The following is a 288,358-nucleotide window of genomic DNA, read 5'->3' on the forward strand; positions in this document are numbered from 1 at the left end:
TTCTTTTCCACAGAGTTCTCCTGGGTGAGGGAAGCAAAAGATCTCATCAGTTCACCCGGATCCGGGTCAGAGGGACCTGAGGCCGCCATGAGCGGGTCTTATCAAAGAACCAAAGGGAGGGAGCGCCCTAGCAGCAGCGCTGCTAGGCGCGAGGGCGCACGGGGCAGAACCGGGGCAGAGAGGAAGGATAGGGGCCCGGAGAGAAGGAAGGAATAGAGAGCAGGGGGACACGAAGGCAGGAGGCCCAGCAGCAGGAGGGCAGAGCCTAGCAGCGAGGCTGCCAGGCGCGGGGCAGCGGATCGGTCAGGAGGCAGCCATGGCCGTGCGCGCAGCTCCAGCCATCTTCTTCTCATCAAATATATGTCCAGTACGAGGGTATTATTAAAAATCATATGCGTTATGAAATTTTAATAACGTTAACATGGTTTGTAATATTCTATTCCCAAGGTTTATAACCCATCACATTTGCGCCATTCCATATTTAATATATGTTATGTGCTTTAAATAATTTTATGTTATGGTACAAATTTAATATTATAACATATATTTTAATATATGGTTTTTACACCACAATATATGTGTGTGTGTGTGTGTGTTCATAAACCATATGTTTGTGATGAGACTTATACCTTCACCATGTAATGACGACCTGCACCCAAACTGGAGTTGACCTTGACATGTTGACTGTAAATGCCATGTGTCGAGCAGTAAAATGCGACATGCACTGATTCGTCACAAATTTCAACAAGCAATTTCTCATTCATCTGAAGGCCAAATGCACCCATTCAAGTTGTGTTGGAGTCGTTTCTCCGAGATCTACACAATGACGCTGCTTCCACTTGAATTCGGTAACTTTGAATTTTAGGATTTTTCTAAATCCTTGATCATCCATTGATCAATTTTGGATCATTTCCTCCTTGCTTAGACCTTTTGGACCACCAAAAGGCTTAATTTCCATAAGACAAATGTGGGTTCCATTTTCCCACTTGGCCGATATCTTTCCACCCTGTTATGAACCTGTACACTTTACTCATCCATGCAATCGTCAACAATACACAGAAGCTGCAGAATATATCAAGTCCTTTTCCACCCACATCTACATTCATATTTGCTGCTAATATCTAGGCACCACTAAATAGTAATAAACCTATTAACAACATTGAAAGTATTGACATAGTTGAAACCATACCATGCTTTCCTTTCATAGCTGAAACAAAACTCAACTTATCATGCTGCAACTCTTGTTGATGTTCAATTTTGGATTCCTTAAGCAGAGCTATCTGTTTGTAATTAACTTTAATTATCTCTTGCTTAGGTTCTTTAGATTGTACAACATCTTTATTGACATAAGCTGCTTGTTTTAACTGTTCAACTATAAAAATAAATTTATCTGCTTTTGTGTGATGAGAATGTACAACATATTCAATTCCTTTTTTGAACAAGTGATATTGATTCTGTTCCCTGTAAAAGATCTAGTTTCTATCATATAATTACGGGCTACCCAAGACCATCCCACATGTATCCAGTTTTACCACATCACACATCACCTTATCCTTAAATTGAGAAGTTATTGCAAATGGTAACACGCATTGCTCACTTACTCATAATTTATTATTTGTTCTCATCCAAATTAAAGTATGTGGTTTACGATGCATTATGGTTTTCAATCCCAATTTCTTAACCACTTTTTCTGAAATTAGGTTAGCTTGAGATCCACTGTTATGAAACCAACTCACAAAAAGATAGAAATGAGAGATCAACGCCTTCAAAATAAGCCTCTTCCACGGGGCAACCTCCTTTACATTACACAAATGAATAATTCTTGGATGATACAAATGGCAAGACATCTTTTCTATATATAGGAGTCTAAGGGGTCATAATATAATCAAAGCCGACATAACAATAATAATATAAGGGCACAATAATAACAATAGTGGTCTTCTATGGGGCATAATAATAACAATATGGGGACTACATGGGCACAACAATATAATAAGGGGGTTGCACTAATAACAATAAGGGGCTAAACTAGTAGTATAGGGACCTAACATGCCCCTCTCCTTCAAAAAGTGTTGTCATCAACGCTTGAGTAGTTTTGGATGCTTCTGTATAAACTTCTTGTCCTCCCATGTCGAATCTTCAATAGGTAAGTTCTTCCACTTGATGAGATAGTCTGAAATTGTTAATTTCGTCGCTGTCGGGTTCTTGTTTCTATGACTGCTCCAGGTTCCAATGTGATTTTTCCTTCCTCGTCAAGTTCTGGAAATATTGTTTGAACTGGGATCTTCTCATTATGTAAGGTCGTCATTTCTTAAGTGCATGTAGTCTTGCCAACATTTCCTTCTCATAAATAGCTTTGTGTAAATACTTTCCTTTGATTTGCTGACTTTCGAAAGCAGTGGGTCTTTCTTCTTGCATTAAAACATCACTAATTCCATTTCCTGATGCATCATATTCCACAATAAAGGTTTTTGTGAAGTCTGGAGTAGCTAAGACTGGTGCTTGGCACATTGCCTCTTTAAGATGTTCAAAGGCCTTCGTTGCTTCTTGAGTCCATGAAAATGCATATTTCTTCAATAATGTTGTTTTTGAAATGTCTTCAGTCTTTATTCTTATTTGATGATATCCTGAACAAAGATCCAGCTTGGTGAAGTAAATTAATCCATGCAATTCATCCAATAATACATCAATGGCAGGAATGGGAAATTTATCTTTAATAGTGAGTTTGTTGAGCTCTCTATAATCCGGACACATGTGCCATGACCCATCATTCTTGTGCATCAATACTACTGGAGCAGAGAAAGAACTTTGACTAGGTTGAATTATACCCGCCTCTAGCATTGCTGGAACCATATGGTCAATTTCACTCTTTTGGGCATAGGGATATCTGTAAGGCCTAATGTTTGAAGGAACACTTCCTAGAATCAAATGAATAGAATGATCATGATCACGAATGGGTGGGAGGCCTTTGGGAGTCTCAAATACCTTGGAATGATTGTCCAAGACTTTTAGGAGATCTAGAGAAATAGATGATTTCAATGTGGGAACCTCTAGCGAACATAATTGTGCAATTACGCCTCATTTTTCTTTTTTTAGAAGCTTTGTCAGTCCGTTAGAGCTAATTATCTTTCTCGATTTCATTGTGATACCCCTTAATTCAACTTCCTTTCCTTCCAGAGAAAATTTCATGAAAAGTTCTTGAAAATTAAAAGCTATTGTACCCAAGGATTGTAGCCATTGGACTCCTAGTACAACATCAACACCACCCGTTGGAATGGAAAGCATTGGGCTACTCAATATATATTCTCCCATGGATAACTTGATATTATGGCACTTTCCAGAGTGATTTATGGTTCCTCCACTTGCAACCTTCACTTGACACTTTGGTTCTGGATGTAGGAAGCAATTCAATTCCTTGGTTATCTTATAATGAATAAAATTATATGGTACTACCCGAATCAATCAACACTATTACCTTTTTCTTCTTGATATGTCCTTCTATCTTTATAGTTTGAGGAGTGGTAATTCCGGCCAATGCATTACAAGATATGGTCAGATTCATTTCTTCTTTCTCAATGTGATCTTTCACTTCTTGAACCTTTTTCTTCTTGAAATGTCCATCTATCTTGAGAGTTTGAGGTGTGGTAATTCTTGCCAATGCTTTACAAGATATGGTCGAATTCATTTCTTCTTTCTCTGGGGTTGGTTCTTGGTGTATATCCTCTTCTTTTGACGTTTCTTGGTCCTTTCCTTCCTCCTCTTCACAATCTATGGAAAATAATTTCTTCTTACCATACTTATGACCTTTAGTGTATTTGCTATCACAACTGTAACAAAGCCCTTTTTCTCTTTTTTCTTTCAATTTTTGTCGTGTAAACCTTGTAGGTTGTGGAAGGTTAGGAGCAAAAACACTTCCATATTTATAGTTGTGAGTGGTAGGATTCCTTGTTTCCGTAATTCCACTTTCAATTTTTCTTGCCAACCCGAATGCCTTCTCCAATGAATTAGGTTCCCAAAGACGAACCTCATGCTGAAACTTATCCTTTAAAGTCCCTATGAAGACATCAATCCTTTGCTTCTATGGAATATCATTTACCCTTATATTCAATTTTTATGTGCTCTGTCATTGAACCATTTTTTTTGAGATTTATCAATTGGCTAAAGAATGTGTTACTCTTTGTATCCTCATAATGTGCTATCATTTCCTCCGTGAAAATTGACCAGGTGACAAGTGGTTTACGAGAACAAAGCCCTTTATACCATAAAAACTAATTCGGTTCTAAATATAAAGATGCAATATGTACCTTTTGTAACTGTTGTACACCATGTAGATCAAAATATTGCTCCATCTGTAGTATCCAATTTAACGGATCCTTGCCATCAAACTTCCCCATATTGCTTTTTCTTGATCTTAGGAGCTCGATCTTGAATCTGTTGTATCTCTAAAATTTCAAATTGCCAAGGTCTGAAATTGCATCCTGCAGTAGCCCTCTGAGTCCTCTTTCTAACCCTGCAAGTCTGATCAAGATTGGATTCTGCAAGGAAGAGTTATGTCAAATCTCCCAAGATGACCTAATTATAGACTAGTTTAGTAGAGCGAACTTGTACGAAGTACCACGTGTCACTATTTCAATCTTAGGACCTGAAACTGATACACATAAGACCACAGTCCGTCCTCTTTCTGAAACTTCTTACGAAATTTCAATCTGATGCTCAGAGAGAAAGTTATGACGATTTTCCCAAGGTCACCTGTTTTGGATGTAATTCAGGAGCCTGTAGAAACCCTAAATGTTTTGGACCGTATCTCCGAACATATAGTGAAACAAGGTCTGAAATTCAGGCCCAAGCTTCACCAATTTTTCTGCTTAAATGGGTTTTAATTTCAGAGTCTGCAACTTTGTAGAAAAATAATTATAGAGAAAATGCCACAATGACCTGTTTGAGAAGGAATTCTGGAGCTTGCAAAAACCCTAACTTCCTCTGATCATATCTCTGAAAATATAGTGATATAAGATCTGAATTAGGACCTAAGTTTTAGTGAGATTTCTTCTTAAATGGGTTTTTTTTTAGCTTCTGAAACGTCGCAGGAAAAAGGGTATAACAAAAATTCCATGGTGACCTGTTTGGAGCAGCGAAACCCTAGAATCCAAAGCTTTGATACCAAATGTTATGAAACCAGCTCACAAAAAGATAGAAAAGAGAGATCAACGCCTTCAAAATAAGTCTCTTCGAGGGGGAAACCTCCTTTACATTACACAAATGAATAATTCTTGGATGATACAAATGACAAGACCTCCTTTCTATATATATGAGTCTATGGGGTCATAATATAATCAGAGTCGACATAACAATAATAATGTAAGGGCACAATAATAACAATAGTGGGCTTCTATGGGGCACAATAATATCAATATGGGGACTACATGGGCACAATAATAACAATATGGGGACTACATGGGCACAATAATATAATAAGGGGGTTGCACTAATAGCAATAAGGGGTTACACTGGTAGTATAAGGACCTAACATCCACTATCTAACAACGTGTTGATCTTTGTATGTTTCATAACAACCCTTATATAAAATAACTTGCCTCTGGAACTATTAGAATCGTTACCTTCATTGGATTTACCAGTCATAATCATTGATGCGATCTGCGTCTCATCGTCTGAATCTGACCCTAGGTCCATCGATTTCATTGTTGTTGCAACCTTTTGCTTTCCTTTTCTGATCCACTTCGGTTTCATTTCGAGATGCAATTGCCAACAATGATCCTCATCATGGCCCTCTTTCTTGCAATGCTTACAAGAGAGATTTGCAACCTCCTTCTTGCCGAAGTTTACTTTCTTCACTTTCCCTTTTCCCTTCCTCTCCATTCTGGTTGTGGATTCTGATGATACCTCAACTCCCAACTTACCTCCTGTAAGTTGCTTATACTACCACTTCATCCAAGTTAGTAGGACTGAACATAAATACAATATTGTGAACATACTCAGGTAATCCTCCTATGTATTTCATTAAAGTTTCTTGAGTATATAAAGGAATATCTACCATCAACACCTTCTTACGAAACTCATTTGTATATTCTTGCACCGAATGGACTTTCCTAACTTTTAGTCCTTACCATTCTATTAAAGATTTTTCCTTATATCCCAATGGATAGAATTTCTTTCTAAGTGCATCAATAAAATCAAACCATGATGGAAAAATCTTATCGAAATGCTGAGTGCCTTTATGTAACTTACTCTGCCACCAGATCAATGTTGTGCCTTCTAAAGTAAGCGATACTAGCCTGATTTTGACTTCATATTCAATCATCTGTGGCACGCTACAATTTACCTCCATTTGCCTAACCTAGTTGTCAAGTTTCTCGGCATCAACTTCTCCATTATATATGGGTAATTCAAACTTAACATCGAGTTTCAAAAACGATTTTGAAGTTTCAAGTGGAGTCAAGAGAGAAGTGACAGGGACTTTTTGATCACTTTCATCTTCTTTTCCAGATTATGATGGTTATCCTACTTCATCTTTAGATTTTTTTGTCTTAAACTCTTGATACATTTCTTCGACCATGGCTCGCAAGGTCACGAAAGCATCTACGAAAGCTGCATCAGATCCAAACAGATGATCATCGCTTCCTCCTTCAGCCATCTCTTCTCCTCGAGTTGTCCTTCTTCTCAAGCCAACTTCTGGATCTCCTGCAACAAGTTCTCCTTCACCAAGCTTTGATTTGCTCCTGGTGATCATGCACACTTGAAATCATAATTATCAACACTCTCTCTGATACCAAATGATCCCTAAAAAGATATTTAATTAAAATGTGATTTATTTATTGTTAGAAAGTGTTAATGCATGATTTAAGAACACCATTAAATACATAAGCATGAAGAATTGTTAAGAAATTTTGCAACATATTAGAACGGAATACCATGAGAAGAAAAGTGACGCAAGAGATTGATATCGGAGTTCGGCTATCTTAAATCCTACGTCTTCGGGCCCAGTCTTCAATGGGGAGGCCTTTATATTAGAAATTCAAATCCAAAAAAATACATCAAATTTACATCAACAAGATCCCTGGCTGGTCCAACTGTATATGCTCGACCTCAGAATTCCGACGCAATTGACGGCTCAGAAAAAGACCACTTACAACTCCCGAAATAACCCTGCAAAGTTCTCCATCCAAATCTCCAAAGCTGCACTAAAACTCTTCTCTGCAACACAAAATTTCACAACTCCTCTATCTTCATGGCATTACATTACATGTATATGTAGTGTTGGTGAATAACCCACATATAACAATGTATTAAATTACATACCGTATTGTTATAACCATATAACAATATGGTTTTATTGTTATAACCCCATTCTATATTCGTCACATTGGAAATGTTTGTTTATAACCCAAAACCCATATAAAATATTACACATCATTTGCGGTGCAATGAAAACTATACACAACGAATATAAATCTCATATGTAATAGGTGGTCAATAGAGCCATAAACCTGTGGCATGTGAACACGGTGGAGCGGTAGATCCCATGGCTTGGAACCACGGTGTTGTCGAGATTGAAACTGTAGCATATTTTGTAACCATAATCCTACGGTTTCATATTGTTGACTCTGGATCATTATACCATAAATTAATATGCGTTCAACACACCATATTATATGTGTTCAACCCACCATATATTATATGCGTTATGAAACTTTAATAACGTTAACATGGTTTGTAATATTCAGTTCCCAAGGTTTATAACCCATCACATTTGCGCCATTATGTGCCTTAAATAATTTTATGCTAAGGTATGAATTTAATATTATAACATATATTTTAATATATGGTTTTTACACCACCATATATATATATATATATATATATATATATATATATATATATATATATATATATATATATATATATATATATATATATATATATATATATATATATATCTGTTCATAAACCATATGTTTGTGATGAGACTTACACCTTCACCATATAATGAAGACCTGCACCCAAACTGGAGTTGACCTTGACCTGTTGACTGTAAATGCCATGTGTCGAGCAACAAAAATGCGACGTGCATTGATTCGTCACAAACTTCAACAAGCAATTTCTCATTCATCCGGAGGCTAAATGCACCCATTCAAGTTGCGTTGGAGTCGTTTCTATGAGCTCTATGCAATACGCTACTTCCACTTGCATCCAATAATTTTGAATTTTAGGGTTTTTCTATATCCTTGATTATCCATTGATCAATTTTGGATCACACACACACACACACATATTGTAAAGAGGAACGCTATCCTTCCTAATCTTTGCAATTTCTAAAACAAGTCTTTATGCCCATTTTTTTTAGTAAAACAACACATATTGCAAATATCTACCCATATCTTGATACTTAGGCATCTTAGTAAGGTTTCTTTAAACTTGCAACAACATAGAGTTCATATATATACTATTCTCAACACTTTGAGCTAAATTTAGGATTAGGAATTGAACACAAGAATTAAACCATTCCACGAAATTTGCATAGAATTCATCATTCCACATCTATACAGGAAATCATGTTCCTTAATATTAATATCAACATTTTAACAGTACAACGAACTTGCACATAATCACATTCACTTGCACAGGAACTTGTGTGAATACTTATATGATAAGGAAGTCTGGAAACTGAGATTGGGGAGCTAACTCTCCACCCAACCTTGAGAAGATTGCACTACACTTTTTCTTGTAGTCGACCACCCCGAGTTGGATTAAGGTTCTGAGGAGGTAGTTTACTCAACAACTCCAAGCCGTGACACTTCAATGACTTTTGATGCAATAATTAAGCATCTAAGGGGATTTTAAAACACATGGAGTCTCAATTCAGACTTGCAGAGAGAGAGATAAATAATAAGGAGGTTTATCAACAACGTTATTCCTGTAGGAATAAGAGTGCACTCACCAACAACTTCTCGATGGTGCTTTAACCTGTGTTTTCAGCCCACCCCTTAAGGCTACCATAATGTGTTATCAACCCACTAGTCCTGGGTGCCTCAACCTCTTAGAAATTCACACCCAACATGGTCTCCATTGGTTTTATCAGCCCTGGGAACACAACCGTTGTGATTCTCAGCCAACAAGCCTTGTGGGTTTCTCAATTAGCTATCATTGGAGCCTCTCCTCTCCGTCGAATTCTCTCCTCGTTTCCTCCATCCCATCTCTATCTAAATGCTCTTCCCCTTGTGTATTGTTTCAAAAGATCTCTCTTTGTCCCTTGTTTGTTGACTTTGACAATGCCACTCCTCAGGTGTCTGTCGATTTTTCCTCTCCTTCAGGAGAGCCCAATTCCTTAATTAAATCATTCAACAAGGGAACCCATTTCTTCACTAATTTATTCAGTAGGGTTGTCCCCTCCAATAGGAAATTAGGTTCCATATTTAAAAGTAGATTGTGGCTTACAAGCAATATCCTCCTCCTGCATACCCAAATATGTATCCTCAATATCTCAGCTAGTTTTTTACTTTACAAAATAATTTTAAATATTTACAATAGGGGGAATTAGCTAGGGGTAATCACATGATTCTTCCTACTTTTTCCAAAGTCAAACACTAATGAGAAACATGGGCCCAATTTAAATAATCCTCTAAACCAAAACCTAGGCTATAAGTGGCAAATCTTATAGGGGAAAGCTTGTTGGAGTTAATGGGCAAGGGAAATCATAGAACCAACATGAGATAGAAATCATGAGATAATCTATAGATATCAACGCTAAGGTATGATGGAAGGGCAAAGAGAGATGGAATCATGACTCCATTTGTTTAGAGCATAAAGGGAAGGGTAACCTAGAAGCAATTGGAAGCATCCCACATGAAAATGCCAATTATTGAGAAAAGGGTTGTTCAATGGAAAATTAGTTAAAAAAGGGGGCAACTCGATGCTAAAACATGAAAAATATGGATGCGAAAAACTCATGGGAACAAGGGTGAATTTTAGCAGAAATTGAGAGGAACTAAACAAATTCCATAGTATATAAGGATGATTCATTGTAGATTCTAAAAATGAGGGAAACAATGGGATGCTCCCAATTAAGTAACATTTGTGAAAGAAGCACAAGACCCTCCTAGTATTTCCAAAGGGGTGCGAAAGATCACTATGAGGGGACGAAGGGATGAGGGTCTTGTCAAAGAATCCAAGTAATGTGCTAAGAGACACTATATCTAAATGGAATACTAAGGGGAAAACCAAGTGGGGAAATGAGGGAGTATGAAGAGATAAATTCCATGGGGAACAACGAAATGAATGTAATGTTGGAGATGAAAATTGCAAATGAAAGTAACCAAGGATAGGGGCATGAGTGGAAATCTCCTTAAGGCTGGACGTATGAAGGTATGAAAACGAAGAGTTGGCTTAATATGGATGAAGTAGAGGGTTTATGATATGTGATAATTCAATAGATGGGATACCAATTGATAATGTCCAATTCTAGAGGGTAAGATTGTTAACATGACGAGGAAAGATATATGCGGCTTAACTCTAGGTTATAGACTATATAGATTTTTAATCCTAAGGAGGATGTGATGTCATGGGTGTGAGAATGCAGTAAGCGTTACTACACTAGGACACCCATGTAAGGAAAGATCTATCACCTAGTAAATGACAAATGCAAGTAATGGATGGTCTAATCCATCTACATAATCATGGGTGGTCCTACAAGTGATTCCAAGGGAATGAGTGGCTAATGCAACGTACTTAAGGGAGTGATGCTAAGCTATATACTAGAAGAAAGAGGGTCACCTGAATAGGTCCACACACCATAGATAGATAAGGCTTCCATGGTGAGTTCTTGCACACAAGTCCATTAATACCAAAGTATAAAGGTGCTTCTATAAAGAAAACAAGTGCATATATAAATTATAGAAGTACAATATTTAATGCTTCAAGAGAAAAGAGGTGTTTGGATTAAGTATCAAAGTAGACAAATCTAAAAATGCCTTTTTGGAGGGCTTAGAATTTTGAATCCAATGTTGCAAATAATACATCTATTGGAGTCCATGTGAATTTGAATGAGAGAAAAGAAAAGAAAGGGATTTTATACAATAGGGAAAAAACCCAAATTCAAAATTATTTGCACATGTTGAAGTTGGAGAGTTGCGGGAGGCCCTAAATCTTTGTGTGCTAATTGCAAACAAACAGACTAGTGAAATTTGATTTTGCAAGTTCTAGGCGAGTGGTCTAGACCTCCTTGTGATTTTCAGTAGTTTACTTTTTTAGATTAAATCTATATCTACTTTAAGGTATACCTTGAACAAGCTTTAGACCATTGCTATTTTTGGGAGGTTCTTACTCCCAAGAGCATAAGAACACCCCCCTAGCAACCCCTTAAAACAAGAAGAATTGCACTAGTCCAACACAAGAAACCAGAGGAAAAGTTGCCCTAGACCAATGCATCATTACCCATATTTTTTTTGGGAGTGTCGTAAATGGGGAAAAAGATGCATAGGGGCTAGCCAAAGTGAAAATGGGTGAAAGATGGCTGACAAAATTTGGTTTTATGTAGATATGGTAGGCTTTATAGTGCTCTATCCACGTGTGTGTGTGTGTGGGGGGGGGAAGAGGCTCCTCTCATGCATTGTATAATAGTAGGATCCAAAGATAAGGTTGTTCATGGTGCAAGGAGAGCATGTAGAGGTCACTCTCCAAGCCATCCACTTTTTTACTAGACTACCAATGATACAAAGGTACTTAGCTTGTACTTTCTCATGAAAGATGGTTAGAGGAGTTTATGAAAGCCCATGGTAATTAAAAAAGATCTCACATCATAAGAATAAAACTATACATTAACAAATTTTCATGATATTGTAATATAACATTTATTATTGTAAAAATCACATATAACAACAAAAAATAAAAAATTACTCATAACTCATGAGACAAAACCCACTCAAATTAAATTAAATAAACATCTCATGACATCAAATGAGAAGCTTGTATTAAAAACCAACATTTAAATTCAAAAAACTCCAATAAAAAATGATAGTTAAATTTTCATTATTATATATAAAAATTTACACTACACACAAAATAAAACATAAAATACTAGCACATTTATTAATGTGGTTGATGATGTCAATTTAATACACTCTATATTATAAACTTAATATTAAATTTAAAAAACTATGAAAATTATAATATATTGTTGAATTTAGGCTTCTGTGATCCATATCAAGTATTGAGAAGATTTTTCAGCGTAAATCACATCGTATTTCATTTATCGACGCGTTTCGAACCAACAAGTGTGGTTCATCGTCAGGACAAGTTGAAGAACGAGACCATGGCAGTGGTTTAAATAGAGAGAGCAGACCATCAACGACTATATTTGACTAGGAAACGACTATATTTGACCAAGGAACGACTATATTTAACCAAGAAGTTGTATTGGACCGAGGGATAGGGATAGGAATAGGGAAATTAATTTAAAAGTTTGTTTCGATAAATTTATTACCATAACTGATTAAATTTAACTGTTTATATTTAATGAGAAATAAATTTATTATTATTATTAAAAAATATACAAACTAATATTATAAATTAAAATAGATTATTAAAGGCTAACCTACTAAGTTAGTTGGATTAAAATTATTTTAAAGTTAATAGTTAAATGAATTCTTTATTCATAATCCTAAAGTTAAAATGGGATCCTCATTTTTAATTTTCTTCATTAAGGTGAGACTAATTATATTAATTATTAACCCTATACTATTAAATAACTAAGTCTTAATTTAACTATATATAATTAAAGAGTATGAAATAATAGATTTATAATTAATGTTAAAGCTATATAAATATAAATTAATGTTATTAATCTTAAATGAAATACTAAGAAAGATTAAAATTGTTTAATAAGGGTTAACCTACTTAGTTAGTTAGAAAGATGACTAAAAAGAAGGACTTAACAAAAATTGAAAAGGGGAAAATTCTTATTAAAAATCATCTAAAGGTTCAAGGAGCTATGGAAAAAGAAGATGGCAGTTTCTAAATTCATTAATGAATATTTATATTAAAGTTAAAGATGGGATAATAGGCATAGTTAAAATTATTATTATTATTATTAAAATTTAATTTAAAATTCTATATTTTACATATTTTTAAATTAAAATAAAGTATTTTATCTATTTTGAAAAAAACAATAGTGGGTGGTTAAATCAAAATGAAGATTTAGCACTTTAAATACCAACAAAGTGTGGTTAAACCAAATTGAAGATTTAGCACTTTAAATACCAACAAAATACCAACAAAGCTTGGTTAAACCAAAATGAAGATTTAACACTTTAAGTGAAGATTTAGCACTTTAAATACCAACAAAGTCTCAAAATGAAGATTTAGCGCTTTATATACCAACAAAGTGTGGCTAAACCAGAATGAAGATTTAACACTTTAAATGAAGATTTAGCACTTTAAATACCAACAAAGCGTGGTTAAACCAAAATGAAGATTTAACACTTTAAATGAAGATTTAGCACTTTAAATACCAACAAAGTGTGGTTAAACCAAAATGAAGATTTAACACTTTAAATACCAACAACGCTGCAAATTTTGAATGCAATCACTTTTTGTTGCAATGATTGGTTTCTTGGATGTTCAAGGGGGCACTTGCACAAAATGGTGAAAGCACAACAACTTTCTACGGGATAATTCAAGCAATTGAAGATAACGGACAAGTATAAAGGTGTTTGCACCCATTGACCGAGTTGTTGGGGTGCTGAAATCTTTGATCGCAGAACAAAAAAAACGTTGGCTTGGAAAATACGACACCCCAAACGAAGCTTCAAAAGTTTATGAGGCCGCTGCAAAAGAGATGTACCATCAATGAAAACCCGCCTCTCTTCATTAGCCATTGCCTATCCATTGCCCGTCTTCCTCTACCTTTCTTCCTGTACATTTTCCTTTATCATAATGTACCATCGAAACCCTAGCCACTTTTCATAAATATGTTATTCTTTAATTTTTAAATTAAATATATTATTCTTTGATATGAAACTAAAAACTGATTTAAATACTTTTCATGTTATCTTTTACCTAATGTATTAGACTAAAAATATTATCTTAAAATAAAATCCTATACACTTACTTATTTAAAAATCAAAATTCCTCCCAGCCCAATTTCAATATAAATCAAGTATAAATATAAATAAAATAAGTCTCATTCCTAAAATATCTTGATTATAATTTTGAAATTATTGTCAACATCCTAATTGAAATTATCATTAACCCCACATGATAATAAGATCATAAGTAAATGATGATCATGGCACATAATTACCAAGAATATATATTTTTTCCATCATATTAGCTAGAAAGTCAAGGGAAAAGTTCACGCTTGGAATTGAATTGAGCTTTACAAATAAAATTTTATTCCCATCTTCCGAAAACAATGTCTACACCTTGACGCATACACCGTGATCTAGTGGCGGAGGCAAGACGACACTTAAATTTTCGCGTTCAGGGAGGCCCTGGTTCCTGAGTGAGATGTGAGGATGTGATGGAAGATGATTAAGCTCCCCATAATTGGTTTCCCTCCATCTTTACACTTGTTCTTTCTATATACAAACGAAACCTTGCTGCCCATCCAGAAAACTTTCTTCCCTCCAGCAGAGAATCACAATCCAAGCACTCTAATCTAGAATTTTCAATTTTTATCTCCATTTTGGGAGCTGATCTTTCCCACGCCTTCGTTACCATGTATTCGCATCAGAACACGGGGTTACCCCCTGGCAGGATATATCATAATTCCTTATTACCACAACAGGGCAATCACAACATATTCGAGGTATTCTTTTTTAAATTCCCTAAAATATTTCAGAAAATTCGTACAATTACGGCTTCGGCTCTATTACTAACCCTCTGCAAACTTCACAGAATCCTCAGAGGATGAATATCTCTTCAGGCTGTTCATATTACAATGAATTTGCGGGGGCCGCTGCCTCCTCGGTTACTGTACACGAATCATACAAGCGACAGAAGACGTGGTCATGTTCTATGGAAGAAGAGAGCCTGAAGATCCAGACCAAAGAACCCTCTTCGATGAAGCGGAAGGCGAGAAACAGTAAAGGAGGTTATCGGAAATGGTCTCATTCGAAGTTGCATTCTCCCCTCTCTTTTCCAGGTTTGAATGCTCATACTCCTTTATTCTGTACTAGTTTTGCCCTGCATTCTTCCTTTAAAGTCTAAATCCCATTGCATATGCGTGCAAAATTAAAAGAGCCTTATCAGGGAATTCTGCTCCAATAAGTAAAGTAATCGATGAAATTACCATTATAGTAGCTTATTTAAAATGGGTTTTAGTGAAGTGGTAATTCAAGCGAGTTTATTTTCAGAGAGGCTATGTTCAATTCTACTCTTCACGTCAGTCTGGTGAATTGTGTTATTCTATCTTGTGATACTTGCAGTTAACTAAGTTTATTATTATGCTATTTCGTAATATCTCCAGTTGACTGAATCTAAGCAGTTTGCCCTAAGAAGTGTATCTGAATGGAAAAGATAAAGTGAGGTGCAAAGTCTCGAGTAAGTGATCATGATGGAATGGAATATATACTATTTGGTTGTGGCTTCTAAGCCAAAGGGAGAGCCACTTTGTTAACAAGGAACCATTTACCAGCAATGTTTAAAAAGTAACTTCTGAAGATATTTCGGGAGTTGTATATTATTCATGGAGGTGCAATGCCCAAAGGACCTGCACTGCATGAAGCGGACTCCCCTTGGCATAGGCATCGTCTCTTTCCAAGATTGCTCGGGACTTGCACCTGGTCTCATCCTTGTGGAAAACATGCCATTTGAATGGGCCAGGCCATAGTGAGATAGGACCCTGATGGATGGATTGGTACTTAGTTATTCTTGAGAAATAGACATAAATAACTCAATTTGGATGAATTTTGCCGGCAATAGTAATGCACACCTTCAAATTAAATTCTTAAGGCATTCAGCATGAAAGGGGCAAGCAGCTCAGTGGCAAATCTGCTTGCAGGTCGGGGGCAGGCCCTGGGTTTGATTTCCGGTATGTCTAATTTTCAATATGGTATCAGAGCCAAGTGTCGAGATTGGTTTACGGAGTGGCTAGGACATCTGAGCCAAAGTTTGGCTTGACGGGGGAGGGGGAGGGTATCAGAAGTACCAATCTATACCTTGACATTAAACTAGTAAGGGTTTCTACTTCTTGTCGAAAATCCACGAAATTCTGAACTGCTAATATGAATGAGCCAAGAAGTTTTCTAGGGAACCCAACTGGGAAAACCATGTGCTTGATTCAGAATTTTACTGAAGAAGAATAAGCTACAGATCTCTTACAACCAGCTTGTCTCAATCAGAAAATACAATATTCTGTCTTCTTAAACTAGGCTTGAAACACCTGCTAGAGTGCTGATCTGTTCCTTGAAAACTGTGCAAACCCGAGCTCCTAAATCTATGTTCATTCCTTAGGAAATAGGCCCCTGTTTCCTAGCACATTCCCAGCTCCTAAAAAAATAGGAATTTCTCCTATTTTTCAGGGCACTTCTCAAGGCTGCCTTCTCCAATTCGCACAAGAGAAAACTTCTTGGCTCGTTCCTCCACAAGCTCCACACAAGCTCACAAACTGATGCTCAATTATTAATACAAGGCGTGCCTTTGATCTCCTTATAAGCACTTCGATTTGGCTATTGTTAGCAAGTTCTAAGTTTGGGAAGTCGAACTGGTCCTTTTCTAGTTAAGAAAAGTCAATACAAGTTGTTAACTAGCCCCTCCTAAAATTTAGGAGACTAACTCCACTAATTCTTTCAGTTCCTAAACCAACTCACACTAGAAAACAATTAACTCGGGCTTCCACAAACTCGCACTAGTCAAAGTGCTTCTTGAACTTGTCCACATCAGTAGAACTCGTACATGACTAAGAAGATCACAAAATTTGATTCCTTGAAATAAGGCACAAATCAAGGAATCCATGGCTTCGCTTCTTTTCAACCCTCCCTCTTAGCGAGGAAGGGATTCTGTACAACTCCCAACTTAGCTCTGTGATAACAAAACTACTTCTTGCCAATACCTTGGTCAAGATGTCTACTGTTTGCTCCCTTGTTGGAATGTATGGTAGCTTCACTATCCCTTTCTGCACGCAATCTCTAAGATGGTGATATCATATCTCGATATGCTTCGAGCGATCATGAAACACATGTTTCTCAGAGAACTTAATGCAACTCTGATTATCACGATGTATCATGGTAGGCTCTATCCTTTATCTGAAAAGTCCCACAGGTAACTTCCTCATCCAAATAGCTTTGCAAACTGCTTAACTAGTGGTAATGTACTCGACCTCTATTGAACTGAGTGCAACTGATCTATGCTTCTCGTTGTACTAGGAAACAACTGCTGATCCAATGTTGAAGATGCCACCTGAAGTACTATTCTTGTCTGTGGAGCTCCCTGTCTAATCTGCATCCATGAAGCCCTCAAGCCTCACTCCATCAACCTATCTGTACCACAATCCATACTCCACTATGCCTCTGAGATATCTCAACATATGTTTTGCAGCAACTCAATGCACTCTGGTCGGTTCCACCATGAACTGACTCAGCTGGTCAATTGCAAAACAAATATCAGGCCGTGTGTTGACCAAGTACATCAATGACCCAATGAGCTACCTATATACTATAGGATCCACTTGCTTTGCTGTACTAGCATCCACCTTCCTCTAGTTTGTGACTAGAGGCGTGGCCATGGGCCTGCAATCCTGCATATGAAATCTCTGAAGAATCTCTGCAGTGTACTTGCCCTATCCCACGAAGATCTCACGATCACCCTGTCAAACCTCCAAGCCAAGGAAATAGTGCATATGCCCCATATCCTTCATCTCAAACTCCCTTGCAAGGTCCTCCTTGCAATCTTGGATCAAGTTCTCATCTCCAGTTAGTATAAGGTCGTTGACATAGAGAACTAGAATGAGCGGAATCCCTCCAACCATAATGTAGTATAGGTTGGCATCTGGCTCACTCTTAGTGAAGCCCATTCCTTGAAGGTAGCTGTCAATCTGAGTGTACCATGCTCTCGGAGCCTGCTTGAACCCATAAAGAGCTTTCTTTAGCCTGCACACGTGTGTCTCTATTGAACTGCTCAAACCTCGATGGCTGCTCCATATAGATCTCCTCCTCAACAACTGCATTGAGAAAGGTTGTCTTCACATCCATCTAGTGGATCTTCCACCCCATCTATGTTGCAAGTTCCAGAATAGTTTTGATGGATGAATATCGTGCTATTAGGGCAAAAGTCTCCTCATAGCCTATGCCCTCAACCTGTGAGAAGCCCTTGGCCATAAACCTAGCCTTGTACTTCTCTACACTCCTATTTGTGCCATGCTTCACCTTGTACATCCATCTGTATCCAACTATTGATTTCCCCTTAGGTCGTGGAACAATATCCCAGACATCATTCTTCATGATAGAGGAATATTCCTCCACCATGACATCCTGTCAAACTTGCTGAGAAGCTGCCTCCTTACAAGAAGAAGGCTCAGTGTCCGCCAACTCTGTCATCAGTGCCATATAACCTGCGTACCTATGTGGCCGTTTACTCTGCCTAAACATGGTGCTAGGAGTCTTGACCTGCTCTTGAGCCTCCAAAATCAACCTCTTGGCCCACTTGGCCTTCTTCCTCCTTGTGGTGGATGGCTTTGGCTGATCTGTCTGCTCTCAACCTAGTTTCTCCTCATCCTGCTGCAAATCCTCCTGCGCTACCCTCTTGCCACTCGACTGTGGCTGACTTTCAGGTGCTGATTGTGACTCCTGTTTGGGAGTGAGAAGCTCCTCCTTAGGTATTGCAAGCTACTCATGCTCTAAGGAAACTCTTAGAACTTGATCTTCCTGGAATCTCACATCTCGCCTGAGAACTATCTTCCTAAGTCCTGGAAGGTACACCCTGTATGCCTGAGATGTCTCACTATATCCCACGAAAAGTCCCTTTTCTACTGTGGGATCCAACTTCTTCCTACTATCCTTGGATACATGACAATAGACCTTTGTGCCAAAGATCTAGAAATGTCCCACTATATCCCACGAAAAGTCCCTTTTCTGCTGTGGGATCCAACTTATTCCTGCTATCTTTGGACACATGACAATAGACCTTTGTGCCAAAGATCTAGAATTGTGAAACATCAAGCTTCTTGCCTTTGAAAGTCTCCTTTGGTGTGATTCGTCCAACCACCCTGTGTGGACTCCTTTTATGCAGAAACACTGTAGTGTTCCATGCTTCCGCCCACAAGAATCTAGGCATATCCTGATCATGCAACATAGCTCTAGCTGCTCCGACAATACTTTGGTTCCTCATCTCAGCCATCCCATTTTGTTGTGGCTGGCTCTGAGGTGCTGACTGTGACTCTTGTTTGGGAGCGAGAAGCTCCTCCTCAGGTATTGCAAGCTACTCATGCTCTAAGGAAACTCTTAAAACTTGATCCTCCTGGAATCTCACATCTCGCTTGAGAACTATCTTCCTAAGTCCCGGAAGGTACACCTTGCATGCCTGAGATGTCTCACTATATCCCACGAAAAGTCCCTTTTTTGCCGTGGGATCCAACTTCTTCCTACTATCCTTGGACACATGACAATAGACCTTTGTGCCAAAGATCTAGAAATGTCTCACTATATCCCATGAAAAGTCCCTTTTCTGCTATGGGATGCAACTTCTTCCTACTATCCTTGGACACATGACAATAGACCTTTGTGCCAAAGATCTAGAACTGTGAAACATCAGGCTTCTTGCCTGTGAAAGCCTCCTCTAGTGTGACTTGTCCAAGCACCCTATGTGGACTCCTTTTATGCAGAAATACTGTAGTGTTGCATGCTTCTGCCCACAACAACCTAGGCATATCTTGATCATGCAACATAGCTCTAGTTGCTCCAACAATACTCTGGTTCTTCCTCTCAGCCACCCCATTTTGCTAAGGGTTATGAGGTGCTATCAACTCCCTCCTAATAGCTTCCTTCGCACAAAACTCATTGAAGGCGATGGAGATATATTCTCCACCATTGTCACTTCTCACTGCCTTGATTTTATTCCCAGTCTGTGTCTCCGACTCTCCACCAAGGCCTTAAATTCCATGCACGTGTCTAAGACCTCATCTATCTTTTCCATAAAATAAATCCAAATTCTCTGAGAAAAATCATCAATTAAAGTAACATAATACCTGTCTCATCAGTGATGGAGAAGAAAAGGGCCCGCACACATTTGAATGCACCAGCTCCAAAATCCCCTTGTCCCTGCTATCTTAACCATGGAAAGAAGACTTGGCATACTTGCCAAGCGTGCATCCCTTGCACAGTCCACTCTTGTCAAGACCTCCCGTTGGCAATCCTGTGGCAATCTGCTGAAGAATCTTCAACGCCTCATGATGAAAGTGCCCCATGTGCCTATGCCAATGTTCACCAACATCTGCACATCCTGCGTTGTTGCTCAAGGTTGTATCTGTCTCTTTTGCAACTTGTAGAGATTCTTCACCCTCACACCTATCTTCTTCACTGCTCCTGAAGCTAGATGCTTGAGGTAAGACTTACCTCTGCTAAAGGTGACATCATAACCTTTATTCTCAAGAATAGCTACTGAAACCAGGCTCTTCTTCAGCCTTGGAACATAAAGAACATCTTTGAGATGAAGAGTATTACTTGACTCCCTCTCAAAGCTGATAGTAGCAATTTAGCATACTTGCTGTTATCTCCAAGCTCGATATTCACTTGCATATCCTTCTCATCCAGTTGGCTAAAATACTCCATGTTCCTAGTCATATGAAAAGAGGCTTCTAAATCAATATACCACGTACTGCTCCCTACTGAGCTTGCCATGCAAGCTATCGATGAGAAGTGCTTCTCAAACCAAGAGGCAAACTCATCTACCTTTGTTGATGCAACTACATGCTCCTTATTCGACCCCTTCTTCTTATTCCGACACTTACAATCATAGTGCCCTAAAACATGGCAATGGAAGTTCTTACTTAGATCCTTCTTGTCATTCTTCTGACTATTCATGCTCTTCCCTTTGCCTTTCTTGCCTTTGACTTTCCCTGCAAGAGCAAGATTCTCTTCCTTCTCAACCGTGGAACCCTTGTGTTAGTTTAGGTATGTTCTATGCTAGAGCAATTTATTTCAATTTTCACAGTTAGCTCAATATCTTTTCCAGATTAGCAATCACATCAGCATTAAAGTAAACTGCAGATAGAACATAAATATAAATCGCAGAAGACAAGCCAAGACAAGAGGACACAAGATGTGGCGCTAGCCAGGGACAAACCCCAATGTGGGGAAACCCTTGATCAATTCTTCTTATATGTTCTTCAATAGTTTAGCAGAGAGAGAGAGAGATAGTACGTTTACAACTGAAGTCAACACTTTGACTTATCTAGATAAGAGCATAGATCATCTCTAAGAAGATGATACATGAGATTAGTTGAAGACATGATGCTTCAACTGATTCTCCAAGGTGACTCCTTCACCTATCGTTGTGCTGCATTTCGTCATCATGCTGCACCTCACTGTGCTGCACCATGCTGCATCTCATCATGCTTCATTAATCATGACTATACCCATCACTGTACTGCATTATGTGCCATTGCTGCACCATGTTGCCAAATTGACCTATGTGCTGGCTGCACCTTGCTTGCTTGTTGTCCCTTGCTTGCTTGTTGTCCTTAGCATGCTTATTGTCACTAGCATTCTTGTTGTCCTTAGCATGCTTGTTGTCACTAGCATGCTTGTTGTCCTTAGCATGCTTGTTGTTGCATGCTAGCTGTACCAATACATGCTTGTCCCTTGCATGTTGCTGTCCTTCGGAGACAGATGCTTTGGCTGAAACCCCAGATAAACACTCCGACAGTTCCCGGCAGTTCCAGCTATTCCCGACAGTTCCGGCTTCTGTCCTCTACGTTAGCTTTCTCGGCAGTTCCAGCTATTCCCGACAGTTCCGGCTTCTGCCCTCTGCGTTAGCTTTCCCGGCAGTTCTGGCTTCTACCCTCTGCGTTAGCTTTCCCGACAGTTCTCGACAGTTCCGGCTTCTGCCCTCTGCATTAGCTTTCTTGGCAGTTCCTGATAGTTCTGGCTTCTGCCCTTTGCGTAAGCTTCCCGGCTGTTTCGGCAGTTCCCGACAATTCCAGCTGTTATGGCTTCTGTCCTCTGCGTCAACTTCCCGGCAGTTCCGGCAGTTCCCGACAGTTCCGGCTATTCCCGGCAGTTCTGACAGTTCCCGACAGTTCTGGCTTCTGCCCTCTGCGTCAGCGTTCTTGTCTGTTCTGGCAATCCCCGATAGTTCCAGCTTCTGCCCTCTGCTTCAACTTTCATGACAGTTTCAGCAGTTCCTGGCAGTTCCGGCTTCTGCCCTCTAGATTAAGGCAACATTATCCCTTAGGATCTCTCCTCCTACTAAAACCCAAAGACAAGTAGAGAGGAAGAGATTCCAAGTGTGTTCAAATGACTTGAAGGCCACCTCTATTTATACTAAAACGTTGAGCACAAGTGGGGGGGGTTTATTTGGTCGTTGGCCGACCTTGACGAATTGTCCCATAACACAAATAAATTCATATCTCCATGAATACTTATCGGAATTAGATGATCTTTAGATCAATCCTACACCTCTTGATGATCAATCCTACACCTCTTGATGAGAGGGATCCAAGAAAAATATCAGCTTCCATTAATAAGATGACCACATGGAGTTTGGCCCTAGTTGCCAATTTTAACACCTTGCCACTGCTGCTAGAAGTCTCAACCAATCTGAGCCTTAGCTCCTCCTGAGTGAAGTCACTCCATAGGCGTTCCCAATCTAGAAATTGCTCTTGTCTGGTAATACTCTGAACGAAGGTATGCCAATATTTGGTAAACCAATTCAGAGCCACTCACACTAACTTTGAGTCCACGAGCTTTTCTCCAACAACTTCTAGCTCATCATGAACTTCCTGAATCTTGGTGAGATAGGCAGTTACACTCTCACCCTTCTGCATCTTAATTGTCCTCAACTTCTCTTTGAGGATCATCTTCTGATTCTCGGAGGAATTCTGGTGGAGTTGGACTAAGGCATCCCACATCTCCTTAGCTGTATCTTTGGCTGCAACATGTGGGACTGCATGATCTCGATCATGTAGTCCATCCAGGATCATCCTCTTGGTCTTGGCCATCTGCCTTTGGAAAAGCCTCAACTCGTCTTGATTTGAAGGTGCTGCAACACCTTTCTCAGCGAATTCCTTCAGCCGAAACTCGTCCAGCAAGAAAGGAAAGTGAAAGACTTGGCAAGACAACTAAAGGAATCCGGTCAAAGGTACGCATTTGAAGTTTATAAAAAAAAAGGAACTAGATGCATCTTCAGCAGAAATTAGCAGGCTTAGAAAGGACAATCAAAAACAAAAGGAACAAATACAAGTTCTTAACAAAGAAGCATAAAAGGTCACTCTTATAAAGCTATAGGTAGAAGAAGCAGAAAAAAGAAGGAAAATCTTGAAAAGCTAGTTTCAAGAAGATATTGATCAAAAGCAAGGAGAACTTGACGCAACCCTTACTGAAATTAACAAGCTCAAGGAATGGCAAGAGGAACACTTGCAGGCTATTGGAAAGAAAGATCAAGAATTGGCTCAGTTGAAGATGAAGGCAAAAGAAGCAGGTAAAGCCCCATGCGACGAAGGTACAAGCTCCAAGAACAATATTGATGAGAAGATTGACAGCAAGATCCCCCAAGGATCAAATCAAAATGAAAAACCAAAGAAGATTAAAAATGTTGCAGCTCCAAGAAATAATGCTGAAGGATTTAAAGGCAAGGATCAACAAGAGGCTATATCTCCTCCAAGAAAGAATGAATACAAAAGATCATCCAGACAAGATAACTCATCCATGTATGCTAATTTGTTTAATGGTTATTGTTTTTCATGTACTAACTTTGGACATATGCTATTATCAAAATCCTAGAAGTAAGGTTGTAGGAACTCAAGACAGATACTTAAATGATTTTGTCATTAGAAAGTATATGTCATTTGTCCAATCATTCAGGTCCAACATTGAATGTTACAAATGCCATAACTATGGGCACATAGCTCGCGATTGCAGGTACAATATGAAACCTCTCATGAATCGTAACCCTAACATTGGGTACAGGAAGATCTGGAGAAGAAAACAGATGCAAGAAGACCAATCAAATGAGAAAGTCTCAACAGTGATGGTTTCAGGCTTTGTAAAGGCAAAAGGGCATGATGAATCTCTAATGGAAAACGTTGAAGTTCAGGATGATCTGACCGAAGAGTTGGTTCACACACTATTATGAAGATTCAACATGTTAATTCCTTGTCTCGTGAACAATGAGATGGGGGAGACTATGCAACAACAGTTGCACATTTGAAGATCAATCGTTGATAAATTGACAGTTGGCAGATATGAAGAAGTGTCATGGGCAGCTTCAGTGAAATAGCAGTTTTGGCAGGCAAAGCTGATCCATATTGACATGTAGAATCAGTAGTGGTAATCAATATGAAGCTAGCATGACAGAGGGAGATAGCTTGTTTATTGCAGCAGGCATTGATCAAGGCATCTTGAAGGAAGACAAAAGAAGGCTTCTCGTCTGGGGGAGCATAGGCAAGTTACAGGTCTATAAGAAGCAGCAAATTATCAGGGGGAGTCACCCTTTGCCATTGACATCAAAGAGGGATAGAAATCAAGAGAAGAAGACTGAGGCATGAAATCAGGGGGGGTAGTGATCGTAGGGGGAGTATGTGTGTTGACATCAATGACAAAGGGGGAGATTGTTGAATGGTGTTGTCATTGATGTCAACATTTGTTTTTGAACGCTCTTAATATTTGTTTGGATTGCATTAATTGGAAGCTCCAATTGAAGGATGGTTGGAAACCCTAGCACTAGGGTTTGGATTCCCTGGACGATGGACATACCCCACACTTGTTCAAAGTTTTTGAAGAAGCAGATCAATGTATTTGCCTTGGAGATCACCCTTCATGGATTGTCATTGTCTAGCTGTTCCTGTTGGTATGTGGCATGCCACGAGAGGCCTCACGGTTTGTGAGTTACGCCAGTTTGAAGTTGACTACCCCCACTCGTGGGCAAAAACCCCAAAGGGTAATCATGTGGCAACTCCTCTTTGGTTAAGTCAAATAGTCAAGGCATGTGGCTCTCCACCATTGACTAATTAAATAACATAAAAACAACATAATGGCTTTTTATATTTAATTTATAATTAAATTTAAAGTATGTGGGGTTTTAACCATACCTTCACATTCAAGTTGCCCTAATTATCCAAATCAATTTCTCCAAGGGTATTTTGGTTCCAATTTTAAAATGTTCTTTTCTCCCTCCAATCTTGGAATTCGAATACCTAATAGAGCCTCTCCTAAACTATAAATAGGCATTTCTTAGCATCTCCATGGCATCCATTCTAATGATAATTATAAAGCACAAAGCTTTGAAATATTTTGGCTTAGGGTTTATTGAAGACTAGATGAGTGGCACAGTTTAGTTCAAAATTTATCTGTGGTTTGACTTGTAGTGGGATTCATTTGGGTAATTCCCTTGTAGCAAGACCAAAGCTTTTGGAGGTCTTCTCCAAAGCTTTCAGCCTTCATCAAGCACAAGGGTTTGGTTGTAAGGCTATTTTGATTGCAGGTTTGTCTATATTTTCGACCCTCTCTAGGGCACAACTTTTGTGCAAAACAACACTCAAAACAAGTTGCCTTGGTGGCCTTACTCATTACCTCTCTCAAGGGCTTGAATCAAGATCACCAAGGGTTTGTAGGGCTAATGTCTATAAGTGGGCTAATGTATACAACTTGAGTGAGCCTATTGGTTATGAGCATGTGTTTCCTCCTAACAGGTCATAGGTTCAAAACCAAAGGGGGGTAGAGTATGTATGCCTTCGTAGACTTAGCAGTCAAACTGCTGCGCGGAGTTAGGTCCCGTGTCCCACAAACAAGGGGGTATCATACACCAATTTGGTGTCTGGCTCATAGTTGCAGGAACTGTCCCCTCAAGGATTTGGAGGCAGAACCATGTCCCTTATGGATCCGCCACCGATCCTTTGGTGGAATCGCGGATCCGAAAATAGGATTCGCAATTCCACCTTTTTTTGGCGATTCCTAGAAAATTGGATCTGTGGGGGCCTGATCCGCGATTCCTGTCGCCCTATCTGCGGATTCGGAAAGGATCGGTTGCGGATCTGTGGAGGTTCAGGTGTGTATCCACCGCGGATCGCGCGCGGATCTGAGAGAAGGTGGACGGTTCACACAGTTCTGACCTTTAGGTCTAGCTGACCTGAGTGGATTCTAGACCTTTTTATGACATAAAAATATTTCCTTTCTCCAAGGGATTTTACATTATGAATTTGACTTGACTCATTGTACAAACTGTAGAGCACACAATGGGTGCTTGACCTAGAACCAAAACCATGGGCAAGAAACCCATTTACAATAAATAATTTCCTTTTCTTTTCAATGATTACACCAAGTCATGACATCTTATACAATTATGAAGACTGACACTAGTTATCTTTCAACACTCCCTCTTAAGTAGGGAGGTATTCATAATTGATTATAGGTACAAGGACAATACTTCCATTGAATTATTTATAAGAAAAGTTGGATTATTAAGCCATCTTGTAAGCTATCTTTTCAACTTACATCACTGCCTCTCATCATATCAACCACATTGTCATATAGCAAGGTCTTGACTAACAACTCTATCTCTCCACTAGATAAGAGCATAATGTTGGGTAGACAAATGATTATAGACACCTTCATCATTGTCTCTCAAGGCACATACCCCATCTGGATGTTCACAGGGTATGTCCTTCTAGGACCATTCTTGTCTTGGATTACCACATCCTCAAGGAATTTCCTCTTTGACTACTCTTACCTATTGAATGCTCTACCTCATCCTGAAAGAGTATTGGTATCAGTCTCAGATGCTTACCCAATCCTCCATTCTTTCTTCATCATGAAGACAAGAATGATATGTCTATCTCTCCCTCTCAACTAGGGAGGATCTACTCATTCCTATAGAAGGAATATACCCAAGCTCCCTCTTAACTAGGGACTTGTTTACAACAACAACTATCAACTTCATTGGTGGAGATCAAGGTACTACTAGCGGCTTGTAGGGCTCCTCCTTTCTGCATCATCATGTCATGGATGAATTTCAACTTTTTCATCATGGAGCCATCTTCTTTCAGAACTTCTTTGTAGGGCATTGACTATCTTCTCCATCACTTCCCTTCAATGAAACATAGTGTTGAACCAATAGTCATGTCATCCTTCTCTTCATCGGGAAGTGACCTTCTTAGTCATCATCTGGTTAACCTTCATATAGCTACCTTGTCTAAGTCATGTTTCTTTTAGGATCTTCCATCCAATCTCATGTGTACTAGTTGTAGATGAAATTCTCCAACCCTCTTCTGGCAACCCTGTTCAGAAGTGAATACTGAATATCGATTCAAAAGTATGATTACCTCTTCATGATGGCCTTTTTATCATAATATCTGCTTTTGCAACATCAACATCTTTTCACATACTTTATGAATCCATCTCCAAGACATTTACTATCAATATTCTCTTTCTCCAACATACATATCAGGATCTTCATACCTTCTCTATGGGGATGTCATAGCTTGTTATCAGATGTTGATCACTATCAACATGTCTTCAACCATAGCACAACATATTCTTGCAACCTGCTCTTCCTGTTTACAGATTGCATGAGTTTTACTTCAGTCAGTCATCTAGTCTTCTTTACACTGCTATTCATCTTGAAGATGAGACTTCATCATGCTGCAATTGTGCCAACAAGCTTCTAGGAAGCTAGCTCCAAATATGAGAGAGTAGAAGATATCTGCAACACCATCATGATCCTCCTTTTCCGAAATGAACGAATCTTCCCATGAAGTCATTCAATGGAGGATCCTTAAGTGATCCTTACCAACCAGCTGGTGCATGAAATTCTTTATTATCTGCTAGATGATTGCTACAATGAATTCTTTAGTATGTTGTTGTCAACGATGACCTTTTCAACCAGGCATCCATATTCACACGACCATTCTTCTCATGAATCTTACTTTATATCAGAGTGCCCAAGGATCCAATTTGATTACCAATTTACCATTTTTAGGGTCCTTTCAGTTCCCTCCATCATGCTCACCAAACCACAGGATTAGTCATCCTTCCTCATGCTTCTTTGTACCTGCAATACTTATTGACATGTGCAACCAAGCAAAAAATATGCAATAATAAAAGCATGATATCAATATGATAATTTAGGGTTTCCATGGAATTTTAGAGAATGGACTCCTAGGGTTTTCAAGTACAAACCCCAACTCTCGGGACATGATTTCATACTTAAATTACCATCCTTATCAATCCATACTAGGGTTTATTATATGCCCTAGACTACCCACAAACCCTAGATATCTAGAGTTAGGGTTTCCATATGACTAGGGCTTTCCAGATTTTTAGGGTTTGTAATCCTAAATATCAACAACTAAAGAGAACTTCAAGCCCTAGAACCAAACAACCAACTAACCGTAAAGCACTTTATAATAGACCCAAATAAATATGCTATACATAGTACATACCTTATGCACATGTACCTCTATCCTTCATAATCACAGAGGTCTGCTGTTGCTTCTTTAAGAGTGAAGACTTCAAAAATCTGTTCATAAAGGCACTGCAATCTTTATTGGTCCTTTGCCATCTTCAAGACTTCCTTCCAATGAGTCTCCAAATAGGGATATCATAGATCTATCCAACTTCTGATAGGACCTACTGATGTAGTTTGCTTCTCCAGGTGTTCTTTAAACAAGATATAGCATGACTGCTGCTTTTCTTGCTTCAGAACTATAGGACATAGACAATATTCTATTGCTCCTTTTATTACTGACAACTTCAGGACACTCAAAGAGAGTTTTCAATCAAGGAAAATATTCCTTCTCAAGGCTCTTTTTCAAAGAACTTGATGTCCTTTTTATCTTAGTATATAAGGAGACTGTTCCTTCTCAAAATTCAGAGATCTTCTTCAGGAGTTTGATGTGTTTTCTATCATTGATACAAGATTGTAGTTTCTTCCTTTCTAGAGACACAGATCCAGGATCTTTGCCAAGATTACCTTTCAATAGTATCCCTGCTCTGCTACAGGTCTTCAAGATAGGACTGTTGTATTCTGTTGGGAACGGGTCCCCCGGGGTTATTTTTGGGGTTAAAAGCCCAAGTTTTGGGGCTAAAAGCCCAATTTTTGGATAAAGAATGTAAAGTCTCCGCATTTTGTGGTCGCGGAGCGCGAAGATGTAAATAATCAAAAAGGGTTTCCGCCCTTAGTTTAGATAGTTTGTGTCGGCTTGATGATATCCGCCCTTGGTCCGCGGGCCATGGGAATGTATAAAAAGGGAGTCTTAGAAGAGTCTAAAGGAAGTAGTAGGTAGTAGAGTTTTAAGTAAGATTTGGGGCAATTGAGAGCTAAGAGCAAAGAGTCTTAACCTAGGAAAAGGCTTTGCAGCTAAGTGCGCAGAGGCCTAGGGTAGAAGTCTGCAGCTAAGTGCGCGAACCCATGCAGCTGTGTGTACAGGGAAGTTAGAGTCTGTATTGGAGATCTGAACCATCAATAAAGAGAATTATTCTGGAGATATCTGTGTATGAGTTATTTTACTTTTGTTATGAATGTTGCGATTATGTTATGTTGAATACTGGGTTTATGAATTAATGCTATATTGATGCGTGAATCTATGTATTTTACTTTGTCATATGAACGCAAGTAAGAATATTTGTTTATGCACGATAATCATAATGCATGTTGAAGTTAACCAATACTTAAGCTAATCGGGGTAGACACAGAAGTAAGGATAATTACAGAGGTGCATAAGCGTCTGAATTGGCTATTTAGGGTCCGTGAAGGACGATCAGAGACTTTTGTGGAGGCTTCAAGGACGAATAAGGGAAGTACATTGATAAGCCCTAAAGGGCTTATCGAACTGTGCGAAGGCAAAGTGAGGGTCTAAAAGCGACGTCGCTACCATCTCAGGGTGCAGAAACTTGGTTCCTCTATCCCCCCATACTGCTTCGGGTGAGACTTCAGTCTGCGCTCCGCGGATTGATGCCGAAAGGGCCAGTAGTGTAGGGATTTTCTTGGCTGACTTAATGCTGAACCTAGGTCAGGGCCCATCAAGCCAACAAATGGTTCTGTTGTCGAGACTGGAATTTGCATAACGAGATGTGTGATGTTGCATCCTTGGAATCCAACTAAGAAAGAGATTGAAGACTGGTTGGATAGAAAGATACATGAATTCGCGACGCAGGAAAACAGGAATCCGTGATTGACGAAAGAACAATGGTTGGACAGATACCTGTACACAGAAATACACAAGATCTTCTGTTCCTTCCCGGACGAGTTGTATGAGTGGATCGCGAAGTTGGCAGACGGCCAAGGGAGGTGGAGGTTTGACGGTTCGATTGTCTGGACCCTGGAGTTATTGCAGAGATTGGAAGCCTCTAAAGATAAGATTGCGCGCGCTGTCGATCATTGGCTCGATCGTATCATAGGAGGATTTGTGACAGAGTTCGCGGTTGATACTTCAGTCAATTACAGCGAAGCAGAGTGGCGCTTCTTCAAAGGACCGCGAGGTAAGTATTTAAGGTCTTTAAATACTTGGATTAAGATGCTCTTGTGTGAAAAGCGGGTTATGCAGCTACCTTGATGTTTGGGGCTACGCAAAGTGGAAGGACATTCAGGAGCAAGGGAAGAACATGCCCTGAATATAGCCCGCTAATTGAACCCCCACTGAGTGATGACAAGGAAGCAACATAGGCATCTTCGCAGAGCGCTGTTCAGTTGATAAAGCAAGGGTTTCCGCAAATACCTCATTCACCCACACCGCCTCCATCTTCACCTTTGTCGGATATGCCTTTGCCTCCACCACCGCCACCTCTGCCACCGTTCAATATGGCGAACTCTGTAAAGCTACTTGTGTTCAAGGGCGTGGGAAAGGAAGACCTGGACTAGTTTTGGTTCGTCGTGAAGGCTGTATGAGAAGCTCAGGATATTACTGATGATCAAATGAAGAAAGCAACGTTGGTTAGTGCTTTGCAGGACTGCGCAATAACATGGTACATTAAGTACTGCATTGATAACCCGATGTTTGCATTGGCAGATATCCAGATTGTGCTAAATAAGGAATTCAGTAGACCTAAGTCTGAAGCGCAATCAATTGTGGGATTCAAAGAGATCATGATGAAGCCTGGTGAGACACCCTGGGATTTGGATCAGAGATTGAAGTGTACGATTCACGAGGCTAACATGAATTTGACTGATGGGCAACACCGCGAATGGTTTATGGCCTCGCTCCTGCCTCATCTAAGGGTTGCACTATCACAACAGAAGATTGGGACCCAGGTGGAAGCTCTGGAAATTGCGATGAGATTGCATGAGACGCTAATGCAAGATGCTAATCTGGGGGTTCAGCAGATTCATGTGCAGTTGCAGAACCTTTGCCTCGAAATGCAGAGTCTGAAGAAAGATAGAACAACTCGGCCCGAGGCGCGTGAAGAAGTTTGGTGCCTAAAGTGCAAAAGCCAGGGGCATGACAAAGATCACTGTCCAGTTTTCGCAAATTATGTTGCAGCAAGGGGACCAATGCCTCTGAGGCCGGAAGCTACAGTAGGGCCAAGTACAAGGCCTACGCTATGGTGTGCTATCTGTCAGGTAGCTGGGAAACATGTGGCAAACAATTGCCATTTGCTGCAGAAATTCTTACAGCCACCGCAACAACTCTTTTGCAACTTCTGTCAATTAGTGGGTCATGATGAGCGCAATTGCGAAGTTACGAATTAATGATGGACATGACACTTGCATACAGGGTGCAGGCAGAAATGCGGCCTCTGGACCAAGGCACTGAAGGAGCGCGAGGCGAGTATTAGGGGTGCGAAGGAGGACGAGGTGGAGGAGGACCTGATAGAGGTCGAGGGCAAGTTATTTGTTACAATTGTGGAGGACTAGGACACTACGCACTAGATTGGCCGAATCCGACGCGACTCTCATGCCGCTATTGTACTCAGTTTGACCATGCGACGGAGGATTGCCCTATATTGTTAGCTAAGATACGCGAGAAGGGGGCACAACCTCAGCAACCGACTCAGAACTTGCAGATGATGAGGGCTGAGCCTCGCGAGGAAGATCCTAAGGTAAATATTGTGCTGCAGAGTGCGGCAACGACTGGTGAAGATAAGGGGAAGCAGTCTAAAGAAGGTGAGTGGGTTCGCAAAGCACCAGAAAAGAAGACCAGGTTTGATCTAGAACGCGTAAAAGAAATGTTTATGGAAGCAAAGAAAAGTTTCGCTGAGGCCTCTACCTCAGGGAGTCAGGAGAAGCTGGTTGAAGAAATGGACCTGTCCATGATTACCACGTTTTTGGAGACCTGCATGAAACTACTACGCTATAGCAAGGCTGTGAAGGGACTGCAGGCGCTGATCAATAGGTGCGCTGGGAAGGAAAACGCTACTGACAGACTGTGCGTAGTTAGAAAGATTGGAAAACATAAGACAAGAATGAGGCGTGAGATGTGGCTTACTGCACATATAAGAGAATACGAGATGGATCAAGTTATTTTAGATTTGGGGTTGGACGCGAACGTTTTGCCGAAACAGACATGGGAGAGAATGGGGAGACCTGCGCTACAGTGGTCTCCGATTCAGTTAAGGATGGCGAATCAACAGAAAATCATCCCAATGGGGAGGTTGTAGGGGGTAACAGTTGATATTGAAGGCGCGAGCGCACTAGCTGATTTTGAAGTGATAGAAATTGTGGATGACAACAATCCCTACCCCGCGCTCCTTGGGATTGATTGGGCCACTGACATGAATGGGGTAATTAATCTGAAGAAGCGGAAGATGATATTTGAGAAGAAATTGCTCCGCGTAGTGGTGCCACTGGACCCTGCAGAAGGACCGCACTATACTGAACCGGTCCACGATTATGAAAGTGATGACGATTTGGACCAAATTTACAAGATAACGACGCGAGATCAAGATTGGGTGAATCCGACAGCAGATGGGCGTATTGCATGGGACCGCAAAAGTTCCTGCACATCAGATTCAGACGAAGAACTGGAGCACTGGCAGAATCGACTGCATGAAGTATCTACATTGCGCTGTAATATGATGACCAAGTCGTTGCGCTGTGTATCATCAGAGGTAAGAAATCTGCCTTACTATGATGGTTTAACTGATGTTGATCACTTTTTGGATGCATTTGAGAGAGAAGTGCTAGAGAAGCATCGCTTCTAGGCCTTGGACTGGGCGCTGTGCGCTACGCCTGCGAGATGGTGGGGCACACACAAGGACAATTTTGATGATTGGCGTGTATACAGAAAAATGATGAGAGTGTGGTTTGGTCACCCACAAGTGCGACTAACAGAAAAGTATGATGGGAGAAATGATTCACACGACCATTTGGCCAAATGGACTGAAGCGTATGGAGCGAAGCCTTAGTCGGAGTGGGTACATCTGTTTTGTCATACTTTGGATGTTATACCGATGAATTGGTACTTGGAGATGAAACTCCGCCATGGCACTGAAGAGTGGGATGTTTTGCGCCAAGGATTTTTGATGACGTTTAGCTTTGAGGATGGGTTTGAATGTATCGACGAAGTGTTGCAGGAGGTTAAGGCAACGATCTTCAGGATACCACAGGATCCTCTAGATTTGATTCAACCTGATTGGACTACCCAGCTAAGCCATGCGCTAGAGTGCTGCAATGTAACAACGGAAGAAGAAGATGAAGACCTTAGGAAGATTAATATCCCAGAGACTGAAGGTTAGTGTGAAGTTGAAGGACCACAACTAGTGAACCCAGGCATAACAGAGCGCTCAAAACTAGACAGGTGAAAATTGGCACGGAGGCAGAGTCGGAGTTTGCAAAGATTGGAGACTACTAGGATGACCCGATAGTAGATAAAGTCGCCGAACTACTCCGTGAATATCAGGATCTATTCCCCACGAAGTTTTCAGATTTGAAAGGGATAATAGGGGACTTGGGTGTCATGAAGATCACCCTAAAATCGGATGCGAAGCCTGTGAAGCAAAGGCCTTACCGCCTCAATCCGAAGTATAAAGAAAAGGTCTGCATAGAGTTGGATAAGATGCTCGTGATAGGTATTATTGAATCGGTGGAAGAATCTGATTCGGTGAGCCCAATAGTAGTTCAGGAAAAGAAGCAGAAGGATGAAATAAGGATATGTGTAGATCTCAGGAAGTTGAATGACACCTGCGTGCATGATCCCTTCCCAATTCCGTTCATCGATGAGGTGCTGGATAATGTTGGCGGGTAAGAAGCATATTTGTTCACTGATTGGTTCTTTGGGTACCATCAGATCAAAATCGCGCTCGAGGATAGAAGTAAGACAACGTTCGCGACCGAGTGGGGATGCTTTCAGTACACTATAATGCCTTTTGGGCTGAAGAATGCGCTGGCGATCTTTTCGCGCGTAGTCATCGCGACATTCAAGGAATTCATTCGTAAATTTCTGGAGGTATACTTTGATGATTGGACAGTGTTTGGATTGGTAGAGTGCCATGTGGCAAGTCTGCGCTTGATGCTAGATACATGCCGGAGGTACCAGATCACACTCAATCTGAAGAAATGTTTGTTTTGTCTCTTTTGGGATCTTGCTGGGTCATGTGGTATGCAGACAAGGCTTGATGGTATACCCTGCGAAGATCGCTGTCATAGTCAATTTGGAGGTGCCAATGAGTGTGAAACAGCTACGCGCAATGCTGGGGCATGCGAGATACTATAGGAAATTCATCAAGAACTATGCCTAGATCACTGCGCCGATGTAAAAACTGTTAAAGGATGTTACGTTCTGTTGGAATGAAGAATGTTAGAAGAGCTTGGATGTGCTAAAGGAGAAAATGGTCATCGCGCCGATCCTAGCCTTCTCGGATTGGAAGAAGGAATTTCATGTTCATGTGGACGCATCATGTATTGCGCTGGGAGTAGTACTGACACAAGCTGGTGAAAGGGACTTGGATCATCCTATAGCATTCGCAAGTAGGAAGTTGTCCAAAGCTGAGAAAAATTATTCCACTACAGAGCGCGAAGGATTAGCTATGGTGTACGCGCTCTAGAAGTTCAGGCATTATCTGTTGGGCGGACATTTTAAGATGTATACAGACCATTCTACATTGAAATAGCTGGTCAACAAGCCTGTGTTGGGGGGGAAAATATGCAGATGGTTGTTACTGTTTCAAGAATATGATTTTGAAGTAATTTTAAAACCAGGACGATTGAATGCTGGACTGGATCATCTGTCGCGCATTGAAATGGGAGAGGAGCCTACTAATTTAGAGGAAGGACTACCTGATGCGCAGCTCTTTGCGGTGCGCATCACAGACAACCATTTTGAAGATATTATACACTTCTTGACGACAGGAATGACTCCGGAGGGATATACGAGTTAACAAAAGAAGGAACTGGTGGTGCGCGCGGTAGACTTTTCTGTCATTGCAGGGCACTTGTACAAAATGGGATCAGATGAAATAGTGCGACGTTATGTGTCAAAATTTGAACGAAATAGCATCCTTGCTGAGGGTCATGGAGGAGCCACGAGACGACTTTATGCGAGCAAGGCAACAACACAAAAGATTCTATGCGCTGGGTTGTGGTGGCCGACCTTGCATAAGGATTCAAAAGCATATTGTAGGGCATGCAATGCATGCCAAAGGAGTGGTAGACCCTCGCGGAGGGATGAGCTGCTGCTGAATCCGCAGATATCGTTACAGCCCTTCGAGAAATGGGCGATTGACTTTGTGGGACCAATTCAGCCTCCAGGAAAGAAGATGGGTGCGCAATACATCATCATCGCAACTGAGTATTTAACCAGATGGGCGGAGGCGCAACCTGTGAAGGACTGTACAAGTGTGACAGCCGCAAAATTCATCTTTGAGTACATGCTGACAAGGTTTGGTTGTCCAAAAATTTTAATGAGCGATCGTGGTACGCATTTTCTTAATGAGATGATCAACGCGATGATGGAAGAATTTCAGTTTACCATCAGAAGAGCATGCTATATCACCCGCAGGCTAATGGAACGGTAGAAGCGTTTAATAAAATATTGGAGAGCGCGCTAACAAAGGTTTGCATTGCTCAAAGAAATGACTAGGATGTGCGCATACTCGCGGTGCTATGGGCTTATAGAATGACTTGCAAGACGCTGACTGGACAAACACCGTTCAGGTTGGTTTATGGTGTAGAAGCTATGATGCCGATGGAGTACATTGTACCTAGTCTGTGTATAGCGGCATTCACAGGAATGGCGGATTGTGGAGCCCTGGAGGAGAGGCTCGTGTAGCTAACAAAGCTTGAAGATGATAGATTTCTAGCTGGATTCCATCAACAAGTTCAAAAGGAGCGCGAAAAGGCATGGCACGATCGACAAATCAAACTGCACACCTTCAAGGTACTGCTTTAGTTTTATTATATGACAACAAGTTTGATAAATTTCCAGGAAAATTTAGGATGCATTGGCTAGGGCCATATGTTATTAAGGAGATTACCGATGGTGGAACAGTAAAGGTTGTAAAATTAAATGGAGAACCCTTCCCAGGAAAGGTGAATGGTAGTCGATTGAAGCCATACATCGGCGATCTGGCTAGATGACTACATGATGGAATCACAGTGTTAGCGCTCCAAGCAGTTGAAAGGAGGTGCGGGACTATAAACTACATTGCCCAGGTTGTGGAGCTGCGCGATTGGGCAATTGCGCGGAATGAAGGAATGTCACAGTGTTAGCAGAAACGCGTGGGGAGCTGCGCTATCGAAGAAGGGACCGCGCATGACAGTTGGAAAGTGACTGTTGTGGTCACTATTCATGATTTGACGATGAAAAAACAACTAAATGGAGCGGGGGGGCGACTTTTAAGTTGGAATTTAAGGACAAGATCTTTGAAAATCTGCCGCCAATCTAGCATTTATGAACGAATTTTGGGGGGAACAGTGGGATTTGAATTCGAAAATGCCTATAAATTATCGATGGCTGCCCAGCGAAAAACAATTGGCATTTTGAGAATTGAGGTGTTGAGCTCTAAGGTGCGTATGAACCGTGAAAACTTTGAAGCTTTGATAGCGAATTTAGCGTTTGAGAGGTTGCCAAGGGAAACACAAGAGTTTTTGACTAGCATCATGTCGGCGCCTGCCGAAACCGTGAGTGCTGGAGAAGCAATGGCAGCTGAGGGAGTTGCCTCAGAGTAGCAACGGTAGCTGAGGAAGCTCCCTCGAAGATAGCAAGTGTTGAAGTACCTGCAGAGGTAGCCAAATCGCCAAGGTCGCCTAGGCCGAGGTCTACGCCGACCAAAGAGGGTCCGAAAACGAAGAAAGATAAGCAAAAAGCGACATTGCCGGTGCGCACATCACCCAGAAAACACCCGCAGAAGGAAAAGCCCACCGCGCAGGAGAAGGGCAAGGTAGTTGACCTGGAACCTGAAGAAGACAGTGAAGAAATCAATATGGGTGGGGAAGACATTGACATGGGGGCAAAGGATGTTGATGTTGAAGGGTCCGACCCTATCTCTAAATTGCTCGAATACATTCCTCCGCGCCGAGGTAAGGCAAAGGTCCCAAAGGACATTGATGAGAGCAAAGTCACACTGCATACACCGTTGCTGCCGGACAAGATTGCATTTGAAGGACCGTGCCTGGCGTTGTCCCCCATTTAAAGCTGGAGGATTGGGATTTGGCCGATACAAAGCGCTTTCCCCACTTAGCGACTGATCAATTCATGCACCGTGTCTTCTATAAGGACTCTGGTGTGACTGCGTTGGAGCCAAGGAAGTGGATAAAAGGGGTGGACAAGGCAGGACTACTAAACATGCTATGGGTGCCGCATTACAACCGCGCGCCCATAACCATGATAGTGATCAAACAACTGCTATGCTTGGTGCACGATGGGTGCTTGTGGTTAGCAGAACCAATACCGATCACTAACATGCTGATCCATAGGATCACTTGGCTGCCGCATTCAGGATTAAATCCGGCCATGGCATTTGGCGGAAAGACAGGTGAGCGTGACCTCACTGAGCAAATGAAGGACAAATTTAAGCTCGTCAAGAAGTTGCGTGGCTACTCCATTTCTAGTATAACTAACCCTGCGGTCAAAGTAGCCACCTAGATCTTGGCTGGGAAAATTATGAGGAAGTGTCGCGTAGATGAAGTGTTGGCACCGGTCGTATCATTAGCAGCCCAGTGTGCGGAGGGCGTACAATTCAACTGGGCACGCTACCTCTGCAGTGAGTTCCTTGCAAACTACAGAGAGGCGCAGGATCAGAGCAAAACTTTTCACTATGCATGGTTGCTGCTATCCATAGTATTGGTCGCATGGGAGTTACTGAAGGATAGTCAGTTTCCTCCGGTTGTGTAGGATTTACCGGAAGTAGCGAAGTTCGCTTCGCTTTGGGCCACCAAGGACCCCCAAAGGGTCAAGGATAGCAAGATATTTTGGATCTTGATGGAGATGAGTATCAACATGGCCATCAACTGCAAACTGCGGTTATCACCGACTGTCTTCGAACAGTTGGCAAGGTATGTGGAGTTCAAGGCGGACTTCCACTGTGTCTCCATGCGAGCGCGAAAGGACCTTGATCAAAAGTGGTATGACCTTCCATACCTGGCCACAGATGACGCAATCGCGGCGGTCCTCGACCGCTGGCCAGCAGAGTGGCGCACGACCTCAGACTTGACAGTTGGGTCTAGCAAGTTTGCAGCGAAGCGTAAGAAGGAAGAGGCCAGACTAAAGATGGAACAATTGGCCGAAAAGAGGAAGAAAGAGGCTGAGGACAAAGCCAAAGCGGAGCGTGCTGCCAAAAAGCAGACAGAAGGGCAGGAAGAAGAGGAGGAGTGTGACTCCGACAGGAGTCAGAAATCTCCTTCCCCGAAGACAGAAGAGGAAGAGCAGCGATCCAAACAGGGAGGAGCAGACCTGGAGACTACTCTGTTCCGGGTTAAGTGCAACAGGGAGCAGGAGAAAGTAGGACCGCGAAAGAAGTCCAAGGCCAGAAAACGTCCCTCGACCCAATCACCTTGACATAAGGTGATTTGAATGACATTGGTGATACGGTGAGGGATGCGATCGTGGAACTGCTGCAATAGTTCAAGTAGCAGTAGAAATAGGCCTTAGATGCCATTCAGCGCTGACCTGCAGATCTAGGCGTCACAGGTACAAACTAGTGTGGGGCGAAGCAACGCGGCGTCAACTAGTTTGGTGCCTGGAACTTTAGAGGGAGCAGAAATGGTGCGCATGTTGGATCCTTGGGCCATAGTGCTGCCGGATGGAGCGCTGACTACAGAAGCAAACGCCGACAGGGCCATTGTCAATTCCCTCAAGAGTTTGGGCTAAATTTGGCCGCGCTTCCAAGTGAAGCCTTCACACCTTGCAAGATGGTGTGATCATGGAACTTTGGGCTCAGGGATAGCGCGCCTTGAACGCTATTAGTGAGCAAAAGGTGAACAACGATCAGATGGCTGTACAGAAGAATTCTGCCTTTGATCTTCTTAAGGCCATCACGGAAAAGAATGAGCACACGACCAAGGTGGTGGCTGAGGCATGCAGGACTGTTCCAAAATTGGATATTCCCGCAAATGCGCCAGTGGATGTGAGAATTCGGAAGCTTGCTGTCGGAGTGCGCGAAGCGAGAACAGAGCTGGCTAAGGTTCAGTTTGAACTGAACCTTAAAATTACAGAGCTCGAGTTGAGGGCCCAACCTTCGACTCCACCAGAGGTTAAAGAGCAGCGTGTGGCCGCTGTCAAAGATGTAGTAGTAGTTGTAGATGTCGCAGTGAAGGATTGCACTGCGCTCTTCGAGCAGTCGCTCAAAGTAGTCACCAGCCTATAGGAGGATCCCAATGTGCAGAGGCTGGAAACAGAGGCGCGGGAGCTGCAACAGAGATATGATGAGGTTAAAGCGACGACGCGCACTATTGCCATTACACAAAGGTTAGCGAAGCTGTAGGAAGCAAAGGCGCTTAAAGAACAGGTGGATGCAGCTCAGCGCAAGGAGGCAGTACTGAAGGCTAGATTGGGGCCTTGGATGGAGGAAGCCTATGTACTCACTGCCTCCATTGAAGGGAAATTGGCTAGTCTGCAGGCGACACAGCAGAAAATACAGGCAGACAGCGCAGAGCCAGCGATGGAGCAGCTGGTCGAGTAGGTTAAGCAGGCGGCGACGCAGTGTACCACCGAGGTTGCAGTTGTACAGGTGGAGCTAGGAGGTCTTCGCAACAAGATCTTCGCACCGGCCGTGTGACTTGGGGCGAGTCACCATATTTGTGTTGGGGCCTGTTGGGAATGGGTCCCTTGGGGTCAATTTTGGGGTTAAAATCCCAAGTTTTGGGGCTAAAGGCCCAAGTTTTGTATAAAGAATGTAAAGTCTCCGCATTTTGTGGTCGCGGAGTGCGAAGATGTAAACAGTCAAAAAGGGTTTCCGCCCTTAGTTTAGATAGTTTGTGTCGGCTTGATGAGATCTGCCCTTGGTCCGCAGGCCATGGGAATGTATAAAAAGGGAGTCTTAGAAGAGTCTAAGGGAAGTAGTAAGTAGTAGAGTTCTAAGTAAGTTTTGGGGCAATTTAGAGCTAAGAGCAAAGAGTCTTAGCGTAGGAAGAGGCTCTGCAACTGAGTGTGGCTTGATGAGATCTGCCTTTGGTCCGCGGGCCATGGGAATGTATAAAAAGGGAGTCTTAGAAGAGTCTAAGGGAAGTAGTAAGTAGTAGAGTTCTAAGTAAGTTTTGGGGCAATTTAGAGCTAAGAGCAAAGAGTCTTAGCGTAGGAAGAGGCTCTGCAACTGAGTGTGCAGAGGCCTAGGGTAGAAGTCTGTAGCTGAGTGTGCAGACCCCTGCAGTTGTGTGCGCAGGGAAGTTAGAGTCTGTATTGGAGGTTTGAACCATCAGGAAAGAGAATTATTCTGGAGATATCTGTGTATGAGTTATTTTGTTTCTGTTATGAATGTTGCGATGATGTTATGTTAAATACTGAGTTTATGAATTAATGCTATATTGATGCACAAATCTATATATTTTAATTTGTCATGTGAACACAAGTAAGAATATCTGTTTACGCACGATAATCATAATGCATGTTGAAGTTAACCAATACTTAAGCTAATCGGGGTAGACACAGAAGTAAGGATAATTACAGAGGTGCATAAATGTCTGAATTGGCTATTTAGGATCTGCGAAGGACGATCAGAGACTTCCGCGGAGGCTTCAAGAACGAATAAGGGAAGTACATTGATAAGCCCTAAAGGGCTTATCGATCTTTGCGAAGGTAGAGTGAAGGCCTAAAAGCGACATTGCTACCATCTTAGGGTGCAGAAACTTGGTTCCTGCATCCCCCCATACTGCTTTGGGTGAGACTTCAGTCCGCGTTCCGTGGATTGATGCCGAAAGGGCCAGTAGTGTAGGGATTTGCTTGGCTGACTTAACGTTGAACCTGGGTCAGGGCCCATCAAGCCAACATATTCCTTCCATTGCTTGTAGCTCTTCCTTTCGCTGCTTTTCAAGGTGTATAAGAGAAATAGGCTTTCTCTGGTAGTGTTATAAGTGTTGAAAAGTGTAACTAGGTTCAATCTTCATGATGACATGTAATTGTGATTTTTGTAAATGATGTAAAGAAGAAAAATAAAATTATTTTGTAATGCTTGCTTCATGGGTTTCATGAGCAAGAGATTTTATTTTTAGATGGCTCCCATTGAGAGCCTTAGGATTTGTCATTAAAGTCAAAAGATTCAATGTCATGTATGAAGGACCCTTCTCGGGGATATTACAAATGTATATGAGTCAATTAGATTGCCTAGTAGCCCTCCAAAGACAAGCACAAGTTCCCTCTTCAAGTCGGCCTCAAGAAATCATGTCGGCTCACCTAATTTGGAGACACAACACTTCACTGGATCATGTCAGCTAATATACATGGGTTGACTACTATATATAGGGACTTTGGCCTGTTCCATAGAGACAGAGAATTTCAGACATCCCTTTGAGATTTCGGATGAACAGTGGTAGCAAAGAAGTTCGGAAGACTCTGTGATTTTCGGGTGAACAAAGACAGTAATCAAGTTTGGATATCTTTGAATTTGGGTGGCCTAGTATAGAGATAAGTTCGGACATCTCTGTGGTTCGTATAGGAGGTTACAGTGATAAGTAAATAAGTAAAATTCAGATGTCAAGTTGCAGAACAATCTCAAGGGACAACGAGGATACTTTTGGGCTAAACAGAAGTTAGGATTCATGAGAATAGGTCTCGGTGCTACAACAATTCGAACAAGGATATATATAACACAATTCGGTGCTAGAGAAGACTATAGTTTGGTGATCCAAGAAGGCTACAATTCGGTGTATTTTGCAAAGGTCACAAGTGTGTAACAAGGTCTTGATACTATTACATGAAGAAGGTCTTGAAGCGAAGCAGGTCGAAGTGGAAGAGGAGTCAAGAAGAAGGTTCACTGTCAAGAGAACTTGTGTCTTGGTCTAGGAGTGGCTAATAGGTCAAGGGTCTTGGTCTTGGTATTTGTCAATTGGAATCTCTATAGGAAGAATTTGTGCGGGTTTTCCTCTCAAAGAGTGAGAGGTTTTGGCCCTGGTTGAATAGCCTACATTCTGTGTCTCTTGTCTATTTATGTTCAAGAATTGGTAGCTGTTTGATGAAGAAGAACACTAATAATCTAAGTAGAAGAAGACCCTAATCTAAAGAAGTAAAAAACACTCACAAACAATTACTAATTGAAGAGAAATCACCTAATTCATGGTGCCCTAGATTTCTCAACATGGTATCAAAGCTAAGGTGACTAAGTCAAAGGAAGGACATCTATTGAAAGAGACACTAAAGGTTCGAGTTTCAAGAATGGCATCAAAGCAAGTCGAAGGATATCAAAGCGAAAGTTCAAAGATCTACATTGAAGAATCAAACCCTAGATCAAAGAAGAAAGTTTACTTCAAAAGAAGTCTTGGGATCATCAATCAAATAATCAAGGCCAAAACCTTATTTCTATTCAAGGTGAATAGATCTGCAAATCAAGGCAACTAGAAGTCTACACTAGCAAAAGTGTTGGATCCTTTAGTCATCGTCAAAAGACCACAAAGACCCTCATCAAGTTGAAGAGATCTACAAAGCAAGGTAGCCCAAAGTATAGACATCCGAGAGAAGCACTTTAAGGATAAAGATCACATAATCTTGGAGAAAGTCAAAACCCTAGAAACATTTTTGGGATCCACATTCATTCTCCACCAAAGAAGTCAAAGTATGTTGAAGGCTAGTTATCCAAAGAAGGCTAAAAGCATTGTCATCATTTTCAAAAGGTTAGAAGGCAAGTTCTCTCTCATTGAAGCAAGGATCCCCTCCTTATCCTTAAAGAAGATCATCTGAGGAAGCATCAAGACATCCTCATCGATCACCATCAACAAAGGATCAAGTTGAAGATCTGCCTTTTTTTGGTGATTCTTGGAAAGTTGGATGGGCTCGATTCGTGGTTCTTGCTGCCCGATCCGCGGATCTGGAAAGGATTGGGTGTAGATCTGTGGAGGTTTGGGCTTGTATCCACTGCAGATCGTGAGCGGATTTGAGAGAAGGTGGATGGTTCACATGGTTTTGCGGGGCTTTTTTGTTTTTTGTTTTTTTGGAAATTTCGAACTGTTGTGTGAGGAACTACACTTTCCAAATACTCCCAAGGTGCCCCTTGATGCTCCCTAGACGTTTCCTAGATGCTCCCTAATGGTAATTTTAAATTATTAAAGTAATTTCCATCCCTTTACTTAAATTTTTAACATTACCATGAAATGACTCAGGATGTTTGAGAGTGGTTCCAACCTCATCAGACTTCATATGGAGAAATAGAATTTCATATCCCATTCAAAATTCAACAGACTTAACAATTTTTAGGATCAATGGGATTGTGGCGGTTCATTGGATTATATCATGTATGAGGGCATGTGATTGGCATTTAATCAAGAGCACCAGGCCCTATATGTACCTCAGTGTTGGTGTTGTTGATTGTAGAACTCTTTTGTCATGGCCTTAGCAATTATGTACCCTTCACTCAAGTCAAAATCATTGATCAGGTTTTCTCTACCATATTATAAGGCTTGGATTAGGCTGTTTGATCAAAATTAGGCAATGTTGACTAATATCCCTATTAAATTGAAGTAGAGGCAAAGGTGAGACAAGAGAAGAGGAATCTAGATTCTAGATGGTTGATGCTAGAATAATTATTCATTGACGTACAATGAATGCCATATCTATCTTGATTTATGTAAAAAATGCATGTTTTCATGTCCTCTACAACTAATTTGGTATTTTGGATGTTTTTTTAATATAAATGCAAATATATATATAGTAGATGCTTCCGAGATGCTTCACTTCCTAGATTTTTGGGAAATGACGCTTCTGCGTCCCCGCTTCGTGCAATGTTGATCCAACCATCTCTGCTATGGGAGATGATGTTTTCTAAAATTCAGTGCAATAAACAATTTTTTTCTTGATATGTTTTGGATATGGACTTGATACAATTGGTACAAATCTTGACCTGTATCCCCCAAAAAAAGAGAGTGAAATGTAATATAGACAGTTCCTTTCTGTCATAGCCTTTTGTTATGGCAGTTGATGCAAACCCCTGTAGCAACAGTTCCATGATGCCTTGCTGCTATGGGGGCATCAATCCCTGTATCAGTTAACTACTGCTACGTGGGTCCATGTGGACCTTAGACATTCGACATTTACTATTTTAACTAAATTACTGTCTAGTATTCAGTATACAACTATATCTAACATGTTCATTTAATTTTTTCACCCCATGTAACTATGCATGGGGGACCCCCAGAGACTTCACTGCCATTGACAGGTGGTGATTAGGGTAAACTATTGACGTAGACTATAGTATGCCCGACCCGACAAGGATGTCGAGTATTAAAATATACATATATCTGACCAGGGATCTAATTGCAATTCATAACACTCAACCACTAAAGAGTAGAGATAACCCACTGGGCTATATGACATATTCAATTATATTTAATAGTTAACTTAATGAGAGCATATTTAAAATATAATTAAATAAGAACACAATCATATTTGTATTTTTTAATAAATGCTATATATCATGTCATTGTGTTTCTTAAAATTGGCTGTATCCATACCTGCACCTTTATTGGTATTGAGCGTAGATTACTACCTTTTTTTTTGCAGAAAGTATTTATTTCATAACCACCTTTATTCTACTATTGACAACATATATTACAAATTCCTTGGCTCTCGAGTTTTCTTTCTGCTTTCACTGTCTCTAAAATTTAAATATGTGTGATTATTTGTATATTCAGAATATAAACATTGTCTGAACTTTTGATTGCTTTTTTTGGTTCCTAATTTGTGTGGAAATCCCATCCTATGTAAATCTCATATGAATCTACATGTCTGTGAATCAAAAAGATATACAAGATGACTGTTACTGCAAATCTGGAAAATCTATCAATGTTGGACCATAACTCAAGGTTTGACTGGCAGAAAGGTGCCAAGGCATTAGGTTTAGGATATGGCTTTGTGCATGGGAAAGCTGAATATCATAAACGACTCCATTTTGTTTTTAATCATTTAGGTGGTATGTTGCATAAAAGTTTAAAACCATTCATTTTCTTTCAGTTTGTTACTTTAGTTGTAGAGTGTTATTTGAACTTGTATGGTGTTTCATGTCACCAACACAAACTCACCTAAGTTATAAACATTTATTTTGCAGACAAGTTTGTTCTGGTATCATATAACATATTGGGAGATGCCAATGCTTCAAATCACAGTGACCTTTATTGTCATATTTCTCCTGACATCATGGATTGGAGCAGTCGCAAAAGGCTCATATGTCAAGAGCTTGATATGTGGAAACCAGATTTAATGTGTTTTCAGGCAAGGGTTATAGAATTTGAATTTAGTATTTTCTTTTAGGGAAGTCTTTGAAATTGGTCATATTAGTTGGCAATGAATTATGACATGCAGCTTTCAATTACTGTGGAAATTTTCAATATTATGGTCGAGTATACAATGATGATTGAGAAGAAACAATAATGAATTCTAGGGATACTTTGCAGGAGGTTGACCACTTTGATGATCTGGTCCAGGAATTCAAGAAAAATGGTTATTCTGGCATTTTCAAGGTAATTATGTAATGTTTAGGGGATTGTTGAGTGGACATATTTTTTTGGCTTATGTTGAGTTTGAGTCGGCTCATCGAAAAATTCTCAGGTGGAAAAAAAATAGTCAAGTGGTCAATGGGACCGGTGACTATAAAATGACTAGTGGTTACACAATGATTTCAGATGAGTTCATACTTCCGATTAAGGTGCTGTTGTGCATGAACTAGATTCATTGAACCCCTTTTCTTTCTAGTTTATAAAGGAGAAGCAGGGCACATCATTTTGTGGCTTGCGAGTTTGAATTTTGAGCTGTAACCTTTAACTGCCTTCTCTCAGATTTAATAGAAAAATCAATGGTGCTGTTTTGAGCATTTTGATTTGCATGTTTTCTGTTTTAGTTATTTGCAGTATGTGTTTGTAGGTTAAAATACTCTATAGCAGAAATTTTGATTGGCGTCTTCTGTTTTAGCAATCTGTAGTTTTAGATTAGTTTTATATTGCAGAATCTGCTCACAATGGTCTTATTTTTGACATGGTATCGGAGCGCATTCACCGAAGCCTTGCCGCGTGTATGTATATTAGGGCTGCTACCTGTGATAGGGAATTGTTGGAAGGTTTTGGGCATGAGATGCTGGAGTTCCCCGCTTAAGAGCACTGTGGAGTTGTGATAGGTCGTTTTTTTATGTTGCTGACCTGTTTGTTTAGCAGGGTGTTCGAGGAGCAGTTGCAAGACTACATTCAGTCTCAGATGTGAAGATAGATTGGAACGTCTCTCTAACTTTGTCTTGTGGAAGTGTTGGGTACTAATGCTGTTGGAGGAGCTCACTCTGTTGCATTTCATTTGAGAACAAGGTTGTAAAGTCTACCTATCCCATGTTATTGGCAGAACATAAAAAGAAGATGGCCAAGATGAAGCAAGTCATCCTTCACTTCCGAAGGATCACTTGATCCCTCATATCATATAATATACCACAGGTAAGGGGATGTTTGATGTTCTAGTCATTCTATATTAAAGTGAGAAGATGTTGCTGAAATAAGCTTCTACTTGATGAACAACACTGAATTCCATGATCATCTTGTAGTGATTGGAGAAGATGTCAAGAATGAAACAGTTATACCTTCAGCTCTAAATGGGGTTTTGTCTTCTTGGCAACCTTTTGTTTGAGGGGTCTTTGCTTGAGAAAAGCTTCCCACCTTTGAGAAGCGATGGGAGGATTTCATCCAGTATGAGGCAAGACTGGAGAGTGTTGTGGGTATAGAGGAGGGGTTGAGTCTTGCTTTCACCAACAAGATGAAGAAGGGTAGCAAGAAAGGAGGATTTTGGAAGGATCAAAAAGGGAAGAAAGAGGACTCGAGCCACATTAATTGTTTCAAGTGGTAGAAGTCTGGCCACTATGCTTCATAGTGTCAAGAGAAGAAGAGGAAGGGCAAGTAGCAATAGTAGAACTAGTTTGTATGGAGTGCAGAAGCATCAATTAGAGTGGATGAGATTTCTTCCAGCCTTGAGAGATACTTCTCCATGGTCTCATGCCTTTCATCTAAGAACATGTCTAATGTTGGATGGTATATTGATAGTGGAGCCTCCAATCATATGAACTCAAATATGAAGTCTTTCAACAAACATCAAAAGCAGGATGTATGCATGCGATGTAACATCCCCAATTTTTGGATTGCCTTGTGGTGAGATTAGGAGGGATTTCCAAAGCTTATGTCAGCCAGGTCACATGAGCAGGATCAATGTGGAAAAAGTCGAAGTCGGGATTAATTCGGCAAGGGTCCAAAAGTTGAAAAACTTGGCAAAGTCGGGAGTTTTTCGAAAAAGTCTTCAAAATTAAAAAAACACAAAATTATTCATTTTTTAATTTTTTTTTTAACATCTAGAGTATCCACAACATCAAATAAATGCATTTCCATATAAACATGTAAAGAAAGCTAATATATAATATGTATATGAAGTCTAGTGCTACATCACATATCAAAATAGTGAATCAACTCTTGAATTTTGAGTCCTGTCTGAGTCTCAACTCTCAAGAGTCAAAATATGAACAAAAAATATAATAAATGTACATCATGAGTCATCTAAAAGTCATCAAGTAATCACTAATCAGTCACTGAGATCCTCTTCCCCTTTTACGGGAATAGGGAATGGCTTTGCCTTTTCCTCTAGAGGAAGAAGACCCTGCCCCTGGGGATACAAAATGAAATGGACTCAATCGTCCTCTAGAAGCCGATGGAAGAGGTGGCCTCTGTGCTATGCTGCTGCTGCTACCCATCCTAGATGGTGTCACCTCCTCCTCAGCATCCTCATCCAACTCTGCTACTGCCTCCTGACCCTGATGTTGCTCCGCCTCCTCCTCCTCCTCCTCCTCTATCTCTGGCTCTCCCTCCTCTGCAACTGCTACATCCTCTAGATCCACACCTAACCAATCCGGGATCGAGTCCAAGATTGGCCTCTCAGTCTCGACTCTCCATGAAGCGGTGGTATCAATATTGTCCAATGAGATGGCTTCCACATCAGTGGGTTTCTGAAGCTGTCTCACCCACAATCGAAGATTGTAGTAGACGTAGATCATGTCATGGAGGCATTGGGACTCCAATCTGTATTAGGGTCATAGATTGTAAATTAGTACTTAGAAAATTTAAATATTAAAATTAATCAAACGAATTCAAAAAATTTAATTTGAAATCTTTTTAGTTTTTACCTGTTGCGCTTTTTGGAGTGTATTTTGTCAAATACACTCCAGTTGCGCTCACACCCATAGGAACTGCATGTTTGGCTGAGCACTCGAATGGCAAGCTTTTGGAGATGGGGTACTCTGGCACCATAGCTTGTCCACCAAGCATCTACAAGTTAAAAAAAAAAAAAAAAAAAAAAAAAAAAAAACTGAAGCTTACCTGGCATTTTGGTCATCCTATTCTTAATAGCCATGTTAAAACCAAATGTGCCACCTCCCATCCTATATACCTCCACTTCTTTAGAAATATCCTCACGTTCTTGCTTAGATGACACCATCCTCTCGACACAAGTGAAGAATCCATCCATCACCTCGGCATCAAATCTGAAACCACAAGCATAAGAAAATGCAGGGTTGAGGTAGACACCTGCAGCATGAATGGGGCGATGGAGGGTATTGTTCCATCGCTGATCAATCACTCTCCATATGACCTGTTGTTTCTCTAACCCCTCATCTCCCTTATCTGCATAATAAGCACGGATGGCTTCTTTGGCCCTATCCATGGCCTCATACAAGTAGCCCATTGCGGGCTTGTCTCCATCAACCAACCGAAGAACCTTTACCAAGGGTTCTGAAATGGCACACACCTCCTCTACTCCTGCTCAAAAGCTCTGATCATATGAAACTAGTCTGCATATGCCCTCTCCCTCCGGTTTGCGGCTAATAGATAAAGAACGCCAATCTGTTGAGAGAAACATGCTCTTCACCTCCCACATAGAATTCAACAGAGACTGAAGAGATATGAAAGTAGTGGCAAATCGTGTAATGGTAGTCCACACCAACTCTTTGTTGTTGGTGAATTTTCTCATCAAGCTAAGCACAGATGAATGATTATATATAAATTTTGTTATGCTCTTGGATGATTCAACTATATCCCTCACAATAGGAATCTTACCTATATCCTCCAACATCAAGTCAATGCAATGAGCAGCACAAGGTGTCCAAAACAAGTTAGGATATCTTTCCATAAGCATCTTGCCAGCTGCAACATAATTTGCAGCGTTGTCCGTTATGACTTGGACAACATTGCTTGGGCCTACTTCCTAAATGAAGAGGTCCAACAACTCACATAATGTACGTGCATCTTTAATGTGTGCAGATGCATCAATAGATTTCATAAACATTGCCCCCTTGGGACAACTAACCAAGAAGTTAAGAAGGGTCCTACCCTTTTGGTCAGTCCAACCATCTGACATGACTGTGCATCCAGTGTGCTCCCATGATGCCCTAAACTCTGCCAATCTAGTAGTGCACTCAGTCTTTTCATCTTGAAGAAGAGGCCCTCTCAATTTTGCAAAGGTGGGGGCTTTGTACCTCGGGCCAACGACAACAACAGCATCAAACATAGGCTGGTAGAATGGGTTTGTCTTGGCAATGTTGAAAGGAACATCACTCCATAGAAGACACCTACTGACCAACCTGTCAACTTCTGCCTTTTCCTTTTTTTTCATTGATGATTTGATCCCAGGTTGTGAACCAGCTGTTGTTCTAGGAACAAAAAAAAATGAGATAGAAGGATGAGTACCCATGGGTGAGGCAGGTGATGCTGCTGTAGAAGCACTGCCACTCTCAATTCCCCCCACTCTTGAGCCCCCTACAAGTTGTTTTGTTATTGATGCCTTGGTGTCTTTTCCCTCCTCTTTATCCATCAATGATTGAATGGCCCGTCGGATGATTTTTGGAGTTGTGTTTTTGCAAAGTTCAACATTTTGCCCCAGAATTTGCCCCAAATGGAATTTTAATTTGTTGATGCCTCCTGACATATGCTTGCCACACAACTTGCAAGTCAAATACATTCTATTGACCCCCCCAGTTTCGGGTGTAGCATCAGGCTCACCAAACTCCCACATAGAATCCAAAATCCTTGGCATTTTGTTTTAAACTTTGAGCTTGAATTTAAAGTTTAAACTTGGGCACAAAAAAAATTGAAACAAATTAAATTAGCAATGATCCATCAAAATAGTAGCAATGATCCATCAATTTAATGACAGAACAAAATGTCACTGTAAGAAAAAGAGATTTTTTTTGAAGAAAACAATGGATTTAACAGGGACAGGTATCATGATCATTGACTAGATTCATCATTTTCCACATTTACCTATTAAATTATGCTAGGTTGCTCCTTTTTTTTGTAGAAATCACAAGGTTGTTTTTTATCAGTCTCCTCTAATGGTGTTCTGGAAGAATACAATCAATATTCATGTTTATGTCTGATTGAAAAAGAATAAAAAAATTATTCTAAACAGAGATTTTGAATGAAACATGTTTGTTAATTTCTCTTTATGGTATTTAGAATCAGTGTTGCAAACATTGGCATCGACAAAAATTGCTGGGGCTCTTGATGTCAGGACATTGAAAACATCAGTGAAAAAAGTCAGCAAACTGTGGCAAGCATTTAAAAATACAGATTTTTTTTTTTGTCAATGTTTTAAAAATATAAATAAACAAGGACATCAAATAATTAAATTGTGACATAAACATGAAAAACAACTCCTATATATGATGCCAAATGATAGATCAAACATTGACTTTTGATACTAAATCCCAATAGCTATCCAATCAAGACTGAAAATTGAACACGAATAGATGTATCTCACGGCCTTTTTCTACCAACAAACTTGCTTGAGAGGTTTTTTTGGAATAATATGCCACTATAACGGAATATCCTACAGTCTACTACTTTATATTTTTGAAGGCCATTAAATAATCTTGTTGGGTACATGCTTCAAATTTATGAAAGGCTGTAATGTGGTAAAAGTAATTTTCTTATAATTTTCCACAGGGTTTAACCTTAAAAAATAGTTTAACTTTAACGGTTTAACCTCCCAATTCAAGCATTAGGCTTAAGGCTGTAATTCGACCCATCGATCCATTTACCTAAACTGTCAGGTGATAAGAGGCCATGAATCTCGGGCCTGGGCAGTGCAATTCTTGGGCCTGACTGAGTAAGCTACAACGAAATTTTCGGGGCCTTCAGTGAGTGGTATTTGGTAGAAAATCTTGCTACAGGGGTTCTATGATTACAAGTAGATAATGTTCAACGCTCAAGAATATTACGCCTATCAAGATTCAAGAATAATGCTTAATATGCAATGTGCATTAATCCAAAAATGGAGAAAGAAATGCAATGATATAGTACTGGCGGCAATGTTGAATACTTGGCAAATGCTATCAACGAGGTCACCAGTGTTGAGTGTTGACAATGGACTGTGGACACACCTTGCCGGCTCCTCTCCACGAACAATGAAAACGCACAGAAAAACTAAACTGAAACCACCCTTTGCGGGTCTTTATCCACGAAAAAAAATTTCATGCCGATTTTTTCAATCGACTCGTGATTAAATCGGGCTTATTTCGATAAAATCGCGATTATTTCTTTTTTGAAAAAATCGCCAAAAAATCGGCCGATTTAATCCTTTCGCCCAAAAAATCGCAATTTTAGGAATAAATCCCGATTTTTTCGGGACTTTTTCCACACTTTATTGAATCCTCAATCCAAAGTTGATAAAGGGCCATCCAAGTCTTCTAGAAGATCAACCAAAGATGGCTTTGAGCCCCTCAAGTTTTGCTTCTCACCATCCTATAAATATCAAATTACTTGGTTACCTTCTGGGTTTATCATTGAATATCAAAGCGTTGGGCTCAAGACTAGACCACTGTTCCAATAGTGGTCCTTCTTGGTCTAAGAGAAACAAGCTTGCTTGTTCCCTTTGATCAAGATTTACAATAATTTCTAACTTGCTTAAGTCTGCTTTCCTTCTTTGCTATATGCTCTAAAATCATTATAGATTCTTATTATTTCATGTGCAATTTCATTTAAGCTCACCGATAAACAAATTTTCACTGTTCTTTTGGTAGAATACTGGACACTGCCATTAATTTCACAACAGTCTGATTTTGTTTGAGCCAAGGGACAGAACTTTGAGGCTGCCCTTTGGGCAAACTTTAAGCCTCTTTTGAGGCAGTCACAATGAGTAGCAGAGGGCGTGTTAACAGTCCATAAAACTACCTTTGAAGCAGACCCCAACTGTTTCTTAAGGCTGACTTTCGCTCCATCCTTCTTGGGCAGACTTTACTCTCTCAAAGACTAAATTTTTTTTTGCAGCCTGTGGCCAGACTTTAAGTCCCTTCAGACAGTTTTTGAGGCAGATTTCACTGTTTTAAAAGGAAGAATTGTATTCGCGCAATTTTTGAGAAGAGGTAGTTTGTATACTTGATTAGTATACACCTTTGACAAGCAGCCTAAATGGGCACTCATCTCATCATCAATTGTAACCTGATTTGTCTGTTTCAAGGTTTATTTACTCATTGGAAACTCATTCAACGAGGTCTCTTTGTTTGTAAAAGAGAAACCCCTTTTGTAATAGGCTCTTATTGGTTATAAGGGAGCCTTCGACTTTTATTTTGAATCATCCACTCAAACTCATTGTAATTTCTTTGGGTTGCGTGTTCATCTTTCTTGTAGCTTGATTGGAAAGGGTATCTTTCCCCTTTGAGGGAAATTCTTGTAAACCTTTTTTCCAAAAGATCCTCTCTATCCCTCATCCAACAAGATAATAAGAGACATTCTTTTGGGAGCTTGGAGATTTTCCCCTTGGCAACCCTTTTCCCAATTGGAGAAGGTGTCCTTTGAATGGTTGCTTGAGTGGCTAGTTTGTTTCTTTGAATTTCATGCATCTTAAGTTTCTCTAACTTTTCATCTCATTTTACATGTTACGCAAATTTAATGTGTTGAATGATCTTGCTTAACCTCACTTGATAAATCCATTTGTCTCATTCATCTCTCTATTGCAATTGTTTTCTTCTTTCAGTTTGTAGATTAACTTGTTTTTATATCATTCTTGCAAATCTCATTTAGTTTAATTGCCACAATTTCATTAATGGGTTTTATTGTAAATTGTCATTTATTTTTAATCAAGTTTCTCTTTCATAGCAACCTGGCACTAACAAATCTACCTCCAACATAAGTTGGTTGAAGTAGACGATAGGGACCCTCTATCCCCTATTGACTCCTCGCTTTGAGATCAGGGCCCAAGTGAGGGTGAGGTATGGGGAAACAGAGTTCTTTGAAACTTGCTTTTGAGTTTAAGTAATATAAAATAAACCGAGATAAACCTCATCATATTACAAAGCAGGTACACCACAAAGCAGCATCATCATTTTAATGCTAGATCTTAGACTTTTGTGATCCATATTGATAATGAGATTGTCTTTCGGAATAACCACCTTTGTCTTGAGTATGAACCACATTAGATGGTTTGAAACGTCAACCAAATCTCAATGATGTGATTATTCCGAAAGACAATCTCATTATCATCATTTTATTTTGTGTTTTATGTGCTTACGGTTGAAATTGGTCTCTTACCTTGGATAGATCTTATTTACTTTCAAGTATTACATTTATCACTTAAGAATTTTTCCAAGTTGATAAGCATATATTTAATATTCATGTATGTAATATATATATATATATATATATATATATATATATATATATATATATATATATATATATATATATATATATATATATATATATATCATTTATTGCACTTGCAAGTTATAACTTGTCATCATTATTTTTTTGGAAGCATCTATCTTGTGGCACTTTGTCTTTTCTTTCCAAGTTTTTGCAAAGTTATATCTTTCCTTAGCGAGGATCTATATTTGGGCACTGGTTTTATTTTGCTATATTTGTGGCTGCATATGCTCACAGAGTTTGTAATTCTAATTGATGTTATATATTTGAAGTGTTAACTCCTAGAAAACTAACTTGGTGGCCGAACCTTAGACATTTTTAGGGTCCACCCCCCTCGGCTTCACTCAGAGTAAGCCTAGACGGAAGAGTTGAGAATTGAGTGATAGCCTCAACTCGAAACTTGCCCTAGAGGCCACACAAAGTGGAGTTAAGGACTTTCTCCACAATAATCCCAGGTGTGGGTTAATGCGACAACAACTTCTATAGGAACAATTGAAGAATGAAGATATGAGTTGAGTACCTAAAAAGAAGATCAATGGAAGGAAATGGAGCTCAAAGAATAAAGACATAGGACAAGTAAACTCCAAAAGACTTGCTATAGCTCAAAAGAAGCAAAATGGGAGCTGGAAGATCTAACGTGAGAGACATATCTATATCTTGTGTACTTTGTCTCTGTGTGATCTTCACTATTTTGGTAATTGTTTGATGAACAAGAAATAAAATTTAATAAAAGGCCAACTAACATCACAAATAATTATCAAGTAAGGAAAGTCGATAATAATATACAAGAACCTTGATTTTCCAACAGAAAGAAGGCTCAAGAACTCTCTTAATATTATAATATTTTTCGTCTTAGATCTAGCTTAGGGTATCATAAAGAAATATTATCCACCAGCTATGAGGACAAGATTAGAACAATACAATGTTGCACTTATCGTGATGTTATCAGAATTATTGCGATAATATCACCAAAACCAACCTCGGCAATAATATCAACAGTGATTATCGTAATAATTTGCCCTTTCGAAATTATCGCGATAATTTCAATCTATCACGATAATTTCGGTAATTATCGTTATAATTTTGAAATTATCGCCCTCCTATGTCAATTTTAACTCATTAACATTTTTTTTTTTCTTTTGACACTTTTTTAAAAGTGAGTTAGGGGATTGAGTTGTGAGAGTAATTTGATTATTTCCATCATGCAAACAAGGGAAAAAACCTATTAGTTAATTAAAATAAAAATTGACATTTTCTTTTATCTTTCATTTTCATCCTTTTACTTAAATTTTTAACATTACCATTAATTGACTCAGGATGTTTGGGAGTGGTTCCAACCTCATTGGATTTCATATGGAAAAAGTAGAATTTTAGATCCCACTCAAAATCCAACAGAGTTTACAGTTTTTAGGACTTCAGGATCGGCGGGATTACAATGTTTCTACTACATTTCGTGATGTACGAGGGTATGGAACTCTCATTTAATCAAGATCACCAAGCTCTCTATGTACCTCGATGTTCGTGGCATTGACTATTGAGCTCCTCCTTCATGATCGTAGTAATATACTTCACTCAATTATTCATAATCCTAGCAAAATTGTACACTTAACTCTAGAAAAATCATTGATTAGAATGTTAAGCTTTGTCTATCTTATTTTAATGCTCAGAGGGTGACCTTGATGAGGAGGATCCCAATATAGGCAATGATTTTTGATGTTATGTAGCTATTTGTTGTAGCATGATTTTCTTTGGATTTTAGAGACCATTTGGAGCCTCTCTATTGATCTTTTTTAATTCAAAGATGGCTTGCGCTCGATGTCATTTTGGTCATATGCACCCTTGCTGTATACATGAGAAATTTTGCATATTTGTGTAAAATAATTTGGATTCACATGGATGCACATGACTTATATGTTGTTTTCAAAATTTGAATATTTCATGTATTTTTTGGTAGGCCAATATTTTGTTCTAGTTGAGGATGTTGTGGACATTTTCCATCAAGCAAACAAGGGGAAATTTGTTGTTTCCATTGTCATGATTCATCTTTATTTTTGTTTTGATATGATTTCATATCATTCTATTAGATCTTATGACTCATGACAAATATCATATTTCAATATCAATGTCTAATGTATCACTTGACATCTTATACATCTTATAACTTTCTATAGCACTACTACTTCTTTCTTTCTTTCTTTATGTTATTTTCAGCATTTTTTGGAGCTGCGCTTGCAGTCCCACATTGGTTCCATACTGCTGTACTCTTCTTCAATCCCATTGACCTACTTTTGTGGTCATTTGTTGGACACTAATAAATTATCTTATCTTATATTATTACGACTCCAAGCTTGTCTTAAGATGATTATATTGAAGTTGTGATTCTTTGGAATGTACAAGTGTCATCTATGTTTAGAGGAATGCAAGTAATCTGTTTGATGAGAGTCTCTTGTCATTAGAATGATGATAGGGCTTCTTGGAAAATTTCTCCTCGATTTCCACTTTAAGATGCTTCCTATTAACCCTAAGATGTTTGTGAATTTCTTCTTTGGATACTTTAGTGGATTTATTAGTTGATAAAGTAATGACAAATGATATTTAAATTCATGAATTATAACAACTATTTTTTGATCCTTATCATCTTGGAAATAGTAACCTTCAATAACTGTATTGACCTTTGCAACACCTATTTTTTATTTGATTTGACTTTTTTATGCATTTCGAAGTCAAGATTCCACCTGATCAAGATTTCTAATGCCCTAGCCCACTTGGCCAAGCATTCCACGCTACTTAGTTACTCTTTGCCACACAACGCCACTTCATATGCTGAATCCCTTAAAAGGTCAAAGGTGTTCACTGTTGCTACATAGGCTTGGTCAAACCTTTGAAAACTTGTTCAAATCTCGGATCTCTAATGCCCTTGAGGATACATTTTTTTTGAGACATGGGTTTTGTTCCTCTTGGCGAATAGATGACTTCGGATATACTGCATGTCCAAAATGATGTAACACTTTCGCTGTTTTTCCCCTAGAAAGTTGCACACCCCTGTTGATTGCTTTTGACGAACCATAACTTGAGAATGCCTCATCCAAATGGAAAAATTCCACATGGCATGTCATCCTCTCATTGAGCTCTGCAATATGGGACCTTGTTGACTTTTGGGACCACTTTCCCTTGGGAAGTGTGAACTGTCTTGGGAAGTGTAAAAATGTTGTTGACTATGGATTTGCTATATCTAAGAAACATTTGAGAGATATGACACCAAAGGTAAGGCCACCTATAGACTCATAATCATGTGAAAAGACATAGGTGCACCTGAAATGGACTAGACTAACCTCTACATTGGTGATCACCCCGACAAAAGGAAGACTCCTCTAAAATTATGTGTCCACATATAAGCTCACCTAAGGTCCTCCAATCCTATCCAAGACGAAAGGAACCCGAATTGAAGTCAAAGGGACTGGGCATGGTCCGACCATAACATGACTGATTCAACATGACACAGGGTCTAGGATGCGTACAGGACCTCACATGTTTGTTACATGGCTCTGACTTGTGACCTTGGGCTTACAATGGTATTTAAGAATATTGCAATGAATATATATGTACTCCTGCTGAAGCATGAAAGAGGGGTAACTGGCCAAAACATTACTTTTGACATTTGAAGCTTATTATTCAATTGAATTTGCAGAAGTCTCTTTGTACATAATTCAATTATTTGAAACACCTTTTTCCATTGTTTTAGTTATTTAGCTTCTATGAACAAGGTATGATTTTGGCTTTTTAGATGAGAAATTTAATATCCTTTTTTGATGGATATGTGTCTTTATCTTCCATATTCTTTTTTGGATACTCTTCTTCAATCTTGTTTTGTTGAATTTCATTATCTTTTGATAATTTGCTATTTCTCATCTGAAGCATTTAACTTAATTAATGAGGAATTTATTTTCATCTTGTAGATTGCATATTTCAAAATATTGCTTTAAAGATTTCATTTGAATTTCTTCCCTTTTTCCCCAATCATATGCATTCGACCCTAAATATTTGTGTCAATCTGTGCCATGGTTACTATAACATTTTTGTGCTTTTGAGTAATAGTGTCGCTGATTACTGGTACTCTTATTTTGACTTTGATTTTGAAGCATCATAATTTTTATTTTATTTTATAACTATAATATATAGTAGGATTATATATTATAATGACTATACACACACACAGATATATATATATATATATATATATATATCTATATATATATATATATTCTTATCCCTATCACAAAATTTGCTTTATGTCCTTTGAGGATTGCAATTGAATTGCTCCAACCCAGAAATAGTGAACTACCCGGCATCTTGTCAATTATTCAACACTAGGTGGTCAATGTTATTACTCAGGAGGAAAGCTTCCATCATTTTTTACCTAATGAAGAATTAGGCGGTAGACATTGACTTTGAAGAAGGGGCAGACAGGGCTCAACAATGGACTATCAGCAGTCAATCCAGGAGCTTTACATGCACTCCTGGATGAGAAGATGAGCTGATCATATCTTGTCCACAATGTGGGCTCAGATTCATAGATCAAATTCCCCTCTCAAAAAATGTTGGTAATCCCTACGAATTGCAACAGACTGGCTAAGATGCAGGATTGAATAGAAAGGGTATTTCTGAGCTATTTTAGTTGTGTGTACTCCTTTTCCAACATGGTGCACACTGCAGGGTTCTCCTTGCTGATTTGGTTAAAACATGTAATGTCTTAAATGTGTTATTGCCTGAGTACTTTGTCTGTTAAGAACTGATTCTTCTTATTGTTGCTTATTAAGAGAATGATCTTGTTTGCTTTGCTCTTCATATTATTATAGCTGTTCATAATCTTTAACGTTCATTACTGAATGATGTTCTTACTGCTCCATTAGGGTCGTACAGGAGGAGAAAAAGATGGATGTGCAATTTTTTGGAAAAATCATAGGTAGGAAGTTTTCCCAAATTAGAAAATAATTTTTCAGGTTTGATTAGTTTGCTTGATGATGCATGAAGATATGGCAAACAGTTAGTCTATTCTTTGAAGGTCATTCCTGCAAATTTCAACACACAGAGCTCTTCTTGTTGGGGAGCTATGCCTTACGAATCCTTGCTTGTTTTTATGTTTTTGGAACAGATTCAGGCTCCTACAAGAAGAGAGCATCGAATTCAAAGAGCTTGACCTCCGTAACAATGTAGCCCAGCTTTGTGTCTTTGAGGTAGGCCTGCTTCATATAAGTGGATTTTCTTTGTTGCAGCATCATTGAAGTGTTTAGAAAATGAGAAACACTTCAGTGGCAGTGTCCTATGCAGGGGAGTGGATTGAAATTGGGTTTATTTTCCCTTTGATTATGTGTACTCCTTTTACATTCTTTTTGGTGTATCTATCTGTACATGCATTAAGATCATAGTCACCATGTTTTTATTATTTAATGTTTGCCAACACGAAATATTGCAAAAGTTCATAAAAAATTATGATATTACGTATAATATAGTATATTTAATAATATGTGAATACAATATTATTCATATGATGTAATATTGATACTTGTATGACATTCTACAAATGTATGGTACTACATATCATATGAATGTAAGATATTCATATTATTTATGTATATAGTATGATAATTACCGAAGCAAATGCATTCAACCAATTTCTTAAAAAATTCCAAAATATTTTATATCAATCCTGAATCGAATTTCAAATTTTGGTGAACTTTCGACAATTTCAAATATTAAAATGGAAATTTAAAGAAAAAGCTAGTTGATCAGGAAAACTTAGAGCAACTATTTGAGAGTTTTGACATTGTTTAATGAAATTTGAAATTATAAGAAAAAATGAATTTGTTTTTTCTCTTGGAAAATCTAAAAATTTCACTCATTTATTCTTTTTGAACCTAATGACAAATTTTATGGGACTTTTTGCATTGATGATTATTCTCAAATTTTATCTTTCGCTGAAATTGAACTCAAAGTGGAATTAGGTAACTTTGATAATAACATAACGAATTAATATAATATGTTAACAGTATGATATAAATAATATAATATATTGATATTATAATGTTATTGGTCAAAAATATTAATATACAATTAATTAACTTATTTTATGCATATTTGGTCTTTAACATTTATTATCTCAGTATCCAGGCCACATTATCAATACTTTATATACAGTGCTTTATCCATGCCACACATTCTCGTATTTTATATAGTGCTTTATATCATTGAAAAGATTCAACATTTCATTCATTCCCTTTTGATTATCTCCTTTCTAGTTTTATGCTTTCTTCACTTATTTCCTTCCCATTTTCTTTTGTTCGCATTCTTATCCCCCCATCTTTTTTATTTCCCTTGCCATCTCTCTTTTCTCCCATTCCCTTACAATTCCTTTTCCCTCTCCCCAACCATATTTTACTTGTAACTTTTTCCACCTATATTTATGTACATTTTCCTTCCAATTTCTATTTTTTCCTATTCGCTAATCATTCTCTTTTATTTCCCAGTTTGTTCCAATTGTCAAGCATATTCTACAAGAGAAATTTTTGAAGTTCTATCATCTACTATATTACAGGGTGGCTCATCAGTTGGACTATGGGGGAGAGCTTCCAACTGTGTGTTTGTCACAGTTTCTTCCACTGTCTTTGCATGGAATTCTCCGAAATAGGTTTCAATGGCACAAACGTTGAAACTATAATTCCCAAGGATAGAGTTGGTAAGCATTATAGGTTCATTGGGGCCGTTTAGTTTCGTCACCACATACTTCATGTATCTTTCTCGATCAACTCTCAGCATATCACCTTTTCCTTTTTGAGGCAGCAAGAGATGGGACCAATCAGTTGAGAAATATCCATTCAGTTTTGCTGACCAGTCCCTACTAAGCAGCATTCCATAAGCCTCGGGTATGTCGACTACCACTATGTCAATGACTTGTGAGTACTGTGGTTTGGTAGCCATCCGAATCAACACATCTTTCAATTCCCTAATTACTTTCACATTCGTTCTGTCCAATTGCATAATTCGAGTTCCAGTTTTCTTGGGTATCGCATGAAGTCTTTTAGCAACAGCGTAAGGCATAACAGTGGACGAGGCACCAGAATCTACCAAGCAATTGTGTACGTTCATGTTGAAGATTTCAAATGTGATAAGGAAAGGTGGAGTCATGGATTTTGCCTTGTTATCATGGGTGCATTGACATCTTGGGGGGTTCAATTCATTTTTGACAGAGTGGCTTCCATAGCTGATGGTGTTTGCGCTGTACTGGGGGTACTAACAGGTCTGGACGTCGACTTCTTGGTTTGGCTGCTCGGAATGGTGGGAGATTTGCAATTCCGTTCATTCATAACTTTCAAGAGCAGATCTCTTTGCTGCGTTAATTTTAGCAAATCGAAGTATGTGATATTAGCTCGAGATTTCTTAAGATCATCCACAATGTTGTAATCAATGTTATAAACAAGGTAGGGCAGAATAAACATACTGGTTTTGCCATTCTTAGGTGGGAGTTTACCATTGTGAGTCGCCTTCATTGCAGTCGGAGATGTATTATCTTTCTCTGGATAGTTTGCAATTGGAGTACTCTTGGAATCACCACTAGGTCTACCCTTCTCAACAGGAACTTTGGGAGCGGATGCCTTCAAAGGGCGAACATCTTTCTTTGTTTGGTCTACAGGTTTCATAACGCCCGCAAGTGGTCCTTTACTTCGTGTGTGGATTTCATCAGTGTGGATTTTTGCCGTACTGTCTCCTTTGTCGTCATCGTTCTCATTTGTATAAAAATCCCACAGTACATTGATTTGAGATTCCTTGTCCAAGGGCTCTTCTACTTGGTATTCTTCCTCATATTCTTGTTCTGGCTCCAGCTCCACTATAGGTTCTTCTTTGGTAAGGAGCGATCCGATAAGAGCCAGCTCTTCCGTATTTAAAATCCCTTCATTGGGTGGAGCAGGCAGCGCAAGTTGGCCATGACCACCTTCTATCTTCTTACGATAGAAAGGTTCGAAGAATTTTCTGTTGTTATAATCTCCTCCATTCCCATTTGTACTTTCTCCAGAGTTCCTCTTCATATCGATGACCTATGTCACAAGGTTCGTGGAAATTTAACCTTGAGGTTCGAATTTTGGCGAACCTTAAAAATTTTTGAGGTTCGGCGAACTTAATCGAATCTCTAGCCATTGACCAAGTTCATAGATCAAAACTCATAACCTCATGTCACAACTCGAGCTTGTAATTTATCCTTGCAGTTTCCATGTCCGTGATAACTTTTTTGATGTTTACCGATGTTGATTTCTTACTATTTTATCCTATAATTCATTATATATATATATATATATATATATCTATGAACCTAATGGCTAACCTCATCAAAAAATTCGAAATCAAACCGAACCTAATCATTGTCTAACCCTAACTCGAACGCGATCCATGTGACATTGTCGATGACTTTGTTCATTAATTTCTTAATGATCCGATGCAAACCTTCCACATCTGTGGTATCCTTTTCTTTGATCTCAGCCACTTTGTTATCACTCCCATTATTCTTCTTGGATGATTGAGAGGCTTTCTTTTCTTCGGTTGTATAATGACATGCTGTGAGACTGATCATTTCATTCTCGACTTTTACTGCTTCATCGATAGCACCCTGTAAGGTTTGTGCGTTACTCCTTTTGACCCACATCGCAGTAGGGACAGGGAGAGCAGTGATGTAGAATTCCATGAGCACCTCATCAGTAGGTCTAGCGTTAGCTAGGATTCTATTGAACAAAGTGTTGAACCGGATGTTAAAATCCTTGACCTTCTCTTTGGTTTCCATTTTCAAACGGGATAGTTCTAAAACTAAGGCCGTAGGTGTTTTGTCATCGCCAAACTTATCTAAAAAGGCCTGTTGAAAGGCACCCCATGAGGTGATCGATCCTATTCTCAAGCTAAAGTACCATGTGGAGGTCGCACCAATCAGAGTAAAAGGGAATAAGCGACATACTACATCTTCATCGGCTACCCCCAACATGCGCACGACTAGGAAGAAAGAGTGAATATGGTTATCAGCAGTGTCTCCCTGCTCAGGGTCGAATTTAGGCAATACTCTTTCTACATTCTTGGCTAAGGTATGCTGCTACCCAGGTACTGCTACGGCATCTTGAGCGAGCGAGGGAGGGAGTGCTTCCAGAGGAGGTGGGGGTTGATTCCCACTCGAAGGAGGCAGTAGAGGCGGATTCCCACTTGGAGGGGGAAAGTTAGCCATATTATGGATAGGGAGGTTCTGGTTGAAGGTTTCTTCGAGGCGTTCTTTGTTAGGATTTTCCAAATCAATCCAGGGATTACCTTTAGAGGGGGAATCCTCAGGAATTTCTTCCCAAGGAGTGTCGATACTTTGCAAGGACTCTAGCACAATATCTTCAAGAGAAGGGGCTGCAGATGTCTCTTTGCTTATGGTAAAGATCCTTGGCCTTCTTTTAGTTGTCAGAGGTAAAGAGTGAAAGATGGGGAGCTGAGAGAGGGAACGAGCGTAAGCCCGAGTAAGTACTCTGACTGGTTGTTCCTGAGTGACAGGATACTCCCACAATCTCTCTTCTTTGGGTGACCCAAACACGGGACTTAGAGGGATCTCTGCTTCTTTGAAATGAGGCTCTTCCAAATGTGCGGAAGGATCTTTTCGACCTTTACGATCCATACATTAATCTTTTCGAATCCATGCGCGACATTTATAGATGAAATCCTGAAAAGCTGTGGACGACGGTTCAGGCCCTCCTTCTAGCGCCAATTTGTTGTCACGTCGAATGTTCGTTGTGCCAACAAAGGGAACCAACCCGATCGCAGACCCCGATTAGATTTGCTTTCGTTTGGAGTGGCTAGTTCCGACGGGTTTTAAAGGACCCCGTAAACTGTTATAGGTGTTGAAATATTGCTCCTCGGAGGAAGACTTCCATTAAATCAACAAAAGAAACAACTAACCTATATGTATCGGGTCCTATCTATACTGATTCTAACTACTTAAGCTAGTCATAACTATTCTAATCTATCTTGTAGGAGCATAACAAAAAGAGTAAACATCATATATAGATTCCAAGTCCAAATGAATCAATTACTGGTTCACAGATGAACGCTGTATTAAGTCTTAATTGCAATCTAATTACTCATACAGGAATACACATTCCTTTCCATACAAATAAAACTTGCAACTGATGTTTAACAAGGTTTCGAATCAGCGATCGCTCATGAATTAACCATGGTAACAAATTATATTTGAATAACCAAGACTAGTCACAAGCTATTTGTTATCATTGTGCACAAAAACAAAACATATATATCCTCATGCCAGTCACCACACCCTGATTCCAAACATGAAAGAAAAAGGAAAATGAATCTGAAAAAAGGCTTCTTCTTGACCGAAACAGTCTTCTTTATTAGCATAATAAAATTGACCCCTCTTCCGCTAAAGAAAAGTCCTCTACCCATCTCCAGAGGTAATACTTATGTAGAAAACACTATTGTTTTAAAAAACCGTTGTTTCGATACCGAAACAGCCGAGTTGATCCGAGCCGACACCCTCAGCCATGACTCGGCCTTTGAAACGATACGTTTGGCCGAGTCAGCCATGACTTGGCGGAGTCATTCAATTACTCGGCCGAGTCATGGCTGACTCGACCAACTCGGCCGTTTCCGTTATGACTCGGCCGAGTCACAAAAAGCCGGCCCAGAACACGTTAAACAGCGATTTAATATTTTTTTAATGGATTTTTAAGGTGATTTCTGATTGGTTTGGACTCCAAGGTGTTATATGAATTTGCTAAATGTCATTTGGGGTCCATTTTCCCTCCCAAACCCTATTTAACACACTCAAATGCTCTCTACTATTGATATGCTATTCAAATTTCATGGTAATGTTAAATTCTTAAAGTAAAAGTGACATTCTCCTTAATCTTCATTTTCATCCTTTTACTTAAATTTTTAACATTACCATGAAATGACTCAGGATGTTTGAGAGTGGTTTCGGCCTCATTGGATTTCATATGGAGAAAGTTGAATTTTAGGTTTCATTCAAAATCCAGTAGACTTATTAGTTTTTCAGGATTTTAGGATTGGAGGATTGCAATGTTTCCATTGAATTTTGTCATGTATTAGGGTATGGAACTCGTATTTAATCAAGAGCACCAATCCCTCTATGTACCTTGATGTTAGTGACATTGGTTGTCGAACTCCTCCGGGATTCGCTCCCAAACCAGGAGCTTCTGAAAATGTCGCTCCCGCTCCCATTTTCGCTCCTGTTCCCAAGTAACACAAAGAAGAGAAACCGTTTGGATCAAAAACGGTTAAATGATCTAGTTTATGTCCAATACAACCTCCGGCTCAGACGAAACCATTTGCTGAACAAAAGACCTGATTCAGATCCCATTGTGTTGGAAGACATTGATCCAACATCAGATTGGGTAGTGGAGAGTCGTCCAGCAGAGTTTGATCTTGATGAGGATCTTGATTTAGATTTAGATATCGAGACATCAATTGAACTTGAACATGCTGTTCAGTTGAATGCAGATCCCAATCCACCAGCCTCAGTCTCACAGCCAGCAAGGACTCCAGTTGTAGGTGCTTCCTCTGCTCAGCCACGACAGAAGCGCAGCCGCATATCTACTCTATCTCAGCTTGCATTTGCTGCAGTTGCACAGCTTGCTAGTGGTACCACTTCTATAGCTGCAGTTGGAGATGATGATGATGATGAGGAGCCATGGACCCCCTGTCTGACTCTGATGATGATCTAGAGATAGATCGACATGATCTTGGCTCCTCTGGCAGTAGCTACTAGCCAATAGCTGTAGTACTAGTACTGGACTCTGGTCACAGTTTACTTTTGTTGTAGAGGCCATTTCTAGCCTCCTTGGTTATGTGTTTTTTGTTTTGAGTCTTTGATCATGTATGACAGTTGACTATGTATTGCCATTGGGTACCATTTTGATATAATGGATTGGTTCATGAGCCTACTTTGATCATATGTTGTCTTCCATCTATATTATAATGCTGCGTGTTTGGAAACATGAATGAAAATCTCTAAAATTATGTTTAAAATCTTTAAAATTATGTTTTTTTATAAAAAAATAAATATTTAACGTATTTTTTACAATGACCGAGTCACTGAAATCGAGCCGGCCGAGTCATTACCGTTTCGGAGTCGGAGTCGGAGTCGATCCTCGGCCGAGTCGGAGTCGGAGTCGGAGTTTTAAAACTATGGAAAACACTGACCCTCCGTCTTCCTCCCTGACTTTCCACCTTCTTGCTCTTTTCCATATACACATTAAAATATACAGACGTAGAATCGATCGGTGAAACGACTGACACATAGAGGGCATATCTGCTGGAGTGCTTCATTTCCTGGGGAAATGAATAGATGTTGATTAAAAGAGAATGACTGTGTGTCATCTCTTCACACCTGTATTGAGCGGACGTTATTCCCTATTATTTCCTGAAGGAAACTGAAGACACTGCGCTCATCATCCCACATCTGGCATGATTGAAGGTGTGTTTGGAGGTAATAACATCTTGATGGATCAACACTGTCATGAGTGCTTCCTCTTGACATAGAGCGTGCCTCCATTATGCACTATGGCGGTTCGTATCCCTTTCTTGCAGAGTATGTCTTTGCAATATCGACATCGGTGGTGCAGAGGTGTCGTCTTGATATAAATCACATTTATCCGTTACCAGGTCCACTCGAACTTGCCTTTCTTCTCTTGGTCCTTGCCTGCAGAAATAGTTCATATTAGCTATGATTATGAGAAATATGACAAACATGCCCACAAACAAACCTTGCATTCAGTCACAGTTTCTATTTAATCTCGCAACGCAGAGCAACTATAATTATTAAACCACTGAACCTGTTGTAACATGTATTCTCGTTGCCCATAATATTCATTTTTATTCAAGAATCGCTTGACAATGCTTCAAAAGTGGACCATTCACTCTATCGGATTTTCTTTTAAAAACTTGAACCACAACACTTTATCGGAACACATGGGAATATACGGGAAAACCCGCAGCCGAACCATAAGGCCGGACTTCAAATACTATACACCCAGATCTATAATTATCGTCGGGTCCGCTCATCGCCCCTTCGCATATCGCATGTCGCTTCACTTTCTCCGACTGCCGATTGCGATTTGCGATTGGCTGGACCCGAAAATATATAAGTTGTGTTTAATAGTCCCGGCGGGTCCGCCATATCGCATCGCGCCTTATGTATAAGCCTTGGGCTCCACTGATTGCGATTTACGATAGGCTGGACCCGAAAAATATATGCGCTGCAGTTAATAATTCCGGCGGGTCTGCCATATCGCATCGCGCTTTATGTATAAACACTGAACTCTGCCGATTGCGATTTGCGATTGGGGAAGCGGACCCAAAAAATATGTGTTATGTTTAATAATCCCGGCGGGTCTGGTGTATCACGGTGTGCCTTATGTATCAGCGTTGAAAGTGCTGATTGTGATATCCGATGCAATCGGAGACCTGATAGCATTGCAGTAACTCATGGGAGATAGACCTTAGCCCTTTACCAATTCGAAAAGCGATATGCGATGGAGGAGTGGTCAAGCGATTGCGATAAGCGATGAAGGCATGCATCGAGAGATGTGTAAAGACCGAGGAATCGCGAAAAGGGTAAGTTATGCATATTTGTATAGTATTTCTATTATCAAAGCATTGATATAAAAATAAGGACGTGATAGAAGGTTTTGAGGGTTGAGTCCATATACACCCATAGTAAAGAGTGGGGGTTGGTTACATGTGTGGGCATAGAGCACCATGAAGGTTTATGAGGATTGAAAAGGTCCTTATGAAGGATATGAATGAAGGGCTAGACTGGGTTATAAATGAATCATGCTGCAGAGATTTATTTAGGGGGTCTTAACTATTAAGAATTGAAGATTTGATTCGGTAGAGAGTTAAAATCCCTAGGATAAAAACAGATCATTTAGAGGGTTATCATTCGGAGAAATGAAAGATCAAACTTCTAGGGGACCCATTCAAATTTGCTACCAGAGCAGGTTTTAATAGGGTGGTGGTTGTGGCCACAACACAACCATAGTCACAAACCACATGCCATAGCCACAATTGTAGGGTGGCGTTTGGCGGTAGGAACTGCAAGACCACACTAGAGTTTTTCAGGAGATGATCTGGAGCAGTCATTAAAATATGAAGATGCAACGAAAGGCTTGAGGTGGCAAGAAAAGTCCAGGGCACAGGTACACTAGATAGACCTTTGTGGAACTTAGACCTCACAATTGTCAAGCCCCTTCAATTGCCAGCGCGCTTAGGAACAAGAAGTAGATAGTGAGTTATTAAGCACAATAGAATTAGGTGTTGTTAGTGTGAACTACACTATTGGTTTTTGGCATTACAAATCAGTAAGTGTATTGATGGAATATTGTTCTTTGGGTAGTTATCAACTTATCCCTAATCTATGGATTCATATTACTGTTGAAGATATTACTTGCTATTGGAAATCTTTATGTACTCATTGATGCCTATTGTTAAATGAATGAATGCACACTATTAGTTTGTCTAAATGACTGGAAATCCTTGTTGATTTTTTCCTCGACACTTGAAAATCAGGTCTATGTCTAAAACATGATCACAAACACACCTAAATGCCGTAACACAAGGCCTTTGCACAACTGAAAATGTACAACAGTGAATCAATGTAGTACACGAGAATTTTTCAACCCAAAACTTGTTATATTACAACTTTAATACAACAAACATATGGCTCCTGTACTAGGGATCATGGCCCTTACAGTTAGCCCTGATACAAGAACAACTAGGGCTTGAGATCAACAACGTATGATCACCAATCTAGCCTTGAACAAGATACACTTGACTTGCTGATGTAATGCTTCCACAACCCTTTCAGTCGATGTACCTTGAACACCTAGCAGGTCCTTTGCCACCTCTTCTGCTGCTCCTAAGTATTTCTACAACTTCAGAATGCTTGCATCTTCCGCTAACCAAAGCACCTTCTATCAACCTTCTAGCTGCTCTTAGGATGGTTGAGCATAGGTTGCCCTACAACAACAACTCTGCTCCACCAAATTATGTTGCACATAGGGTCTTTAACCTCTGCCTTCTTATGAACGATATGCCCACTTGCACTCACTGAACTAGGGCATCACCAAACAACCCTCTTGACTGACTTCTTTTCTCCTCCAAGATTAGTCTTTAGGGTATATAATTTTGCCCCACACAGTGACAAGTATTCTCTTATATCACTGTTCTCGACGGTCTTCAAAACTAGACACTAACAATGCCTTTACTTCACAAAGAGCACTGTTCTAGGGCTTCCAAACAAGCATCCCTCACAACTATAAATGACCACATGCATTCATGTACTTAGGGCATCATAAACTACTGTCCAAAACCAGCCTTCAATACTTCATCATCCTAGTGATCATCCACAAGAAGAACTAGTCAACTTACCTTTTCAAGACGTCTACGCCAACCCTAAAATACTCGACCCTAAGCACAAAAAAGACTGAGATTTTCGGCCCTCTTTTAGGGCTCCTGCAATACCTCAGGGCTGCCCTAAGTTCGGCCTCCATAGACCTCTTTAAAACCTCCGCAAACCTCTTCTTTCATACCCTTAACCTCTGCGCTGTAGCTTAAGGAACCTTGGCCCTTTATCACTCTGCTACCACAGGTCATATGACCACTGTCCAACACACAAACAACGACTCAACCCTCCTTCAAGACACAGATAACAATTCGGCCTGAATACAGAGATTATGCCTCAACCATATGCCCAAAACCATGCAAAATAACTCGTGAAGCAGTCTCCCTAACTCGGCCTATCCAAAACATAAAAAAGAGACACCAGCTCGACCCTCTTCTTCTCTCTAGATCAACTCCTTTAGGTCTGCGACTCCCTCAGATTAGTCTTCTTCTTGATGAATGCACTTATGATGATGCTGCAAATGATCACAACTTATCTTTACTTATAGTGTCTTAGGTGGTGTCATAATTCCACCAAAGGTCACGTCTTGTAGGCCAAGCTAACTTGATCCTACCTACAAAAAGCCCACTATCATTAGAAATAAATTTTCTCCATTTGACTTTATCATTGAAATCCTAGGTGCCTCTTAGCCCTTCAAGAGTGCCCCTTTTGCTTTCAATGATTAAAAAACTAATTTTCACCTTAGATCTTTTCCCACAACTTTGGGTACAAATACCACTTCTTGGGTACACTACCCACAAACCACTTTTGTGGGTCAACTCCTCTCAAACCCAATACCCAAGTGTTATGGGAGTACCTCCCAAGCTACACATATCAACAACCCTAACTGAACCAAGAACCCTAGGGAAAAAATTACCCTAGGACATCACAGTGGTATCAAAGCTGGCTCATCTTGCAAGCTGTGAGCAATTGGGTTAATGACATTGACCAAGATCTTCAGGGAAGGTTTCAATGGAGGATTGGCAGAAGCAAGCTTGGGAAAAAACCAAGCAAACCATAGCTGCTCAAATGCAGTAGAACCAACAACTGATAAATGAGCTTTTGGCACTGCCTCAAATAGATGTTAGTCAAAGAAGGGAGTCTTCTCCTTTTGTTCAATCTGGAGTATGTAGTCTGGCTTTTAAAGAAAGATCTATGCAAGTAAGGGTAACATCTTTGTTGGATCCAAAGGAAGATGGTAACATTGAGGCATCTACTTATAAAGAAGAGGAGAGAACAAATGAGAAACAGGCAATAGATCTTGCGAAAGAAAGAGTTGAATAAAAGGCTTATTGCAGAATTGGAAGAGTTGGACAAAAGAGTTGCAACATCTAAGGAAAAGGAAGGGCTTGGAAGCCACAACCAACATGAGAAAAGTGGAGGCAGTGTTCCATCAGGAAATGAAAGCAATGGGGCCAAGCTTACTATAGGAGGCCAAAATATTGTTGATAAAGAAGTTAAGATCGATGGACGGGGATGATTTGCAATCAAATTACAATGTAATCAGAATCCACCAACACAAAAGTTGACAAAAGAGTTGCAACATCTAAGGAAAAGGAAGAGCTTGGAAAACACAACCAACATGAGAAAAGTGGAGGCAATGTTCCATTAGGAAATGAAAGCAATGGGGGCGAGCTTACTATAGGAGGCCAAAACACTATTGATAAAGAAGTCAAGATCGATGGACTTGATGATTTGCAATCAAATTACAAGGAAATCAGAATCCAACAACACAAAAGTCCCCAGAATTTTGTTAGGCGGTGTCTGATGTTGAAGAGGAGTTTTATATTCAGAAGGATCAAGCACTTTTAGGTAAGGGTAAAGATACTGAAAATTAAATGCAAGGGCTAAAAGAATTACGAAAATCCACCAAAGTTGGCACAAATAGAACAACTAATAATGGGTAACCATTTGCAATTTAAATTCCATCTATCATCCTTGTTAAGATTGTTGGGGCATTTCTTAATCTCCACCGCTTCTTGTAGATGCCTGTTGGTATAGTGAACTATTTTGGCCACTACTGTGTCTTCTATAAATATGTGATACTTTGTGGTGTTAGAATGTTTTGTCAGGGTGGAGTTTTTTATCCTATCATGTGGGAGATCCCCACTATGTTTGCTAAATCACATTGCTACGGATATGCCAATTTCTCCAATTTATGGGCACCCACCAACACAGTTGATATGGTATACCCCCCTATGTTGTTTAGGATTGATTCTATCCTTTAGAGATGTTACATTCCTCATCAGAGTTTTAGGTGGAAGAAAATTTATGTTTCTTTTCATCAAGATCTTCGCAGATTGATTAGTGACACCTTTGACATAGGTTAAATAAGATAAGGTCCTTGAGGGTTAGCTCAAGTGGTCATGTGTTAGATGTGAGATCTCTCCCCTGAAGTTGGGAAGGTCACGAATTTGACTCTCTTGACACTCTTGGGGTTAGGCTCCGTTGTCGCTTGGATTGTATAGGTACCACGACAGTTGGTCAGGGCGAGGGCTGTCACTCTGATTCTTGCCCACTTCGTTCTAGTTGTCTCCCAACAACAGGCTATGGGGGGTAGTCCCTATGGAATGAGGTGAAGCAAAACAAGTTGGAAACCGACTTGCTTGGGAGACACGGATGAGTGGCCTAGCCACTTGGTAAAATTTTAGCAAGATTAATGATTAAATTAGATTTTCAAGTATGAGACCAGTGCCTCATGGAGTCACAATTCTTGCTTAACGTAAATTGATGCCAAGTAACCAGATGGACACCCACTGCTTGAATGATTGACTAACCTATATGACGTGCAAATCCTAGAATCTATGTGTGATGCATTGATCCTGGTTATTTTTAATTATATGTCTAATCTAAGTAGAACCTCTTTCTTAACTGTTTTGAGAAACAATTTTTAGAGTAGGTTGTGAAATGGAAGCCAACGAGAAGTAGGTAGTGGCTTGATTAACGATACCTCCCCTTGTGTTCCACCCACCTAGTCCCTTTGGCGCTGTAGAGATTGTGGCTCTGACGACTGTAAGGTCACCATGTTAACCGCTAAGAAGAGTTGAATCTCTCAAACTAATTGGAAAAGGTTTGCGATAGATCTCTATCAACCTAGCTTATGCTAGGAGGTAAAATTTAATGCAATATAGAATTGGTATGCTTGTGCAAGAGGCTATGAGTGAGACTTTTAGGTGGGATTACTTAAATGTTCCTTCAAGTACTTAATTATACTTCACAATGTTTAGAAATGGTAATCTCAACCAAAATGAAAGTGTTAGATTTTAACAATGCCAAGAAGAAATAAATATATCCACAAGATACAGTTGCTCAAGAATACATAGATCCACAATTGATAAACAATGGAGCAACAATTAACCAATGACCTAGTATGATAAGCCAACGACCATTATCCACAAGAGACAATAAGTGTTCTTACCCAATACTCCTCAAAACAATATGTTTTACTGATTCCAATTTAATAACACTTAGATGCAATTTATATTACCACCAATTAGATACACAAATGAAACAAGTTATTTCAATATCAATTGGATTAGAGAGACTTATGAGCAATTTATGTACTTAAACCAAAGATTTGAAATATGCTAGAAAGTGAGCTTCTTAGATGTGGATTACAAAATTTATATCAAATAAACTTACAATGAAACACAATGTTAACCTTTTCCAAAATATCAATGCAAACAACTAGGAACAATAGAATGTGAAACTATGAGAGCAATTTATGTTTCAATGACCTTTTAATGAGCAATAAGTGACTGTTATGACAGCAGTAAAGAAATTTATGTCAACAGTAAGTAAACTTGCTTTAGATGCCAATTTCAAAATGCATATGCTAGCCCAATGTGATGAATAGAAACCCAATTACAAAATTAACTTTGCCAACTCAAGAATTTGGATGGATTAGCCTTTCAAAAATGCAATTTGCCACTGTTATATAAAATTTATTATGCAGAGATATCAGTCATCAAATCTTCTAGATTCATGCTAAACTATGATTGCCCAACTTATGCAATGTATTCCTTAATATGTCAAGCAACTTCTAAAATGAATTTTAGGGCAATTTATGATGTTTTTATCACTGTTATGAGTTAATATGCTTGTTGAAATGAAACAGTGAGGAGACAAGGGTTAGGGGATCAAACCCTTAGGCCCTAGGCCTTGAAATCTATTAGCCCAACTTGTGCAAATTTTTGTCCAATGACTTGATACCTGAAACGCAAACTTTAGGCCAATTTTATCTGCAAAATACACCCACAATCAGTCTAGAAAATCTTCAGAGCTAAGCATATGTCAATTTAGGGCCAAGAGAGGGCAAGAGAGATGCCAAAATGAAGGGAAAAGGCCCACTAGGGGCTGCGGCCGAGGGTTTTGAGGCCGTCAGGCCTGCGACACCCTAGAGAAAGCCTCAAAAGAGGCAGCTGCAAGCCCTCTAGGAGCTGCGGCTTAAGGGAGAGGGGGACAGAGGGCAAACATAGGAGGCCAAGGAAGGACGGACACTGAGGGAGGGTTGGAAGAGGAGGATAGAGGCTGCAGAAGAAGGAGGAGAGGCCACGGAGGGGGATGGAAGCCTAGCGGAGGAGAGGCCATGGAGGGGGACGGAAGCCTAGCGGAGGAGAGACAAAGGGAAGGAGGGACGAGGGGGGCTAGCGGAGGTGGAAAAGGGCCTCTAGGGCCTAAGGCAAGGGCTAGGATGGGAGGGCGTAGCTCCTAGGGCTCACAACTAGCCTCTAGGAGGTCTAAAACCCAAACGACTTAGGCTAAAAGGGTGACGTTGAGGGTTTGGATGGGAAAACCGGGTCTAGAAGCTTCTGAAAACCTTGAAACCCTTGCTCCAATTTTTTTTATGCTTCAGCTCTTCAATTTTTTGAAAATTCTTCTGTGGGTAGCCCTACAAATTTTCTAAGAGACTAGATCTTACCCTCAAGGGCCTAGATCTAGCTCTTCTTCCACTTGATCCTTTGATGCAACCTGCAAAATAAAAATACAACATCCAAAATCCCCAAATATATACAAAACTTTAAAATCCCCAAAACCCCAATTAGCAAAATAATTTTACAAATTACAAGGGTTTTCAAATAAATTTTGAGAAATAAATTTTTAAGATATTTTTCCTTTAATAAATGGCTAAAAATGCTTTAGAAACCCCATGCACACTATAGCTTTAGAGAAGACTTAATCTACCATACAAATACTTAGGATCCAAGCAAAATGATCCTTGCCCACAGTCTTTGAACTTGGAGACCAAGCACTGAAGTACTTGCAAACACTATGTATTATCTCAAAATAATCATATATAAGCAAAACATGGGAAGCCCGTAGTCAGTACATACCACAAATCAATGAACAAGTACACCTCGAGTTGCATCCCAAAGTTTTTATTATGGCAGAAAAAATAGTTCCCAACATGACAATAGTTTACACATATTCTTCGACAACAATTTACTAGCAAGAAATCAAATGGCTAGAGACTCAGTTGACTCTCTAATTTATAGCTATATCCTCCAAGTGGAAAAATAACGGTTAGTTTATTTGATCCTAGTCAAAATAATCTCGATTGTCAAATAATACTTGATCAACTTTTAATCTTAGCCGTTGAAATAATTATTTTTGAGGAAAATTCGAAATTTTCTTTTGATACTTGTTTTACTAGCTCAAAATTAATTATTTTGAGCTAATTTCTTAAAAAATTTGACTTTGACTTAACCACCAAGGTCCAAGGGTCCAAATGTTCTTGAAATATACAATATTCTCTTGGTGGAGGACCTCTAAAAATTGATTCCTTTTAGACCGACGAATTTTTCTACTTGGTGAATTATTTTGCTTAAGACATTTTAATTTTGACTCTAATTAATTAATTTTCTGGCTTGGGATTTAATTTTATTTTGCCAGAAAAATTAATTAATTTACACGAGTGGATTTAATTATTTTTCCTCCCTCTAATACATAAAATTTTACATTTACAACCCTCAAAGGGGGAATACACTTTTGGTTAGACCCTCAAGGCACATACCCCATCTGCGACACATTATGAGCTAGTAGACTAAGTGATTTGTAATAAAATAATTTAGCCGAATAGCTTAAATTATTCCCAAATCACTTTTACATCAGATTTGACTAAAACATTAGGACTCACTTAAGACTTTGACGAAGAATTTTGTTGAGAAATCTAGGGCATTAGCATCAGGTGATTTCTCTTCCACTGGTAACTGCTTGTTAATTCTTTTTGCTTCTTAAGATTATAGTCTTTTTCTTCTTAGATTATTAGTGTTCTTCTTCATCAAACAATAACCAATGCATGAACATAAAATAGACAAGAGACACCGAATGTAGGCTATCAACTAGGGCCAAAACCTCTCACTCTTTGAGAGGAAAACTCGTATAAATTATTCTTTTAGAGATTCCAATTGACGAATACCAAGACCAAGACCCTTGACCTATTATCCACTCCAAGTCCAAGACACACGTTCTCTAGTCAATCCTCTTCTTGACTCCTCTTCCATCGAGATCTTCATCATTGCCTTGATATTGAGATCTTCATCACTACCTTGACAACATTGTTTCCTTCACCGAGCCCTTATCACTGAGATGATACCTCATCACAATAGTATCACCAACAAACTGTGGTTACAATGAACTGTTATGTCACCAATACTGTCTTTTTGCACTTGATGTGACACCGAGACAGAGAGACTCTTGTTTGTAAGGTAGCACCTCACTGCCCCTTCATCTCCCTTCAAAAATTCATCCTGACTTCTAAATTGTGATTGTATCCGAATTTGTCTTGCTGCCACTGTGATCCGAGATTTAGAGGGATCCGATTTGCCTTCAATACTTTGTCATCCGAAATTGCCTTCTTATATGTTACTGCCCATCCGGAATACAGAGAGACATCTGAACTGTCTTCTCTGTGGAGATCTGAACTGTGTACTGTGACTTCCCATTTGAATTCAGAGTGAGATCCGAATTCCCTTGACTGCTCACTGTACCCATCCGAGTTATATCTGAACTTCTTTTTGACTTATCTATCGAAAATCTCAGAGATTTATCGAACTTCTAATTGTTCAAATGCAAAGTGCCTTCACACCTATTTATAGTGGTCGGTCCTCCATAAATAAGTTGACCTGAGTATATGAAGGGTTGTGTCTCCATAATTGTGAGCCAACATGAGTTCTGCTTCATCTTGAGGCTGACATAGGAAGAGGAGGACTAGTGCTTGTCGTTGGAGGGATTCTAGACGCCTTTATAGGCTTATATACATTCCATACATGACATTAACTCTATGACAATTTTTAAAGGCTCATAATGGGAGCCATCTAAAATAAAATCCCTTGCTCATGAAACCCATGAAGCAAGTCTTACAATAATAATTCTATTTTCCTCCTTTACATCATTTACAAAAGTCATAGTTACATGTCATTATGAAGACCAAACCTAGTTACACTCTTCAACAAATTCCATCCTAGCTTTGGGGTGAGGTTGGAGGGAAAAACTCTGTCGACTATCTATGTTTATAAACACATATGAGTCAGTGAGACGAAAAACTTCATAGGATTAAACTTCTCGCCAAAATAATAGGTTTACCTATGTTGTTACATACTTTCATGGTCTTACTAGCATCATTTACGTTACATAACTTGCAGAATGGGTTTACAAATGACATATAGACTGTTGGTAGATGATCTAATCCTTCGAAAAATTTGGTCCTTCAGCTTCCTTGGAACTTTGACAAATTGAGTGCAACATTTTGCTCCATATGGGGACACATTGCTTTCATGAAGTAACGTGATAACCTTAGAATCTTGCCTCTAAGAAAACCAAAGTCCATAAAATAGATATCCGTTCATCATCGAAATCATCATGCATATACAGAAAATACCGCGGGAATAGAAAAATCTACTCGAACAAACTGAAATAAAAAGACATAATATAAATGCGTGAAATAAAACTATCTAATGACATGAAATGAAAGGGAATAGGGTTAAAGATACTATGCAAAACGATGCCCTGTGGCATCATATGTCATCGATGAGGCACAATCTCAGGCATTTGTCCGTTGACTGGTAGATCAATGGGTTGCTTTTCGGATGTCCCGTGTTGGAATTTGACCCTCTTAGGTCGATGTGATTGCTCATCACTATACTGCATATCTCTGTCAATTTGAAATCTTCCCCTTTTTCTGCTTGGCAGACGGGATGGGTGGTGGAAAAAGTGGCACACTGGCTAGATGAACTCTGACTCAAAATGAGGTGGATGCTCCTGAGGCACAACCTGTTCACCGTTCTCTAACTTCTTTAGAACCTCCACATGATACCTTCTCTCTACTTCTCTGTATAATCTGATCATTCCACCTGCTGCTGTGGGAATAGTTGCATAAGATAAATCCATCTGAATATATCCACCTAAATCAGCTGCAAACTTCTTGGAGAGAAGCGTTGCCCATACAGCTGGCGCATCAATGACTGCTATATCTATGGTAATGATTCTGTATGGATAATCAGCTATGACAACCTGTAAATTTTTTAACCACACCAAGGACTTCAACGTTTCTAGAGTCCATTGAACAAATGTTTTGGTATGGTCTAGAAGTCCTTAAGTTCAGTTGGTCCATGACCTTCTTGGTCATAACATTCTTAGATGCACCATAATCTAGCATGCAATTGTGAAGTAATCTATCATTTATGTCCAAATTCAGAAAGAACAACTGGTGATTTTCATTAGTCATATAACAATTAATATCCTTTAACTAAATTTCTTCGTCGTTATGATTATTTCTGTCATCACTTTGTTTAAGCATACCCAAAGCCCTGAAGAAAGATGCCCTTTGAGAAGGAATTTTTAGCAATTGAAGTACTGGAACAAACATCTTGATGTTATTTATCCATGCTGGCCAATACACCTTTAAAGTAGATTTATACCTTTCAGAACATGCTTTTCTTGACTCTGACCTTTGCCTTTTCTATGATAAGTATAATCTTTACTTTTGGCTAGTTCTAGAATTTGTTCTTGCGATGGGTTTTCACCATATGCCTAAGTAATGGGGTCCTTTTCTTCATTGAAGGTATTGATGGCAAAGGCTGAAGAAATCATGTCTGCACATCGGCTTTCCTTAGAGTTATCTTGATTTGCTTTATTATCCTGCTGATTCCTACTTTCTTCCAAGATCCTTCTAGCAAATGCACATGTACTTTCTTCATGGAAACTCACACAAGGTATGGCAAACTCAAGTGGTGTAGGGGGCCTCTGGTCATTCGGGGGATTTCTTCTTGGCCATGGATTATTATTATTACCCCTGTTATTATTGTTGTTCCTAGGTGGCACACTTTGCATCTGGAACCTTTCCATTTGTACCAATTGATTCTGCATTTGACTTATCTGTCTGTCATGTTCAAATTTCATTTTTTTCATTAATCTGGGCAATTCTTTAACAATTTGACTCTTCTTTGATTTCTTTTTGTTTAGACCTAATTTGAACTCTTTCAAAACCAGGGATTTCTGACTTTCCTGAGGCCTTCTTATCTTTTTCCAATTCTGAAGCATTAAAACTGATAGCTTGGAGACTTGAATGTAAAAATACACAAGAGTTATTTAATAATAATAATTTATTATATATATAAAATGTATAAGTGATATGAATGTTACAATGAGGCCCTGCTTTTATACCTCAGTAGGTGACCTTTCATGGTTAGGCATGTCTTTTAGACATGCCTTTTCACTTAACTTAATGACTATTTATTATAACCAATATTTAATTATTTAATATTTATATTAATTTTATTTATCTCACTTGTTATGAATTATATTCATAACATAGCCCTTCCCTTCAGAAGCTTTGTCCTCAAAGCTTTAATGTTGTCGATTTTCTTCACTTAGTGTCTGTCGTCTCGATGTATACAATCTGGTCATTGTTTCGTCATGTAGCTCATCAGTGATATTCCCTAGAATTTTTATTTTTTATCTTTTATTTTTTTATTTTTTATTTTTTATTTTTTTATTTTTTTTTATTTTTTATTTTTTTATTTTTTTTATTTTTTTATAATAATGTTGTTGTTGTTTTTTTTTTAATATTTTTTTTAGTAATAATATTTTTTTATAGTATTTATTTATTTTAAATATTTTTGTTTTATATAGTCTTTATTTTATTTATATATTTTTCAGTGATGATAATATCGCCGATATTTCGGCGAAAATCGTAAATATCGCGAGATTTACATTCAAACGAAATTTCGGCTGGTATATATCGCGATATTTTCCGATTTTTAATTTATCGCGATATTAACGATATTTCGGCGATATTTTGTTAAATATCGCGCGACGACGGTAAATATCGTCGGCGGGCTTTATAAATTGGGTTTAGGGTTGTTTCACCGTTCACCAATGCGATTTCGTTTTCCGGTTTTCGTGAGAGCTGCCTGCTGGAGACGGTGCGAAGGAGGCCCGAGCGTTTGCTGCGAAGGAGGGTTCCGGTTTACAGGTATGCCGGCAGCAGATTTTCGTTCTCATTATTATATATATAATTGTTGTAAAATCAAAGTCCCTTAACGCAGAGGAGCACAAGACCAAGATGGAGTTGGTCAAATATGATCGTAGGCAAGCCGCAAGGTTGAGGACAGTGTAGAAGCTTAGACTCCAAATGCCCTCACTAGAGATAACCTTCCCTGTCTGAGTGCTATTATTTTCATTCGTTCCAACCAGATTTCTAATACCTATCAAGGTAAGGTAAGATCGCCTATGACATGTATACATGTGCAATAAATTGAACAAAAGCGTATGTCACTACTTATGCAACAAGGGTACTACAGCAGATCATATAAGCCTTAAAGCCATAATAGAGAATTACCCATCTACAAACAAGACATAGTTTGAGCCTTGAGGTCAACGTTGATTTAGTTTCCATTGAAGAGACTTGCTGATGATGAATACTTCAAACTTCTAACTATTCTTGCTGCTGTGATGAACTTGCTGTAGAAGTGATAATGATTTGCTTTTGTTCTTGATGCACTGATAGTTTGTCCTTTCACTGCTTCATTACTTGAGTTCTTCTTTAGTCTTCACTGTTTACTGATTGTGCCTTGCTTCCTTTGATAATGTGTCCACCCTGTCTTTAATGGTGTGGCTATATACTGAAATGAAGACAGTCCTGTAGGTCTCATTGCTTGATGGGTTGTAGTTGTTGGGGAAAATTCATTGCTTAGAGAGACAGTAGATATTGTAGGTGATGAGAATGTTCTTCTCTTGAAGAATGCTTATACCTGCATTGTGCAATAGAGAATATTCCCAAGCGAATCCCAATTCCCAAAATAAAAGAAAATCACCCTTGACTACATGCAATTAGGCTTATGACAAAATTCTTAAACAAATTGGGCCTATATGTGACTTTACTTATGCCTAATACAAATCCAAAATGCAGATGCGAGTTATAAATTATCTGACCTGTGGATGCATCTCCATGTGATCTCTTCTACCTGCAACAAAGGACACAAGACAAATCCAAAATAATATATATAATATATATATATATGCCAAATAAGGCTTACCTTGATGAAAAACAATCTTATGCCTGAAGAGATGAAATGTTGTTGATAACGCTGGAGTAATATTTATTATTGACAGATCCTCAAAACAAATGTGCCTTTATTGTTTGAGATTCGTTGAAGTAAACTGCTCCAGGATGTCACAGTCCAGGATATTGTCAACTGAAGGTAAATGATCAATTCTTAAATCTGGAACAACAAGATTCGAAATACTTCAAGGTAGAGCTCGGCCTTTTGGATAGACCAATTAGGTGTGTGTATCTTGATTAATCCAGTTGCTTTAGGGATCAATGATAGGACTGTGTGGAGACTTAGTGTGACGGATTGATCACTTGCGACTTTCTTCTCAAGCTACAGAACACTCAACTATATAACTGCTTATTAGCCCAAAGTTTATACATGGTACAATTGGGACAGCAAAAGCCCTTCTCTCTGTGTGTCACAGTTCACTTGGGTTTGAATTGTAGCAATATGTAAATAGAGTTAAAAAGAGAACAACATTCATTGAAGGGAAAGTACATTAGATCAAAAAATTTAATCAATTGGGATATATCTTTAGCTCTCAACCACATACAACAAACTTACATACCTGTTGTATAGAGTCCAAACAGTTCTCTGAATTTGATAATGTGCTACCAAATTACCAATAGTGTTCTCCCTATTTATGGATGCGAAAGAAAATAAAATCTGAGTCCAGCCACCTATTTCTACTCATTAATACAGAGATATACACTTATTGGCCCAAAATTTATGTTGATTTCTTTTCTTTGTCCATGGTCTTGTTTGTCAAATTGATTCAACTGTGTTGAAAATATTGGATGCAACTATTATTGTAAGACATATCCATTGTGCCAACTTCGCTAAAATACTTTTCCCAAAATTTGATAGGAGTTATGGTGCCCTGCTACTTTACAGTCCACTAAAAATGAGAAAGGACAAAGGGGAATTCCTATATAGGTTTACTTGCCAATGGGATGTTGATTTAGTAGTGAGAAAACAATAGTTGGTTATGTCATAAGCCATACACCAAGTCTCCTATCGAGGGAAAGTCCTCCCATCATCGACTATGTAATTAGGATTGGATGAAACTGCCAAGTGACTTTGATGGAACAACTCCCCCTAATTTCTTTTAGATCTTAGATAAATATAAGTTTTTAAGTTTTTGATTGCTGTCAGAGCTTTTCTTCATAATTTTATAAATTTATATATTAAAAAAACAAGGGTTATATATTACTTAATAAGTTATTAAGTTACTAATTCCAAATTTGTTTTGGTGCTGTAGGTTTCCTTTTGAGTTAGCGGCTAACAGCAATACAAAAATACAAATATGCCAAAAAACTTGGACCCATTTTGGGAGTATGGGATCCCTGATGGTGGGACAAATCGTGCATATCTTTCATGCAAATTGTGTGGGGACAAGATGACAGGTGGGGTTACACGACTGAAATACCATCTTGCTAGACTCCCTGGACATGATGTTGGCATTTGTAGAGTTTCTAGTCCGGAGCTTATACGAAAAGCTCTTGAGGCAATTGAAGAAAAGGACAGAAAGAAGGAAGAGGTGGAAAGAAACAAAGCTGAACGTGCAGGTAGATCCCTTGGGATATCTTCTCATGATTTTGATGTTCAGGGTAGTGGCCCTACTGGCGCTAGTGGGAGGGGCTCCACAACTGGCACACCATCACATGCTAGTGTGAATGCGAGGTCATCATTTTTTGTTCCACGAACAGGGGCTGGAGCACAACCTGGCATAAAATCGCTTGTCAAAAAAAAGGAGAAGGAAGAAGCAGATAGAGTCATGGGGAGGTGTATTTATTGGAGCGACTTACCTCTCAGCATCACAAAAACCAATCCATTTTGGCAACCAATGTGTGATGCTATTGCTGTTGTGGGCCCAGGGTACAAAAGTGCCACATATGAGGAGTTGCGGGGGCCAATTCTTCAAGCAGAAAAAGAGGACATCAACTCTAGATTGGCGGAGTTGAAACAGACATGGGAAGTCACTGGATGCACAGTGATGTCTGATGGTTGGACAGATAGGAAGGGTAGGACCCTTCTAAATTTCTTGGTACATTGTCCTAAAGGTACCATGTTTATTAAATCGTTGGATGCATCAGAACATATCAAAGATGCAGCAACGATATGTGAGTTGTTAGATGGGTTCATTCAGGAGATTGGTGTGCAGAATGTGGTGCAAGTCGTAACAGACAATGCAGCTAATTATGTGTCTGCCGGCAGAATGCTTATGGAGAGGCATCCCACATTGTTCTGGACTCCATGTGCAGCGCATTGTCTTGATTTGTTGCTTGAGGATATGGGGAAACTCTCCTTCATCAAGGAGGCAGTTCATATGGCTAGGAGCATCCCCAAGTTTATTTATAACCATGCTATTGTTCTTAGCCTTATGAGGAGGTTCACAGGAAACAAGGAGTTGCGGCGTCCTGCCATCACACGTTTTGCCACAACCTTTATTACTCTTCAGTCTTTGCTTCGATGTCAGTACGAGTTGAAGCAAATGTTTGTCTCTAATGATTGGCGTGGTTGTAGATACAGCAGGAGACCTGATGGGAAAGCCATTGAAAAAATGGTGTACTCTGAGACATTTTGGCGTGGAGTAGAAGAAGCATGTGCAGTTAGCGAACCTATAGTAAAGGTTCTTAGATTGGTGGATGGAGAGAAGCCTGCAATGCCTTATTTGTATGAGGCCATGGATAGGGCCAAGGAGGCCATTCGTTCCTATTATGCAGACAAGGGTTCTGCTGGCCTTAATAGGCAGATGATGTTATGGGATGTGATCGATAGTCGGTGGACAGGGATGCTTCATCGACCCATTCATGCAGCAGCACTCTTCCTCAACCCTGCATTTGCATACAAATGCAATTTTCGTTTTGATGGCGAGGTGATTGAAGGGCTCCATTCCTGTATTGAGAGGATGGTACCTGATTCTGAGGTTCGTCTCAAAATCAACCGCGAGATACATAATTATCAGGATTGTGTTGGCCTATTTGGCTTTCATAATGCCATTAAGGAAAGGGCCCTCTTCATGCCACGTAAGTGACAAGTCATCACTCATTAGAAATTATAAATTTGAATTTAATTATGTTTTAACTTTTAAGTTTTTGAATTTTTTATTTCATTATTTTGTTGTAGATCTTTGGTGGCGAAGCTATGGTGCAAGGGTACCAAATTTGCAAAATTTGGCTATGCGAATCTTGAGTCAAACATGTAGCTCTTCAGGGTGTGAGCGCAATTGGAGTGTATTTGAGAAAATACACGCCAAAAAGCGCAACAGGTATAACTTTGAACTCAAGCCTTCAGTTGAGCAATTACACTTATTGTAATTTTTAATTTTTAATTTATGACCTTCAAGTGTCAAGACTCAAGAGTCAAGAGTCAAGACTCATTACTTTTTTTGACACTCTTACAGGTTGGAGTTCGCACGCCTCAACGATTTGGTGTATGTGCATTACAACATCCGACTTCGAGTGAGGCAAATAGAATCACCAATGGATCCAGATGCCATTTCCTTAGACAATATTGATGTATTGTCTCCGTGGAGGGTGGAGTCTCAGGAGCCCATATTGGAGGAGTCACCTTCATGGTTGGAGGAGCCAGTGGCAGATGATCCATTAGAGCAGGGGCAGCAAGAGGAGGACTCGGAGTCAGAGGAGCAGCAGCACTTAGAGGAGGAGCAGGAGGAGCTGGAGGAGGACACTGCGGGAGCATCAGCATCAACACCATCTGCTATAGATATAGGAGAGCATAGCTCCATGCCTATCACTCATTATTTGACATTAGGTGCAGAGGCAGTGTCAGGGCCTTCTACTACTAGGGGCAGGCCTGACAAACAACCCATCATGTTTTCCCGTAAAAGGGGGAGAGGGCAGTAGATAGATAGCTGCTAGTTTTATTTGTTATGCTACATGTAACTCATGATGATGAGATACTTTTATTATTATATGTGATGTTATTTTGTATTGGTTCTCCACATTTGAGTCCTTGAATGGACAATTATCAGGGATTAGCACGATTTGGTATCGCCTTTGATATATCATTTCTATTTGACATCATATATATCAGTGTTTTCTTCATATTTATGTGCCAATGTGTTTATTAACTTTATTTCATGTTGTTATTGCTTTATATGTTTAAAAATCTGAAAAAAATGAATATAGTATGCATTTTTTATGCTTGCTTTTGTTGTTTAAATTCTGAACATGAAGATGTTGCTTTAAAAATTAAAATAGTTTCTTGAGTGTTTGTTGGGCACTGTATAGTTATACTCATTTAATGCCAATTTTTTGTTTTTTTTGTGCCCTAGGTTTGAATTAGTTCACTACAAGTACAAATGTCAAATATGCCAAAAGCTTTGGACCCATTTTGGGAGTATGGGGAGGCTGTTGGTGGGGTAAATCAGGCACTTATATCATGCAACTTGTGTGGGACCAAGATGTCAGGAGGGATTACACGATTGAAATACCATCTGGCTAAACTCTCTGCATATGATGCACCAGATGTGATGCCTTGTATGGTTTCTAGTGCAGAGGTTATACAAAAAGCTCGTGAAGCAATTGCTGAACAAGACAGAAAGAAAGCTGCTAGGGAGAGGCCAATGGTCTCAGATAGATAGCTGCTAGTTTTATTTGTTTTGCAACTTTTGCTACATATAAGTTTATAACTGATGATGATGAAATACTTTTAAACTTTTATATATGTGATGTTGTTTTGTTTGAGTCCTTGATTGGACAATTATCACTATCAGGGATCAGTAGGATATGTGATGTTATTTTAATTTTTGTTTGAGTCCTTGATTGGACAATTATCAATTTATCACTATCAGGGATCAGCAGGATTTGGTATCGCCTTTGAAGTTTGATGTATCATTTCTATTTGACATCATATATATCAGTGTTTTCTTCATATTTATGTGCCAATGTGTTTATTTCATGTTGTTATTGCTTTATATGTTTAGAAATCTGAAAAAAAATGAATATATTATGCATTTTTTATGCTTGCCGATATTTGCCGATATTTTGCCGATATTTTCGCCGATATTTCCGATAAGATATTTTCCGGACCCTCGCCGATATTTTCCCGATACCGATATTATCAACACTGATATTTTTAATTAAATTTATTATTTACTTTTAATAATAATATATTTATACAATATAATTATAATTATTATATAACTATATAATATATAGTGAATCGTTATATACTTATTATAGCATATAGTTCTTAAATTTATTTATTTTTAATTGGATAGGTGTATCATGAATCGGGCGTGACCACAACGTTCATAGCGTTTGACTGTGGCGTGCTGATAAGGCTTCCCCGGGCCTGATGTATATGGAGTATGCAACGGGTGGTGACAGTGTGGATAGCAGGGGCACGGACATGGAGAAAGGAGATCGAACAGGCAGCGACAGACAACGCATACACAGCAGAAGGGTGACGGTAGATTGAAGCGTGGTTTGGCAGCATGGCTAGGCAGTGGATGAGGATGTAGGGATACAAGCAGGCACGCAGGAAGCTAGCGAGGCAGAATCGTGCGGATATGCAGAGTTGTCAGCATGTTGGAGTATACAACCTAGTCGAAGCAAAAATGGCAGGCAACGGATGGCTCGATGGGAGCATGGCGACAGAGGCGTGTTCGAGCCAATGTAGAGTAGCGTCGGCTGAATGGCGGAAGATGGAGGGTTTATCTGGAGATTGAGGCCCAGATAATTAAGTCGCTCCCATGCACCAGATGATCTCACCGGTCTTATTTTGCACAGGTTTACTTCCTTGTTTGCATGTTGATAATCAACAATCTTCTCTGGTGCAATGCTATCAGTTGTATCCTGAAGCAATCTATCCAATGTGATAGATGCATTATATGTACAGAAGACTTTTGCTGTAAGGCCAGGCATAATTTCCTTAAGATGAGCATTTAGCTTGCTTGTGTCAAGCTTATCAAACAAGTCATCCCCGCCACTTTTACCCTTTTTGAAATCACCAATCGCCTGGTAGACTCGTTCATCTACCTCAACTGTGTTGAAGTATTGAATTGAATCCTTACCTAGGAAGTCAAACTGCAGAGATTTTGGTTCAAGTAATTACACATTCTCCACTTTTAATGTGCAACAACCAACTGTATCAGCCTCATCGTCATCCTTCTCATTCCCAACTCTCAGAGCAAGCCTATCAATAAAGTAAGTTGCCACAACAATTTGTCTCTTGGTTTCATCCTTTGCTTTAAAATGTCTTGTATATGTTTCTCGAATGTTATCTATGTATTCCTTCAACATTCTTCCTTTCTCGTACTTTTCCTTTTCACTCTGACCTTTTAAAGAACCACTCACAACTAAGAATACATATTTGAATTCTTTTGGATTGATTGGGTCATTGAGTTTCTTTTCTTCCACAATTGGAAGTATGCATCCACTAGCTGACTAGTAAGTTGGAGGTGAGGTCTGAGACATTCCAAAAATCTTCTACTAATATCAATGGTGGTGCATTTTACTAGCACCTTATTCTTGTACTCCTCATGGACAACCAATTTAGCTATGAATTCTTCCTCATCAGTTGGTGGATCATGTTTATCAAATTTATTTAAGGGAACATGTTGCACAACTTCAAATGTTTCAAGGTCATCTTCATCATCTTCATAGTCCTCTCTGTTTTTAAGATCATCTTCATTCTTATCATAATCTATTTTTGACATAACCTCTTCTTCAAAATTTTCCATATTCATATCATCAACTTCATTTGGATCATCATTCTGATCAAAATCTTCTTCTTCTGCTTCCCCTTGTTCCTTTTCTCCATGGTCACTATCATCTTCCCTATTATCGACTTCCTTTCGACATGCTTTAACTTCTGCGTATGATATCTCTAAATGCTGAAATGCTTCTTGAATTTTACTACACTGCTCCATGAATTCAGGACGTGAACGTAATGGCATATTGTGCGACGAACAACGTTCAAAGACTTGCATCATTATATTGTGCGCCATGGCTCTGATACCATAGAAGCATAAAAACTGATAGCTTGGAGACTTGAATGTAAAAATACACGAGGTATTTAATAATAATAATTTATTATATATATAAAATGTATAAGTGATACGAATGTTACAATGAGACCCTGCTTTTATACCTCAGCAGGTGACCTTTCATGATTAGGCATGTCTTTTAGACATGCCTTTTCACTTAACTTAATGACTATTTATTATAACCAATATTTAATTATTTAATATTTATATTAATTTTATTTGTCTCACTTGTTATGAATTATATTCATAACAAATTCCTTAGTAGTACTTTGGGCAATGGCTAAAGTGTTGGGATGAGCACGTCTTATCTCATATTGCGTCTCTGCAGGTTAGGCCTCAAGATATTGTTCCAGAATTGTCTTTTCAAGAGGTTTGTAATCTTGGGTCATATCCTTTAATAACTTATTAAATCTTTGTTTAAATTCTTCAACCGTTTCATTTTTCTTTTTCTTGATAGTGTTGAATTCCTTAACCAAATATTTCCCTTCCCTCCTATCTGCATATTTATATCTGAAAGCGTCAAGGAGACTTCTCAATGAATCAAAGGCATTATCGATTTTATCCTGAAACCAATCAAAAGAATCATTCTCTAAGGAAAGGATGAAAAGCTTCATTATGACATCTTCATGGTTGTAAGCTGCAATATGAGAAAATCTTTGGATGAAGCATTTGAATTTCTTAATATGTGCTTCAACGTTGATGGCATTATTCCCCTGGAAGAGCTGTAGCTTGCTGATGGTAGATTCATTCGGTAAGTCATGTGGATATCCTTAGATATCTGTGAAGTTGCAAGGCCTGTAAAGGTCAACCATGATGTCAAGATTTATAAGATGATTGATAAAAAACAAATGGAGGTTAAGGAGGACTTCTTGTCCAAGAAAATTTAAACGATCCCTAGAATGTAGCTTGTTTAACTAGGCTCTTAGAACTTTTTCAGGATCGGGAGCAGTGTTAACCAGGTTACGAGGATTCCTTCTAGAATACATTCTTGTAAATGGACGAGTAAGTGGAGTCACCACCCAAACAAGAAACCAACCTAAATGTCCAGGCGCTAATGGTGTGAATTCAACAAGATAAGGAAATTAGTGAGAGAACAAAAGATATGGTGATGAGAAGATGGAGAATGATGGAGGATTAGAAGATTAGGAAGATTTAAAGGGTGTCGTCAACACCAAGGTTCAATAAATTGGGCCCCGACAATGGCGCCAAAAAATGTTGTGGCATTGGCGGAACAAATGAATGAAGGATAAAAGATCACAAGATGATAGGATGTCGTAAACCTTGACAACAGGCAAACTCGTTACCCGAAAATAATGGAAAAAAAGTTGTCATCCGGATTGTACAGGTACCAGACAACTGCTCAGGGCGAGGGCTTCCACTTTGATCCCCGCCCACTCTGTTCTAGCTGTGTCCGAACAACAGGCTATGGGGGGTAGTCCCTATGAAATGAGGTGAAGGAAAACAAGTTGGAAACCAACTTCCTTGGGAGACATGGATTAGTGGCCTATCTACTTGGTAAAATTTTAGCAAGATTAATGATTAGATTAGATTTTCAAGTATGAGTCCAGTACCTCTTGGAGTCACAATTCTTGCTTAATGTAAATTGATGCCAAGTAACCGGATGGACACTCGCTGTTTGAATGATTGACTAACCTATATGATGTGCAAATCCTAGAATCTATGTGTGATGCAATGATCTTGGTTATTTTTAATTATATGCCTAATCTAAGTAGAACCTCTTCCTTAACTGTTTTGAGAAACAATCTTCAGAGTAGGTTGTGAAATGGAAGCCAACGGGAAGCATGCAGTGGCCCGATTAACGATACCTCGCCTTGTGTTCCACCCACCAATTGCCTTTGGTGTTGCAGAGATTGTGGCTTTGACGACTGCAAGGTCACTGTGTTAACCACTAAGAAGAGTTGAATCTCTCAAGCTAATTGGAAAAGGGTTTCCCTAGATCTCTATCAACCCAACTTATGCTAGGAGGTAAATTTTAATGCAATCTAGAACTAGTATACTTGTGCAAGAGGCTATGAGTGAGACTTTTAGGTGAGATTACTTAAATGTTCCTTCAAGTACTTAATTATACTTCATAATGTTTAGAAAAGGTAATCTCAACCAAAAGGAACGTGTTAGATTTTAACAGTGCCAGCAAAAAATAAATATATCCACAAGATACGATTGCTCAAGAATATATAGATCCACAATTGATAAACAATAGAGCAACAATTAACCAATGATTTAGTATGATAAGCCAACGACCATTATCCACAAGAGACAATAAGTGTTCTTAGTCAATACTCCTCAAAACAATATGTTTTACCAATTCCAAGTTAAGAACACTTATATGCAGTTTAGATCAACAACAATTAGATACACAAATGAAACAAGTTATTTCAATACTGATTGGATTAGAGAGACTTAGGAGCAATTTATGTACTTAAACCAAAGATTTGAAATATGCTAAGAAAGTGAGCTTATTAGATGTGAATTACAAACTTTATAGCACATAAACTCACAATGAAATACAATGTTAGCCTTTTCAAAATATCAATGGCAACAACTAGGAACAATAGAATGTGAAACTATGAGAGCGCTTATGCAATTTATGTTCCAATGACCTTTTAATGAGCAATAAGTGACTATTATGACAGTAGTAAAGAAATTTATGACAGCAGTTAGTAAACTTGCTTTAGATGACAAATTCAAAGTGCATATGCTAGCCCAATGTGATGAATAGAATCCCAAGTAACAAATCAACTTTGCCAACTCAAGAATTTGGATGGATTAGCCTTTCAAAAATGCAACTTACCACTATTATATCAGATTTATCATGCAAAGATATCAGCCATCGAATCTTCTAGATTCATGCCAAACTATGATTGCCCAACTTATGCAATTTATTCCTTAATATGTCAAGCAACTTCTAAAATGACTTTTAGGGCAATTTAGGATGTTTTTATCATTGTTAAGAGTTAATTTGCTTGCTGTAATGAAACAGTGAGGAGACAAGGGTTAGGAGATCAAACCCTTAGCACTAGGCCTTGAAATCTACTAGCCCAACTTGTGCAAATTTTTGTCCAATGACTTGATACTTGAAACACAAGCTTTAGGCCAATTTTTTCTACAAAATACACCCACAATCATTCTAGAAATTTTTTAAAGCTAAGCATATGTCAATTTAGGGCCAGGAGAGGGCAAGAGAGATGCCAAAATGAAGGGAAAAGGCCCAGTAGGGGTTGCGGCTTAAGGGAGTGGGGGACATAGGGCAAAGGGAGGAGGCCAAGGAACAACAAAGGTTGAGGGAGGGCCAGCGGAGGAAGGAGGAGAGGCCACAAAGGGGGAAGGAAGCCTAACGGAGGAGAGTCGAAGGGAAGGAGGGCCTTGTGGGGGCTAGCAGAGGAGAGGGGAGGGAAGGAGGGCTGGGGGGGGGGACTAGTGGAGGAGGACGAAGACCTGTAAGGTCTACGAAAAGGGCTAGGATGGGAGGCCGTAGCCCCTAGGGCTTATGGCTAGCCTCTAGGAGGGCTAAAACCCAAACACTAGAGGCTGAAAGGGTGATGCTGAGGATTTGGAAGGGAAAACCCGGGCTAGAAGCCTAGGAAGCCTTGAAACCTTTGCTCCAATTTTTTTTTATGCTTCAACACTTCAATTTTCTGAAAATTCTTTGGTGGGTAGCCTTGCAAATTTTCTAAGAGATTAGATCTTACCCTCAAGCGCCTAGATCTAGCTCTTCTTCCACTTGATCCTTTGATCCAACCTATAAAAATAAAATTAAACACCCAAAAACCCCAAATATATACAAAACTCTAAAATCCCCAAAACCCCAATTAGCAAAATAATTTATGAAATAAATTTACAAAATTATTTTACAAATTATACAAGGGTTTTAAAGTAAATTTTGAGAAATAATTTTTAAAGATATTTTTCCTTTGATAAATGGCTAAAAATGCTCTAGAAACCCCGTGCGCACTATAGCCTTAGCGAAGATTTAATCCACCATACAAATACTTAAGATCCAAGCAAAATGATCTTTGCCCAAAGTCTGCGAACTTGGATACCGAGGACTGAAGTATCTGCAAACATGATCTATTATCTTAAAATAATCATATATAAGCACAACATAGGAAGCTCGTAGTCAGTACATACCACAAATCAATGAACAAGTACACCATGAGTTGCACCCCAAAGTCTTTATTATTGCAGAAAAAATAGTTCCCAGCGGGACAATAGTTTACACAAATGCTTCAACAACAATTTACTAGCCAGAAATCAGATGGCTAGAGACTCAACTGACTCTCTAATTTATAACTAAATCCTCCAAGTGGAAAAATAACGGCTAGTTTCTTTGATCCTTGTCAAAATAATCTCGGCCATCAAATAATACTTGATCATCTTTTAATCTTAGCCGTTGAAATAATTATTTTTGAGGAAAATTCGAAATTTTCTTTTGATCCCTTTTTTATTAGCTCAAAATTAATTATTTTGAGTTAATTTCCTCAAAAAATTGACTTTGACTTAACCACCAAGGTCCAAGGGTCCAAATTTTCTTGAAATATACAATATTCCCTTGGTGGAGGACTTCTAAAAATTGATTCCTTTTAGACCCACGAATTTTTCCACTTGGAGAATTATTTTTCCTAAGACATTTTAATTTTGACTCTAATTAATTAATTTTCTGGCTTAGGATTTAATTTTATTTTGCCAGAAAAATTAATTAATTTACACATGAGGGGATTTAATTATTTTTCCACCCTCTAATACATAAGATTTTACATTTACAACCCTCAAAGGGGGAATACACATTTGGTTAGACCCTCAAGACACATACCCCATTCGCGACACAATATGAGCTAGTAGACCAAGTGATTTGTAATAAAATAATTTAGCCAAATAGCTTAAATTATTCCTAAATCACTTTTACATTAGACTCGACTAAAACACCAAGACTCAACTAAGACTTTGACGAAGAATTCCACCCTAGCGTTGGGGTGAGGTTGGAGGAAAAAACTCTGCCGACCTTCTGTGTTTAGAAACACATGAGTCAGTGAGACAAAAAACCTCCGAGGATGAAACTTTTCGCCAAAATAATTGGCCTACCTAGGTTGCTACATACTTTCACGGTCTTACTAGCATCATTTACATTACATAATTTGCAGAATGGGTTTACAAATGACATGTAGATTGCTGGTATATGATGTGATCCTTCGAAAAATTTGGTCCTTCAACTTCCTTGGAACTTTGACAAATTGAGTGCAATAGGCTCCACAATTAGGGGCAATGGTTTAAGTCATTTACCTTCCATGGACCATGGGGAAGTAGTTGGAAGCTTTTCTTTGAGGTTTTCTTTGAAAACAATAGAAAAGGTTACATATGATAAGATAATTTTATTAATGTCCATCAAATGACCACAGAAGAGGTGAAAGGACTACTAAGTATATATGTGTCAATTCAAAGTGGGAGTGCAATGCCCACTCTATAAAATTAAGATAAAGCTATTTTAATCTATTCAAAATCTCAAAATAAAGAGAAAAATGCAAAACTGTAGCCTAAAGACAAAAGTGCCAGCCCTGCCAAAAACCAAAACCCTAGGAAGAATTCGTTGCATTATGTTATTCAAGAGGAAAATTCAATGAACCTTGATGGTGATTCTCGAGCACAAGGAAGGGAAGGGACAATTTCTATACCATTGGCCAGAAATCCAAATATTTCTCTCTACAATCACTTGAGGCTGCATGGAAGATGTTGATGTTATTAGCTTGGACAGGTTCTGGGCTAGCTGTCATGCATGTAGAAGATGTCGGATTGCTTCTTTGGGTACTTGCTCATGAGGAGTAATTGTTGAAGAATCTAGGGCAAATGTAGTTAATGTGATTCTTCTTAGCATGATAACTATTTGTGAGGTATTTTAACTTTTTGCTTATTAACGCAATCTTATCTTGGTATCATTAGTGTGTGTATTTCTTACTTCATCAAACAGTCAAAACACAAGAGACAAGAACACATGATGTTGGCTTTTTGCCAGGGCCAAAACCTCTCCTTCTTGGAGAGGAAAAGCCGCACAAAATTCTTCTTATAGAGATTCTACTTGACGAATGCCAAGAACATGATCCTTGGCCTACTAGGCCACTCCAAGACCAAGACACCAATCCTGTTCTTTGTCACTGTTGAGATCATCTTTATTGCTGCACCATCGAGGCCATCACTATTGCATCGCTTCATTACTGCTGCAACATCTTTTCTATCCCTTCACTGAAGTCTTCATCAACTAGATCTTCTATGTTGAGATATGTATTGGAGAGTTACCTTTTTGATCCACTGAGATCATGACTGTCTTATTGTATCCATTAGTGAGATCATGACCATGTTAGGATCATGACTGTCTTATTGTATCCATTAGCGAGATCATGACCATGTTAGGATCATGACTGCACCTTGATCGAGAATGTAACTATGTTCATCATGATTGCACTGCAATCTTTACTGAGATCTTACTTATCATGCCGAGAACATATATCACTGTGGTATTACTGAGTTTCTTATCCGAAACTGTGAGAGTATATAAGTGTGTACAACAACCATCCTTATCCCAAAAACCATAGGGATCCTTCTCCTAACCGAAATATTGTCCTGCACCTTTATCTGAGATTTCTGTAACCCTTAACTTGACTGAAATTTCAGAGAGGAGTGCGAGGATGTCACTGTCCAAATGCGAGGGTGCAAGCTCCTTTCTATAGTAGTTTGTCCCTATATTTGAGCCGACATGTCCACTGAAAGTGTTGTGTCTCCTTTTTGAGCCGACTTGTCATTTATATTTATCTTGAGGCTGACATGACTTTTTGAGCCGACTTGTCATTTATATTTATCTTGAGGCTGACATGACTTTTTGAGCCGACTTGTCATTTATATTTATCTTGAGGCCTTTCTTCATCCTTTTGCCGGCAAACTTCTTCGTGCTTGTCCTTGGAGGATTGTGCTTGTCTTGGAAGGCCTTTTAGACTATTATATATATTTACATATATGCTCAAGAAGAGCTCTTTACATGTCTTTGGGTCTTTGACTTTCCTAGAGTTATGGAATGAGCACGAAACTCATTCTTATAATTTACAAAAATAATATTCTTTTTCTTGACGAGTACAAAGATCAAAGTTACATTTGTAAATATCGAGCCTGGTTACACTTTCTTCAACAATAAGTGCTTATTCTGATTTCTTTCCTAATTTTAACTTAGGAAAAATACATTAATTAATCTATTAATTAATGCTGACTATTGAGCCAAGTTTCTAAGGATAAATAATTTAATTATTTAAGTGAATTAGATCTAATCTATATTGTTAATCTCAAGTGAGGCCTAGGAACTACTCCTAACCATTCATGACTTAGGAGCTAGGGTTAGGGATATGGCTTAATGAAATTATAAAATAAGTCTAAGGTAGAGGTGTAATGTTGAAGAGTGAAGGGCAATGATGTATATTAGGATTCTTCTTGACTTCATAACAATTTGTGAAGCACTTTTACAATTACCTCAGTTTGATCTTCTTCTTATTATTAGTGTGTGTTTCATCGAACTGCTACCAAAAACATAAAGACAAGAACACAGATGTTGGCTCTCTGCCAGGGCCCAAACCTCTCTCTCTTAGAGAGGAAAACCCTTTGGTAAATTTCTCTTATTGAAGCTTCTTATTGATCAATGCCAAACCCTAGACCTTTGACTAGGATGTCCTCCAAGTGCAAGTCAAGTCCTTCATCTATTCTGCCCTTTGTTCTCGGCACATAGATTTCCTGGTTCCGGTACTTTGCTCCCCAACACTTCGTCCTCCTTCTCTGCTGCTTGTCTAGAGATTGAACTTCCTTGAGTGAGCCTTCTAGAAGATATGTTCTTCTTCTATCCTTTACTCAAGTAGACTTCTTCTTTTGTTGACCAAACAAGATCCTTCTTGAGGTATGACAGTAATACTGTTCTTCTGCCCTAGTTTTTCCCACTTGTGGAGGGTACCCATAGAGAATTAGGGTCCTTTCACCTTCGCTAGATAGAGAGACTTCTTCGGTTTACTTGGGAGGCCTAGTAGGCCTAATATCTCACCCAAACAATGATGATTCTTGGACTGTTCTCTAGCTGCTGTTATACCGCAGGTTTACCCTCCTTTTTGTTTGCACGTGTGACTGTTTCTAGCCCTAGAAACAGTCCTATATCTTCGCTTTACCTTCTCCCTTCTTCACTGCATTTTGGAGACCCTTTAGGCTTGTCTTCCCATCACTTCTTCTTGGCTTCTGTCCTCGTTGATTTTAGAGATGCTTGTTGGATGTTGAGAGGGAGTGGACAGCCTCGATACATAGAGGACTGTCCCTCCTTTAGGCTGACATTAGGCCGACATGAAGACCGAACCTAGTTACACTTTCTTCAACATGTAAGACACATTGTGATTGAGAGAGCGATTTTCTCATGAGAGCGAGAGACTCGAGACTGAAGGGAAGAGAAAGGTGTGCCGCTAAAGGTTTGAGTGAGCAAGAGTTTTGCAAATTGAGTGCATAGGTGAAGGGGTCAAGTTACCTTGGAGTCAAAGCTGAGAGTTTGCTGTGTACACGAGTAGGCCAATGTTGAAGCTGAATTCTAACAGGCAGACAGTGAATGTGGGGAGGTCGAGAAGGTTGAGGCTGCATTTGTAGAGGGGCCCAACAGTTTCAGGCGTGCCAAACTTGTGGAGACAGCCATCATAATTGTAGATCGAATTTATGGAGGGTCAAGTTGCTTATGCTAGGTTCCATTGCTGTAATTTGTGTATTCTCTGTGGGTCAAGTTCCTTGGTAAAGGAGGCCCTAATTTTCCAAATTAATAGAAAGTGAATGAAAATTTTGTAGATCGAATTTACGGAGGGCCAAGTTGCTAGGTTCCATTGCTGTAATTTGTGTATTCTCTGTGGGTCAAGTTCCTTGGTAAAGGAGGCCCTAATTTTCCAAATTAATAGAAAGTGAATGAAAATTTGTTGGGCATACTTTTCTACTGTGTTATGTGACTGGTTTTCTATTTATTTTCCGCTGCAAGTTTTCAGAAAAAGACATTTTACTTGGTGAAATAATTTCTTGGTATAAGATAAACAGCAAGGAAAATAAAATCAGATCTGGTATTAAAAGTTAATAGAAGAAACTGCTGATATATGATTTTTTGCTGGTAGATCTGGAAGGCTAGAAGAGTTGGTATTAGATGTGTCTTGTTTCATAGATGATGCAAATTTTTGTTAAGATCTGGAGGAAGTCGACTATTTATTGGTGCTATGTGAACTATCTGAGACATCTTGGTAAGGGTTTTGTTGGTGGAGTCTAAATGGTCTGCTGGGGTCTCGTTGAAATGGTGCTGTTGTCTTCTTGCCTGTTGGTGCCCCTTTCCATTGGGAACACTGGAATAAATGATCTATTGATCCTGGAATCATCTGGTCTTTAGGTGGGGTGGCGTTGGCGTGAGTGTGATTGGAGTCCAGAGGCTTCCCTCATGAACAAGGCCAAGCATTGCCGATTTGGATATTGAAAAAGATGGAAGAGGAGGTTTGGGACTTTTTGAATAAACTGTAATATTGACGTTGGATATGATAATAGATGGGGCAGAAAAAAGATGGTGTTTCTATGTCTCAGTGTTGTGAAGGTGGAAGTACTGGCAGATCTTGTCTGCCCACATGATATGATGAATGTCTTTGATCCGAAGCCGATGTGACCCAACCTGGAACTTTCCCTGATGTCTTGGGTTCCTCACGTTTTGGAATGCCTTTCTAATCGACTTGTTCTTGTAGCCATTCTTCTTCATGGCACTGGTTAGATATTTTTTTTCCTGATCAATGTGGTTTTTAATTATGATTTTAGCTGCCACAGTGACTAAAGTGATACCACGTCATATAATATTTAAATTCTCAAAGTTTTCTGGTTTATGTATTATGTTTTGGCTCTGCTTACAATTTTAGTCTAATCTCTTGATTGTAAAGCTGCAAGACAGATCTAACACTTGCTAATTAAAGCTTCTGTCAATCTAGGACTGAGGTGCATAAGCTTTATCTAGCATGGAGTTACTTTTTTTTGGAGATCTCATTCCTTTCAAATCAACATTGATATTCCTCTTACATGTTCCTTCGCAGCTAAATCAAAATTGGATGAATGTGCAGAGAGATAATAGTACTGAGCCAGTGGGAGTCAAGTAAGTGCCATGCAGTATATCTATACAGTGTTCTTTCTGTAATTTTCATAGTTTGCATAGCTAACATTCGAATCGGGAATAAATACTTAGGATGTTTTTACAGAATCTAGAGTTGGTAAATGTTGTTTTCTTAGGGCAAATTTTTTCCGGTAAGAATGCAGCTAATATTTTTCAGTCAATAAACAAAAGTTCCTGTTCCATCTAAAATAGAGTTGTTAAATGTGATGATGTTCATTATTTTCCTGTAAGAAAAGGAAAATAGGTAATTATGATAACATTTTCCAACTACTCACTGCTGGCATAGTTCTATGGACAATGTGGTATTATTTTGTTATTATATGACATGTTCACAATTAAAGCTTAGAGGACCATCCAGCAAGAGCCCACCCCCTGTTCTCTTCAGCTGTCTCTCTATATAATTCTTCTCAGCGTCCTTTTGTGCATTCGAGGCTGCAGGTCTGTCTCTTTGATGTGCTAGGGGAAAGGACACTGTCTTTTCCTCCACTGCCTCCAATCGCATCACATAAATTGACTGTCAGTAAGTGGCTGACCAGGTCTGCAAACGAGAGTTCATTAACTTTAACATTTAAGTTCAGGGCTGGTTTCGTGGCTTTCCAAGCAAGCAAAGTCCATCAGACATTGGGGTTCCGAAAGGTTGTCCTCTCCTGCAGTCGGCAATCGTAAGGATCAAATATAAGTGTTTAAAACACGTCGTATCAGCCAGTTGTGGCTCCGGTACCCACACTGTCATTATAGTCACATATTTGAATTACAAAAATTGGGTAAATGAGAGGGCTGTCACAATAACCAAAATAGCACTGAGTGCAATCCATCTCTGAACTAAAAATACATCAACAAACAGCCTCTAGATGGCCTCTAGCATCCAAAAACAATCATGGTACAACAAATACCTACGTATCATCAAAATTATTGCCTATATTGGGATCTTCATCATCAATATCACCCTCTAAGCATTAGAATAAGATAGAAAAAGCTTAACATGTCAAGTTAAGATTTTGTTTGAGTGAAAGATAATTCCATAGCAATAGTAGGGCCTTAGGCTTGAATATTAGGTTGCCCCACTCATAACTTATTATTAATATTGTTATTTTTTAAATTTGGGTTTGGAATGTCTTTGGTTGCATTTTATGAAAGTGGTCGGTTTGGTGAAAAAGGCTGGATGGGTACCAAACCCACCAGTATCGTACAGTAATTGGCTGGTTCGGTACTGAACTGACCTGTTCTGGTTTTGTGCCCTCGGTTGGACCAACTAGTTCCACTAGTTATGGTTTGGTTGCAATAACATTTCCCTCAACATCTCTCCTCTTTTTCTCCCTAGAAATAGGTAAGAAACTTCAAGAAAAGTTAAATTGTCATTCACAAAGCCTTGGAGACTAAATCATTACAAAAAATTAGATTTACATTGCTTGAACCCCTCATAAGAGGGGTGATAAATGTTGAAAACGTAACTAGTTTCGGTCTTCATAATTGTTGTACTCATTTCAATATGTATCCTACGTAATAAACAAAGGAAGAAAATAAAAAGTTATTAATATTAAAGCATGGGTTTCATGTTCATTATTGATGGTCTTCTAGGTAAAAGCATGTTCTTCATGGTTCTAGGGTTTGTTAGGTCTTAGGGTTTATTGTCACGAGTCAAAGGAATCAACATCATGTTTATAAGACCCTTTTGGGAAAAATGTAATTGGAAAAAGAATTTATTTGAGTCTAGAAAGTCTTGGAAACTCCAAAAGTACATGTTGATCTTGGCAACTTCAAGTCGGCCTAAAGGAGGGAATTCGACCCCGAACTTATTTGATATCTGACTCACAAGTTTGATCTCAAGAAGAAAGTTCGATTTGTAGTTGGGAAGCAGAAAGAGAGAGCAAAGGTCTAGAAGAAGAAAGGAAGGACAAAAATCTTGTTTTTTGGCTCAATCTCTCTCACACGTGCGAAGGGCTAGGGTTTCTGCAGCAACCAAGAAGGATTGAAATTGAAGGACCGTGTTGCAGTAAGACGAAGTGCAATATCTTGTTGCTGGGAGAAAGAATACCCTATCTTGACCTCGTTGACCTTGGAGGAGCTGTCTTGCTCTAGGAAGGTCTCAAGAGGAAGCAAAACTAGGGTTTCTGCAACATCAACAAGGGCCGAAGTTGCAGGACGAAAAGTACAGGATGAGTTGGAGTATTGAAGCTCACAGGTCAAAATTGCAGGTTGAAGCTGGTTGGTGCAAAATCAGAGAAGGACTTGGTGAAGGGATGAGTTGGTACTTGGAGGAGGACTTGGACTAGGGTTTGGGTCTTTGTGTCTCATTTGGAGTAGATTTTATAAGAACATAAGAGTTTTTCTGGGTTTTCCCCTTGGAGGGGTTTTGTCCTGGTTGAGAGCGTAATTTCTGTGTCCTCTATTGTTAGTGTTTCGTTCTTGATATTTGTTTGATGAAAAGATCTAACTAAAGAACATAAGAAGATTAACAAATTTCACAAGCAAGTATTCAGGTTAAAGGAAAATTGATATAATAAGCTGCCACTTTGAATTTTCCAACAATAAAATCCTCCAAAGAGGGAGACACCTTCAAAACAACTCCAATAAAACCTCAAATAATGCTTATTAATCTTCAAAATATGTCTCAAATGAAGGCATGCACCCATACCATGAGTCAAGGCACTTCCATGAAGTATGGGAATGACTTTCCAAGTCTAAAAATGGGTCACAAAATCCCCCAGAAGCAAAGTGGCATCAAACATAGGAGGGATGATTTGGCTTGAGTGTGCAATATTTCCCTTGAAATTGGCTTGAAATGACTTCAAAGAATTTTTTTAGATGCTTTCCAAGTGAAGAGGTCTAACGTTCCCATCATTAGGCAACATTCACTTGATTTGACTTTATGACCTCCAACGACTACATAAAGGTGGATAACTTCTTCATTTGGTCCAAACTTTGCTTGCTTTTGTGACTTAAGGCTCAATTTGCTTGCTTGCCCCTTTGATCTTGTTCCCTTAGGAGTGTGCTTCACTTGATGTGACCCTTGATTTGCTCATAAGATGTGCCACATTCCTACTTTTAACCCTCATAGATGCCCCAAGACAAGTCAACCCCCTTTAATGATGAAATAATGCTTGAGAAGGAACTTTAAAGAAGGTGTTTTGGGTGATTTGACTCGGCAATGATTTGGCTTACCTTGGAGAGCGCTGTTGACCACACGTGTCAACTTCCCCAAGATGCAAAGTACATTTTAGTAGTCAATTTTTTTTTCAAAGTCATCATCATCATATAGCTTCCAGATTTATTGTTACCCCAAATTCTTCAACCCTATGGGCCATTATTGTAAAAATGATTCTTGTATGTCTATAAAGCCATGTAAAACATCTAGAGTAAGCCTTTGATTCTTAGCAAAGAGTTTCACTCTAGGGAGTTTTTTTCCTCTGCTAATTATTCATGTTTTTCGACACTTATAATTAGTAGAGTTTTTCTCCCACACATCCAAAAGCTAGAGTGGGGCTTGATGGTAAGGTCTTGGGTGAGACCTAGTGTTATCGAGTCTATGTAATTTATGATACTAGATTAGTTGTTAGGTGTTTGAATGAGGGGATTTTGAGAAATCTTTTTTTTTGAAGAATTTCTAGTGGTCCTATTGACCTTGCCGCCTACACCTACCTACTGTTAGTGAGAAAAGCCTTTAACCCTACAAGGTGTGGTTGGTGGCAAGGAACTTAGAGAAGGGGCTATCACACTAATCCCGACTCTCTTCGTTTAAACAATCTCCTAGGCTAGCTAAGGGGGGTGGTCCCTAAAGGAAAATTAAGATAAAGATGTGAGTTTCTAGGAGAGTTGTTATGAAACCAGCTCAAAAAAAGATAGAAAAGAAAGATCAACGCCTTAGAATTCAGCCTCTTCGAGGGGGCAACCTCCTTTACATTACATAAATGAACAATTCTTGGATGATACAAATGACAAAACCTCCTTTCTATATATAGGAGTCTAAGGAGTCACAATATAATCCAGACGACCTAACAATAATAATATAAAGCCACAAAAATAATAATAGAGGGATTCTATGGGGCACAGAAATAACAATATGTGGGTAATAGGGGCACAACAATATAAATAAGGGGTATAACTACAATAGTAATGGGGTAATCACTAGTATTATAGGGACCCAACATGCCCCTCTCCTTCAAAAAAAGTGTTGTCCTCAACGCTTGAGCAGTTCTGGATACTTCTGCATAAAATTCTCATCCTCCCATGTGGAATCTTCAGCGGATAAGTTCTTCCACTTGATAAGATACTCTGAAATTGATCGATTTCGTAGCTGCCGAGTTCTTGTTTCTGTGACTGCTTCCGGTTCCAATATAATTTTTCCTTCCTCGTCAAGTTCTGGCAATATTGTTTGAACTGGGAGCTTGTCGCCTATAACCTTCTTTAAACATGAAACATGGAAAACTGGGTGCAATCGAGAAGCTGCAGGAAGCTCCAATTTGTATGCCATAGTACCAATCTTTTCCAACACCTTGTACGGACCATAATACTTTGGTGATAATTTATTATCCTTCTTAGCTTGCTTTAGAGACATTTGCTTATATGGTTGTAGCCGTAGGAATACCCAATCACCTACATCAAAACTTCTTTCACTGCGATGTTGATCTGCCTGTTGTTTCATTCTATTTTGTGCCAACACGAGGTTATCCTTTAAGAGTTGGAGGACTTGTTGTTGATGTTCGATGTGATGTTCCATTGCTTGAACCTTAGAATTTTCTCTTAAATATGATGTGATTGATGGTGGTTGGTACCCATAAAGTGCCATAAATGGGGTCATTTTTGTTGATGTATGGAAGGAAGTGTTATACCACCATTTAGCCAGATGCAACCATTTGACCCATTGTGTCTGTTTATCAAATTTGTATGCCATAGTACCAATCTTTTCCAACACCTTGTACGGACCATAATACTTTGGTGATAATTTATTATCCTTCTTAGCTTGCTTTAGAGACATTTGCTTATATGGTTGTAGCCGTAGGAATACCCAATCACCTACATCAAAACTTCTTTCACTGCGATGTTGATCTGCCTGTTGTTTCATTCTATTTTGTGCCAACACGAGGTTATCCTTTAAGAGTTGGAGGACTTGTTGTTGATGTTCGATGTGATGTTCCACTGCTTGAACCTTAGAATTTTCTCTTAAATATGATGTGATTGATGGTGGTTGGTACCCATAAAGTGCCATAAATGGGGTCATTTTTGTTGCTGTATGGAAGGAAGTGTTATACCACCATTCAGCCAGAGGCAACCATTTGACCCATTGTGTCTGTTTATCAGATACAAAGCAACGAAGATATCCTTCCAAACATTTGTTTACTATCTCAGTTTGCCCATCAGATTGAGGATGATAAGATGAGCTATGAGCTAACTGAGTACCAAGACAAGAAAATAATTGTCCAAAAATTTCCAGTGAAAATGGGATCTCTGTCACTTCCAATAATCTTTGGGTTTCCATGTAGCTTTTGAACTGTTTCCATAAATGCAGTAGAAACTGTACTGGCTTTAAATGGATGTGATAATGCACAAAAGTGTGCATACTTGGTAAGTCTGTCAACTACCACCATGATGACACTCTTTCCCTCAGACTTGGGTAAACCTGTGATAAAATCCATTGAAACATCCTCCCAACGTTGGCTTGGAATGGATAAACGTTGTAATAGACCCGGTGTCTTAATTGTTTCAACTTTATTTTGTTGGCAAACCAAACATTCCGCTACAAACTTTTGAATATCTTGTTGGAAATACTGAGGGGGGGGTGAATCAGTATTTCTTTTTCCCACTATTGTTTTACCAGTTAAAACATATATATTCAGAATACAAGATGAACAGCAAGAATAAATGCTTTTATTAATATAAACTGTGCAGTAAAATAGATACAATATATAGATGGTTGCAATCAGTTGCCAAGCTCCAACTTGGACTTTGGTGAGGCTCCAACCTCCAGAGCACCAACTCTATTTTGCCAAGACACCAATCTTGGACTTAGGAGCACAAACTCTCAAGGACTTCAATCCTTCCTACTTCTGAGGCTTCAACCCCAAGGACTCCAATCCTACTTACTTCTGAGGCACCAGCCCAAGGACTTCAATCCTTCTCACTTTTGAGGCACCAACCCCAAGGACTCCAATCCTTCTGCTCTCAGAACTCTTCTCTGCTGAGTTCTATCTATTTACAGCTTCACTGTAGTCTCCAAGCTACAGTATCAATGACAACCAGTCTTCTTATGAACGAGTCTTTACAACTTTGCACACTGCCCACACATAGTCTCCAATAGCCATTTTTCTCTCTGATAATGTCTTCACACAGCTTTAGTCAGTCTTCTGTTAGCTGCACTAAACTCTGTATAAAGAACAATTTTCTGTTCAAGCTTAAGTTCTCATTGTCACAATGAATGCTTCAGCATGACTATTTCTCTGCTGGCTGTTTCTCCCCTTCGACTGCCTACTGTTCTGTTGGTCCTTCATCCCTCTTTCTGTTTTGCTGCACCCTCTTTCTGTTCTGTTGGACCATCATACGACCTCTATTTCCTCCAGCGTATTTCAACAACTTTCAGCAGTTGTAACGACCTTCACAGCGTATTTCAGCAACTTTCAGCAGCTGCAGCAACAGCAGCAACAGCAATAGCAGCTACAGCAACAATAGCTACAGCAACAGCAGCAACAGCTGCAACAGCAATAGCAGCTACAGCAACAACAGCTACAGCAACAGCAGCAACAGCTCCAGCAACAACAGCTACAGCAACAGCAACAATAGCAGCTACATCAATTCCCTGTTTTTACTGTTTTATACATTCTCATGCCTTTGTCCGTTCATTTCCACTTACTCAATGGCTCTTTGGCTTCCTCCTCGCTCGCTTGAGTTTCGGCTTCCTCAACACTTGCTTGACCTTCCGGCTTCCCTCCTCCATTCGCTTTATCTTCCTCATGATTACCTTCGATTGATGGTGTCACAAAAATATAATGTTGTCGCGGAGGTGTTTTATCAACGCGGAAATATAATGTCGTCGCGGAGGTGTTTCAGCAACGCCGAAAGTAGTGTTTCAGCAACGCCGAAACTGGTGTTTCAGCAACGCCGAAACTGGTGTTACAGCAACGCTGAAATTGGTGTTTCAGCAACGCCGAAACTGGTGTTATAGCAACGCTGAGACTGGTGTTGCAGCAACGCTGAAACTGGTGTATCAGCAAATTTTTGACAAGTGTCGGTGTTTCAGCAATGGAGAAATTGGTGTTTCAGCAACTTTTCTCCAGGAGTTTCAACCGTGTTCAACAACGGTTTCAGCAATGGTGTATTCCGCCTGCTATATATATATAATTATCTTTTGATAGTAGATACCATATACACTATAATCCTCCCGATGGCTTTGTTTGCTCTTATTTGCTCTGATGGCTCTCTGCGTCCTCTGTTTGCTTTTAAACACATCCATTGCTCCTCCGATAGCTCCTGATGACTCTGATATGCTTCCTTGCTATATGGTTCCTCCTGCAGCTCCACCGATGGCTCTGTGTGCACCTTCTCTTTGGCATATACCGATGGCTCTATATATATTTCTCCTCTTGGCTCCTCTTGCTCCATCTGCTCCTCTCGGTCCATTTGCTCCTCTTGACTCCGATATGCTCTGTCTCCTCCTCTTGAATATTGCCATATTGACATCAATGACAATCTGTGTCCAACAATCTCCCCCTTTGTTATTGATGGCAATATTCTCCTGCCTTCTCCCCCTTTGACATCAATGGCAAAGGAATGCTACGAACTCCCCCTGTCAAGCTGCTCCCCCTGTCTTGCTGCATCTTTATGAATGAACTTGAGTGATGATAAAGAAATAACCCCCATCTTTTGTCGCAGATGTTCGAATGCTTCCCGAGGAAGAGGTTTTGTGAAAATATCAGCTATTTGCTCCTTAGTACTGATATATTCCAGTGCGATGTTTTGTTCAGCTACTTGCTCACGGAGGAAATGATACTTGATTGGTATGTGTTTGGTTCTTGAGTGCATCACTGGATTTTTGCTGAGACTGATAGCACTAGTGTTGTCACAATAAACGGTAATTGGTTGATCTGTACATATGTCGACATCTTTTAGTGCTTCCTTCATCCAAAGTATCTGAGAGCAACAGTCTGCTGCAGCGATATACTCGGCTTCGGTTGTGGATAATGATATGGATGACTGTTTTTTGCTGAGCCAGGATACCAAACAGTCTCCCAGGAAGAATGCATTTCCACTAGTACTTTTCCGATCATCTATATTTCCAGCCCAGTCAGCATCGGTGTATGCAGTTACAGTCAGTGTTGAGTTCCTTGGGTACCAAAGACCGAAATCAGAAGTTCCCTTCAGGTATCTGAGAATTCTTTTTACAGCTAATAAATGAGATTGTTTGGGAGCCGATTGAAATCTTCCCACCATTCCTACTACTTGCATTATGTCTGGTCGTGTAGCTGTTAAGTATAGAAGGGCTCCAATCATTGACCTGTAATGAGTTGCATCTACTAGAGGGGAGTCATCATCTTTGCTCAGTTTGCAGTTTGTGGTCATGGGAGTGCTCATGGGTGCACAGTCCTCCATTCCATATTTTTTGAGCATGTCTTTTAGATATTTGCCTTGAGATATACACAATCCTGCTCTGGTTTGAGATACTTGAAGTCCAAGGAAGTGGGACAGTGCTCCTATCATTGACATCTCAAATTCTTTTTCCATGCTTTGAGAAAATTCATGGCTCATTTCATCATTATTACTAGCAAAAATCAGATCATCGACATAAACAAGAGCAACTAGTAACTTACCTTGATCTGTCTTTATGTATAGATTGCTTCCAGCCACTCCCTTTTTGAAGCCTTGTTGTTGGAGATAGTTATCCAGTCTTGCATACCAAGCTCTAGGAGCTTGTTTCAACCCATACAAAGCCTTTTTCAGCTTACAGACTAGGTCCTTTCCTGCTGTCAGATCAAAACCTTCTGGCTGCTCCATGTAGACTTCCTCCTTGAGTTCCCCATTTAGAAATGCTGATTTCACGTCCATTTGATAGATTTTGAATCCTTTCGAGCAAGCAAATGCTAAAAACATCCTGATAGCTTCCATACGGGCCACTGGTGCAAACGTCTCTTCAAAGTCAACTCCTTCAATTTGCGAATAGCCTTTGCAAACAAGTCTTGCCTTGTTTCTGATAACCTGTCCTTCCTCATTCATTTTATTTTTGAACACCCATTTGGTTCCTATTATGTTTTTGTCCTTCGGACGAGGTACCAGCTCCCATGTCTTGTTCTTCTCAATTTGGAATATTTCTTCTTCCATTGCTTTTACCCAATGAGGATCCTTACTTGCTTCTGTGAATGTTTCTGGTTCTATCATAGATAGGAGGGCAATGGCTTTTCTCTTGGGTGAGGTTGTTATCCTTCTTCTGGTCTGCACACCTTCATCTTTATCGCCAATGATCTGTTCTTCTGGATGGTATCTTTCTACATACTTCATCTTTGAAGGAGTATAAGCCGGTTCTCTTTCCTCTTCTTCTTCTTCATCATCTATCTCTTCTTCTTTAGATTCTTCTTCTTCAATGAGAAAGTCATCTTCCTGTTCTTCAATTTCCTTTTCTGGAAGATCTTTGTCAACCTTAACATCGATGCTTTCCACTATTTTCTTCAGTCGAAAATTGTAGCATTTGTAAGCCTTGCTCCGTGGAGAGTATCCAAGAAATATCCCCTCATCAACCCGAGAATCAAATTTTCCAGGTGAACCATCATTTATTTTTATGAAGCACTTGCTTCCAAATATTTTGAAATACTTCACCGAAGCAGGTCTCCCTTTCCATAGCTCATAAGGAGTTTTATCACAATTTGGTCTTAATTGAGTCCGATTCAATGTATAGACAGCTGTCCTTACTGCTTCCCTCCAGAATTTGGGTTGTAGGTCTGCTGCTAACAGCATGGTTCTTGCCATTTCTTGGACAGTTCGGTTTCGTCTTTCAACTACCCCATTTTGCTGAGGTGTTCTGGCAGCCGAGAATTCCCTTTTAATTCCATGAATATTGCAGATATCACTGAACTCGTTTGATGTGAATTCTCCTCCTCTGTCTGTTCTGAGACACTTAATTTTTGAATCTTTTTCGTTTTCTATAAGGGATTTTAGATTCTTAAAACACTCAAAAGTTTCAGATTTATACTTTATGAAATATATCCACATCATTCTAGTATAATCATCAACAAATAACACAAAGTACCTTTCTCCTTGGAGTGCTTGATTTCTAGTTGGCCCACACACATCAGCATGGATGATCTCCAAGGGCTTTGATGTACAGTGTTCCTTTGTCTTGTGGCTGGTTCTGGTCTGTTTTCCATGTTGACATGGACCACACACTGCTTGCTTCGGTTTGGACAACCTTGGGATGTCTTGTACAGCTTTGATTTTGCTGATATTGACCAGATTTTCGAAGCTGGTATGTCCAAGTCTCTTGTGCCACAACCAACTCTCATCTGCCTGACTCAAGTAGCATTTGTTCTCCTGAATCTTGTTCAGAACATAAATATTGTCTGGTGTTCTTACTCCTTTTGCCACAAGTTTTCCAGAGACAGAGTTCCTTATTTCACAGTCTTTGGTGCTGAAGACAACCTTATGTCCTTGATCAAAAATTTGGCTGACACTCAGAAGGTTGTGTTTGAGTCCATCAACCAACAGAGCATCTTGAGCTTTTCCTTTTCCATTGATCAAAGTAACTGTTCCTCTTCCTGCAATTTTGCCAGTTCCGCTTCCAAAGGACACATTCCCTTCCTTTTTGCTCAGTGAGATAAATTTCCTTTTGTCTCCTGTCATGTGTCTGGAGCACCCACTATCCACAAACCACTGGTTTCCATTATTTTGCGCAAATAGAGCCAGGCCGCATTTGTCCATTGCAGAGATCTTGCTGCTCGTCTTTCTTCCTTTGAGTGGGCAGATTTGTTCATAGTGTCCATTATTGTAGCAAAAAGAGCAAGTCAGATCAAATTTAGTCAAGGGATCGAATGAGTTGAAGGTTTTGATTTGTCCCTGTCTTTTGGGAGCATATGAGTTGATTACTCGGTCATTTTGCGTTGTCTTTTCACTTCTGCGAGCCATACAGTGTCTAGCTTGGTGATCGAAGTTTTTACAGTGAAAACAGTGTCCAAGAAATATGGTTTTGAAGCAACCACGGTTTAATTCGCCTTCCTTTCTGAGAATTACTCCTCCCTCGTCCTTTGGATTTTTGATGGGCCCTTGGTGGAGTACAGGTTTGTATTTGCTGTAGTGTCCATGATTCGACTCCACATTCTTCTTTGGAATAAATCTTTCTTGATTCTTGGAATCTGGGACGCACTTTTGATAAGAAACTTTTTCATCTTTTGGGTTGCAGGAAAGTGCATCGGCATAGCTTTTCGCACTATTCTTAGTGCTTGAGGATTCTCCCTTGAAACCTATTCCAGACTTATCATGTTGAGGTTTTTGATTTTTCAGAATAGTATCAAGTATTTGAGAGCTTTTACATCCCTTTTTAATTTGCTCCAACTCCTTTCTCAGAGATACTACTTCGGCCTCTCGTTCTTCACAAGTCTCTTCTTTTTCCTTAAGCTTTGTTTTCAAGAGATCTTCTCTCCTTCTTATTTCCTCGTTTTCCACTTTGAGAGAGATAATTTTGTTCCGTAGTTTCTCATTCTCTTCAATGGCACTTATTAACAGTTCATCCACATTTCCTTCTTGCCCCGAGTCATCATCATCTGTGAGTGCCATGAATAGTGCTTCTTGGCTTTGATCATGATCACTTTCCTCATCTGATTTCTTTTTGATGACCATAAACTCATCCTCATCAGACTCATCTTGCTTAGAGAGAAGGTTTTTCTTATTTAACCCTTTCTTTTTATATGTCATTCTTTTAGAATTTCTTTCGTCATCACTGTCATGTTTATGAGGACATTTTGCTGCATAATGACCTATTTTACCACATTTAAAACAGATAAGAGGATACTTGCCTTTAAGCTTAGATCCTCTCTTTAGCTTTCGTACATATTGAGCCAATTCGGATTCCACATCTGACTCATCACTACAGTCATTCCTTTCTTTCCCTTTCTTTGACTTTAAGGCCTTGAATGCTGCATCTTTGGAGCTAGGTCCTCCTTTCCTCATTTCATAGGCAGTGAGAATTCCATGGAGTTCATCCATTTTGAGGGTGTCAAGATCCTTTGATTCTTCTATAGCACTTATTTTGGAGTCAAATCTGGCTGGAAGGGACCTTAATACCTTTTGTACAATAGTACTTTCTTCAACCTTTTCGTCCAATCCTTTCAGGGAATTTACCACTTCAGCTACTCGGAGGAGGTATGCTGCAATATCTTCTTCCTCTTCCATCTTCAAACTTTCAAATTGTCTTCTGTGAGTTTGAAGCTTTGCCTTTTTGACTTTTGAGTCTCCATCGTACAAACTAACTAGCTTCTCCCACATTTCTCTGGCAGAGTTACAGTGCATGATTTTTGTAAACTCAGAATCAGTGATTCCACTAGTGATAGAGTTCATGGCTTTTGCATTTGCAATGTAGGCTTTCCTCTCGTCTTGGTCTGTTGGAAGAGTGGAAGTCGCTCGGTATTCAGTTTGACAAAAATGCCAGACTTCAGGTCCAAGGGACATTAAATAGTAAGTCATTCTTTTCTTCCAAAACCCAAAGTTAGTGCCATCAAACAGAGGAGGTTTTCCTGATGCTTCATGATTTCTCATCATGGTTGCTGATCCTTCTTCAAGCTGTTAGGCTAGAATGAAGAAGCCTGCTCTGATACCAATTGTTGGAAATACTGAGAGGGGGGGTGAATCAGTATTTCTTTTTCCCACTATTGTTTTACCAGTTAAAACATATATATTCAGAACACAAGATGAACAGCAAGAATAAATGCTTTTATTAATATAAACCGTGCAGTAAAATAGATACAATATATAGATGGTTGCAATCAGTTGCCAAGCTCCAACTTGGACTTTGGTGAGGCTCCAACCTCCAGAGCACCAACTCTATTTTGCCAAGACACCAATCTTGGACTTAGGAGCACAAACTCTCAAGGACTTCAATCCTTCCTACTTCTGAGGCTTCAACCCCAAGGACTCCAATCCTACTTACTTCTGAGGCACCAGCCCAAGGACTTCAATCCTTCTCACTTTTGAGGCACCAACCCCAAGGACTCCAATCCTTCTGCTCTCAGAACTCTTCTCTGCTGAGTTCTATCTATTTACAGCTTCACTGTAGTCTCCAAGCTACAGTATCAATGACAACCAGTCTTCTTATGAATGAGTCTTTACAACTTTGCACACTGCCCACACATAGTCTCCAATAGCCATTTTTCTCTCTGATAATGTCTTCACACAGCTTTAGTCAGTCTTCTGTTAGCTGCACTAAACTCTGTATAAAGAACAATTTTCTGTGCAAGCTTAAGTTCTCATTGTCACAATGAATGCTTCAGCATGACTATTTCTCTGCTGGCTGTTTCTCCCCTTCGACTACCTACTGTTCTGTTGGTCCTTCATCCCTCTTTCTGTTTTGCTGCACCCTCTTTCTGTTCTGTTGGACCATCATACGGCCTCTATTTCCTCCAGCGTATTTCAGCAGTTGTAACGGCCTTCACAGCGTATTTCAGCAACTTTCAGCAGCTGCAGCAACAGCAGCAACAGCAATAGCAGCTACAGCAACAACAGCTACAGCAACAGCAGCAACAGCTGCAACAGCAATAGCAGCTACAGCAACAACAGCTACAGCAACAGCAGCAACAGCTCCAGCAACAACAGGTACAGCAACAGCAACAATAGCAGCTACAACAATTCCCTGTTTTTACTGTTTTATACATTCTCATGCCTTTGTCCGTTCATTTCCACTTACTCAATGGCTCTTTGGCTTCCTCCTTGCTCGCTTGAGTTTCGGCTTCCTCAACACTTGCTTGACCTTCCGGCTTCCCTCCTCCATTCGCTTTATCTTCCTCATGATTACCTTCGATTGATGGTGTCACAAAAATATAATGTCGTCGCGGAGGTGTTTTATCAACGCGGAAATATAATGTCGTCGCGGAGGTGTTTCAGCAACGCCGAAAGTAGTGTTTCAGCAACGCCGAAACTGGTGTTACAGCAACGCTGAAATTGGTGTTTCAGCAATGCCGAAACTGGTGTTACAGCAACGCTGAGACTGGTGTTGCAGCAACGCTGAAACTGGTGTATCAGCAAATTTTTGACAAGTGTCGGTGTTTCAGCAATGGAGAAATTGGTGTTTAAGCAACTTTTCTCCAGGAGTTTCAACCGTGTTCAACAACGGTTTCAGCAATGGTGTATTCCGCCTGCTATATATATATAATTATCTTTTGATACCATATACACTATAATCCTCCCGATGGCTTTGTTTGCTCTTATTTGCTCTGATGGCTCTCTGCGTCCTCTGTTTGCTTTTAAACACATCCATTGCTCCTCCGATAGCTCCTGATGACTCTGATATGCTTCCTTGCTATATGGTTCCTCTTGCAGCTCCACCGATGGCTCTGTGTGCACCTTCTCTTTGGCATATACCGATGGATCTATATATATTGCTCCTCTTGGCTCCTCTTGCTCCATCTGCTCCTCTCGGTCCATTTGCTCCTCTTGACTCCGATATGCTCTGTCTCCTCCTCTTGAATATTGCCATATTGACATCAATGACAATCTGTGTCCAACATATCTGATTTAAGGCCATCCCAAAAAAATTCCTTCTTAACCCTGTGGTAAGTTTTTAAAAATCCTGAGTGCCCTCCTAAGGGAGAAGTGTGCAATTCCATAAGAATCTTTTGTTTTAGCTGGGAATTCTTACAGAGGTATAAGCGATCTTTGTACCATAACGAATCATTTTTCCAGCTAAATGTATCAGAAGTACTTGAATCTTGTTGTAGCTTTCGAATAAGTGCCCACACTTCTTCGTCATTCTTCCATTCCTCCTTTGCTTCGTTTATCCAATCTGGTTGGATAATAGAAATGGCACACAACAATGCTTCCATATCCTCATCCTTTCTTGAGAGTGCATCTGCCACCACATTTTGCTTCCCTTTTTTGTAGATGATTTCAAAGTCGTAACCCAACATCTTTGTGACCCACTTTTGTTGCTCTTCAGATGATAATCTTTGTTCTAAAAAGTATTTAAGGCTATCATGATCTGTTTTTACCTTGAAGTGTCTTCCCATTAGGTAGGGTCGCCATTTCTTAAGTGCATGGAGTATTGCCAACAATTCCTTCTCATAAATAGCTTTGCTTAAAAACTTTCCCTTGATTGGACGACTTTCAAAAGCAATGGGTCTTTCATATTGCATTAGAATAACACCAATTCCATTTCCTGAAGCATCACATTCCACAATAAAGGTTTTTGTGAAGTCCGGCGTAGCTAAGACTGGCGCTTGGCACATTGCCTCCTTAAGATGTTTAAAGGCCTTTGTTGCTTCCGGAGTCCATGAAAATGAATCTTTCTTCAGTAATGTTGTTAGAGGTGCTGCTATTCTCCCATAATTCTTAACAAACTTGCGATAATACCCTGTCAACCCAAGAAATCCTCGCAGATGCTTTATGGATGTGGGGATTTTCCATTCCTTAATGGCTTTAATTTTGCTAGGGTCTACCTTAACTCCTTCATGAGATACAATATGACCCAAATATTCCACCTCCTGGACTCCAAAGAAACATTTGGATCTTTTTGCATATAATTGTTTCTCCTCCAATAGTTGTAGCACCTTGTCAACATGTTCAACATGATCCTTCCAAGACTTGCTGTAGATTAGTATATCATCAAAAAATACTAACACAAATTTTCTAAGGAATGGTTTGAAAATTGAATTCATCAAACCTTGAAATGTTGAAGGTGCATTGGTAAGGCCAAAAGGCATGACCAAAAATTCATAATGACCCTCATGAGTTCTAAATGCCGTTTTCGGAATGTCTTCAATCTTCATTCTGATTTGATGATATCCCGAACGAAGATCCAACTTGGTGAAGTAAATTGATCCATGCAATTCATCCAGTAATTCATCAATGACAGGAATGGGGAACTTATCTTTAATAGTGAGTTTGTTGAGCTCCCTATAATCTGGACACATGCGCCATGATCCATCCTTCTTGTGCACCAATACTACTGGAGCTGAGAAAGAACTTTGACTCGGTTGAATTATACCAGCCTCTAGCATTTCTGCAACCATACGTTCAATTTCACTTTTTTGGACATATGGATATCTGTACGACCTGATGTTTGGAGGAACACTTCCTGGAATCAGATGAATAGCATGATCATGATCACGCATAGGTGGGAGACCTTTGGGAGTCTCAAATACCTTGGAATGATTGTCCAGGACTTTTTGGAGATCTGGAGAAATAGATGATTCCAATGTGGAAACATCTAGCGAACATAATTGTGCAATTACACCTCTTTGCTCCTTTTTTAGAAGCTTTGTCATGCCATTAGAGCTGATTATCTTTCCTGGTTTCCCTGCAATACCCCTTAATTCAACTTCCTTTCCTTCCACAGAAAATTTCATGAAAAGTTCTTGAAAATTAAAAGCTATTGTACCCAAGGATTGTAGCCATTGGACTCCTAGTACAACATCAGCACCTCCCATTGGAATGGAAAGCATTGGGCTAGTCAATACATATTCTCCCATGGATAGCTTGATATTATGGCACTTTCCAGAACAATTTATTGTTCCTCCATTTGCAATCATCACTTGACACTCTGGTGCTGGATATAGGAAGCAATTCAATTCTTTTGCTACCCTACAATGAATAAAATTGTGGGTGCTTCCTGAATCAATCAACGCTATTACCTTTTTCTTCTTGATTTGTCCTTCTATCTTGATGGTTTGAGGAGTGGTAATTCCTGCCAATGCATTACAAGATATGGTCGGATTTATTTGTTCTTCATCTAGGCTTTGTTCCTGGAATATATCCTCTTCTTTTGACCTTTCTTGCTCCTTTTCTTCTTCCTCTTCACAATCTATGTAGAATAATTTCTTCTCAGCACACTTATGACCTTTTGTGTATTTGCTATCACAATTGTAACAAAGCCCTTTTGCTCTTTTTTCTTCCAATTGTTGTGGTGTCAACCTTGTAGGTTGTGGAAGACTATGGGCAACAACACTTCCGTCTTTATAGTTGTGAATGGTATGCTTCCTAGTTGCCATAATTTTGCTTTCCATTTTTCTTGCTAACCTGAATGCCTTCTCTAATGAATCAGGTTCCCAAAGGCGCACATCATGTTGGATATTATCCTTTAAAGACCCTATGAACACATCAATCCTATGCTCCTCTGGAATATCTTTTACCCTTATGTTCAATTTTTGGAACTCCTCAATGTGCTCCATTATTGAACCCTTTTGTTTGAGACTTATCAATTGGCTAAAAAAAATGTTGCTTTTTGTATCCTCATAATGTGCTATCAATTCTTCTGTAAAAATTGCCCAAGTGATAAACTGTTTACGAGAACAAAGCCATTGATACCATACAAACTGATTTGGTTCCAAATATAAAGTTGCCATACGTACCTATTGTGTGTTTTGCACATTATTGAGATCGAAGAATTGCTCCATCTGTAATATCCATGTGGCGGGATCCTTGCCATCAAACTTCCTCATATCGATTTTTGGAACATGGTGAGTCTTCGATCCAACATTAGAGTCTATGGAATCATGATTAACATTTCTTTTGTTCTCATCATGAGTTTCCTTTAGTACTCTTTCACCCTTACTGACCATTTCTTGTAGCAACTTATCCATCTTATCATCCATGCCATCAATTTTACCGTCCATGCCATTCACCTTAGCTTCCATGCCATCCATCTTAGCTTCTACACCTTTCTTTAAACCGTCCATCTTAGCTTCTACATCTTTCCTTAAACCATCCATTTTAGATTCTGTTGCTTTTTGTGCAAGTGACACTCGTTGCACTTGTTCTTGTAATTTTGATATATCATATAGCATTTCTTCTTCTTCTTCATGAGTCATGCTAGAGCTTTCAGGCTCCTTACTAGGTGTTTGCATTTTCTTTCCTCGGGGCATCAGTTACCGATAATAATTCTCTAATATGCCCTTTGAATTCCTTAAAAATAAATTTTCAAACCAAGCTTAAGCAAAAATTAAAGAAAATCTACACACCTTTTTTCACTTTGTAGGAGCTCGATATTGCCTCCGATGTATCTCTGTACTTTCTGATTATCTAGTTCTGAATTTGTGACCTGTAGTAGCCCTCTGTGTCCTCTTTCCAATGCCACAAGTCTGATCCAAATTGGATTCTCCAAGGAAGAGTTATGCGAAATCTCCCACAGTGACTTGATTATAGACTAGTTCAGTAGAGCGAACTTGTACGACGTGCCATGTGTCACTGTTTCAACCTTTGACTCTGAAAAATATATAAAAGAAAACTACAGTCCGTCCTCTTTCTGTAACTTCTTACGAAATTTCAATCCGATGCTCAGAAAGAAAGTTATGACGATTTTCCCCAAGTCACCTGTTTTGAGTGTAATTCAGGAGTCTGCAAAAAGACCAACTTCCTCAGATCATATCTCCGAAAATATCGCGCGAAAAACTCTGAAATTCGGACCCAAGGTTCAGCGTGATTTCTTCTCAAATGGGTTTTTTTTGCGACTTCTGAAATGTCACAGAAAAAAAGTTATAGCGCAAATGCCACTATGACCTGTTTGGAGCAGCGAAACCCTAGAATCCAAAGCTCTGATACCAAATGTTATGAAACCAGCTCAAAAAAAGATAGAAAAGAAAGATCAACGCCTTAGAATTCAGCCTCTTCGAGGGGGCAACCTCCTTTACATTACATAAATGAACAATTCTTGGATGATACAAATGACAAAACCTCCTTTCTATATATAGGAGTCTAAGGAGTCACAATATAATCCAGCCGACCTAACAATAATAACATAAAGCCACAAAAATAATAATAGAGGGATTCTATGGGGCACAGAAATAACAATATGTGGGTAATAGGGGCACAACAATATAAATAAGGGGTATAACTACAATAGTAATGGGGTAATCACTAGTATTATAGGGACCCAACAAGAGTGCTATAGTGTTAGGGATTACTCTTAGAGATTTATAAGCAAATGTGATATGAGCAATATGACATCAAATAATTATGACAACCATCAATACATAAGATGAACATTCAACTAGTGCCTTCAAATAATATTGCTCTAAAATGAAACTATATTTGCTGAAAGTAAATGAAATGCTTCCAAAATAGAAAGCAAGAATAACCTTGAAAAGTCAAACAAAAGAGTGCTCTTGGTTAATTTTATTAATTAGCTCTAAAACAAGATTTCAATTTGAACTCTTGATTCTTAGACGTCACCCTCGCCCAAAGCTTTGGATCTCATAGTGAGGAGTCCATAGAGGTAGAGGGTCCTTAAAATGTCTATTCAACCAACTTAAGTTGGAGGTTAATTTTAGTGAGGCTTGGGGCCTTTTATGCTAATATGCCTAAATGAGATGCAAGTTGTGTTAATTTCCCAATTAAATGCTAATTGCAATGCTTCAAGATATTGCTCATCATAAAATTGCAATAATGAATTAAATTTGAGAAAATAAAATGGAAATTAGCTTTGCATTTGTTTCATCAATTGACAAAAAGTAGGTAAGCTAAGTGAAATGAGACATATAAATTGCTTAAGATAAAATTGCTCCAAGTGAAATGTAATGCTTCAATAAAACATGTAGCATATGTTGATGTTCACACCTAATCTTCAACGGTTGGGTAACCTGGAACGTGAACAATCATCAAGAAGATGAACTGTTCCGTCCATTTTATGTATATAAACAATAGCTGTCTAATGAAATAATCAATCAATTTCTTCTGCCCATTCTGGAGTTACCCTGGCCTGACATGGTATCAGAGTGCAGGTCCCAGATTCCTTGTAACTCCCATCTCTGTTCTGAGCGCTCCTTTGTCCTGAGCGCTCCTCTGTCCTGAGCGCTGCTCAGTCCTGAGAGCTGCTCTGTCCTGAGCGCTGCATCTGTTCTGAGTGTTATTAATTCTCTGCGCATCATTGATTATCCTGTCTCTCCACCCCTGACAAAGGCTCAGATCCCTGCGTGGTTTCGCTGCCTCATGAAATCTCTGTCATTTACTGTCGGCCTCATCATACCCTGCGCATCTGCATGGTAAACGTTTTCAAACAAATTTTCCCTCGCTGTCTCCAAACCTCAGATTCGCGCGGTTCATCGGTTCTTTGTGCCCAAACACCGATTGATATACCCAAAACGCAATTCAACTTTGTTTAGCTGGCCTGAACCGTGGACGTTAGCAAAGCGGGCATGAATCGAACTCTTAAACTGCAATGAATGTTCTCGTGGTCTATTGAGAAACAATAGTGTTTTTCTTGGTCGATTTGCACTGCAAATGATTGTATCAGAGAAGCCCGACGCTGGGCGGTTCCCAGTTTTCCTAGGGTAATTCTCGAAACTCTATTTTCTTGTTGATATTTTGATCGATTAATAAACGCTTCAATCCAGGCAGAATATCCAGTAGTCGCGGGCTCAATTTGTCGTGGCTGAAGTCAAAGCCAAGCTCCATAAAACCTTTTAGCTCTTGAAATTCCAGATCGGATGTACTTATGGCGTCGAGGCTCCCTTAATGGAATCTCAAGTTCGTAATTGAAATGGCAGAAGAGGTCGGAGAAGGATTCGCATTGCAGAAGAGGACTGTATAAGCTGTGGGAGAGCAAACCGGTTACATCAAACAAATCCAACAACTCGATAGTGCTGCCACCGACAAATGCACAACGTAGAATTAAGATCGAAATGTGATGTTGGTGGTTCACCTTTCGAATAGATCCCTGTACGTGATGGAACGACTTTCAAGAGAGCTGGGGACTGTAATGATTTAGCGCAGAGCAGAATCATTTGTCCAGAGAACGCCAAGAGTTGTTTGGCATCTACGATAAGAAGAGCAGATCTCCGAATTTGCTTCTGCCCGCGTAGGTCTTGGCTTTTGATTTGAATGCCTATAATATTGCACAATTCTTTATCATTTGAATGGTAATTGCGCCATCTATATAAACAGTTTTTCAAAGCATTCAGTGTATTGCGCTGTTTTTCAAAGTGTTTATATATATATCATTCAAGGCAGTTTTCAAAGCATTCAAGTTATATCAGTCAGAGTGTTTTATATATCAAAACATTTGTAGTGTTGCATGATAAATTGATATATTGAAGTGATATATTAATACATTGAAGTGATCCATTGCGCATTTTTTCAAAACATAGTAGTATTGTAGTGATATGTGCAATGAAATGCTGATGCTTTTAGCAAATATCAGAAGGATTTGAAGGCTGTAACGTAAGGATTTTTTATTAGTAGAAGTAATTTTTACAGAATGCATTCAATCATCTCTATGGTCGGAATAGTTCTCACTGGCAAGGAGAACTATTCTGAATGGTCTCGGATGGTAAAACACACCCTCATCTACAATGAGTTGTGGAAAGGAGTGTGTGTTGGAGAAGAAGACAAAGACCCTGTGCAGCCTACATCAGATAAAGAACTTGTCATTTGGGAAAACAAGAACAAAAAAGCCTATGCATTGATCGCAGCATCTGTAAATGAAGAAGTAAGTCGTCATATTTCATCCTATTCCACTGCCTTTGAAGCTTTACAAAAGCTGAAAGAACTCTATGATACACATTCTGCACTTGAAGTTGTTCAGCTCATGATTAAACTCTTCACTCTTGAACTGAAAAATAATGATCCTCTTGCTCTTGCATCTGAAATAAAGTCTATAATGCATGATATTAAATCCACTAAGGTTGAGCTGGATATCTCTCTTATTGCCTTTCTCAAAGCACTCTATCCTACCTACTCCAATTATCTTGAGTCATTACAAGCAAATGGAAATCTTAAAGATATAACCTTTGACTCTCTTGTGAAAAAGTTTGCTGAAAGAGAGAAAGCCTTTGGAAAGAAGACAGTCCCTGAATCTTCTGAAGAGACTGTTTGCCTTGCTCATAAAGAAAAGCATCCTGCTCAAGATTCTACAAGAGGAAGAGGTGGACGAAGAGGAAGAGGAAGATACTTCAGAGGCAGGGGGGGCAGACATTCTCAAGGAGAAAAGGCATATCTGCATTGCATTCGCTGCAAACGAAATGGATCACATGATGCTTCTACATGCAAGCTACCATGGGACAAAATTGAGCAGAGAAGAAATCAGCAGAAAGGTAAAATTGATGACACAGACAAAGGTAAAGCACCTGAATCCGCTCACTATATTGAGGCACAATGTAACATTGGAGTAAATGAAGATTTGTTTAATGCTTCACTTGCTTCTTCGAAAAATGATTGGTTGCTTGATTCAGGAGCAACCTGTCATATGACTCATAGGAAAGATTTTTTTGAAGATTTCACTGACAATGTTGATGGAGCAGTATACTTTGCAGATCAGTCAAAAATCAAGCCATCAGGGCTTGGCACAATCAGGCTTAAACCGCCTGGTCTTCCAGACTTTCTTCTGGATCATGTTCTATATCTCCCACAGCTCAAGAGAAACTTGCTGTCCCTGGTCCACATCTGCCAGCAAGGTCACTCCATTCATATGTTTGATGGAAAGCTTGAGGTAAGAAAGGCATCTGACCACTCACTTGTCATGAGGGGTATAGAAGAAGAAAGACTTCTTAAACTGCAAGGAACCTCTGCTCGTGCACAACATTTCTCATATATTTCTCATCATGAAGAAGGTACACTTCCATCAAGTTTATTATGGCATGCTTGATTTGGACATTTAAACTATGATAGTCTCCGCTTATTAAAGAAAAATGGTGTTGCTGGTTTGCCTACAATTCCTAGAAAACATAAGCAATGTGATGCTTGCATTCTAGGAAAGCATAGCAAACAGTCTTTTCATGATTCACATTCAAGAGCACATAGGAAGCTTGAACTCATTCATTCAGATTTATGTGGTCCAATGCCCATTCCTTCTGCAAATGGAAATAAATATATCATGACATTTATTGATGATTACACCAGAATGTGTTGGGTTTATTTATTGAAGAACAAATCTGATGCCTTTCAAACATTCAAGAATTTTCATAAGTGGATTAAAAATGATGCACAATCTCATATTGGGTCTATTCGCACTGATAATGGAAAAGAATATACATCAAATGAATTTGAAAACTATCTTCGCCAACATGGGATCAAACATCAAACAACTGTACCTTATAATCCCCAACAGAATGGTGTAGCAGAAAGAATGAATAGAACAATCTTGAATATGGTACGATCCATGCTTTTCTTCAAAAATGTAAAGATAATGTTTTGGGCTGATGCTGTTCTATGTGCTGCATATATAAAGAATAGATGTCCATCTAGTGCTATAAAAAACAAGACTCCTTATGAATTGTGGTATGGACATGTTCCTTCGGTAAAACATCTCAGGATTTTTGGTTCCACCTGTTATGCTTTAATACCAAAGGTACATAGAAACAAAGTTGGTGCTAGAAGTCGTAAGTGTATCTTCCTGGGGTATTCAAACACCTCTAAAGCATACCGTCTCTATGATGAAGTAAATAAAAAGTTTGTTGTATCTAGAGATGTCATTTTTCTTGAATCATCCAAATCTGACAGTGTTGTTGAGCGGCAACTTGATCGCTTGGATAGATTCACAAAAACGAAATCATTTCAAGAGTTTGATAATCAGATTCCACATCTTGAAGGGGGGATTCCTATACTAGATCAACATGTGGAATCTTCTTCTGAAGAACAATCTCCGGTGCATGAAACTCCAACACCGGATGATCTTTTAAGTGATGTAATTGATAGAATTGGGAGACTCAATCTTGATTCAGTCCCAACTCAATCAACAGAGCAGCCTGGACCATCTCAGAAAGGTCCCCCAAAGTGGCTGACAAAGACACTTGAAAGTGTTCATCCTGATGAAATTGGAAAAACAGGAACCAGAAATACAAACCGACAAGATGGAGGTGATGTAGATAACTCTAATTCACCTGTTGATATGGATGTTACTTATGATTGTGAATTGAACTTGTCTATAGATTTTGAACCAACTTCCTTCAAAGAAGCTGCTTCTCATGATGAATGGAAAGAAGCGATGCAGAAGGAGTATGATGCCCTCATAAAGAATGGCACTTGGAAGCTGGTTGATCCTCCATTTGGAACCAAACCAATTGGCTGCAAGTGGGTCTACAAGAACAAGTACAAAGCTGATGGCTCACTTGACAAGCACAAAGCTAGGCTTGTGGCAAAAGGTTTTGCACAGAAGGAAGGGGTCGATTATGAGGAAACTTTTGCCCCCACAGCAAAATGGGCCACCATCCGGACACTCTTTGCACTAGCTGCTCAGAACGGTTGGAAAGTCCATCAAATGGATGTAAAAACTGCATTCTTGAATGGAGATCTAAAAGAGAATGTTTTTATGTCCCAGCCTGAAGGATTTGCTGTGAAAGGACATGAACACAAAGTATGCAAACTTGTGAAGTCCTTGTATGGCCTCAAACAAGCACCACGAGCCTGGTATGAAAAACTAACTGAGCATCTTCTGAAACTCAACTTCAAACATTTTGATCTTAATGATGCAACTTTATTTGTCAAGAAAGTTGGCAAAACAGTTGTATATCTTGTGGTATATGTAGATGATCTTTTAATGACAGGGAACAATGAAAGCTATATTGCATCCATAAAGAAAGAATTAGGAAAAAGTTTTGAAATGACTGATTTGGGCTATGTTCATTACTATCTTGGCATTGAAGTAACACAACATCCAAAATCCATATTTCTTTCTCAAAAGAAATACATTGGAGATTTGTTAAACAGATTTGGCATGACAGAGTGCAATCCTCTTTCTACTCCAATGGAACAAAACTTGAAGCTCACATCTATTGAAGGAAAGGAATTTGAGGATACAACAAAGTATAGACAGCTTGTAGGAAGTCTCATCTACCTCACTACTACCAGACCAGACATTTCATTTGCTGTTGGAATCCTCTCCAGGTTTATGCAAAAGCCTTGTGAGGGACACTGGTCTGCTGCAAAAAGAGTTCTAAGGTACTTGAAGGGAACTCAAGACCTTGGAATCAAGTATACACAGGTGGACGACTTCAGCTTGATTGGATACTCTGATTCAGACTTCGATGGAGACAAAGAAACTGGGGTATCTACTTCAGGATATGCTATGAGTCTTGGATCAGGAGCTGTCTCCTGGAGATCACGCAAACAATCAGTTCCAGCAGATTCCACAACAGAAGCAGAATACGTGGCAGCAGCTGAAGCAACGAAAGAAATTGTGTGGCTCAGGAAAATTCTTGAAGATTTGCAGGTAAAACAAGTACAATCAAGATAACACCTCTGCAATGAAGTTGGCCAAGAACCCAAAGTTCCATGATCGTACTAAGCACATCAATACTAAATATCATCTGATCCGACATCATGTTGAGGCCAAAACAATCCATCTCCGTCATTGTTCCACAAATGAGCAAATTGCAGACATCTTCACCAAAGTGCTTGGAAGAGAAAAGCTTGAAAGATTCAGAACGATGCTTGGACTCACCAACATCCCTTCAGATTAAGGGGGGGAATGTTCACAACTAATCTTCAACGGTTGGGTAACCTGGAACGTGAACAGTCATCAAGAAGATGAACTGATCCGTCCATTTTATGTATATAAACAATCACTGTCTAATGAAATAATCAATCAATTTCTTCTGCCCATTCTGGAGTTACCCTGGCCTGACAGTTGACAAAATAATGAAACATCTATGAAACCATTAAACCAGTTAAGTGCTAATAGGTCAAAGCTTGCCAACAAAAATAAAGTGCTTACACATAAATGAGATTGTTAAAGATTGCAAATTTTGAAACTTAGGCATGCTAGAACTTAGATATCAGAATTAGCAAAATGAAATGTGAAGTGAGGTTATGTTAACTTAAGCATGCAAATGAGATTAAGTGTGAAAAAACTAGAAAAATGAGAAGCAAAATCAATCCACCCACAAAGGTCCTCCCTCTAAATGAGGAAGGGGGATGCCATGGGACAAATCCCAAGCTCCCACAAACAAATTTTGATCTTTTATTAATGGTTACAATGAGTAGAAAAATCTTTAAGAGGGCTGCCCAAAGATGAAGAAGAACTTTACAAAGTAAGAGCTTAGCAAAGCTAGAGTCTCCTAAACAATGTCAACCAAATGGCAAATGAAAAACTCTCAAAGTCCAAAATCTACAAGCCCCAAAAGGCCCACGACTTAGCCAATTTGCAGCTGTCCTCTAAGGCTCACGACATCCTTGAATTTGATCTTCAAGTGTGTTGGAGGTCTTGCAAAAAATGGTTAGAAGTTTTCCAATATTTCTCTTCAACACTCTTGTTGGCGAAAGCCCCAACTGTGGGATGCAATACAAAACAAAATGTTAGTGTAAAAAGAGAGCAAAGTAAACAAAAATAAATTACAAATTAATATACAAGACATTAAATCAAGTAATGTGAGTGACCCCCCATATTTTTTTATCTTAAGAAATGCTCTTGAATAACTTATATAACCTTGGAAGCTCTAAAATCAAAGAAATATGAAATTTAGATCAAGTAGATAATGAGTAAGAGAAACTCCGCGCTTGTTCTTCTTCATATGAAATATTTGGAGTGGAAAATCGATGAGTCTTGAGTCACTTTGAATCTGGTAGTGAATTGTTCTAATTGAGATTTCTCCCATGCCCGAATGGATCCCTGCACACAAATTCAAATAGATTTTTCCCTACACACTTGAAACAAGTATTAGTTTGCAAATGGATTAGAGCAACATAATGAATAAGATAGACCAAATATTCCTCCAAAAATAATTTGTCAAGCTCATTCCTAGAATGCTACTCTAAATCAAGGATATGTGCAAGATAGCTTGCACATATCAATCCAAAATATATGGCAAATATAAACTAACAACATTCAATTATGCAAGAAAACTAAAGCATAATAACAAAATCATGGAAGGATATCACCTCAAAACGCCAAGAGAACACCACCAAAATTGCCCCAAAGTCTTTGATTATATTAGCAAGTTGCAAGTACAAAATGACAAAGTTTCCTCAAGCCCAATAGCTCATAACATGATTGCAATATGAGAGCCCAAAGGGTCTCTTTATACAAATTCTGAAGAAGATCTCATTGAGGAACCTCATGACAAGTGGAGAGGTGAAGATCCCAAAGCAAAAAATCAATTTGCAAGTGGCTGCAAGAACTGTCTAAGTACATATGAACTCAACACGGGCTTAGTTTGACTTTGAATTGAGTTGTAATTGAGCTAGCCCCTTTTTGGTGGGCCCCTATGTTGCACAAAACTTCAAAGAACCGGACGTTTTGGGCTGTACCCATACCTGAAACTCTGAAACTTGGCCGAAACTCGACCATCATGTAATCATCTATTAGAGTTAATATAGACTTGTTTTTCCTTTTAAATTGTCATCTATGGGTCTTATTCCCTTTTCTCTTGTAAGTTAATGTGTTATTCACTTATTTATTTATATATATTCTTTTATATATACATATATGGCATTTCGGCTAGCGTTTCGACTAGCGTTTCCGTTTTTGGGAGGTGACGTTTCTAAACGTACCTGTTTCTGAAACTCCGAAACGTTTTGGCGTTTCGTGCAACTTAGGTGGGCCCCTTGTAACTGCGATATCACCTTTGACTCTCCACATAATTTCCATGTCAAAATTTGATTTATTTTCATTTTGGAAAAATTTCTAAATTTTTCCAATTATTCATTTTTTTTGATTTTTTTTCCTAATTTTTGCCACTGACATTAGAAAAATTTGCTTTTGAGGGACTATAACTTGTTTTCTGACACTCAAAGTGGGTCCCAGGGCAATTTTGGGTATAGGATGAATTTCGAGTAGTCACATGCCCAGACATTTCCTAAGACCGTTTATTTATATCATTACATAGAAAATAATTAAAAAATCCCATTTTGTAGGAAATTTTTAATTATTAAAAAATCCTACTTAGACCTAGTCAAATTCCGTGAAATTTCAGAAATGACCTAGCATGGTAATATACATTAACTCTAGACACTAAGATGCATTAGGGGCTTAACTTTCAAGCCATCACCCGGACTTTGCAGTAATGCAGTGAGTGAAAAACCCTAGAAAATTATTCACAGTGAAAAAACAAGAATAATTAACCAAGTAAAAAAAAAAACCCAAGGTGTACTTGCTTGTTGATTGAGTCCCAACACCCTAGGCCTGTTACATGGCTCTAATCATCATGCTAGTGACATTTTTACAATAGCGCCATAGGGCTGCAGAATCTGAGGACTGAAGAAGAAAATGAGAAGAAGAAGCTAGAGTTGAAAAACTTTGGTAATATGATGATCTCTGATGGTACAAGCAACCTTTGGTACATCCTTGGGCATGGAGTCTTCATATAATCATTAGGTGCCACTCCAGTGTCAATAGGTCCAAAACCAACCAGAAGCAAAGATTGGTCCATCCAGCACACCCATCAAGGAAGTCGATTTTTTCTGGAGGGGTCTCATTTTTCTATATAAGGAAGCTATTTGCTCCTCCTTGATCAATGATGCTTAATCGGAAGATCATTTTTATCGAGCTCTATGTTAAGCTCTGCTGCTATAATATCCCATGTTACATGGCTTTAATCATCATGCTAGTGAAATTTATACAATATCCCCGTAGGACTGCGGAATCTGAGGATTGAAGAAGAAAATGAGAAGAAGAAGCTAGAGTTGAAAAACTCTGGTAATTTGATGATTTCTGATGGTACAAATAGCCTTTGGTACATCCTTGGACATGGAGTCTTCATATAATCATTAGGTGCCACTCCAGTGGTCAATAGGTCCAAAACCACCTAGAAGTCAAAGATTGGTCCATCTAGCACACCCATCAAGGAAGTCGATTTTTTCTAGAGGGGTCTCATTTTTCTATATAAGAAGCTATTTTCTCCTCCTTGATCAATGATGCTTAATCAGAAGATCTTTTTTATCGAGCTCTAAGTTAAGCTCTGCTGTTGTAATATTTTCTCTAGAATAATAAAGAAGTCTTTGTGGTTTTTTCATGGTGGTGTTCCTCTTTTGATTCTTGTGGTTAATATTTTTTTGAATCACATCCTAAATGATCTACTGAATTAAATTTTATAAGTTGTTATTTCATTAGCCAGTTGTTGGATTAACTATTTGCACATGTATCTTGCATTAGTTATTGGGTTTAGAGAAGCATTTTAATTCAATTGATCTAGCAAGTATCTCTAGATCTTGAGATTTATTGTGTTATCTAACCCCTATTGATTTAATAACTTGATTTTAAGTGTGAGAGATCTTTTATATTCAGATCTTTGGTGTTTGAGGAAGTTTTTGGTTGGATCGACCAACTCGCAAGACAGGAAAGCTTAAGGGCCCACTTTGTTAAACTTCCAATACTTGTCTAACAATTTGTTTTGTAGAGATCTTGGCTATGGCTTGTCTATAAAAAATATTTCACTGATCTATTTCTATTTATTTGTGCATTAACTCAATAGATATGCTAATAAGAGCCATCAATCATTGTAAATAATTTTTGTAGATATTTTCTCTAACCCTTGTATATATTTTCTATTTTGTATATATCCATTGGGGTTTAGCTTGATTTTCTTGCAGATTTGAAGAGGACGTCTAGGGTTTGTCCTTGAATTTGTTTTGTAGGTGGATTTCTCTAAAGGATCAAGGAAAAATCAATTTTTGAGGGCTCTAGTCCTCACCTAGCCTAAACGGCTAGGGTTTTTAGCTCAAAGGATCATCTTTTGGAGGGCCGTCTAGCCTTTAGCCTCCTTGTTCAGGATTGTAAGGGTCTAGGCCTCTTCTAGGCATAGAAAAGGGTTTGATTCACCAAGGGAACAGTTCGATAGGGGGAGCAGTTCGACAGGGTGAGACCTTGTGCACTCCTTTGCCATTGATGTCAAAGGGGGAGAGAAGAAGAATATTGCCATCAATGACAAAGGGGGAGATTGTTGATCTAGATTGTCATTAATGTCAATATGGCAATGTTCTAGGATACTAAATGATGATATGAAGCCAAGGAGCAAAGCCATCAGGGAAGCCATCAGAGGAGATGAGTTAAGCAAAGAGGAACATATCAGAGCAGAGAATATTGGAAGTTGTCAGACCAGGAGCATTATATTGGAGCCGAGGTATGGAGGAGGGTTGTGGACTTGTATTGGATGGTGTTAAGAGATGAACGACGGATATGAGTTTTTTGTTCTAGCGGAAAAGGAATCCGGAGGAGAGCCGTGGAGCCGTCGATGGTAGAAGATCTACGGTCATCGAAGTGAATCAATTCGGGGCGTTAACCAAGACGAAGGGTGGATTTAAAGCTATAAGCGTGATTTTGAGTGGATGCAAAATGGTAAGTGGTATTTAGAGGAGAGCGCCCGATTCCATTCAATGGTTGACACATAGAAACTAGAGGAGAGAGAAAAACCGCTCATTTCGGGCGGGTAACTCTCGTGCAAGTAGTCCACTCGAAATCGCTGTAGACCGTCGGATTTTGGGGGTTGAAATCTACGGTGGAGAATGAACCTGATAAAGTTAAACCTCGGGAATTATGTCCGAGCGGGTGATGTCATCACCATTGTAATATGCCCTATTGCTATATCGCGTCTGCCATATCGGAGGTTATGCATCGCAAGTTATAAAGGAATGGCACACTATAAACTACGATTGCGATATATATATACGGACTCGACAGAATTATTAAAAACAATTTATAATCATATTGCATCCAGTAGGGGCAATCGACAATCGACCATCGACGATGTTATAGGCACGACTTATAAAAGACCTCCAGAAAGTTGCGATTGCGATTGGATAGTGACATGGCATGTGGGACCTCTCTGTTGGTACAACCTCTCCAATGAAATCCTCCGTAAATAATGATTGAGTCTATTGTATAAATATTAAAGAAAAAAGGGCCTCTCTGATATTTTTTAATATGCAACATTTCTTTGTAATTCGGCCTCTCTTCTAAATTTATGTGTCCTGTGAGTATTGCAACACTCGAGTCGACAGAGGAAGCCATGAATCGGGAAGCCGAAGAATCAAGCAAGCGCAAAGGAAGCTAAAGCGACCTGAGGAGGGAAGCCAAAAGGTCGAGCGAGCGTTGAGGAAGCCGAAGGTTGAGCGAGCGTTGAGGAAGCCGAAGGTCGAGCGAGCGTTAAGGAAGCTGAAGCTCAAGCAAGCAAGGAGGAAGCCAAAGGTCAGGTATATCAGGCTTTTATAACATAGAACAAAGAGTTTAGAGGGCGCTGGTGAACTGTAAGAAACAAAGGAAGCCGAAGTTTTGGCAGAAGTGGAAGGAACATGAGGACAAAAGTAAGTCATAGGTCCAATAGGGTTGGGAGCAGAGAATTACAACCAAACAGATCTAGACAGTTTACAGTAGAGGGTTGGAGCCCTTGAGGTTGGTGCCTTAGAACTGAAAGGATTGGTGTCCTGGGAGTTGGTGCTCCTAAATTCGAGGTTGGTGCCTTGACAAGACAGAGTTGGTGCTCTGGAGCTTGGAGCCTCACAAAGAGTCCAAGTTGGTGCTTGGCAACTGATTGAAGCCATATATATATATATATTGTACTTGATTTATTGCAAAGATCACATTAATAAAAGCATCTATTCCTGTTATCTATTCCGTGTTCCAAATATAAATGTTTTTAACTGATAAAAATAATAATTGAAAAGAAATACTGATTCACCCCCCTCTCAGTATTTCCAACAATTGGTATCAGAGCGGGCTTTTTCATATCAGCCTAATAGCTTGAAGAAGTATTCTTAGTCACGATGAGAAATCAAGAAGTGTCAGGAAGACCTCCTTTGTTTGATGGCACAAATTTTGGTTTTTGGAAAAAGAGAATGTCCTACTACTTAATGTCCCTTGGACCTGAAGTTTGGCATTTGGTCTTAAATGAGTACATAGCTCCTTCCACTCTTCCAACAGATCAAGATGAGAGGAAAGTCTACGTTGCAAATGCAAAAGCCTTAAACTCCATCACTAGTGAAATCTCCGAGTCCGAATTTACAAAAATCATGAATTGTAATTTTGCCAAAGAAGTATGGGATAAGCTAATTAGCTTATACGACAGGGACTCCAAATTCAAGAAGGAAAAGCTTCAAACTTATAGAAGGCAATTTGAAAGTCTGAAAATGGATGATGAAGAAGATATTTTATCATACTTTCTCCGAGTAGCTGAAGTGGTCAACTCTCTTAAAGGATTAGAAGAAAACATTGAAGAAAGCACCATTGTTCAAAAGGTTTTAAGATCTCTCCCAGAGAGATTTGACTCCAAAGTAAGTGCCATAGAAGAAATGAAGGATCTAGATACTCTCAAGATGGATGAACTCCAGGGAATCCTCATTGCCTATGAGATGAGAAAAGGTTGCCCAAGTTCCAAAGATGCAGCATTCAAGGCCTCAAAATCAAAAAAGGGGAAAGAAAGGAATGTCAGTAGTGATGACTCCGATGTTGAATCCGAATTGGCGCAATTTGTACGAAGGCTGAAGAAAGGATCTAAGCTAAAAGGTAAATACCCTCTTATTTGTTTCAAATGTAGGAAAATAGGTCATTATGCTGCAAAATGTCCTCATAAGCATGATAGTGATGATGAAGAAAATTCTAAAAGGATGGTATACAAAAAGAAAGGGTTCAATAAGAAGAATTTCCTCTCTAAGCAAGATGAGTCTGATGAAGATGAATTTGTAGTCATCAAAAAGAAATCAAATAACCAGTTCCCTCACCGCAAAGGAGGTAATGAAGAATCAGATGAAGAAAATGACCATGCTAGAAGCCAAGAAGTATTATTCATGGCATTCACAAATGATGATGACTCAGGGCTAGATGGAAATGTAGATGAATTGTTAATAAGTGCCATTGAAGAAAATGAGAAATTACGAAATAAAATCATTTCTCTCAAGGTAGAAAATGAGGAAACAAAAAGAAGGGAAGATCTCTTGAAAAATAAGCTAAAAGAAAAAGAAGAAGCTTGCGAAGAACGTGAAGCCGAAATAGTATCTCTGAGGAAGGAATTGGAGCAAGTTAAAAAGGGTTGGAAAAGCTCTCAAATACTTGACACTATCCTAAATAATCAAAAACCTCAACATGACAAATCTGGAATAGGTTTTAAAGGAGAATCATCAAGTATTAAGAATAATGCAAAAAGTTGTGCTGACATACTTTCCAGCAACCCAAAAGAAGAAAGATTATTTCATCAAAGGCTCATCCCAGATCCAAAGAATGAAGAGAGAGTAACTCCAAGGAAGAATGTTGATTCGAATCATGGATGTTACAACAGATACAAAACAGTATTTCATCAAAGGCCCATCTCAAATCCAAAGAATGAAACGGGAGTAACTCCAAGGAAGAATGTTGATTCAAATCATGGCTATTACAATAAGTACAAAACGATTTTTGTTGGGGCATTGTTTCCATTGTAAAAATTTTGGTCATCAAGCTAGACATTGCATGGCTCGCAAGAATGACACGCCAAAACTGAAGGATCAAATAAACAAACCATATGGCCCCAAAGGGCAAGGACAAATCAAGACCTACAATTCTTTTGATCCTTTGGCCAAATTTGATTTGATTTGCTCATTATGTAATAATAATGGACACAATGAACAAAATTGTTCACTCAAAACAGGAAAAGCAAGAAGTGAGAATCCCAACACGGATAAATGTGGCCTAGCTCTATGTGCTCAAAATAATGAAAATCATTGGTTTGTGGATAGTGGGTGCTCCAAACACATGATAGGGGACAAAAATAAGTTTGTCTCATTGAACAAAAAGGAAGGAAATGTATCATTTGGAAGTGGATCTGCCAAAATTGTTAGAAAAGGAACTGTTACTCTTATTAATGGAAAAGGAAAAGCTCAAAATGCTTTGCTAGTAAACGGGCTCAAACACAACCTCCTGAGTGTTAGCCAAATCTGTGATCAAGGACATAATGTTGTCTTTAGCACCAAAGACTGTGAAATAAGGAACTCTTCCTCAGGGGAACTTGTGGTGAAAGGGGTTAGAACACCAGACAACATCTACATTTTGAACAAGATTCAAGAAGATAAATGCTACTTAAGTCAAACAGATGAAAGTTGGTTGTGGCACAAGCAACTTGGACATACAAGCTTTGATAACTTGATCAATATCAGCAAGAGTAAAGCAATACGAGACATTCCAAAGTTATTCAAATCAAATCAAGGAATATGTGGTCCATGTCAACATGGAAAGCAAACCAGAACTAGCCACAAGACCAAGGATTTTTCTACATCAAAGCCTTTGGAGATCATCCATGTTGATTTATGTGGACCAACTAGAACTCTAGCACTCCAAGGAGAAAGGTACTTTGCTTTATTTGTTGATGACTATACTAGAATCATGTGGATATATTTTATAAAATATAAATCCGAAGCATTTGAGTGTCTTAAAAATCTTAAAGCTCTTGTAGAAAATGAAAAGGACTCAAAGATTAAGTGCCTCAGAACAGATAGAGGGGGAGAATTCACATCAAAAGAGTTTAATGAATTCTGTAAAATACATGGAATTAAAAGAGAACACTCTACTGCCAGAACACCCAAGCAAAATGGGGTAGTTGAAAGAAGAAACCGAACAGTTCAAGAAATGGCAAGAACAATGTTAATAGCAGCTGATTTGCACCCAAAATTCTAGAGAGAAGCAGTCGAGACAACTGTCTATACCTTGAATCGAACTCAATTAAGACCAAATAATGAAAAGACTCCTTATGAATTATGGAAAGGAAGACCTGCTTCAGTAAAATACTTCAAGATTTTTGGAAGCAAGTGCTTCATAAAAATCAATGATGGCTCACCAGGAAAGTTTGATTCTCAGGTTGACGAAGGGATCTTCCTTGGATATTCTACACGGAGCAAAGCCTACAAGTGCTACAATAACTGACTATGGAAAATAGTGGAAAGCATTGATGTGAAGATTGATGAAGACCTTCTAGAGAAAGAAATTGAAGAACATGAAGTTGATCCTCTCATTGAAGAAGAACCTGAAGAAGAAGAAAAAAATCAAAAAATACCCAAGGAAAAAGAACCATCACAAACTCCTTCAAAGATGAAACTTCTCCAAAAATATCACCTGGAAGAGCAGATTATTGGTGTTGGAAATAATACTGAGAGGGGGGGTGAATCAGTATTATCTAATTCTTTTAATAAATCTTTTTTATTTGTTCTTTGAATTATTTTTGCATGTCAGTACCATAAAATAATGAACATGAACAAAAGAAAACAGATAGTCACACCAAAGAACACAAGATGTAAGGTGGAAACCCAATGTGGGTGAAAACCACCTGCTGCAATATGTCTCTATCTTCTTTCAAATTAGAAACTCCTTTTACAATGGTTTTGTACTGGTGCAGTCCTTTACCAGTACACAGGCTGCAACCTGCAGAGAGCTACAACTCTCTCTCTCGTTTTTCCAGTCTCTCCTGGAAGGGAGCTACAACCCCCTACTTCTTTTCTTACAAGGACCACTTTTCATAAATTTTCGAACTGGATTCATAAGCATCAAATGATCATCAAGTATAAGAGAATCACCCAATCAACTGTAGTAACCAGATCAACAATAATAGAACCAAACCCAGAACACAACAATGATAAACAAAGATTTTAAGAGAAGTAAGCACCCTGCTCAACTGCTAGCCTGCTTATGTAAGCACCCTGCTCAACTGCTTGCCTGCTTACAGTACGCACCCTGCTCAACTGCTCGCCTGCTTACGTACGCACCCTGCTCAACTGCTAGCCTGCGTACCTCGCTCTGAGTCCATTGAACTGCCTGCGGACCTCCGCACCTGAAACCCTTCTGTGCCTGCGTACCGACGCACCTGCAACCCTTCTGTGCCTGCGTACCGGCGCACCTGAAACCCTTCTGTGCCTGCGTACCGGCGCACCTGCAACCCTTCTGTGCCTGCGTACCGGCGCACCTGAAACCCTTCTGTGCTTGCGTACCGGCGCACCTGAAACGCTTCGTTCCTGCGTATGTACGCACTTTTCTCTCACTGTACCTGCGTACCTTCAGGCATAGATGATTTCAAGACTTCAGAAATAACCCAGACAGTCAGATCTACAGATCTGAACATGCGCCGAAGAGATCTCGGTCCATTAGTAGATTCGCCTTATTTAGATCTAGACCAGATCTAGCCCTCATAAGATATTCAACCAAAAACATGCTCTAGCCAAATGATCTCCTTTGCTTTATATAGGAAAGCTCTTCCTTAAAACATGGATCAATACCTCGAGCCGACACCATAATAACCCAATACCGTCGGCTAAATACCAAGAGTAAAACATAAGAAAACCCCACATGTGAATTTCTTTGCCTTGAAATGTGTGCACTGGGGGTACGCACCTCCTGAACGGCTGACCTGCGGGTATGTACGCACTCTATTTAACTCCGACCTGCGTGTACGCACCTTATGTAAGGTGCACCTGCGTACCCCTTATTTTCTTCAATATTTGATAGCTGATCATCAATCTCTGCTGCTGACTTGAAGTAATGTGATCTATCACCTGAATGGGTTGCCATCAAGGACAACACTTTAGCCATAATGCCAACAATCTCCCCCTTTGGACTTGATGGCAACCTCAAAACTTCAGCTTCATTCCCCCCCTTTGACATCAAGGGCAAAGGGTTATGCTCCCCCTAAGAACATGCTCCCCCTGAATATGAACTAGATCTGCAACGAAGAACCATAATCCACCATGAAAGAGATAGAGACATATTGCAGCTACTTCCAAGATCTCCTTCTGCACATCCTCCATAATTCCCACAATGCATTATATGCTCCCCCTGAACCTGTACCATCAATCAAAAGAGGTTTAGCAATAAGATGATGCATCAACAACCCCCAACTTTTGCCTGAGGTATTCAAAAGTGTCCCTGGGCAATGGTTTGGTGAGAATATCAGCAACTTGTTCCTTAGAAGGAACATACTCCAACTTGACCTTCTGTTCAAGCACTTGTTCCCGGAGAAAATGATACTTGATTGGTATGTGCTTGGTTTTTGAATGCATAACAGGATTCTTTGAGATGCTGATTGCACTTGTGTTATCACATAAGATGGGGATAGGTGGCGTACAAGTGATTTGAAAATCCTGCAAAGTCTGCATCATCCAAAGGAGTTGGGTGCAACAAGATGCAACAGCAACATATTCCGCTTCAGCTGTAGACAAGGCAATCGAACTCTGTTTCTTGCTGAACCAAGATACTAGTCTGGAACCCATGAAGAACGCACCACCACTTGTGCTTTTCCTGTCATCCACGCTTCCGGCCCAATCTGCATCTGTATAAGCATGAAGTGTAAGATCTGTATCTCTAGGATACCATAAGCCATAATTTTGAGTCCCTTGAAGATATTTGAAAATTCTCTTCACTGCCTGAAGATGAGTCTCCTTCGGATTTGCCTGAAATCTTCCAACTATTCCAACTGCATGCATGATGTCCGGTCGGGTACCTGTCAAATAAAGTAAACTTCCAATCATAGATCTGTAGGTTGGTTGATGTACTGCTGCAGATTCATCATTTGCACCGAGGCTACATCCTGTGACCATGGGTGTACATACTGGTTTTGCATCTTCCATACCATATTTCTTCAAAATCTGTTTGAGATACTTGGTTTGAGATAAAAAGATTCCTCCTCCTTTTTGTTGGATTTGCAAACCAAGGAAATATGTTAGTTCTCCTAGCAAGGACATTTCAAATTCTTTCTGCATGACCAAGGCAAAGTTTTGACTCATAGCTTCTTCATTGCTCCCAAAAATAATGTCATCTACATACACAACAAGTATTAGCAATTTGTCATTTTCAACTTTTATATAAAGATTGCTATCTGCCGATCCTTTTGAAAAGCCTTGTTGATGAAGATATTTGTCCAAACGGTAGTACCAAGCCCTTGGAGCTTGTTTGAGACCATAAAGAGCCTTTTTCAATCTGCATACAAGATTTGGATCATTTCCAAGAATGAACCCATCTGGCTGTTCAATGTACACTTCTTCTTCCAAGTCTCCATTCAGAAAGGCTGATTTCACGTCCATTTGAAATACTTTGAAGTTTTGAAAACTTGAGAGAGCAAGGAACATTCGGATGGCCTCAAGTCTTGCAACAGGAGCAAAGGTTTCTTCAAAGTCTATTCCTTCTTGCTGCGCATACCCTTTACAAACAAGTCTGGCTTTGTTTCTAATTACTTCTCCATTTTCATTCAATTTGTTTTTGAAGACCCATTTTGTCCCGATAACATTCTTATCTTTTGGTCTAGGAACCAGCTCCCAAGTGTTGTTCTTTTCGATTTGCTCAAGTTCTTCATCCATTGCTTTCACCCAACATTCATCTTTGCATGCCTCTTTCACATTTTGTGGTTCAGTAGAGGAGAGTAATGCCAAATAGCTTGAAGCTTCTGCAACTGTTCTTCTTGTTTGTACACTTGCTTCTTTCTGCCCCATAATCTGAGATTCTGGATGGTTCTTCTGAACATATCTGGATGGAGTCTTTTCTTCTATTCTTGTTTGCTCCTCTGGTTCTTCTTGAGGTTCTTCTTCTTCATCATTCTGTCGTTGGGGGTAGCCTTCATCTTCTTCGATGTCTTCATGATGTACTTGCCTAGGAATGTATCCCTTCTCATCAACCACTACATCAATGCTGTCAACAATTCTGCCAAGTCTTTTATTGTAGCATTTGTATGCTTTGCTATGTGGAGAGTTGCCAAGAAGAATGCCTTCATCTGCTCTAGGTTCAAGTTTGCCTAGCTGCTCATCAGTATTCTTGATATAGCATTTGCTCCCAAAGATTTTGAAGTGCTTTACTGAAGGAGTCCTACCACTCCAGAGCTCATGAGGAGTTTGAGTGCTGTTCACCCGGACATTTGTTTTGTTGAGAATAACAACTGCAGCATGTGCAGCTTCACCCTAGAAAGTTGCGGGAGTTCCTGACTCATCAAGCATAGCACGAGCCATTTGTTGGACTGTTCTGTTCATTCTTTCCACAACTCCATTTTGCTGAGGAGTTCTTGTTGTAGAGAATTCTCTTCTTATCCCATGTTCTTCACAGAAATCGAAAAATTCATTTGAAGTAAATTCCCCACCTCTGTCGGATCTGAGGCACTTAATTTTGTGACCTGATTCATTTTCAACCAAGGCTTTGAAGGATTTGAATTTTTCGAATGCTTCATCTTTGTGCTTCATAAGTCCTAACCAGACAAACCTGGAGAAATCGTCAATGAATAATATCAAGTATTCTTCTCCTCGAGGTGTTCTTTTCCTGAAAGGACCGCATGTATCTGTATGTACTAGCTCAAGAGGCATGCTAGCTGATCCTTTTTTCTCTGGAAAGTTAGTTCTGGTTTGTTTTCCAAACTGACATGATTTGCATATGGTGTTGTCAGGAATTTTGATATCTGGAAGATCGCGAACTGCCTGATATTTGCATGCTTTCCTTATTTGTGAAAAGCTTAGACGTCCCAACCTCCGATGCCATAACCAATGCTCATCATCCTTGCTCAGATAGCATTGTTGTTGTCCTTCTTCAAATATGTACAGATTATTTGGAGTTCTTTTGCCTTTGATCACTGTTTTACCTGTATCAAGATCACGAACAAGACATCCATTTGATCTGAATATAACCTCGGTTCTTTGATCACACATCTGGCTGACACTTAGAAGATTATGCTTCAATCCATCAACATACAAAACATTTCCAGCCTTGACCTTTTCTTTTAACTGAGCAATGCCCTTTCCTTTTATAGTTGCAGGAGTATCATTTCCAAAAGAGACTTTCTTTCCCTTTTCTAGAGTAAAATAAGACTCAAGTTTTTCTTTATCACCTGTCATATGCTTCGAACATCCACTGTCAATGTACCATAGATTTTCCTGTCCCTCTGCATAAAATGCTATCCCACATCTTTCTGTTTGAGGTTCCTTTATTCTCCATGTTTTGGTGCTTGAGGCTTGTTCCTTTTTCTGCTGAAACCTGCTCCTGCATTCAGAGTCTTCATGACCAAAGTTATTGCAAATAGAACATTCAACTTCATTTTCAAGAACCGAAAAGTTGTTATAGGTCCTTTTTGTAATCCCCGCCATACTTCTTTGTTTTTGAGCTTCCCTAGTCATGATCGTTTTATATGCAACACATTGAGCTGCTTTGTGACCAAAGTTATGGCAAGAAAAGCATTGTCCATTAAAGAAACTTCTGCGGTTATCAAATCTACCAGCCAATTGATTGTAATTTCTATTGTCATCTATTCTTGACCCAAATTGAGAAGATTTTACCTGTGGCTGGTTGTAGCTTTTGTTCACCCTTAAGATGGATTGCCCCTGATAGTTTCTGTTTGTAATTTGTCCCTGCTTTACCTGATGATCTTCATTGTGCTTTTGCTCATTTCTTCTTGCTGCATCAAGATAACTTTTTGAGGTGGATGCTTGAGAAGTTTCTCCATTATAGCCCAGACCTGTCTTGTTTAGTGGAGACCGCTGCACATTGATAATCTCATCCAAAGTTTCAGATCCTTTGACAAACTTGAGATTAATAGCTTTTGTTTTCTCAATCTCTTTTCTAAGACCAACAATTTCACCTTCTAATTTTTCAAGATGTTTTTCCTTTTCATCAATTTGAAATTGTAGAGTATCAATGATCATGTTCTTTTCTTCTATACATCTCTTGAGTCTAGTAATTTCATCATAAAGGTTATCCACATCTATAGCATCCATATAATCATCATCTTCAAATGCCATTAACAACTTATATTCATTACCTTGTTCATCTTCATCACTGTTTGATAGACCATCACTATCTTCATGAGTGTAGTAGCTTTTCTTATTTGCATTCTGTTTCTTGTTCCATCTAGCAGGTTCCTTTCCTTTATCCTTATAAGGACATTTTGCAGCATAATGACCTACTCTTCCACAAGCAAAGCATTTAAAAGGTAACTTACCTCTGAACCTTCCAGAACCCCTTTGAAGATTTCTGACAAAATTTGATTCTTCTTCCTCTTCTTCTGGGACGTGGCTCGCTTCATAATAATCTCCTTTGCCTGATGCCTTGAAAGCAGCTTCTCTTCTGTCTGATGGACCTCCCTTTCTCATTTCATAAGCAGTTGAAATTCCATGTAGGTGAGACATAGTAAGAATTCGTAGATTTTCCTTTTCTTCTATTGCAGATACTTTAGATTCAAACTTGGGGGACAATGATCTTAGAACCTTTTCAACCACAATAGCCTCTTTTATTTCTTCACCCAAATTTTTCATACAGTTAACAACCTCATCTACCCGAAGAAAATAGTTAGCCACACTTTCATCATTATACATTTTGAGAGTCTCATACTGAATTCTGAGAGTTTGAAATTTAGCACGCTTTACCTGTTCATCTCCTTCATAGCTCGTGACAATTTTGTCCCATATCTCTTTTGCGGATTTATAGTGCATTACCTTCATGAATTCTGATTGAGATATACATCCTAATAGAGTACTCACTGCTTTCGCATTTGTTTCATACTTCTTTTTCTCGGCTGCATCTGTTGGAGTAGCTGAAGGAAAAGCGTAGCCTGTCTCTACGATGTCCCAAACTTCTGTACCAAGAGATTGAAGATAGGCAGTAACTCTTACCTTCCAATAATTGAAGTTTGTCCCATCAAAAACCGGTGGCCTGATTGATGCTTCTCTCTCGTAGTTGCTCATGATGAACGATCTACCTTCAAGCGATCAAGCTTCTCTGAAGGACCTGCTCTGATACCAATTGTTGGAAATAATATTGAGAGGGGGGGTGAATCAGTATTATCTAATTCTTTTAATAAATCTTTTTATTTGTTCTTTGAATTATTATTGCATGTCAGTACCATAAAATAATGAACATGAACAAAAGAAAACAGATAGTCACACCAAAGAACACAAGATGTAAGGTGGAAACCCAATGTGGGTGAAAACCACCTGCTGCAATATGTCTCTATCTTCTTTCAAATTAGAAACTCCTTTTACAATGGTTTTGTACTGGTGCAGTCCTTTACCAGTACGCAGGCTGCAACCTGCAGAGAGCTACAACTCTCTCTCTCGTTTTTCCAGTCTCTCCTGGAAGGGAGCTACAACCCCCTACTTCTTTTCTTACAAGGACCACTTTTCATAAATTTTCAAACTGGATCCATAAGCATCAAATGATCATCAAGTATAAGAGAATCACCCAATCAACTGTAGTAACCAGATCAACAATAATAGGACCAAACCCAGAACACAACAATGATAAACAAAGATTTTAAGAGAAGTAAGCACCCTGCTCAACTGCTAGCCTGCTTATGTAAGCACCCTGCTCAACTGCTTGCCTGCTTACAGTACGCACCCTGCTCAATTGCTCGCCGCTTACGTACGCACCCTGCTCAACTGCTAGCCTGCGTACCTCGCTCTGAGTCCATTGAACTGCCTGCGGACCTCCGCACCTGCAACCCTTCTGTGCCTGCGTACCGGCGCACCTGCAACCCTTCTGTGCCTGCGTACCGGCGCACCTGAAACCCTTCTGTGCCTGCGTACCGGCGCACCTGCAACCCTTCTGTGCCTGCGTACCGGCGCACCTGAAACCCTTCTGTGCCTGCGTACCGGCGCACCTGAAACCCTTCTGTGCCTGCGTACCGGCGCACCTGAAACGCTTCGTTCCTGCGTATGTACGCACTTTTCTCTCACTGTACCTGCGTACCTTCGGGCATAGATGATTTCAAGACTTCAGAAATAACCCAGACAGTCAGATCTACAGATCTGAACATGCGCCGAAGAGATCTCGGTCCATCAGTAGATTCGCCTTATTTAGATCTAGACCAGATCTATCCCTCATAAGATATTCAACCAAAAACATGCTCTAGCCAAATGATCTCCTTTGCTTTATATAGGAAAGCTCTTCCTTAAAACATGGATCAATACCTCGAGCCGACACCATAATAACCCAATACCGTCGGCTAAATACCAAGAGTAAAACATAAGAAAACCCCACATGTGAATTTCTTTGCCTTGAAATGTGTGCACTGGGGGTACGCACCTCCTGAACGGCTGACCTGCAGGTATGTACGCACTCTATTTAACTCCGACCTGCGTGTATGCACCTTATGTAAGGTGCACCTGCGTACCCCTTATTTTCTTCAATATTTGATAGCTGATCATCAATTTCTGCTGCTGACTTGAAGTACTGTGATCTATCACCTGAATGGGTTGCCATCAAGGACAACACTTTAGCCATAATGCCAACAATTGGCAATATAGATGAAGGGAAGCAAACCCGAAGAAGGATGACAAATGCACCAAAGAAAAATGATATTGCTCTTCTATCCATGATAGAACCAAAAACATTTACTCAAGCAAGGATCCTCATTGGGTAAAAGCCATGGAAGAAGAAATGTCTCAAATTGAGAAGAATGAGACATGGGAGCTGGTACCTCGTCCAAAGGACAAAAACATAATAGGAACCAAGTGGGTGTTTAAAAACAAAATGAATGAAGATGGACAAATCATCAGAAACAAGGCAAGGCTTGTTTGTAAAGGCTATTCACAAATTGAAGGAATTGACTTTGAAGAAACATTTGCACTAGTAGCTCGTGTGGAAGCTATCAGGATGTTCTTGGCATTTGCTTGCTCAAAAGGATTCAAAATCTATCAAATGGACGTAAAATCAACATTTCTGAATGGGGAACTTGAGGAAGAAGTCTACATGGAGCAACGAGAAGGGTTTAATCTAACAGAAGGAAAAGATTTTGTTTGTAAGTTGAAAAAGGCATTATATGGGTTGAAACAAGCTCCTAGAGCTTGGTACGCAAGATCGGATCACTATCTACAACAACAAGGCTTCAAGAAGGGGGTGGCAGGAAGTAATCTCTACATAAAGACGGATGACGATAAGTTATTAGTCACACTTGTTTATGTTGATGATCTGATTTTTGCTAGTAATAATGATGAGATGAGCCATGGGTTTTCTGAAAATATGTCAAAGGAGTTCGAGATGTCAATGATAGGAGAGTTATCTCACTTCCTTGGACTACAAGTATCTCAAACCACGACAGGCATGTTTATATCTCAAGCCAAATATCTTAAAGACATGCTTAAAAGATGTGGAATGGAAGACTGTGCACCCATGAGCACACCTATGACCACAAGTTGCAAATTGAGCAAAAATGATGACTCCCCTTCGGTAGATGCAACTCATTACAGGTCAATAATTGGAGCGCTTCTGTACTTAACTGCTATGAGACCCAACATTATGCAAGCAGTAGGAATAGTGGGAAGATTTCAATCAGCTCTTAAACAATCCCATTTGTTGGCTGTAAAAAGAATTCTTAGATACTTGAAAGGAACTCTTGATTTCGGTCTCTGGTACCCTAAGAGCTCAACTCTTACTTTGACTGCATACATCGATGCTGATTGGGCCGGAAGTGTCGATGATCAGAAAAGTACTAGTGGAAATGCATTCTTCCTGGGAGACTGTTTAGTATCTTGGCTCAGTAAAAAATAGACATCCATATCACTATCTACAACTGAAGCCGAGTATATAGTTGCCGCAGATTGTTGTACTCAAATACTATGGATGAAGGAAGCTCTAAAAGATGTCAACACAGGTACAAATCAACCAATTACCATCTATTGTGATAACACAAGTGTGATCAGCCTCAACAAAAATCCAGTGATGCACTCAAAGACCAAACATATACCAATCAAGTATCATTTCCTTCGTGAACAAGTAGCTAAACAAAATATCATCTTGGAATATTTCAATACTAAGGAGTAGATAGTTGATATTTTCACAAAACCTCTTCCTCGAGAAGCATTTGAACATCTTCGTCAAAAGATGGGGGTTATCTCTTTAGCATCACTTAAGTTGATTCATAAAGATGTTGTAGCATCACTTAAGTTGATTCATAAAGATGTTGCAGGACAGGGGGAGCAGTTCGATAGGGGGAGTCTTTGTGCACTCCTTTGCCATTGATGTCAAAGGGGGAGAGAAGAAGAATATTGCCATCAATGACAAAGGGGGAGATTGTTGATCTAGATTGTCATTAATGTCAATATGGCAATGTTCTAAGATACTAAATGATGATATGAAGCCAAGGAGCAAAGCCATCAGGGAAGCCATCAGAGGAGATGAGTTAAGCAAAGAGGAACATATCAGAGTAGAGAATATTGGAAGTTGTCAAACCAGGAGCATTATATTGGAGCCGAGGTATGGAGGAGGGCCGTGGAGTCGTATTGGATGGCGTTAAGAGATGAACGACGGAGATGAGTTTTCGTTCTAGCGGAAAAGAAATCCGGAGGAGAGCCGTGGAGCAGTTGATGGTAGAAGCTGTGGAGCCGTCAATGGTAGAAGATCTACGGTCATTGGAAGCGAATCAATTCGGGGCGTTAACCAAGACGAAGGGTAGATTTAAAGCTATAAGTGAGATTTCAGGCAGATGCAAAATGGTAAGTGGTATTTAGAGGAGAGTGCCTAATTCCATTCAATGGTTGACACGTAGCAACTAGAGGAGAGAGAAAAACCGCTCATTTAGGGCGGGTAACTCTCGTGCAAGTAGTCCACCTGAAATCGCTGTAGACCGTCGGATTTTGGGGGTTGAAATCTACGGTGGAGAATGAACCCGATAAAGTTAAACCTCGGGAACTGTGTCTGAGCGGGTTACGTCATCACCATTGTAATACGCCCTAATGCTATATCGTGTCCGCCGTATTGGAGGTTATGCATCGCAAGTTATAAAGGAATGGCACACTATAAACTACGATTACGATATATATATATATACGGACTTGACGGAATTATTAAAAACATTTTATAATCATATCGCATCTAGTAGGGGCAATCGACAATCGACCATCAACGATGTTATAGGCACGACTTATAAAAGACCTCTAGAAAGTTGTGATTGCGATTGGATAGTGACGTGGCATGTGGGACCTCTCTGTTGGTACAGCCTCTCCAATGAAATCCTCCATAAATAATGATTGATTCTATTGTATAAATATTAAAGAAAAAGGGCCTCTCTGATATTTTTTAATATGCAACATTTCTTTGTAATTCAGCCTCTCTTTTGAATTTACGTGTCCTGTGAGTATTGGAACACTCGAATAGATAGAGGAAGCCATGGACCGGGAAGCCGAAGAATCAAGCGAGCGTAGATGGACGAGCGAGTGCAGAGGAAGCTAAAGCGACCAGAGGAGGGAAGCCAAAAGGTCGAGCGAGCGTTGAGGAAGCCAAAGGTCGAGCGACCATTAAGGAAGCCAAAGCTCAAGCGAGCAAGGAGGAAGCCAAGGGTCAGGCATATAAGGCTTTTATAACAGAGAACAAAGAGTTTAGAGGGTGTTGGTGAACTGTAAGAAACAAAGGAAGCCGAAGTTCTGGCAGAAGTGGAAGGAAAAGGAGGAAAAAAGTAAGTCATAGGTCCAGCAGGGTTGGGAGCAGAGAATTACAACCAAACAGATCCAGATAGTTTACAGTAGAGGGTTGGAGCCCTTGAGGTTGGTGACTTAGAACTGAAAGGATTAATGTCCTGGGAGTTGGTGCTCTGGAGGTTGGAGCCTCACAAAGAGTCCAAGTTGGTGCTTTGCAACTGATTGAAGCCATATATATATATATATATATATATATATATATTGTACTTGATTTATTGAAAAGATCACATTAATAAAAGCAGCTATTCCTGTGTTCCAAATATAAATGTTTTTAACGGATAAAAATAATAATTGAAAAGAAACACTGTTTCACCCCCCCTCTCAGTGTTTCCAACAAAGGGAAATAAGGAAAGAGAAAAGGAAGGGGAGGAATGTCTCCATTGGTGATGCCCCTCCTCTTCCAATTTCCAGGGTCTGTAAATGTTCCCTCTATTGGAAGTGGGGCTGCAACAACAACTTCAAATGTTGAAGGCATAATAAGTTTAGAAAGACAACTAACTCAAGAAAGCAAATATCCCTTGTGGAAGTATGTCACCAGAGATCAAGGGCTAGGTAGCAAGTTGGAAGGAGGAGGTAATGTTGCTTGGAAATGCAACTATTGCAACAATCATTTCAAGAGCACTTTTTATTGTGTGAAATCTCATTTGTTGGCCTTAACAGGGTGTGGAATTGGAGCATGTACATGTTTCTTTAGCTAAGAGGAAAGAAATGGAAAAAGAGGCCAATGTTGTTGTGGCAAGGGTGGCTGCATCATCTAAAAAAACAAGAATGATGATCCCCTTCCATTCTTGAGGAAAAGCAACAACAAATTTCCATTTGAGAGTTTTGGTGGGGGTGTGGGTCAAGCAGCAAAAAGAAAGGCAATGGCACTTGGTCCAATGGACAAGATTTTTTAGAAAGAGAGATGGGAAGAGTTTGATATCACCATTGCATTCTTTTTCTATCTGAACTTCATATCCTTTAATGTTGCACGCTCACCTTTATTTCTTGAGATGTGCTGAGCTCTAACTCAAGGGGCTCCATCAGGGTATGTGCCTCCTGGGTCAGAGAAGCTTAGAACCACATTGTTGACTAAGGCAAAGAAAGAGGTGGAAAAAATGCTTGAGCCTATTAAATCAATGTGGCCAACATTTGGGGTTAGTATTGATTCCGATGGATGGATAGATCCAACATGCCACTCACTCATCAACTTCATGGTGTCTTCCTTGAATGGATTAGTTTTCTTGAAATCAGTGGATGCACTTGGACAATACAAGGATGCACAATATATTGGTGAGTTGTTGATTAAAGTTATTGAATATGTAGGTGTTGATTCTTGTATGCAAATCATTATAGACAATGCACTTGTTTGCAAGGCTACTGTCATGATTGTGGAAGCTAAATATCCACAAGTATTTTGGACGCCCTGCATTGTCCATTCCTTCAATTTAGCACTTGAAACTATTTCTTCTAGTGTGCCTTGGATTGGAAGTATTATTGAGGATGCATAACATATCCGCAACTTTGTACAAAATCATACAAATGCCCTCACAATCTACAAGGAGTACACCCATCTATCATCGTTGAAGATTGTAGATATACGGTTTGCTTCTTCATTCATCATGTTGAAGAGGTTGAGGAAGGTGAAGGCCGCTGTTGGGGCCATGGTTATTTCAGAGTTTTGGTCTTTTTGGAGAAATATAGTTCAAGCAGCCTCAAAAAGAGTCAAGGACACAATGTTAGATGATGCTTGGTGGGAGAGGTTAGATCTCACTATTAAGATCATGGACCCTATTATTGCTTTGCTATGATTTGCAGATACAGACCAACCCATCCTAGGAGAGGCTTATGAGGGATGGGATTCCATGATTGAGTCCGTGAGGACCATTATTTTATAGAGTGAGTGCCCCGAGTATGAGACATCATTAGAGACCACCTTCATCACCATATAGGATATTCTTGTCAGCAAATGGGACAAGAATTGCACACCTTTGCATTGTTTGGTTCACTCATTGAACTCAAAATACTACAACCATGAGTGGCTAAATGGTGGACCTTCCCGCCGATTCCCTCCTCACATGAATGGTGAAATTTTACAGGGGAAGAAGGATGCATTGAGGCGGATATTTTAGGATAGAGCATCCTTTGATGAGGTGGAGGATGCCTTTGCAGAGTTTTCCACTAGCACTGGGCGGTTTGCAGGCTATGATGTGATTGGAGACAGGGGGGCTAAGAAGCCCTTTTCTTGGTGGGCAACTTATGGGGCAACAAGCCCTCCTCCTACAACAGTTAGCCATGAGGCCTCTCTCACAGGCGAATTTATCCTCTTGTTGCAAGAGGAATTGGAGCACATATGTGAATTTGTATAGTGTCAAGAAGAACATGTTTGATTAGTTTAGGGCAAAGACAATGGTGTATGTGCACACCAACCTTGGTCTTATTTACAGGCAGAGGGATGCGTGGTTGAAGGGAAAGACGAAGATGTGGGATGTCTTTCCTGATGATATGGGTTTGGACAACAGTGTTGTGTTGGCATTGGCCAACTTGGATCTTAATGACTCAATCCTAGAGCCTGTAACTTTTGATGATGGTAATACTCTTGAGGGGTCATTCTCCACACCAACAGATGCAGATATTACATTGGATACAAAGGAGCATGCAACAAAGGAGAGCAATGGTGACCTTGATAGTGATGCTGATTTTGATAATGATGATTGATGAGCGACCTACTACCTTGTAGTTGTTTTATATTTGCTATTTCTAATTGCCATTAGCATTGCTACTACCTACGTAACACATTTTGATTTTGATGACTTAATGAGAACTGTTGTTTCTTGTCTTTCTCCTATTGGATCATTGATGAATCTATCACAATTGTATTTGTATGCATAATGTTACATTGTACAACTTACAAATTTTAAATTTACAATGTAGAATCTAGATCTATGTCGGAATTTGTATCATGAATGAGAATTTGTGTAAGAAATTTTCAAATATCTATTTAGTATTAATTTTTAATATATCTATATATATATATATATATATATATATATATATAAATTATATATATTTTTAATAAAATAATATATAATGCTTCCTACGTGTCTTGTTCCGGGGGGTCTACATGCCTGTGTCGAACAATTGAATTTGCGTGTCCTACGTGTCCCCGTGTCAAGTGACTTAGGTTCTAAGTGATTCTCTTTAAACTTGGTTATAAATTCTTACATTAAAGCATTTTCCCATTACTGTATCTCTCTGGAGTCTGAATCAATCATATCTTATTGTCATTTGCACTATCATTCTAGATTTAGTGTTGCATCCTCAAAAGTTACCTCTAAGAATAAGTTTGTTTGATAGAAAGTTAGGACCACCTTCTTCATACCAATTTGAGAAGCTTGACCCTCACTCAACAGTTAAAATAGGTGACCTTGCAGTTCTCTTATGGGCAATCCCTTGTAAGAACGGAGGCACTTGGGTCGTTAGAACTCCTGGGCAGGTATCGTTAATGACGCCTTAGCCTCTTTCCTCAACAATTATTTCTACAATGTTGTTTAAGACTTGCTTCGATAATTGAGAAGAAGTCCTTCACCCTTAGCATAGGTGTTTAATTAAAATCAACCAAGATCTTGCATCTCACACTAGATAGATATTGCATTCCTCATCATTGATAATTGTGATTGAAATTGTGGGCTCGATCTGTAATTGTACTTGTCATTTCAAGCTTATTGTCTTTTGAATATCATCTCTACTGGAAAGCACAAGTTCCTTTTCCTTGCAATTGTCTTATAAAGTTTATTGCTCATATTTTCAATTATCTTGATTTTGGTACTAACATTTTCTTGCAACATTGCTTGTCTTGTAGCTTCAAGTATCATTTATTATTGTGCGAGTACTCTAATTTGGTTTGAGTAATTGTTATTAAGGCATTGGTCTAATTTTGTTTGAGCAATTGTTATTAAGGCAATTGTTGCATCTTAAGTGTCATATTGATCTAATCCATCTTCTTCACATTGCTCAACTTAATAATCTGACTCGCCATCTAATCTAAATTCAAGTCATTAAGAGAAGTGACTGCCTTGCACTTAGATCTCCTAGACTACTTGTTTCAAGATGTTTTTCCTCAATATTTCTATCTATAGGGACTACCTCCCTTAGCTTCCCTGGGAGAGAGTTTAAACGGAGTCAGTAGGGAATAGGTGACAACTCCTACTCTGAGCGTTGTGCCATAAAGACTATACCTTGTGGGGTTGGAAACTTTTCCCACGTTTAGGTGTACATCTTAGGCGACAACAAGTGCAATGGACATTCTTCCTTGCCTTGGTGAATGTGAGATTTTGCTTCAAGGAGTGCAAAATCATTGTGAATTTTGAGATTACCATGAAGAATGATGGTTATGCCCAGAGAGGTGTACATACATAAGAGGAATGGCCCATGTGGGAAATAAAGATAGGTGCGCTAGTGCAATAATAAGATGGGTGTTTTCATGATCCAGGTGGCTCTAGATAAGCTCAAAAATCAAAGTCCTCAGATCTCATTGAAACCAAGACCAGATCAAAGCGTTCGTTGTCTTGATTCCAACAACTTAGATAATGCCTCAATCCGATTTCGTATGCGCAAGTTATTGCTAGTCAAAGTTATTTTTCAAACTTGGCTTTGGGCTAAATTTCGCTAACCTCCAGATAAATTTGGAAGGTCGCTACTTTTGGCGGTGTTATCACATTTTTTAGTTTGAATTTTTTTAAAGCACTGACAATGGGAGTGTTAGCGCGAATTTGTAATAAACAGGGTTAAAGTGCTGACAACGGGAGTGTCATCGTTATTGAAGTTTTGAAAATTTAAAATCGTGCTGATAGCCAAGGTATCAGTGCCAAAAGGAAGAAATTCAAATTTGTCTTATATTGCGTTGACATAATCCACGTTAGCGAAAGAGCAATCATTGATCAAACACACACTAATGATTCAGATGGTGAGGTCACGTGATCCATTGATGGATACCGCCGCTGAGAGGTAATATAGGTAAAAATTCATGATTATATGATAAGATTTTTTCTAGATTAAATGTCAGTTCATTATCATGGTGTACTTTCTGACACATCCTGAGATTATTTACTCAATTTAGCAATATCCATATATCCAATCAGTTTGATGATTGTATTTCTTACGCCATATGAGGGTGAATTATTAATTTTCCCAGGAGATCAAGGATCGAATCACGATCCTGTTTCTTGTGTTTTCGCTTGGCGGTGAGATGATTGAAGTAGCCTCCCCACTATTGAAGCAAGGCCCGAAGATGTAGTCCACACTTGAAGAACTTCGTTATCAAACTTTTGTGTGCATTGACTTACGATCTCCTTTATGTTGCCTCTTCTTTATGTGCTTGCATATATGGTTTTTGCATGCTCTTTCATGTAATTCTACTAACATCAACCGAAGAAAAGATCTTGTTTATGTTCAATTTCCACGACCTTGGGTCTAGGATAGAATCTTAAAATCACTGACGCTACCAAACCAAGAATCTCAACCATAAACTACTTTGCACAATGGAAATATAAAGCAATAAATCACATATGCACAATATACACAGTTTTAAACAAAATTGTACAATAATGTACAATCACCAATCTTTGTTATATTAATCCAAATCTGATAAATACAACAATCTATGGTTACAAGATACAATGAAAAACTTGGCTGCAACACTTCTATGTCGTATCTTGTCTTGTCGGTCCGTTGCACCCGTACTGCTCACTAGTAGTGCCTTAGTCCATCAAGGCCACTACACATCGAGACTCCAAGAGGGCTGCCTCCTATCACTGCTGCAAGTCACATCTGCTACAATGAACACAGGCTCATCAACTGCTCTCTGGGTTGGCCAATTCCTGAGCTCCAATTTGCCACGCTAGCAACAACTTTAGTCCATCAAAGTGTTGCACTTTGGCACTGTCCTTCACCCAACCTTCAGCTGCTCTTCGTCCTTCAAGATAGCTCGTCTAGGGCTACTTTGGGTAGCTAACTCGCTGCCCTCCAACCAGCTCTATGATACCTAATACTTCACTGCTAAATTTGCTCCTAAGAAGAAATTACACCACCTCAGAATATCCTCTAATTGGCTCCAATAGGTTGCAATGTCATGATCCAAAACTGACCCAAAAACGTGGATCCAACACACATTCAATGTTGCTGCAATACTGTTGTACTGCTGTCCTTGGTTAGGGCAAGTGCATGCTGCAACAACCCTTCAAATTTCACCCTAACAACCTCCTTTTTGCTGTGGCCTAGGCAAGGTGAGATGGCCTTCTTGTGGGCTGCTATTATGGGCAAATGGCAACCTAACACCCCAATGCTAACCTGTTTTGGAGAGGCTAGGCTTGTGGCCTACCTCAGTTTTTGCGGCACCCTAACAACCCTCCAAAACAATCACTTCTCACCTCTTCTCTGCCCTTAAACAGATCCACAAACACCACCAACAATCTCGGCCTTCCAACTCTTCTCCTTGGCCTCCTCCAACACTTCGGTCACCTAAAACAACCCTAGAAACATTCCATGCCCTTCGCTGTTCCTTCCCTTTAGTTGTTGCGACTTCACAAAAATATCTGAGCTCTTCTTCCTTGTGTGTGTTGCACTTGTTGGATGCTCAAAATGACTCCATATCACATTCTATATATACCATAAAGAAGGGCTCCCAAAACGTCATATTTGAAGCAACACATCCATTGGATTCTTCAGGTCGACCTACTTGATAACCAATAATAATTAGTCAACTTCAAAAATTCATATCTCTCTAACGACAACTCGGATTCAGACGATTTTCGATGCGTTGGAATCGTATTTCCGAGCACTTTCATCCCCGTGAATCCATCATGGTTTTTCCCCAAAACACGATGGGTGCCAAAACCCCACACTTGGGTTCCAAGCCCACAAGATGCCTTTGTGGTGCTTTGCCCTCCAAACCCTGAACCATGGGGCTTGGAGTACCTCCCAAGCTACACAAATCAACAGGTTAATGCTGGTAAATCAGAGATTCTAGATCATTTCACCCTTACATAAGTGCCACCACCTTTATAGGGATAATATAACAAGTGTTCTCGTAAGCCATGTGTCCTAATAGATCCACCTCCATGATGCTTAAATGTCCATAATAATGTCTACCAAGGCAAGGAGTTACCACCCACTAGGGGACAATTAGCATAACCTTAAAACCAAGCACCATGAAGATGAACTAGGATACATTCTTACACGATCCCACATGGCCCAGAGGGCAAAAGATTGCTCATGTTTGGGCTTATTGACCACAATTTGTCAACAATCCAAGAAGCAGGGTATGAGGAGGTGGACAAATTTTTTCAAAGATCAAAGTCATCCATCAGCATTAATACTATCATTGTAAACCCAATTTCCGCAAAGTTTATTGTAAATGATGCTAGTATGACCATTAAACCATGTAATTGCACCTAGGTAAGCCTATGATTTTTGTCAAAAGATTTCATCCTAGGAAGGTTTGCCCTAAAGGTGGGGTAGAATTTGTTGACAAGGTCTTAGGTGAGTCCTAGTGTTTATCGAGTCGATGTAAAAGTTTGTTTAGGAATATTTTAGTGCATGGTTACTCATAGTTAGACACCCTGGATAAATAATTTTGTTATAGACACACTTGGTTTCATACTAGATAATATTGTGTCACAGAATTGGGTAGTATCTTGAGGGTCTATGTTTAAATATGTATTTCCTCTTCTAAGGGTTGAATTAATTTGCAATATCTTGATGTAAAAATTATTTTAGTGCATGGTTACTCATAGTTAGACACCATGGCTAAAATATTTGAGGGTGGAAAAAATAACTGATCCCCTCTAGTCATTTAATTAATTTTTCTGGAAAATTTAAATAAAATATCCTAAGCTAGAAAATTAATTAAATTTGAGTGAAAAAAATTAATTTGAGAAAAAAAATATTCTCTCCAAGTGGAAAATAATAAAAAGTTCGTGGGTCAAATAAGAATTAAGTTTTGGAGGTCCTCCACCAAGGGAAAAATGAATTTTTAAGAAAATTTGACTCCTTGGACCTTGGTGGTTAAGTCAAATTCAAAATATTGAGGATATTAGTCCAAAATATTAATTTTTGAATTAATAAAAATGTTTTTCGGAGAAATTCGATTTTTTTTTTTCAAAAAATAAAAAAATCGACGATGGAGATTAAAAGAAGATCAAGTTATTTTCAATGGATGAGATTATTTTGACGAGGATCAAGCTAACCAGCTGCTATTTCCACTTGGAGGGGCTTATTTCTCTCTCATTTTCTATATAAGGAAGCTACTAAGCTCCTCTTGTCATCTTTGAGTCTGGATAGTCTTGAAAATCATTTGTAAGTAAGCAAAGCTCCGTTGGATATTTTTTGCACTTAATAAAAAGTCTTTGAGGTTCAATTCAAGGTGTATCTCATTTATTGATCTATGGTATGTGCTGGATGTTTATTTGATATGCTTTGAGCTTTAATATTGTTGGTTATTTTTCAATTGCTGCAATACGAAACATTTATTGGTACAGGTATCTTGCCTTAGGTGTTGGGTGAGAGTAAATACTCTAGATCTAGCGAAGTCTGGCAGGTATCTCCAGGCTTATAGATCTATTGTATGAATCAAACCCCTCTTGTTTAATAATCTATCATTGGAAGTGCATTGTTACAGGTTGCTCCAACCCTTGGCCTCCAAGTTCATAAACTATGAGGGGATCACACCCTTGTTTGGCTCCAAGTCTTAATCTAACGATTTTTCTATGCAGGAGGGTTTTGCCGTCACACAAAAATTTTAAAATTCTATTTTCTCAAAATTATTTCAAGTTTATTACTGGGGTTTTAAAGATTTAATTTGCTAATAAGAGCAAATATTTTAATTTTGTAAATATTGTGAATATTTGTAAATAAATCTAACCCTTGTTTATTTTTGAAGTTTTGTAAATAATTATTGGGGTTTTGGAGTTTTTCTTTTCCAGTTTTTGTATATATTGGGTTATTGGGTCATCTTCTTTTCATTTGTGCAGGTGATTGCTCAAGGGTTTCAAAGCAACAATTATTTTCTGGGTGATTCATTCAAAAGGAGGAGGCTGATCTAGGCCCTGGAGGGTAAGATCCAGCGTTCCCGACTCCCAGAAACTCAACGCTTAGTCGGAGAAGGAAGCCGCTAGCCTTTGGAGGCCTTTTGCAAGTGGTTTTCCATTGAGATTTTGCACTTTGTAGGGGTCTGAGTTCTCTTTGGGGTAGCTGCTAGCCCTTTTAAGGGCTTTTCTAGCCTGGCCGTGGACTCGAGGAGCTCTTTCCTCCTCTGCTGCAGCCCTCGAGGGGCTTCTCTTGGTGGCTGCAACCCTTTTTAGGGTGGCTGTAGCCCCTTCTTGGGGTTTCTATCCAAGCGACAACCTTTAGAGGTTTAGCCGCATGCCCTAGAGGCCTATTTGGGCTGGCCGTAGCCCTTAGAGGGCATTTCCCTCTTGGCTGTAGACCTAGGAGGCCTTTTCACCCTAGCCGCTAGCCCTATTGGGCCTTGTTTCCTCATCGTTCTGCATTTTTGGGCAAGTTGTGGGGTTTGGCATCATATTTTGGATTAATTTTTGTGGTTGCAGGCCTAGGGCATCATTGAAAATTGTTTTGGACTGATTTCTTTTGATTTGGATCATAATTTTTCAGTTTGTTTGGGCTAGCAGTTTATTTTGCAGATTATCTAGCCTCTTGGGCAAGGGTTTCAAGGGCCAAAGTTGCCAAACAAGCCATCAACCAGCCCTAGAAGCCCTAGTTTCAGTCACAAGAGGGCTGATCCATTTGATTCAAGGCTAATACTTGTGTTGCAGGTGTTTAGAAGAGCTCTAGTGCACTTTGGAAGGTCAACTAGCCAACTAGCAAGGCCTTAGGGCCAAGGGTTTGCTCTCTAGCCCCAATTTTCTCATTTTTGTTTAATGATCAGATCTGATATTTCCTAATAACAACAGTAAAAACTCTGAATACACACCCTAAATAAGCCCTAAAAATCATTGGCATAAGTCTACATTCACTTCACAATTAATCTCAATTGATAAGAAAGACTTATTTCATGATTTCTATGGTTTTCTAGCTAATTTTGGGTAGCTGATATAAGTATTTCTGAGTCTGATCTGAATACTTTTGAATCTGATATAAATGTTGCAGCAGTGAAATTTATGAGTTTTGGTGCTAAAATTTGACTCTAAACAGTCCTAATACACTTAAGAAGTCATAATAAGCTTGGTTTGGCAAAGCAACATAAGTAGTTTTGCTCTAATTGGATAAACTAATCATTGTTGTCTTGTTGGTCACTCTTTGCATTTTGCATCACTGGCATAATTGTGCATTTCAAGATTTGCATATAAGTGTGCTCTAATAAAAATCAACCTCATTGTGAAGAGAATCTAATTGCATATCTTGTTGAGAAGCTTGGATAATGGTTAATGCTCTTGTTTATTAAGGAACATTATGTCTAATTGCTAAAGTGATATAACATTGTTCTTGTTCCTTGTCATCAACATTAAGATTGCTAATTGATAAAATCACTTTACATTCCTCACTATCTCACTTGGTTTCTAATTTACACATTGAATTGGTGCTTCTTGTTCTTCATTGTCATTATTTTAAAAGCACTCATATTATTAATCAATTGGAGGTTGCTTGTCTCATTGTCACATTGTTTCATTGGTTTTGAAGCACTTTAATTAGCAAATCTTGTTTCATTGGCACTATTGCTTTAGTGAGATTTGTTCTTGTAATTTCACTTTAAGTACTTGATTCATGCTCTTGTATTGAACATCTAATTTCAAGTAATTTAACTCAAAGTACTTAAAGGGTCATTAATAATCTCACTTAAAGTTATCACTCATAATCTTGCATATCATTATAGGGCTAGTAGTGCATTAATTAATATACCTCCAAGCATAAGCTTGGTTGAAAGAAAATAAGACCACCTTTGTCACCCAACTTTTGAAGTTCAGATCCTCACTTGTGGTTACATGGTGTAGGGCGACAGTTTCTGCAGCGCTAGAGGCATTCGGGTGGTTAGAACTCCAGGGGAGGTATTGTTAATAAAGCCATAACTTTCTTCCCTTGAGTTTCTCTCCACAACCTACATTTGAGACTAACTCCAAAATAGTTGAGAGAAAGGATTCACTCAGAGTAGGCATTTAATCTAAAATTAACCAAGTGTTCGCATTTTACTTAAATCTAGGTGTCACATCTCATATAGGATAGTTTTCATCCTAGCAATAACTATTCATCCAATAACTTGGAAATTAATTTATATTGTGCAAGTAAATTGACCCCATAAGGCAATGGTTTCTCAATAATCTAATTAAATCCTGTTAATAATTAAACTTGCCAATCATCATTAACCAAGTTGCTAGGCTATTCAGTTGTGTTTCCCGAAGTTATCAGTTTCCTGATAAGTCTTTAATTCTCACATTTCATAGGGACTACGCCCCATAGCCTACCTTAGGGAGACAACTAGAACAAAGAGGGCGGGAATCAAAGTGATAGCCCCCATCCTGAGTCATTGTCGTATTCACTTGTACAATTTGGGTGACAACAGGGCTTACAAATGGTGTGGTCCTTTTTTAAAATTTTTGGGGGTACTCTTGTTGGAAGAGGGGTAATAGCTCTTGTTGTCGCCCAGATTGTACAAGCACTGCGACAACCGCTCAAGGCAGGGGCTGTCACTCTGATCCCTGCCCACTCGGTTCTAGCTGTCTCCCAACAACAAGCTATGGGGGGTAGTCCCTATGGAATGAGGTGAAAGAAAACAAGCTGGAAACCAACTTGCTTGGGAGACACGGATGAGTGGCTGCAAAAATGCAATTTACCACTGTTATATCAGATTTATTATGTAGAGATATCAGTCATTAAATCTTCTAGATTCATGCCAAACTTTGATTGCCTAACTTATGCAATTTATTCCTTAATATGTGAAGCAACTTCTAAAATGAGTTTTAGGGCAATTTAGGATGTTTTTATAACTGTTATGAGTTAATTTGCTTGCTGAAATGAAACAATGAGGAGACAAGGGTTAGGAGATCAAACCCTTAGGCCTTAGGCCTTGAAGTCTAGTAGCCCAACTTGTGCAAAATTTTGTCAAATGACTTGATACTTGAAACACAAGCTTTAGGCCAATTTTCTTTGCAAAAATACACCCACAATCAGTCTAGAAAAAATTCATAGCTAAGGATATGTCAATTTATGGCCAAGAGAAGGCAAGAGAGAGGCCAAAATGAAGTGAAAAGGCTTCAATAGCCCAACGGCTAGGGTAAAAGGCCTAATAGGCCTTACGACAAGCCCAAAAGAGGCCGTCATTGGGCTTAGGATGGGTCGAAAGGCCCACTAGGGGTTGTGGCCTAGGGTTTTGAGACCCTAAGGCCCGTGGCACCCTAGGGAAAGCCTCAAAAGAGGCAACCGCAAGCCCTTTAGGGGCTATGGATTAAGGGAGAGGGAGAAGGAATCCTAGCGGAGGAGAGCCGAAGGGAAGGAGGGCCAAGGGTGGCTAGTAGAGGAGGACGAAGGGTCGAGGAAGGCCGAGGAGGATGTCGAAAGGCCTCTAAGGCCTGCGATAAGGGCTAGGTTGGGAGGCCGTAGCCCCTAGGGCTCACGACTAGCCTCTAGGAGGCCTAAAACAGAAGTGATAGAGGTTAAAAGGGTGATGATGAGGGTTTGGAAGGGAAAACCGGGGCTAGAAGCCTTGAAAGCCTTGAAGCCATTGCCCCAAAATATTTATATGCTTCAACTCTTCAATTTTCTGAATTTTTTTTGTGGGTAGCCGTGCAAATTTTCTAAGAGACTAGATCTTACCCTCAAGGGCCTAGATCTAGCTCTTCTTCCACTTGATCCTTCGAGATAACCTGCAAAAGTAAAAATACAACACCCAAAATCCCCAAATATATACAGAGCTCTAAAATCCCCAAAATTTCAATTAGCAAAATAATTTACAAAATAAATTTTCAAAATTATTTTACAAATTATACAAGGGTTTAAAAATAAATTTTGAGAAATAACTTTTTAATATTTTTTTTCCTTTGATAAATGGTTAAAAATGCTTCAGAAACCCCATGCACACTATAGCCTTAGCGAAGATTTAATCCACCATACAAAGACTTAGGATCCGAGCACAATGATCTTTGCCCATAGTCTGTGAAGTTGTAGACCAAGAACTGAAGTGCCTGCAAACACTATGTATTATCTCAAAATAATCATATATAAGCACAACATAGGAAGCCCATAGTCAGTACATACCTCAAATTAATGAACAAGTACACCTCGAGTTGCATTCCAAAGTCTTTATTATGGCAGATAAAATAACTTTCAGGGACATTAGTTTACACAAATGCTTCAACAACAATTTACTAGCCATAAATCAGATGGCTAGAGACTCAATGGACTCTCTAATTTATAGCTAAATCCTCCAAGTGGAAAAATAATGGCTAGTTTTTTTGATCCTTGTCAAAATAATCTTGAGCGTCAAATAATACTTGATCATCTTTTAATCTTAGTCGTTGAAATAATTATTTTTGAGGAAAATTCGAAATTTTCTTTTGATCTAATTTCTTCAAAAAATTGACTTTGACTTAACCACCAAGGTTCAAGGGTCCAAATGTTCTTGAAATATACAATATTCCCTCGGTGGAGGACTTCTAAAAATTGATTCCTTTTAGACGCACGAATTTTTCCACTTGGAGAATTATTTTTCCGACGACATTCTAATTTCGACTCTAGTTAATTAATTTTCTGGCTTAAGATTTAATTTTATTTTGCCAAAAAATTAATTAATTTACATGTGGGGAATTAATTATTTTTCCACTCTCTAATACATAAGATTTTACATTTACAACCCCAAAGGGGGAATACACATTTGGTTAGACCGTCAAAACATATACCCCATGTGTGACATGTTATGTGCTATTAGACGATGTGATTTGTAATAAAATAATTTAGCCAAATAGCTTAAATTACTCCCAAATCACTTTTACATCAGACTCGACTAAAACACCAGGGCTCGTCTAAGACTTTGACGAAGAATTCCACCCTAGCTTTGGGGTTGGTTGGAGGGAAAAACTTTGCCGACCATTTGTATTTAGACACACACATGAGTCAGTGAGACGAAAAACCTCCTAGGATGAAACTTTTCGCCAAAATAATAAGCTTACGTAGGTTGATACATACTTTCACGGTCTTACTAACATCATTTACATTACATACCTTGCAGAATGCGTTTACAAATGACATGTAGAGTGCTGGTAGATGATCTGATCCTTCGAAAAATTTGGCCCTTTAGCTTCCTTGGAACTTTGACAAATTGAGTGCAACAACTCCGACTCTAAAGATGAATCAAGGCAAGAAAAAGAGCATTGTGAGAATTTTAGTGTCACTGAAATTGATTAAAGTTACATCTTATAAATATTTCGTTCAAGATGATAATGAAGCATTAGACTATATCTTTTGTTCAAGATGGTCTATAAATATTTCATACAAGATGATAATGGAATAGTTTGCGTACAGAAGTGCTTTAAGAAATAATACAATGGAAAGTGGTCAGAGAGATGAAGATTTCTCATCCCAAAACATCTTCATATATGTCCCATGCTGGTCTCTCCTGCGCATTTGCTGAACTATAAATGAGGAAGATTTGAGAGAACACTTTATTGCCTAGTCTCCAGCAATGTCACATGGTTCGGGTTTGAATTCGAATTCGATTACAATTAAGTTCGATTTGAGTTCGAATTTTTCGATGAGATTCGAATGAGGTTTGCCATTAGGTTCGTTCATGTATATAATTTTAAAAATATACATATAATAATTAAAATTACATAAATCTTTTATATTCATTTATAACTAATATATATTTATAATTTTTATCATATACTATATCAATAAATTTATAATTTTCCATAAATATAAGTTATATTATTTTATAATATTTAAAATAACATTACCCTAATTTCGTTAATGTAATATAATTTAAAATATATTAAAAATAATTCTTGTAAAAATATATAATTTTTAAATTATGTTAACTTATCTTTATTATTATAATAATAATAATAAATATACATTAGCCCATTGTAATGCCTCATATAAGCTGAGTTCAATACATTGTAATGTGTTAACATATTGTATTGCCTGTAATACATGTACGTTGAGTTCAATACTACAGTTCATTGTAATACTTATAGAATTATAATAATGTTGATGCCTTAAAATATAATGATTTTAACACATTATAATGTATGTACGCAAATTTCGATACTGCAATATATTATAATACTTGTAAAATTATAATAATGTCAACGCGTTAGCAAAAAAATTTGAACCATGACTCGGAAATCGTGCACAAGCTCACTGGGAGATTGGGACGATTATGTGGAATACTGTCCAAGTTAGGACACAGCAGCAGGAACCGAACCTTCTCGAACCTAAACCTTAGGGTAATAACAATATGAATGTCGTTATAATAATAATGCACGCAGCAGGAACCGAACCTTCTCGAACCTAAACGAACCTTAAGATATTTTTTGAAATTCGCCGAATTTCGGACCTCAACCTTTAGGTTCGACGAACCTTGTGACACTGGTCTCCAGGAGGAATTAACTTGGTCATGTTGTTCTTTGCCATGGAGATGAGACAAAAGACCATTCAACAATGGAAAAAAATATGGAAAATCTAGTGTAGTGAGTTTTATCTCTGAGTCTACTTATTTGTGACCACATTGTCTACACAAATATTAAATTGGTAGATGGGTTAAAGCAACTGATTGATAAGAATGTCATATGTATAATCATTGCCATGATTTGTATGGAATGGAAGTAAGAAGATGGCATAATTTTGAGGTTGCCCCAAAATGTACACTTTTGATTTGCTGCTGTTGTCAAATTGATTCCAAGTGCATTTCTTTTTGGTATTAATGAAATAAGTGCATTGTAACTTTTGCTTTGTTTGAAATGTGTGCTGGCCATAAATTAGTGGTGTTACATGGATACACGTCTTCAAAGGTAGGAGACGTGTTCCTTGCGCTCCCCACTCTTGTGGGATATGGGTGCTCTGGGGGGTGGGGCAGGGGATGTTTCCCCATTCTTCCTTTTGGGGAGACATAAGGAGATGCAGTGGGGATTGCCCCCCTCAAAAAAGGAGATGCTCTAATGGTCCCTTTTGACTAAAGTCCATTATTTCAAGGAGAAAAAAGACAAAAAAGCAGAAAGTTAAAATAAAGAAGAATGTAAACATGCATAGGTAGATAAGGACTGGCCTGGTGAGGTGCAACTCAGGTTGGTTGGTGTGCTATTGAGTATTCAGGAGAATGCCAAGGATTTTGATTCAAATAGTGATGTTCCCGTGGTCATGTCTTATTCCATCATGCAATAGCTGGACGAAGAGACTAATGGGGTGTGGCCTTGAGCAACGATGCTCATTTGTCATTTGACTTGTTCTTTGATCAGTTATTTGAAGACTTCAATCTATATCTTTGAAATTTTCTAAATATAATGAGAAATAGAATGCTGATAAATGATTTGTGAATCATGATTATTATGCTGTTGCAACATTTATGATTTATTATGTTACATGTATTGACATATGTTATTTTCTTGTTGTTATGTATAAGATTTCAGTAACTTTATGTTTCTGTTTTTGTTAATTTTAATTTTGTTGTTTCTGTATTTCGGCTGGGGTCCTCTATGTCAAAGACCCCAGTGTCCCTGATGATGTTCCCTAGAATTTCAGTGGTGCTTCCACACATCTCTAAGATGTATTCCCTGCTCCCGTGACTCTCCATATTGGAAACTCGGAACATTGTAAAATGAATGAAGAAAAAGGCCTCAATTATTTTCGCAAAACCACTTTACGTGGTCCTTGCCGTTTGAAGATAAACACACTCTAATAAATGGATGTCTATAAGATCTACTTATTTCTGCTTCCTCCGTGTACATATGCACAGCCGCACATGGACATATGAAGGCTTAACACAATTAGAGACTTTAGATGTCCAAATTGCACCACCTGTCCATTGATTTGATTTGAAGTGTATGATATTTTAATATGACATTTTATGAATATACCAAGATGTTCTTGAAGTCTTTTGTTGTCATTCTTATTCTCTAGTGGATCGTATAAAGTTCATTGCAGGCAGACATGCATCCAAAAGGGAGAAGAGTAGTTATTGGGAACATTCATGTGCTTTTCAACCCAAAACGTGGGGATATCAAGCTAGGACAGGTAACTGACTTACAAAGCATGATATATAACAGTATTGCAAAAAACTGCACATCAAGAGCACTTTCATTTTCAAAATAATTTTGTGTTTTTGACTAGTTATGCCCTCGAGCATTATGCTAAACTATCTGATATTTCACATGCAATATTTTGAAAAGGTGGCATGTGCATATATTCCACATAACCAGTTCATCACTGATCAGTTCATTCATGTTTTGATTGTTATAGCATCTAGTATTTACAACGGTGACTAACAATTTTTGAATAGGAGATATGCTAGAAAAAAGAAAGATTCAAAGAGCTTAAAACCTTAAAATGTATGGCATCCCTCTAAGTATAATTCAAACTTAAATTATTCCAAATTATTGAGTTGGGTATCCTGTACTCAAACAGATTATTCTGCTTTTAAGTTCGTTCACTGTAATTTCTTTTTCTGCACCTTGTCCAAGTTAATTTCACTGCTTGAGTGTTATATACTCTATTTTCTTAAAGATAGCTTCAGTTCTGGTTCATCAGTTTTGGTTGCAAATATTTGATTATTGTTTGCTTAAACAATAATTGATAAATTTAGATTTTGTTTCGTAAATTTTTTAAAGAGCAAGATTGTCAATGGTGAGGGTTAGCATGGGCAGGCCCTTCAGTGGAAAATGCATGGACAGCAAAAAATGAGACAATCTGATTGAAAATCATGTTATAATATTTTAAAAGAGTGGTATTAGTCTTGTGCTAATTCCAACCTGAAGCAGTATTCCTTGTTAAAGATATTTCTTGTAAACTGTATTTTCTAATGCCAAACAAGTTAAATTCAGTGATAACAATTTGCTGAATTTTTTCTAATAAGTCACAATGAATTGATGCAAGGAAAACGGAGGAACTATTGACTACTGAAACACAGCCTGTTAATTTATCTACATTCATATGAGTGCCAAGGGGATTTGTTTGTTCCATGACCTTTGATTTCCTTTGAGGTACCCATTTATCTAGCGTTGATCTAAATGAGATTGAAATCCAAATTTGAAGTGTACTTTTATTGCATATACACATGACGTTTTTGTAAGAATGTAATGCCCATTTTTGATAGTGGTTCTACCTTGCTAAAGTTAGGAGGGTTAAGTTTAGAAGTGTATGACAACTTTAGAGGGATCAAACCAGTTTTAGATTGTTTTTGCTGGAAGGTTGTGCTTTTCATCAGTTGTCAAATCTAGGAAATGAATTTTCTACAGAAATATGGAATTTTATGTAACACAAAGTCTATATAGTTTAGTGTGAAAGTACCCCTTCTCCTTCTCATGTATGTGCATTCTAAAAAAGCAACATGGAGTCATAGATTTCAACATTTTTAAGAGCTTAGGAGTGTGTATAGTTGCAGATTGTACATCAAGAGCATCCAACCCTGTTGAGAAAAGACACTCAGATTTGACAAGATGCCATTTTGGAAAAATAAATGCATCTAAGTCTCAGGGTATAACCTGCCATCCAATATTAAACAAAATCATATGAAGTCGCTTCCACTGGGCTGCTGCTATTGAGGAAAGAGAAACAATCATGCTGCGCTATGTTGGTTAACGAAGAGACTATTTATTTTTGTTTTTGAGCCAAGTTGCATGATATGGGGAAATGGAAATGCGTTGGAAACATGACCCCTCAAAAATTAGGAAATGGGGAAATGCTCTCTCTCTCTCTCTCTCTCTCTCTCTCTCTATATATATATATATATATAATGTGCTTTTTCAGAAAATTTTATTGAAACTTTGAAAGAAAGCATTTAAGTTTTAACCCTTAACATTATGATTTGGAACACAGATACATGAATAAATGAGTAAGTTCCAAGGCCCAAGAGCATTTAAATGAGAAACATAGAAGACATTGGACAAGTGATACATAATGCCAACAGTAAACTTCAAAAACAGCTTGTATTATTTATAATGAGGCTATATACTGAAAATTTGCCTTTGTATATGAACCTTGAGGCTACAATGCTGCATGTATCAACTAGGAACAGTGAACATTGAAATAAAACATGAGCTTCAGCTAAGCTGGTAAAGCCTAAAGACTTATACTCATCATCTGCATCTTCACATTCATGATGGAATTGAATATGAAAAATTAACTTTTCATCAACAAAATCATTTTTTGTGGGTCCCAGGCCCAAAACAACGTTTAAAATTGTGTTGTACCAACTCAAACACACCATACAGAAGCTGAAATATGTTTCGGTTGGTTTCAGTCCGACTGAAATGTGTTTCAGCTGCGTTTTTTGGTTTCCGTACCAAAATGTGGCTATTATGGTTTTGGGGGAGGGGTGCGGGTTGTGTTTCCTGCAACTTAGTTTTGGAGAAAGTGAAGGATTATAGAATATGTCACTGGGAAGAATGCCATTCAGAGACATTTATGTATTGTTTAGACTTGTTGAGAAGCCCTTGACCTGTATGATAATGCTTGCTGCATGTTTCTGTTAATGTCCTTGGTTGGATGAGAGAACATTGTTGACATTCTCTCACTACACTTTGATGCCCTAGATGCCGCTCAAGTGGGACATCGCTGCCATGTGAAAAACTGGAAGAAAATGAAGATTCACACCCTTTAGTTTATTAAAAGTGGAAAACATCATAGGCATGTTCTATTAAAGTAAATGTCAAATTATAATGGTAAATTAGATATTAGACTAGACATTAATAGTCATTTCAACTTTAGGTTATTTTATTTCACGTTAATGTGTTTCTCGGTTTTATCCCACATTCATAAAGTGGATGAACTCAACAAGCTTGTAACAGTTTATAAGAATGCTTTCACTTTCTGATTTATGCAATTTAATATGGAGAACTATCTTATGCATCATGGTTTTCTTTATGTGATCGGTTTCTGTGATATGGTGTTAGAGCTATGTTAGAACCACATGGGTTGTGAGAGCATGAAGACCTAGGTATTACTGCTGGTAGAGACAGGTCAAGGGATCACTCGTGTAGCACATTGAAGAGGCAAAAGGGGTTTCATTGAACCAAGTTTTGATTTGTTTTAATTTTTCATTAAAGCAAACTCAGTTTCCTTTTAGGGAACCCTACATATTGAAGTTCCAAAGAGAAAAAAGAGGTTTTCAAGAACTATATGACTGTATAGCTATCAAAGTTCAGTTGCCAAAAAAATTCAGTTGCACATGATAATCTATGGTTATTGAAATCAAGCCGCCAAGGGATATCGAGTGTTGTATGACTTTACATATGTAGCATAGAGAACAACAAATGATCATATTCTTGTATGGAAGACATATGGAGCTGTAATTCTGATCACCAAGCAAAGTCAGGAGTGTATGGACCAACAATCAGAGGAAATTTGGACTGTACAGCTTGTTAATAGCACATCAGGAAAATTTCCCAATTTTTTTGACAAATCAGAGGATTTGGGAGCCTATTGGATCTGTTTCTTAAATGTATTGTTGCCCAAATTTGAAGATCTGGAAGATTCAATTTTTGGTTTGTTGATTTCTGGCAAATCGAGGGAGAAATTCACTGTTTTAGTGCTGTGTTTGGCCAGATTTAACAGAGTTTGTGTGATTTGGTGCTCTTTTTGACCAGGTTTAACAGAAATTTGCATGACTTGGTGTTGTTTTTGAGCAGATCTTTCAAATTTTGTGTGTTTTGATGTTGTTTTTGAGCAGATTTATCAAAATCTGTGTTAGGGAGATTTATCTGAAATTTGCATGCTTTTTAGTGACACAGATGCTGTATTAAGAGCTTGTATACAGGAGTTTTATTGTAGGATTGTAGATTCAGGGATAGAAGAAAATGTGTTTTGCCATTTTACTATGTTTCCATATGTATTTCTGCATTTTGTACGTGTTACACACCAAAAGTGGGTAACCCATAGGATACAAATTTTCTCCCATTTATCAGCTAGCCAACCAGACAATAGCCCCATGATGGCCCTGTTGCCGCACAATCTAGCAGTGCCCTAGGAGGGGAACCTATGGGACAACTACTAGACCAAATGACAACAATGGGATAAAGACCCATTGTCACCTCAGCCAGTTTCCCCTGCTCTTTACAGACTTTCATCGGTGGGAGGAGTCCCTGTAGGATAGGAATCACATGAAAAAAGGAGGATCAATGATCTATGTGAAGTGATTCCACTAAGCCCATTCAAGGAGAGGCTCAATTAAGGCTTGATGAAGGAAAAGCTCTCCAAGAAAGACCTATGATTGAAAGCAAGACCTACGGCTTTAGGTTTCTACAATGAGGATAGGTATGCCTAGAATCAAGACTTCTAAGATGAAATAGGATTGTTGCCACACAATCTAGTAGGGGTCCTAGGAGGGGAACCTATGGGACAACTACTAGACCAAATGACAACAATGGGACAAAGACCCACTGTCACCTCAGTCAGTGTCCCGTGCTCTTTATGGACTTTCACCGATGGGAGGAGTCTCGGTATGAAGGAAATCACTTGCAATGATGGGATCAATGATAATGTATGAAGTGATTCCCAAGGCCCATTCAAAGGAAGACTCAATTAGGGCTCAATGCTTCAAAGAAACTAAAGGCTCTCCAAGAAAGACCTAGGAGGAAAATCTAGACCTAGGGTTAAAGATATTCAATGATGATGAGTACACCTACGGTCAAGACTCCTAAGATGATATAATACCTTTCTAGAAGCTTTGCAAGGTGATTTTCCACTTGAATTAGGGTTTTTGCTTCACTAGAAAGACCTAGAAAGAACCTATGCGAGACCCCCTAAAATGAGAAGACAATTTGACTTCCTAAGGAGGAATTTTGTTGTTGAAAATAATCATTTGGAGTTCATGTTAGCGCTTCAAGAAAATCATTTTTGGTCAAGTCGACTTCTCAAGAAATTTATAATATTATCTGTGCCTTATGAGTAGGTCAACTTAGGGTTTTAAGGGTTAGTCGAACCCCCCTTCTAGCCCCTTCCTTCAAGTATATATTGAGGACTTTCTCCTCCTAGGGCATAAAAAACCAGGCATTTATGTCAAAAAAATTGTATGAGATTTCTTGAGGCTAGGATAGTCACGTCAATCTAAAGAAAAGGCAATAGTTAAGCGATTTTTTGGTTTTCAACTTTTACTTTCTTTGTGGGTTTTTCGTTGGACATTCTAAGGCAAGATATAGCAAGTAACAAAGGCCTTCTTTGTGTTGAGGAATCTAGGGGGCAACAAGTGTAGGTGATTTTTCTTACTTTAGAAACTGCTTGTGATGTATTTTTACTTGATTAAATTTTTCTTTCTTTTATTATTTTTAGTGTTCTCTATCACCAAACAACTACCAAATCATAAAGAACAATGAAATGATAGGACACAAGATATAGGCGATCAATGAGGGCCAAAACCTCTCCAACTGAGAGGAAAACCCACCATAATCCTTCTTTTCTTGTATAACTTTAATTGACAAATTTCAAGACCTATGACCCTTGACCAATGTTGAAGGAAATGTAACTAGGTTCGGTCTTCATAAATGTACTTTTGATATTTGTATTTATTCAAGAAAAGAAATATTATTTTTATAATATATTTCAATGAGTTTCTTGCTCATTGAAATAGGTCTAGCACTATTTAAAGTGCTATAGGTGAGTCAAATAGTAAAAAGAATAAGTTGAAGACCTTAAGGGCATGTTATACCTTGTATGTATATGTATTATGATCAAGATAGTACCTCCAAGCAAAGTCACAAGCATCCTCCAGGCAACGACATCCTTGAAAGAGGAAATCCGAAGCATAAGAGCAGTCCTCAAGTCGGCCTACAATCAGTTGACAAGTCGGCCTTAATAGAGGCACAAACCTCTATATATAGAGTAGTGTAGAAAATATTGGTATCGACAAAATATTGGCGAGGGTCCAGAAAATATCTTATCGGCAATATCGGCAAGCATAAAAAATGCATAATATATTCATTCCTTTTTTATTTTATTTTATTTTATTTTTGTTCAGATTTTTAAACATATAAAGCAATGAAAACATGAAATAAACTCATTGGCACATAAATATGAAGAAAGCACTAATATATATGATGTCAAATAGAAATGATACATCAAAGGCGATACCAAATCTTGCTGATCCTTGATAATTGTCCATTCAAGGACTCAAATGTGGAGAACCAATACAAAATAACATCACATATATAAAAGTATCTCATCATCATGCGTTATATGTAGAATAACAAATAAAACTAGCAACTATCTATCTGAAATCACTGCCCTCTCCCCCTTTTATGGGAAAACATGATGGGCTGTTTGCCAGGCCTGCCCCTAGTAGTAGAAGGCCCTGACCCTGCCTCTGCACCTAATGTCAAATAATGAGTGCTAGGTATGGAGCTGTGCTCTCCTATATCTATAGCAGATGGTGTTGATGCTGATGCTCCCACAGTGTCCTCCTCCTCCTCCTCTTACTGCTCCTTCGAGTGCTACTCCTCCTCCGAGTCCTCCTCCTCTTGCTGCCCCTGTTCTAATGGATCATCTGGCTCTAACCATGAAGGTGACTCCTCCAAGATGGGCTCCTCAGACTCCACCCTCCACTGAGACAATACATCAATATTGTCTAAGGAAATGGCATCTGGATCCATTGGTGCTTCTATTTGCCTCACTCGAAGTCGGATGTTGTAATGCACATACACTAAATCATTGAGGCGTGCGAACTCCAACCTGTAAGAGTGTCAAAAAAACTAATGAGTCTTGACTCTTGACTCTTGACACTTGAAGGTCATAAATTAAAAATTAAAAATTACAATAAATGTAATTGCTCAACTGAAGGCTGGAGCTCAAAGTTATACCTGTTGCATTTTTTTGCGTGTATTTTCTCAAATACCCTCCAATTGCGCTCACACCCTGAAGAGCTGCATGTTTGACTCAAGATTCTTATGGCCAATTTCTGCAAATTTGGTGCCCTTGCACCATGGATTCGCTACCAAATATCTACAACAAAATAAAGAAATAAAAAATTCAAAAACTTAAAACATAATTAAACTTTCAAATAAAAGTTACATAACTGAATTTAAAAAAAATAGAATTATAAGTAAGGAAATTCTAAATTGAAAATTCTAATTTCTAATGAGTGATGACTTGTCATTTATGTGGCATGAAGAGGGTCCTTTCCCTAATAGCATCATGAAAGCCAAATAGGCCAACACAGTCCCGATAAAACTGTATCTCGCGATTGATTTTGCTACGAAACTCAGGATTAGGTACCATCCTATGAATATAGGAATGGAGCCCTTCCATCACCTCGCCATCAAAATCAAAGCTGCATTTGTATGAAAATGCGGGGTTGAGGAAGAGTGTTGTTGCATGAATGGGTCGATGAAGCATCCCTGTCCACCGACTATCAATCACATCCCATAGCATCATATCCCTATCAAGGCCAGCAGAACCCTTGTCTGCATAATAAGAACGAATGGCCTCCTTGGCCCTATCCATGGCCTCATACAAATAAGCCATTGCAGGCTTCTCCCCATCTACCAATCTGAGAACCTTTACTATAGGTTCACTAATTGAGCATGCTTCTTCTACTCCACGCCAAAACGTCTCAGAGTACACCATTTTTGCAATGGCTTTCCCGTCCTGTCTCCTGCTGTATCTACAATTACGCCAATCATCAGACACAAACATTTGCTTCAACTCGAACTGACATTGAAGCAAAGATTGAAGAGTAATAAAGTTTGTGGCAAAACGTGTGATCGCAGGATGCCGCAACTCCTTGTTTCTAGTGAAATTCCTCATGAGGCTAAGAACAAAAGCATGGTTATAAATAAACTTAGGGACACTCCTAGCCATATCAACGACCTCCTTGATGAAAGAGAGTTTCCCCATATCCTCAAGCAACAAATCGAGACAATGTGCTGCACACGGAGTCCAGAGCAATGTGCGATGCCTCTCCATAAGCATCTTGCTGACAGACACATAATTAGTTGCATTGTCTGTTATGACTTGCACCACATTCCGCACACCAATCTCCCGAATGAACCCATCTAACAACTCACATATTGTTGTTGCATCTTTGATATGTTCTGATGCATCCATCGATTTAATAAACATGGTACCTTTAGGACAATGTACCAAGAAATTTAGAAGGGTCCTACCCTTCCTATCTGTCCAACCATCAGACATCACTGTGCATCCAATAACTTCCCATGTTTTTTTCAACTCTGCCAATCTAGAGTTGATGTCCTGCTTTTTTGCTTGAAGAATTGGCCCCCGCAACTCCTCATATGTAGCAATTTTGTACCCTGGGCCCACAATAGCAATAGCATCACACATTGGCTGCCAAAATGGATTGGTTTTGGTGATGCTGAGAGGTAAGTCGCTCCAGAAAAGACACCTCCCCATGACTCTATCTGCTTCTTGCTTCTATTTTTTAACAAGCGATTTTATGCCAGGTTGTGATCCATGTCCTGTTCGTGGAACAAATAATGATGACCTCGCACTAGCAGTAGCAGGGGATGTTGTGCCAGCTGTGGAGCCCCTCCCACTACCCTCAACATCAAAATCAGGAGAAGATATCCCGAAAGATCTGCTTGTATGTTCAGCCTTGTTTCTTTCTGTCTCTTCCTTCTTTCTGTCTTTCTCATCAATTGCCTCAAGAGCTTTTTGTACAAGCTCCGGACTAGAAACTATACAAATCCCAACATCATGTTCAGTGAGTCTAGCCAGATGGTATTTCAGTCTTGTAACCCCTCCTGTCATCTTGGTCCCACACAATTTGCATGTAAGATATGCTCGATTTGTCCCACCATCAGGGTCCCCATACTCCCAAAATGGGTCCAAGGCTTTTGGCATATTTGAATTTTGTAGTGAGCTAACTCAAACCTAGGGCACCAAAAAAAAATTTGGAATTAATAAGTAATAACCACATCATTTTACAAAATAATTTTTTTGCTACATTATTTGCAATGTGAATTCAATGAAAAACCATAAATGACAATAAGAGGGTGTATTTGAAAGTTAAAAAAAAAATGGAGTTTGCTCTCCAAATATGGAGAAAAGTTAAAACCCTTGCATTTGCTCATGGGCATGAAAATCATAGCAAATGGAAAAAAAAAACAAGCAAAATGATTATAGGCAAATAGGCAAGCATGAATAATCTTAAAACTTTTAAAAAATTCATTAACATAGGGGTTTATTTGAACATACCTGTTAATGGAAGAAATGAAATTGTCTCACTGTTCTTCAAGCTTAGATCAACAAAATCTTCGTTGTTGGTGGCGATAATAGCTATTCAACACTCAAACCCTCCTTGGCAGCAAGCACATAGCTCTCCCCTTCCTTCTCCAGCAATCAGAAATGAAAATGATTGAAAAAAAAAAAAAAACAAAATTTCACTTTTATAGCCGCGACGACATTTTTCTGTCTCCCGATGATATTTTAGCTCGTCGGGCGATATTTCCCCGAGATATCACTGATATTTCGGAAATATCGCGATATTTTCGGAGAGACAAAATATTGCGATATTTCCTCGGCGATATCTCGTCTCCCCGAAAATATCACGATATTTCTGAATATCGGCGATTATATACACTGATATAGAGGCTGTCCTCTCTATAACATGCTCACTCAAGCTCTGAAATTAACGAAGAGATAAGCGAAGATAAGGAAGTCTATAGGGTCTTCAAGGGCAACGAGGAAGAAGTATATAGAACCGAAGTTAGGGAGATCATTTCTAAGGCAACTACAACCACACGTGCGAAGGTAAGGAAGGCTACCTGCGGTTATGACAGCAGTCACTAACAACTCACCATATCTCATTGTTTAGGGCTCAATCCAAGCCTACAAGACCACTCTCTCAAGCGAAGGATCAAGGAGGAAAAGCGAAGGTAAGAGGGCTGTTCTAAGGCCCATTACAGTCACACGTGCGAGGGAAAAGGACGCTGCCTTTGCTGTCATAACAACCCCACATTACAGTCATCTAAGTTAGTTGATTGGTGAAGAGAAGAAAGGAACCATCATAGGAAAAGGGTCACATCAAAAGTATCTTCTTTAGAACAAGTACAACAAGTTGAAAGAAGAATGAAGTGCCGGAATTAGGAGGATGAAGTGCTGGGGTATATGGTGCAGAAAGGAGTGAAGACTTGACTTGTGCTTGGAGGATCTCTTTGTTAGGGGTGTAGGGTTTGGCGTTGATCAATAGAAGGTTCAATAATTGAAATTCACGAAATGGTTTTCCCCTCACGAGTAGAGAGGTTTTGGCCTTGGCAGAGAGTCAACATCTTGTGTTCTTGTTTTTATGTTTTGGTAGCAGTTTGATGAAGTACACACACATGCATTAATAATAAGAAGAAGAAGAATATTAAGCTAACAAGAAAAGTAAAAAGACTCCACAAATTGTTATAAAGTAATGAAGAATCACACTACACCACTTTTCCCTAGATTCTTCAACATGGTATCGGAGCTAAGGTGACACATCAAGGAAGGGGCAACTCAAGAACACTCATCAAGGGGAAGCATCTACAAAGTTGAAGCATCAAGCCTAGAAGTCTCAATTACTTCTAGAACAAGAAGGGTCTACAATCCATCATTCATCAAGGAGGCCTACAAAGCTAGAAGAAGAGCCTTACATAAAGGCACCTACAAAGAAGAGCAGATTGAAGTAGGACCTACATCAAGCTACAAGTTTTCAAGCAAATCTCATAGTCAAGCAAGTCCACTTGGAGAAGGCAACTTGAAGAACATCAAGTTCCAGGGAAGACAAGCCATTAAGCCTTCAAGGAGGAAGCAAATCCATTACATCTCAAAATCTATCAAGTAAGTACATGTCCCCTTCTGAATGTACATCAATGTCTTTTTGCAAGGAAAGTAGTAAAAGCAATAAATTGGAAGGTACGAATAACTTTCTTGCATGGAAGAAGATGACTGATCTACTTCTCAAGGAGAATGAACTCCTAGAACATATCAAAGGGATATCACTATCCCTGCTAAGGAACTGACTCAAGCCTTAGCCAAGTACAATAAGGATGACATAAGACCTCAAAGGATTTTGATATAATCAATCAAAGACTCTCATTCCCTATGTCTCCAAGTTTGAGACATCAAAAGAAATTTATGATAAGCTAGTAGAGCTATTCTCGGTATCCATAACCAGAGAAGTAATATCTTTGAGGAATGAATTGTACAAGATGAAGATAACAAAGGAAGGAATAGCTCCCTACTTCATGAAAATCTCTGAAATGAGAGATGAACTTCAAGAGCTTGGGGAAGTCATGTCTGACAGAGAGATGACAACTGTAGTACTCAATGCTCTACCTGAGTGGGGAAACTTCACATCAAGCATATATTCCAAGAAGGAAGCAACCACTCTCAGTGAAATGTGGTCTCTATGCAGGACAAAGGAAACTAGACTCAAGGCAAAACAAAATGTGGGATCAAAGGAGCAAGCATTTGCTACCATGGCGAAGAGAAAGGGTAAATTTGGCAAGTTTGGTCCACGAAGAAAAAACAACAAAGACATGTCCAAAAATCCATGTTTTGGATGCCAAGAATATGGACACTACAAAAGGAATTGTCCTAAGCTTAAGAAGGACAACAACAAGAAAAGGAAGAGAGAAGAAGCTCACATAACTCAAGAGATGAGAGAAGAAGGAAAGAAGCAAAAGAAGGAAGATCCTTCGGATCTCTACTATGACTAGGACAAACTCTTTATTTCTAGAATTCTATCAAAGTTTTGAGTAGTATAGGAGCATGTAGGAATAAATTAAAACTGCATGGCTAGAAACATCCTCTAGAATCTAGTAGCATGATGTGTAGCATTTATGATAAGAACAAAAATGCATGAGTAGAAATATCTTCTAGAATATAGGAGCATGGTAGATATAGCTCAAGATATTCATGTAGAAGAAGCATACCTAGTATAAGACCTCATCCATGATGAAAGAAAATTGATCATGATTAAGAATCTTAAAAGACCTTCATCATCAAAAGTAAGGAAACATTTGCAAGGCAAGGATCTTTAAGATCCTATGATGGGATCTTCAAAAGAAGGTTCATGGACCAAAGTAGATGTCTCATTGGGAATCCCATTCATGGGATTTGAGAAAAGGATGATATGCAGGTAAGCTAAGATGAAGCAGGAAGGGCCACACCAAGGGCAATCAAATGAAGCTATGGATGATCAAAGGAGAATCAAGATGAGGTATGTATGCATCAAAGTTTAATCATGTTATCATTTGTATATTATTGAGTCATGGGATAGTTCTATAACATGATCAAGCATGAAAGAATCTCTTTCACCAAGAACATGCTCAAAGGCATGTACCACAATGCAATGAAGGTCAACAAAAGAATATGCTCACATAAGGAGCATAAGATTGCTGACTAAGAAGCAAGAAGAAATGCTGACAAGTCCAGAAAGCAAGCAATGAAGGAATGCTCTCACAAGAAGCATTATATGGTTGACCTATCCATCTAAGAAGAAGCAAATGAAGAAAGAGATCAAGCATGTGAAGAACACCATGATCACCGAGAATCAATATCTGACAAAATGCTTTGAAGATATCTCTTGAAAGAAGGCAGGACAACTCTGATAAAGGAAGAAAGGACCCTTGACACCTATGAAGGCCTTGGAGATATAAAAGGTGCAGATAATTGATTCTACTCTATAAAGATGTCGTGATAAAGAAGCCATCCAACAAAAGAAAAAGCAATGTTGAAGCAATATCAGGATGAAGTCATGATGGGCTACTAGGTCGAAGCATGTAAACAAGCAAGTACAATGAAGCATCCATGAGAAGAATATTCCGAAGCATGGACAAGATGACAAAAGAGTAGCCAAGATGACAAGAAAACTTGATATATGACATGAAAGCCACTTTCCTCGAAGGAAGCAATGACATGAAAAACCAGGGAGGAAAGTGATCGATGGATGGTGCCCTACCTAGAAGAAGTTCGAACAAAGACTTCATGACATCAAGAAAGGAAGGAGATCAAGCAGCTGAAGGACCCACGAAGAAGAAGTTGTTGATGAAGGAAAGAGTCTCCAGTTAAGAGGGAGCTCTGACAGGTCCTTGATCAAGAGGGGGTTTTGGATCACCCCTGATTACAAAGGAGTGACAATTGTGTTTTCCATTTCATGGGTCATGCACTAGACTAGGACTAACAACTGTAAGTTTAGATGAAGGCCATGATTGGAAATATAGATAAGAATAGACAAAACATTCTTGTCTTTACTTTGTTATGAATATAATTCATAACAAGTGATTAAATAAAATAAATATAAATATTAAATGATTAAATATTAATTAGGTTAAATAGTCATTAAGTTAAGTGAAAAGGCATGTCTAAAAGACATGCCCATTCATGAAAGGACACCTGCTTAGGTATATAAATGCGGGTCCTCATTGTAAACAATCATCACTTATACATTTTATATATATTAATAAATTATTATTACAAATACCTGTGTGTATTTTAACATATTATGTTTTCAAGCTATCAGTTTTCTTGCTTCAGGCATAGTTTTTATGATTCAATGGTATCAGAACCGTGGCACACAATATAATCATGCGGGTCTTTGAAAGTTGTTCACCGCACAATGTGCCATTACGTTCACGTCTTGAATATGTTGAGCAGTTTAGTAAAATTCAAGAAGCATTTCAACGTTTAGAAAACTCATGTGCAGAAGTTAAAGCATGTCGAAAGGAAATCGATAATAAGGAAGATGATGTATAATATCATAACAACGAAGAAGAAGTCAATAAAAAATAACATCTGCGACTCTAGAGAAGAGCAGGTTGTTGTAGATATTGACAATGAAAAGATATTAGAGTTGTCCTTGTTGAAAGATGGTGTCAATGAAAATCTGCCATTGGGGGCTCTTGAGAAAAAACAAGTTTTTGAAGATATAGAATCTATAAAAGAAGATGTAAAACAATATACAATGAATGAACAAAATGAGACTCTAGAGACTAATCAAATGAACAACAACCTAACAATTTTTAGAGAATGCAAGGAAGGATTTAATGATGATGAAACACCTACGAACATATATTCTGAAATCAACCATGATGTCGCCAATTTGACAAATTTCATAACAAATGCAATAGGGTTAGCTCCAGAAGATAAAAATCTATCTGTAAATGGACGGAATTGGGGAGAAGTTGATTTAGATGGAAATATGTTATCGTTTTTAGTGGTATCAAAGCACTTGAAGTCATCAAACAGTGGGATAGCAGAGCTAACATACGCACCCCTTGATATCTCTCGAGCAAAAAAGAAAATGAATCGGAATTGGAATAGCAGTAGCAGTGGAGGGGTGACACAGAAACCTACACCGAATAGGAATTGGAATAGCAGTAGGAATAACCAAAGGGTGGCACATAATGCGCCACCACTGATTAGTTTGCTGTTGGAATCAGCGCGCATGCTGAAGCTGTACAAGGACAATAAGATCATTTCTCGGGTACAACATTTCATGGTGATCATCCTGCTTCCCCCTGAGTTCCACATGCTTAATGAGATGCCTGTGTTGGATGAGGAGATGGAAAAAAACCTCAAAGCATCTCCCTAGTTCTACATAACCGTGGCTAGCCAAAACTGGGAGTAGGTATTTGAGTGGCACAAATTCGTGAGTTACCTCTTCCACCACCAAAATCATGTAGTCGTCTGCTAGTGGCCAAAGCATGACCACTTCTTCATACTTCCCCTGCCCGACATCGACTGTCGTTCTCTCTCCATTATTTATCACCACCTTAAACCCCACAAAGCTAGCGCCTGAAATCTCGCTCCACCTTCGTAGTCGTCTGATCCCAAGGAATTGCAGCCTGAGAGTGAAGGGAGTGCTGTTGTCCATGGTTTAAGCGGAGAAGGGAGTGCGGGCTTCGATGGTTCTAGTAGCGGCTCAGAGCATTCTGAAGATCGTAAATCTCGTTGCTGTGTAGGCATTGGAGATCGCGTGTGGTTCTTAGCTGCAACCACCACCTCTCGGGTCTGCTTTGCGGCGTGGAAAACCAAGACACTGTGCATCCGCAAATCCTGTTGACATCTGTGGACAACAGGCCATCGCGACCACCGTGGACAACACGCCGTCAACCATCTGGGAGAACAACGCTCCACAAAGCTGTCGTGGCGCCGTGGGGTAATTGACCGCTGATCTGTGGTGCCTGCCACGGATCCATAAAATGGTGAAACGAGGGTAATTGACCGCTGATCTGGGGTACCTGCCAAGGATCCGTAAAATGGGCAAACGAGGCAGTGTGACTATTGAACGCGTTGATTCGGTGAGTACAATAGGTTATAATAAAATGGTGGGTTATTATATAATTACATATTATATATATAAATTATAACTTTATAATATATATATATATATATATATATATATCTATATACATATATATATCTATATATATAGTTTATAATTATATAAAAAAATAAAAAAATATGGAGTTATAAAAAATAAAAACAAAATATAATACATACATATATATATATATATATATATATATATTAAAAAAATATATATGGAATATTTAAAAAAGAAAATGAAGAAAAAAACAATATTATTATTATTATTAAAAAAAAAAATTAGAGTTTCAAAAATAAAATAAAATTAGAGTTATTAAAAAAAATAAATAAAAAAATCCAAGGGAATATTACTGATGGGGTACATGACGAGAGGATGGCCAGATTATCTAGATTATATACATCGAGGCGACAGACACTAAGTGAAGAAAATCCACAGCGTAAAGCTTTGAGGACAAAGCTTCTGAAGGGAAGGGCTATGTTATGAATATAATTCATAACAAGTAATTAAAGAAAATAAATATAAATATTAAATAATTAAATATTAATTAGGTTAAATAGTCATTAAGTTAAGTGAAAAAGGCATGTCTAAAAGAGATGCCCATTCATGAAAGGACACCTGCTTAGGTATATAAATGCGGGTCCTCATTGTAAACAATCATCACTTATACATTTTATATATATTAATAAATTATTATTACAAATACCTGTGTGTATTTTAACATATTAAGTTTTCAAGCTATCACTTTTCTTGCTTCAGGCATAGTTTTTATGCTTCACACTTGGGAAGAAAGAATGGGAGGATTAGGTAATCACCTGGCATCCGATACTCTTTGAGGATGTGTAGGGCATCCAAGACAACAGTAGGCAAGAGGACTGATATTCTTTGAGGGCTGGGAACCCAAGATAAGAATAGTCCTAGAAAGTCATACTTGGAGAACACCTGGGTGGGTATGTACGTTGAGAGATAATGATGAAGGTGTCTATAAATCATTGGTCTCGCCAACATTGTAGCTCATGGTCTCGTAAAGAGATGGAGATGTTAGTCAAGGCCTTGCACTATGACAATGCTGATGGATATGATGTTATAATAGATGGATTACTAATCCGGTTTCTCTTATGTGAATTCTTCAAGATTGATAATAGACAAACACCTTGGAATTTTATATGAATACCTCCCTAGTTAAGAGAGAGTGTTGAAGGAAATGTAACTAGGTTCAGTGTTCATAAACGTGCTTTTGATATTTGTATTTATGCAAGAAAAGAAATATTATTTTTATAATATATGTCAATGAGTTTCTTGCTCATTGAAATAGGTCTAGCACTATTTAAAGTGCTATAGGTGAGTCAAATAGTCAAAAGAATAAGTTGAAGACCTTAAGGGCATGTTATACCTTGTATGTATATGTATTATGGTCAAGAGAATACCTCCAAGAAAAGTCACAAGCATCCTCCAAGCAACGACATCCTTAAAAGAAGAAATCCAAAGCATAAGAGTAGTTGACAAGTCGACCTACAATCAGTTGATAAGTTGGCCTACATATAGTTGACAAGTCAGCCTAAATAGAGGGACACACCTCTATATATAGAGGCTGTCCACTCCTCTATAATGTACTCACTCAAGCTCTGAAATTAGCGAAGAGACAAGCAAAGATAAGGAAGTCTACAGGGTCTTCAAAGGCAACGAGGAAGAAGTATATAGAACCGAAGTTAGGGAGATCATTTATGAGGCAACTACAACCACACATGCGAAGTTAAGGAAGGCTTCTTGTGGTTATGTCAGTAGTCACTAACAACTCACCATATCTCATTGTTTAGGGCTCAATCCAAGCCTACAAGACCATTCTCTCAAGCGAAGGATCAAGGAGGAAAAGCGAAGGATCGAGGAGGAAAAGCGAAGGTAAGAGGGTTTTTCTAAGGCCCATTACAGTCACACATGTGAGGGAAAAGGAGGCTGCCTTTGCTGTCATAACAACGCTACATTACAGTCATGCAAGTTAGTTGATTGGTGAAGAGAAGAAAGGAACCATCATAGGAAAAGGGTCACACCAAAAGTATCTTCTCTAGAGCAAGTACAACAAGGTTACCAACAAGTTGAAAGAAGAACGAAGTGCCGGAAGTAGGAGGATGAAGTGCCAGAAGAAGTGTTGGGGTATATGGTGCAGAAAGGAGTGAAGACTTGACTTGTGCTTGGAGGATCTCTTTGTCAGGGGTCTAGGGTTTGGCATTGATCAATAGAAGCTTCAATAAAAGAAGTTCATTAAAGGGTTTTCTTCTCACGAGTAGAGAGGTTTTGGCCCTGGCAGAGAGCCAACATCTTGTGTTCTTGTTCTTATGTTTTGGTAGCAGTTTGATGAAGTACACACACATGAATTAATAATAAGAAGAAGAAGATTAAGCTAACAAAAAAAGTAAAAAGACTCCACAAATTGTTATCAAGTAAAGAAGAATCACACTACACCACTTTGCCCTAGATTCTTCAACAACCAAGACTGTCCAAGACCAAGTCATCTTTCCTTCTTGATGAGCTTTCCTTACAACAACTATTTTTGCAACTTCGAAGTAGCAACTTCAACAACTTCGATCTAGCAGCTTCATAGCTTTGACCTTGATGCAACTTCAGTAGCTTCGATCTAACAACTTCACTACTTCGATCTGGGGGCAACTTCACAACTTCGACCTTGCAACGTCACAACTTCGACCTTGCAGCTTCATGGCTTCGACCTTTTAGCTTCACAACTTTGATGCAGCTTCATAATTTCTTCTAGCCCATAAACTATATAAACCCTAATGAAAGAGAGAGAGAGGCCCAAAAACTTCGATCTTGATCTTCTTCTTCTTCTTCTTCCTTTTTGAACTCTATCTTGATGAGATCGAACTTGCTTGAGTGAGTGTGCAAATGAGGTCGAATTCCTTCTTATTTATAGGCTTGTGAGGGGTACGAATTGCTTTTTTTTTGGCTGACTTGTCCTTCATGTAGGCCGACTTGATCTTTGTGCCATGACGAGGTCTTGGAGGGTCTTTTGACTCTATTTTGACTCAAATAAATTTTCTTTACAATATGTAACATGCCCAAATGGGTCTTCAATACATGAGAATGATTCAATTGACTTTATGACAAACCTAGAAGCACTCAATGGGTGCTTGACCTAAAAAATAAATTTCCCTTGAGCATGAAACTCATGCCTCATGAAGAACATTAATAAATTTATTTTTCTCTTTTCATTAAATACATAAAATTATGATTATATATGTCATGATGAAGACCGAACCTAGTTACATATTTCAACACTCTGAGCTGTAATATGGACTTTCTGAGGCATTTTCGGCCCCTTACTGAGGCTCTGTTTCGGCCTCCTGAGGCAGGTTAAAATTAGATTTCCTGAGGATTGGTTTCGGCCTCCCGAGGCAGGTTAAAATCGACATTTCTGAGGCATTATCTCCATATGGTTTGAGACTTTCTAAGGAAACATTAAGGCCATTTTCTTGAGGTAGTTTGTTGGTTCGGTTGAGAAGCTGTTTGAGGTTGCTGAGGCCCGAATCAGGGATTTTCTATCTGCTGTGATAGGCCACAGTTAGGGCCTGTTTCCACGAGGCAGTAAGACCACTGTAAGGAGTTGAAACAACCTTGTTTTGGCCGCAGAAATAGGGTTGAGTTCAGGTTGTAGAAATAGGGCCAATTTTCGACTACAGAAAAGAGACAAAATTTCTGTCTGATCAAACCTCAAATCAAGGCATTAATCTGAGGCTGAGTTAGGTGCTACTTGAAACTTTATTTAGGTTGAGTTTTTTCCAGAGCAGTTTGAGGGTTTATCAAATTGAGATTCAAGGTCTGCTTCAAGGCCAAATTCAAGGACTGTCAAAGGGCACTTTGGAGGCCTGTTAAGGCCAAGACATCAAGGACCATAAGGCCTGGTTAAGGGCAACTTCTTGTATAGCTCCAAGATACTGTTGAAGGATTGTTCTAAGGGTTGTTAAAGGACTATTTAGAGCTGTGTAGGAGGAGAGCTTCTCTAAGTTGAAGTAAAGGCCATGTGTAATCATGTTTACCTGAATTATGATGCCGTTGATGCTTATATGAGGACAAAGTGCCTAGAAATAAGAGAAAAGGGTTGCTGTATAAACCTGTGTGGCAAAGTTGCATTGTTGTAGTGGTCAAAGTTTCTCACATATATTGCTAAGCTTGTAATGATTAGGGTTTGTGATTTAGGATGATCTAATTATGAGGGTTGAGCTACTTATGAACAGCCTTTTTGGTGATATATTTGTATTGTGAAGAAGCCAGGGCTACTGGGATATGACCAAAGTTGTTTGCTGGCTTGAGACTATGTGAATGATCATCTTTGCGACTAAGTTTTAATCATTTCAGTGATATTTCTCTTGCAATCAACTAGGGTTTTAATTGTTGGCTATGGTGACTGTGTGTTGAGTACACATGTCAAAAAATAAGAGTTGATTCATTATTGTTACTAGGGTTTGGAAATGCTGATGATGACAAAGAGGGCTTGATACCATAGATGAGTTGGTTGGCAAGGACTCGAGTGAGTAACACTGAGCTTTGTACTTTACTCCTGTTGTTATATGTTGTGGCAAGCCATTCTTTTGAAACAATTATTATTGGCCGCATGTATACTAATTTTATCTCAGAGATTTGTGGTGTTAAGTAGCGAATCTATTTCAGACTAGTCATTGATTATTGATCTATGCCTATAGGGTTTGCTACTGGATTTACATGTTGAGCAGAAGCATATTTGCTTTTTTGATCAAAGTTGCTAGGGTACTCAAGTATAAGTATATGAAGAGTGTTGTTGTGGTGTGTTGCTGCTAGGGTTTGACTGAGATATGCATATGTTTTGAGCAGAGATGTTGAGACAATGTTTGTTTTGGCAAGAGTTATTTATGCAGGGTTTTCCAGTGAGAGTATGATGCTGAGCTATGAGAGTTGTTATTGCTGCTGATGACCTTGTGCCAATGGTGTAGATTGACAGAGTCAACGAATTGATTTGATGTTGTTTATGTTGATATTGAGTACACATGGATCCAGTCTAAAAATATATGAAACGTGGTCCACTATGGTGAATTGAAGGTCAAAGCCTTTAGGGCAAGTGGCGACTTGTTGAGTAGGGTGGCAGGGTGGCAAGGCAGAGATTGAAGTCTCCTTTGGGTTGGAGCTTGAGAACACTTTAGGGTGATAGGGTGGTGCTAGGACAAGTTGGAAGTTACAGGGAGTTGGAGCTGATAAACCCAGGGGGTTGGAGCCTCCTTCCAGTTGGAGTTGGTAAATCAGGGTGTTGGAGCTGATAAAACCAAGGGGTTGGAGCCTCCTTGTAGTTGATCCTGGAAAATCAGGGTATTGGAGCATCCTTTAAATTGGACTTTGATAAATCAGGGGGTTGGAGCCTCCTTCTAGTTGTTGCTGGAGAATCATGGAAGTTGGAGCTTCCTGTTGATGTAACCTTTAAGACTTTTTTTTTGTATCCTAGAGGAACTCGGTAGCCCGCCTGACACATAACTACTAGTAAACCTCTGGGGGTCTATAGCCTGTCCTCCTCTCTGTAAACTGGGTCACAACCGAAGGATTTGAACCTTGGATCTCTCAGTTTTCACAAATTTCACATTACTTCGATCACCAATTGAGCTGCCCCCTAGGACGTCATCTTTAAGACTTATATTAAATGCGTTTGGTGGTTATTCTTCCGGAAGGGTTTTCGCCTAAAAATATCTTGTGCACTGTCTTTGATGTTATGCATTGTTGAATGGTGTTGTTAATTGTTTAATATTTACATGTTATAATTAAAATTGTTAAAAGGTGCCCAATACTGATTTACCTCCCCTCTCAGTATTGGCAAATATTCCAACAAACATTCCTGATTTTGATGGTGTACTCCTATACATTTTACCCTTGCCTCTGCTTGAAGTAGTTCCATTGGATCTACTAGTCCTCCACATACCTGACAATGTAGAATTAGGAATTTATGAGGCTTTTAAAGTCCCCCCACTTAATTACAGCACCCTACAGCTTAAGTGTCTCGATTTGGCTTTCCCACAAAGTTAGGGCATGGCCCTCTAACTTCACCCTAGCAAATGATATTTTCTGTTCCTCATCTATGTGCTGAAAGTTAAACTAAACTTCTAATTCCTTCAACTAGTGATTTAATTTTAAAACATCTATCTCACCTTGATACGGCTTGATGTCCACTGTTGTTTCCATCTTGAAGAGGGATATGAATGGTTCGTGACACTTGAAAACACTTGGCCTTTTTTGGATTCTTTCCTTGACTCCTCTGGATCTTCCTGATCCTTTGATTTTCCCTCTTCTTTAACCTTCAAGTTGGTACCTCCATCCTATTTGATTCCAAGCTTGCTTACTAGAGCTGCCATAAGGAGGTTCATATGGATCCTGAGAGTTTCTATGAATAGATTTATTAACCATGGTTGGGGTTTTACAACTTTTGCTTAAACCGATTCCTAGATCCCCTGTAACTTCCTACAATGTTCTCAATGAATCCTGCTTTGATACCAATATGAGCCATAAACTCTGAAATTCCCAACTAGGAAATACCCCAAAATGACTACTGAAATATATGAGTTTAATAATTTACATCGCTGAAGAATTTCGTCAAACACATTTCATGCATACTGATGTAGGTGATTTTTCATGGTTTTACATGAATAAACATACAACCTTTGCATCAAATACTCATATGGAACACTTCAACTCAGCAACACTTCTTTATTTAATTCTCAGAAAATATATAAAATTACACCAGCAGAACACACATAATTCTCTTTAAATCTGAGAGCTGATATGAATTTTATAAAATGATTACAAAGTAATAGAGAACCTAGTTATAACAACAGTGAATGGAGACCCTTCCAATGCAAATCTGAGCTCAAAATGGATGTAACCTGCCCTTTTGAAAACCCATAAACAGAGTTAACTTCCAACAGTGCATTCAGATCAGAATTCCAACAACGATACTTTATAGAATTTCAACAGAGGTTATATTGTATATTCTGTTCTCAGAACACAGAGATGCCACCAAGGAGTGTAGCTAATATTTAACAGTCTCCAGTCCAGCAGGAAAGAAATGTTTGAGGCATGTTCCAAAAGAAATTTAACATATGTATTCCAATTTAAAATTACCCAGAAATGTCCAGAAATCGAAATACAGGTACAACAACTTATCTCAACATATGATAGCTCAGAAATTGCTAGATTCATGGCATTTGTGGACAAAATAACCTTGTACACAGGAGGTATGTCTGAAACTTAGTTTCAACAAGGATGTACGCTGTCTTTGTGCCCAGAATACGTCCAGTTGGAGATATAACCCACGACCAGCAATAAGAATGACTTCAATCAAGAGAAAACTCATGCCAAATGTATCAGAAACTCAACCAGCTTCAAGAGCAGAGGAATGGATCCATTTGCTACTCGAACCCATCAACAGTTAGACAAGGAAATTCGTTCTTCTTGGTGGGAATCCTACCAACGCGATAAATCTCCAGATTTGGCTCAATATCTTCTGCAAATCAACTTTTTCTTTGAATCCCAATGATGAAATCTGAATGATTTCACTCTCAAATCCAACTAAGGTGTCTAGTTTCAACATCAAAGTCAACTATGGTAGCTAAGATTTCTCAAGCCCTAAACTTCTATCCAAAAACTTTCCAAGAGCTCTTTTTCCCTAAATGCAAGTGTAAGAATGCGGATAGACCCCCTCATTTCCCTTTTTATAACTCATTTACCTTTTCCCTCCAATTAAATATTAAAAAACACATTTCCTTTCTTTATTTAAACCAAGAGCAAACCATGTGGAATTGATCCCGATGATGAAATATTGTAAGCGGCCCTAGTCGGACCCATAAAACTCCTCTAAAACCCTTCACACCCACCAGGAGTAATCCCGCTTCTTTGACCTGGCTAACACAAGCTCCGGAAAACCCTCCTAACCACCTCACTAGTTAATCCAAAATTTGGGGGCATTATAGTCTCCCCTCTACAAAATTGCTTGCCCTCAAGCAGTGCCGTCACATGTTGCTGCTTCACAAGCTGATCCAAGTGAATACCAAGGTCCCAAACCATCCTAATCATCGTGAAGCACCTCTCGCTTCACTCACTCCCCAACAAGGAATAGACACCAAAGGCCCTCTGCATACTTCCAATAAGTAGAATGTCTCGAAAATGCAAAATTCCGACCAACTCCTCAAGAAGCTGCTCTACTGGAAAACCAATCTCATGCATCTCACAAGTGAACTCCTGAAAGTATAGTCCAAAACTTGTTGAAAAGGGTCCTTGCCCACAGGAACTAACCACTACGACCTCTGATAGCATCGATGAATCACTGAGAAGTGAAACAACCTCTGCCAAATTGAAGTCCAATGGAAGATATGAGTGATTTTCCCCTATAAAGACTAGTTCATCCATAATGGTAGCTAAGCTGCCGAGACTTGTAATGCCCGGGTCGTATGATAATCTCAAAAGAGTACTGCCATGCTACTGTTGTGCCACTTTGATTATAACTAACCGCTGCGGTGAAGTACTGCTAACTGTTGGCGCCCATCCGTGCCTCATCACTAGTCCCTTTATGCAATCAATAGACAATCAATCCGGCGCATGCTAAACTACGCTGCTCTTGCCTAATCATACAACAGATTATGCTGTCCCGTCTCCTAGCGATGTACCCAATTACTGCCTGGAGCCCACATGCCCTCCAGGCTCCTATAAAAGAGGTCTACAATCTACTTTGCTCCATTGTCGTGCAATGCCTTGAAATGTCTTGCTGAAGGTGTGTCATGCAACTCTATCCTAATCATTTCACCAACTGTGTACTCGGGGGCGGAACATACGCTGCCTTTGCTGTGGATCACGCCATCCCTAATCCTATATTTGTCAACTCGTGCTCCGATTGTCTGCCTCAACTGGGAAGTCATTCTACTATTCACAATGCACTATGTCTCACCCAATTGTCCTAGGTGACCCCCATGTGTCCTGCTATAGTGATGAGAGCATCCAAGGACAACGACAAAAGCCTCTGCAACAATATGCAGGGCTGGAAAGTGACAGATGCATGGCTCAATCCCAAGGCCATGTTCAAGAACCCGTATGGATACCCAAGGGTAGTTCTGCGAGTATCTTGCTCTCCGACTCTAATTAGGTGATGTTCCAATTGAAGGTCAGACTTGAGGAATGCAATGCTCCTTGACGCTTGTCCATCCACTCACTGATCCTGGGTAAGCCATGCCCATTGGTATGCCTGATGTCCCAAACAATCAGTCAACCTAGGGCCTAGAAGTAATGCTCCAAGATCCCGTTGTGTAACACCATACACCACTGCATAAAACCATGCATCACTGTACACAACATGGCATATGCCTATACCCCATTGGGTATCACTGCCTGCTGATGCACGTCGTACCGCCTAGTAACCCGCATGTGCCAGTGTATTTGCCACCTTGCTAGTGGACCCACTATGATGTGAGTCTTATCTCCTTCTCTGTCCTGGTAGACCTAAGTGGCATGACTCATCACATGCTAATGGAGATGTCAATGCTATGTCGATCCTCAATGGCTCCTGTGCACAATACATCAGTGGAAAAATATCATCCCCATACACTGCTCTATCTGGTGGCACACAAATGTCATCCCATTTGAATAACTCCTGTCAAGGTATGTTGACCACCTTGCAACCCCATGCATGAACGATGTGCCAAGACATCTCCTGAAGTCTGCACACTTCTGCATCAAACAAACTCGCCACTAGTGCTTACCATAACTCTGATGGAAGTGTGACGGAATGTGAATGCTTGTTCACTAGGTCAATCACCCTGTCAACACCATAATCATCCTTGACAGCTGCTAAATGGTTGAAAACCCCACCTATATCATGTGAAGGAATGTGAATGCTTGGTCACTAGGTCAATCACCTTGTCAACGCCATAATCATCCTTGACAACAGGTAAATGGTTGAAAACCCCACCTGTATCCTAATGCGTTGAGGGTCTCCAGTATCCACTCCACTTGTGTGACCCGACCTAGATCCTAGATGGATGTATCCTTTTCTGAAATATATCTATCCACATCCTGTGGGTGTATTATCAGAAATCTCTGGAACATGCCTCTTTAGAAGTGCCAATTCATTTGGGGGCTCCTCGTGCTCCACTATCACAGGAGTCTCCTTTATCAAATCGTGAGTGTCCCTAACATCCTCTTGTGTGATGGTTGCCATAGAAGAATGTAGACAATCTAACTCCATACAAAGCTGGTCAACTCGCAACTCTGATTCTTGAAGGGCCATTTGAGTGCTCTTCAAGGACTCCTGGGAAATATCAAGCTCATAAGTAAGCTTATCGACTTCCTCTTTCCTTACTATCGCATCATGATACATCTTAGTAAGCATGAGTAGGTGATCTCTGTCTGAAAGGAGGTATAGATAGTTATATTTCATCTCTATCAATGCCTTGCCGAGAGTCTGAAAATTGGCAAGTGAAGGCTCTCCTCCTAAACTGTCATGTGACACTGCACTTCTCCAACAATAATCTGTCACCAATACTACTGCATCATGATATTGCCTCGTGGCTGCCATAATCTTGTCTGTGTTCATTTTCAATTGGTTTTCCAAGTTATAGGCATAAATGGACTTGTGAGCAACATTTACGGTTTACCTCATCAACTGATGGGACTGAGTTTGCACCCTCGACCACTCGTGTGTTATCATCTTTGCACATCTCTTGGGAATCATCATCAACTGTTGTTGCACCTCTTGGGAATCATCATCAACTGTTGTGGTCTTGTGATTTTCTTTGTACTCCTCATCTAACTCAACAATCTTGCTAAGTGATGACAAGCATTCTGTAGCAATTTCTGATTCCCTTTCATCCCAAACTCTTGTTCCAACCTATTGGGGTGAATCTGTGATAGCCTCATTTTCAACGGGTGTGACTTTTCTCAATTCGTCTTGGAAAGTTTGTTTGTGGTTTTCATCATTAACCCTTGCTTCCTGGTCCTTGATGACATTTTCTTCTTTGGATTTGCTATTCCTTTTTCTATTTGCTGCCTTTGATGACACCCATGCTTCCATGTGCTCTATCACTTTTGCAAAGATTTTGTTATAGTTTTCAAATTTTTGGGCCAACAATTCTTCTTGGCTTGGATGCAATTTTCCCTTGTTATAATCTGCCCTTTGAACCCAACAGCTGTCCAAGAACATGCTCTAGTTTTTTAATGACAACCCACAGCTGAGCCAAGATTAAGGCTCTGATACCACTGTAAAATTCCCAACTAAGAAATACCCCAAAATGACTACTGAAATATAGAGTTTAATAATTTCTTTCAGTGAAGAATTTCGTCAAACACATTGCATGCATACAGCTGTAGGTGATTTTTCATGGTTTTACTTGACTAAACATACAACCTTTGCATCAAATACTCATATGGAACACTTCATCCCAGCAACACCTCTTTATTTAAGACTCAGAAAAATATATAAAATTACACCAGCAGTAGAACACACAGAATTCTCTTTAAATCTGAGTGCTGATATGAATTTTATAAAATGGTTACAAGGTAATAGAGAACCTGGTCATAACAACAGTGAATGGAGACACTTCCAATGAAAATCTGAGCTCAAAATGCATGTGACCTGCCCTTTTGAATACCCACGAACAGAGGCAACTTCCAGTAGTGCATTCAGATCAGAATTCCAACAGCGATAGTTTATATACTTTCAACAGAGGTTATATTGTATGTTCTGCCCTCAAAACACAAAGATGCCAGCAAGGAGTGTAGCCAATAATTAACAATCTCGAGTCCAGCAAGAAAGAGATGTTTGAGGCACGTTCCAACAGAAATTTAACATATGTATTCCAATTTAAAATTACCCAGAAATGCCCAAAAACCGAAATACAGGTACAACAACTTATCTCAACATATGATAGCTCAGAAATTGGTAGATTCGTGGCATTTGTGGACAAAATAACCCTGTACACAGGAGGTATGTCTGAAACTTAGCTTCAGCAAGGATGTACGCTGCCTCTGTGCGCAACATACATCCAGTTGGAGATATTATCCATGATCAGCAATAAGAACAACTTCAATCAAGAGAGAACTCGTCCCAAATGTATGAGAAACTCGACCAGCTTCAAGAACAGAGGAATGGACACTTTTGCTACTCGAACCCATCAACAGTTAGACAAGGAAACTCGTTCTTCTTGATGGGAATCCTTCCAATGAGATAAATATCCAGATTTAGCTCAATATCTTTTGCAAATCATCTTTTGCTTTGAATCCCAATGATGAAATCTGAGTGATTTCACTCTCAAATCCAACTAGGGTGTCTAGTTTCAACACTGAAGTCAACTACGGCAGCTAGGGTTTCTCAAACCCTAAACATCTATCCAAAAACTCTCTAAGAGCTCTTTTTCGGCAAATGCAAGTGTAAGAACGAGGAGAAACCCACCATTTCCCTTTTTACTCTTTTACCTTTTCCCTCCAATTGAATATTAAAAAACACTTTTCCTTCCTTTTTTTAATAAAGTGATTTTTTAAAACTAATTAAAGTCACTTTTAATGTCAGAAAATGTTTAATTCACCTCTGTGGTCACACTAGACATTGAAAGCCCCTTTTTATCATCCTTCCTTGTAGATATTTTCACCCCGATTCGAACGAGCTGTTACACTAAGGTGTTTTTCGAAGTAATTAGCCCGAAAGAACACCTTAAACATAATCATTTAAAATATGTCTATTAATAATGTCATTTTATGGAAATCCTCAAAATGCAACGAAACCAAGAGCAAACCATGTAGAATTGATCCCGATGATGAAATATTGTAAGCGATCCTAGTCAGACCCATAAAACTCCTCTAAAACCCTCCAGGCCCACTAATGGAGTAATCTCGCTCTTATGACCAGGCTAACACAAGCTTTGGAAAACTCTCCTAACCACCTCACCAGGTAATCCAAAATTTGGGGGCATTACATAAACTGTTTTGCATATTCCACTGAACAATTCATCACAATAGATATGATAAAAATACACTGAAATCTATACTATGAGGGTTAATTTCCTTAGATTCCAGATTTAGTAAACACTGTTTCTACTTATGCATGTAATCAATGAAATGTGGGAAATGGAGAACAATGAAATACAATCATATCACCAACCAAAATGAACACAAGATATGCTCTGAGAAACCCATATGGGAGAAAACCTAGTTGGGAGGTGAGGCATTAAAAAGGAGAAGGCACTCTATATTGTTTGGAATGGAAATAATGACATTAAAAAGGAGAAGGCACTCATTGTGGAGTAGAGATCGTGTCTTGATAGGCTGCTACAAACATTAAGCCCCCTTTTGAATTAGGTAGCTTTGGGAGGTACTCCTACAAGCTTTGGGTGCTAGGGTTGTGAGGAGAAAACTCACAAAATAATGAGTTTGTGGGCAAAGTACCTACGTTTGGCATTTTGACCCAAAGGAGTGGAGTTAGAACCCAAGGAAAGTAATTTTATAATCTAATTGATTGTTAAGGTTGAGTTGGAAACACCCCTAATGGACCAAGGGGTTCCTTGAGTGACCTATGGACAACATATAAATATAAGTTAAAGAATGGCTTAGTCATAAGGTGGAAGGGCTCACACTTGTGCAGGGAAGAGAGCCCTAGAGGAGCCACAACTAGCAAGAGGATGCCGAGTTAGGAGCTCTGTTCAAGAAGTCTATTTGAAGAAGGTCGAGTGGACTGTCCTAGAGAAGGCCAAGGTTTCTGTGATTAAAGCAAGGGATGGTTTTTGAAATTGTACGGCTAAAGAGGTTTGAGCCCTAGAAGAGGGTTGGATTGTGTCTTGTCTAGGCCACAGAAAGAAAGAGACCACCGGCAAGCTTGAGGTAGGGCACCCGAGACTAGACAAAGTCTAAACAAGTCAGGCTGAGGGGATAAAGGGCTCCTTGAAGGTGAGCTGCGCTTAGGATAAAGGTTGTTGTAGCACAACCAAGTTGAAGAGGAGGCTGATTAGAGCTGCTATAACAGCTTAGAGGCTTGGTTAGGGTAGGCTAAGGCTTACAACAAGCGACAACAAGAAGGAAAGTAATTTTATAATCTGATTGATTGTTAAGGTTGAGTTGGAAACACCCCTAATGGACCAGGGGGTTCCTTGAGTGACCTATGGATAACATATAAATATAAGTTAAAGAATGGCCTAGTCATAAGGTGGAAGGGCTCACACTTGTGCAGGGAAGAGAGCCCTAGAGGAGCCACAACTAGCAAGAGGATGCCGAGTTAGGAGTTCTGTTCAAGAAGTCTATTTGAAGAAGGCCGAGTGGACTGTCCTAGAGAAAGCCAAGGTTTCTGTGATTAAAGCAAGGGATGGTTTTTGAAATTGTTCGGTTAAAGAGGTTTGAGCCCTAGAAGAGGGTTGGATTGTGTCTTGTCTAGGCCACAGAAAGAAAGAGACCACCTGCAAGCTTGAGGTAGGGCACCCGAGACTAGACAAAGTCTAAACAAGTCAGGCTGAGGGGATAAAGGGCTCCTTGAAGGTGAGCTGCGCTTAGGACAAAGGTTGTTGTAGCACAACCAAGTTGAAGAGGAGGCTGATTAGAGTTGCTATAACAGCTTAGAGGCTTGGTTAGGGTAGGCTGAAGCCTACAACAAGGGACAACAAGAAGTCTATGAGCTAAAAGATAAGCCAAGGCTTAAGAAGTCGACTTTGAAGCTGAACAAGTAAGCCAAAGGATTGGTAAAAGGCTAGGTAGGTAGTCATAGGTTTAAGGGAGTTGACCAAGGCTACAAGAAAGCTGGAAAAATCTAAAAGAGTAGATCATATGGAGAAAAGAGGATTGAAAGGGTTGGTTGCGAAGGACAAAAATGAGTACCGTTTATATTCTTTGTTTTTATTCGGAGATGCGAGCCTAAAGGGTAAGGACTTAGCCCTAGTTGTATTAGTGAAAGGAAAAACTTGTATTTTGCATTATATTTCACATTTGTGTAGGGATTGTAAAGGGCCATGATCTTTGGTATAGGAATACTATGATTTTCTTATTGATGGACTGATAAGGGATGTTTAGGCCATAATTATTGTGTACTTTGTTGATTTCTCTACTATTACATTCTGTTGTGCAAAGTTACTTTTGGTTGGGCATCTCTAGTGTGTTTGTGTTCCTAGCTAGGACATAGACTAGACCTAGGGAGTGTGGAAATTTCAACGTGGTATCAGAGCTACATTAAAAGGCATTTGGATTAGAGTATGCATGGGGATCAACTTTAAGAGAGAGTTTAGTTTACTTGTTGAAGGAAGAAGAACTTGTCATAGATGGTTTCTGGCTTTCAATTTGAGGACCTGTTAGATAGGATGTCCAACTACAATTTGTGGAAGGAAAGGATCAAGCTAGTGTTGTTGGTGAATGAATTATGGGAATTTACTGACAAGAAGCTCTGCCTGCCAATTGATGCAGATGAGTTAGCTAGGTATAACAAGTTAGGTGCGGAGGCCAAGTTGATAGTACTTGATGTAGTCAAGGATCACTTGATACCTCATCTCACTGGGAAGAATACTACATGGGATACGTGGGAGGTGTTAGATTTTTGGCAACATCGGACAGGTGTTCTAGTCTAGAATTGTGTCTAAGAGGCTAAGGAACACGAGATCTACAAAACCCAAAAAAGGTTTAGGGAGAAAACACCTAGAGACCACTCAATTAAGTTAATTAATCAATAATAAAAAATGCCCAAGTTTAACTTAGGAAAATTGATTTATTAATGGAAATTAATTGAGGAGAACAACTTATGCTCTAGAAACTTCCAGAAAGTGACTTGGATCAAGTCTAAGATAGTCTTAGCCATTGATCATGATTAGATCTTGGCCGTTGATGCTCCAACGAGAGATTATAAGAGCAAGTCGATGAGTTGGAGAAAGACAAAAGAGGGAGAGCGAATTAGCTAAGGCAGATCAAGCTACCCGGTTGCAGTGATTCAACAAAGGCACAGTTCGAGCCAGAGAGAGCTTCAAAGAGAGGGTGCAATAGAGAATTTGAGGAAGAGATTTCTAGAGGTTTTCTAGTATTTCTCTAGTGCCAGAGTGGCAATAGGAGGCTGAATTATCTGCAGAGGGGGCTGTAGAAGCCAGTGCGAGCAACCAAAAAAACTAGTGCGAGTTGTCAAAGAGGGTTCGTTTCAGTTGCCGGAGGCCTGAAGATCATCCAGGAGGCAAAGCGAATATTTTCCAGGGGCAGAGGGAGACTGGACGACTCACTAGGAGCCAACTAGCAGACATAGCGAGTTATTCCAGGCTAAATTGGCTTGCAGAGGGAGAAAATTATCTCCCAGATATTTTTCTAGAATATTTTCTGAGGGATTGCCAATTGGGTATCTAGATTATTGTACTCTCAAAATTTGCTGCATAATGATAAAATAAACACTCATCTGCGGCACCGGTTTTCCCTTTGGGGTTTTTCCGGGGACAATTTAGTGCAAATTTGTTGTTTCATAATTTTATTGTGTGTGTATTTATCTCTCAGTTTCTATTGTTTTCAACATGATGTTTTATTTTGGTGAAGATTGCAATTGTGAGTTTATCAATATTTGTCGTAATAACAAATAAACTGCAATTAGTAGGAGATAAATTTTCAGTTAATTGCAATCATGGATTTTTCACATGGTATTAGAGAAGATCAGATCAGATCTAAGGCCATAGGCAAAAGGAAGCAGATCGTGCAGATTCAGAGGGAGATCTGAAGCACCAACTTCCAGATCTGCCCAGGGCAACCTGGGGTGCAAATTATAGAGAGGTAGGGAATTTGAGTTTCATGGAAAATTGCAAATTGCCTCAGATCTATAACAGTGGTCAATGTGATTGCCCAAGAAAGACTCCAGAGAGTAGAGTAGATAATTTGTCGCATGAATTTGATGCCTTTGATTTATCATCGAGATCGGAGAATGAATTTGCTGAGCTAACTTGTCTCTCTAGCTCAACTTCACAGGGTATTTGGTATATAGATAGTGGAGCATTAGCTCATATGACAAGAGTTGGAGATATACTTCTCCAGCTCTAAGGAGCAAATGGACTTCCAGATTTAGATGGTTCATAAAAGTAAATGCACTCCAGTTGGAGTAGGCATGATCGAGATTCAGAGGGAGTCTGGGGCAACTGCCAGTGTTATAGATGTACTGCATGTGCAGGGTCTTGGTATGAACCTGTGTCAGAGCTACAAAATAAGGGATACAATATCTATTTTGTAGGGAAGAAGGTGTTTATCACACATCAGAACTGGAGGAAAGTGAGGCGGATTGGAGTCCGTAGCAACAAATTGTAGAAGTTGTAGCTCGACTCTCCAAAGGCACTAGTTAGCAGTAACAACAGTTATAACAGTAGCAGTGGAAGAGACCTGAATAAGGTATGACATAGGAAAATGGGACATTTGCACCATGGGGCACTTAATATTCTTATGGAGATAATAATAGGTGTTCTAGAGTTAAGCACGGAACACGATGATGTGTGTAGAGGATGCATACTTGGGAAATATGCTAAGGAAACATTCCCAAGAAGTGAAAGTAGATTTGATGGTGTGTTACAACATATACACTCAGATATTTGTGGCCCAATGTCCACTAGATCCCTTAGAGGATACGATTACTTCATCACCTTCATTGATGACTATTCCAGGATGACCTGGATCTATTTCTTGAAGACCAAGGATGAGGTTTTCAGTCAATTCCAAGAGTTTAAGGCTCTAGTGGAGAATGCGACATGGAAAAGGATCAAGGTACTTTGCTCAGATAATGGAGGAGAGTACACTGATAGTGACTTCACGAACCTCTGTGCAAAAGAAGGCATCAAGAAGGAAAGGACAAGTCCCTGCAATCCTCAACAGAATGGAGTAGAGGAGTGGAAGAATAGGTCTATAGTTGGGGCTACAAGAGCCATGTTGTATGACTAGGACATGCCCAAGTTTCTATGGGTGAAGGCATGGAACACGACAATGTATAGAAAAAACAGGGTTCCTCACAGGGTGTTGGGGAAGATAACACCATAATAAGTCTTCTTAGGGAAGAAGCCAGAAGTTAGTCACTTCAGGATCTTTGGCAGCGTAGCTTACTGCCATATACCAGATGAAAAACATACTAAATTGGATCAGATTGCAGAGAGAGGGTTTTTCGTTGGGAATAGCAAAACCTCTAAGGCATACAAGATCTATATTCCTAGCAGTAGGAAGATCATCATGAGATGTGACTTGAAGTTCATGGAGGACAGGGCCTTTACGAGATCTCACGAGACGCCAACATGTGATCAGAGTGAGCCAATAGAAGATCCATTGGTCCAGCTGTAGGGGCAACAACAAGGAAAACAACAAGGACTAGTACAGTTACCAGTACGAGAACGACCTCCATTGTGGGAGATCCTGTGAGTTCACAACAGATAGAGCAACAAAAGGGTGAGGAGCTAGTCAATCCTCCCACCACTAATGGTCAAACTAGGAGGGAAGTTTGGCAGACGCTGAGGGATGCATAGGAGTTCATAGGAGCTCCTAGGACGAATAGGAGAGAACATAGACAACCAAAAAAGTACCAAGTGTTGACATAGGTTGTTGAACCTTCCAGTTATCAAGAGGCCGCACAAAATTTGGTGTGGGTAGATTCGATGGTGGAGGAGTATAGCTCTATCATGGCGAATGATGTTTGGGAGGTAGTGCCAAGACCTATGGATAGGTCAGTTGTGGGCTTTCGATAGTTTTATAAGATCAAGTACGCTATATATGGTAGCCTAGAAAAGTACAAGTCTAGGTTCGTGGCAAAGGGGTATGCGCAAAAGGAAGGCATAGGTTATGAGGAGACCTTTGCCCCAGTTGCCAGATATACTCTAGCAACATAAATGGGATGGCAGATTCACCAGATGAACATCAAGACAACTTTCCTGAAATAGATGATAGAGGAGGGAGTATACATTGAACAACCAGAGGACTTCGAGACACATGAGAGGGGCATGCATATGTGCAGAATAAAGAGAGCTCTATATAGGCTCAAACAGGCTCCCAGGGCATGGTATAGTCGGATTGAAAACTACTTGCAGAAAATGGGATTTGTCAAGAGTGATGCAGATCCCAACCTTTACTATTTGATGGTAGAGGGTGAGCCACTCATCCTAGTGTTGTATGTGGATGACCTCTTTTTAACTGGGTCATCAGGGTTCATAGAGGACTGCAAGAGGAACCTGAGTGCAAAGTTTGACATGAAGGATTTGGGACTGATGCATTACTTCCTAGGCCTGAAAGTGTGGTAGAAGGACAGGGAAATATTCCTTGGTCAAGGGAGATATATTACAAAAATTCTGAAGAGGTTCAAGATACAAGACTGTAGGCCTATGTCTATGCCTATAATTACGAACTCGAGGAAGATCAATGCATTAGAGGACGAGGACATTGTTGAGTATGTTGTCATGATGTCAAAGTGGGTGCAAGTGCAAGATGTAGATATCGTCATTGATGTCAAAGCGAGTGCAAGTGCAGGATGTAGATATCGTCATTGATGTCAAGTATAATTGGAGGTCATTAATATGATACAGGTGATGATGATGCAGCTTGATGGCCCACAGGATGATGTGATTTGATGAAACCCTAACTCTAAGGTTTGGATTATTTAGACGACGAATATACCCCGCACTTGTTGGAGGTTTTTGAAGCCACAAATTAGTTAGTTTGGCTTGGAGATCTTTGCCATTAGATTCACCTCGTCACACTGATTTTGATGGTATGTGGAGCTCTTTGTGGGCCCTCACAGTTTGTGAGAAATGCTCAGTCAAAGTTGAAGACCCAATTTGTGGTTCCAAACCCCAAGGGCTAACGGTGTGGCAAAAATGGGTGATGATGTGGCATCGTAGTATTGGTTGGATGATGTGTTCCAAAATTGATTATATGGCAGTGCATAATTGGCTCACACCTAGAAAGATAAGAACCTTTATTCAAAGGTCAAATGAAATAATTCTTGAAGAGGGGAAATAGAATATTTAATTTATCATGGTCCTAAAATGAGAAGGATCAAAAAAGGTTTTTTTAATTAAAATAATATTTGGCACAAAATTTAAATGAAAATTTGAATTTTCCTTCTAAAGATAACATGTCGGCTACATGATCTTGTGTATATCGGCCTTCCCAAAGGCTTCCTCCTCCACTATAAATTTATAGCTTGATTCCTCTTAAGGATGAAAAAAAGTAACTCACGATTATTTCTTCTTGGCGAGGAGATCACGACATTGAAGACTAGCGAAGACCAACAATGATGTCTTTCTTTTTATTTGGTTGGGGTTTCATATTTATATATTATAGGACAATAATAACCCACAGTAGTGTGATATATGGCTTATTGCATGGGTTGACTATGATGTGATAGTGATCCTGTAGTGAGGCATTTCACATAGTAGAGAGCTCCAAAATGGCAGTAAGAAAGATTGTGTCCTGGAGTTATGATTATCATCCTTGTTGAACCTTGATGACTATAACATCAATGAACATGACAATGCAGTATTGTATGACCATGTTCTCATACCTTAATGACATAAGTATGTGGCAGTGACTTGGAGATGTGGGATGACAATGATGTACTTGACAACACACTGACTTTGTTGTATAGCAGTTACCCAATACACAATGACTTTGTGATGACAGAGATTTCATGACGACAATAATATAGATGAGTGGCAAAATGACTTCATCTATGGTAGTGTGTGGTAGCATGTGTCAATAGGTTGGACAATAGTTAGTAGTAGTAAAGATAACAATAGATAGTAAGAGTAGTGAGTGAAACAAAAGCAATGTGGACAACAGATAGTGAGTGTAGTAGCAAAGGCAACATGGAGAGAAACAATGGTTGTAGACAATAAGGGCAGTAACATAGAGCAGTGTAGCAACAATGATAACAACAATGGCATTAGTAGTTGTAGCAGTGGGAAGCATTTGTGGAGCAGCAATGATTGGTTGACTTTTTGATTGTAAGGGAGGTTGAAGACTCTTGCAAACTTGATTTGCGAACACCTTCAGACTTGGGGAGTTCTATACTTCCTTCCAGCTTGGCTGGTAAAGTTGTATGTAAACCATACATAATGAAAAGCACTCGTTGGAGACAATTTTTGTGTATTGTTTGTTGATGTGGTGATGATTCATATGTTTGTTTCTATGTTCTGAATCTTTGAGGTAACAAATTAACCAATTGCGTGAAAATAAGAGAAAGACTGATTCACCCCCCTCTCAGTATTTCCAATGGACATTGACCCAACTTTGTATAGACAGCTCATCGGTTCCCTCATGTATCTGGTCAACACTAGGCGAGATATCTGCTTTGTGGTCAACAATCTTAGTTAGTTTATGTTGGGACCTAAGAGAGTGCTTTGTGGTCAACAGTCTTAGTCAATTTATGTTGGGACCTAAGAGAGTGCACTGGACAACAACGAGGCATATATTGAGGTATTTGCATGTCACAATTGAGTATGGGTTAAGGTATACTCAAGTTGATGGTGTCAATTTATGTGGTTGTTATACAAATGCAGATTGGGAAGCCAATTCAGTGGATTGGAAGAGTACATCAAGGTGTTGCTTCAATATTGGATTAGGGGTTGTATCTTGGTGAGCAGGAAGCAAAATTCTGTGGTGCTAAGCTCTGTAGAAGAATAATAAATGGCAGCTAGCATGGCCACATGCAAAGCTATTTGGCTTAGGAAGTTGCTAGCGAGTCTATTCAGTCAGAAGCTAGAGGCAACCAATATCTATTATGATAATCAAAGTTGTATCAAGCTCTCTGAGAATCCATTCTTCCATGATAGGTCAAAGCATATAGACATACGATACCATTTCATCAGAGATTGTTTGAAAGTGGAGTAGTCCAACTACAACATGTTCCGATAAAGCAGCAGGTGGAATAGATTCTCACGAAAGCTCTAGGGAGAGCTAAGTTGGCCTATTTTAGAGAACAAATGGGTATAGTAGAGAACACCTTCCTTGCTAAGAGGGAGTGTTATATTTTTGGTAGTATCAGACAGGTGTTCTAGTCTCAAATTGTGTCTAAGAGGCTAAGGAACACGAGATCTTCAAAACCCAAAAAAGGTTTTGGGAGAAAACACCTAGAGACCACTCAATTAAGTTAAATAATCAATAATTAAAAATGCTAAAGTCTAACTTAGGGAAATTGATTAATTAATGGGAATTAATTGAGGAGAACGACTTATGCTCTAGAGACTTCTAGAAAGTGACTTGGATTAAGTCTGAGTTAATCTTAGCCATTGGTCACGATTAGATTTTGACTGTTGATGCTCTTGCAAGAGATTATAAGAGCAAGTCGATGGGTTGAAGAAAGACACAAGAGGTAGAGCGAATTAGCTAAGGAAAATCAAGCTACTTAGTTGCAGTGATTCAAAATGGTCACTGTTTGAGCCAGAGAGAGAGATTCAAAGAGAGGGAGTAGCAGAGAATTTTAGAAAGATATTTCTAGAGGTTTTTTAGTATTTCTCCAGTGGCAGAGTGGCAGGAGATAAGAGGCCGAATTATCTACAGAGAACGCTACAGAAGCCAGTGTGAGCAACCAAAAACCTAGCGCTAGTTGCCGAAGAGGGTTTGTTTCTGTTGCCAAAAGCTGGGATACCATCCAAGAGGCAAAGAGAATATTTTCCAAGGGCAGAGGGATATTGGATGGCTCACTTAGAGCCAACTAGCAGGCAGAGCGAGTTATTCCAGGCTAGTAGTGCGCATTTTGGTAGGGTGCGAGTTGCTAGTGAGGAGTGCGAGTAGGCCAGTGGAGGCCAAATTGACTTGTAGAGGGAGCAAATTATCTCCTAGATATTTTTCCGGGATATTTGCCAGAGGATTGCCAGTTAGGCATCCAGATAATTGTACTCTCAAAATTTGCTGCATAATAATAAAATAAACCCTCATCTGCTGCATTGGTTTTTCCTTTGGGGTTTTCTTGGGGAAGATTTAGTCCAACATGGCCATGTTAGAATTTTATTATCTGCATGTATTTATCTCTCAATTTCTATTGTTTTCAACAACAAATAAACTGCAACCAGTAGGAGATAAATTTCCAGTTAATTGCAATCATGGATTTTTCACAAGAGGCTCTGATTGCATTGTTTCAGAACAAGAACGAGAAGTAGAGGATGTGTTTGAAAGAGAATCTTAGGGACATCAAGATGATAAATGGAGAGAATGTAACTTTGTATCTAACAAGGGTTCAACAAGTTTGTGACAAGCTTAGTGCCATTGTGATGATGTTCAGGAACTTGAGTTGGTGAGGACTACTTTGAAAGGATTTTTTTGAGCAATGGAAGCCATTTATCAAAGTAATAGTCTCACAAGAACATCTGCTAGATTGGAACAAGTTATGGGATGATTTCATCCCAGAGGAACTTCAGGACAAGGACCTTCAAAAGAAGAATATTGATGAGGATAATCTCTCTCATCGATAAGAAGAAGGGCAAAGGGAAGTTCGACAATGGCAAAAAGAAGAGGGACTTGAGTAAAGTGAAATGCTTTACATGTGGCGAGTTTGGTCATTATGCAAGTAAGTGTCTGTGAAGTAAGAAATGAGGGAATGAGAAGAAACAAGAGAATGCTATGGCTGCTTCAACCACACTCGAGTAGGATGATTTCATGAGAAGGTTCGAGGAGTTTTCTTTGATTGCTCATTTCTCAGGGAACCTCATTCGTGACTGTGCTTGGTTCATAGATAGTGGAGCGTCGAAGCATATAACAGGATCGCGAGAAGTATTTGAGAGCCTGACCGAATGGGAGTCTGATCTACACGTGAAGATTTGTGATAAGTGTTAGAAGACAATCAGTGGAACATATATTGTACGATTCAAGATGGATTTGAGAGGGCTGCTACGAGTGTAGGATGTACTTTTGGTACTGGAGCTTAAGTGCAACATGTTGTGTGTCTTAGCGATTGAGGCTAAGGGATTTGAAGTAATGTTCTGGGATGAAAATGTGATGCTCAAGTCATATGGCTGTAACTCTGGTTCATGAGCGGTTCTTGGAGTTAGAGAGAATGGTCTATATAGGCTGTGTTGACCACTATGTGTCAATGACCCCATAGCAGTACACCCCTTTTTTCGCAAAAGGGATCTATCTTGTTCGAGTGTTCGTGCATTTCAAATTTCATCATCATTCGACAATTTTTGTAAAGATGCCAACCCATTCTGCATATGTATAATTTAAATAATCCTAGCATGACCATGTTTATATGTAACAGTCTAGGTAAACCTATTGTTTTGGTGACGGTTTCCATTCTAGGACGTTTTTTGTCTCACTGATTCATGTGTGTCTCTAGACACAAATGATCAACAGAGTTTTTCCTTCCACCCTCACCCCAAAGCTAGGGTGGATTTTTTCGTCAAGATCTTAGGCGAGTCTTAGTGTTTTAGATCGAGTCTTTGTAAAAGTGACTTGGGAATAATTTTAGCTAATTGGCTAAATTATTTTATTGCGAGTCACTTGGTCTACTAGATTATATTTTTTGTGACGCAGAAATGGGTAAATATTGAGGGTCTATAATGAACGAGCTTTCTCCCTTCATGTAAAAAATATTTAGTGCATGGTCCTTCATAATTAGACACCATGGCTAAATATTAGAGGGCTGGAAAAATTATTAATCCCCTTGTAAGTTAATTAATTAAGTTTTTCTGGTAAAATTAAATTAAAATCTTAAGCCATAAATTTAATTAATTTTGTGTTCTAGGTAAAATTCGTGGGTTTTAAAGAAATTAATTTTTGGAGGTCCCCGACCAAGGGAATATTGACAATTTCAAGAGATTTTGGACCCTTGGGCCTTAATAGTTAAGTCAAAGTGAATTTTTTGGGGAAATTAACTCAAAATAATTATTTTTGTGTTAATTAAAAAAAATTAAATGAAAAATTCGAAATTCCTCAAAAATTAAAATAAATTCGATGGAGGAGATTAAAAGATAATTAAATATTTTTCAACTATCGAGATTACTTTGATGGGGATCAAATGAACTAGCCGTTGGAGAATTTATCTATAAATTAGAAGTTGGTGTCAGTCTATATTATCCGATCTTTAGATCGTGCACTAAGCTCTCTTGTAATATTTCTGGAATATAATGCAAAAGTCTTTGGGGTTTCGATTGATGTTGGTGTTCTTCTTCTCGGATTTATGATAATATTGTTTTAAATTTTTTTGTTGGATATTATTTGCAAATTGTCAATCATTAACTCTTGTGGAATAATCTGTGCAGATGTATCTTGTTTAGTTTACTGGATCTAGGGTAACACTTTTAATTTGATTGAATTAGCAGGTATCTCTAGTTCTTGAAAATTTTATTGTTATTTTATTTCTCTACTTGATCTGACAGTTGGATTTAGTGTTTGCAGAAGATCATTCGAATTTTAATTGAGCGTTTGGGAATAGTCCTTAGTTGGACCAGCTGACTCTCAAAGCATAATTTCTAAAGAGCCTACTTGATCAAAGCCTCAGGATTTATCTAACGATCTATTTTTCTGCAGGGTGTTTCTGGACTAGTACTTCATTAAAAATTTTAAATATCTTTTATAACTTGTGCAAAATTTATAGATCTAGCTAGGAAAAGCCTTAGATCTACAGATCTGGGAGTGGAGTTGGACTCATACTCCTCAGATCTGATAGATCTATAACTCATTTGTATAGATCTGTAATTATCTTGTATAGATCTGAGATTTTTTTAATTTGGGTCTTGGGGTTTTATTTATTTTTTGTATATATCGAGATCTGAGGATTTTTGTTTTCCCTTTTGCAAGAGTGGATTTGAAGGAAATATTTAATTTGGAGCCAGACCTAGATCCTGGAGGGAAAGATCTGACCTCAATACCATTTTGTAAGGACAAACTATTCAAAGATATTTTCAGTCTAAGGGTTTCAAATTCAGATCTGGGTTTTTCATATAAAATTTCTTTGAAATCAATAAACTTCTAGGCAAAGATTATTGATTCATTTTTTTTTTTAAATCCAAGGGACTAACCCCTTGTTGAGCCTTCCATACTTTGCATTTCATTTCTTCTCTGTAATTTCACTACCAGATTTCTCTGCTTTTTTTTTTGCTATTAACCCTGATCTCCTCTACCTTCATTTTTCCTTTCTCCCTCACTGCATTCCTCCATTCCCATTTGCTGCCTTAAATCCCTGTCGTGGCTGCTCTTCCTTTTCACTATGGCCCTAGCTCAACCCGCATCCCTCTGCCCATGTTGCCATTTTTTTCTCTGCGTTTTTCTACTATTTCCGCGATCCCTTTCTTCAGTTCATGTTGCATCCTAACTCCTCTCTCTTCCCTCTGCCCGTTTTTCCTTACCAATGACCCTCACCTCTCCCTTCCTCCGCGCAGCTAAGTTTCCTCTGCTCCCTGTGTCCTTCATCCCCTCTCTACCTGCGCGTGGGTTTCTCTTTGCCTGCGCATTGGTTTCTCCTTGCTGCTGCCTCGAACTTGCATGCAACTCTCCCTCATTGCCTCTACGCTCCTTGACTTTACCTAATTCCTAATCACAAAACAATAGGAAATCAATTTTTGCCTTTTTTCACTTTAACGCCTTCACTCAATCTTCATTTCGATTTTTGGTTTTCCCCTTTTAAAAGTTAAGATTTCGATTTGCAATTTGATTTAATTTTATGTGTGGCCTTTGGCCCATAAAAAACCAAAATAAAAATCAACTTTATCATCAAATTTCACCCTTGGCCTTTTTAAAATAAAAAATTAAATTTTTGACTTTTTCACATTAAAAAAGATTCATTTTGTCCCTTGGAAAAATTTAATTTTTGATTTAAATCGTTTATCACATTAAATTCAATTACATTCAGTAAAGTACTTTTTTTTTGGATTTTTTGTGACAAGGGTTTTTGGGGATTTTTTCTTTAAAAATATTATTGTGGTAATTTTTTATTTTTATTTTTCCTATAGTCAAAGTAACTTAAATTTTAAATTATCTTTAAGTTTGACTATAAAGGGACAAATAAATATTTTCTGGATTGGGGTATTTAAGAAAATCATTTTAATTCCGGAATTGCTTGAAGTGTTTATTTGATTGGCATTTAGATTTCATGGTTTTTCATGGTAATTAATTTTCAAAATTTAAGTGCTTAAGCCTTTTGCTTTCTTCAACTAAGTTTCATAATCATTGGCATTGGATTTTAAATATTTTTTAATTGCTCTAAGCGTGGGATTATTTACTTGAAATATTGGATATTTCTTGCATATTTAGTTTGGAAGTTTTCAAGTAATTGTGATCTACATTTTTTATTGAATACTCTATCGTGGACATGAGGAAAATTGTATATCTTATATTTCCTAAATTGAGTATTTTGAGCATCTACATAATTGGCATTATCTTGAGTGTGATTTTGAAAATTTGTGAAGAAGTTTTTGTTCTCCTTGAGCTATAATTGGATTAGAAAGAATTTAGATAAATTGAAATGATAAGCTTGCGATTTAATTGGGCATTATATTGTGATATTTTAAGCATATCACTGAGAGGTTTATCTTTTAGTCATTGTCAAGTGAAGTGAATATTTATTTTGGCGATTAAAAGCTTTGGCATATAACTCAGAAATAAATCGTGACAATAAGTGCTTTCAATCCTTGATCTAGTTTCATCTGGCTCCATCATCTAATCATCTTGTGCATTTGCATATTAGGTTAGCCTTGCATAACTAAAATTTACTTTCAAGCATAAGCTTGGTCGATAGAAAGATAGGTACCCATCCGTCTTTGCTTGAGAATCTTGGTTTTAATAGTACTTAAAATGGTGACCTTGCAGTCGTCAGAGCCACAACTCTCTGCAACACTGGAGGCACCGGGTACATTAGATTTTCAGGAGAGGTATCGTTAATCACACCTTAGTGTGCTTTACCTTATCTTCTCTCTGCCACTTACTACGAAATCAGGCTCGATATAGAAAGGATTGAAGGGTTAAAACTTAGATAGGCATTTAACTAAAATTAACTAAGATTCCTGCATCTCATGTTAGTTTTTAGGATCTACATTTCATATAAGATAGTTATTCATCCAAGCAATAGTTGACTCCATAAGGCACTGGTATCCATCGTCTAAATCTAATCGAATCGTATAAGTCTTGCTAAATTTGAAATAAGTACATGGTCGCTTAATTGTGTCTCCCATACTGGTTGGTTCCCAACTAGTTCTCCTCATTCCATTTCTGTAGGGTCTACCCCCCTTAGTCTGTGATTGGGAGACCACTTAAACGAAGAGATTGGGGATCAGGGTGACAACCCCCTATTTGAGCTGTTGTCGCAGTGCCTAGACATTCTGCGTGACAATAGGCTGAAGGGCAAGCCTATTGGCCAAGGAAAAAAGGTGTCTGAGACTTAGAGGGAGTCGAGTTCCAGAGGGAGTTTGTAGATTCAGAGGAAGTGTTTGCAACCCAAGAAGAGCACATCGACAGAAGGATGAAAGGAGACTTCGATATTCGACAAGTAGGAACCATGGAATCTCTTAAATGCCTATCAGAGAAAGAAGAGGCATGAGGCTTCTAGTGGCAGGGACACTTCCAAGAAGAGTGTTGTTCATATTGCAGGTTATGCTTCTACGATGGGTGATGAAGCATATGATGATTTTTGGAGAGTAGTCATGAAAGGGGATTATGTTCTAGTATGTGAAGAAGAGTTACTTCCGAGGAATGGAAGTACCTCTCTCACTAAGTGGGAGTGTTGAAATTGGGTAGCTTCGGGAGGTACTCGTACAAGGCTTGGGTGCTAGGCTTGTGAGGAGAAAACCCACAAAAAAATGACTTTGTGGGCAAAGTACCCAGGTTTGGGGTTTTGACGCAAAGGAGTGGGCTTAGAACCCAAGGAAAGTAGTATTATATTCTAATTAATTGTTAAGGTTTATTTGGAAACACCCCTAATGTACCAAGGGGTTCCGCAAGTGACTTATGGACAACATATAAATATAAGCCAAAGGATGAGCTAGACATAAGGTGGGAGGTATAACACTTGTTCAAAGGTGGGGGGTATAACACTTGTTCAAGGAAGAGAACCCTAGAGGAGCTGTAGCTACCAAGAAGAGGCCGAGTTAGGAGTTTTGTTGAAGAAGTCTATTTGAAGAAGGTCGAGTGGACTATCCTAGAGGAGGTTGAGGTTTCTGTGATTAAAGAAAGGGCTGGCTTGTGAAATTGTTGGGTTAATGATGAGGTCTGATTTTTAGAAGAGGGTTGAATTGTGTTTTGTCAAGGCCATAGATAGATAGAGACCAACCGTAGGCTTGAAGTAGGGCACCTGAGGCTGGATAGAGTCTAAATAGGTCAGACTGAGTGGATAAAGGGCTCCCTAAAGGTGAGTTGCAGTTAGGACAGAGGTTGCTGTAATAGGACAAGTTGAAGTGGAGGCAAATTAGAGTTGTTGTAGTAGCTCGAAAGCCTGCTTAGGGTAGGTTGAGGCCTATAATAGGGGACAATAAGAAGTATGCGCTAAAGGATAAGCCAAGGCTTAAAAAGTTGACTATGAAGCTAAACAAGTGGGACAAAGGATTGGCAGGAGGCTAGGAAGGTAGTCATAGGCCTAAGAAAGTTGGCTAAGGCTACAAGAAAGCTAGATAGAGATCTAAAGGAGCAAATCCTATGGAGAAAAGAGGACTGAAAGGGTTGGTTTCCAAGGACACAAACAACAAGCAAGTACAATTGTATATTATTTTATTTTTATGGGTAGATGAGAGCCTAAAGGATAAGGCCTCAACCCTAGTTGTATCAGTCAAAGGATAGACTTGTATTTTGAATTATATTTGGCATTTGTACAAGTATTGTAAAGGGCCATGATCTCTAGTACGAGAGCTCTATGATTTCTTATTGACGGATTGATAAGGAACATGTTTGGGCCATAATTCTTGTGTACTTTGTTGATTTCTCTGCTATTATATTCCGTTGTGCAAAGTTTCTTTTGGTTGGGCATCTCTAGCATGTTTGTGTTCCTAGCTAGGGCATAGACTAGACCTGAGGTGCGTGGAAATTTCAACACCCCCTCTGTTATGCAATCTCACTCCCACTCCCAAGTTGTTCTATTCTACTATGGAGCAAGATATAATCGAAATGGATATAACCCGTTTTCCTCCTAGTGGCCCGATTATAACATTGCTCAATAACCAACTAGGGGTCAAGTTTGACTCCTTTAACTCTCAACTATAGTTACAACTTTGATTGTTCCAGAGTCTTCTCCATAGTCCCCACGTGGCTAGCCCCTTTTACATGAGTAATTTGGTTTGATGTGGCATCCTCTCGAACCATGGTGGAAAGGCATTTGTGTGTAGAATAATGTCAAGAAATTTGGTGCAAGCTAGAGTTTTTGGACCCCAAAAAACATCATTTGATTCCTTGAACTATCTCTAGGATGTTTAAAACCCCAATTTTCAAAACTAGGACCAATCGGTAAAAATGACCTTGTGAGCTGGTTCCTCCAATTTTTCCACTTTGAAAGCACCGAGATGGATGACATATGATATAGGTCAGAATGGGAAGCCTAGATTGCAATAGTGTTTCCATTTCCTTCTATACTTAAAATTTACCATGCATTATCTTTCACCTTTCTCATATCTTTTGATTTGGTTGTTTTTAATTGCCCATACTAGTTCCTTGCTTTTCTCATCCTATGAAAAGAGGGGATTGGGAATGCCCACCAGAATGAAGTAAAAGCATGTGTGAAATGTCAAAATGCAAAAAGTTGGCAAGGGATGGATCAAGGGATGGATTATGATTAAAAGGAAATATAACTTGAGCTCTATCCCCTCATGTGAGGCCAACACCGTAGTTCCATGCGTATCATGGACTTAATAAACATCCCAAATCCCTATGAATAATGAAGTACTCATTTATTAAAAAGGGGTTTTCAAATAAAAAATCTTGACGCTTGCAAGACAAGCTTATCAAATCAAAGTAGAAGGCTAAGTAAAGGGTGGAAAAAGTTGTGCAAAGGAAAGGGAAACTTAAGTAATGCAAGCACTCCCTCCACAAAGGTGCTCATGGATGAAGGTATTATATAACCTAGTATAAGATTTTGACACTGCTTATGAAGTCCAACCCATGACCATATCACATCACACTCACTTGTCAATTGAAGGGTTAATCTAGGAAATATTCCTCCTCCTAGAGCTTGGAAGTGCCTAATAGGGTAAGTTGATAACCCTCCTATAGCTAAATTTGACAATTTGTGTAAGGTCATAACCAAGTGCGAGGTTTGAAGAAGATACCTAATGTGATCTACTTATGTGGCTTATGCATTGAATCTTGTTCACTTTCTTATGTTCGATTGACTCTTTTATACATGATGGATTGATCTTAAGTTATTTCTTGAGTTGTGCTTGATGGTGCCATACTTGTACATGGCGCTTTGGAGGATGTTGGTGATGACACCCACATTTCATTGTTGGGTGTTGGACACTTGATGAGAAGTGTTAGGTTTGATGATGACTTGGCATATGTTTGGTGACCATTCTTAGCCTTCGTCACCTTGGATGTTGCATGCTTGAGCTAGGACGTTGCCTCTTGGAGATGATATGTTACCTTGTCCTTGATGTAGAGCTTGGAGAAATGATTTTGTGTTTGAGGAGGCATCTTTTGATGATTAGACGTGACTCTTTGACTAAGAGACATGTCACTTTGATGATTGTTGCACTTTTTTAGGAGAGTCATGTCTTTGGGAAATGACATCATCTTTTGAAGTCCTCTACACTCACATGTGTGGCCTTTTTGAGGGCATTTTTCTTGTTTAAATGTTGTATTTTCATCTTTGAGAAAATTATGGGGGTTGGATTTATGACCTATCTACCTTGTATCATGGATTAATGTCATTTTAGGGTCTTTTACTGAATTATTAACCTAAGTGAGAAAAAATGGTTGGTCACCCTACTATAAATAGTGGAGTCTTCTTCTAACTTGGAATCATTGTGCACTTGGAGACATATCATAAGGACTGCTTCTCTGTTTATCTAGTTTGCTATTGAGCACCATCTGAGTTAATTTCTTGGGGACGTTGTTGATGTGGATTTGATCTCTTTTCATGGATGATTTATGGTGATGTCTTGGATGAATGCATGATAAGCTAGTAAGTTTCCTTCTTTATCTTGGTTAGTATTTTCTTGGATGGATGAAATATTGTATTAAGCACGTGGGCATAGTATTTTGCTTCATGTTCCTTGTTAAACATGCTTTTCTTCCAAGTCTTTGAGGAAATAACAAGTGGACCTTTTCTTTGAATTCATTTGTGTAAATTGAGAGTCGTGATTCAAAACCCTAGGGTAAGTGAGCATACATATCCTAGTTTTCTCTTGAGTCTTGTTTCTATTCCAATATCTTCAAGTTTTTTGTTCCTAGAGTCCTTGAGCCCTAGATTGAGGAAGGCTCTAGTCTTATCTCTCTTGTGGCAATCAATTATACCTGTAAAATATTTTTTTCTTGTGTTTGGGTAAATAACAACAAAATAATTTATTTTCAGCATTTATTGTCCTAGGGTTAGGCATGGTTTGGCATACATTCAAAAAGCAAGTGTCATTTTCAGTGTATTTTCTAGCCATTAATTAATGTTGACGTCTAGGGTTTAAGTGCTGTTATATACTTTTCTAACCATAGACTATCGTTGTAATTTATTCTCTTGTTTACTCATATTCTTGACCCTCAATTTACAGTTTATTATCATAGTCTTTTGGGGCTAAATATGTTGCTGTCATAAACTGTTATATTGCTGCAATTTCTAATTTTTTAAGCTAGTTTATGATAACCAATCTAATTTCTTGATTCTATGTTTGGGAATCTAACTTGAGCCTCTATTGGTTGACCCAAACCCCTATGGGAGCCATAGGGACTTTTGAACTCAAATCTATAAACTACTCAAATCCATATCAAACCCTAAATTCCTATCTTTATTCCTTGGTGGAAAATCATTGTAGAACAGTTAGGGGCACTTAGCTTAAGTTGGTTGGGTTCTTTGATCCCTAAGATGTACGAGGGAAGCCTCCCTTGGGCTGGATTGTCCCCATCAGGAGAATGAGGGGAGTAGTTACTAAGGTGATAGTCATAACACTCCCATTGTGCACTTTGTTTAGGTCACTTAGTGAGACTTTGCACTAAGTTTCTAGATTTTGTCCACTCTACATAGTGTTCATGTCCCAGTTGGAGCCAAATGTTACCTACCAAAAGTGGGTGAACCCATAGGAGAATTTCTCTCCTAGATATCTGTTTAGTCGACAACCAACAAATCGTGACAGCCAACGATGTAGCTGATATATTGTGCCATATTATCTATGCTCCTTGAATCAGTCATATGTCCATTCGCCCCTTTGTTAAGAGCATATGTTCGAAGGTGGGAAATCCAACCCAGAAGGTATGTTTTTCATTATGCAATTGGGTGCTTATTCTTGTTTTTCATTGGGCATTTTGGGCATGGATTATTGGGTGAATTGGAAGAAAGAAGGGCTTTGACTGGGCTTTTGTTCACTCAAATGGGGGGTTAATCCTCAACCCTAGTCCCGTGGGATCTCCCCTATTGGCCCATGGCTTTGGGAAGGGCACTACTTGGGAAACCCCGATTTTGGTAGTGCGTTCCATTTTCCCGTTTCACATTTTTCACTCCCCTCCGCACATTACAGGCCCTATTTCATCATCTTCCCTCTTTGGGTCCACAAGGCACCGATACACCCCCTCCCCTTGCCCACATGTCTATGTCGGACTTGGAAATGTTGCCCTGGTGGTTGATGCAGGTAAAAGCATATCATGGCTACAAGGAAGAAACAAAAGAAAATAATATTGTAAAATGCAAAATATGGTTGGGACATTAAAATAGCACATGGGCAAAAGACAGACATGAGCTCTACCCAATATCATTATGGCCATCACCTTAGTTCCTAGGGCCCATGAGTGGCCCCACATCATTAAGGAACCCATGCACTTCTCAACCCCTAGTGGGTGATGAATTGCCCCACCTTAAGGGGGTAATAACTTTTTACATCGTACACGACATGCTCTCATTTCTTGGAGCCTTGAGCAGTAATACAAAGAAAAAATCAAGAAAAGGAAAATGAAAAAAGAAGAATGGTGGAGAAACAAAGGCCAAGGTAACTCATGTATCCACAATTTCTCCCTTTTATATCTGTATGCCCATAGGTAGACATTCCTCATCATTTCCACCCTTGTACCCATGGCTATTGGCCTTGAGACCCTTCTATCGCCATCCATCTCATTGTTATTCACATGACCCCTATCAATTGAAGGATGTACCTTGGACTTGTCTTTCCCCTTAGGGGCTGGGAACGCCTAATAGGGTCGTTTATTAACCACTCTTACCTAGGGAGGTAACACTATTTTGAACTCAAAGCCCCAAATTTGGAAGGGAAACCCCATATGAAATCTCACTGTGCCCTTGAATAACAAGCTTGTTTCACTTAGATGCACTAGTAAATTATTGTACCTAAAGGTGAGGAGGGGCATTGGACATTATATGTAATAGGAAAGTGGTTTCATCATGGGTTGGGCAACTTAATTGAGGCCCAAGTCCACCAGAGGATCACATTGACATCACAGGGGATGCGTTGTGTGCAAAGCTTCATTTCACACCATGGGCACCCTTAGCACCTTCAATAATTTGTTTATTGCCCCACATTATTCATGAGATGATGCACTTGGACCAATGTGCCCAATTGGCGTACCATTATGGAGTGGCAACTAATCTGAGGCCCAAAGGAGGTTTGTCTCACCCTTAAGACATGGGAGCACAGACACCATCATCAAAGCCCTTATTTGGAGCATTATACATGCTATTCTATCAACAAGAGACCCTTGAGAGCAACATTTATGCCCCAAACCCACTTTGGGGCCCCACATGATGACTTGCATGGAGAATTAGGGGCCATCCCCGAATTGGTGATTTATGGAGCCCTCTCTCTCATCTTGGCACCTAGAGGACTCAATGTGGCTCTCCAACGCCCTACATCAGAATGATGTCATCAACTCAGCTAGCATTTGGATGGCTAATTTATAATTTGAAAAAGCTACTTGGTTGGGTTGTGACCAAGGCATCTTTCTTGCCCATTATTTTAATATTTTGGGGGCTAATAGGCTAATTCGACTTAGGAAGACTCATATAAATAGAACTTAGGTTCATTCACACCTGGGATTTTCAGCCTCTTTGGCTAATTCACACTTTTTCTTTGGAGAATTTTTGGAGTATCTTGTATGTGCTTTGATATTTGGAGCTGATTTTTGATCTTGTCTTAGAGCTACTTCTTGAATATGGATGGATATATTGCATGACTATCTTGTAAGTTCTCTTGTTGATGAAAACTTTCTTTGAAATTGTCTAATGTATGTAATTGCTGCAACTAAAGTAAATGCTCTTGTGCCCTAATTTTGTTGAAGAAATTTTTGAAAGCTATTTGGTTGGCTCTTGCATATGTTACTCATGGTATAACATGAAATGAATGTTCCTAGTGATGAAATGTTATTTTTCTTCATGAAACTCCATATTCTAATAGTAGGTAATTGTTGAAGGTTGGTAGTTAGGGCACCAACTTTTAACCTCCTTGAAAACAAATTTGGCCAATCTATAGCATCTAGGGTTCCATTATCCCAAGGAAGAAGGCACTAACCCAAGCTGTTTGGTGATCACTCTCTCTTTCTTCCATATTTTTTTCTCCTTAAATTTCGGTCCCCTTCCTCTTGGACAGCTAGACTAGGGCATCAAGAGAAATCCCCTAGAGAGTGAAATTGTGGATTTCGTGAGCACAAGATTCTTCCATAAGGTCTTGTCTAGAGGTCCTCCAAGTTTGGTAGTTTTCTGATGGTTATCCATCCATAAAATCTTATGCCCTAGAAGGGAAAAATCTAGCTTGTATCTCCTTGGTTTGGGGACTTTTTTGAGGTTTGTATGAACTTAGTATTCGTTGGAGTATATCACAAGAAACCCTTTCTTCTTCTTGCCTTGACCTCAAGAGTACCTTTAACCACACTAACTCACAAAACCTAGGTCTTGTGCGAATTCTTCCTAGGCTTTTTAATGAGAGTGAAAGCCTCTTGAAGTGTCAAAGCATCACATAGAGCTTCCTTAAGAGGTCCTACCTCATCACTTAGAGTCTTGATCTTAGGAGTACCCATTGTTATCACATATCTCTAACCCTAAGTCTTGATCTCTTCGTTCTAAGGCTTTTCTTGGAGACCGTTTTAGCTTCTTTGAAGCATTGAGTCGTTGTGGTGTCTCTCCTTGAATGGGCTTTGTGGAATCACACTATACCTAATCATTGATGTATTCATCCCAAGTGATTTCCTTCCTACCGGGACTCCTCCCATCGTTGAAAGTCTGTAAAGAGTAGGGGACATTGATTGTGGTTACAGTGGATCATTGTCCCATTGTCGTCACTTAGTCTAGCAGTTGTCCCATATGTTTCCCTCCTTAGCGCCCTGGTAGATTGTGTGGTAATAGGGTTAAGGCCTTTTCTTTCAAGTTCTTGTGTATTGTCGTGTGTTTTTTTACTTAATGATATCTTCTAGCACACTAGACTTGATTTGAGTTACATTGTGTTACATTGGAAAGAAAGGCCTCAAGGAAGGTCAAACTAGACTAGGGGTAAGGGATAACCACCAAGTTGAAGTGTGGGATCAAGAATACAAGCAATAGTTGCTAATCATTCAACTCAACTGGTGATCCATACTGTAATGCCCTTAGCATTAAATTAAAGCACATGATTAGAGAAATGGTTAAAGTATCTTATGGTAGATGATAGACCTTCCTTCAAGAAGTAAGCTAAATGTCAAAAAGAATTGATCAAAGCATGGTTAGAGGGCTATAAGAGATAGCTATCTTTAGATCATCATAGGGCTGCTCATTGACAAGTTGAACAAGTAGGAGAAAAGTTTTCTCCTAGGGGATACCCACTTGGGTGGATAATAAGTACCAAAATTGAACCTTCAATTACTTATGGAATCCTCCCTATGGTTGGTAAAGCACCAACCTAAAGTGAAAGGTTTTCTTCTAGGGGATACCCACTTGGGTGGGTAATAATTTCCATAATTGGACCTTCTATTACTTATGGAATTCTTGCTATGGTTGGTAAAGCACCAACCTAAAGTGAAAGGAATCAAGTGAGGTGACATTGGCTCTTTTCCTAGAATTATTCGGACTACTTTTGAACTTTTCAACAAAGGAATCTCTTGGTGATAATGATATGTTTTGAGCGAGTCACTTTTCTAAGTTTCAGAGGATCTCAACATTTGTTAAAGTAAGTGTTTCGAATTTTTAACATAAAAAATTAGTCATTTTTGTAAGAGCTTTGGGTTAAGAGTGAGGTGTTTTCCTATTGTCATAGAAGAGCTATAAAATAATTTATTGCTCTAATGTATTGAATTTGTAGGGAAATTAAGACTTTGGATTTGTCTTGATATTCGAATTTGATGACTATCGAAACCTAAAATTGAATTTGAAATATATGTCTATAATGATTATAAACTCTATTCTCTAGTTTTTTGAATGCTCTATTTACATACCTTCTCATATTTTTATGTGCAAAAAATGGCAAGCTTTATTTTCCCACACCTTTTCGGTGTACATACCTCCCATGTCTCTTTTAACCGGTAACTTTGCTATCTGGGGTGGTTGTTATTTTTATTTTTTCTTATTTCGCTATAGTTACGAGATGCTTGGTTTGAACTTGCCACTAATGACCACAGTTTAAAAACTGGTTGGTCTGAATTAGGAATTGGTCAAACTGACGGTCGGTAATGAACTGGTAGATAAAACCAGGTTGGATGACCGGTTTGTATTAGTTATGTATCAAACTAGTTGATTTGGTACAAACCGTCCCTATTCCGCTAGTTCCAACCCTAACTAGCCGAGTTAGATCTTACATGCATGGGGTAGTTAGATGGTTTGGTACCTAATTTGTACAAACTGGCCTTAACTGAACGTTTCAAACCTTAACTGGCCTGATTAGATCTCACATGCATGGGGGGAGTCCGTGACCCTTGATAGTGGTTGTTCAGGTGATTTCGGGGGAAACCAGGGGTTGTTTTCCTCCAAAAACAACCCCCATTGGCTATAAACAGGGTTGTGGGGGAGCGCCCCCCTCACCCCCTCTAATTTGCTCGTGAAGTGCGCATTGAGTGGGAGTGACTTGGGAGGGAACGAATTCCGGGAGTGCACCCCACAAACAAAAATTCGCTCCCTAGCTTTTATTGCAATTTTTTTTCGTAAAGAAGTTCCAAACGCAAGTTTTTGTTCAAAGCCCAATATTTGAGTGGGGTAGCCCAATATTCAAGCCCATGGCCCTACTTTTGATATGCAATTCATGGTAATGTTAAATTCATAAGGTAGAAGTGACATTTTCCTTTATCTTTCATCTTCATCCTTTTACTTAAATTTTTAACATTACTATGAAATGACTCAAGATGTTTGAGAGTGGTTCCGACCTTCTTGGATTTCATAGGGAGAAAGTAAAATTTTAGATCTCACTCGAAATCCTGTAGTCTTATTAGTTTTTCAGGATTTCAGGATTGGGGGGATTGCAATGTTTCCATTAGATTTTGTCATGTGCTAGGGTATGGAACTCATATTTAATCAGGAGCACCAAGCCCTCAATGTACCTTGATGTTAGTACATTGGTTGTTGAATTCCTCTATCATGACCCTACTAAAATTTTTCCCATCACTCAAACAAAATCTCGACTTGACATGGTACATTTATTCTATCTTATGTTAAAGTTTAGAGGGTGATATTAATGACAAAGATCCCAAGATAGGCAATGATTTTGATGAGATGTAGGTATTTGTTGTAGCATGATTTTTTTGGATGTTAGAGGGCCATCTAGAGCCTATTTGTTGATTTATTTTCGGTTCAGAGATGGATTGCACTCGATGCTATTTTGGTTATGTGCACCCTTACATTTTATATAAATGAGAACTTGTAATTTGCAGAGCTATGGTTGATGAAGATTATAACTACTAGATGAATGATGTTATATGGTTTAATCCATGTTTTTATGTTTTTTATCACTAATTCATCATTCTACATGCTTTTGTTGACATATATGCATCAATATTATATGGTTTAATCCATGTTTTTATGTTTTTTTATCACTAATTCATCATTATACATGCTTTTGTTGACATATATGCATTAAAATATATAAAAATATATATTATATAAAATTTGCTCTCGAAATCACTCCCGACCTGGGAGCTTTTGAAAATGTCACTCCCCGTTCTTGCTTCCGCCCCTGTTCCCGCTCTCGCGCCCTCTCCTGCTCCCGCTCCCGCTTCCACTCCCAAGCAGCCATTGGCTATAAAATCATCCCCCCCCCCCCTCTCGTAAACCCTAAACCTAAACGAAAAACCTAACTCAACCCTAGCAATGCTAACAATCAATGGTAATGTTAAATTCTTAAATTAAAACTTGAACATTACCATTAATTGTTTCGGGATGTTTCAGAGTGGTTCCAACCTCATTGGATTTCATAATGAGAAAGTAGAATTTTAGATCCCACTCAAAATCTAGTAGATTTAACAGTTTTTAAGATTTCGGGATTTGGGGGATTGCAATGTTTTCATTTGATTTTATAATGTATGAGGGTATGGGATTGACATTTAATCAAAAGAAGGAAGTCCTTTATGTACATTGATGTTGGTTGTGTTGATTGTTTAACTTTTTTGATGTTGGTGGTATTGATTATTGAACTCTAATGTTGGTGGTATTTTTTGTTGAACTCCTCTGCCATGTCCTTGACAAAAATGTACCTTTCGCTCAAAGAAAAATAATTGGTTAGGCATGCTAAGCTTTTTCTACCATATTATAAGTTTGAGGAGATGAACCCTTCACTCAAACCAAAATCATTGGTTAGACATGTTAAGTTTTTTCAATTTCTACCATATTATAAGGTTGAGGAATCCGAATCTAAAGACTTTGAGCTAATGATGTAGCTCTTTTTGATGATCCCATTTCTAGTAGTGGTGAAACACTGATGAGTTTGATGAGTGATCATGTTGATCAGTGGTTTGTAGTAGGTCAGTGGCCCAGTAACTTGTAGCATTGTTTTTGGACTCTAGAGGCCACTTAGAGTTTCATTGATTATGTATTTTGTTGTTGATATGTATCGCAGTCTGCCATTTTTATATATTCACCCTTACATGGTATATCAATGACAAAAACCATCATCCTTGGAGACAATATGGGTACTATTTGCAGTGATCTCTTTAGAGGTCGAATTGGTGATTTCAAGAAGCATGGTGTCAAACCTATATGAAAGCTCACCAATTTGTGAAATCTTGAATGGCCTTTACTACAGAGAATAATGTTGTTAATCCAGGGTACCTTGCTCATGTGAGATTCCTCGTAGGTATGTCTTTTGCATGATATATAAACATGATAATTTGAACATCAAAGAAGTGATTGCATGCAAAGCTACTCCTGAAGGGAGAGTAAGTTAGCCAGCAGACAGTGACCTCGGGTGGTTGTAAATCTTTAATTTGGATCTGAATACGAATATAGAAACTCAAATGTTATAGATCACATTATAACTATGTCTACAAAATTAGAGATAGAAATCCATGTACATGGACATGTATATGGACAGATCGAAGGCAGACAATAGTAGTTATTTTTGGTGGAATCATTTAACTTTCTTTAGTAAGTCACATCTCATTTACGTTGGAATATGGTTGTTGCAGGTTCGGGTTCTTTTGCAAGAAGCACATGCGCTTTCTGAGAAATGGGGCAACGCAGCTGTTGTTATTGCCGGTGACTTTAACAGCACTCCTCAGGTGTTTTTTCCCACGTTTGAATCTTCTGTGAATGGAATGTCTGATGTTTAGCCTTTTACTTTTCTCTAGCTGTCACCAGGAATCTAACCAAATTGTTGTTACGAACATCCTTTCCCATTTTGTGTGCAGAGCACACTTTATAAGTTTCTGGTCTCTTCTGAGGTGAGCTTTAAATTAATGCTATCTGTGCTAGAGCCATCATTCTACACCACAAGTTAGCATGCTTCTCTTACTAATTCATTTCTGTCTCAGTTGGACCTTCTGGAACATGACCGAAGACGGATTTCTGGTCAGGTTGAAAGTGTGCCTGGTTCTGACTCAGGTATCCCAAAAATGACAACATATAAGCGAAACAGGTAATAATCATTTCTGGTATACTATCTCAAACTGCATTTTGTTTCATTGTACAACATGATATTATATTGAATGAACCTTGAAGCCATTTTTTTCAGTGTGGCTGGTATTGGATTGTATGAACCGAAGTTGTATACAAATTAAAGCTTCTAGATGATGAATATTGTCTTGCTGTTTCTTGAAATATTATGGGCTATCCAGTTATTGCTTAATTTCTACCAGTATATGATATCTATTTTCCTTTACCATCGTTCAGTTGGATTCTACAATTTTGTAAATCTTATCAAGGTTAATACTTCAGATACAGGTGGGAGGATGATGAGTTGAAGAATGCAAGTGGTAGTTTAGAATGTACAAGGCTAAAACACCCACTGAAGCTTTTCAGTGCATATGCATGTGTTCCTGTTAGTATATATCTGACCCTGTGTTCTTTCCTTCAGTAACAATTTGATGGTGGAAAGTGATATGGCAGATTAAATTCATGCATGTTATTGTCTAATGTTTGAGCTTGAACAGGGGAGTGCTTGGATTAGAGATGGCTCAGGTGAACCTCTGGCCACGTCATATCATTCCAAGTTCCTGGGTACCGTTGACTATATCTGGTATGTGTTTTAGTTTTCTCCTATGGTGCACACTCGTTAATTCTCCTTTTCAATTTCAGTATTTTGCATTTTACTAATATAAAATGTATATTTTGGTCAGGCACTCGGAAGGGCTTATCCCATTAAGAGTTCTCGATACACTGCCTCTTGATGTGTTGCGACAGACAAATTGTCTTCCATCTGAAGTATGTCATCTGAATGCTATTAGATTGAGCTGTAACAAGTGTTTATCCTATTTTTCTTTCTGGATTTTTCTTCTGTGCTTTTGGGATATTGATTTGGGAGGAAAGTCCATGACAAATTGACAAGAAAGCATTAAATTGTTGCCCACAGGATATGATATGTTTTCCTTTCTTGATTTTTTGCTGTCTTTAATTTTTTTTTCTTTCAATGTTTGGTATTGTTGCACTTATTCATGAATGCATCCTTTTACTAGAACTATAAACTGCACACCAAAATGACTCTTTTTCAGGCAGTGTCAGTAAAATAGGGAAACAATCTTATTGCGTCTCTATAAAGGACCTTAGCTGGATCATGCTGATTTGACCAGAGGAGATTGATACATTTACTTGAGAAGCCATAAAGGGCTTTGGCTGGGTCATGCTGATTTGGCCATGAGTAAATAACCAGGATACTCACATTGCCTACTCTAGGATGGAGTGATCTATAGACATACATGTGAGGAGTCACATTGCCTACTCTAGGATGGAGTGATCTATAGACGTGCCTGTGAGTGAGAGACACTACATCAAGATAGCAAGCTCATGAACCTTTTTTAAGGAATGCGAAATTTTAGCTAAGGGGAAATCTATTTGTAGCTAAGGAGAATACCTCCCTCACTAAAAGGGAGTGTTGATTTTTGTAGCATCAAGAGGTATTCCTGCATGCCAAAGAGGTCTCCAAGTCAACTTAAAAAAGAATTAAAACAAAAATTATTTTTTGGGGCACCAAGTCGGCCCAGTTCATGAAAGGGTGTGTCCTTTGGGATAATTTACCTCCATTCAACCAATATATATATATATATATATATATATATATGTATGTATGTATGTATGTCATTTTCTCCATCAAGCAAGCTGTACATGGTGAATCAGGTGGGATCATGGCGTAGGAAATATCACCTTATTCCTGTTCAGAAGAAAGATATCAGCTCTATATTTCTTTGGATTTGGAAACTGAACCTAATGACTTTTGACAAAATCAGAATTGTCATGTTCGCATTTAATAGTTTGCCTGCTTGTCTATTTCCAGTTTTTAATTATTGGCACATATATTATGCAGAAATGGGGCAGTGACCATCTTTGTTTAGCTTGTGAGTTCGCCTTTGCAACAGATCAGATGGGTGGTGATGGTAACAGATAAGCATGATCAGGCGAAGAATGTTAACTTTGCTAATTCTCCTCTTGATATTTAGCTATCATGTACCCTACTCAGTATATGTGCTTCCTGCACATCTTGCTTTACATGTAAGACAAATGAACTGAATGACAATCTTCGGGGGTGTTTTGCAGACCCAGAACGTGTTTATCATGAGCAGTTCTGGAGTCGTAATTGTTCACGTGCTAGAGAATGGTGTAGCCGAAGTGCTATCGAGAGGCAAATCCATTCTTGTATTCATAACCAATTCCTGGGACACTGCATTTATATTGTGAAATTATGATTCTTTTGTAACATGGAACTAGTAAACAATCTATTGTTGTATCTGTTTTATATGTCATTGGGAACATTCTGCTATTAAATTGAAGGCAGAGCTGGAGGGTAAAATATTGCAAGTATTGGAGTCTCTTATTTACTTAATGTTACTAACATATATTGAAAATGCGAGTTATCACTGTGCATTATTTTCACATGGATTAGATTTCATGTTTCTTCGCTAACGTTTTTCAAAGTTCATACCCGGTTGAAGCCATTGTCAATAGAACAGTATGAAGTATTCTAATTTAAAAATAAGACGCTTTAATATCTCAAAGGGATTATTGACACTAACAGATGCCCGCTACATTTGTAAATTAGAAAGACTACTTATTTATCCCAAGTATCCTAAATGAAGGTCTTTAGGATGAACTTAAATTACAATGTTTTCCGCTGACTTGTTTGTGTCATGATCAATGTTCCACCAAGCTTTTGGGATGGGGAATGAATATATATATGATTGAAATTCAGTAATGGAATCGATGTAGTAAAATATTTAATCCATTGATTTAAATTTATCATATTCTAGATTTTGATTAGTACTAAACAAAATAATAGATATGAAACTCTGAAGACTCGAATAATAAATTGAAATTACTCAAACTAAAATGTAGTAAAAAATGACGAATCAAAGACTTGGTCTATGATCATCAGTATATAGAGTCAAGTTTCAGAAGTTAAAACTACAAATGAACATTAGACAATGAACCATTGTTATCAGAACCTGATTGGTGATCAAATTGATTGACTCTAAAATTGGGAACTTGGAAAGAAATTGGACCAAAATATTGTTCGACCAAAAGTTACATAAATATTCAAACTTCGAAAATCAAATATGTAAATATTCATGTGCCTCCATATGAATCCAATCAATTATACACAAATATGCAAAGTTATATATGGCAAGGGTGTTACAACAAAATCACAATGATTGCAGTTCATATTTGAGTAAAAAATACATCAACAAAGATTGTAGATGGCCTTTGTAGTGCAAAAGAATTCATGCTATATCAAATACCTACATATCATCAAAATCATTGCATATATTGGAATCCTCATTATCGATATCATCCTCTAAGAATTAAAATAAGATATAAATAACTTATATGTTAGGTCAAGATTTGTCTCGAGTGATATGCACATTTCTATTGGGGTCATGCTAGAGGAGTTCAATAATCAATGCCACCAACATCGAAGTACATAGAGGGCTTGGTGTTCTTAATTAAATGCTAGCTCTATATCTGCACACACAACATAATCCAATGGAAAAGTTGCAATCCCACAAATCTTAAAAACTATGAAGTCTGTTGGATTTTGCGTGGGATTGAAAATTATACCTTTTCCATATGAAATCCAATAAGATCAAAAAAACTCTCAAACATCCTAAGTCAATTAATGATAATGTTAAAAGTTTAAATGATCATTTATCTTTTGTTTTCATCCTTTAACTTTAAGAATTTAATATTACCATTAAGTACATAGCATTATTAGGGCCATAGGGTTGAATGTTAGGCTTCCCAACATAGAGATTATTGTTTTCAAGCAAAATTTAGGGGGGACGACGACAAGCACCCCTTTTGGGGAAACATGTCCCCCACATTGGGGAAATGTTTCTCCTTGCATCAACCCTAGTTTCCCCAAAAACAAAATGCGAGGAAATGTTTCCCCAGGTATCCCCCTGTCCTAGGTGTGGAAACTTGGGGAGCACACACCCCACTTATGGGATGTGTCCTTGTGGAACACTAATAGTGATTGTTGATTTTTTTTCTTATTTTTAGATCTTGGTAATTGCCTTTTGATCAATAATTACACTTGAAAAAATATCAACTTTAATTTTGTTTTTATGATTGAGTAAACATTATTAGATTGATATAAGATATATGAGATTTTTGTTATTAATGTCTGATTACAATTGAGGGCCTTGATATATATATATATATATATATATATATATTCCGAGTGTCTTTTCATTAACATATGTCTTTTCAATAAAACATGTATTTCCTATATATATATATATATATATATATATATATATATTGTTGGGCATTGGATAATCCAACGTTCCTTGTGTGTTTCGCGACATGGCTTAACCGCCTCTTGTGGATCTGTTAACTCTGGTGATGCATCAATTTGCTAACACTTGCTGGTTTTGGTGTAACGAAAATCACGATTCCAACATAGATAAGGTGATATTTCCTATAAGAAACATGTTGTCTGGAAGGGAATGCTTTCCACTGCTATATAAAACATTGACACTTGCTCTTAGTGAGGAAGGTATTCTTCCATGATGTTTTCCTCTAGTAGTCTTAATCACACCCAACCACTTCACATGGTATGGGAAGGACTACCACCATAGTCTCATGCTGTAAGTATCTATTATGTTTATCCTCTCCTAGTAGTCTTAATTACATCTAGCCACTTCACATGGTGTAGGCAAGACTTGTACTAGACTACTCATTACTACCTTAGTCACTTCACATCAATGATATGGGAAACCCTTGGCCAAAGGGAGGGTATCTATCTGCTGTAGGAGAAACATCATGACTCCTTAATGAGGGTGGACATTTTGCATCACATCAAGCTTGTCTATGAAGAATAAACTTCACTTTAGACAAAGGCTTGGTGAGAATATCTATTATCTACTCATTTGTAGATATATGCTAGAGTTCCATTGCTCCTCTTTGTACCATGTCTCAGATGAAATGGTATTTGATCTCTATATGCTTTGACTCCAATCATGAAAGGTTGGATTCTCTAAAAACTTCACATAACTTTGATTATTACAATATATCAAAGTTGGCTTTAACTCTAGATCAAATAACACTGGAAACAATTTCTGGAGCCACACTGCTTCACAATTTGTATCTCTCACCACCATATATTCTTCCTCTACTGTACTGAGTGCAATTGACAACTGCTTTCTTCTAGACCATGAGAAGCTAATCCCAAACTGAAGCAACATCCTGATGTGCTTTTCATGTCTACTGCACTTCCTTCCCAATCAGAGTTTGTATAACCTTGCAACTTTACTTCATCGTTTGAGACATATCTGAGTCCATATCCAATCATACCATGCAGGTACCTCAATACATGCTTTGTTGCTACCAAATGTACATGTCTAGGCTCAACCATGTACTGACTCAATGTGTTCACTGCAAAGCATATATCCGACCTAGTATTAACTAGGTACATCAAGGATCCAATCAACTATCTGTACATCATGGGATCAACCAAATCTGAAGAAGAATCACTTAAGAACTTCAGATTCATAACCATAGGTGTGGTCATGGACTTGCAGTCCATCATCCTGAATCTCTGTATGATGTCAACTGTATACTTCCCTTGGCTAATGAAGATCTCATTTGGTCTTTTCCACACTTCTAATCCTAAGAAATAGTGCACTAAACCCAGATCCTTCATTTCAAACTCTGAAGTGAGCTCCCTCTTGCAGCCATCTATGAGCTTTTCATCCCTTATAAGAAACATGTTATCTACATATAGTACCAATATCAAGGGGCAACCATCTTCAACCTTGTAGTAAAGGTTAGGATCTGCATTGCCCTTAGTAAACCCCAAGCTCATTAAATAATTGTTTATTCTGGCATACCATGCCCTTGGTGCTTGCTTAAGCCCATACAAAGCTTTCTTCAATTTACAAACATGAGACTCCTTTCAATGGATCACGAAACCTTATGGCTTCTCTTTGTACCTTTCTTCATCAATTACACCATTCAAGAAGGCAATCTTACATCCATCTAGTGTAATTTCCAACCCATAACAAAAGTAATAAAGATGATAGATCCAATAGAAGTGTACCTAGCTAATGGGGAAAATGTTTCATTATAATCTTTTCCCTCTTTATGGGAGAATCCTATAGCCACAAATATCGCCTTGTACTTTTCTATGTTGCCATTTGTAGCATGCTTGATCTTTTAGATCCATTTTGAAGTTACCACTAACTTCCCATCTAGTTTCAGAACCATGTCCTACACCATTTTTATGACAAATTGGTACTCTTCCATCATAGCATCCTTCCATACTTGTTGTTTTGCAACTTCCCCATAAGTGGAAGGTTTTGAATCAATGCTCTTACTCTTTAGCGCCACATAGCTGGAAAACATGTGTGGTCTCTTTCTCTCTCTAAATGAAGGAGCCTTTGGGAGATGCATGTTTTTTTGCTTCCTGCAACGTGTTCTGGAGCTACACTAGTCTCTTCTTGATGATTGTAACCTCTTTGGGTGGATCTACCAATATCTTTGGCTCTACTAAAAGCTACTTTTGGAGTAGAGTCAAACATCAATATATCCTTGGGAGTCTCTTGCTCCTCTCTGCCCTCATCTAGGTGAGACTCTATATTTCTTGAAAGTTGCTTCTTCATCAAAGGTAACATGTCTGCTAATCTTAATCTTTCTTTGTCCAGAGATGTATATTCTATAAGCCTTTTAAGTCTCATTGTATCCAACGAAGACACCCTTCTTTTATGTAGGCTCTAGCTCCATTCTCTTTTCCTTAGGAACATGTATGTACATTGGACAAGCAAATATCCTCTAGTGGCTGACTTCTGGTTTCTTCTCGGTGAATACTTCTTCTGGTGTCTTGTTCCCCAATATCTTATGAGGACTTATGTTCTAAACATATACCACTGTTCTTGATGCTTATGCCCATATATATATGGGTAATTTCTAGTCATGGATCATTGCTTTAGCTGCTTCTACAATTGATCTATTCTTTCTCTCTGCAACCCCATTTTGTTGGGGGTTGTAGGGAGTTGTCAACTCCCTCTTAATCCCTGCTTCTCTGCAAAAGTATTTGAACTCATTTGAGGTGTATTCACCTCCATTATCTAACCTCAAAACTTTAATCTTTCTTTCAGAGAGATTTTCTACTAAAGCCTTGAATTTTTGAAATTCATTGAAAACTTCATCTCCAACTTTCAAGAAATAGATCCATGTTTTGCATGAGAAATCATCAGAAAAATTGACATAATATAAAAAGTTACTTAGAGATGGTACAATGATTGTCCTCATACATCTGAATGTATAATGTCCAAGATCCCCTTGGATCTATTGTCACTTCTTGGAAAACTTCCCTTGGCATTCTTGCATAGTGCATAAATTTTGCATACTCCATGCTCCACCTGCATATATGGTAGACTTGTGACCATTTTTCTCAAAACTGGAAAGGCTTTGTAGCTGAGGTGAGCCAGCCTTTAATGCCATATCTCATTGAAGCTAATTCTATTGTGTACAAGAGCGTCTGCTGGGTGTCCCTTTAATTTATACAATCCTCCCTCTTGGACACCAATCAAATCAACTAAACCTATACTTGAACCTTTAGGCCATAGAAGGACTTGGCCATCACTAAAAGCTACTTTGAAGCCTTGACATTCTAAAGCAGAGATAGAGAGAAGATTCTTCTTTAAATCTTGTATAAGCAATATATCTTCTATTGAAATGGAGTTACCTGCGTCAAGTTGGTAGGATGTTTCTCCTACTCATTTTATTGCATGCTTTGAATCATCTCCATGTTTCACTTGAAGGGATGAACTCTTTGTCAAATTTGTAATAGAATTTCAAAATATAGTCATGTGCTTGGAAGCACTACTGTCTTCTAGCCAAATATTGCTTGCTTGAGTGATGGCACTTGTGAGAGCTGAGACAAAGACATACTCTTCATCTTTTGTCTCTCGTCTTTTTCTGAGATGTAGTCTCCTCCATATTTGTTGCATGTGCATGATGTTTTCTTTTTCCTTTCCCTTGAGAAGACTGGTAAGCAAAGTGTCCCAACTTCTAACAGTGGTAACACCTAATCTTAGATACATCCTTCTTGTGATCTGGAACTGATCTTATATTTTTCTTTGAATTATTGTTTCTTCTTTCTTTTCCTTTCTTCACATGAGCAACAAGAGCTTGGTTTTCTTCATCATTGGTCTTCTCTGCCTTGGATATCAATCTTGATTCTTCCTGAGCACAATTTGTCAATAGTTTATCAAATTTAGGTAATTTCCTTCTTGCACAAATTCCTTGAACAAATGCATCCCAATAAGGAAAACCATTTATAGTTGTAGTCACAAGCTTTGCATCATTAGCTGAATCTCCAATCGCTGCTCCTTGATCCTTGATCTGAGAAATCCTTATGAAGTAGGTGGAAACTGAATTTGATTTGTTCATCATCACATTTCTGAGTTGATGCGTTAGAGTTAGCTTCCTGTTTATATTCTTGATTTCATATAATCTTGGTAAGGCATCAAACATATTCTTTGGTGTCTTCAATTTGATACATGAGGAATTAAGTAGTCTTTGATTGAACTTGACAAGATCCTCTTGGCCTTGATCAAATTCTTTTTATGCGTTGCCTTGGCCTCTTCCTCTTCTGGTTATGGGAGGTCTTCCTTGACATAATCCAATAACTCATTCTCTTTTAGGATGAGAAGTATTCATTGCTTCCATGATTTGAAATTGTTTGCATCATCTAACCTATCTTCTACTCTAAGATTGGACACCATATTGTAAATGAGAAATTAAATTTTACGTATTTGCAACTTTGAAGTAGTGTTTGTTTTAACGTGCACTTCAATTTAAGAAAGCCTTTCGTTTTGTTTTATATGGTAGGAAATACCATGGGTCAATGGTTTACCAAAACCATGGACCTATAAACTAGCAACCATATTTTTTTTATGAAATGATACGTAAATTTTTTGATCTAATAAAATAAATTTTACGGATTGGTAAAAAGTTATTTTAAAAAATTGTCTTGGCAAATGCCATGGGTTCTTAACCTGGATTTGATGCCATGATGAATTCATTTTTATTCTTAGATCTTGGTAATTATTACTTTATGATCAATAATTACACACTTGAAGAGTTCTCAACCTTAATTTTGGTTTTACAATTGAGTATATATGTGTGTGTGTGTGCATGTGTGTTTGATTACAATTGAGGGCCCCAATATATATACATAGTTGAGGTGTCTTTTCATTAATATAAATGTCTTTTCAATATGACATGTCTTATATATATATATATATATATATATATATATATATATATATATATATATATATTATACATTGTTTTCCCAAAGGGAATACCTTCCGCTGCTATATAAAACATCAACAATGATTATTGATAGGAAACACTTGACTTGTCAGTGCAAGTGATTTGAGATTTAATATGTATATTCTAAAGCATTCACATACCAATTTTTTATAAAGTAAAATCCACTTCCAGTAGACTAGTAGCTCATCCTACTAAAGATTTTGTTTTGACTACAATTTTGTAAGTCTGTAACGGCATGGGATTTTCTATAGGTTTCCCAAATCATCGTCCTACGAATAATGATGAGAGATCAAATTGCATGGTAATCTATAATTTTGCGGGATCACTTGAGATCTTTTGCATCTTTCACTTGGTGTACCATGGAGGCCATCACTTATGCTTGAAAGGCATAACCACGAACTTCCAATTTGATATTAGAGTGGCAACTTGTTTTTTCTTGCAATGTTGCTACCTTCCAAGGGAAAATGTTGGTATCACTAGAGATTTTGGTGTACCGCGAGGTCATTAATTTAGTTGAAACTGTTTAATCCTAAACCTCTAATCCGACATTATAATGCTTTAGAGCTTGGCGTCCTGTTTTAGCCGCTGATTTGTAGTCTCCCTATGGAAAACAATTCATATTACTAAGGGAAAGGTTAAGAGTTTTACCCGTGTTTCTCATAAGGAAGGTTCGATCAACTGGATTAGATCTAGTGTTGTATGTACTTCTTCAATTGGGCCATTTTCTCAAGAAGGGAGCCGTAGTAAGTTTTTAATAATTTAGTGAAGAACTATGTTTGGGTTGAATCTGTGTACCATTTTTTATGATTGAGATAGGTACATTTTTCTCCTGTTGAATTTATTGTGTTAGGGATTGTTGATGGTGCTAGAAATCTGTGAACCAAGGGGGTCTCCCCAATGTGAAGTCCCAATCAGACCTCACACTGTTTGGAGTAGGAGCCCCATCTAAAGTGTCGACTCGATTGCCATTTTCTTGAAGATTTTCCTTGGCTCTTATTATTAGCAAGAGAGAGGAACACATGTGTGCCTTCGAAAAGAAAGTAAGTGTGCCTGGTGAGTGTTTAGTTGTAGGTGTGTCAAGGTTCTTCTGCCATGGAGGGAAAAGAAAGTGAGCCTCTAAGAGAGAGGTGATAGTACCACCCTAGTAGAAACACACACAATGAGAGATATCTGTCTAACATCCAGCGGAATAGTCCACAAAGATGCAACGAACATTGCACACTAAAACACTTTCTCATTATGATAAGCACTAAAATAACCAAAATAGTTCAACTACTTTAATACAAGTGAAAACAAACATGAATCATAAACATTCGCAGAAAAGTCTTACAAACATTCGTAATCCATGCCTGAAGAATGTGTTGGCCATCAGGCTGCATATATTAAGTAAAAGTCCCAAGACACGTATACAACGAACAATACTATCTCCAATAGTGGAGCATCAGGGCCACTACTTTCTCCCCAAAAGAACTAGCTTGTCTCTTTGATGCCTTACGAGAGGAGCCAAGGTGAAAAGTCTTTTGCTTGTACAATGAGTGTGTATATATAACAAATGAGTTGACCATTCACCTCCCTTGTAACTCTTGGACTACCCTCATGATGGTTTGACTTCTCCATGACTGTTTGAATTTCTACATGACTATTTGACTTCCTACATGACTTTTCACATTACATGGATGACTCTGGGACTTCCACTTTTACAATACGTTTTCCAATGTTGAATTACATATTCCATAAAATGATGTTGTAGATGATGACTGATGACATGACATGACATGGACTACATGATGACATGGAAGTGTCAAGTCACCCTTTATTTCTGCTTCCTTTCCGTCTTCTTGAAAGATGGAACATGCTCTTCTTCTTCCTCCTTCTCATGACTTGAAGATAAGGAGTCTCCAATGTGGTCTTGGTCTTTAGTTGTTGTTGCAAACTGATGCCCCTTTGTCTTTTCTTGATGGATCAAATTGCCTTTGCAGCTACAATGGTATCTTCTAGCATGGTCTCCTTCCTTATCTCCAGCACCATCCTGTCATGACATAATAGAATATCTGTGACTACAAACCACTCATGACAAGACGCCATCAGTCTGATAAACCCCTAGCCTAAGATGCTTCATGAAATCACTTGGTAGGGCTGGAACTGGTGACTGATTGAGTAACTGACTTGGGGATTGCACAATTCCACAGGCCAAGGTCTAGGACTAAGGCTTGAGACTACAGAATGTACAATTAAGGATGGCTAGGGTCAAGCGATTGCATAGTTGAGGGACTCAAGGACTCTGGCTGGAGGCTTGAGCCTTGAGACTGCTCAATGCACAATTCTAGAGACCTGGGCAGAGGGACTGCGCAGTTGAGGGACTCAACGGCTCAAGCTAGAGGCTTGATACTACACATTGCATAGTTCTGAGGCCCTGGGCTAAGTGATTGCGCAGCTGGGGAACTCAGGATGTCAAGATTGAGGCTTGAAGTTTCCCAATGTGCTGTTCATACAAGAGAACAGGCTGGGAGATTACCGAGTTGAGGTGTTCAAGGGATCAAGGTTGAGGCTTGAGCCTTGAAGTTTCTCAATGCGTAGTTCTAGAGGGAGAACAATCTCAAGGATTGCGCAGGTCAAGGTATGAGGCCGGAAGCTTGACACTACATACTGCACAGTTAAGGCTGGCTGGGAGGAATAAATTGCGCACTTCTAGAGTTCAAGGGTCAAAGTTGGGTAATGTGACTGCTCAGTGCGTAGTTCCAAGAGGCAAAGTCAGGGCTTGAGGGTTAAGACTACACAATGCGCAGTTCATGAAGGCTGAGTGAGGTCAAGTTGCCCATGAGTGAAATTTTGCAGATGAGGCTAAGTGTGGGATTAGTGAGCCAAAGTGAACAAGGAAAAAACACTGTGATACAACATTGATCTCTCATAATACATGAAAAACATACTTCCCTCGATGCGACGACATTGCGATGACTTCCCCAAGTGCGACACTAAAGGTACACTTTGCGATGATAATGATGACACTTGTGTGGAAATGCATAAAACTTTGGGAATGGGTGTAAAACATATCTACATAACTAGAGGGACACATCAACATCAAAGTTACCCTTTGAAACAAGCCAAAACTCCACTTTGCAGGGTAAGCGACACTTCCCATGCCAAAATACGACATTTTCTATATATAGGGAAAAGTGGGAACGACACTTGCGATATGCGAATTACAGTGAAAACAACACATGATAGAGCCAAGAGAACATGAAAATGACACGAATTAGGATGAAAGAAAGCAAAGGCAAAAATAAAAAATATGAAAGCGACACTCTTGAAAATGAAGGGGAGCAAAAGCAACAGTTCAGAGAACTCACATAAACAAAAGCACAATCACAACCAAAAGTGAGACATTGTCAATGAAAGCACGCGTTGACTATTGACATGGGTTGATCATCACACAGGCACAACCTTGATGGACTGCTCTATGTCTGTACAAGCTTGCGTAAAAGAGTGTGCTCATGAACTTTTTGCAAATTGAGCATGTGCGAGCATGTGACTTCAACACTTACGATTCAGAAGAAAGTTCAAAGACTTAACAAAGCGTTGACTAACCAAGAAGTGACTATGGAATGACCAATCACAAGATCCACATTGGGCTCCAAAATTAAAGTTTAAGCAAAATTTTGGAGGGTGTTTGTCGCAACAACAACACTTGGCGACAGACTGGTAGAACTCCATCTTCTTTGCCTTGGTCAATTCTTAAGTGCAGGGTCTAGTTAGTTGGGGAGTATTGATTCATCGTGCATATCACTTTGGCTTCCCCACTTACCCTGTGAGTAAACATGGCCCCCTCTATGCCATTTCGGTTAAACAAAAAGACAATATCAACCATATCACAATGTTTTGAGTCAGAAAGGGTAGTATAGTTCGCGAGATTACTATTTGTAGAGTATAATTTTTCATCTCTGGTGTTATTCCACTCCTAGCAGGCCTGGACGGTACCCTAGAGGAGTCATTACAAGAAAACAAAAATTGCTCCATTCCCCACGAGCTTGGTCAATACCCCAACGGAGTTGCTTGCTTCACATTTCTACGCAGGAAGCCTTTCTCTTCTTTTGCCTTTATTATATATTTATATAGGACTGTGCATAGGAACTTATTCGTTTATAGGTGGAAGAGGGATCTCGACTTATTGAGAGCAGGAGAGGTTGTTCCTTTAGAGAAGCATATAGAGACCTCTCATTTAGGTTTTCTCGTTTAAGTTTCCCCCTTTTCCTTCTCTACTGATTAGATAAGCGTGAAAAAATCGAAACATAAGGAATTGAGTGCGGGCATAAGGTTTCCATAACGGAAACAGGTATCATGGGTCAATACAAAAATCTCCTTACAGATATATCCTATTTTCCGTCAGAACATCATCGACCAAAAGGTGTAACCAAGACAAGGAAGAAGGACAAAGACTTAGACAAATGTTGCATTTTCATAAAGTCCTTTTCTATTTTTCCACATTGCCTTTTGAGCCAAGAGAGCATCTTCATGCAAGTTCTTACAAAACGAAAGAAAAGACTAACACACAAAAAGGAAATGAAACCAAAAGACAAAACAAAAGGAGGCTAAACCAAAACATGACGCGAAACCAAAATCATATAACACAAGATAAACAACAGAGAAAGAATGCAGGATGAATGTGCAAGTAAGTTAATATGCGACTAGACCTACTCCTAACCTAACTAGCTAGAAGGTCAAGGTCACGTATAATGAAATTCCCAATGTAGCCACAATAATTGTTCCCGACTTGCAATAAAAAAGATGTGACCGATTAAAATTGAGATAAAACATTGTGCAATAGGAAAGATAAGAACTTGAATATCTTGCACAAAAATTTGAAGGTCTTTCCTATTAGAAGAAAGATAGGCCATAGCCACTACTTCTAACTAGTTCATATTCTTACCTTTTCGATGAAAACCATCATTCAACAAAACTTAGAAGCTTCTTGTGAATGTGTCCTCATCTACACCGAACTCCTTAGCCAACACGAGGAAAGATCAAAACTTGTTATTTGCGATGGAGCTTTCTAGGTAAGATTTCTCCTACCATTCATTGATTGGATCATAAAATTTGTGTCAATCCTCTTGAAAACCCCGAAATTTTTAGAAAGACGAATTTTCAATTAGAGGCACGAGATTATGATGAGAATTTTGCGAGGGAAAATAGATCTGATCATATTGAGCAGGCATGTCAAGACAATGAGGACTTGACATAAGCATCAACAAGTGCAGAGGTGCCTAAACTGCTTGACAAGTACCCAGATGGTGAGATGTTAAACCATAAAGATAAAAGGATGTGAGACGAATATCATTGGATGTGCTGATGGGGAAATAGTAAGTTGAATGAAAGTCATTAGAGACAAAATCTTGATCATATGGGTTGATTAAAGAATTATATTCCTAGTTTGTAATTAAGAAAGATAAACCAATTTGAACAACATTGCGAATGATTTGAACAACTCTGCAAATGATTTGAACAATATAATAAGCTTCCTAACTTTCCGAATGTGAAAAACCATTTTCCTATAACTGGTGACAAACCATACAAGCATCGTAATCATCGTTTAAAAAAAAAAGAATGCCAACACAATAAACACATGAGACCAGTCAGGACATAATGAATGAGGAAGGGAAAGACTTGCAATTTAACATTCGCAAGAGTAACGAGGAGCTGACTATTAAGAAATGAATCCAATAGGCATGATTCCTTCGGCCAAAGATAGTCTTTGAAATGATCAACTTTGCAATTCCATGACTCTATGAGAGAAACATATTCCAAACCCGAGTTAAGTACAAGATCCTTGCATGGAGATGTATCATGGGAAATAAAATCTTGAATACGATAAAAAAACAATTTCTAAAGCTCGAAATATTACATCCGAAATACCAAACATATTTCAAAAATAAATTTACATCGAGTGAAACCATGCAAAGAGAAGGATTGTGTGAGAGAAACCAGATTTGACTTAGTTTGGGGGGCTTACCAGAGTCGCGAGATCCTGACATAATCATCAACGAATGTTGAAGTGCCTTGACTTCCTGACAAGTCCCAAAAATTTCAAGGGTTGTAAAATTACATCCTGAAGATTGAATAATATGATGCATAGTGTGAGGATAATTGCATTTTCTGATCTCAATGGGACCACTACTAACCAGATGGCATCCATCCCTGTTACTGATTTGACTGGATTTTGCAACTTCAATAACCAGATTACTCAAATTGAAATATTATTCTGATCGCAAATCTAGAGATGTATGAATGGAATAAATTTTATGAGCAAATATTATTTGAAGAGTTTTCTTCATGCAAAACAAGAGATGATGAGGGATGGAAATAATACTCAATGATTCAATTATTTCCTTTCATTTCATGGATAATCTCACTACCTTGTGTCAATTGGGAAGTTAACTCATCAGATGGAGAACTTGAAAAGCATGGAGCATCTTCATCGCATGTAGATACATCACAAACAATAGAGCACAAGGGATAGTGAGATGAAGAGAAAGTTTCGATAAGAACATCTTCTTTCACTGAATCAGATTCTAAATCTAAATTAACATCTTCATGAGAAATTGAAAGATCAATTGGTGCACTTGGGCATTCATCATCACTTACATGAACAAAATTATCATCATCAGAATTATTTTTTCCCAAGGCTATGGATTGATTGGAAAAATTGATTGCATTTGATTCACTAGCAAGATTAGAAGGTTCAAAATCATCCAGGAATGGAAGTGCACCATCTCGACATGGGGGAATTTTTAAAAGAGAAGAGAGATCAAAAGTCTCTTCACTTTCCTCCTGCTTTATCAGTGTAATGTGACTTCATTGTATCTGAACGCAATTTGAACCAGTGACTCAAAAATCAGGAGAGCATGAAGAGCTAGTTGGTGGAGCAGATTGATCACACAGATGAAGATACACAAAGTCATGACATGTAGATGATAGAGGATGAAAAATGCCCCTTGAAGAAGTAAAACTTTCAATGGAACCATATTCAAGATTGATGTTAAGAGTGCCAATGTCATCTTGAGGAATGAAAGGATTAGCCTTCACCCTAGGCTCCATGAGCCACTCTAGGGTTTCTTTCATTAGATCTGAATCATGAGAAGCAGAAGGAGGATGAAGAGATGGATTAGGAATTTGATTTGCGGATTTCCCAACTTTATTATCATCACAAGGAGGCACCCACATCGAGACTGGAAAAGGAGAGGACAAGGAACAAAGGGAGCAGTAGGTTCCTCCTCTGAAAGTCAAGGTGTCTCATGATTTACACGAGTCGTGGAGGTAAAAGCATCAGGGGTTTCATATTCACCGTGCAATAAGATATGAACCAAATGCTTAAAATTTTGTTTAAAGAAATCCCAATCTGTGTCTTCTCCTGGAAATTCATAACAAAGGTGAAGGAATTGATCAAAAAAATCCTCAATTGATTCATTAGGCTTCATTCTTAGTTGATTAATTCTTTTAAGAAAATTCTGGTAATCATACTTGTCAAATGCTTTATGAAGATCCTTCTCAAGATGGTTGAATGAATGGATAGAAGCAGCGAGTCATGTATGCCACCATCGATTAACGCGACCTTCAAATGCGAGGGTGAGAAATCTAGCCAGGACATCCTTGTAATGTATTCTGTTATAAGGGAAAAAACAGACAACTTGAAACAGATTTTCACGAAGCGTTAAGTTACCCTTGCCATCAAACTTAAATTGGGACAGGTTATGGGAAACCTCTGTAGGGATGGTAAGATTAAGCTCTTTAGAAAAACATCAGAGGATTATGATTTAGGGTATATCCATTTTGAATAAGAGATTCAAAGTAGACTCAACGGGAAAAACCTTCATGTGACCCTCCTGCTAGTTCCATTTGTTGATGGTGTTGAAAGTCTGTCAACCAAGGGGTTCTCCCTGATGTGAAGTCCTGATTATACCTCACACCGTTTGGAGTAGGAACCCCATACAGATTATACACTCGGTTACCATTTTATTAAATATTTTCCTTGGCTCTAACTGTCAGTAAGAGATAGGAGTGCATGTGTGCCTTCGAAAAGCAAGTAAGTGTGCTCGATGAGTGTTCGGTTGTAGGTGTGTCAAGGTTCTTCTACCATGGAGGGAAAAGAAAGTGAGCCTCTAAGAGAGAGGTAATAATACCACTCTGGTAGAAACACACACAACGAGGGATATTCATCCAACATCTAGCAGAATAATCCACAAAGATGCAACTAGAATTACAACCACTACAAAACATTCTCAGTATGATAAGCATTAAAATAACTAAAATAGTTCAACTACTTTAGTATAGGTCAAAACAAACATGAATCATAAACATTCACAGAACAATCTTACAAACATTCATAATCCATACCTAAGGAACATGCTGGCCATTAGGCTTCATATATTAAGTAAAATTCCCAAGACACATGTATACAACGAACACCACTAGCTCCAATAGTGAGCGTTGGAGCCACTGCTTGCTCGCCAAAAGAACTAGCTTGTCTCTTTGATGCCTTACATGAGGAGCCAAGGTGAAAAGTCCTTTTCTTGTACAATGAGGGTGTATATATCACAAATAAGGTGACCATTTTCCTCCCTTGTAACTCTTGGACTATCGTCATAACTGTTTGACTTCTCCATGACTCTTTGACTTCCTACATGACTTTTCACATTAGATGGATGACTCTGGGACTTCCATTTTTACAATACATTTTCCAATGTTGAATTACATATTCCATAAAATGATGTGGAAGATGATGACTGATGAAATGACATGACATGACACTGGTGACATGGACTACATGATGACATGGAATTGTCAAGTCACACTTTGTTGCTACTTCCTTTCTGTCTTCTTGAAAGATAGAACATGACTTGAAGATAAGGAGTCTCCAATGTGGTCTTGGTATTTAGCTGTTGTTGTAAACCGATGTCCCTTTGTCTTCTTGCTATGGATCAACTTGTCTTTGCAGCTACGAGGGTATGTTCTAGCGTGGTCTCCTTCTATATCTCCTTCATCACCATATTATCATGACACCATAGAATATCTGCGAATACAAACCACTCATAACAAGACAAATCAATCCAATAAACCCCTATCCTAAGCTGCTTCATGAAATCAATTGGTAGGGTTCGAACTGGTGAATGATTGAGTAACTAACTCAGAGAGTGCAATTCTAGAGGCCAAGTTCTGGGACTGAGGCTTGAGACTATGCAATGTGTAGTTCAGGATGGCTAGGGTCAAGGGGTTGCAAAGTTGAGGGACTCGAGGACTCAAGCTGGAGGCTTAAGCCTTGAGACTGCGCAACACAGGTTTGGAGACCTAGGAAGAGGGACTGCGTAGTTAAGGGACTTAAGAGCTCAAAATGGAGGCTTGAGGCTTGAGACTGTACAATGCGCAGTTTTGAGGGCCTAGGATAAGTGATTGCATAGTTGGGGAACTCAGGAGGTCAAGCTTGAGGCTTGAATTTTCCCAACGCACAATTCAAAAAAGAGAACAAGCTGAGATATTGCACAGTTGACGGGTTCAAGGGCTCAAGGTTAAGGTTTGAGGCTTGAAGTTTCCCAATGCGTAGTTCTATAGGGAGAACAGTCTCAAGCATTGCGCAATTGCTTAGGTCAAGGTGTTAGGCTGGAATCTTGAGGCTTGACACTACGTAGTGTAGAGTTAAGGCTGAGCGGGAGGTAGAAACTGTGCAATTTTGGAGCTCAAGGGTCAAAGTTGGGCACTGTGATTGTGCATGTGCATTTCAAAGAGAAAAGGCCAGGGCTTGAGGGTTAACACTGCACAATGCATAGTTTAGGAAGGTTGAGTGAGGTCAAGTTTCCCGGGAGTGAAATTTTCCGGATGAGGCTAAGTGTGGAATCAATGAGCCAAAGTGAACAAGGAAAAAAATTGAGCATGATCACACACTTAGAAAAATTGAAGACACAACATTGATCACTTAGAATACATGAACAACATACTTTCCTCAATGCAACGATGTTGTGATGACATTCCTCAAGTGTGATACTAAAGGTACACTTTGCGACGACAGTGACGACACTTGTGTGACAATGCATAAAACTTTGGGAATGAGTGTAAAACATATCTACATGATTAGAGAGACTCATCAACACCAAATTTACCCTTTTAAACAAGCCAAAACTCCAATTTGTAGGATAAGCGACACTTCCCATGCCAAAAGATGATATTTTCTATATAAAGAGAAAAGTGCGAACGACACTTGTGATATGCGAATGAAAGTGACAACAACACATGCCAGACGAAGATAACATGAAAATGAAACCAATTAGGATGAAATAAAGCAAAGGGGATAGGACAGTCGAAAACATGAAATAAACACTCACGAAAGTGAAGGCGTGTAAAAGCGACAATTTGGAGAACCCACCAAAACAAAAGCACAATCACAACCAAAGGTGAGAGACTGTCAATGAAATCTCGCACTGACTTTCTACATGGGTTGACCATCACACATGAACAACCTTGATGGGCTGTGCTATGTCTACACAAGCTTGCATAAAAGAGTGCGCTCATGAACTTGTTACAAATTGGGCATGTGCGAGCAAGTGAATTCCACACTTACGATCCAGAAGTAGGATCAAATACTTAACAAAGAATCGAATGACCATGAAGTGACTATGGAACGACTGATTGCAAGATCCACAGTAGGCTCCAAAATTCAAGTGTAAGAAAATTTTTGGAGGGTTTTTGTTGGAGCAACAAAACTTGGTGACAAATTGGTAGAACTCCAGCTTATCTGTGTTGGTCAATTCTTTCGTGCATTGTCTAGTTGTTCAGGGAGTATTGATCCATCGTGTATATCACTTTGTCTTCCGCTCTTACCCCGTGAATAAACATGGCCCCCCTCTTTTCCATCTCGGTTAAACACAAACATAATATCAACCATATCACAATGTTTTGAATGAGAAAGGGTAGTATAATTCACGAGCTTTAGATTTTTAGGGTGTAGTTTTTCATCTCTGGTGTTGTTCCATTGCAAATAGGCTTGGATAGTACCCCGACGGAGTCACTACAGGAACACAAACATTTCTCTGCTACCAACAAGGTTGGTCAGTGTCCCGACGGATTTACTTGCTTCACCTCTCTGCGCATGAAGCCTTTATGTTATTTCGCCTTTATTTATATATTTATATAAGACTATGCATAGGAATTTATTCATTTTATGGGCGAAAGACAAATCCCTATGTATTTAGAGTGGGAGAGTTTGTTCCTTTAGAAAAGCATATAGAGACCTCTGATTTAGGTTTTCCCCTTTTCCTTCTCTATTGATTGGATAAGCGTGAAAACACCGAAACATAAGGAACCCAGTGCAAACATAAGGTTTTCAAAATAGACACAAGTATCATGGTTCGACACAAAACTCTCCTTATGGACAGATCGTATTTTATGTGGAAACATCATCGACTAAAAGGTGTAACTGAGACAAGGAAGAAGGACATATAGTTAGCCAAATGTTGCAGTGTCACAATGTCCTTTTCTATTTTACCACATTTCCTTTTGAGCTGATAGAGTATCTTCATGCAAGATCTTACAAAATGAAAGAAAAGACAACACATAACAAGGAAACGAAACCAAAACACAAAACAAAAGATGGCTAAACCAAAACATGGTGTGAAACCAAAATTAGATAACACAAGACAAACTAGAGAGAATGAAAGCATGATGAATGTGCAGGTAAACTAATATGCAACTAGACCTACTCCTGACCTAACCAACTAGAAGGTCAGGGTAACGTATAATGATATTTCCAATGTAGCCATCGTAATTGTTCTCGACCTACAATCACAAAGATATGATCGATTAAAATTGAGATAAAACAATGTGCAACAAAAAAGATAAGAACTTGAACATATTGAACAAAAATTTGAAGGTCTTTCCTATCAACAGAAAGAAAGGCCATAGCCACTACTTCTAACCAGTTCATATTCTTACCTTTTCGATGAAAATCATCATTCAACAAGCCTCAGAAGCTTCTTGTGAATGTGTTGTCATCTACACTGAACTCCTTAGCAAGCACGAGGAAAGATCGAAATTTGTTATTTGCGACAGATCTTGCCAAGTAATATTGCAATTGTATCATAAAATTCATGACAATCCTCTTGAAAACCCCGAAATATTTGAAAAGATGAATTTTCAATTAGAGGCATAGGATTACGATGAGAATATTGTGAGGGAAAATAGATTTGATCATATTCAGCAAGCATGTCAAGACAGTGTGGGCTTGACATAACCATAAACAAGTGTGGAGGTATCTCAACTGCTTGAAAAGTACCCAGATGATGAGATGTTAAACCATAAAGCTCAAAGAATGTAAAACAACTGTCATTGGATATGCTGATGGGAAAATAGTAAGTTGAATGATAGTCATCATAGACATAATCATGATCAGATGGGATGATTAAAGCATTAGATTCCCAGTTTGTAATTAACAAAGATAAAAAATTTGAACAACTCTGCCAATGCTTTGAACAATAGAATAAAATTCCTCACATGCTGAATGTGACAAACCATTTTCCTGTAACTGGTGACAAACCGTACAAGTATCATAATCATAGAAATAATTTAAAAATAATTCTAGCACAAAAAACACATGAGACCAACCAGGACATATTGAACGAGGAAGAATTTGATTCATGTAATAACTTATGCATTCATTATCACTCAAGAGGATTTCAAGTGTGATGAAGGGAAAGACTTGCAATATGACATTTGAAAGAGAAACCAGGAGATGACTATTAAGAAATGAATCAAATAGGCATGATTCCTTCAGCCAAAGATAGTATTTGAAATGATAAACTTCACAATTCCATGACTCTATGATAGAAACATTTTCCAAACCCGAGTTAAGTACAAGAGCCTTTCATGGAGATGTATCATGTGAAATAAAATCTCGAATTCGACCAGAAACTGAATTTTGAAAGTTCGAAAGATTACATTTGAAATACCAAACATCTTTCAAACACAAATTTACATTGAGTGAAACCATGCAAACAGAAAGATTTTGTGAGAGAAACTTGATCTGACTTAGTTCGGGGGTCTTACTAGAGTCGCGAGATCCTGACATAACCATCAATGAAAGTTGAAGTGCCTTAACTTCTTGACAAGTCCCAAAACTTTCAAGGATTGTAAAATCACATTTTGGAGATTGAATCAGATGATGCATGGTGTGAGGATATCTTCTTTCTCTGATCTCAATGGGACCATTACTAATAGGATGGAAACTATCTCTGTTACTAATTTGACCAGATTCTGCAACTTCAACAACTAGATTAATCAAATTGAAAGATTATTCTGATCACATATCCAAAGATGTATGAATCATAGAAATTTCATGAGAAAGCTAATTTGAAGAGTCATCTTCCTGTAAAACAAGAGATGATGAGGGATGGAAGGAATACTCAATGATTCGATTATATCCTTTCATGTCATTGGTAAACTCACTATCTTTTGTCAATTGGGAGGTTAACTCATCAGACGGTGAACTTGAAAAGCATGGAGCATCTTCATCACGTGTAGATACATTAGAAATAGTAGATCACAAGGGACAATGATATGAAGAGAAATTTTCGATAAGAACATCTTCTTTGACCAAATCATATTCTAGATCTAAATTAAAATATTCATGAGAAACCGAAAGACCAACTGGTGCACTTGGGCATTTATCATCACTTACATGAACATAATTATCACCATTAGAATGATTGTTGCTCAAAGCTACAGATTAACTGGAAGAATTGATTGCATTTGGTTCATTAACAAGATTAGCAGGTTGAAAATCATCCAAGAATGGAAGTGCATCATCTTGACACGGGGGAATTTGAAAAAGAGATGAGAGATCAAAAGTATCTTCACTTTCCTCCTCCTTTATTAGTGTAACATGACTGCCTTGTACCTGATCGCAATTTGAACCAACAACTCGTCAATCAAGAGAGCATGCAGAGCTAGTTGGTGGAGCAGATTGATCACGTGGATCATGATACACAGATTCATGACTTGTAGATGATAGAGGATGATAGAGTCCCCTTGAAGAAGTAACACTTTCAATGGAACCGGGTTCAAGATTGATTTTAAGAGTGCCATTGTTATCTTAAAGAATGAAAGGATTAGCCTTTACCCAAGGCTCCATGAGCCACTCCGGGGTTTCTTTCATTAGACCTGAATCATGAGAAGTAGAAGGAGGATGAAGAGATGGATTAGGAATTTGATTTGTGGATTTCCCAACTTTATTATCATCGCAAGGAGGCACCCACGCCAGGAATAGAAAAGGAGGAGGACAAGGAACAAATGTAGTAGGTTCCTCCTCTGAAACTCGAGGTGTCTCATGATTTACAATATTCAGGGAGGTAAAAGGATCAAGGGGTTTATATTCACCGTGCAAAGAGATATGAAACAAATGCTTAAACCTTTGTTTAAGAAAATCCCAATTTGTGTTTTCTCATGGAAATTCATAACAAAGGTGAAGGAATCGATCGGAAAAATCCTCAACTCATTCATTAGAATTCGTTCTTAGTTGATTAATTATTTTAAGAACATTCTGGTAATAATACCTTTCAAATTCTTTGTTAAGGTCCTATATTTCATAGGATGCGCTGACTATTTGTTGTTGATTTTTGTATATGAGATGTTGTAAATAATCTTTCATTTTGCAATTTATTTAAAAATAAATAAATAAATAAAATAAAGAAAAAATTAAAACAAAGGGGATATATGTGTGTGTGTGTATGTGAAAATAATAAAAAATAAAAAAATTTGAAAAAGAAAGAATGAAAAATACCCCAAAAAAGAATAAGTGAGCAAATTTAAATGCCACTCAAAAAATGAAAAATGCATTAGTAACATAGAAATTTTGAATAAACGTGTTGCTGGTCAAAATGCCACAAGAGAAGTAGATTAGTTATTCTAATCACACTGTTTAAGCGCGATTAGGATGGATTAAATAAAATTAGTTTAGGTTAGTGAATAATCAACCACATAGTCTAATCGTGGTTGAATTAGATTAGTTAGAATAAAATTAATAGGCCTACATGTTTAAATGCGCCTTTAAAGGTTAATTAAGATTTAATGTTAAGCTTGATTCCTAAGTTAAATGAAATTTCTAAATTGTAAATAAAGGCTTTTGATGCAACACATTTTGTCGCCACATGATAAATTGAGTGCATGTTCAAATGACTCCAATCCAGCTCACCCAAATCAATGGTGGGGGATCATATTTGGCCCCCCCCCGAGCCCCTCCGATGTTTAATCACAAGGGGGGGATATGAAAAGGCAGAAATGTTTTGCAATGTGGCGGATTCTGGGCATTTCCTACACCCTCCCTCGCCTAAAACCATAAACCACCTCTCCCCCCCTTCGAAAACTACCTTCCACTCCTACTCACATTGAACATTGACCCTTATCTGCTCTCGTGCCATTTACATCCCCCCAGGTGGGCCTCCTGTCCCCACCTTACTCCTACATCACTCCATATTCCTCCACTGCCTGTTCTCCACCTCACACCTGCGGACCCCACTCCCCTTCCGCCAAAACAACCTCCGTTCGCTACTTTTCCCCAATAGGATGCTGCCATCTGGCACTCCCATCACCACATCAACAGACCATTGAGAAATAGATGCTATCCGCTCTCGCCACAACGGGCGTGCTCTGTTGTAACGATAAATTAGCAATGATAAACATGTTTTTTTCTATATAACCCACCAAAACTTGTTACATAACTTCCTTTCACTGTTTTATGATAACAGGTAATTAGGAGTTCCAGTGTATAGTCAACCACATAGAGTCTACCCAGTGCCCAACTAGTGATCCACGACATCTCTGTGACTAGTCAGCATAACCAGCCACCTGCAACCAAGTATGTAGTTGTCAATTAACATCCAGATACTAGTTTTCACCTATTTTATTGTGTAATTCTAAATTTCATGTTCTTTCCTCTTCTGTCATGGTACCTAAAGGTAAATCCAAGATATCTGAGGACAATCCTATGCTGCCCCTTACCATAGATTTAGATCACCAACCACTAGTAGACCAAGACTACAAGATTTATGAAAGTAGTTGTGAATTCAGTGTGTTTGAGCTTCACAAAAGTTTAAAACAGAATTTCGTGCACCAGAGTGATGAACTGAGCCTCTGAGATTCTCTCCTACCACAATTCATCTTCCCTGAGACATACCACTTCCCTGAATTCGCTTCCTGGTGTCAATTCAGGTATATCCCAAGTCAGAGGGAAATTGTGGCCCAAAATGGTGATATCCTTTTCACCATCACTGTAGAATCCATCTCCCAAATGCTCCAATTTCCAAATTCTGACACTCTGCGACCACTTTCAGTAGATTCCCTCATGGAATTCTACAAAAACTTAACTTGCTGACAGAGAGCCAAGATATTTGAGATTTTTCTCCCTGGGAATGCCCAGTTGCCAAAGAAGAATCCCTCATACTCATCCTCTATGTTTCCTGAGATGACTAAACAAGTAATTTCAATTATTTCATGCATACTTGGGTATCAATCCGATCAATGGGTTGATGAGGCCATTGTTGGTTTATTATCAGTTTTTGCAACTAGTGAGAAACCCCCTATTATCACTTACAGTGAGTTCATTGTAGAATGAATTCATGACGAGTTCCTCAACTTTTATACTCAAGGGACTTTTAAATATGCTTCAGTGTTGGTTTATTTGTTTCTTTATCATCAGGGAGACAATTTTTCATTTCCTTTGCAAAAATTTGATGAGCAGGGAACCTACAGTCAGTAATCCATTGGACATCCTTGGTTAGGAGAAATTATACTGAGTACACCTTCTCTGACTATGTTCATCATTTTTTACAAAAAATATCCTATTTATTAAACCACAATATAGAGCCTAGGATGGGACCAAAGATACAGAGAATTCTGCATCTCAGTGAGCAGACTAAGACAGGAGATTAGTACTTGTACCAAAATTATAGCAAGACCAGAGTTTATGGGTGTGAATTTCCACCATACAGGCTGCCAAAATTTGTTCCTATGAGGATCTTCTCATTGGAATATGGAATATATAAGGTAGATGATTCATATGGATGATCTTCATTTTGTTGCAGGCGAAAAAGAAGTCTCAGTTTAAAATCAAGGCACAATTTGGACCATTTATTTGTAACACTAGAGCAGCAGGTAAGGACACAAATTTTCTCCTTTTAAACATGAACTTCAAATTGAGTTTCACCTGATCATATGACCCTTTTGGCATCATTTCCAAGCTAAGAGTGGAGCAAAAAACCACTCCTTACACTCACACTCCTAGATCGGAGATAGAAACATTCATGAATCAAAGTCAGTGGGAGGAGAATACACTACAGGAAGCAGAAGAACAAATGATTTCCACGACTGCCTCACAGACTCCAGTACCTCAAGAAAAAAGAGACAAGAGGCCAAGGGAGGATGATTCCCCTTTAGTGACATAGATTGGAGTGAAGGAATTTTTGATATACAACAAGAAGTAGAAGACTGATTCTCAACCAGCTTTTCAGCAGGAGGATGAGGGACATGCCATCATGCTTCAACACGAGGAGAAGATATCTTCACAGGATCTCAAGCTTCCTCAGCTTCCGAAGATCCCCCAGATACAACTCAAACATTAAAATTGGTTCAGGACCAGGATGAACCAAATATTTTTGCAAAATATAGAGAAATTAAGAAGAAGAATGAGCAGCTCAAGGCCACCACATACACCCAATTATGGAAGCAAACAACTTCTTCACAACACATGCTTTTTTCATCCTTTGATACAGAAACGGGGAAATACAAATTGCATTTCTTCAAGCACAAGTTCCATTTCCAAAGACACTAGCTAATTATAAAAAGTCCATATTTTCCTTTGATGCTGAGAAGATTCACCCCATTGACCAAATAGACCTGCATACATAAACTGGTGAAATTTTGTACTGGAATTTGACAAATACTACCATGAGAGCTTCCAAGTTGTATGCCTCACTCAACAACATACAATCACAATTGAAGCTTGGAAAGATTTCATCTTTGGCTAAAGACACCAAGATCAAATCATTGGAGGACCTGGTAATGAAACTGGGGTATGACCCAAAAGATGTAAAAGTAGCAAAAGGAATTGTGAGAAGGAAAAATGCAGACATGGTAGCATTGAGGAAACAAATCAAAATTCACTCCACTAAGGATCCCAAAGCTAAGGAAGTTGGGGAGCTTGAAAAAGAAACAGAGAACATGTTCAAGATAATAATTGAACAAAGTAGCCAGATTAAGGATATGGAAGTGGAGATGGAAAGATTGTTCAAGGAAAAGGAGCAATCATCACAACTAGCCATAGTTCCTCTAACAAAAGTGCCTATTCCAGTGGCATCCATAGTAGGAGCATCTACATCGACAATGATAGAAGCACATACAACAAATTCCTCAAATGAGTTGGTTAAAGCCATGAAATAACTATCCATCAGAGGGCGAACAATTGAGAAATTAAAAGGCCAAGTTAAAACTTTGTAGGATTAGAAGTTAAAGATAGACAATTCATACATAGAAATATTGCAGAAATCTCATAGGCTAGCCCAAAGGATTAAGCAACTAGAGAATGAGTCTGTATGGCTCAAACCCTAGCACAAGCTAAAGAATTCATATGGGTTGAGATAAATGAGGCCATCACAAAAATCTGGCCTTCAATTGAGATAATATTTGAATAGGAGGACTTAGTGCAGAGATCAAAGGAGTTAATGGAAGGAGTCAGAAGCAACTTAGGACAGAGGCTAGGGGAAGCTAACACCTTAATTAAAATTTTGAATTCTAAAACCAAAGATGAGTTAGCAGATTTTGAGATTGCAAATAGAACAAAGACTATCTTGGAAGCCAGGAGAGTCCTTACTAAAAGGAACTTGCTATTACAGTTGGAAAATAATTGCGGGCACTTAGAGACCAAGATCCAGAAGTTCCATAAAAAAATCAATGCATTACATTTGAAAGGACTGCCAAGACTAAAGGGAATTGGAGATAAGCTAGTGCCCCTACCAGATTATCAACATACATTTTACACAATAGCCCTGAACAAATCAAAGTTTTCAACTATCAAAGGCTCAATCATAGGAAAATATTTCATGGAGGCTATGGAATTCTACCTGCATATCAGAGCTGAAATCAAGCATTTATTTCTGGTCAAACCAACTTTCTAGAAATATACCGAGGTAGATGAGACTTAAATTTTTTTGCTTAAAATGCTAATTCCAGATGAAGACAAGTGGGACCAGCGATGTCAAATATTGGAGTAAAAACTGTTTTACCTTCAGTAATAGAGAAACACTTTTCCTGGCCCAGTCATCAACAAGAAGCCTCGAAGATAGTGTCAAATCATCACAACTTTTCAATTATCTATATTTCTATTTTTACAAGCAGTTTAGGATATTTTGTAAAAGATCTTGAGGTGTTGATTCAAGATATTTTTTGATAATTTTGTGTAAGTACTTCTCAAGTCGAAGTACAAATGTTGGGACTTGTAGCAAGAAAGGACTACCATTTGATTTAAAGCTGTTCACCGAGCTAAAGTGATCATTTTTCATTAATACTGACAGTGTTCCAGGATTCACGTGTCAGACTTAATTGGTGATGTGTTTTCTACTTGTAATTCTATAATATCTCTGTTCTTTTTCATATATTTTTCTTTCCTCTATTGTTTAAAAGAAAATTACCGGCTGAACTTGTTTAATTACACTCTGTCTTGGCTTTAAACAATATATATGTTTTCCAACTGAAATTAAATATAGAATTCTTAATTGCTTTATGTTTAATTGATTTTGAACCTTTTTCCTCCCTATCACTCCATCAAGTTCTAAAGATCCAACGGCTTGCTTACTTTGCCCTATTATTTCTGATATGATATTTATGTACTTGATCACTCTAAGACTTTGACTCCATTTCCCAATGACCTTACCTTGTTGCCTCAACCAAATAGTCCAAAAAACCAATTTCTGAACCTCATATCTAGTCTAAAATCCCACTATAAACAAATCTAAATTAGACAAAGATATCCCTCTCTGAGTTTAGAAGGGTTAGCTTCTAAACTTAAAAGTGCTTTTGTGGTTACCTTTGCAATTTAGTTCACAACCTTAAGAAATTACGGAGTGATATAGCCTTAAAAAATAATTAGAAAGAAAATTGTATTTGAGAGTGAAACAAGTGAAGGTACTTTGCCTAGGGTTAATTCCCTTCCAGATAAGTTTTTCACTCTAGAAGATATCGAATTTGATCTAGCTTTTGAACATAGCCTTTTTGGAAGTAAATATGACAGTTTTGTGCCGAAAACAGTGATTGATGAAAGCCTTCTAAAACCCTATAAATTAGATTCTCTTGATGATGAACTCAAACAATTTGACAAGCTTGAAGCTCTGGTTAGCCAGTTAGATCAATAAATACATAAATCCCTTCTTCATCATTCACCTAAACCTTATTCTTCTTCTTCTATTGCTTATTCTCCAACCTCACAAATAATTCCACCTAGTTTTTCTATTCCATTTGAAATTCCTGTTGTTCATACTACCCCTTTAGAGATTCCTACTATTTCTGCCCCCTTAGAGTTTTTTGTTGTTTCTATTCCTCTGGAAATTCCTTCTATCTCAACTGCACCTCTACAAATCACCCCCATTTTCACTACACCCATTTCATCTTCAACCACTACCACTTCTACATCAACACAACAAAGTGTAATTATACCCCCTTTCATACCTTCCATACCCACACCTATTGTAGTCCCATATACATCTCAAGCACCAATCATGGAAATTTGATATGCCCCCTTGGTTCTACCTCTACAACTCAATGCAATTCCTCAAGATTACGAGAGCATGATTCCTCAATTTGATAACACTAGGCCCATAACTGCTCAGCAACATATTGATAAAATGAATGACTACTTAGATCTCCAAGAGATAGATGATGCTGATGTGAAAATGATATTGTTTGCTCAAAGTCTCATTGGTGAAGTTAAAAAATGGTTTAAAGGGTTACCAACCAACTCTATCCCTCTACAAAAAGAACCCTCTACAAATTTTAACAGAGTATGAAGGTATCAAAAGAGCCCGAGGTGAATCAGTCCAGGACTATTGTATTAGATTTAATAATGTCTATAACTCTATCCCTACAAAAATACAACCTCCTCCGGGGCTAGCCCCGATTAAATTCCCAGATGGTTTTGACCTTGAAATGTCTTATAAACTAAGAGAAAGAAACCCTACAACCCTTGAGGAAATGCAGAGAAATGCAATTAGTGTTGAAGCCAATCTGTTAGCAAAGAGAGCTAGACTAAAAGATGAAGGGAGAGTTACAATAAAAGAGGAACAACCTTCTTCCTTTTCTGATGTGAAGTTGGATACTTTAGTAAGAACAACGGAGAAAATGATGGAGAGAATTTCTATAACTTATGGAACTCCTCCAAGGGAAAACGAAGGTGGTTCCCAAATTAGAAATCCAAATTTCAGAAAAAACCAACCTTAGATTAAACAAAGAGAGCAGAGAGGCCAAAATGATCAACAACAGATTAGATCTCCATTTCAAGAAAACTATGCAAATGAGGAAGCTGACATACGTGAATATCCTGAGGAAAATCAAATAACTTTGTTTGAGGAAACTGAAGTTGACCACATTTTCCTGATTAAGGAAGAGAAAGACATTTTCTTACTCTCACAACCAGAAGCCATTCCATTAGAATCTGAAGACTACAAACAAGGATATCAAAATGCAATTATGGAAGTACATACATAGTATAACTTGAGGAGTAAAAAGATTGCTGACTCTCCTCCCAATAAGACCTAAAATGATACCCCTTCTACCAGTCAGCCTAAAGATGATTTTTAGAAGGAAACTTATAAGAAACAACGTGCAACTACTAAAGGAATAGAAAAGCCTCCTACATATTTTAGCATTGAAAATGAACTGGCTAAAGTAAAAGTTTCCATTCCCCTAACTGAATTAGTCAACAAAAATGCATACACATCAGAAGTCATAAAAGTCTTGAAGATAAGGGAAGGGACTGACATAGTCAATTTGGCTGATGACCGACCTAAGTTTGGGCCCGAGGTCGAAGGAAAATATCAAGATGGTAGTGTACCCCCTTTCTACATTAACTTGAACATTCATGATACAATTCTACACAATGCTATGCTTGGTTATGGAGCCTCATATAATCTAATGCCTAGGGCTATTATGGAGAAACTAGGTTTAGACATAACTAGGTCCTACAAAGATTTATACTCATTTGATTCAAGTAAAGTAAGATGATTAGGATTAATCAAATATTTATGTCTTACTCTAGTCCAAATACTAGCAAAGAGATTGGTAATGGACATTGTAATAGTAGACATACCTCTAAGTATGGAATATTGCTCTCTAGATCATGGGGAGAAAAATTGCAAGGCACTTTACAAATGGATACGACTTATGCTACAATTATAGTGTTTGGCCAGCCAAGAAGAGTATACAAGGAAACACTAATGAAGTACATGGTTAGTAGTCAAGACAAACCCAACAATTATCCCCTATATTCAGTACATTCAAACATGGTTTCATTTATCTTGTACAATAATGAATGCGTAGAAAATGAAGCTTCACACTTAGAAGCTGAGATCAATAATACAAAATAAATAAAATTGGATACTAAAGAAAAATATGTAGAGGGAGAGACTCTTTGGGATATGGATTTTGATGGGGCTATGAGTAAGGATGGAGCAGGTGCAGGTGTTTTTATTGTAAACTCATCCAAAAATATGGCAAAAGGACATGGTTACAAACTAAATTTTCAGTGCACCAATAACATAGCTGAATATGAGGCACTGATCTTAGCGATGCAATTTTTAAAGAGATTAGGAGCAAACCAAATTTCTGTGCACGAGGATTCTGAGGTAATAATCAATCAAATTAAGGGTGAATATGCTGCTAAACATCCTAGACTAAGAGCCTATAGAAATGCAGTCTTAGATTTTTTGTAATGATTTTTTGAATATGATTTGTCTGTCATCCCTAGAAGCCAAAATATTTTAGCTGATGCCTTGGCTATTTCAGCCAACACTTGCAAATTGCCTTTTCATCCCAATCAGAAATATGTGGTGGAAGTGAAACACATGCCCACTGTTCCTAATAATGTAAGATATTGGTAGGTTTTCGGTACTGATAAACAAATAGAGAAATTTTTACAAATGAAAGATGAGTTTGAGTATGTAAATATTGATATAGGAAATGAATGATATAATCGAATTGATGATAATCAAGAAGAACTTGAGGTTTTGCAATTAAAGGACAATGTGCTACCAAGAGTATTGGTACCATTGGAAGAGCTTTTTGACTTTGATGATGTGGCCAAGAAGCCAAAAATAGAACCAGTAGGAGCTGAGGTAGAGGACTGTAACATAGGAATTGCAGAGAATCCCAAAACTGTCAAATTGTCTAAACCTTATTTCCTAAAGAAAAACAAAAATACATTGAGATTTTTAAAGAATTCTCTGTTGTGTTTTCCTGGAGCTATGAAGACTTAAGATCTTCTGATACAAGTATCATTCAACACACCATTCCCATTAGGGAAGAACAAAATCCTTTTCACCAGAAGTTGAGGAGAATAAACCCTGTCTTACTGCCTTTGATAGAGAATAAAGTCAAGAAGATTTTTGATGCAAAGATCATTGTACCCCTCAGATTTTCGAAATGGGTCTCAAATCTAGTACCAACTAGGAATAAAATAGGTGAAATGAAGCTTTGTGTAGATTTTAGAAATCTTAACAAGGTTTCTCTTAAAGATAACTATCCCCTTCCCAAAATGGATCATATCCTACAAAAGGTAGTTGGTTCTAGCAAAATTTCTTTGCTAGATGGTTTCTCAAGATACAACTAGGTTTTGGTTCATCTTGATGATCAACAAAAGACAACATTTACTACACTTTAGGGCACTTTTATGTATGTAAAAATTCTTTTGGCCTTATGAATGTTGGGGCCACTTTCCAAAGAGAAATGGACATAACCTTTTCTGATGAAATTGAAAGGTTCATTGTGATTTACCTAGATGATATAACTTTGTTTTAAAAGATAGATGAAGAGTACTTGTTGCATTTAAGAAGAGTTTGAAAACTGCAAAAAATATGGTATCTCCTTAAACCCTACGAAAACTCAATTTAGTTTAGAGGAGGGAAAACTTCTAAGGAATAACATTTCCAAACAAGGTATTAGAATTGATCCTAACAGATTCGAAGCCATATTGAAAATTGACCCTCCCAGAAACAAGAAATAAGTTCAATCCTTCATTAATAGGATAAATTTTCTTAGAAGATGTATTCCTAACTTAGCTCAAATCTTAAGATCCATTACAAATATGTTAAAGAGAGAGATGGAAATAAAATGGAATATTGAAGCCAAGAAATCCTTTAGTGAAGTAAAGTTAGCTTTAACTATTGCTCATGTTTTGATAAGCCCTAACTTTACAAAGGATTTTATCATTTTTTCTTTTGCATCTGAGCATACTATTGCAACTGTTTTATTGCAGAAAAATAGTGAAGGCCATGAACAACCGATAACTTTTTTTAGAAAATCTCTGAGGGATGCTTCTTTGAAGTACAACATCATGGAGAAACAAGCCTTTGCTTTGGTAAAGGCATTAAAGGATTTTAGAGTGTACATCCTACATTCTCATATCATTGCATTTGTCCCAAGTGTTGTGGTAAAAGATATTCTCACATAGACTAAACCAGATGGTAGAAGAGGGAAATGGATTGCTGTGATCCTAGAGTATGACATTGAGATTAAACCAACCAAGCTCATCAAAGGTTAGGGATTGGAAAAGATAATGGCTGAGTCCAATTTTCATGCATTGGATATCAATTATATTGCTGCACTAGATGAACAGGAAGAGTTGGCAACTCCACAGGTATCAGAGGCCTTTGCTACCTCACCATGGTATGTAGACATTATTTTTGTTTTACAAAACTTACAAGCTCCTCCTGGTTTAACCAAGACAAAAGCTAGGTTTCTAAAACTGAAAGCTATGAAATTTTGTATTTTAGATCAAAATGTATATTGGAAAGATGTTGGAGGTATTTTGCTAAACTGTTTATTGAAAGATGAAGCAGACAGGGTCATGGAAGAGTTTCATCAAGGAGACTGTGGAGGCCATTTGTATTTTAAAACCACAACCAACAAAATCCTAGTGGTTGGCTTTTGTTGGCCTGCCTAGTTTGCAGATGTGCATAAGAAAGTCACCACTTGCCACCAATGTCAAATATTTGAAGGCAAGAGAAAATTTTTATCTTTACCCTTAAAGCTCATTTCAGTTGAAACTCCTTTCCAACAGTGGGGTCTCGATTTCATTGGTGAAATACATCCCAACCCTTCAGGTCAACATAGATGGACTTAACATCCACTGATTATTTTACCAAGTGGATTGAGGCTATCCCAACCAGGTAGGCCATAGACACTGTCATTATCCAATTTTTAGAAGGTAACATTCTATCTAGGTTTGGATGCCCCCATAAGATTATCATTGACAATGTTGTTTCCTTTAAGTCAAAGAAAATGGTTGATTTTTGTATAAAATACCACATAATATTAGGACACTCAAATTCCTATTACCCACAAGGAAATGGGCTAGCTAAGTCCTACAACAACAGTTTAGTTAACATCATCAAAAAGTTACTGCAAGAGAATAAAAAATCTTGGAATAAAAAGTTGATTAATGCCCTGTGGGCTGACTGAATTAGCACCAAAAATTATATTTGAATGTCACCATTCAAGTTAGTATATAGAGTTGATGTTGCGGTTCCTGTTTCTCTGGGAGTTCCTGTGTCAAAACTGTTACAAGAGTGACAGTTGGAAACTAATGATTTAGAAAGAAGGGTCAACCAGACCATACAGTTGCAATAGTCTAGAGAAAAGGTCTATAACAAAACTCAACTTGTTCAAGAAAAAATCAAAAAGATCTATGACATGAGAACAAAAGTAGACGATTTCCAGTTAGGTGACCTAGTGTTAAAGTGGGACTTAAGGAATGAAGACAAAGGAAATCATGGTAAATTCAACAATTTGTAGAAAGGGCCATACAAAATTGAAGCGTTCAGAGGTAATAACACATTTTTCTTGAAGGACTTGATTGAACAAACACTGCCTGGTGGACCTGTCAATGGAAGACTTTTTAAAAATTACTTTCCTCAAAGTTAAATCAGTTTCATGTGGAATCATTGTACATATAATTTTACTATTCTATTAGAAGAGTGAGGGTAACTCACATACAAAATTGAATCCTGGAGAGAAGGCCCTAAGCTTCTAATGATTTTTTGCCCATATGTATGATTAACAGTAGATGGATAAAATTCAGTTGCAGAATAAGTACATGTTGTAGCGGCTACAACCACCCTCCAAAATTTTGCCTTAGCTTCGTTTTGGAGCCTCCCTACCAACCATCCTTAGCATCATGTCTTGCACTGTCAAGCACACAAGCTTTAGCTGAGTTTCAGTGGCCTACCAACTTGTGCATGTCAGCTTGTTTATCTCCATCCCACAGGCCCGCATTCCAAACTTAGACTCTTTTCTGGTTGAGAGACTCCCCCCAGAAAATTTCCAATTCTGGAGGGGAACCTACCTTCACTCCAGAAATTACGCAAATCAACTGGGTAGTCTACTAGACTCCAGAATTGCGCAGAACAGTCAAACAATCCTTCTTCAGAAAACTGGGCAATCTGACCCGGCACTGGGCCTCAGCCCAGAAATTGCATAATTCTGGGAGGCAATGACCTACTCAACCCAAAAACTGCATAATTCTGGGAGGCAGTGACCTACTCAGCCCAGAAATTGTGTAATGCTTGACAAACATCCAACTCTACTCAGCCAAGAAATTGCGTAATGCCTGATAGACAACCAACTCTTCTCAGCCCAGAAACTACGCAAATTTTCATCCCAGGCTCGCAGATTGATGCATGTACCTTCAGGGTTGATCATTTCACTCAGGGACGGAGCAAAACTGATTTGCATGCATGGTCTTCTTTTCCTGAAATAGCAAAAGGAAACATACAAAATGCATCCCTAGATTTGAGGGATCTATTTTTAGTAGCTGGAGGTTACATGAAAAGATCATTTTAGAAACCTCTTGTGAAGTGTCGTTTTTTCCTAGATTTGTGGCATCGACGTCATAACCCCGAACTTATCAAAACTTATGAACTAGATGTTGCAAAGCTCATTCCTCACATCGATCTTGTAGCTCTGAAATCCCACATCGCATCCAAGATTCTTCGGCACTTTCAGTTTAGCTGTTTTAGGGTAAGTTTGCTTCTCATGTCTTGCGCAACATTTCTGTCGCTTTTTGTGTTTCGCTTTGTGTAAGTGGTGTTTGTTTGATTTTAATGAGCGCTTGCTGTCGTTTTAATGTATGTTAGCTTGTAGAAGCACCGTTTCAGTTTTTGTTTGCATCTCACTGCTGTCGCATGCATGATAGTGTTTTGCACCGATGGTCGCTGCTGTAGCAACCCACTTCACACACATGCATGTTTTCCTGTTTTCTAAATCTTGCACTCACTGTTTGCATGCATGATCATTCACTCTTGTTTACACTCAGTTTCACCATGCATTCAAACTTCTCATGTTTACAGTTGCTCGTCGGTGGGTCTGGGCTGCCTTAGCCCGGACGTTGCCTGGCCCGGCTAGCATTGCACATTTATGGAAGTGAAGGCTCTACCTTCCCTACAGAAATTGTGCAAGTCTGGCCCAATAATGACCTATAGGATTGCATTGCACAATTCTGGGAGGCAGTGCCTTGCTGGCCCCAAAAAATACGCAATACAGTTTGCTGGTTTGCATGTCACTGTTGACTGAATGTGCATTGTGCAGTTTCAGTCCTTAGCAGGCCAACTTGGACTGTGCATTGCGTAGTTCCAGTAGTCAGTCAGCCTCCCGGCAGCCCTAACTGTGCCTTGCATAGTTTTGGCAATTAGTCTCCCAACCTCCCGGTGAAAATTGCACAATCTTCATAGACAGTCACATAGGTATGTTGCATGTCAGTCCTTCAGTTTGTTTTGGTTTTCAACCGACAGATTGATTTCCATGAGTGTTGCTACGTCTCTAGGTATCACAAGTGTTCGTCTTCCTCTCAGCAGCACATGTACAATGGCTTCCAGGAGAGCAGAGTCAAAGACACCGTTGAGAGCACAACTTGGGATGCAGTCGATCAAGTGTCTATGAACTTGCCTATCTATGAAGACATCAAGTTGTTCATGGATGAAATGGAAACAAAATCACAGTGAGCAACACCATCAGCAACAACAAAAGGTAGCACACCTGTATGCAACAAATGCAAGAGGAAGGTTGTTGACAATGCAGAGGCAGAGAAAAATTGCAAGTTCAAGAAGATTCACTTGTGATGAAAGAAGCTTTGGAGATTGAGGCTATGAGGTGACAATGCGACAAGAGGATCATGCAAAGGTAGAGAGAGAAACAGAGAAAGAGTTGCAGTTGTTGAAGTGACAACTCAAGTAAGAACAGGTGCTACACAAACGAGAGAAGGAGTTGCAGCAGGAACATGTACAACATGAGGCGCAACATGCATAGACTGATGAAACTACACCCATACAGGTTATAGACCTAGCCCAACAACTGGCAGAGAGCAGACAGGGTGAGTAGTGCTGCCGATCACATTCAAGTGTTTTCAGGAGCATGGATGTCATTGTGAGCACGTATGCGATCCCACCCACTGGAACACTCACCGAGGCAAAGAAAACAACCAAGTTCGACTGGAGTTGAACATGTATGTCGACAAGTTGATGCACATAGTCACCAACACACACTTGGAGATCAACATAGAGAATATGCATCAGTATGTTGTTGGTACAACTGCACTCAAGACGATGATGTGCACGTTATCAGATGAGTTGGACAGAGGAGCCATATCGGTGTACTCGGATGCAATGGAGGTAAGAGTTCACTTTCAGCAGGATGTCACCATTGAGTGCACAAACACCATCACGGATAGCCAAGCTTGGCATTAGTTCACCACCGTTGATCATCGCAAGGATGTCGAAGAGTTGGTCTTCCCACAACTGTCCGAGTCTTAGTGATGTCTTGCATGGCTTGCTCAATACTATTTAGTCTCACATGGGTAGATGTGAAAATTATATGTAGGATCTTGTGAAGTGAAAGTCCAAGTGTTGATAGTTGAATGAAACATTCATGTAGTAGCTGAAGAGTCATGAGGGTAGGTGAAGAGTCACAAAGGGGAATGTCAAGGGTCACCCCACCCTTTTCTATTTATAGAACCTCATAACTCATTGTATGGGCTTTTGGGCAACCAAGCTTCCGATATGAGTATCTTAGAGAAAGCTTGGAGTGTATTGTAACAAGCCTTGACTTCTCCACAGTGTAGAGCTAGTACATCTCTTTGGAGGAGCAGGCGGTAGTGACTGTAATGTTCCGTTATCAGGACTAGTGGTTGGTCATGGTTGTACTGTATGATTGGAACTTTCACTTCTTAATATAATAGAGCCAACACGTTTCATGCATATGTTGTTATTGTATTTCAGTTATCTTGGTTACTCTAATGATATATGTAGTTGTTTGCTTACGCATGTATGTATAGACTCTTTCTGTATATGTATGTATGAATCTTACTGAGATGTGCTGTTGGTTTAACCATCACTTTGGATTGTTGGTTCACCTGCCTTCCAGTTTGTGATGCATCTTTGCTTGTGTGTTCCCTTCCAAGCTGCGTGTTTCCACAGGTTTCCAAGGGGCACACTCACCCCACCTTCCATGTGTTAGGACCATTCATGCACCTTCCTTGGCTTGCTACACATGTCACACCCTTGCTACCAACAAGGACATCTTACTTACCTTTGCGCGCAACTATGGTCAAGGCGATACCACACGACCCACTGCTGGGACTTCTTACCGGGAATATCCCCTGACATGTTGGCAGGTCCAACACTGTCAACATTTTGGCGCTAGAAGGAGGGCTAGATGACAAGATGTTTCCTCTCATCCTCTTTTGAATCTTCACACATCCATCATGGATACTGTCAAGCTCATCCCTCCACGATGTTTTTTCGCATGCCGAACCTCTTAACATCACGAGGGAGTTTTTTGATCTCTTGTCAGAATTCACGTATGATGGTGAAGGGGAAGTAGCCTGGCTTGAGTACTTAGAATATTTCTATGCATTCTTTGAGGATGCAGACGAGTTCTATGTAGAAGAGGCCAGCATGCTGCTTGCACACACACTTCACGAATCCCCACAACGATGGTGCCGTAGCCTGCCACCCGAAAACGTGCACTCACTTGACCAGTTCTATGATCTCATTGAAGCTACTTTCCATCATTTTGATCCAGAACCTCTTGACAAAAAATTGTTAAAACAACGGAAGACTCCGCAAGAATCGCCTATGGATTTTTGGGACCACTTCCATGTATTGCAGTTTGAAGCTCTGAAAAGTTAGATGAAATTCCAGTATCTCATGGACAGATTTGAATATTGTCTTACCAAATATGTGAATCCTAAGAATAAGTTGAAGTTCAAACCCTGCTCAGCATACTTCGGTGATGGAGCTGCACAATCACATATGTACATGGTCGCTGTCACAAGTGATTGTCCGCCATCCTCTCATCAAACAACTACCCACCGCAAAGTGATGTGAGGGAACATGCACACACGTCTGTTCAACTGTCACATCCTACCAACATCACTTCTCTCAATTTCCACGCAAATTTGGTTGCAAAGCTCATGGGTTGTCACATGCATTTCTTACCTCAACCTCTATCTTCGTGTTCTACCGATCCTCCAGATTGCACTAGCTTGTGTTCTTCCATTTCGGATTCTACACATTCTGTGAATGAGAATGAAGCTATCAATGAAGTTGGTGTCGCTCAACCAACCTGTGCTGTCATTTATGAAAAGTATGACTGGGAGCCTGAACATCAACCCACGACGAAGGATGATTCTCGTCTATCTCCACCTCCTCAGTTTTACCCTGACATCTTTGGTGATTCTGCCATCCTTGATGTCGCATGTGTATCTCCGTCTACAGATGCACCCATTTTTAATCATTCACAGAACACATTGAATGTCAGTCCATCATCCGACAATGGAGAGGACAAATCATTATTTGAAAATCCACTTCATTTTTTATCTACCTTTTCTAGAAATGCAGAGGGTGAATTTTTCCGCTCCTCATCTACCCCTCTGCACAATTCATCAAATCATGAGGATGTCGATGAACATCCCAAATTTTCTGATCGTGGTTGTCGTAATCTCTGCACTTATTCATTTGATCATGATGTTGATTCACTTACTGTTAATCTGTCCAAGCCACCGGTCTCCGATGATCTACTTATCGACGAAGTCGAAACTCGACAGGCTTTTAAAGCACTTCAGCTCGAGCTGGCGGTTATGTTAGGCCCTCGCTATCTTGAGGTAGGCTTCACTTCCAATCAGGAAATTGTTGAAACATGCAAAGCTCCTCATCACTATCTACTTTGCATTGAAGATCAACCAAACACCCATATTTTGCTTCCTCCACTCGAATTACACTATCCCATCGCTCTTGCATTGGAGGAATCTTACACAACAAGCACACTTGCACAACGTAAGAGGTCTACCTTTCTCACGTTTGCTTACATGTCACAGTCAAGAGAATGTGTATGATTAACATTTGCATGCAGTGTAGCAGAACACCATGCAAGTCCATAGAGTACATGTCATGTGCTTTCATTCACTTATTTTCTATGGACGCACTTAAACCCAAAGTGTGTTTGTATTCATTGTTATATATTTCATATTTACTGATTCACATGGCTGTGCTGTTCGTGAACCATGCCTTCACCAACATGGGTCAACCAATGCACCAGTGGCAGCATTGGAAGTATCACTTTACATGAGCAGACCCATGCACTGTTAGCTTAGGAGTAGGACTAGTGTTTGCTTTTGGTTTGTTTGTTAGGTCCCTATACTACTAGTGTAACCCCTTATTGTTATTAGTGCAACCCCCTTATTATATTATTGTGCCCGTGTAGTCCCCATATTGTTATTATTATGCCCCATGGAAGCCCACTATTGTTATTATTGTGCCCTTACATTATTATTGTTATGTCGGCTTTGATTACATTATGACCCCTTAGACTCCTATATATAGAAAGGAGGTATTGTCATTTCTATCATCCAAGAATTGATCATTTGTGTAATGTAAAGGAGGTTGCCCCTTTCAAGAGGTTGATTTCTAAGGCGTTGATCTATCTTTTCTATATTTTTGTGAGCTGGTTTCATAACATTTGGTATCAGAGCTTTGGATTCTAGGGTTTCGCTTCTCCAAACAGGCCATCATGGAATTTTCGCACTACCTGTTACTCTACAAAGTTTCAGAAGCTAAAATAAAAAACCATTTGAGAAGAAATTGGTCTGAACCCCAGGTCCAAATTTTAGTTCTTGTATCGCTATATTTGCGGAGATATGATATGAGGAAGTTAGGGTTTTTGCAAGCTCCAGAATTTCATCTCAAACAGGTCATCATGGAATTTTCTCTATAAAGTTTTTTCTACGAAGGTTCAGATTCTGAAATTAAAACCCATTTGAGCTGCAATCTTAGTGAAGCTTGGGCCCAAATTTTAGATTTTTCTTCACTATATTTGCGGAGATATGGTCCAAGACATTTACGGTTTTTGCAAGCCCCCGAATTACATCCCAAACATGTGACCTTGGGAAAATCGTCATAACTTTCTCTCTGAGCATCAGATTGAAATTTCGTAAGAATTTACAGAGAGTGGAGGGACTGTAGCTTTCTGTGTACGAGTTTAAGGTCCTAAGGTTGAAACAATGACACGTGGCACTTAATACAAGTTCACTCTACTGAACTAGTATATAATTAGGTCATCGTGGGAGATTTGACATAACGCTTCCTTGCCGAATACAATCTTGATCAGACTTGCGGGTTTAGAAAGAGGACTCAGAGGGCGATTTTAGGATGCAATTTCAGAATGTGGAGATCTGAAATTACAGAGTTACAATAATTTCCAAATCAAGATCCTAAAATCAAGAAAAGGTGATATGAGGAAGTTTGATGGCAAGGATATGATAAATTGGATACTACAGATGGAGCAATATTTTGATCTACATGAGGTGCAACTGTTACAAAATGTACATATTGCATCTTCATATTTAGAACCAGATCAATGTTTATGGTATAAAGGGCTTTGTTCTCATAAACCACTTGTTACATGGTCAACTTTCACGGAGGAAATGATAGAACATTATGAGGATACAAAGAGCAACACCTTCTTTATCCAATTGATAAATCTCAAACAAAGGTGGTCAATGGTAGAGCACATTGAGGACTTTCAAAAATTGAATATAGGGGAAAATTATATTCCAGAGAAGCAGAGAATTGATGTATCCATAGGGACTTTAAAGGATAACATTCAACATGAGGTTCGTCTTTGGGAACCTGATTCATTGGAGAAGACATTCAGGTTGGAAAGAAAAGTGGAAAGAAAAATTATGGCAACAAGGATGTCTACCCCTCACAACTATAAAGATGGAAGTGTTGTTTCTCCTAGCCTTCCACAACCTACAAGGTTGACACCACAACAATTGGAAGAAAAAAGAGCAAAAGAGCTTTGCTACAATTGTGATAATAAATATATTAAAGGTCATAAGTGTGCCGAGAAGAAATTATTTTACATTGATTGTGAAGAGGAGGAAGAAAAGGATCCAGAAATGTAAAAAGAAGAGGATATACACCAGGAACCAACCCCAGAGAAAGAAGAAATGAATCTGACCATATCTTGTAAAGCATTGACAAGAATTACCACTCAAACTCTCAAGATAGAAGGACATATCAAGAAGAAAAAGGTTCAAGAAGTGAAAGATCACATCGAACATCAAGAAATTAATCTGACAATATATTGTAATTCATTGGCTGGAAGTACCACCCCTCAAACTATCGAGATAGAAGGACATATCAAGGAGAAAAAGGTAATAGTGTTGATTGATTCGGGCAGTACCCATAATTTTATTCATTATAAGATAGCCAAGGAATTGAATTTCTTCCTATATCCAACATCGAAGTGTCAAGTGATGGTTGCAAGTGGAGGAACAATAAATTGCTTTGGAAAGTGCCATAATATCAAGCTATCCATGGGAGAATATATATTGAATAGCCCAATGCTTTCCATTCTAGTGGGTGGTGCTGATGTTGTATTAGAAGTCCAATGGCTACAATCCTTGGGTACAATAGCTTTTAATTTTCAAGAACTTCCCATGAAATTTTCTTCAGAAGGAAAGGAAGTTGAATTAAGGGGTCTCACAGGGAAACCAGGAAAGATAATCATCTCTAACGGAATGACAAAGCTTCTAAAGAAAGAACAAAGAGGCGTAATTGCACAATTATGTTCGCTAGAGGTTCCCACGTTGAAGTTCCCACGTCGAAGTCATCTATTTCTCCAGATCTCCAAAAAGTCTTGGACAATCATTCCAAGGTATTTGAGACTTCCAAAGGCCTCCAACCTATTTGTGATCATGATCATGCTATTCATTTTCTAGGAAGTGTTCCTCCAAACATTAGGTCTTACAGATATCCCTTTGCACAAAAGAGTGAAATTGAACGTATGGTTGCAGAAATGCTAGAGCCTGGTATAATTCAACCTAGTTAAAGTTCTTATTCTACTCCAGTAGTATTGGTGCACAAGAAGGATGGATCATGGCGTAGGTGTTTGGATTATAGAGGGATCAACAAGTTCACTATTAAAGATAAATTTCCTATTCCTCTCATTAATGAATTATTGGATGAACTGCATGGAGAAATTTACTTCAACAAGTTGGACCTTCATGCAGGGTATCATTAAATTAGAATGAAGACTAAAGACATTTTGAAAACAACATTTAGAACTCATGAGGGTCATTATGAATTTTTGGTCATGCCTTTTGGTCTTACCAATGCAACTTCTACATTCTAAGGTTTGATGAATTCCATTTTCAAACCCTTCCTCAGAAAATTTGTGTTAGTATTTTTTGATGATATACTAATCTACAACAAGTCTTGGAAGGATCATGTTTGATAGAGTGCTTAGACTATTGGACGAAAAACAATTATATGCAAAAACCTCCAAATGTTTCTTTGGAGTAAAAGAGGTGGACTACTTGGGTCATATTGTATCTCATAAAGGTGTTAAGGTAGACACTCAACAACAAAAAGTTTTCCAACTCTTAAAGGATAACCTCAGTTTGGCGTAGAATAGAATGAAACAAAAGGCAGATCAACATTGCAGCGAAAGAAGTTTTGATATAGGCGACTGGGTATTTTTACGAATAAAACCATACAAAAAATGTCCCTCAAGCAAGCTAAGAAGGATAATAAATTATCACCAAAGTACTATGGTATTTACAAGGCACTGCAAAAGATTAGTACTATGGCATACAAATTGGAGTTTCCTGCATCTTCCCAAGTGCCCCCAGTTTTCCATGTTTCATGCTTAAAGAAGTTTATAAGTGATAAGCTCCCAATTCAAACAATATTGTTTGAACTTGACGAGGAAGGAAAAATCATATTGGAACCTGAAGCAGTCATGGAAAAAAGAACCTGAAAGCTACGAAATCGATCAATATCAGAGTATCTCATCAAGTGGAATAACTTACCTGCTGAAGATTCCAGATGGGAGGACGAAAATTTTATACAGAAGTGTCCAGAACTATTCAAGCGTTGAGGACAACACTTTTTGAAGGAGAGGGGCATGTTAGGTCCCTATACTACTAGTGTAACCCCTTATTGTTATTAGTGCAACCCCTTTATTATATTGTTGTGTGCATGTAGTCCCCATATTGTTATTATTATGCTGCATAGAAGCCCACTATTGTTATTGTTATGCCCTTACATTATTATTGTTATGTCAGCTTTGAATACGTTATGACCCCTTAGACTCCTATATATAGAAAGGAGGTATTGTCATTTGTATCATCCAAGAATTGTTCATTTGTATAATGTAAAGGAGGTTACGCCCTCGAAGAAGCTGATTTCTAAGGCGTTGATCTATCTTTTCTATCTTTTTGTGAGCCGGTTTCATAGCATTCTTTTCTTGTATGCATGTTTCCTTCTTACTTTGCATGTTTTTTGTTTTCCTGCTTGTTTGATTACTCGCTTTGCTTACGCATTTACTTCTGCTTTTTCTTTGTTCTGTTGTTTACTTTCATGTTTACGTTTGTAGGTTAGTTTCGCATGAAACTGTGTGAGACTCTTGAGACAAGCTTGGTAAAGTACAAGAGGACTTGTGCAGTTATCAATACTTGGTTCTCTGTCGTCCTGCCTCTGTATGAAGAAATTGTCATCTTCAATCCATGATACATTAATGGAAAATATGTTCTGATCAAAGTGAACCTTGGTGAAAACACAACGCTTGCGTGCTAACTAGTGTCACCTACTCTAGTTAGTTGTTTTGGGTTAACCCTTGTCAGCTCAGTCAAGTAGAGTAAGGTGAGGGGGAAAACATTAACAAGTACGTCAGAGGTATATACAAACTACTTCTTTGAAGGAAACACCACTTCTTCTCTCAATAAGTTGGGATCCATCTTCCGCCTCTGAAACAAATAAGTGTTATTCACAGTTATGAAAATGAAAATAAAAAAATGAAAATGTGAAAAAATTTCGAAAAAATGAAAATCAATAAGGTGAAATAAGAGAAAGAATTCCTACACAGAGAGGTGATACAAGTAAATCTGTTGGGGTACTGACCAGGCTTGCTGGAAGCGGAGTGATGCTTGTGTTCCCGCGTGACTCCGCCGGGGTACTGTCCGGGCTTTTTGGTAGCGGAGCAACACCAGAGATGAAAACTTAAACTCTGACTATCATATGGCTTGTGCACCAATATACCTCTCATCCCAATTGAAACAACTGTGTTGGCTTGGCTTGGAATGTGTGCCAACTAATCAAGAACATGGCAACTGCTACATCTTACAATCAAGCGTGGAAGCCGATACGATCAAAGAACTGAACAATACTTCTGGAGGTGTTAGACTTGCTTTTCATGAACAAGGTCCATGCAGAGAGTTGGAGATCTACCAATGCGTCACTAAGGGTTGTATCATCTACAACCACCCTCCAAAATTTTTCCTTAGCTTCATTTTGGAGCCTCCCTGCCAACCATCCTTAACAGCCTATCTTGCACTGTCAAGCACACAAGCTTTAATTGAGGTTCAGTGGGCTGCCGACCTATGCATGCCAGCTTGTTTGTCTCCCTCCCATAAGTCGAAATTACGGACTTAGACTATTTACTGGCTGAGAGACTCCCCTAGAAAATTGCGCAATTCTGGAGTGGAACCAACATTCCCTCCAGAAATTGTGCAAATAAGCTAGGCAGCTTGTTGGGATCTAGAATTTCACAGAATAGTCACGCAGTCCTCCTTTAGAGAACTGTGCAATTTGAACAGGCACTAGGCCTCAACCCAGAAATTGTGTAATTCTGGGAGGCAATGATCTGAAATGGGGCACTAAGGGCTTCTTGTCAGCTTACAAGAACCTCTCCCACTCCAAAGTTTATATATTCCCAAGATCTATGCTTATGATTGATAATTTGTGGAATTAAAATAACTTGAAATAGGTGTATGCTTGTGTTTTCCTTTAACTGCTTAATTGACTTAATTTTATTTTCTTAAATTGATATATAAACACACATAATAGTAAATGCAACAAATAAACAAACCATAAAGACAACAAGTTTAATAAGGAGTTCACCCTGATATCTTGGGCTACGTCTCCATGAACTCTAGTCAACTCAATGAGGCTCTTTGGGATTATGGTAAACTTATTTTACAAGTTCCACACTCAACTCCATTGGTTTACAACTGAACCTATGGGTTTACAATACCATCTTATCCCACTGGCTGTCCATACTCTGCAAACAGATCTAAGATTCTCTGGACTAGATTCCTTCAATCAGTGCTCCGGACTATCTTGAGCTCCTGGCTTGCACCAACTCCCTCAGAATTCTTTTACTGTCTTTGGAATTCCTTCTTCTGTCTTCAGCACACTTCGTACAATAGTAATAGCTTGATCATTTGATATCTTTGCTGTTCTGCAACTTCATTATAGCCCATGGCTCTTAGAAGTCAGTTTTGAGCTCTTTGGATCTGAGGCTGTGGCTCTCAATTCTCTGGCTCATCTGGCTCTGGCTCTTTTAGCTATCTGGCTTTGTCCTTATGGCTCTACCTCCAACCTCTGGTGGCTCTGCCTCTGCGCAGCCCTTTGGCTCTGAAGCTCTCAAGCTTTCTGGCTCTCGGTTCTCAAGTTCTTGGGCTCTTTGTCCCTTCCTGATCTTGAGGAATCATCCCTAGGCAATTCACCCCCAACCTCTGGTGGCTCTATGCCTCTATTAGCTTTGCGGCTATGGGATGTTATAGCGTGAGATCTCTGGAGAGAGGACTTCCCTGAAGGGAGCCTACTATGAGTTGTTCAAAGGGAGACTTGCTCTCTCAAGGGAAAACTTACTTCTTCGCTTGGCTCTCTGGCCTTTGAGGAATCCTCTGACTCTGCGGGTTCCATTTGTTCCTCTCTGTGCCATCATTCCTCTATGGCTCTGCGGCTTCTTCTGCGCCCTGTGGCTCTGCGTCTAGCCATCTGGCTCTGTGGCTCTATGGCTCTGCGTCTGATGCTCTGTAGCTTTGCGTCTTTGTGCTTGGCCCTCTGGCTCTGCGTGTTACATAACGCATTCCAGTTACAACGCATCACTGTTACAGGAAACACATCATTGTTACAAAATGCCTGCTTATAGTGTGGCACAAATGATTCAAGAACAGGGATAGTTTACAAAGGAATCGATGGCCTTTCTTTGGACGAAATCCCGAAAACGACCTTACTTCCAATACACAGAGGTATTCGGATTTACACAGGAAAACATGAGCGAAATGACTTACATCGAAACTCAAATAATATCAAGTTGCATCTATAATCCCTTTCAGGTCTGCTCTTTATCGCATATCGCATTGGCATGGCTCCTTTGTGTTGTGATCCGATCGCCGATTGCATATAGCAAGTCGCATGTGCATTGGCCCTTGTATCGGGGATTCGTCGATCACTGATCGCCGATCGCCAATCACGCTATCGCAATCGCATGTCAGCGCTGTTGCATATTGGCGCCATCGCATCGGTGTATGTTGCATGTAACGGCCCTTTGTAGTGGGGATCCATCGATTGTTGATCACCGATCGCATTGGCATATCACTATTGCCATATCGCATTGTCAACAGCCCTTTGTATTGGTTCCTCGATCGCTGATCGCTGATATCACCGATCGCCGATATCACATGTCGCAAATGCCATAGGTCTTGGTCCCTTCTCCTTTGGGTTTTGTGCGATGCGATAATCGCAATCGCAATCGCATATTGCTGCGTCCTTCGGCCTGCTGTCCGCTCCTTTGCTTTCCTTCGATGTGATTTCCTTAGAGGGCCTTAAGTCCATTTTTATAAGGAAATTCCTACTTTTTAAAGGACATTGGGCCAACTTATTTCTACAGTAACTCCTTTATCCGAAGTCTGTTTTTGCCCATTCAAATTGTGTTAGATTAAGGATGAAGAGATCTATGTAATGAGACTATTTTCAGGAGCATCCTTTGACTTTAATTTTTGAGCATTTAGAAAGTCCTTGAGGATCATTTTCTGATCAGGCAGTGACCTACTCAGCTCAGAAATTGCGCAATTCTTGATAGATAACGAGCTCTTCTCAGCCCATAAATTGTGCAAATTTTCATCCCAGGCTCGCAGATCGATGCATGTACCTTTAAGGTTGATCAATTCCCTTTGGGACTGAGTAAAACTGATTTGCATACATGGGATACTTTTCTCAAAATAGCAAAAGACAACATGCAAAAGGTATCCCTAGATTTGAGGGAACTATTTTTAGCAGCTGAAGGTTACATGTAAAGATCATTTTAGAAACCTCTCACCAAGTGTCGATTTTTCCTAGATTTGTGGTATGCACGTCATAACTTTGATCTTATCAAAACTTATGAACTAGATGCTGCAAATCTCATTCCTCACATCAATTTTGCATCTCTGACATCCCACATCACATCCAGGAGTCTTCGGCACTTTCAGCTTAGTTGTTTCAGGGTAAGTCTGCTTCTCATGTCTTGCGTTGCATTTCTGTCGCTTTTTGTGTTTCACTTTGTGTAAGTGTTGTCTACTTGATTTCAATGAGCGCTTCCTGTTGTTTTAAAGTATGTTAGCTTGTAGAAGCACCGTTTCAGTTTTCGTTTGCATCTCACTGTTGTCGCATGCATGACAATGTTTTGCATCGATGGTCACCGTTGCGGCAACCCGCTTCACACACATGCATGTTTTCTTGTTTTATGAATCCTTTACTCACTATTTGCATGCATGATCATTCACTCTTGTTTACACTTAGTTTCACCATGCATTCAAACTTCACATGTTTTCAGTTTCCCGTTGGCAAGTCTGGGCTGCCTTAGCTTGGACCTTGCGTTGCCCGGCTAGCATTGCGCATTTATGGAAGTGAAGGCTCTACCTTCCCTCTAGAAATTGCACAAGTCTAGCCCAACACTGACCTCCAGGCTTGCATTGCGCAATTCTGGGAGGCAGTGCCTTGCTGGCCCTAGAAACTGCGTAAAATAGTTTGCTGGTTTGCATGTCACTACTGACTGAAATTTCACATTGCACAGTTTCATTCCTCAGCTGTTAGGTCCCTATAATACTAGCGATTACCCCATTACTATTGTAGTTGTATCCCTTATTAATACTATTGTGCCCCTATTGTCCCCATATTGTTATTACTGTGCCCCATATAATCCCTCTATTGTTATTTTTGTGCATTTATATTATTATTGTTAAGTCGGCTTGGTTATATTGTGACTCCTTAGACTTCTATATATAGAAAGAAGGTTTTTTCATTTGTATCATCAAGGAATTGTTCATTTATGTAATGTAAAGGAGGTTGCCCCCTCAAAGAGGCTGAATTCTAAGAAGTTTATTTATCTTTTCTATCTTTTTGTGAACTGGTTTCGTAACATTTGGTATCAGAGCTTTGGATTTTAGGGTTTCGCTGCTCCAAATAGGTCATCATGGAATTTGCGCTATAACTTTTTTTTGCGACGTTTCAGACGCTAAAAAAAAAACCTATTTGGGTTGAAATCGTTCTAAACCTCGGGTCTGAAATTTAGAACTTTTCGCGCTATCTTTGCGGAGATATGATCTGAGGAAGTTGGCCTTTTTGCAGACTCCCGAATTACATTCCAAACAGGTGACCCGAGGAAAATAGTCATAACTTTTGTTTTGAGCATTAGATTGAAATTTCGTAAGAAGTTATACAGAAGCATCCAGAACTACTCAAGCATTGAGGAAAACACTTTTTTTGAAGGAGAGGGGCATGTTAGGTCCCTATAATACTAGCGATTACCCCATTTCTATTGTAGTTGTATCCCTTATTAATATTGTTGTGCCCCTATTGTCCCCATATTGTTATTACTGTGCCCCATAGAATCCCTTTATTGTTATTTTTGTGCCTTTATATTATTATTGTTAGGTAGGCTTGGTTATATTGTGACTCCTTAGACTCCTATATATAGAAAGGAGGCTTTGTCATTTGTATCATCAAAGAATTGTTCATTTATGTAATGTAAAGGAGGTTGCCCCCCTCGAAGAGGCCGAATTCTAAGGCGTTCATCTATCTTTTCTATCTTTTTGTGAGCTGGTTTCATAACATCAGCAGGTCAGGCTTAACTATGCATTGCGTAGTTCCAGCATTCAGTCAACCTCCTGACAACCCGAACTCTGCCTTGCGCAGTTTTGGCAGTCAGTCTCCTAGCCTCCCGGTGAAAATTGCGCAACCTTCACAGACAATGACACATGTATTTTGCATGTCAGTCCTTTAGTTTGTTTTGGTTTTCAACAGACAAATTTATTTCCATGAGTGTTTCTATGTCTCCAGGTATCACAGGCGTTCGTCTAGCTCTTAGCAGCACAGGTACAATGGATTCCAGAAGAGTAGAGTCAAAGACACCGTTGAGAGCGCAACTTGGGATGCAGTCGATCAAGTGTCTATGAACTTGCCTATCTATGAAGTCATCAAGTTGTTCATGGACAAGGATATCAAGATGAAATGATAGCGGCATCATAGTGAGCAGCACCATCAGCAGCAATATAAGGTGGCACACCTTTGTGCGACAAATGAAAGAGGAAAGTTGTTGACAGGGCAGAGGCAGAGAAAAGTTGCAAGTTCAAGTAGATCCACTTGTGATGAAAATAGATTTGGAGATTGGGGCTATGAGGTGATAGCGCAACAAGAGGATCACACGAAGGTAGAGAGAGAAACAGAGGAGTTGTAGGTGCTGAAGTGGCAACTCAAGGAAGAACAAGAGCTGCACAGACGAGAGAAGGAGTTGTATTAGGAATAGGTACATCAGGAGGTGCAACATGCACCGACTGATGAAACTGCACCCATACATGTTATAGACCCATCCCAACAGCTGGCACAGAGCAAACAGGGTGAGCAGTGTCATCGATCGCATGCAAGCGTTTTCAGGAGAATGGATGTCATTGTGCACATGCATGCCATCCCACCCATTCGCACACTCGCCGAGGCAAAGACAACAACCAAGTCCGACTGGAGCTACACATGTATGTCGACAAGTTGATGCGCATAGTCACTAGTACACACTTGGAGATCCACACAGATACTATGCATTAGTATGTTTCTAGTACAACTGCACTCAAGACAATGATGCACACATTATTAGAAGAGTTGGACAAAGGAGACATATTGGTGTACCCACATGCAATGGAGGCAAGAGTTCACTTTCAGCAGGATGTCACCATTGAGCGCACAGACACCATCACGAACAACCAAGCTTAGAATCATTTTGCCACCGTTGATCATCGCAAGGATGTCGAAGAGTTGATCTTCCCACAACTGTCCGAGTCTTAGTGGTGTGTTGCATGGCTTGCTCAAGCCTATTTTGTCTCACATGGGTACATGTGTATATTTGTATGTATCATCTTGTAAAGTGAAAGTCCAAGTGTCGATAGTTGAATGTAACAGTCATGTAGTAGTTGAAGAGTCATGAGGGTAGGTGAAGAGTCACAAAGGGGAATGTCAAGGGTCACCCCACCCTTTTCTATTTATAGAACCTCATAACTCATTTTATGAGTCTTTAGGCAGCCAAGCTTCTGATAGGAGTATCTTAGAAAAAGCTTGGAGTGTATTGTAACAAGCCTTGACTTCTCCACAGTGCAGAGCTAGTAATCTCTTTGGAGGAGCAAGCAACAGTGATTGTAATGTTCCATTATCAGGACTAGTGGTTGGTAATGGTTGTACTATATGATTGGAACTTTCACTACTTAATATAACAAAGTCAACATGTTTCATGCATATGTTGTCATTGTATTTCAATTATCTTGGTTACTCTAAGGATATATGCATTTGTTTTCTTACACATGTATGTATTGACTCTTTCTATATATGTATGTATGAATCTTACTGAGATGTGCTATTGGCTTAACCATTACTTTGGATTGTTGGTTCACCTTCGTTCCATTTTGTGATGCATCTTTGCTTGTGTGTTCCCTTCCAAGATGCATGTTTCCAGAGGTTTCCAAGGGGCGCACTCATCCTACCTTCTGTGTGTTAGGACCATTCATGCACCTTCCTTGGCTTGCTGTGCGTGTCACACCCTTACCAACAAGGGCATCTTACTTACCTTTGTGCGCAACCATGGTCAAGGCGATACTATATGACCCACTACTGGGACTCCTACACCAAACAATCTGAGGTCTAGTTGGGACTTCTTACAGAGGAGATCCCCTGACATGTTGGTGGGTCTAGCACCATCAACAAGACATCATGCCCAATGGATCAAGGGTACTGATCTACAAAGTTCTTGACACCTCACAAGGAGGGTGCCATCCCCATTGTAGCCATTGTTAGGGTCCTATATTTTATAGGATGAGCTGACTATTTGATGTTGATTATTGTATATGAGATATTGTAAATAATCTTTCATTCTGCAAGTTATTTCCAAAAAAGAGAAAAAAAGAGAAAATAAAGAAAAAATAAAAAAAAAGGGGATATTATATATATATATATATATATATATATATATATATATATATATATATATATATGTGAAAAGAATAAAAGATAGAAAATATGAAAATAAAAGAATGAAAAATACCCCAAAAAAGAATAAGTGAGCAAATTTAAATGCCACTCAAAAAATGAAAAATGCATCAATAACATCTTAAATTTTTTGAATAAATGTGTTGCTAGTCGAAATTCCATAAGAGAAGTAGATTAGTTATTCTAATCACACTATTTAAGCATGATTAGGATGGATTAAATAAAATTAGTTTAGGTTAGTGAATAATCAACCACACAGTTTAATCGTGGTTGAATTAGATTAGTTAGAATAAAATTAATAGGGTTTCATGTTTAAGTGTTCCTTTAGAGGTTAATTAAGATTTAATGTTAAGCTTCATTTCAAAGTTAAACGCAATTCCTAAGTTGTAAATAAAGTTTTTTGATGCGACACATTTTTTCACCACATGATAAAGTGAACGCTGTTCAAACGGCCTCGTCCACGTTGCTCAGATTAATGATGGGGGATTGTATTCGACGTCCCTGAGCCCCTTCGATGTTTAATCATAAGGGGGGTTTGAAAAGGCGGAAAGGTTTTGCAATGTGGCAACTTCTGGGAATTTCGCACCCCCCAACTAAAACCGTAAACCACCCCTCCCCCCGAAAAATACATTCCACTCCCTCTCATGCTGATCGTTGACCTTTATCCACTCCCACACCACTTACATCCCGCCAAGTGGACCTCCTGTCTGCACCTTGCTCCTACGTCACTCCATATTCCTCCACTGCCTGTTCGCCACCTCACACTTGTGGACCCAACTCCCCTTCCACCAAAACAACCTCCCTTCGCTACTGTTCCCCATTAGGATGTTTCCATCTGGCACTCCTGCCACCACGTCAGCAGACTGTTGAGAAATAAATGCTATCCTCTCCCACCATAACGAACCCACTCCTTTGTAATGATAAATTAACAATAGTAAACATGTTTTTTTTCTATATAGCCCACCAAAACTTGTTACATCGCCTCCTTTCACCGTTTTATGATAACATGTAATTAAGATTTCCAGTGTACAATCAACCAAACAGAGTCTACCCAATGCCCAACCAATGATCCACGACATCTCTGTGACCAATAAACATAACCAACCACCTGCAACCAAGTACCTAGTCGTCAATTCACATCCAGATACCCGTTTTCACCTATTCTCCTGGGTAATTATAAATTTCTTACTCTTTCCTCTTCTGTCATGGAACCTAAAGGAAAATCCAAGACCTTTGAGGACAATCCTATGCTGCCCCCTACCATAGATTTAGATCACCAACTATTGGTAGACCAAGACTACAAGATTTCTGAAACTAGTTGTGAATTTGACCTATTTAAGCTTCACAACTGGTTAAAACATAATTTCGTGCACTAGAGCGATGAACTGAGCCTATGAGATTCTCTCCTACCACAATTCATCTTCCTTGAGACATACCACTTCCCCGAATTCATTTCCTGGCATCAATTCAGGTATATCCCAAGTCAGAGGGAAATTTTGGCCCAAAACAGTGATATCCTTTTCACCATCACTGCAGAATCCATCTCCCAAAAGAGTCACAAAGGGGAATGTCAAGGGTCACCCCACCCTTTTCTATTTATAGAACCTCATAACTCATTTTATGAGTCTTTAGGTAGGAAAGCTTCCGATAGGAGTATCTTAGAAAAAGCTTGGAGTGTATTGTAATAAGCCTTGACTTCTCCACAGTGCAGAGCTAGTACATCTCTTTGGAGGAGCAAGCAATAGTGACTGTAATGTTCCATTATCAGGACTAGTGGTTGGTAATGGTTGTACTGTATGATTGGAACTTTCACTACTTAATATAACAAAGTTAGCAGGTTTCATGCATATGTTGTCATTGTATTTCAGTTATCTTGGTTACTCTAATGATATATGTATTTGTTTGCTTACACACGTATGTATTGACTCTTTCTGTATATGTATGTATGAATCTTAATGAGATGTTCTATTGGCTTAAACATTACTTTGGATTGTTGGTTCACCTTCCTTCCATTTTGTGATGCATCTTTGCTCGTGTGTTCCCTTCCAAGCCGCATGTTTCCACAGGTTTCCAAGGGGCGCACTCATTCTACCTTCTGTGTGTTAGGACCATTCATGCACCTTCCTTGGCTTGCTGTGCATGTCACACCCTTGCTACCAACAAGGGCATCTTACTTACCTCTGTGCGCAACCGTGGTCAAGGCGATACCGTATGACCCACTATTGGGACTCCTACACCAAACAATTTGAGGTCTAGTTGGGACTTCTTACAGAGGAGATCCCCTGACATGTTGGTGGGTCTAGCACCATCAACAAAACATCATGCCCAATGGATCAAGGGTACTGATCTATAACGTTCTTGACACCTCACAAGGAGGGTGCCATCCCCATTGTAGCCATTGTTAGGGTCCTATATTTTATAGGATGAGCTGACTATTTGATGTTGATTATTGTATATGAGATATTGTAAAAAAGGGAAAAAAAGAGAAAATAAAGAAAAAATAAAAGCAAAGGGGATATAAAAAATATATATATGTGAAAAGAATAAAAAATAAAAAATATGAAAATAAAAGAATGAAAAATACCCCAAAAAAGAATAAGTGAGCAAATTTAAATGCCACTCAAAAAATGAAAAATGCATCAATAACATCTTAAATTTTTTGAATAAATGTGTTGCTAGTCAAAATTCCATAAGAGAAGTAGATTAGTTATTCTAATCACACTATTTAAGCATGATTAGGATGGATTAAATAAAATTAGTTTAGGTTAGTGAATAATCAACCACATAGTTTAATTGTGGTTGAATTAGATTAGTTAGAATAAAATTAATAGGGTTGCATGATTAAATGTGCCTTTAGAGGTTAATTAAGATTTAATGTTAAGCTTCATTTCTAAGTTAAACGCAATTCCTAAGTTGTAAATAAATTCTTTTGATGCGACACATTTTTCGCCACATGATAAAGTGAACGCATGTTCAAACGACCTCGATCCACCTTGCTCAGATCAACGACGGGGGATCATATTCGGCGCCCCTGAGCCGCTTCGATGTTTAATCATAAGGGGGGTTCGAAAATGATTTGCAGCGTGGCAACTTATGGGCATTTCGCACCCCCCAACTAAAACCATAAACCACCCCTACCCCCTTCCGAAAAATACATTTCGCTCCCTCTCACACTGATCGTTGACCCTTATTCGCTCTCGCGCCACTTACATCCCGCCAAGTGGACCTCCCATCTGCACCTTAGTCCTATGTCACTCCATATTCCTCCACTGCCTGTTCGCCATCTCACACTTGTGGACTGTAGTGCCCTGCTCTAGTTGACTGACAGTGATATGACACAAACATTTATTTAGCCATAAGGCCCACACCTTATTCTTTGAGGACCTCAGGTTGAGGATCCGGGCACATGAGACTATTATTAGCGATTGAGATATTCATGGTTGTGATGTTTATGAATGTTTTCCATTGATATTATGATAGCATGAATGGTTATGTATCTTATCTATTGGTATTCTGATGATTGCAACATTAAATAGTTAAGTTTGGTCTCTATTTGAATTTATGATGATGAGGGTAGTAAAGAATATGTATGCTCTCTACTAAAAGCATGATGATGATAAATTTGATGAATAGGTATATTTCTATTGATGTTACGATGTTGATAGCTTAATGAATATGTATGTTTCCATTGATGTTTAATGATGATAGCCATGATGGATGTGTCCCCTATGTTACCTACTTTCTTTAGTTCAGGCTTACAATGGACAATGATGTGAATGACTAAGAATTGTTAATGATGCTATTATTACAATGACTAACATTGAGAAACCTTGTTACTGATGATTATTGAGTATGGCAGGAAACCATCAGAGGCACACGCATATGACGAGTTGATGACACCTGGTTTTATGAAAATTCATATTATTTTATCTTTGAAAGTTTAAGTCGATCTTGAAATTTGCCATATATGTTTAACTATATTCTGATGATATGTTAATGGTTGCAGGCACAGATTAGTTGCTTGACCGAATGACTCACATATGGGTGATGGGGTTGTACGGGTGGATGAAACTACATGGGAGGGGTGGGACAGAGTCCCTGATCTCACCCACTAGCACTCCCACTGTGACTTGGGCTAGAAGGGTTGAAACACCTTCGCCTTGAAGATCACGATGCCATGAGGGCAGGTCCCAAAGTTAGGTTTCTCATGAGGATTTTACCGGGGGGCGTGCATCAAGGCGGATTCCCTGATCCCCGACACCATTAGTCTCACTATAGCAGGCAACATAAGAGATGATAGTGGTCTATGACGTTGCACTATACTTTCCCCTCGTAGTCACTGAATACTTGAAGGGCAAGTGGTGTGGCACCCTTGGAATTTCAGGGGAATTTCTTGAAGGGCACGACCAACTTGGCACCCTTGGCATCACAAATAAACTATTAGGTGTGGCACCCTTGGAACTTCTAGGGAAGTTCTTGAAGGGCACAACCAAACTTGGCACCCTTGGAATAATTAAAAATAAATAATAATAAATAAATATAAGCAAGGAATGAAAACTAGGTAAATTTACATCAAGGGTAAATGATGATTAGAAACCAAGGTAATTAAATCAAAAATAAAACTTGGAATAAGGAGGATCATAGGAAGAAATAAAATAGAGTACCTTAAAAACTCTACCCTTCCCATGTTAGAAAATGCTAGGTAGATTATGTGGTTTAATTAGGAAAAAGGGAAAAGACGAACATAATTGTAAGGATAAAGATTAATCCTAAACTAATTAAACCTAATTAAGAAGGAGGAAGGTGAATTAAAATAAGAATAATAAATTAAATTTAGAGAAATGTAGAGAAGCTCCATGTGGCAACAACCAACATAAGAATATCCATCTAAGAGATAACCTGAGTTAAATTAGGGAGTAGATTGGGGATAAAATCTTGACTCATTAATTGACTTCAAGTAATGAACACAAATTAAGGAATAAAAGGGGGGGAATAAAGGGACAACTAGGAGAAGATATAGGAATCTTGTTGAGGTGAGGAAAATTTTAGTTTTAAATAAAAAGTTAAGTAAATAATTTTGGGTGACGCTTGATGAGAGTGACACATGTGTAGGTGAATAATCAAGCTATTGAATTATAAAAAAAATATAATTATGCATGACATGCCAAGTGTCATCTATGAGGACTCTTATAAAAGAAGGGGCAAGCCATGGGAGAAAGGACTTTTTGGGAACCCTATTGTTGGATGGAGGAGATGATGTCAGAGCAGTGATTACGAAGCTATAGTGAGTTTGGTGAGGTAGAGGATTTTAGAGAGAGGACTTTTGAGACAAGGTGTGCTCTCCTCTACCAGCTAGTGCTTTCCTCCATTGTACAACCCTATTGCACCTCACGGGTTTGCGGGGAAGAAGAGTACCCAAAGAGTATGCTGGGAGGTTAATCGGTGGGTCTTCACATTCGGATCAAGTGCGTCATCATTCACTCGTGGAGGTGACCGGCAACAAGGGAATACCAGTAACAGCGGAGCAAGCGGAGTCTCGCCTTCTGGTGATCGGTACATATGTATTTCATTACTATTTGATCTTAGTTAAAAGTATGTAAATGTTATGATATGTTTCCTGAAATGAGTGTCAGGAATGTATGTGCTGAATAAATTTGAAATTTCAATGCGTTTCTTTTCCGGTTGTATTTGCTATTAAAAAAATAAAAATGTATATACTCTGAATATGGTCCTTACACTTGGTATCAGAGCAGGTTTTCAAACCCTTTGGGACCTTATAGGCCCTACACATACTTTGTGTTTTCTACCCTCATGGATTACAAAAAAAAAAAAATTAGTTATTGACTCGTGTGGGAAGATAGTCTCCAGCCTCATGAAAATTAGAGCTTTCTTTATCAAAACATACATCTGATGAAATTTTGGAAGGTTCAGACTTGAATTCTGTTAACCAGTACTCCAACTAACGATATCCAATCATACTGAGTTAAATTATTCAACCCAAGTATCATAATATTAATCTAATGTCTAGCATGTTGTTTTAAGTATTCCCCAGAAGTTTGAAGCCTTTCAATTTGACTAATCGCAGCCCTAGAGCGCTAACTACTAGAATGAAACCCTCAAAGAGTGGCTAACAACTACAGTAGGATACGCTGATTAAAATGTTGCCTTTGATTTCTCTGTGGATCAGAATCTGTGCTATTAATTTCAGACATCTTGAAACCTCTGCACGGGGTTTCTTTTGCCTTTAATTCGACGAGTTTTCGAAAATGAATTCTTCCAAGTCAGAACTTGATCTAGACCGGCCTAATGTTGAAGAGTATCTAACGGAGGCACATTTAGACAACACTCTGCAACTCGGCATCCAGAGCACATATGAGAACTGATTTTGAAAGGGCATCTGTCCATGCACAATCGCTCATGTGTAACTGTAGATTTGACTATGCATGCTAATGAGAAGCTTAATTGACTGCATTAATGTCAAAGGAAATTTTGACGATACTAAATAAAGACATGCTTTATTTATAATGAAAAACTACAAACTCCAGGCTCATGAACCTAGCATAAATGAGATCTTGACAAAAAAATAAACCAATAAACATTTTTACTACAACTACAAATTCTAGGCTACGGAACTTGGAATTGACATACTTTCATCCGAAGATTTTTCGAAATTTGTAAGAAATCGTATGAACCTGAGCTGAAACGCAAAGTGTGTGAGCCAATTGAGCCTTTTCTGTTCTGTAAAGATTGAGATTTTACTCTGTTAAATTTGGAAAATGATCGGGAAATGCATTATTCTATCAAACAATCCATCAATTTGAAGAACACATTTAATCACCTAAATTCCCCAAAAGCTTCTGCGATTGCTAGCATTTCGATCTCGCCTTTGCTTCATCCACAACCTAGCTTCCCCTTATGGTTCTCATTTAATTTTGTAAAATGCTAAGCGAAGTAGTGCCTCGTTTTGTCAGAATTCGTTTTAAGTTTTCTCAGATGCCCTCATCTTTCTGGGAAATTTACCAATGCAATCTTCTTTTAATATTGTTATGAATATTCTGATCTTTTCTTATCACTCTTGTTATGAATTTTCTATCTTTTGAGTGTTTCAACCCTCCAAATCGTGGTGATAGGTACTCATAAAACAAAAATTAACATATTTTTCCCTTTCAATTTTGTGAAGAGCATTAATTACACATTCCAACAAAGCTCTTGTGAAGCCCTACATTCCAAGACTCCATGAGCGGAAGCTGAAATTTCCTTATGTGCGGAACCATCTCTCGTCGCTCTGATATCTACAATTTCTTTGGATCATTATGAAGAAATTTAGTACTATCGAAATGGGCTTCGTAATACAAGATATGCCCATGGCTATTGTGCCGATGATGGTATGAAACGATAATGGCCTCTACACTTTCTCTCAGCATAATTAAACTGCAAAACAAAACAAAACTTTGATAACCAACTGACAATTACAAAAAAAAGGGAGCGAAGCAATCGGCGCAATGTGAGATTAAACAACTCAAGACTTATTTACATGTGGCTCGCCGCTATCTGTGGAGCTAAAAATAGTTGACTTGAGGAGAATCTCCCATTCTTGGCGGGCGGAACAGAATGAAGCAGATTTTCTCATAAGCGTTCAAGTAACCCCGCCGAGCGCGAATTCACTACGCAAGCTCTCATGAGCTTTTCTAACTCTTCTGATCCCGCAATACTAATAGAATATGAAAATATTTATATATTACATGAAGGCCAAGACCTTACCAGCATAGCATATTATATAATATAAAAAGCTTAAATCGACCATACTTAAAGAAAGTGACACGTGGGTTCGTTGATGCGCAAACTAATTTATCCAAAATAACCATTTATAATACATGTAACTAATGATTTATTCATGAGAAGATTCCTAGTTTAAGGTGCTAATATTAAACGGATCTGGCGAGAAGATATGTCTGGTTTATTGTGTTTTTGATTGGCCTTAATTTCTTTTAAAAATAAAAAAATCAAAAAAATCTTTACCTAATCTCAATAAAGCATAGGTTTATTCATTCCATAATGAGTCCTCAAAGTTCAATTATTTTATGAATATCCTAGTTATAAGGGAAAAAAATTCCATAATGAGTCCTCAAAGTTCAATTATTTTCTGAATATCCAGGTTACAAGGGCTAAGAAAAAAAAATTATCTCAAAAGAATCATACATGTAGTAATGCTAGACGTCTTCCAAAGTGGTTTGATTAATTTATATTATTTATAGTGATTTAAAATAATGTAGTATATATTTAAATGTTAGACATTGTCCAAGTAGTATGATTAAGTGAATTAGTGATTTATAATATATATATAGTGATTTAGAAGATTTTAGTATGATATTTTAATTGAAGTTGTAATGAAAGTTCGATGTTATGTTTGCTCAAGTGGTATGATTAATTAAGACATGTATATTAATTTAGTATATTGTATATTTCATTAGTTAGAATGTACGATGATGTTGTTATAAAGATAATAAATACCAGAAACTCATAACCCGTGTAACTGCAAGTAATGAATTTTCTACACTTCAGATGGAAGAATTTAATTATGATCAGTTAAATCTATGAAGACAGTGGACGAGAAACTGATAAAAATAAAATAAAATAATGTTGCTAACTAGTGGAAACAGATCTCGGATCTCATGTTGTCAATCGCAATGATCCCTTATTAAGATATGGTCTCACATAAATGCAAATATTCTCATGGAAATCCCTATTAAACAGGTAGCAAAATTACTTTTCTCATCTGGCTTTGAAACACCAAGTAAATTGGCTTTACCCTCCATATCGTCAGTCTGATGCTCTTTAACTGTGAATCCAACCAAACTCTTTGTTCTTAATTAACTCGTAAATACTCACAATGCATCTGTTTTTCTTCGGATAGCCCAATATATATATATATATAAGAGAGAGAGTTGGGGAGTTTCATTTTCTCCTTATCGGATCGATGACGTGGCATAGATATTCGTGACAATTAATTTTATCCGGAACTCAATAACAAGAGACACGATTTAGTCACGTACCAAATGTTTATAAGTTGTCACTACTTCAATGACTGGGTTCAATAGCTTTCCTATATTGTTAAACATACGACAGTCATATAGCATTCACCATTATTATCATTCATGGAAGGGAGCAAGGCATCTGGAACTTCTATCAGCTCAATCAATGAGCAATTGTTGCCTGTAGTATAAATAAATGCAGAATCTTTGTACAGAGCACATGAAGTCGGAATACAGAGTTGACTCAGGGGCATTATGAAATGAATGAAACAAAATATTAAATTATTCAGACATTAAACCTAGAAAACAAACGTTCGTTTTCTTCTCATCGAAAAAAAATAAAATTGGAACGCATCAGTAGTATTTACTCACTCACTTGATCACCCAGCTTGAATACAACATAGGGATCACTGCTATTCCGGTCCCGAATCACAAAATTACTCCCTTTTACCACGCAAACTTTGAGAAGACCCAATATCGTCCCTAAATATCTCCATTTCTCACTCTTTGCATTCGAATACAAATACCGGCTCATCAAAACCATACGTCCATTGCATTTCATTGATTTTGTAATTATAAATCAAACCCACCCAGAAATCCTGAAATTCTATAACAAACAGAAAGGCCTACAGATCTGTAGCTCTCGTTGTTGTTAAGCAGAAGCATGAGAATGAATGACAATCGCTACTGAGAAGGACACTATTTAAATAAGTTTTATTATTTATGGAAAGACAACCTTATTTTGTAGTTTGCTATTTGTTTATTAAAATAGAATATTCATTGATATTTAAATAGAATAATTGATAGAATTATAGGCGATGAAGTATGGATATAGACTAACAAAATTATTGTATTCACGTGTGACAACTCAAAGCTTCAATTCAATATTGTTTTTAACTATTAAAATAACGTAATTGAAAGTTTCAAGTTATTATAGCTCGTTTTGGTAAAAGAAGAAAGTAAATTATTATATTGAATAAAATTATTTTTTTTACCATTGGAATTAATTTAAATTCACATTTTATAAATTTTATGAAATTTATATATTTTAAAATATTTTTTTACATTCATTAATTTCATTCTAAAAGTCAATTTAAATTGTGGAAATTTCTTCTTCCACATATTTTTCTCCTTTTCAAAAATTTGGATAGGCTTGCAAGTCAATTTGATTCTGTAATCATGAGGTCTTAAACTTCTCTCACTTGTGTCTTTTGCTACATTTGGACAACCACTCATAAGAATAAGGTTGAAAAAAAAATAAAATTGCATAAATAATGGTGGGCAATAACAATCGATAAATATGCTTCTTTACCTGAATGTAAATAATAGCTCTTGCACTCTTATAGTCATTTACGCTTCTTGGTTGTACTAGTTTATTGTGCGAACCATTACATTATTTTCATTATTTAATTATTTTTCCATATAAATAATGGAATTTATTATTATATATGATTTCATTATTATACTTGTTCTTAGATATCTTATATACCAAAGTATAACATTGTGTCATAACATACACTTTTAACTATATAAGCACTTATATATTATATCATTAATGTAAGCCCAGATTAATTATTGCTTCGAATTGGTATCCCTATCATACATGCATGTAATATAATAATTACCCTATTCTAGTGGTATGTTATATAACACAATAATTACCTAGGCTTAGTATTAATATTAGGGTTTTTGGTACTTCCAATATTAAAATAATAAAACATTAGAAACTTATTCTCTCTTTCTTTTTAAGGACAAATCTCAGTTTATGTTATGATAATACTACCAACCACCTCTACCATTTACATGACATAATGTAGTCTAAGCCTTCTATGCTGAGTAGATTGAATGTATTCTTTTGATTAAATCTTATAGGAATATTTGAAATTGATCGGTGAATTATATAATCAAGAGCCTATAAATATATATATTGTTCATTTGAAAGTATATTACCGAGCTCCAAAGAAAGAACAAGAAATTCATTTGGACTGAAAAATGTGAAGAGATATTTCAAAGGTTAAAGGTGTTATTAACGACAACACCAATTTTGAAGGTGCCGGATATGGAATAAGAAATTTTTGGTTTGTATTGATGCCTCTGAGGAAGGGCTGGGTTGTGTGTTGATGCAATAAGAAAGAGTAATAGCTTATGTATCAAGGAAACTTAGAAACCACGAAGAAAACTACGCAACCCATGATCTAGAAATGGCAGCAATTGTTTATGCACTAAATATTTGGAGACACTACCTTCTAGGAAGGTCGTTTGATCTTAAGACTGACCATGGTTGGCTACAACACATATTCCCTCAAGACCACTTAAATGAAAGACAAAGACGATGGTTTGAGCTAATTAATAAATATGATTTTGATATCACTTACATACAATGAACGATAAATAGGGTGGTTTATGTTTTACGTAGGAGGCCTTAGATATTTTTAGGGACTCCCTTAAAGACAAACTTGAGGGAGAAACTGCTTGTTTTACAATTTAAAGACACCGGGTATCAGGAGGTTAACAAAAGTTTGAGGGAGGATGAAATGAGGATACCAAAATATGAAGAATGATCCCTTGATAACGACGGGCTACTACGATTTTGGGGAAGGATATATGTACCACCAAATGAATATATATGCCAGTTAATCTTGAATGAAGCACATCGTGTAGCATACATGGCACACCCTGGTGTTAAGAAGATGAGTGCAGACTTGAAACCACTCTTCTTTTGGAAAGGGATGAAGAGGGACATCATGAACTAGGTAATAAGATGCTTAGAGTGTTAATGAGTAAAAGCTGAACATAGACATCCAATAGGGTTATTGAAACCCATAAGATACCAAAATCCAAATGGGAAGTTACATCAATGGACTTCATTGTGGGACCTTTTTGAAATCTTAGAAAGGAAAGGGCTGCTGGCATATAGGCTTGCCTTACCTCCATCTTTAGCGTGTATGCATGATGCATTTCATGTTTCTGTTTTGTGTCATTATATTTCAAGATCCTTCGCATGTTATTGACTTTGGTCATTTCAGGTTTCAGACGAGGGAACAGTGATGGCCGAACCAATTCACATACTGGATCATTGAACTTTGTATCTTAGATGACTGTTAGTGGACCAGGTTAAAGTCTAATGGGACAACCATAGTCCCAATTGGACTACTTTGGAGGACACCAAAGAGATGCGTCACCATTTTCCTTACCTATTCCAAGGACTTCGAGACGAAGTCCATTATTAAGAGGGGATGTGTGTAGTGCCCCGCTCTAGTTGACTGACAGTGATATGACACAAACATTTATTTAGCCATAAGGCCCACACTTTATTCTTTGAGGACCTCGGGTTGAGGATCTGGGCACATGAGACTATTATTAGTGATTGAGATATTCATGGTTGTGATGTTTATGAATGCTTTCCATTGATATTATGATAGCATGAATGGTTATGTATCTTATCTATCGGTATTCTGATGATTGCAACATTAAATAGTTAAGTTTGGTCTCTATTTGAATTTATGATGATGAGGGTAGTAAAGAATATGTATGCTCTCTACTAAAAGCATGATGATGATAAATTTGATGAATATGTGTATTTCTATTGATGTTGCAATGTTGATAGCTTAATGAATATGTATGTTTCCATTGATGTTTAATGATGATAGCCATGATGGATGTGTCCCCTATGTTACCTACTTTCTTTAGTTTAGGCTTACAATGGACAATGATGTGAATGACTAGGAATTGTTAATGATGTTATTATGACAATGACTAACATTGAGAAACATTGTTACTGATGATTATTGAGTATGGCAGGAAACCATCAGAGGCACTCGCATATGACGAGTTGATGACACCTAGTTTGATGAAAATTCATATTATTTTATCTTTGAAAGTCTAAGTCGATCTTGAAATCTTCCATATATGTTTAACTATATTTTGATGATATGTTAATGGTTGTAGGCACAGATTAGTTGCTTGACAGAATGACTCACATATGGGTGATGGGGTTGTACAAGTGGATGGAACTACATGGGAGGGGTGGGACAGAGTCCTTGATCTCACCCACTAGCACTCCCGCCGTGACTTGGGCTGGAAGGGTTGAAACACCTTCGCCTTGAAGATCATGATGCCATGAGGGCAGGTCCCAAAGTTGGGTCGCTCATGAGGATTTTATCAGGGGGCGTGCATCAAGGCGGATTCCTTGATCCCCGACACCATTAGTCTCACTATAGCAGGCAACATAAGAGATGATAGTGGTCTATGATGTTGCACTATACTTTCCCCTCGTATCACTGATTACTTCAAGGGCAAGTGGTGTGGAACCCTTGGAATTTCAGGGGAATTTCTTAAAGGGCACGACTAAATTGGCACCCTTGGCATCACAAATAAACTATTAGGTGTGGCACCCTCGGAACTTTTAGGGAAGTTCTTGAAGGGCACAACCAAACTTGGCACCCTTGGAATCATTAAAAATAAATAATAATAAATAAATATAAGCAAGGAATGAAAACTAGGTAAATTTACATCAAGGGTAAATGATGATTAGAAACCAAGGTAATTAAATCAAAAAGAAAACTTGGAATAAGGAGGATCATAGGAAGAAATAAAATAGAGTACCTTAAAAACTCTACCCTTCCCATGTTGGAAAATGCTAGGTAGATTATATGGTTTAATTAGGAAAAAGGGAAAAGACGAACATAATTGTAAGGATAAAGATTAATCATAAACTAATTAAACCTAATTAAGAAAGAGGAAGGTGAATTAAAATAAGAATAATAAATTAAATTTAGAGAAATGTAGAGAAGCTCCATGTGGCAACAACCAACATAAGAATATCCATCTAAGAGATAACCTGAGTTAAATTAGGGAGTAGATTGGGGTTAAAATCTTGATTCATTAATTGACTTCAAGTAATGAACACAAATTAAGGAATAAAAGGGGGGGAATAAAGAGATAACTAGGAGAAGAAATAGGAATCTTGTTGAGGTGAAGAAAATTTTAGTTTTAAATAAAAAATTAAGTAAATAATTTTGGGTGACCCTTGTTGAGAGAGTGACACATGGGTAGGTGAATAATCAAGCTATTGAATTAAAAAAAAAATATAGTTATGCATGACATGCCAAGTGTCATCTATGAGGACTCTTATAATAGAAGGGGCAAGCCATGGGAGAAAGGACTTTTTGGGAACCCTATTGTTGGATGGAGGAGATGATGTCAGAGCAGTGATTACGAAACTATAGTGAGTTTGGTGAGATAGAGGATTTTATAGAGGGGACTCTTGAGCCAAGGTGTACTCTCCTCTACCAGCTAGTGATTTCCTCCATTGTACAACCCCACTGCAGCTTGGGGGTCCGCGGGGAAGAAGAGTATCGAAAGAGTAGGCTGGGAGGTTAACCGGTGGGTCTTCACATTCGGATCAAGTGCGTCATCATTCACTCGCGGAGGTGACTGGCAACAAGGGAATACCAGTAACAGCGGAGCAAGCAGAGTCTTGCCTTCTGGTGATTGGTACATATGTATTTCATTACTATTTGATATTAGTTAAAAGTATGTAAATGTTATGATATGTTTCCTGAAATGAGTGTCAGGAATGTGTGTGCTGAATAAATTTGAAATTTCAATGCATTTCTTTTCCGGTTGTATTTGCTGTTAAATAAATAAATAAATAAATAAAATAAAAATGTATATAGTCTAAATATGGTCCTTACATGGACCCCACTCCCCTTCCACCAAAAAAACCTCCCTTCGCTACTGTTCCCCATTAGGATGTTTCCATTTGGCACTCTTGCCACCACGTCAGCAGACTGTTGAGAAATAAATGCTATCCTCTCCCACCATAACGAACCCACTCCTTTGTAACGATAAATTAGCAACGGTAAACATGTTTTTTTCTATATAACCCACCAAAACTTGTTACATCGCCTCCTTTCACCGTTTTATGATAACATGTAATTAAGATTTCCAGTGTACAATCAACCAAACAGAGTCTACCCAATGCCCAACCAATGATCCATGACATCTCTGTGACCAATAAACATAACCAACCACCTGCAACCAAGTACCTAGTCGTCAATTCACATCCAAATACCCGTTTTCACCTATTCTCCTAGGTAATTCTAAATTTCTTATTCTTTCCTCTTCTATCATGGCACCTAAAGGAAAATCCAAGACCTTTGAGGACAATCCTATGCTGCCCCCTATCATAGATTTAGATCACTAACCATTGGTAGACCAAGACTACAAGATTTCTGAAACTAGCTGTGAATTTGACCTATTTAAGCTTCACAACTGGTTAAAACATAATTTCATGCACTAGAGCGATGAACTGAGCCTATGAGATTCTCTCCTACCACAATTCATCTTCCTTGAGACATACCACTTCCCCGAATTCATTTCCTGGCATCAATTCAGGTATATCCCAAGTCAGAGGGCAATTTTGGCCCAAAACAGTGATATCCTTTTCACCATCACTGCAGAATCCATCTCCCAAATGCTCCAACAATTATATCCTTTTCACCATCATTGCAAAATCCATCTCCCAAATTCTCAAGCTGCCAATTTCTGACTCTCTACAACCACTTCTAGGAGATTCCCTCATGGAATTCTATAAAAACCTAACCTTCCCACAAAGAGCGAAAATATTTAAGAATTTTCTCCTTGAGGATGCCCAATTGCCCAAGAAGAATCCCCCATACTCATCCTTTATGTTTCTTGAGATGACTAAACAAGTAATTTCAATTATTTCATGGATACTTGGCTATCAATCCAATCAGTGGGTTGGTGATGCCATTGTTGGTTTCTTATCAGGTTTTGCAACTAGTGAGAAACCCCTTATTATCAATTATAGTGAGTCTGTTGCATAATCAATTCGTGAACAGTTCCTCAAGTTTTCTATTGAAGAGACTTTTAAATTGCTTCAATGTTGGTTTATTTGTTTCTTTATCATCAGGCAGACAATTTTTCATTTCCTTTGGAGAAATTAGATGAGTAGGGTAATCCACAGTGAGTAATCCATTGGACATCCTTGGTGAGAGTAATTCTACTAAGTACACCTTCTCTGATTATGTTGATCAATTTTTACACACGGTGTCTGGTTTATTAAACCACAATATAGAGCCTAGGATAGGACCAGAGATACAGAGAATTCTACATCTTAGTGAGCAGACTAAGACATGAGATTGGTACTTGTACCAAAATTATAATGAGATCATAGTTTATGGGTG

At 38.7% G+C, this 288,358-nt stretch overlaps 2 protein-coding genes across 2 annotated transcripts; both read left to right on the plus strand.

Annotated features, from left to right (window-relative positions):
• Positions 1–14,380: 14,380 nt before the first annotated feature.
• LOC149224330 (carbon catabolite repressor protein 4 homolog 5-like) lies at positions 14,381–220,704 on the plus strand. The gene is made up of 15 exons (XM_089386097.1): positions 14,381–14,821; positions 14,911–15,157; positions 45,780–45,943; positions 46,126–46,191; positions 59,295–59,347; positions 59,537–59,618; positions 98,569–98,627; positions 162,188–162,287; positions 218,176–218,268; positions 218,398–218,430; positions 218,521–218,624; positions 218,924–219,026; positions 219,139–219,224; positions 219,325–219,409; positions 220,506–220,704. The coding sequence occupies exons 1-15, from the start codon at positions 14,732–14,734 to the stop codon at positions 220,584–220,586; spliced, it is 1,446 nt and encodes a 481-aa protein (XP_089242223.1). The 5' UTR covers positions 14,381–14,731; the 3' UTR covers positions 220,587–220,704.
• LOC149224331 (uncharacterized) lies at positions 80,433–85,714 on the plus strand. Its single transcript, XM_089386096.1, has 3 exons — positions 80,433–84,458; positions 84,559–84,700; positions 84,836–85,714. Exons 1-3 carry the CDS (start codon positions 82,736–82,738, stop codon positions 85,296–85,298), a joined length of 2,328 nt encoding a protein of 775 aa, XP_089242222.1. The 5' UTR covers positions 80,433–82,735; the 3' UTR covers positions 85,299–85,714.
• Positions 220,705–288,358: the final 67,654 nt, after the last annotated feature.

This window comes from Pinus tabuliformis, chromosome Q (assembly GCF_031772625.1).
Source record: "Pinus tabuliformis cultivar Carrire ecotype Pingquan chromosome Q, CPIR1, whole genome shotgun sequence".
NCBI classification, from domain to species: domain Eukaryota; kingdom Viridiplantae; phylum Streptophyta; class Pinopsida; order Pinales; family Pinaceae; genus Pinus; species Pinus tabuliformis.

Bases quoted from the DNA above. Each gene is read 5' to 3' on its own strand.
- LOC149224331 (XM_089386096.1), top strand. From the start codon at position 82,736: ATGCCAAAAAACTTGGACCCATTTTGGGAGTATGGGATCCCTGATGGT. The intron at 84,459-84,558 runs GTAAGTGACAAG...ATTTTGTTGTAG, and splicing joins AAGGGCCCTCTTCATGCCAC to ATCTTTGGTGGCGAAGCTAT. The intron at 84,701-84,835 runs GTATAACTTTGA...ACACTCTTACAG, and splicing joins CACGCCAAAAAGCGCAACAG to GTTGGAGTTCGCACGCCTCA.
- LOC149224330 (XM_089386097.1), top strand. From the start codon at position 14,732: ATGTATTCGCATCAGAACACGGGGTTACCCCCTGGCAGGATATATCAT. The intron at 45,944-46,125 runs GCAAGGGTTATA...GATACTTTGCAG, and splicing joins CAGATTTAATGTGTTTTCAG to GAGGTTGACCACTTTGATGA. The intron at 218,431-218,520 runs GTGAGCTTTAAA...TTTCTGTCTCAG, and splicing joins AGTTTCTGGTCTCTTCTGAG to TTGGACCTTCTGGAACATGA.